Source organism: Rattus norvegicus, chromosome 7 (assembly GCF_021556685.1).
Source record: "Rattus norvegicus strain SHRSP/BbbUtx chromosome 7, alternate assembly SHRSP_T2T, whole genome shotgun sequence".
Classification (NCBI taxonomy): Eukaryota; Metazoa; Chordata; class Mammalia; order Rodentia; family Muridae; genus Rattus; species Rattus norvegicus.
This window is the reverse complement of record NC_141540.1, coordinates 52,230,329-52,518,686: the sequence shown is the minus strand read 5'-3', so window position 1 is coordinate 52,518,686 and position 288,358 is coordinate 52,230,329. Positions and strand designations below refer to the sequence as shown.

At 39.4% G+C, this 288,358-nt stretch overlaps 2 protein-coding genes and 1 pseudogene across 3 annotated transcripts in view; 2 read left to right on the top strand and 1 right to left on the bottom strand.

Annotated features, from left to right (window-relative positions):
* Myf5 (myogenic factor 5) overlaps window positions 1-1,780 on the top strand; it is a 3,205-nt gene extending 1,425 nt beyond the window's left edge. Inside the window, 2 exon segments of the mRNA NM_001106783.1 lie at window positions 7-82; window positions 532-1,780. Coding sequence (NP_001100253.1) covers window positions 7-82; window positions 532-722 — 267 coding nt within the window. The 3' untranslated portion in view covers window positions 723-1,780.
* A 67,736-nt stretch (window positions 1,781-69,516) lies between these two features.
* Window positions 69,517-225,068, bottom strand: Lin7a (lin-7 cell polarity scaffold A). 2 transcript variants are annotated; one of them, XM_087559328.1, is made up of 7 exons: window positions 224,969-225,035; window positions 164,339-164,457; window positions 120,241-120,312; window positions 120,089-120,165; window positions 117,602-117,811; window positions 81,570-81,782; window positions 69,519-74,631 (listed from the first exon to the last, which is right to left on the bottom strand). In XM_087559328.1, the coding sequence occupies exons 5-6, from the start codon at window positions 117,716-117,718 to the stop codon at window positions 81,570-81,572; spliced, it is 330 nt and encodes a 109-aa protein (XP_087415454.1). In that variant the 5' UTR covers window positions 117,719-117,811; window positions 120,089-120,165; window positions 120,241-120,312; window positions 164,339-164,457; window positions 224,969-225,035; the 3' UTR covers window positions 69,519-74,631.
* LOC120094046 (U5 spliceosomal RNA) lies at window positions 154,349-154,457 on the top strand (annotated as a pseudogene).
* Window positions 225,069-288,358: the final 63,290 nt, after the last annotated feature.

Genomic DNA, 288,358 nt, shown 5'->3' with positions numbered 1-288,358 from the left:
TTATAGCCTGAATGTAACAGCCCTGTCTGGTCCCGAAAGAACAGTAGCTTTGACAGCATCTACTGCCCTGATGTATCAAACGGTAAGCACTGATAACTTCAGACACATTTAAAGATCTGTTCAGTCTCATAATTCAGTCCATCATGGCAGTCTGTCCTTCCAAGTAGACTTTGGAAAAGGAACAAAAATGATAGCTGTAATGGGGGAGGCTTTGGCTCATTTTCTGCTCCAGATTACCCTGACAGACAGACAAATAGAGAGACTGTACACACATGCACACACACACACACACACACACACACACACACACACACACAAACACACGCTTTTGCTTGAAATATTACCAGGGGTCTTCCACACCTCTACCCTCGGGAATTGCTAGATATTTACTGCAAATTTTTACATCAGTCTCTCTGTGATCATCTGACCTATGCGGTCAAAGGTGCTGACCTACAGTTTAAAGGGCACCACAAGCAAGCCTGTCTGTGTGGGGACAGTTTTCTTAAAGCACTTTTCTCCTTGTGCTGTTAGCATGTGCTTCAGATAAGAGCTCCTTGTCCAGCTTGGATTGCTTGTCCAGCATAGTGGATCGGATCACGTCTGCAGAGCCATCCGAGTTGGCTCTTCAGGACACAGCTTCTCTCTCTCCAGCTGCCAGCACCAATTCACAGCCTGCAACCCCCGGGTCCTCCAGTTCCAGACTTATCTATCACGTATTATGAACTATCTCCTGGTGATCAGTCCTGCTAGGAGGGTCTACTACATGGGAGAAAGGAAGCCCCGGGTCGGAAGGGAAGACAAGCAGCACACAATATGTACTTTTCCGTTGTAAATACTGTCCTGCCACTTTATAAGAAAATGTATTTAACTCAAAGTCCCATCTGCAATAATGACTTCTCCTCTGCCTGTTCTTTTTGCTTTGAATTTTAGCTTTTGTTTGCTTTAGATACATGGTTCCAAAAATATTTTTCCAATGGAGGCAATTAATTGACAGTTACTCATAGTAATTTTTAACTTAAACATATATTTTGTAAATATTGCTCATCAAAATAACTTTGGTATTTAGAGCTCTATTTTTTTCTTCAAAAAGCATTTTAATAGCTTGGAATCCATTACAGGGAATTAAATATATATTTAACTTTTGCTGTTCTCTTTAATCTTTTGTTAATAGTATATCAAATGAAAATATAACAATTCTGCCTAATGATATATATTTTCATCTTTTTCTTATAAGAAAGACTTCTTTCAATGTAAGCAATAAATAATACATTGTGGATAATTTCAAAATATAAAAAATTTGTAAATTTCACTATAAATAAAATTGTTTACTGAAATAACTAATTTGTTTCTTGGCTTTTAAAAATAACGTCCCCAATGAGATTAGCAAATCATGAGCATGAAACATTTAAGTATGGGTTAATTATGATTATACAGTTGGCCTTATAGATAAGTATGAAAATAATTTACAAATTTCTTTTAGACTTTTTGATGTCACCGTAAAAATACCCTTTTTTATTTTAAACTTATTTCAAGAATGCCCAGTAAGTGAAGCCCCCTTTTCCTTGTTTTTATTCCATACAGTGTCGAGTTGTATATGAAAAAATATAGTAAAAATTTACAGGACAATATCACTTGTTTAAGCAAAAAAATCTTAAAACATATTATGTCATTTTACTATATATAGTACATTGTCAATCATGAGCCAGGTTTTATTAACTTTCATATATGCCTGAACTTGATAAATATAGTATTATTCACAATAAAATGCTTAAAGGAGGTGGATATTTTTCCTATTATTAGAAAGTCAGCATAAGAAATCTTCAAAACCATCCCTCAGTTTTAAGTCTTTTAGACGGTCCATTATCAACATTATGAACTGTGTACATATACATCAGTGAGATGGGCAGGTACTTTTTATTATTCCTTTGAAGCTCGTCTGAAGAAATTGAGATAAAAAGTGAGTGATCAAACAAAATTAAATTGAGATAACCACTGACACACTTTTTGCTAAATACTCCACCTGAGAGGGACAAAAAGAGCCACCATGAGGGACAGAGAAGATGTCAATAGAGGCCAGCTATAGAGCATGCTCACATCCTCTTAGTTTTATTTTATCTTTTGAGACAGGTTTTGCTGTGTAGTCCTCACTGGTCTCAATCTCACAGGCGAGCTGTGTGATCACTCTGCCTGTGCCTCTCAATGACTGGGATTACAGTGGGCACCCCAACTCAGTCTCTAACTTGACTTTATGGAAAATTGCCCAAGGCTTTAAACTACATTTCTAATCAGTCAATGTAGGCACTACTGCAGTGCTCCTGTTCTCCAGAAGGCTTCACTGTATCTGATTGTGTGTGTGTGTGTGTGTGTGTGTGTGTGTGTGTGTGTGCGCCTCATGCCATGGGACACATGAGGCTTGTCCCCAGGCATGAGGCTCAAAGGAATATAAGCCATTATAGAAAGGTGGGAGAAGGCCTGAGCTGAGAGCTGATTGTGCCACTGTCACCAGATTAGCACGGTGATATCATAGTAAGAATGGCTGCTTTTACACAGAAGAATTGTTCTTTTCTCTGATGTGGGATGATAAGAACTCTACTCAAAGAGGCTCCAAGATGTAAGATAAAGACTTCCATGTGGTTTAACATAAATTTGACTTATTAACTTGTACTGTGCAAAATTCTTTGCTTGCTCTTTCTACAGAGGATGTGGAGGTCGGTTGTTCTTAGTCAACTAAGGAAGGACAAACTCACTCAAATTCTGGTTTTCAGGTCAGGTTTTAAATGTAACCACATCTGTTCCATGAAATTAGTGGCCTTCCTATGGGAGAGCACACCAACTAGTTACCTAATATCGATGGTCAACCTGGCAAGCATATACACACAAGTAACATTATATGGACTAAGAAGATTGAATTTAGTAATATATATTCCTATATATAAAAATTATATATTTCTCTATATAAGAATGTGTCCATATAATTTTTTCAAAGAGGCCATGAATTTGAGAAAGAGGGAGGAGGGAAATATATGGAAAAGCTTGGGAAGGAAAGAAAGGATAAAAGTAATATAATGTTATAATAAAATATTAAACATTAAAACTAATATTAATTAAGTATATAGCAATAATTTTAATATTAAATATTAAAATGCTAGGAAGATACAGTTTTATAATTCCCCACAAAGCTAAAATAAGACAGTGTAGGAAGCGAAATGTAGCTTTTCCTTAAATGTAATAACACTGACTCTGTCTATGAAATCTATTTTTACAAGTGCGCAAATGCACTTGATACATTCAACAAGCATTTCTTTAATTAGTATACATATTATTTCATAAACTTTTCAGAGTATTTAGAGCTTTCCCAGTGATCTAGATTTAACTCAAATGGTTATTAGGGGCAAAACTCTATCAGATTGTTCAGTGAATCACGTTTCTAACACCACATGGAAGGCTGGGTGTCAGTTTAGCCAATTGCCCACTACAACACATTATCTGCAGTCCATCCATTTCTTCTTGCAAAAAGAAGTGTCTTTTCCCATTTGGAAACTGGTCCCCTGATGACTGAGACCAAGATAAGACTTTTTCACTCCAAGGAAGCTGCAGGGCAGGTGAGGCAGCATAACTGAGAAACAAGAAGTAAAGCTCTTTTTCATCTACAACTCTCAGGCAGTGAACACCTCGTTGGGCTCCCTCTGAGTTCCTATTAGACCACTTCGCCTCAGCTGAAGGACTAACCTACAGGCAAAATTCTAGAAGTAACAGAGACAGCATTGTTCCTTAAAATAAAACCTGCTAGGGAGCCCAGAGAGTTCCCCTTTTCTCATGCCCATGACGCAAGGTCACTGAGATACATATGAAAATCAAGTCTAGAAGACTGTAGAGATTGGCAGCCACCATATGGAAGCTAATTGCTATACTCAAGATCTATACTGTCTTCAGTTTCCATCCACTTGAGAGATGAAATTCGTGCCTTTTTAATAGCCATACATTCCTGTTTAGAATGGCTTCCTTACTATTATTTAATACAAGACTGGTATTTCCTGGAAATCTCCCTTTAGGGTTATAACAGTTGCTAGATTAAAGAGGAAATTTAATTCTCTGTCCTGTGTGGAGGTGGTGTTTCTGGGAATAATATTAATGTACAGCTATTTGTCACCCCAGAAAAGCCCTGCTTGAATAACAAAGGACTTCTAAAAATACTAGCCCCGAATGAACCCGCATTGCCCACAAAGTACAGAATATCAAATGTATTTACTTAAAGAATTATGATTATCTGTATTTTAGTTGGTTAGTGGTTTACTTTGTAGTAAGATTATAAAAATTGACCACTATAGTTATGACACTCATAAAGTCTAATAAAAATTATTGTCTGCAAAGCAGAAGACAAGACAAATCCTAACTATATACCAGTTATATAGTTATATATAGATTAAAAAGGAAATAATAAAAACGCAATGACTAACAAATAATGAATTTTTATTACACAAATAAGAAATTCAAACCGTAAAGAGCAGTAATTCCTGAGAACACATACCTAACAGAATTAGTTCACATCCTGTTTCATGAAACTCAGGCAGACATTTGTAAGGCTTCTTATAACTTGAAGATAAAATAAAAAAAATCAATATTTCTGCTGTATTTTCTGAACCAGTTACTTGTCTTACTGTTGCAGCATCATCAACAACAAAAAAGTTGAACAAGAAGGAACGTGAGAAAGGAATTATTTATTTTGGTTTATACTCTATCGTGGGTGGATCAGCATGGCAGCAAGAGAAGGCGGCAGCTGCTCACATTGCATCCGCAGAAGCTAAGAATGAGCAGGAAATGGGACTGGATTACAAAGCACAAGGCCCGCCTCCAGTAGCACACTTCCTCCTGGAAGCCACACCCCTTACAGAGTCCGCGATCTTTCTAAATGATGTCACCAACCTTCTTAAATTCTACCGTTCCGGGGTTGGGGATTTAGCTCATTGGTAGAGCGCTTGCCTAGGAAGGGCAAGGCCCTGGGTTCGGTCCCCAGCTCCGAAAAAAAAAAAAAAAGAACCAAAAAAAAAAAAAAATCTAGCGTTCCAACATATGAAATTGTGGGGGCTATTGTACATCCAAACCATAATTCTCCTAGTAAAGCAAGTTATAAAAGCCAGGCAAGAGTTAGAAAGAAGGAAGTTAACCCACTTCTTTTGGTGATGGGAAGAGTTACGAGTTTGTATCCATGCTTATCACAGTGACTAGAACGCTTCCCTTCTTACTTTGTACTCAGTTCATTTCCTGACGCGTTTCTATCATGACCCATGGCACTTGACAGTCTTGAAATATGTCCTGGTCAGTATTATCCTGCTCTGGCAGATAACCTCTATCTAAATATCTCTAAGTCGGCATACTTCAAATTCAGCTCATCATCAAACGTAACTCAGTGCACTGCACGGCTTCGGGAGCCAGGTTACATGCAGTATTCATGACGTGCACCAAGACACCACTCTTTGTTTCCAAACTTGTATCCCAATACCGACCCATAAAGTAGATGACACCATAGGTTACTTCTGCCATTTCTCTCTCCTGTCCTTTTACACTCTTGTTTAATTCATTCTATAATGCTATTAGTTTACTTCCTTAAATACTCTACAAATCTACCCCTATACTATGACTCTTTCGCTCCAAAGTTGTTCTGGAACCTTGTTAGCCTTCCATGGTTATCTACTTCTGGTTGTAGTGTGCACATTTTGTGATAAAGACTTGATATTTCCTCTTCTCCGGTCGTGAAGTTCATGGGATTGACACTATCATGAAAAAGTGAGCAAGTCATTCAGCTCTGCCCATGTGTTTATCCTTCTGTGGTAACAGTGATCATTTTATGGGTGAACATGGGACCCAAGTTGCTTGACTAGTGCCAGTCTTGGGATATCTCTTCCTCTTTATCTCCCTCAATCCCTCCCTCTCTCCCTTCTTTCCTCTCTCCCTCCTTCCCCTCCTCCCTCTCTTTGTTTTCTGCTGACAGTATTGTGGGTAGCTCCTAGGGCATCATGCATGCTAGGCAAGTGCTCCTCCCCTGAGCTACAGCTTTAACCCTTGTTGGAATTACGAGGAAAGGAAGTCTCTTTCTGCCGGAGTACTAATATATGAGATTTTTATTTTCTTCAAAGCAGGCATCTGTCTTCTCACACCTATGGGAGCAGCTCCTGCCCCATGGAGTACATACACTCCTGAAAGTGCTCATTGGGCAAAACAGACCTGAAAATGTCTCAATGTCTGGTCTTTCCCATATCTTATGCTTTTTGGAGCAGACAATTTTTTTTTTAAATCAGTAAGTGTGGATGTTACTAACTGAAACAGACAAGGTTTTATACAATTCCATTGTCTGAATATTCTTAGCAATTGTCTCAGAATAATTATCCAACTGTATCATTTCATTTTCTTTCCAGTTTAATGCACACAGGATAGCAACAAAGCAAACTTCGTAACAAATGTCACCAATTCTACCTCTGTCTACCTCTCGTGAGTTACTGCTTTCCAGTCCCTCTTGCTTTCACTCCTGTAACTGCATGGGCTTTTCTCAGACACAATGGTTCTTTACACTTTCTCTTCTGTCTGTAAACCCTTCTACTTTATGTATAAAATCCACACTCTTTTAGAGATCTCAGCTCGGGAATCAGTTTTGGACTACTCCTCTCTGACTTTGGCCAGACCTCTTTAAGCAACTTCCTTGTCGTCTCGTCGTCTCCTTCTCCTCCTCCTCCTCCTCCTCCTCCTCCTCCTCCTCCTCCTCCTCCTCCTCCTCCTCCTCCTCCTCCTCCTCCTCCTCCTCGAGATCCCCATATGAATGCCAAATTTAGGTTAGGTACTCTATGGCCCAGAAGTCCTGAACTCAAATAATTTTCCTGTCTATCTAGTATAGCTAGATTGCAGATGTGTACCACATCATATAGCTTAGATATCAAGCACAGAGCAGGCTCCAGTCTCCTTGTTCTTGAAATACACACCCAGGTCTTTAGTTCACCAGTGCTTGGTCTTTAAATCCTGCATATGACCCAGCTCTAGAAGACCCTTAGGGAAACGGGTCATGTTTGGTATCTTCCAAATACTGATCTATGGGATTTTCTTCATTAGACCATTCACCATTGGAAGAGAACTATGTAGTTGCAGATGAAAATAGGATCACAACAGGATAGAAATGAGGACAATTGGAGTTGTTTTTAATTCCTCAGTGTGTTTGGAACAATTAATTTAATTATCTGGAGCGTAAGATAAAAGAAACAAAAATAATAGCACCATCCTTAGCAAACAAATATCATTTTCTTTCTTCCTTCCTTCCTTCCTTCCTTCCTTCCTTCCTTCCTTCCTGTCTCTCTGTGTCAGAATCTCTCTCTCTCTCTCTCTCTCTCTCTCTCTCTCTCTCTCTCTCTCTCTCTCTCTCCCACTATGTATCACTAGCTGTCCTGTAACTCACTATATAGACCAGGCTGGCCTTGAAATCACATAGATTCAAGATCTGCCTGCCTCTGTCTCTGCTTCCTCTACTGGGATTAAAGAACCACCATGCCTGGATCAGCAGGCGTCACGTGTGAAATCATCCTGGGGGTTTTCCTGGTTGTTTACATTGTGGAGTACCATTTTTGGGGGCTCAAAAGGTTTTTTTTCTTCAAATTGGACATCCTACAATCAGTGAGAGTTTGTAGTGAAAGAAATGAAGTACAATAGCAATGGGTATGCATTTTCATTGAACACACACTCTTCACTACAAAGCGTGATTTATGTTTGGTTGATAAGCAGAAAATGATAATTATCTCAATTCCATGGAGCTATGACTATTAACCTTTTTTTAAAAATTCACTTGTCTTATGCTTCAAGACTCCATGGAACTATCATGAGGTCTGATACATATTACATATAGCTGAGAATTAAAACTGCTTAAAGACCTGGGTATTACCCATTGGTGTTCCCTTTGTAATTACAATTACCCAGTTGGGTATTACTTTTTGCTGAGGAAGCACTTAGAATGTATGTAACATGATTAGTTTGCAATTGGAGACATTTTAAATTCTTCTATTATTGTGTTATTCAGCATTGAGGGCTCAGTGGAAGTCTGAGGCAAGACCAAGTCCTGGAATCAAGTGACTGAGACTTTGCAAATGGTATTTCCGTTTTCTGATGCCCCAGGAATGGGAGGGGGATTTCATAATACCCCATGCATGAGGTAACATTGTCTTTTAAGCTGCACTGAGTGTCTAGCACTGGGTGTTCCTCATTGAAAGTTGACGGTTTGGCCACCGAAGTAGCTTCTGCATGATTCTAGACATCTGAAAATAGAGGGTGACATCCAGCTGTCACAATTTCAGGACATGTCTCCATCAAACCTTTAGAGACGTCAAACTGAGTGACTATCCTTTTGCTCTCCATCCAGATGAGTGCATGGAGTTCCACTTAAGCCAGTATCGAACATACAATCCTTTGCCTGCTCCTTGTGAATGCTTAACCAAGTTGCCATTGCTAACAATCACTAGGAAAAGAATGGGGAATCAAAGTAAGAGATCCACTAAATAATGAAGAAAGTGAAAAATTAATATTATCAAAGTGTTATTCTAAAGATTATTTATTATAATTTGTTGTCTTCTAATTCAAAGAATTTCTGTTGGTAGGATTTGTACCTCAAGCTTATAGGCTTACAGTTCTTAGAGTATTATTTTTCTTTTCACATCAAAGCTCACTCTGGAAATATTTCACAGATAATTAAATGTTAACACTTTCCTTCGGTTAACATGTTGTGTACTCAGTTAAAATGTGATATGAAAACATCATATCACATCGCGCTCGCCTGTCTGCCCCTCATTGAATGTGTCATCTTCCAAAGTAACCAAAATAACAGTATGCTATGAAATTTCTCGATTCAACAAAACCATGTTATTAAAATTAAACACTACTAGTGATGTAAATATATTTTCCTTTGAGGGAAAAATCTATAAATAAAACTTGAAAACATGAGAAATTATGATCAAAGATAATTTATGGCTTTCTTATACTCCAGTGGAAGACTGCATTTCATCACTAATTGGACTTAGTGGATTATTAAAAGAAAGGGGGACAGAGACACAGAGAGACAGAGACAGAAAGACAGAGAGAAACACAGAGAGAGGGGACATATAAAGAGCAAATTTGGCAGAAATTATAGGGAAGTAACGGGGTGATTTTATTACATGCATACAAGAATTCTAGACAATAAAGCAAATGAATATTAAAATGGTAATTTCTTTAAATTAATTCAGTGTGAATGTAGATCAAAGTTCCATCCTGTTTGAAATGGTATAACCTCTTTCAGAAAGACAGGATACACTGTATCAATAGTCTAATATAAATTTAGAATCTACTCATCATGAAAAAAAGATCTGCTACAAGACGTCGTTTTACAATCACGGAGTTAGAAATAGTTACATAAAAATAGCCTATGAACAGGTGAGGGATGGGAAGAATTTTTCTCTAAAGCCAGATAAAGAATTTCAAAGTATTTTGTGCTGGCTGTGTGTGAGCGAGAGATGTCTTGAATTGACATGTTGCCAACTCAAAGCATCTAAGAATCCTTTTAGAACTACATCTAAATCAGAGTCACTTCACCCACCTCTGGGGCAGAATGTGACAGCTGGGTAAAGGAAGCATTACAACACGGCACAACTGTGCCAGCCAGGATGACTGGCTTAACTAATCAGAAATAGAGCCTCAAAGTAAAATTGCTCAAACTAAAGTCGTGGTCATGACAAAACCTAAAGAGCCTCCACTCCTAGCATCCTTGATAAGTGCATGTCTCGTGCTAATACTCAAGACCTGCATTCTGACCTTGAGGTGCTCATAATACCACACTTGGACAGCGTGGGAGGCGCTGGGTAGAACAGCTCACGGGAATCAACTCTGAAGTCACAGTGACCAGGTCAAGTTACTAGGTCCCTGTAAATTAATCAACCTACTCCCCCCCCCACACACATGCAGTCTTCCTTGATCCTAACAGCCGGGCTTCAATACTCACATCCTCACTGGAGGATTAGCAATCATGTATTTTGGGCTCCAAAACCAATTCCTAGGTATTTATAACCTAGGTGGAGACGAAAATGTTATATGTGCAACTAGCAAGAAGAATAGCATGGGAGGAGAGAATACATCACACATATAAATATCCAGAAGAATTACTTAGACGGAGGAGACTTGCATAGCAAGACAAATTTATACTAAGGCCTGCGAGAGAAGATTTAGAGAAAGAGTACCAACCCAATGGATTATTCTTCACCTAGAAACCTGATAAATCAAAGGCTCAAGAGATAATACGGTTTTTAGATGGTTGAACAAAAAGAGAAGCACTGTAGGCAGAAATTGGGTGGATGGAGAGGAACATAGAATACCAATGTTTCCCCTTCCTTGTTTCTGTCAGCAATAAATCTATGACCAAAATTCAAAAATGAATGGTTTAAAAGAATCTGGAGAACTCTAGAATTTCTGGTCAAATGTGAGGGCTCATAGAAGTCATAACCTGTCCTGTTATTAAACTTACTCAATACATTATCTAAAAATTATTTCTTTTATTCAATTAGTTTGAAGGACTTGATTAATTTTACTTCAACGTAAAAGACTGTTACATGTAAACTGTCTCCCCAACTCTGAATTAATAACTGAAGATGCTAGAATTTCAAGCACTGCTACAATAAAACTTTCTAAAGTATCAATAAATGCATAATCACATACGATAAAAAGTATTGTAAAACTATTTTCTAATCACATTTTGAGAAAAAATTCTGAAAAAATGTACCAGTGTTGGGATTTGATGGACTGAATCTGTATTGCTATTATTACAGTGTTATTTACTGTATCCTGACACTATGGACACTGAAGCGTAAGTGAGATCGTCCTTTCTAATTCTTACTGGAACATACTGGTGAAGTCATTCATTTCGAAAGAAAAGTTTTGCAACAGTAGAAAAGCGCTGTGCCAAAGCTCATGACATGATATCCAAGTACATGGGACTCTAACCGCGTCCCTCTCCTGGAAGTTGAGAGCTTAAATCGTGGCTACCATCTGCCTGTGTCAGATTTACTCTTGTACTGGAAACACTGACCAGAGACTGAGTATCTCTACTTGATTATGACTTTGCTCGATGGGTCTGTTCACTTGCGGGTAAGATGTGTGAAAGATTTCCATTATAGTGCACACACACACACACACACACACACACACACACACACACACACAATTTTATATGTATGAGGCTTTTGCCTGAAGGTAAGGCAGGTAAGCATTACGTGTGTGCAATAATCTTAGCAACCAGAGGAGAGCGTCTGATTCGTGAGGCTGTAGCTGGAAAGGTGGGTAAGAACAGCCTGGCGTGAGTGTTAGGAACCCAATTCTGGTCTCCTCTGGGAGAGCAGTACATGACCTAGACTACTGAGGCATCTCTTCAGTAGATCTCCTGTAATATCTTCCAATGAACTACTCTATCAGCTCCCACTAAATAATCAGTAAAAGGTAATGATACTCCCTCGACCATACGCAGTCTTACTTAGTCTATTTGGATGAGGAAACTATGGGTATCCTTACCCCGTGATATTTCATTTTTTTTTTCACATGTATTCTAAGTGAACAATGAAATAATATAAACAAAGCAACTGTAGTGACATATTACGGTAATGCCAGCAGTTGGGAGGCTGAGACAGGAGGACTGTGAGCTCAAGGACAGCCTGGACCACATAGAAAGACATTGTCTTCAAACAGCAGCAGCAGCAACAGAACACTAGTGGGAAGCAACTCGTAGAGCACATCCAATAGCCGCACTGTCCTTGTGAAATTCTCTTTCAGGTAGCTAATTCCCCAAAGTGGATCTAATGCTTGCCGTAGGTGGATATATGAAATGCCCTTACATTGACCTTGAGGATGAAGGCTGTGATGTGAGAGAAAGGAGATGAATACAAAGTGGACACTGGATTATTTACCACGCTTACTAAAAACCCATTAAGCTCCAGGGAAAACCTAAGAAAGGCCTGTGAAAGCTAATTGTAGTGAATCTATTTTGATGTTGCTCCTCATTCAGACTACCCTTTCCCCTAACATATTGATTATATTCAGGCAATCTGGGAGAGACACTAATTTAAATACACAGAAATATTAATTTCAATTAAAGAACTTATCCGCAGTCTGTTTCATAACTAAAAATAGGCACCGGTACTTTTGACAAAAATGTTCTTTTTCTGTTCCGCCATCAATTTTACAATTATATTTCTTTCATATCTTCAAAAATATGATCAATACTTATACCTGGGGTTGGTTTTTTTTTGACAGTATATTTCAGTAACTTTAGAGTGGAAACCAACTTACAGTCATTTAATAGGTTCTTACAGTCATTTAATGAATATTCTAAAAGTGGAAAAGAAGAGGTTATCATTATTTATATAACAACAAGTGGCCAGCAACATTTTAAGACCACCGGTAGAATACAAAAGCGTATTTCAAGTAAATTTTTCTAAGAGTTTCAGAAAGATTTTTTTTCTAATAAAATGGATGGCCTGGCTATAAGCTATGATGAAGAGAAAGTCAATTATTAAAACTACTTTGGTGCATTGTAGCTTAAGTAGAATGTATGGAAATATCAAAAATAATATGAAGTGTGACCATGGGAGGAAGAGGCCAAGAGCATTTTCTGTTATTTCTCTCTCTCTAAATCTCTATGTAGGATTTTGCTCTTGTTTTCACTAAGGTGACATAACTTCCATATTTCAAGGATCTTCCCAGTGAATTATTGAGTCACAGACTATGGTGAGTCATGTCTGCAGTGCTTGGCTTCTGAAGGGCTTAAGCTGATGGTTTATAGCTGATAAAGTAGGCGTCAACCTTTCATGGTAGTGATGTATTCACTGCGCAAAGAACCATCTCCATTGTAAATTAATTCTTAAAACATTGGACCGTAAATGTCATCGGTATCATAATCCATTCCACTCCGTGCTCAGAAGCAGAGATTGTCAGTTGGTTGCAGGTGCTGGTTCCTAAAAAGAAGGTTTCCTAAACAAAGCACATTAAACCATGACTCCATTCTAAGGGCAATTCCTTTCAAAGGAATCTTCGCTTCATGCTGCTTGGCAAAAGATTAATGGATGCTATTTCTGATACACAATTGGCTTCAGGGGTTTTCCTGTGCCCTTTTAGAAGGAAGTACTCCTGAATGTTCTTTAACAAATACATTCTTCAACATTCCTTTACAGAAGCCTGCACTAGGTTTAGTCAGAGTTCATCTGCTTATGCGTCCCTCTGGAATATATGGGTTTAAAATACAACCTCTTATCATGCCTTTATTGAGTCGTCAGTGGGCATAGGACTTTCCAGAAATCGTGTGGAGGGACAATAAAACCAGGCAAAGCAGACTGCCCTTGAGGAACTCAAGTCTTTGTAGAAAAAGGAATAACCTACTGGCTAAATCAAGGAGAACTAGTAAGCAAATCCCAGCCTATGAAGTCTCACTCTTTCCTTCTCCCACCTTTCTGATGCTGCCTGTATCTGAATAAGTGTATATGCTGTGTGATATTTTCTAAGGAGAAAACAGTAATGTTCTTAAGGCAGTGGGAATTACCCGAAGGTATGACTGGTTCACAGAAATGAGGTTGACTGGCACATCATTTTAGAGTAATGGATTCCACAGTTGCCATGTCTGCTATGTCTCTCTGGAGCAGAAGACCCTCAAAGCAGCTTTCTTCGGGTGTTTGGATTTGGGTGTTTGGTTTATTGTTGGTGGTTTTTTCTTTCTTTCTTCCATTTAGCAGATGATAGAGATGAACTAGCATAGTGTTCAGGAAGTCAAAAGCTCAGGATGTGACCTGAGTGAGAAGGCCCTGGCTACCACTGAAGAACACTTTCCTTTCTTTAACTTACTCTTGGTTTCTGCATCCAAGATAGTGCGAGAAGTGCTCCACCCCTTTGAGAAGTCAGTAGTGAAATGTTAAAGAGATGTTCACCCCAGAGCAGGCATCTGATCTGAATCAACTCTAAACTGTCCCTTTAAACTGGTGGTTCACAAAACAGATGGAGTGACCTCAACCATAAAATTATTTTGTTGCTACTTTATACCTGTGATTTGGTTACTGTTGTGGATCATAATGCTATATCTGATCTGCAGGATATCTGATATGCAATCCTCGTGAGGGTTGTGAGTACAGGCTCAGAACCACTGCTCTAAAATGTTGGTTGAAGATGTGTTTGCCTTCAGTCCTCAAATATGTTTGTATACTTATATGTGGGACTTTACAAGTAGTGCTTTATCTTAAGGATAATTATTTCTTGAACCTATTTTCAGATAGGCACTGTAATGGACCCTTGTGGGCATTATTGTACAGATGTTGAAATGAAGGCAGATGACACTGTAATTTTAGAGTTTGCTGTTCAGGGACTTGTTCCAATAAATGTAATGCATGACATAGGTCATGTCCTATAGCATGACTTCTCAAAATAGATAAATTAAGGAATTTTGGACAATTCGAAAGAAATGGTAACAGATCATGTTGCTTGACCATATTGCAATTTATTTAGATTTTAAATAAATACTATACATGTATAAAAACCACATATTACAGGATTCCACAACCATATTTTTAAATAATTGAAAGGTAAAGGAAAGGTTAAAATAAATTTGGAGAAATACTAAACACTAAATTTGATGCTAAACTTGTGGGACACATTCAACTTCAAAATACCATATTAGAAATAAATTTAATGAGCTATTCATACAAATTAAGACATTATAAAAAGAATAGAAAAGCTTCAAACCCTCAAAACTCAACTTATAACAACGCCAAATGATGAAACCAAGTACAGAACAAATAGATATTTACTCACTACAGTGCAATGAAAACTGTCACAAGCATTTGAAATGAGGATGGATTCCAGAGGACACTGTAAGTTTAGAGTTTGCTGTTCAGGAACTTGCTCCAGTAACTGTAGTGCATGACATGGGTCATGTCCTAGAGCATGACTTCTCAAAACAGATGAAAAATACAGACAACTTGTGTTCCACTAAATCTGTAATTACAAATCTCCCAAGGAAGAAAATATCGTGCTCACTTAGTATCGAATGACAAATTATCAAACTTACAGTGTTGCATATTCTTTCATTTAATGGCACAAAGTTTGTCCCTCCTGATCAGTGTTATATGGTTGAGAGATAATAGTTGTATCATAAAGGAAAAAAATACAGATCATTCTCATTCATGAGTATAAAGATGAGCCCTAAATAAGGATTGGCAAACTAAATGTTAGGCAGGCTTATTTCAAAAAAGCCATGTTGCCACATTTTGGAAATGTGAATGCTTTGTGATTAAAGAGGAAAACCTCAAGTCACCATTTTACATCATTGACATTCACTTATAATTAAAAAAATAGAAAAGCAGGGTTAAAAGCACTGATATTATCCTGATAGTCGGGTGCATAAAACATTAAGGACAAACATCTAATTTAATAGTCAAACAGGACAAGCCTTCCTCTCTATCTACAAATAGAATCTACAATAGAATCTCATTTGCTGTCCCTGCTTTCGTTAGTAGCCGGACTTGATATTCTGTCTGTAGACGGGAGGTAGGGAAAACAAGTTATATATAACCCAGAAAACAGGTAAAGAAAATGCATAAAGGCATTGCAGCTGTGTGAATCTGGTTGTAGACAAGAGAAAACTCACTCAGCGCAAAAGAGTAGCCCACACACCAAGCACAGATAGGAGAGAAAGATCAAGATTCGTGCTTCACACAAGTGGGAAAGATCCCACCCTTTATCTCTTAGATTAAGAATTCGCCACTCCTCCAGGTATCCTCCAGGGAGAGCCCAAGACAGAGATTTGTGTAGAAGCTGTTTATTAAAGACCTGTTCCCATAGAAACCTGGTTCCAGGGTCAACAGATCCGGAGAAAAAAGACGAGCAATCATGTAATTGCAGACCGAGCTCCTGTGCCTGTGTCAGTCTGGTCCCGCAGACAGCTCCAAAGTGTGAATTGCAGATCGAGAATCTGTCCCTACTAAGGCAAAGGACCTGACTTCTGTGTTCGAGCCTCAAGTTAGTGACTGAGTAAGAGCCTGCGTGAGAGCTTTGACCTTCCAGGAACTTCTTGCTCTGCGCTTCCAGGACACCCGTGTCTGGCTAAGGTCAGCTTGCTCTGAGTAGAGAGAACGCATACAGACCCGGGAAATGGCAGCGCAGCTCACACGAATGGGTTTTGTGTTGTTGGCAGCAGAGTAGCAGTGTCTGCTATTCTTTAAAATGCTTTTCTCAGAGCCAGCAAGGTGGCTGATGACCTGAGTTTGGTTCTCCAAACCCTTGTAAAGATGGGTGGAAGGAATGGGTGACAAAGCTGTCACCCGCTGACCTTTCACCTCCCCTCATGCACCATGGCACCCACATCCTCAAACATCTCATTTTTCTATCTGTCTGTTTGTCTGTATCTCACTGTGTCTCTATCTCTGCCTCTCAAACACACACACACACACACACACACACACACACACACACACACACACCCCTAATAATAATAATAAAATTTAAAACTCTTTTCTGAGTTTTAATTTTTTTGAGAATTTAACACATAAGCACTCTCCTCTTAAAAACCTTTGACCCCTCTTCCATGAGGTTTCCTAGGCCACCCCGGACACAACGGATAGGGTTTGTGTTGTAGATGTATCAGCAGATGATGGGTACTCCGTGGTCAGTTGTTGTCTAAATTTTGACCCAGTTGTACATTTTCATTTCTGTCTACCGTAAAAGTGAAGCTCCATGAAAAAAAAAAAGAGCTATAAATACGAAAATAACCAAGTGCTTGCACACACATATGCCTGTGTGTGTGTATGTGTGTGTGTGTGTGTGTGTGTGTGTGTGTGTGTGTGAGTGTGTGTAGAGGGGGATGTTGTTGCCAAGCCTGATCCTTTAAGTGGCTGTTAGAGATCTGGATTCACATTCTTACGCTCACAGGGCAAGCACTTGACTGACTTTGCCATCTTTCCAGCTCCTCCTGGAAATCTAAAAATGTAAAGACCTGCCAATAAAATAATTGTTTTAAATATGAGACCCACTGCAGGAGTTAAAGTGTTTACGATTTTATTATTCTAGTTTGCTTCAATGTCTTTGAACTGACATAGGAATAAAATAATATTGACGTGCTAGTAGCGTTAGAGGAATATGGTTTAATTATACTGTACTTTATACGCTTTAAGTGAAGGACCTATTTGGCTTACTGTGGAGGTCACCAAAAGTTTGTCAGATGGATTTATTTCTCAAGTCAATACCAACGCCATGCTTAGATCACCCCAGTTTACTGAAGAAAAGACTTCCGGAAATAATGTCTAGGTATCAATATTTCTTGTCTATGTCCACATCACGTGAGAGGTCTAAGACCAGGTAAAAAACTGAAATATCAATAAGAGCTACACTTAATTTTAAAAGGTGTGAGGAATACCTCACACTGGGATAAATAGAAGTTTGACTGAAAACCTGGGGGCTCCTTTTTTATTAGAATGGCCAGCTATAATATTAGTAATGAAAGCTGGTCTTCACTATCATACTTTTCAGGAAAGCAACAGAAAAGTTAAGTTTTGGATACACTAGCACAGTTTCTGGAGACAAAATTTGTAGATGTTAGGTCTTTTCTAGGGATGACTAAATTACATTGTTAACTGGATGGTTTAGAATCACATAAGAGACCTACCTCTGGGATTTCTTATGAAGGAATTCCCAAAGAGGTTTCATACAAGAGAAAGGACTGGCTGGCTTTTTGTGTCAACTTGACACACGCTGAAGTTATCACAGAGAAAGGAGCCTCAGTTGAAGAAAAGCCTCCATGAGACACAGCTGTAAGGCATTTTCTCAATTAGTGATCAAGTGGAGGGGGGGGAGAACCCAGCCCATTGTGGATGAAGCCATCCCTGGGTTGGTGGTCCTGGGTTCCATAAGAAAGCAAGCTGAGCAAGCCAGGGGAAGCAAGCCAGTAACATCCCTCCATGGCCTCTGCATCAGCTTTTGCCTCCAAGTTGCTGCCCTGTGTGAGTTCCAGTCCTGACTTCCTTTGGTGTTAAACAGAAATGTGGATGTGTAAGCTGAATTAACCCTTTCCTCCCCAAATTGCTTCTTGGTCATGATGTTTTGTGCAGGACTAGAAACCCTGATTCAGATAGGCCTGCTTACAATATGAACAGCACCAGTTCCTGGGCCAAGGTTCTGGATGGAAGAAGGGGATTTATTTTTTTTTTTTAGAAAGGAGAAATGTAAGCACTCAGCTCTGTGCATTCAATGTGAGCATCTGCCTCATGTTCCTGCCATGCCCTCTCCATCATGATAGACGATATCTCCTCAGACTACCAGCCAAACAAACTCTATTCCTCAAGGTGCCCTTTTCAAGTATTTTGGTCATAGTAATAATAAAAATAATTAGTGAGTCTATTAAATTTCAGATGATCACCAGGTTTCTCAGAATATTCACCTGAAACGTGGGATGTGAGCCAAGTTAATATGTATAAAGGGAGTGAACCTTGAATGTAAGTACACAGGTAGCTAAATATAGTAATGCATAATTAAATCGCTTAAAATATGCTTTGAGACATAAGACACGAGGATGACACAAGAATATTTTTACTGTCATGATCTTTTGTTAAATGGAAAAAAATAACCCAATTAAACAAAGGAAAAAATTATTGAAGGAATAGAGACTATTTTCTCCATAATAATCTAAGCTTGGTTTGTAGCAGAGGATGTTATGTTTCTGCCCAGTTAAGTTGTATTAAAATGTAGCATCAGACACTTTATTTCTATCTTATATCTTTTTTTATCATTTTATTAAACAAACTGAGCTACTCATGTTCTGGGTATCTGCTGGTAATATCCTCCCCTCTTTTTTTTTTTTTTTACATATGCATTGGTGTTTTGGTTAAATGTATGTCTATGTAAGGATGTTTGTTCCCTTGGAACTGCAATTACGAACAGCTGTGAGCTGCCATGTGAGTGCTGGATATTGAACCAGGGTCCTCTGGAAGAACAGCCAGTGCTCTAAACCTCTGAGCCATCTCTCCAGCCCCCTGCCTTATATCTTAATTAAAAGAAGTTCAGGTTTTTGTCTATGTGAGTCTGTTTAGGCTTCCTTTCTGCTTTTAAAAACCATTACAATGTGGATTCCATCCTTTACCTGGGTAATCTCTCCCATTGGTTAGCACATAGATTATTTACCGTGAATACTACAAGGCAAATGGATATTTGGATGCTTTTTTGAATACATCCAGATGGCAAAACTAAGCAATAATATGGAAAAAACTAGGATCCACTATACTAAACTCCACTTGGCTAGCCCTACGCAAGCAGCCCATTGCTAACAAGTCTGCCTCTGTCCTCTGAGCTTTAAATCACCTCTATAGGCAGGAGTTAACAGATATACAATAAAAAAGAGTCAACATAAATAGAACATAATTTTTTTTTTAGTGGGAAGAGAGTATGGTCTGTAGAGAAAAAGGTGCTCATAAAAACCAATAAAATATCATTGGAGAGTTTCATTTAAAGAAATATGAGGCTTACCAGTAACAAGACTTAGCAAAGATCAGGTTGAAAGCTGTCTTGTGATGCAGGGGAATGATTCCATCACAAATTCAAAACAAATTCTAAGAAAAAAGAAGAGCATTTGGTAAACAAGAAGATTCCACGATGAAAAGATATGATAATAATGTAATAAGGTGATAATAAAATAAGGACTGGATAATGAAGTTCAAACTACAGCCTACAGAGTAGAAAACAGGAATCAGAGTCAGTTTCCAAGTTCTCCCTGGCTAGGCAAGCAGCAGAAGTGCTCAAAAAGACAGAAAAGAAGAGTGAAAAAATAAAATAATTGCTTTAAATATTTATTTTTACTTTTTTATTCTACATGCATACATTCATGCATGTGTATATGCATGTAGTATGTGCTTGTGAGTGGCGTCTGTCTGTATATGTGTGTGTAGGCATGTACATGTGTGTGTGTGTGTTTGCGTGTGTATAGACATGTACATATGTATACCCTGAAACTTGACTTATAGGAGGTAGTGAGCCACCTGACATTGGTTTTGTAAGCCAAAGTGGGGTCTATTCTGGAAGAAAAGTAAATATTAACGCTTGGACTAGCACTGTTGATCCAACATTCTACTTTTCTTTCTTTGATTGATTGTGTTCTTTTTTTTCTTTTAATTGTAAATTGATTGTAGCTTTCATTCTCAAAACTCTTCCCAGATCCTTTCCACTTAATCCTTCACCCACCCAAATCTACACCCCTTTCTTCTCGTTCTTATTAAAATATAAACTGGAATCTAAATTAACAATAACGGTAACAACAATAATAAGTGAATGAATGAATGAATGAATGAATGAATGAATAAAAATGAAAATAGGACAAAACACACAGGGAAATTGAAAACCATAACATATAAGCAAAAGGTCTTTAAGGATTTTTTTAAAGTTCAGATAAAGCATTATAACACACACACACAGACACACACACACACACACACACACACACCCTCCTAAAATACCACTGGGTTCGTTTGTATTGGACATCTATTGCTGGACATGGGGCCTGATCTTAAGTGTGTTTTGTGTACCCAGTGAGGCTTTGCTAGAGAAATTTATTTATTTATTTATTTATTTATTTATTTATTTATTTATTTATTGTGAGTGGTTCTCAATTGGAGATTGCTTTGGAGTTAGGGATGCGGGCTCAAGTCCACTTCTCATTTTAACTCTGGAACCCCATGTGGCTTAGACTTGTGCAGGCCCTGCACATAGAGCCACAGCCTCTGTAAGTTCATATGTGTGCCAGTTCTGTTGTGTTATTTGTTAAAATAACAGTATAAATCTTATAAACAAAGAAGATAGAAGCTTTCAAACTAATTCAGCCTATCGGATGTCTAAGGTGATAAGAAAACACCACCTCAAACAAACAAATGAACTTGTATTTCCAGAGGATTTCGGCAAAGAAATAGTCTTTAAGTCCCCAATATCAGTAGTAATCAGTTCTCAGTCATCGTAAGAACAGAGGGAGGGATGAGGCACTGTTCATTGATTCTATGTGAAATTGACTTTGTGTCTGTACTATTTTCAATTAATTCTAAGGATAGAATGAAGCCAATTGTTTAGTGTTTTGCATGATTTTAAAAATATTACCTTTCATTACTAGAGGATGTGTTTATTGCTCAGAAATGTTCGCAAGAAACAAGATGTAAGAATTGTGAGAGAAGATATCAGTCACAGGAAAGGGCTAAAAGGGTAGATCTCAAGGGCATGGGTGCCCACCTACCAAGGATTGGCCCAGACAGAAATTGCTGCCAAGACAGCTTCAGGAGGTTAAAGCTGAAGAGTGTCTCTGTTTCTAAATGGAATCACAGGGATGCATGAAACATGTGAGAGTTCAATCTCAACCAAGAAAATAAAGCTATCATTAATTCAACAGAAAAAAAGCAAAGCTTATTCAGAAATGATCCAATTGGTCTCATGATGAACAGGGATACAATTTTTAGAGCCATATAACGAAAGCGATCAGTGGCCCTACAGATGGGCCATTGATCCCATCCCTAACTCCAAAGCAATCTTTTGGATTGTTGTAGTCAATCCTTGCTCCTCATGAAGTATCAGAATTTACTGAGGTTTGCATTGGTCAAGAAATTGTGCTGTGAGTTTCTGTATCTGGGACTGGAAGGTCTAACACTTGTCATGTTTTCCTACTTGCAACCCCGAGGCTCTCATGCTGGAACTATATTTAATCAGAGTTTGTTGAGAATGAAAGACTATAAAGAGAAAACAGTGTAGCATCAGCAGCCCAGCTGAGCAAGGGCCCTAGCAAGAGAATAGCTGAAAACAATCTTCACAGGGCACACATGAGCCAACAGAAAATCCCGTCCAACCTGCAAAATGCAATGAGTTAAACTGCTCCAATACTAAAATCTTGAGGCACATGCATGAATAAATAATGTTTGCCTCTTTTAGTAGTATACATCCCTTTCTTCCTCAGACTAGTTTAGTCAAACTTACACAAGTCTAACTAGCTGCTGATTTTCCTAGTAGGCAAAAAATATGACCATCATCATGTTGGGGGTTGATGTGGTGCTGCTATGTATTCAAAGGCTAAATTCTGCAACCTCAAGATCTGGCTGCCCCAAGATGAGTGAATTCCCACATATACCACCCTTTGTTGTGAAAAACTTGTTTGCCAAAATAAAACTGGCAACAGAACACACATGCTATGTACTCACTGGTAAGTGGATATTAGCCCAAAAGCTTGGAATACCTAAGAAAACATTCACAGATCATATGAAGCTCACTCAAGAAGAAGGAAGACCAAAATGGGATGCATCAGTCCTTCTTAGAAGTGAGAACAAAATACTCAGGTGAGGAAATGCAGGGACTGAGGAAAAGATCATCCAGAGACTGCCCTACCTGGGGATCCATCCCGTATGCAACTACCAAACCCAGTCACTATTGCTAAGTACTTGCTGACAAGAGACAGATATGGGTGTCCCCTGAGAGGCTTAGCCAGAGCCCTACTGATACAGATGAGGATGATCACAGCTAACCATTGGACTGAACAAGGGGACCCCAATGGAGGAGTTAGAGAAAAGATTGAAGGAGCTGAAGGGGTTTGTAATACCATAGGAAAAACAACAATATCAACTAACCGGACCCCACCAGAGCTCCCAGGGACTAAACCACCAACCAATAAGTACACATGGAAGGATCCATGACTCCAGTCACATATGTAGCAGAGAATGGCATTGTCCTCAATAGGAGGAAAAGCCCTTGGTTCTGTGAAGACTCATTTCCCCATTGTAAGGGAATGCCAGGGCATTGAGGTGGGAGTGGGTGGGTGGGAGTGGGAACATCCTCATAGAAGCAGGGGGAAGAGGGAGGGGGTCTGGAGAGGCGGTAAAGGAGATAACATTTGAAATGTAAATATATTAAATAGCCAAGAAAAATAAAATTTAAAAAAATATGGAAAATCTAAAGGAAAGAAAGAAAGAAAGGAAGAAATAAATAAAGAAAGAAAGAAAGAAAGAAAGAAAGAAAGAAAGAAAGAAAGAAAGAAAGAAAGGGAGAAGATTCTTTACCTATGGATTGAGATCTCCTCTGGGATCTACTAATTTCTTTGAGGAACATATGGTGAATTTAATCTTATTAAGTGTCAGTCCAGTAGTTTAATAAATACTGTTTCCCTTACCCCCTCCCCAAAATGGCAACAGCCAATTTCTGGGTTGAATAGAAGGAGGCAGGGTTTGAGTTACCTGGTGGGGGATCTCAGGTAGGGAGCAGGGGGAGAAAAAGAGAGGAGAATGGAGGAGAAAGACAGAGAATAGATGTTTCCATTAGATGTGGTGGACCAGGCGCACATCGTGCCCAAGTGAAATGCTCCCCCCGCCCCCGAACAGACTGCTGGAGCAAAAGTAACCCGGCGAGGGCGAGATTCGAACAGCACGTTCTTGGATAATGCATCTGGGACGTAGACAGTCTAGTGTTAGAAATATAGACTTAGAGGTAATCGCCCAGTAATTGTGCTAGAGATGATTTAAAAAAATATATCCACAGGATTCTGCCTTGATTACTGGGGGAGGGGGGGCTGGCCAGAACATATTAATAACTAATGGAGTTTATAAAGCTCCCTGTACAATTTCCTTTCCTATTTGTTTGGTTTCACACTCTCTTCTGGTATACACTCAGCGTTGACTGTGAATTTAGTGGTTAGTGTAAAAGATGTACTCTCTGGCTTCATCCCTATCACCCCATTCTATCTGTAACTGCCTTCTCCTATGTGACATCTGTCCTATGCCTCTTAGTCTCAGAGATATAATTCTTTCTCACTAACATAATCTTCCTTTTCTAGCTGTCTCATTACACTATTACTATTTCCTCACGATGTTTAATGTTCGCAATACAGAGCCCCCGCTGAACTGGCTTCGTTATTCCTTATTCAGCACATTCAAGCTCCCTTGTTCCAATCTCCCTCCAAACACCTCCAAAAATTCACACCGTGCCTCTGCAGCAATTGGGAGTGTCCCTATTTTCTCTAAGGTGCTAGCATAAGGGCTCCTGCCACTGGGTTCGGTTTACTGCTTTTGCAGGCTTCTGGAAGTTAGCTTGCTAAGGAAACTTTCGCTTCGTCTGTATTTCTTCAGCTAAAGACTCACCTCAGCCGACTGATTTATGCTGCAATTGGGAGGTCCCTCTAATGAAAGACCAATGCATACCCCATTGCCTGAGCTATCATCATCCTGAAGACTTCCATTGCTCAGGATGATCCTGTTTGCGATATTCTTATTTCCCCTTGGTGTTTCCCTGCCCCTTTGGGAAAGCCTAAGTTCAGTGTTAACATTTTAGTTGATTTTGAAATTGTTCCCTTTCCTACTGATAGAGGCAGAACTCTGGAGGTTTTGCTAGATGGGAGTGCTTATTATTTTTGTCTTTACTGGCTCAAAGTTTATTCCTCTGGGTTTTGTTTTGTGTCATGCATGTAAGTAGGGGGTTAGGAATACCGCTAAAAGGTTACAATACAGGCTGGAGAGATGGCTCAGTGGTTTAGAGCACCGAGTGCTCTTCCAAAGGTCCTGAGTTCAAATCCCAGCAACCACATGGTGGCTTACAACCATCTGTAATGGGATCTGATGCCCTCTTTTTTGTGCGTCTGAAGACAGCTACAGTGTACTCATATATAATAAATAAATAAAATAAAAGGTTACAACACTCACAGAGCTTCTCATACCTTTATTTGTCTAAGTCAGGTAATCACATGCGAGAGAGTCTTCTATCGGGAGCACACATAGATCAGATAAGCCTGCTCAATCATTCTTCCCAGATGCCTGTGTATGTCAATAACCCTAAATTTCCCTGTACCTATTCATGCCAACTCTCCCTGGAGCACGAATCCTTTGAAGTGTATGTCATGTGCGTGCATATGTGTGTTTCCCTGGTATCACTCACACTCACCGTGAGATTCTTCAGGTTTATTTCTACATAGTTTCTATTCAGTGGCCTGGTTCATCTGTCTCAGATCATTTTTCATTTGCAAAGTTATTGCTAGCTGTTCTGTGCTTCAAGAGGTTTGCCAAGGATGCTCACTTAGACCTTGCACAAATTCGACTCAAACTACAACTGAGAGGTTCAAGGGCAGTCATTTCTCCCCTTTGTGGAAGAAGTCATTTTATCTCCTTCAAGATCTTTTCCTCTATTAGAAATCATTAAACTCTAGACATCTTGTGCGAACTGATGCAATCCCTCTATTTTATATGTCAGTTTAAAGGAAAGGAGACGGGAAGCGTTGGGTCTGCTTTGTTCCACACCCAGACAGTGTGTTCTGACAAGTCTAAATAATTTTTCACTTCACATCTAAGGTTTCTTCTATGATTTGAAAGTTAAATAACTTTCACCTTCATCAAATTTAAATTATTTATTTTCTTCTTGTTTTTGTTTTTGTTTTTTGTTTTTTTGCTCCTGTCTGGTATATTTCCTGTGGTGGTTTGAATATGCTTGGCCCATAGGGAGTGGTACTTTCAGGAGGTGTGGCCTTGTTGGAGGAAGTGTGTCAGTGTGTCACTGTGGGGGTGGGCTTTGAAGCTCTGCCCAGTGCGGTAGGGTCAGTCTGCTTCCTGGCTGCCTTCCAACCAAGATACCAGAACTTCTATCTCCTTCTCCAGCACCATGCCTGCCCGGAAGCCGCCATGCTTTCTGCCGTGATGATTATGGACTGAACCTCTGAACCTGTAAGCCAGCCCCAATAAAATGTTGACCCTTATAAGAGTTGCCTTGGTCGTAGTGTCCCTTCACAGCATGGAAACCATAGCTAAGACATTGCCCAAACCTGGTGTGATAAAGTGTTTCTTGATTATTTTAGGAATACTGAGTCTAAGACAAATACTTTCCAAGCACAGAACACTTTTTTCTTATCATTAAAATGTTTGCGAAATTTTGTTAAAAAAAATTTGGTTTTTTTAAATTTTTTGTTCTTTTACCTCTAGATAAAAAACAGTCTATCTTCTTTATATTATATGTGCACACACACATATACTCCTACATATGCACATTCACCCATGCATACACACATATACACACATCAATACATATGTACTTATAGACATATATACACAGAGTCACACAAACATACATGCACACAAAGAAACACACAAAGCCCCACATGCGTACATTCATACATACACACATATACATAGACAACACATGTACATACATATACAGATACACATGCACATATATACACAGACAAACCTACACTCACATACTCATACACACATACACAGAAACGCATATGCTTATACATACACACATAAATACATTCATTTACTCTGCACACATACACACATACCATGTAATCATACACACACATACACACAACAGCAGGCACACACTCATTCAAACACACATACACCATGCACACTCACACATAGATACACATGTACATATGTATACACTTACACAGACATGCAAATGGAACTTTTATTTGCCAGATGTAATTGTCATCTCGGAGGCTTACTGCTGAACCCATTCTAGTTCTTTAGGAACTCTGACTAGCTGGTTCAACTCAACTGTTCAGGCTCAAAACCTCCTCTTCAAGCTGACTTGATTCAAACTGGCTTCATCTGGCTTCTGACTGAATTACTCTGCCTGGCTTCAAACTAATTCTGGCAACCTGTTCTAACCTGGCTCCATCTCATTCTATACCTCCTTCTGTCTTCACCTACACACGGTTGCCAAGACTGTCTTGGTCGGAACTACCTCTGAACTCCACAAACTGCAGCGACTCACAGAAGAACTCAGCTCCACTGCCCTGCAATCCCTGCCCTGAACCCAGCTCACTGACCCTCCCTGCACTGCTCTTAAATACTCTCTTTCCTGTGTTGTTCTCGGAAGTAGGCAGCATCCAATCTCTGACTCATTCTGTCAAATCTTTTTGGGTTCATCAATGTGTCACTTTCAAACATGGCTGCTTCTATCTACAAATTAACTTTACCTTAAAGGTGTGTACTAAGGCCATGTCTGCATCCCAACCAGATTACATAGACCTAGAAGGTCTTTGGGTGTGATCACTTGCCAGAGTAGCTATTTTGCTGAATTAAAATTCCTCTACACACATGCATATGCACACATACATACACACACATACATGCAGATGCACACAGAGTTAAAAACATATACACAGACCATGCGTACACACATGCATACATAAATACACATACACACAATACATACCTAATTCACACATATCTACAAACACACACACATATGCACATACATACACATACACATACAGTGATAATCTCTTACATATTGTGTAGATGCTCCACCTGTCAATAAAATCTGATGTTGTATTAGCTGAGGTAGGAAACAAGAGGTGGGAGTTCTGGAAGGAAGAGAGGATTCTGAGAAAGAGTCAGTCTTGGGGGAAAATTTGCCCCAGAACTCTGATGTAGGCAGTTGCATGAAGCTGAGGAGAAATAACTATCCATGCGGGACTTAAAGAATAAAATATATAGGATATAATGTTATAAGTTATTTGGGGAACAGGCCTAAATATTGTCATAGACATTTATCCACATATGGATATTCCACAGTATTTCAGAGAACAAAGAGGCCAGGTATATAAATATGTTACAAATGGCACCAACTATATATATCCATATATAATATATACTACATATATATCATATGCACATATAAACACACAAACATAGATAACCCATGCATATATACACACACATACACACAGTATGTTCATAGATATACACACACATACACATTCTTACACACTCATAATACACATAGCATGTACACACATAGCATGTACACGCATGCATGTACACACACACACACTGAAATTAACAAAATAAACCTTCTGAGTAACAGTACAGAATAAGCTTATGGAACGCAAACCAGAACTTGCACAATAATCAAGACCGTAACCATTTTGCAACCATACCATGGTGGTAGGAGAGAAACACACACAGTGATTCAAACAAGGCATTTGGATTTTACCAGGAATGAAGTTCCTCAAGATAGCAGAAAGAAGGATGGAATTTCAGGCAGAGGATCTAGTACTTTCTGCTTGGGAGTGGAGCTAATATTTTAAAGTTAAACTTCTCACAGAGATCAACTCTGTGTAGTTCAAAGACTCAGTCTGAGAAGCCTGGCTGATAAATACAAGAAGCCAATGGTTTCCTGCCTAGCAATATTCTACAAGAAGAATACATTGTTTCATCTTCTTTGTGGTGACAAGATGAAACACAGTTCACTATCAAACTACTGGTATTTGAACTCTAGAGTCCAAGAAGCTTATATCTACCCAGTCCCTTATGGGTCGTTTTTCTGAGATAGAATTAACTGCCTGAGAATGGAGCCGTCCTAAAAATGGTGGCATGTCAAGTTGCGCTCATCAAAATTTCAACTTCTAAATCCATCTATCTAAATGCTGCCATATAAAAACCAAATAAACAAATTATACCCCCATAAGCACGTTGCACAGCATAGTTTTGAATGTAATCGAGTTTTTGCAAAAATGAGCACTTATGGAAAACTGTTCCCAGATATGTGCAAACAGAGCATAATGTATTTTCTGGAGGAAACAAATTTCCAAGGGAATTCAGTAGTCACTGAGCCTTGAATGTTCCATTTCTGTCACTGTATGAAACTACACTGGGAATTTTATTATAGGGCAGTCAGACATTTCTACTAGATTTCAATGAAGGTGGTTATGTCTCCCAGCTAGAGGCATGTGACAATTTATAGAGAAATTTGAGGTTGTCATAACAGAAGGGGTGTTACTAGCATCTAGTGGGCAAATCATAGGAATGTTGCCACATGTTCATCGAAGAATGACAAGGATTAATATGGCAGCAGTGCTACTGAGGTGAACATGGCCCACTGAATCAACTAAGCAGGGTTTATATGGGCTCACATATATCACCACAAGCATGGGATCTGCATGTGCCGGTACCATGTCCTCTGCATATCTGTTATGGCTGTTAGCTTGGTGTTTTTGTGTGATTCCTAAGAATAAGAGGATATCTCTTACTCTTTTGCTCACTCTTGGGAGTCTTTTCCTCCTACTGGGTTGCCTAGTCCAGCCTAGATATGAGGGCTTTTGCCTTGAATCTGGGGGAACTGGCAGTAGTGGAAGGAAGGGGGAGTGTGGTTGGGATGTATTATATGACAGAAGTAGCTATTTTCAACTAAAAAATTAAATCACAGCTCATACAAAAAAAAGGCATGGGTGAACAATAGTGTTTCTCCCTAACCCTAGATTTATCATCTCATTAAAGTAGCATACTAATGATGTGCTGTAGTGTTATTAGAGTGTAAGTAGAAAAGGGAAAGATGCTACAGGGAAGAATGGCAAATGCCTCTTCAGAAGTTTGTGCATCAGAACTCATGAAACTCAAGACGGATGACCAAAATGCAGATGCTTCACTCCTTCTTCAAAAGGGGAACAAGAATACCCTTGGCAGGGAGTAGGGAGGCAAAGATTAAAACAGAGGCAGAAGGAACACCCATTCAGAGCCTGCCCCACATGTGGCCCATACATATACAGCCACCAAACTAGACAAGATGGATGAAGCAAAGAAGTGCAGGCTGACAGGAACTGGATGTAGATCTCTCCTGAGAGACACAGCCAGAATACAGCAAACACAGAGTCGTATGCCAGCAGCAAACCACTGAACTGAGAACAGGACCCCCATTGAAGGATTCAGATAAAGGACTGAAAGAGCTTGAAGGGGTTCAAGACCTTATATGAACAACAATGCCAAGCAACCAGAGCTTCCAGGGACTAAGCCACTACCTAAAGACTATACCTGGACTGACCTGGGCTCCAACCTCATAGGTAGCAATGAATAGCCTAGTAAGAGCTCCAGTGGAAGGGGAAGCCCTTGATTCTGCCAAGACTGAATCCCCAATGAACATGATTGTTGCCGGGAGGGTAGTAATCGGGGGAGGATGGGGAGGGGAACATGCATATAGAAGGGGAGGGGGAGGATTTAGGGGGATGTTGTCCTGGAGTCTGGGAGAGAGAGTAACAATTGAAATGTAAATAAGAAACACCCAATTTAATAAAGATGGAGGAAAAGAAATGTTTGTGCATGTATGAGTTCTGTAGACTCATTGAGAGCAACTGTCCATGATCATCATTTCAGATAACTTTAACCCACATGTTTGCTTTTGTACTCATAAGTTAACGGTTCTTGAGTAATTAGTGTTTCTTTCATGATACATTTGAAAAAGAAAATCTCTTACTTAAGACTTCTGCCTAAGTCAAGGGAAAGAAAATGTGTGTTATGAAACTATGCAGAGCTTTCCAAACACAGCAGGAAATGTATGTTCCTATTGTGAATACTACAAACTGTACTATCAAATTCTGAGAACCCTGTTGGGACTGGAAAGGTACATATTACCATAATTATTATTTATCTATCATGTGGTCTCAGAAATTATCTGCTCTGCCAAATATAGAAGAATACATGACTCTTCGAATTCTTCACCATGAGTTTCTTGACACTTGTTTTCTCCCCTTTTCTTCTAGCATAAAGGGGAAGACAGGGTTGCTTGCCTCTTACCATGTTATTAATTGTAAGTCACATCTGAAATGAGAGCCCAGTGAGAAGGCTCTAGATAACAGTACATCAAAGAAAGAACAGTCTAAAAATATTTGGTTTGAAATCTCATTCACAATATGCCAAGTATTATGTTACTTGACATCCTTTCTTGACTGCCTTTTGAAAATTATAATTAGAATGACTTCCCACTTGTGTGCAGTGGAGAAGAGGGTGAGGATCTCATGACCCAGCTGGCGAACTTGTAGAAACTGAAAACAGTCCAATTCAGAGAACTCTAGAGTCATAAAGTTGTAAAAAGAAAAGAAAATTAGGATCATCTAGACTGCTTCATTTTTAGAAATATAGCAGGTGATGCCTTAGAAATGGAGTAAGACTTACACAGCACAATATGCTGTTTCCTACCTAGGCCAATCTCTTTCCTGCTCAGAGACCTTCTTATATCTTACAATATTCTTTCATCATGTCTTCCCAGCCTCCATTATAATCTCTAGAAATTCAAAACCAAACAGTCAAACTGTTCTGCCAGTAATAGCTAGATATAGGGAAAGGCTTTCAAAATTCTATTTTGAAGAACAATCTGATATACACAATGAAAGAAAAAATATCAGAGAAATAAAGTCAGTCCTGTACAGAAACTGGATGGTAACAGAAATGAGACAAGAGACTGTATGGTTGAAATGAATGAATGAGAATTGTAGCCCTCAAGAAAATTTAGAGCACATGGACTGTTAGCCCTGGGTATAACCATCAAGTGATTCAGGTCCAGTTGCTCCAAGATAAACTTAGATTCTCTGGGCTTGTGTAAAATAAAACCTCCTTAAAACCTCTAATTCTGTACATGTATTATGAGCAAAAGGTTAGTGAAATAAAAGGAGGAATAGACGGGATAATGGTAGATGGCTTTGGGACTCAGCATCTTGAACATTTGTATGTGCTCTTGTCCCAGCATCCCCTTTCCTTAGCATACTCATTTAATCTGTTTAAGTATGAAGTAATGAGGTCTCAGAATCCCCTCTCTCGAGTATGTCTACCTTGTTTTTTACTTAATTTATTTCAGTATGGATTGATGAGGTGGGTTTTTTTTGCATATCATTTCATTATCTTATTAAGTGGCCCAGTCTTTACAGGCTTTGCAAGTACACCTGGGCATTCGCACGGCATTTACAGACTGAGATGTGACCATTTCTGCAGCTTGGCCTCTATCCCTCCAACGGGCAGTGAATCTCTTGTGTGACAGTCTTGTTCTGAAACTACACAACAGATGGGAGTTGGCTAGACATCATAAGGAGCAGAGAGAGATCAGCCATGAATTACGATTGCCAAGAAATCCTCCAACGGTAGTCTATGTTAAATAGCATGGAATATACTGGACCCCAGAAGGCAGAAATAATGAAGTTCATTGTTTTCTTCAAAGAGTAGTGAAAGCTTTTTGCTATTTTTGATAGATTATAAGCACCTGCTTTCTTTCTCTTCTGATAGAGATAGATGGTGGCCTTTTTTCCATCGGAGTGGACGAGGGACTGATGAATACTCGGGCCCTCTTACCAACTTCAATGTACCACTCTAGTCAGAAGTGTATGTGCTCATGGTACTGTAGAGAAAACCTAACTTCTATCTTTTAAGACACTTACAATATAACAGTCCAACAAAAAATAAAATGCTATTTTAGCTTTGTGTTGATAGAACAAAAGGAAAAAGCTCCACTCCTCTGGAAGTCACAGTGATTTTTTTATTGTGGATAGTTGACATATTTATCAATGAGAACTTACAAGCATTTATTAAATATTCAGTATTTGCAGGTCCTTACTATTGTCTATCAGCTGGGATTTGCTAGATAGATAAAGAGGTTTTACATTTATACATGCTGTTATAGTCTTGCAGCCTGAAACTGCATTTTTTTTCTTTCTTCCTGGATCGTGATTTTTATTCTACCCCTATGTGGATTCTATCTTATGGGATTCCTTTCTTTAGAGAACAAGGCTGGATTAAGAGCTTTGCCTATTTAGTCTCATTAAAGTCCTTCTATCTCTGGCAGAGCCTTGGATGTCTTTTCTCCTCACTAGGCTAAGATGAGCAGAACTTCATTTGTTCTTAGCATTTCACACATTTTTTGCATAAACATTTGAATGGCTGAATGAATAAATGGGTGGATGAACCACAGAATAGATTGTGGATGGATGGTTGGGTGCATAGGTGAGTGGAAAATAATAAGATATAATCTAGGAGAAAGAACATGGAGAGTGAGACTCCCTTTACCTGCAGGTGTTAAGAACATCTTTTCAGAATAGATATAAACATTGATTCAAACTGTAGACATCCTTTAGATTATGTATAGTAAAGATTTCTTGCATGTCCTAACAGGGCCACATACTTTTTAGGATTTGAATGTCTGCTTAATATCTACTCCTATGCAGTCATGCCTTAGCAGAGAAAGAGCTTTAAACCACAGCTAACATGGCATTATTCTGTCTAGTCAGTATCATGTTAAATGCGAACAAAGAAATTCATTGCAGAAACAATTCATCGCACAGGCTACGTTTAATAGGATAATAGTCAATATGAATGAATACCCTTTCAAACTAGAGTCTGGCTACTAACTCATCCACCTTCAAACTCTTCTAGCATACTCAAGGGGGAAAAAGCTTCCAGGACAAGTAGCTTTAAAGTCCTCCCTTGTGGAGTTAGACACCTGTCTCTTTCTGTAAACAAAAGTCAACTAAAAAATGAATAAAAACTCAAGTGGTCTAAAAGGTCTGAGACTACTAAAAGAAACCACTGAGTGGCCATTATATCTTCCATGACAGTTGTAACAGATGAGGGAGGGAGGGAAAAGCCAGCATGTGCTGAGGGATGGGACAATAGGAGAGCGTGAGAGCTAAGGGACTAGGAGGGTCTAACAGACAGGTCCAAAGATCTGCTTTCCAGCTGAAGTCTTTATAAGATGGTTACTACCCTTTGAGAAGGACTACTAAGTAAAACCTGGGGGGATTTTTATAGCCTTCAGTGGTTGAAACCTATAAATTAAAGATACAGAATTTTGTGGGCACATATACTTAAGGACAGTTCGTTTAATTTTGTCTTCAGTAAATGTTTTGCTTCAATTTTGTTGATTTTTATAATTAATGGACTGGAGTTTTATTTAAAACTCAATGGAGAATACACTGAATCTGTCATTTCTACACTAAGTCATATACTTATTATTTTAAAATGCCAGAAGGCTCTGTGAGAATGAGACACACCTGTAAAGGAGGTCCATAGAAAAGCTACAATAGTTGACAATGTTTTCTTCAGATGGATTAAGCCATTCCAGGAAATAGGTATAGTACATGCAGACGTTTTCCCTTTAATAAATACTCACCCACCTTAAAAGAGAGGGGGAAATGTTTCCCATAAAAACACAGTTGATAAAATCTTTCAAAATATTGGGATAGATTGATTTTTGTTTTAAATAGATCTCTAGAATTCTTTCTTTAAAAATTAAGCTTATTGAAAATAGATTTTTTTGCATCCAACATATTTTAATTATAGCTTCCCTTCCTCCAACTCCTTCCAGTTCCTCCCTACCTTCCCCTTTATCCAGATCTATCTTTTTCTGCCTCTCCTTAGAAAACAAACAGACATCCAAGGATGATAATAATATAATATAATATAATATAATATAATATAATATAATATAACCGTAATAAAGGATAAAACAAAACAAAGTAATTTGAATAGGACAAAACAAAGGAAAATGGCCAAAGGAAAAACTCAAGAAAAACATACAGATGCAGCAACACACACATTTCCACTCATAGGACTATCATAAATACAAAAACCAGGAAGTCATAACTGTATACAAAGGAACCTGTAAGATAAACAAAAGAAAAGAAATGAAATGAAATGAAAAAAGACCCTGGCATAGCTTATAAGAAAAAGAGCCTCCAAAAATACCCTTGAACTTTTTGGGGTTATTTGTTTTTTGTTGTGTTTGTTTGTTTGTTTGTTTTTTCTGTTGGCCATCTATGGCTGGACACGGGACCTACCTTGTAGAGCAGTTTGTTTCACAGTGAGACTGCCTTGTTGAAAACTAATTTTGCATTTGTCAGTGGTTATCAATTGGAGATAGCTTCTGGGTTAGGAATGGAGGCAGCTGTCTACTTCTTCTTTAGGCTCTAAGACCCCACCGGGTACAGAGCCAGGCAGGCCCTGTGCGTGCTGCCTCAGTCTCTGTGAGTTCATATGTGTGTCAGTTCTGATGTTCTTTCCTTCATCCCCTCTACTCTTATGCTCTTTCTGTCTCTTTCTCTGTAGGGTTCCTTGAACCCTGAGTGGAGACATCCTGTGTAGGGCTGAGTGTTCCATGGTGTCTTACTTTCTGCATGATGTCTGGCTCTGTGTCTTTCTGTTTGTTCCATCTGCTGAAAAAGGAAGCTTCTCTGATGATCGCTGACCAAGTCAGAAAGTCATTAGGAGTCATTGTATTGCTACATTTCTTTGTAGAACAGTAGTGCCTGGCTTTTCAATACATCTCTGGGCTATCTAATCACATATGTGGTCACCCAGACAGTGTCCAGTGTAGGGTCCACCTCATGGGCTAGGCCTTAAATCAAGTCAAAGAGTGGTTGGTTACCCCCACAAGCTTTGTACTTATAGCCACACAAGCGTATCTTGCAGGTGGCAGACCACTGTGGGTCACATGGCTGATAGCTGGGTTGATGTATATGTTTCTGCTTTGGTACCATGCAGAATACCTTCTGGTACCAAGAACATTAGCTGATGGGGATGAAGGCTCTGGGTAGGTGCCAGCTCAACCTCTTCCTTTCCAATGAGTTCAGTAGATGCTGTCTTCAGCATTGGAGCCCTGTAGTCTGTGGAGAGTAACCTATAGGCAGTAGCAACTCATGGAACCCCCTCTGACCAATGACTCAATTGGATTTAACCCATTCCTGGTACTTGAAGCTAAGTTTGGTGATGAGAGACATTCACACAGTCTCCCACATCATTCGGAGATTTTAACTAGACTTACGTTCTTGTATGTACGTACCATATTTCTTTAATCCATTCATCCATGGATGGGTGTCTAGATGGTTTACAGTTCCTAGATATCATGACTATAGCATCAATAAACAGGTCTGTATAAGCGGCTCTGTAGGAGGAGGAAATGCCCTTTGGGTATATGTTGAAGAAAGGTTAAACTGGACTGTGAGGTAGAACAATTCCCATCTTCCTGAGGAACTGCCTCACTGATTTCTATAGCAACTATACAAGTTTACACTTCTACTAGCAATGGATGTGTGTTCCCCTTACTCTATATCCTTGCCAATCTAAACCATTATTTGTTTTACTGATCATGGTCATTCTGATGTAAGTAAAGTGAAATCTCAATGTAGTTTTTGATATGCACTTCCCTGACAACTAACAATGTTGAACATTTAAGGTTCTCATTCATTTGTGTATCATCTTTAGATAATTCTGTTTAGATCTGTACCCCACTTTAATTGGGTTATTTGGTTTTTTGATGACCAGGTTTTTTGTTTGTTTGTTTGTTTGGTTGGTTGGTTGGTTCTTTAGTCCTGTATATGATGTGTAGTTGGAAAAATGTTTTCCCATTCTGTAGGCTATAGTGTTGTTTACATGATTGTGTCCTTTCCCACACAGAATCTTTATGGCTTCATGAGGCCCCATTTATTGTTGATCTAAATGCCTGTGCTAAAAGTATTTTGTTCAGAAATTATTTTTCCTATGCCCATGACTTCAAGGCTGTTCCCAATTTTCTCTTCTATCAGATGAAACGTATCTAGTCTTATGTTAAGGTCTTTGACACGTTGAGGTTGTGTTTTGTAAAGTATAATGATAAGTGTGGATCTATTTGCATTCATCTCCATGAAGCCATCCAGTTTGAAAAGCACCATTGAGACAAGATGCTGTCCTTTTACAGCATGTATTTCTGGATGACCATAGGTGTGCAGAATTATTTCTGGGTCTTCAACTCAGTTTCATCAATTGATGTGTCTGTCTTTGTTCCAATACAATGCTTATTTTGTTACTATAGTTACTATAGATCTGTAGTACAATTTGAGGTCAGGATGGTACTAACCTCTAGTAGGCTTGTTTCATTAGTTATCCTGGGTATTTTTGTTATTTCCGTATGAAACTGAAATTGTACTTTGAAGATCTATGAAAAGTCATATTGGAATTTTGATAAGGAGGGCATTGAATCTGTAGATTGCTTTTGGTTGAATGATCATTTTTACTATGTTAATTTTACTAATCTCTGTACATGGGAGAACATTCATGGGAGACTTTTTTCAGTGTCTTTAGGTTTTTATCATACAAGTCTTTCCCTTGCTTGGTTAGAGTGACCCCAAGATGTTTTATAGTATTTGAGGTTATTGTGAGGTATTTTATAGTATTGAGGTTATTCCCTGATTTCTTTCCCAGTTCATTTCTCATTTGTATATAGTAACATTACTAATTTTTGTGAGTTATTCCCTTCCCAGCTATTTTGCTAGGAGTGTTCATCAGCTGTAGGCGTTTCCCAGTGAACATTTTAGTGTCACTTACGTATACCTTCATACCATCTGTATATAAAGACATTATGAGTTCTCTTACCATTGTATCCCCTTGATCACCTTCAGTTGTTTTATTGCTCTAGATAAGACCTCAAATGCTATATTGCAGATAGGTACAGAAAGGGGGACAACCTTATTTTGTTCCTGATTTTAGTACAAATGCTTTGATCTTTTTCTCCTTAAGTTGATGTTGAGTATAGGCTTGCTGTAGCTGTGTTTACTATATTGAGGCATGTGCGTGGTATCCCTAATCTCTCCAGGACGTTTATTGTAAGGGGATGTTAGACTTTGTCAAGGAAAATCTTTATTTCTAAATGAAAGAGGCATCAGGTCACCCATGCCTACTACTTATTTTTCCTGTCATTTAGTAATGATTGACGAGGCTTTCTTTCAAGGCACTTGTCTGCTCCCTGGTGGTCAGAGACAATATTGCACCCTGAAGCTCTAAGTTCAAGGCTACACTAAAATGATTTTTAAATTCACATTCAGAGTGCAGTCTTTCAAATTTTGTTAGAAAGTATGTCTTCCCCTAAATTAAGTCATTGTTCTATTTATTTTGTTGATCCGCTAAAGGCCACTTATATAGAACAATTTCAATTCATGTAATTTCTAGAACGATCTAAACAATTGACCTAAGTGTTAAGAAATAATGAAGTAGGGGTTGGGGATTTAGCTCAGTGGTAGAGCGCTTGCCTAGCAAGCACAAGGCCCTGGGTTCGGTCCCCAGCTCCAAAAAAAAAGAAAAAGAAAAAGAAAAAAGAAAAAAAAGAAATAATGAAGTAGAAAAGGAAGATTAATATTTATTTCTGGAGCTGTAAGGATAGTTTGCCAACGCTTGTACTTGCAAAAACAAGGTTTTCTGTGTGTTTTGCTTGTTTTTTCTTTCATGCGCACACTCGACAAGCACACTTAACACAAGGAAGCAATGGGCCTCCTTCTGCAATGATTGGTAACTTTTCCTAATTTTCCATATAAAATTTGTTACATTGATTTATCTACTATGCATACGTGAGCAAGTATGTACATGCACATGTAAACTTAGGTCAAGGATTGAATTTAGCTATGAGAAGGTAACTTGCCAGACTCTGCTCTCTCCTTCTACTACATAGGTCCTGGGACCTGAACTCAAGTGGTCAAGCTTGACAGTGAGAACGTTTGTGTCCCCAGCCATATTTTTCTGGCCCATTATTCTCTCTTTTAATCTCTAAGTGAATGGGTACTGCTCAGAGTCTAAGCATTACCTGGAAAGCTATTGCTTCAGGTTCTCCTGTCTACTCTCTGTCTGCTCTACTCTTATTTCCTGAACACAGTCATCTTTTTAGAAACCCACTATTTCCAAGCCAATTGCAGGTTACTAAAACCACTACCCCAGGAGCAGTGAGATGAGATGCCGATGAGACAATGTCTATAGCCACCTTCCATCTGCGTCCTCCGGGTTGCCTACAGGGGCCATATTGGACTTTCACATCATCTTACATTTCTACACAGTTTGCAAATTGCAAGGCATTTTAATGCGCTAGTTGAAGTCACTAGACACCCTCACAGTGCCACACCATGGAACTCCAAGTATTATGGAGTCCACAATACTTTGTTTTATTAGAAATGTGCAGAGGGATCAGATTTTAAATGTCCTCAATACCCTCTCTCCCTTCTCCCCAAGGAAACTCAGTTTTCTCAAGTAAAGCCTAATGACTGTGGTTTTGCATTGCAATAACCACATAAACTTTTACATTCCCTATCCTGCAGAGAGGTCTATGTCCCAGTAAAAGAAACCTGCTTAGGCCTTTAAAGCTTGCTTCAGCTTAGGTATTTAGCCATCTTGGAACAGACAGAACGAAATCTACACTATAGTGAGCATTTCAATTGCGTTTCACTTCTAGCACTCTGCTTGGTTTTGTTATTCTGTTTCATTTTAAACATATATACATGCATCTACATAATATAAATTTAAATAAGGGTATGTACATTTGTGCATACACACACACACATATATATCATATATTACTATTGATGTCTAATACAAGACAAAGCCACTATTATCGGACTTTCCCATGACAGATTTGTAGTTCACTGAGACATGAAATATGTGTTATGTTTTCTTGGTTCAGCCATTCCCTGTGGCGATATCCATGGCAATAATATGGGAAGGCTGTGATGTATTTTCACCCAATAGGAAAATACCGTGCAGCTTTGGTTAAACCTACATTGAACAGATCTTTCTCAAGCAAACACTAATGGTCCCTCCCAAAGAATATGTCAATATCGCAGAGACATTGTGGCAGGTCCAACTTCATGCCTGCTACCCAGAGAGGGTCTTGTCGGTTTTATACCCAATACATCTTTCTGCCTACAGAACAGTCTAGATCAGTAGTTTCTCTGTGTCATCAGGTCTCTCCTCTAGCTGCTGGCCCACTTGAACCCTTAGCAGCCTGGACACCTTGGAATCCATATGATCTGAGCTTGAAACTTACCTAAGCAATATAAGACAAGTGACTATACCAAGGAGGTAAGGATACATCCTAAGACGGCTGACCAGAGATTCTGTCTTAGACACAGGAAATCCTACATGAACTTCTATGTGCCGAATGAGCCTCACTTGGGATGTGCAGTAGTATGCATGTATTCTAGCAATAGACCACTCTATTGGTTAATTTGTTCTTTGCAGAGGCAATGAGATGGATTAGCACCTTGGCTTCATCAATGAAGGAGACACGCAACACCAATGACCTAAGGTTTGGTACTTTCATTGCAGAAAAAGAAAATTCAAATTTGTAGAAGGACAGACTTACCTGTCTCCCAATTTCCATAGGAATTGGATTTTGTATGTAATCTTTTGTTCCCATTTTCTAATAAACTCAGTTCCTTAGGTTAAGAAATGTGAGAATGGTTATAAGAAGAAATGTTTTTAGATTCTTATGCTTATGGACTGTAAACAGCAATCAGGCACTAAATAATTTGTCCTGAATTGATTAGACTTTACCTGTAGGTTCAATCTTTGATTTTCAGTCTTTTGGCTAACAAGCAAGATTAAATGATTTGTCCTAAATAATGTAATTGCTTTAAGAACTGAGATTTCATTAATAATTCACCAAGAATCATATACTGAGTTGCTAAAAATCAATCGAAGACACTGAATTAGTCAAGACTTCCAACCACAGGTAAACCAGTGTGAATTGGCAGATTGACTCAGTTCTCTGTAAGCATCCTAGAGGACAGGAAGGGGAAGGAACACAGAGTCTCTCCAAACACATCAAAGAAATTTGGAAATAAAGAGTATATTTCAAACTTGGAAAGAGAAATTTTCATATTTTAAAGATGAGAGATTCAAGTCACACACTTAGTATTCATTAAGTGTGTCTGGCAGGGCATGGTGTCATAGACCTTTAATCCCAGCACTTGGGAGGCAGAGGCAGTCTGATCTCTGTGAGGTCAAGACCAGCTTGGTTTACAAAGCAAGGCCAGGATAGCCAGGGCTATTACACAGAAAAACTATTGGCTTACAGGCGATTCACTAGTCTCTTCCCAGGGACCTAGCAACAGCTTACATCATCTTCTGTGCTGTCTCTAGGTGAACGTAGCTGGACACTGTATAGGTCTGTACCCCTTCTCTGCCCCCCTGGCTCTGCCTCACCCCTTCTCCAGGCCCTCCCTCCCTCCCTCTATCCCAAATAAACCTTCTTTATACTGGGTCTGTAGCATGGTTTTATTTCTTAGGGGTACTGCTTGGCATGGGCCTGCCAGGTACACTTTACCCACTGTCATTGTATTTCATAACAGAAACCCTGCTTCAAACCAAGCAAAACAAAAGCAAAAGCAACAAAAGATGCCTCCACCTGAGGAACCTACCTTACTCCATTTTGAAGGCAGGAGCCATTATGCTGCACTGTCAAAAATAAGTTTCCTGGGGTTGGGGATTTAGTTCAGTGGTAGAGCACTTGCCTAGCAAGCACAAGGCCCTGGGTTCGGTTCCCAACTCCGGAAAAAAGAAAAGAAGTTTCCTATTACTGTAGAGCTGAGTTTTTGTTTTAAGTCTCTTTCTGGGAGCCTGCCTTGCCCCAACCAAAGACCTTGACTTATTTTTTTAAAGCACCAGACCTTCTCTAATCTCTGTAAGCCTCCCTAACCACCTAGTAACCACTGGTGATGGCTTGTTTTTTGCTGTTGGATTTTCTTTTTTTGTTTGTTTGTTTAGATTTTTCTGTACTTTATTACTGTCCCACTGTCTTCCTTCTGTAAACCTGCTTTGAAACTACTAATGATACTTCTCTTTTAAAGGGCCCTAAGAAGTGAACTTAGGCTGCTCTCCACTTGATTTAGAAAGCAGTCATTGGCCAGCTCTTGAGTGGACCACAATAAATATCAAGCTTGCTTCAAAAATTGTGGTAGTGGTGGTCTTATTCTTGCCTAGAGGGACTAACACATATAGATCAATTATAGTTTCTATTTGTTTTTGTTTTGTTTTTAACAACAACAACAACCCCAGTTCTCAGTCTTGTACAGATGAATTATTCTCTTTGGTTAAATAAGTTATGAAATAACCTAAAATTCCAAACAGCCTTTTAAACTAATAATGAGCAAAGTCCTCATCACCTTCTAACTGACTGGATTTAGACAAAATCCATCTGCCAGAACAGTACTTGGTCCTGGAGAGTTATTCAGATTTTTCTAAACCTTCAATTAAATACTGAACTCTTTTTAGAGCTCTGTCTGCAAAGCTCACAATAAACCCATCAATTTTATTATCTGTTATGCCCCACCCATAACAGCTGTAATGAACTGTGTAACCCAGTCTTTATGGCCATAGATCATTGGCTCTGGAGCTGAGGTGGGCCTTTTAGAACTTTCCTGGAAACAGAGCAGTAAGTACCATGAGCCTGCCACTGTGTGGGTAGGTATTCTTAATGTATCACACACACACACACACACACACACACACACACACACACACACACACACACACACACACACACAGAGAGAGAGAGAGAGAGAGAGAGAGAGAGAGAGAGAGAGAGCGAGCAGGCACGCTGGGCAGGATGGGGTGAATACAGAGGATACAGATGTGATGATCTTGTCTGTTTTTCAGAAGTTTAGGGGTCTGGGAAACACCCTTTTACAAATTCCCCTTTATATATTCTGTATCTGCTTTCACTAGGAGAGAGTCCTTACATTCACAAATTAACCTAAGGAGGTTGTAACTTCATCCTTTTCTAAGTTAGATATCACATAACTGATCTAGGGTGAGGGGAAGGGACGAACCCAGGCACCACAGAAATAGGTTTTCTCTCTCCCCCACTTCCCTTTTCCACATTTACACTTCACTGGCAGAGAAAATAGCCTTGGAGGGAAGGAGAGACCATCCACACAGTTCCAACAATCCTTTGGTTTGGCAGGAAAAAGGTGGTAACATAAAGTGAGTGCCCCAGACTGGGCTGGCCTCCAGCTCACCTGATTTCATTCTGGATATACAATAAGGCCTGACTTTTTCTGCAGAGATCAGCGTTTAGGAGGCAGCCCTCAGGCACTGTTAGGGCGTAGAAAAGGCAAGAAGTAGCTGAATGTAAGTGGCCAATCTCCTAAATAATCTTTCACTGACCCCTCCTTGTGTTTTTGCCCCAGGCTAGCCTTCACCTTTTTTCAACTGGTTAGCTCAGGAGAGCCTTCTTTCTTACAAGGAAGGGAATAATATTGCAATATTATTTCCCAAATTCTCTTCTCTAGGTAGCTTTTCTAAGGAAGGAGATGTTCAAACCTAGCAAGCTGGCCCATTTTACCATTTTGGCAGGATTCTGAATTCCATTAGATTTTTAAATAACTATTATACAGGAAAGAAATGCTGACAGATCTGCTAATAGAGAAAGGGGCTATACCTTCTGGGGAAAAATACTGTACTTTTATTTTTCTGCTTTTCTATTGCGTGCCTGCCAAAGTATAAATAAGCAAACCTGTTACTGAACTTGATTAAATGTTAGAGCAAGTCCATGGCTATGGTTCGAGTTTACTCTAATATAAATATTTGTAACAGGGTAAGATAATGAGAATATATTTCAGTTGGTCTATGGAATGGGTTTATTTGAGGCTCCCTGCACCTTAGAGTTTGACAATGCTTCTGTGTTCTCATTTCCTGACATTGTTTTTAACAATGATTTCTGCAATTCCTCCTTGCATATCCATTAAGTGGTACCACGGGAAAAGTCTACAGGTTCCTGGCTATTAATGTTTACAGAAATTAAAACCGTTTTATTTTAAGCTGCTAGTTCTTTATTTATTAATTCTAATGTCCTTTTCATCCAAAAGCAAGTTTACTTTGTAGTTGTAGTGGTTAATTTTTTTTGTAACTTGACATAAACCTAGACATATGTAGGAAGAGGGTATCTCAATTGAAGAACTGCCTTGGTCAGATGGGTCTAGGGGCAAGTCTGGGGAGCAGGGCGTTTCCTTGATTACTGATTCATGTAGAAGAGTCAGGCACACTGTGGAGCATCCTGGGGAGATGGTTGTAGGAGATTGAAGATAGATAAATGAATGAGAGGCCAGAAGCAAGCCAGTAAACATAGACTAAACCTATGTGCTGATGAAGGACCCTAGTTCTAACTGAAGTATAAGAGCTATTAAGAGACTTGGTCTGGTAGAAAGTAGGTAGGTTATGGGGTTCCTGTGACCCTAGGGGCTTTCGCCAGCCTTACACCCACCACCTCAGGTCAAGATTAGGCCAAGTACTGTAAGACTGGAGAAGCTCCCCCAAACCCTACGTCCAGGATGTCCCACTCACAGAGACACAAAGACAGAGATTGATGAAATAAGCAAGAGGTTTAATGATCCAGTGCACTGGGGTGGCCCTGTAATCAAGACAGAGGCGACCCCAAAGAACAAAGGCCCACACTCATTATACTTTTTCAGGGTATAGGCTATAGGTTACAGCATGAGTTGGTTATTTCTCATTGGTGGGGCTATTTACCTTTTGAATTCTTTGGTGGCTGTCTATTGTCCTTTGAATTAATTGGAGGCCCTTGGTGGGGAGACATCTCTGTTACACAGGAGGGGGTGGGGTGGAGGGTCCCACCCTTAATGTGGTTGGGACACTTACTGAATAGGGCGTTTACTCAGCAAATTCTTGTGAAACTCCCTGGCCTCAAGCTTAGCTTATCCCAGTCACCTGGTGTTTTCTGAGATAGTTTTGTCTGCTTGGTTCCCACATTTCAGAGTACCAGTTTCCTGTCTCAGGTCAAGGCTAGGTCAAGTTCCATTCTCTACCCACAGTTCTCCTTAGGAGCTGGGACATTCGTGAAAAACCACGGAATGTACTGATAGTCACCTGACCCTCTGATCCCAGATAGAGTTTGAATGCATGTTATATGTTGCTAGCCAGTAGATTCAAAAGTCAATATGCTTAGCCAATAAGTTTAAATTGTAACCTTGCTGATGTAACCTGTACCCCTAAAAAGTATAAAAACTGCTTATGAGTGAGGTAACCTAATCACAAAAGAATACACATGATAGTCACTCACTGGTAAGTGGATATTAGCCCCAAAGCTCAGAATACCCAAGATACAATTTACAGGTCACATGAAGTTCAAGAAGAAAGACCAAAGTGTGAATGCTTCAGATCTTCTTAGAAGGGGAAACAAAATACTCACAGGAAGAAATAAGGAGACAGCATCTACTGTCACCTGAGTTTTTTTATCTTAGCCATTCTGACAGGTGTGAGGTAGAATGTCAGAGTTATTTTGATTTGCATTTCTTTGATGACTAAGGATATTGAACATTTCTTTAGGTGTTTCTCCACCATTAGCTATTCTTCTGTTGAGATTTCTTTGTTCAGCTCTGTAGCCATTTATTTAAAAATTGGATATATTTTATTTACATTTCAAATGTTATTCCCCTTCCTGGTTTCCTAGTCATAAGTCCCCTATCCTATCCCCCTACACTTCTTCTGTAAGGGTATCCTCCCTACCCAACCACCCCCCCATTCCAAACCCCCACCCAACATTCCCCTGCACTGCGGGGTACAGCTTGGCAAGACCAAGGCTGGAGACATAGGTCTGTCCATGTATATAGTCTTTGGGTAGTGGTTTAGTCCCTGGGAGCTCTGATTGGTTGATAATATTGTTCTTATGGGGTTGCAAGCCCCTCAGCTCCTTCAATCCTTTCTCTAATTGCTCCAACGGGGGACCATTCTCAGTTCAATGGTTTTCTGCTTGACATGCTCTGTCTGGTTGAGCCTCTCAGGAGACAGCTATATTGGGCTCCTGTTAGCATGCACTTCTTGGCTTCATCAATCTTATCTAGTTTGGGTGGCTGTATATATGGGCTGTATCCTCAGGTGGGGCAGGTTCTGAATGGCCATTTTTTCAGTCTCCAAACTTTGTCTCCATATACCCTCCTATAAATATTTTTGTTCCCCCTTTTTAGAAGGACTGAGGCATCTGCACTTTGGTCATCCTTCTTCTTGAGCTTCATGTGGTCTGTGGATTGTATCTTGGGTAATTTGAGCTTTTGTGCTAATATCCACTTAACAGTGAGTGGATATCATTGTGTTTTTCTGTGATTTGGTTACCTCACTCAGGATGATATTTTCTAGTTCCATCCATTTGCCTATGAATTTCATGAAGTCATTGTTTTTGGTAGTAGTACTCCATTGCATAGATGTACCACATTTTTTGTATCCATTCCTCTGTTGAAGGGCATCTGGGTTCTTTCCAGCTTCTGGCTATCATAAATAAGGTTGCAATGAACATAGTGGAGCATGTGTCTTTGTTTTATGTTGGAGCATCTTTTGAGGATATGCCCAGGAGAGGTATAGCTGAGTCCTTAGGTAATGCAATGTCCAATTTTCTGAGAACCTCCAGACTGATTTCCAGAGTGGTTGTACCAGTTTGGAATCCCACAAACAATGGAAAAGTGTTTCTCTTTCTCCACATTTTTGCCATAATCTGTTGTCACCTGAGTTTTTGATCTTAGTCATTCTGACTGGTATGAGGTGGAATCTTAGGGTTGTTTTGATGTGCATTTCCCTGATGACTAAGGTTGTTGAACGTTTCTTTAGGTACTTCTCGGCCATTTGATATTCTTCAGCTGAGAATTCTTTGTTCAGTTCTGTAGCTCATTTTTTAATAGGGTGATTTGGCTCTCTGGAGTCTAACTTCTTGAGTTCTTTGTATATTTTGGATAGTAGCCCTCTCTTGGATGTAAGATTGGTAAAGATCTTTTCCCAATCTGTTGGTGGCCATTTTGTCTTAATGACAGTGTCCTTTGCCTTACAGAAACTTTAAGGCCCCATCTGGTCCTGGGCAATTTTTGGTTGGAAGACTTTTAATGACTGCTTCTATTTCTTTTGGGGTTATGGGACTGTTTAGATTGTTTATCTGATCCTGATTTAACTTTGTTGCCTGGTATCTGTCTAGAAAATTGTCCATTTCTTCTAGAAATAATAGTCTTACATGTTATTATTCTGTAAGATGTAATGTTTGCTTTGAGCTTCAGCAAAGTTTCTTTTATGAATGTAGGTGTTCTTGCATTTGGAGCAAAAATATTCAGAATTGAGCATTTGTCTTGGTAGATTTTTTCTTTGATGAATATGAAGTGTTCTTCCTTATCTTTTTTGATAACTTTTGATTGAAAGTTAATTTTATTCAATATTGGAATGGCTACTCCAGCTTGTTTCTTGGGACTATTTGCTTGAAATTTTTTTCCAGCCTTTTATTCTGAGGTAGTGTCTGTCTTTGTCACTGTGGTGCATTTCCCATAAGCAGCAAAATGCTGGATCCTGTTTTCTTATCCAGTCAGTAAGTCTATGTCTTTTTATTGGGGAATTGAGTCCATTGATGTTAAGAGATATTAAGGAAAAGTGATTGTTGCTTCCTGTTATTTTTGTTGTTAGAGTTGAAATTATGTTTGTGTGACTATGTTCTTTTGGGCTTGTTGAAAGAAGATTACTTTTTTTGTTTTTTTCTAGTGTGTCGTTTACCTCCTTGTGTTGGAGTTTTCCATCTATTATCCTGTGTAGGGCTGGATTTGTATGAAGATATTGTGTAAATTTGGTTTTGTCATGGAATGTTTTGGTTTCTCTGTCTATGTTGATTGAGAGTTTTGCTGGATATAGTAGCCTTGGCTGATATTTGTGTTCTCTTAGCATCTGTATGACATCTGCCCAGGATCTTCTGGCTTTCATAGTCTCTGGTGAGAAGTCTGGTGTAATTCTGACAGGTCTGCCTTTATATGTTATTTGACCTTTTTCCCTTATGCTTTTAATATTCTTTCTTTGTTTTGTGCAATTGGTGTTTTGACTATTATGTGATCGGAGGAGTTTCTTTCTGGTCCAATCTATTTGGATGTAGGCTTCTTGTATATTTATGGGCATCTCTTTATTTAGGTTAGGGAAGTTTTCTTCTATGATTTTATTGAAGATATTTACTGGCCCTTTAAGTTAGGAGTCTTCACTCTCTTCTACATCTATTATCCTTAGATTTGGTCTTCTCATTGTGTCCTAGATTTTCTGGATAGTTTGGGTTAGTAGCTTTTTGCATTTTGCATTTTCTTTGACCGTTGTGTCAATGTTTTCTGTGGTATCTTCTGTACCTGATATCCTCTCTTCTAGCTCTTATATTCTGTTGGTGATGCTTGCATCTATGACTCCGAATCTCTTTCCTAGGTTTTATATCTCCAGGGTTGTCTACCTTTGTGCTTCTTTATTGTTTCTATTTCCATTTTTAGATTCTGGATGGTTTTGTTCAATTCCTTCACCTGTTTGCTTGTGTTTTTCTGTAAATATTTAAGGGATTTTTGTATTTCATCTTTAAAGGCTTCAACCTGTTTACCTATGTTTTCTTCTATTTCTTTAAGGGAGTTATTTATGTCCTTCTTAAAGTCCTTTATCATCATTATGTGATGTGATTTTAAATAAAATCTTACTATTCTAGTGTGATGGGTTATCCAGGATGTGCTGTAGAGGGAGAATTGGGTTCTAATGATATCAAGTAGCCTTGGTTTGTGTTGCTTATGTTCTTGTGCTTGCCATCTGGTTATCTGTAATGCTACCTGCCCTAGCTATCTCTGACTGGAGCCTGTCACTCCTATGATCCTTGTTGTGTCAGAACTCCTCAGAGTCCATCTGTCTCTGTGATCCTGTGATTCTGGAATCCTGTGATCCTGAGATCCTGGGTGTGTCAGAGCTCCTTGGAGTCTAGCTACCTCTAGGATCCTGAAATCCTGGTGTGATCAAGCTCCTGAGATTCTACTGTGTCAGAGCTCCTGGAAGTCAAACTTTCTCAGTGTGTTGCAAGAGTGGGTGGGGAGCCAGAGCCCTGGGTTTGCTTTGGGTACAGGTACAAGCTGGAAGGAACCTGTGCCTCTGGCTGGTGGGGTTTGGGTTTCCCTGGTTTCAGAGGGGATGTCAGTCACACTGGATGCTGGGAAAGATGATGTGGCTACACTTGTGATGTTGGAGCAGTTGTGGCCTCCTCACCTCTGATCCTATGTGTGTTAGAACACTTGGGAGTCAGGCTTCCTCTGGGTATTGTGGGACTGGGTTTGGATCCAGGGTCCAAGGTATATTATTATTATTACTATTTAAAAATTAGATAGATTATGACAAAAACAAACAAATAGAAAATAAGAAGTACAGACAAAGAGACACACATTCACACATACAGAAAACTCACAAAAACTAAATCAGAACCCATAGTATATAAAAGATCTATAAGGTAAAAAAATAATAATCATAATAATTAATAATAATAGATGATACTTTTTTAAATGCCCTAAAAAGCATTATGAGACAAACCACCTCCAAAAAAACCATTGAAATTTTACTATGTTGCCTATCTACCGTTGGGCATAGGACTTACCCATCTGTGTGGTTTTTATACCCAGAAAGACACCTCTGGAGAAAATTAATTTTCCCTTCGTGATCAGTTATCAATTGGAAATAGTTTTTGTGTTAGAGATGGAAGCTTGTGTCTACTCTCATCATGGAGACCCCAGTGCCTTGCTTAGTCATCATCAAAGAATCTTCCTCTTGCAAAAGATGGGAACAAGTACAGAGACCCACAGCTGGACAGTGTGTTGAGAGTGAGACACCTTGGAATATCTGAGCCTAAAAGGGAAGTCTCCACCAAATCTCTCCTCTGAGGCTTAGGGAACTCTGTGAAAGAGAAGGCAGAAAGACTGTAAAAGCCAGAGGGGATAGAGGACCCTAAGCAAACAAGGCCTTCTAAACACAGAAAGTCTGACTGATGTACTTTCAAATCACAGAGCCTGTCCCACAGGACCTGCACAGGTCTAACCCAGTGGAGGTGCTTTTCTTATAGTAGAATTGGTTTTTGTTAGAGATTATGATATAATTACATCATTTTCACCTTCCCTTCCATCTGTCCAAGTCTCCCTCCCAAATACCTCTATTTGCCCTTATTCAAACTCACAGCCTCTTTTCCCACTAATTGTTGTTATGTGGATTTGATGGTTTGAATATGCTAGGCCCAGGGAATGGCACTATTGGGAGGTGTGGACTTGTTTCAGTGGGTGTGTCACTGTGGGCATGGTCTTAAGACCCATATCCTAGCTGCCTGGAAGCCAGTACTCTGCCATCAGCCTTCAGATGAAGATCAGAACTTTCATCTCTGCCTGGTCACTGCCATGCTCCCACCTTGACAATAATGGACTGAACCTCTGAGCCAGTATGCCAGCCCCAATTAAATATTGTCCTTTATAAGACTTGCGTTGGTCATGGTGTCTGTTCACAGCAATAAACCCTAATTAAGACAGTGGATATAAATAATATATTATAATAAAATATATAATCAGTTCACTCAATATAAAGTTACTTGTATTTGTTAGGTCTTAAAGAAACCTGGGACAAGTCTCACTACATATCTGTAGCTCCTCCTAGCAGCTTCACCTCAGCTCCTACTCTAAACCTCTCCCTCTCAGGGGCTGGGCTTCTGTTTCTCTTCTCCCACCTTCTCTTTCCTGTATAAACTCAGCTATTTTTGCTATTTTGGTCTCTTGCTCTCCTGGCTCCTGGTTGGGTCTGCTCTTGGATCTTTCTAGGTCTAATTGCCCCCACTCCCTCCCACCTCATGGCCTGCTTCTGTCTGCTGGCCGTGTTCTGGACCGACTGCACTGTCCCTCACATCTATAATAAACTGTCTCCTCAGCCGTACCCTGGAGCAGTCATATTTTTTTTATTCTCTAATATGTTTTAGTGATCTCAACATTCATAATTTTAGAGAAATAGACCACTAGGACAGTCTAGATGGAATTTATTAGTAAAAGAGACACAATCAAGTTCAAGACCAGACACTCCTATTTTGAGTTCTTATTCTAGATGTTAGGGCCCTATGCAAAGTCACTGCTTGGGTTTGCAATTATGTACATTAAAAGTGACAGTTACTAGAATGATTCAACATTTTCTCCCTCCTAAACTAAACGAAATCTAGAAAGGCAATTACGATAAAACGCTGGAGGGAATTCTTTTTTCATTAGCTCAGAATTACAGCTAAGAAATCAAATTGAAATCAAATGTACCACATATTTTCATAATCTAAACAGAAAATTAGATTCTCAGTAAGGGGTCTCCATTGTCCCCCCATACTTCACCATCTGCCATCAAGCATGACAGGAGAGAGATCCAGCCCAAGCCAGGAATGAGGGGAACTCCAAGATAAAGTCTCATAGCTAATATGGAGGCTTACACTTGACACCTGAGCAACTGGGAGGCTGGAGCAAAAAGATTGGTGTAAGTTTAAAGCCACCTGAGATACACAGGGCATTTGAAACCTGTCTGCATTGTAAGACCCCCTCTAAAAGAAAAAAAGCCCCCCCCCAAAGAAAAAGAACTCTAAATTCTTATAACGATGGGTAAATGATTATAAAGAACACGCACACGCATGCGCACATGCACTGGTTGAGCTAAAGTTTATTATACGTATGAGGGAGAGTACAGCTAGAGGCATCTGGAAGGGTCCAGACTGAATACGACTAACGGTCTGAAACTGTCCATGAGAGAAGGTAGAATGGGAACAAGGGGGAAGAAGCAGAGAGGGAGGGCAAGTGGACCAGGAGAGGTCCAGGGACAGAGCCAGCTAGGAGTAAAGAGAGCAAGAGGACAAGAAAACTCAAGTCCAAAATGGCTGAGTTATATAGGGACGGGAAGCTGGGGGAAGGGAAGCGGAAGCTCAGCTCTTGGGAGGGACAGACTTAAGGCCTGGGGAAGGGTGAGAAGTGCTCGAAGGAGCCGCAGGTCCTGAGTTAGACTTACCCCAGGTTTCTTTGGAATGGGCATTGAAGCTTTTTTGTTGATGATAAAGGAGCAATGTAATCTCTTTTATATTTACGTCCTGCTGAAATTTGGCTGGGTTTGTGGGGGGCCCAGGAACGCTGGAATGAGGGTAGAAGTGTAGTCTGGGAGACATCTGTTTCTTTAGTTGCTAGCTGTCCAGAGTCTGCTGCAGGACTACCTGGGATTAGGGAAATGCAGGCAGATTTGCAGCCTGGGGCTGGGAAGTGGAGGCTGCTTTGGAGCCATCTGGGATACAGAAGCCCAAGCTGGTTGAAGTTCCATTAAAAGTATGTCAGGCTGGCACAGTTCAGAGCAGTTTACTATAGTAGTTAGACTTACAGTAGTTGATCTGCTGGGAGAGATATAGAGTAGGGACAGAAGGCAGGGTTAAGGACTTTAAGGGAAAATGCTTGTTTACCTTGGGTGCATATTTGAAAATTCCAAGCCCATGTTTCTGGTAGTGGGACAAGAGATTCTAAATAACAGGACACAGAGACACAGAGACACAGAGACACACAGAGAAAAAGGGAGAGAGAACATAGAGACTCACACGCATGTGCACGCGCGCGCACACACACAAACACACACAGAGGGAGAGAGAGAGACAGAGACAGAGAGAGAGACAGAGAGAGACAGAGAGAGAGAGACAGAGAGAGAGAGGGAGAGAGAGACAGAGAGAGAGAGAGGGAGAGAGAGACAGAGAGAGAGGGAGAGAGAGAGGGGGGAGGGAGGGAGGGAGGGAGGGAGGGAGGGAGGGAGAGAGAGAGAGAGAGAGAGAGAGAGAGAGAGAGAGAGAGAGAGAGAGCACCTTAACAATTGGCAGTAGGCAGGAAAGATTAACCTATTGATTGGCAGAAGTACTTAACTGGAGTAGGCTTGATCTGTAAAGGTGCATCTGCGTTATTGACTCCCTGAAGCTTACCAGAATTTTTTTCTTAAGTTCAGAAAGAAAAAAGATAAACGTTTTAGACATATTAGCACTACCACTGTGTTTGTAATCTGTCTGAAATCCACAATGTAGAAAAAGTAGCGGACTTGTGCCTTTTGAGTTATAGCTTGTACCCAAGAAATTATTTGGGGTTAACAGCATTAATACCATTTCCTCTGCCTGGAGGGCTGGTTATATAGATTAGACAGAGATGGATGGTTTCAGCACAGAGAGAAGCTCTTCTGGTCTATACTTAGAGCACAACCAAAGGATAGTTAAAGTTTTGAGATAGTTAATAACAGTAGCAGTGTTTTGCCAGGGCTAGGCGAATACCTTATCAGAACTCCATTGATAGATTTTTTAAATTCTGAACGCTTGAAACCTAACAATAACGTAAAGAGGGAAGGAACGGCCAAATAATTCCCCACTTAGGTCTTTACAGCTTGCAGTTACTTCCCTAGACTTTCCCAACTTACATAAGCCTCAAACTTTTTCTTTCTATCCAGTCAGTTATCCTGAGACACAGTGGTTGATGACTGTGTCTCATCATTGCAAAGCAAGTTCCTTTAAAGGAAGGAATAGGTGTCTCTATCTTTCTATCTATCTCTCTGTCTATATCCAATCTATGAACCCGTACCTACAGTTGTGAGTTTATCTCTTTAGGAGTCTGTCAGCAAGGTAAGCTGGCAGTGCCTGCCTTTCTCAGCAGGAGACTAGCAGCTCCTGAGAAGACACATCTGATGGTTGCATATGAAATGAGCTAAGAGGGCAGTTGAAGTGATGGTGAAGGCTGTTTGGCTTGCTGCTGTCAACATTAAGTGACAGTTCGATGTCAGTATCACCAGTGATCTGCAAAGGTTCAATTATGGAGACGTATAATCCAAATGGCTATGCATTAGTCAGAATGACAGAAAGGCTCACCCATTACCTCGATGGTTACCCTAGGCTTCTGTGGACTCAGCTTCCTTGGAGGCAGTGGTCATGGGTCTTTGGCTGTCACATAGTACAGTGTGACACACACAGCATTCCATCTTTAGCCGCCAGACCTGGAAGGTCTGAGAGATATTTGTGTGGAGAAGGAACCTAGTGAAGCTGACCAGCTGTATCAAGGCAGAGCAGGGCAGATAACCCAACAGTGCCCCCCAGTGTGGGCAAAGTCCTGGCAGCAGGTGAGGAATGGAACAGTTCCTCCCAGTGGTTAGTGTCACCATAATCCAGGTGGAGTCATCTGTGTCCCATCTTCTTTGGAAATCTTAGGATGGCCTCTAGGAGTTGGCATGTCTCTGTATTGGAGGAAGCTTTTCCGTTGAACATCTCGAATGCCATATTCATCAGACCTCCGAAGAGCTTGACTACTGTTATCTATTATGAATACACAATTTTAAACCGAATTGACTTGCATTTAGTTACTAGTTTAGGCTTAACTTTTGATAACTGATACAGCAGGCTAAATAAAGCTCATGCCTATAAATGAATGAATTGCATTGGGTAGTTTTAAGCACATTAAAGAACTTGATCATTTATGAGGTGACAACACTAATTTGCACGTCTTATTTATTAAAACAAGTTATTAATAACTTGTTAATTTCAACAAGTTAGTAACTTTTACGTGACTAGGATTTTACAGTTTTATCACTGATAAATTTAAAGCTTTAAAAAATTGAGTTGAAAAGGTAATTGAAGATCTTTTTGCACCAAAATAAAACATTAGATGCAGTCCATACAGAAAGTGGGAACTTTATTACATAATAATTACAGTTCATAGAGAGATTGGGAACCTTACTTTTGATCCTTTTTAGTCGGCACCATTGCAGAACATTATTTTCAAATCAGTTACTGTTAATCTGTGAAGACATTAGGAATTTATAAACCCTATTTATCAACTATATTATTTATTAAGCATATGTTGCTATTTATCTAAACTTTTCTAGACCTTGGTGTTGGATATAGCAAAGACATAAGTGGTTAGGCATACATCTCTTAATCAGTATTTGTTAACCTGAGGTATACCTATAAGGTGTACCTTATAACCTTAAGAAATTATTATCATATAGAAGTCCATCCTGGAGACCCAACCGCCTGGTCAGGTGGGCACTCCTGAGGCTGCAGAGCGGAAGAGACCTCCAACTCTGCTCACCCCTGCCCACATCCCTGGCCCAAGAGGAAACTGTATAAGGCCTCTGGGCTCCCGTGGGGGAGGGCCCAGGAGCGGCAGGACCCCTGCCTGAGACACCGCCAGAGCCTGAAAGAAACAGACCGGATAAACAGTTCTCTGCACCCAAATCCCGTGGGAGGGAGAGCTAACTAAACCTTCAGAGAGGCAGACAAGCCTGGGAAACCAGAAGAGACTGCTCCCTGCACACACATCTCGGACACCAGAGGAAAAAGCCAAAGACCATCTGGAACCCTGGTGCACTGAAGCTCCCGGAAGGGGCGGCACAGGTCTTCCTGGTTGCTGCCGCTGCAGAGAGCCCGTGGGCAGCACCCCACGAGCGAACCGGAGCATCGGGACCACAGGTAAGACCAAATTTTCTGCTGCAAGAAAGCTGCCTGGTGAGCTTGGGACACAGGGAAGCAGAATTTCTCTAGGACCAGGCACGTTCTGTGTTTACCGGAAGTCCCACACCCGCGGATCCTGGCCCGCAGCAGCTCTCTGCTCCCAGACCCGGTGAGAGAGAGACCCAACCGCCTGGTCAGGTGGGCACTCCTGAGGCTGCAGAGCGGAAGAGACCTCCAACTCTGCTCACCCCTGCCCACATCCCTGGCCCAAGAGGAAACTGTATAAGGCCTCTGGGCTCCCGTGGGGGAGGGCCCAGGAGCGGCAGGACCCCTGCCTGAGACACCGCCAGAGCCTGAAAGAAACAGACCGGATAAACAGTTCTCTGCACCCAAATCCCGTGGGAGGGAGAGCTAACTAAACCTTCAGAGAGGCAGACAAGCCTGGGAAACCAGAAGAGACTGCTCCCTGCACACACATCTCGGACACCAGAGGAAAAAGCCAAAGACCATCTGGAACCCTGGTGCACTGAAGCTCCCGGAAGGGGCGGCACAGGTCTTCCTGGTTGCTGCCGCTGCAGAGAGCCCGTGGGCAGCAACCCACGAGTGAACTTGAGCCTCAGGACCACAGGTAAGACCAAATTTTCTGCTGCAAGAAAGCTGCCTGGTGAACTCAAGACACAGGCCCACAGGAACAGCTGAAGACCTGTAGAGAGGAAAAACTACACGCCTGAAAGCAGAACACTCTGTCCCCATAACTGACTGAAAGAGAGGAAAACAGGTCTACAGCACTCCTGACACACAGGCTTATAGGACAGTCTAGCCACTGTCAGAAATAGCAGAACAAAGTAACACTAGAGATAATCTGATGGCGAGAGGCAAGCGCAGGAACCCAAGCAACAGAAACCAAGACTACATGGCACCATCGGAGCCCAATTCTCCCATCAAAACAAACATGGAATATCCAAACACACCAGAAAAGCAAGATCTATTTTCAAAATCATATTTGATCATGATGCTGGAGGACTTCAAGAAAGACATGAAGAACTCCCTTAGAGAACAAGTAGAAGCCTACAGAGAGGAATCGCAAAAATGCCTGAAAGAATCGCAAAAATCCCTGAAAGAATTCCAGGAAAACATAAATAAACAAGTAGAAGCCCATAGAGAGGAGACACAAAAATCCCTGAAAGAATTCCAGGAAAACACAATCAAACAGTTGAAGGAATTAAAAATGGAAATAGAAGCAATCAAGAAAGAACACATGGAAACAACCCTGGATATAGAAAACCAAAAGAAGAGACAAGAGGCTGTAGATACAAGCTTCACCAACAGAATACAAGAGATGGAAGAGAGAATCTCAGGAGCAGAAGATTCCATAGAAATCATTGACTCAACTGTCAAAGATAATGTAAAGCGGAAAAAGCTACTGGTCCAAAACATACAGGAAATCCAGGACTCAATGAGAAGATAAAACCTAAGGATAATAGGTATAGAAGAGAGTGAAGACTCCCAGCTCAAAGGACTAGTAAATATCTTCAACAAAATCATAGAAGAAAACTTCCCTAACCTAAAAAAAGAGATACCCATAGACATACAAGAAGCCTACAGAACTCCAAATAGATTGGACCAGAAAAGAAACACCTCCCGTCACATAATTGTCAAAACACCAAACGCACAAAATAAAGAAAGAATATTAAAAGCAGTAAGGGAAAAAGGTCAAGTAACATATAAAGGGAGACCTATCAGAATCACACCAGACTTCTCGCCAGAAACTATGAAGGCCAGAAGATCCTGGACTGATGTCATACAGACCCTAAGAGAACACAAATGCCAGCCCAGGTTACTGTATCCAGCAAAACTCTCAATTAACATTGATGGAGAAACCAAGATATTCCATGACAAAACCAAATTTACACAATATCTTTCTACAAATCCAGCACTACAAAGGATAATAAATGGTAAAGCCCAACATAAGGAGGCAAGCTATACCCTAGAAGAAGCAAGAAACTAATCGTCTTGGCAACAAAACAAAGAGAATGAAAGCACACAAACATAACCTCACATCCAAATATGAATATAAAGGGAAACAATAATCACTATTCCTTAATATCTCTCAATATCAATGGCCTCAACTCCCCAATAAAAAGACATAGATTAACAAACTGGATACGCAACGAGGACCCTGCATTCTGCTGCCTACAGGAAACACACCTCAGACACAAAGACAGACACTACCTCAGAGTGAAAAGCTGGAAAACAACTTTCCAAGCAAATGGTCAGAAGAAGCAAGCTGGAGTAGCCATTCTAATATCAAATAAAATCAATTTCCAACTAAAAGTCATCAAAAAAGATAAGGAAGGACACTTCATATTCATCAAAGGAAAAATCCACCAAGATGGACTCTCAATCCTAAATATCTATGCCCCAAATACAAGGGCACCTACATACGTAAAAGAAACCTTACTAAAGCTCAAAACACACATTGCACCTCACACAATAATAGTGGGAGATTTCAACACACCACTCTCATCAATGGACAGATCATGGAAACAGAAATTAAACAGTGATGTCGACAGACTAAGAGAAGTCATGAGCCAAAGGGACTTAACGGATATTTATAGAACATTCTATCCTAAAGCAAAAGGATATACCTTCTTCTCAGCTCCTCATGGTACTTTCTCCAAAATTGACCATATAATTGGTCAAAAAACGGGCCTCAACAGGTACAGAAAGATAGAAATAATCCCATGCGTGCTATCGGACCACCACGGCCTAAAACTGGTCTTCAATAACAATAAGGGAAGAATGCCCACATATACGTGGAAATTGAACAATGCTCTACTCAATGATAACCTGGTCAAGGAAGAAATAAAGAAAGAAATTAAAAACTTTTCAGAATTTAATGAAAATGAAGATACAACATACCCAAACTTATGGGACACAATGAAAGCTGTGCTAAGAGGAAAACTCATAGCGCTGAGTGCCTGCAGAAAGAAACAGGAAAGAGCATATGTCAGCAGCTTGACAGCACACCTAAAAGCTCTAGAACAAAAAGAAGCATATACACCCAGGAGGAGTAGAAGGCAGGAAATAATCAAACTCAGAGCTGAAATCAACCAGGTAGAAACAAAAAGGACCATAGAAAGAATCAACAGAACCAAAAGTTGGTTCTTTGAGAAAGTCAACAAGATAGATAAACCCTTAGCCAGACTAACGAGAGGACACAGAGAGTGCGTCCAAATTAACAAAATCAGAAATGAAAAGGGAGACATAACTACAGATTCAGAGGAAATTCAAAAAATCATCAGATCTTACTATAAAAACCTATATTCAACAAAATTTGAAAATCTTCAGGAAATGGACAATTTCCTAGACAGATACCAGGTATCGAAGTTAAATCAGGAACAGATAAACCAGTTAAACAACCCCATAACTCCTAAGGAAATAGAAGCAGTCATTAAAGGTCTCCCAACCAAAAAGAGCCCAGGTCCAGACGGGTTTAGTGCAGATTTCTATCAAACCTTCATAGAAGACCTCATACCAATATTATCCAAACTATTCCACAAAATTGAAACAGATGGAGCCCTACCGAATTCCTTCTATGAAGCCACAATTACTCTTATACCTAAACCACACAAAGACCCAACAAAGAAAGAGAACTTCAGACCAATTTCCCTTATGAATATCGACGCAAAAATACTCAATAAAATTCTGGCAAACCGAATCCAAGAGCACATCAAAACAATCATCCACCATGATCAAGTAGGCTTCATCCCAGGCATGCAGGGATGGTTTAATATAAGGAAAACCATCAACGTGATCCATTATATAAACAAACTGAAAGAACAGAACCACATGATCATTTCATTAGATGCTGAGAAAGCATTTGACAAAATTCAACACCCCTTCATGATAAAAGTCCTGGAAAGAATAGGAATTCAAGGCCCATACCCAAACATAGTAAAGCCATATACAGCAAACCAGTTGCTAACATTAAACTAAATGGAGAGAAACTTGAAGCAATCCCACTAAAATCGGGGACTAGACAAGGCTGCCCACTCTCTCCCTACTTATTCAATATAGTTCTTGAAGTTCTAGCCAGAGCAATCAGACAACAAAAGGAGATCAAGGGGATACAGATCGGAAAAGAAGAAGTCAAAATATCACTATTTGCAGATGACATGATAGTATATTTAAGTGATCCCAAAAGTTCCACCAGAGAACTACTAAAGCTGATAAACAACTTCAGCAAAGTGGCTGGGTATAAAATTAACTCAAATAAATCAGTTGCCTTCCTCTATACAAAAGAGAAACAAGCCGAGAAAGAAATTAGGGAAACGACACCCTTCATAATAGACCCAAATAATATAAAGTACCTCGGTGTGACTTTAACCAAGCAAGTAAAAGATCTGTACAATAAGAACTTCAAGACACTGAGGAAAGAAATTGAAAAAGACCTCAGAAGATGGAAAGATCTCCCATGCTCATGGATTGGCAGGATTAATATAGTAAAAATGGCCATTTTACCAAAAGCAATCTACAGATTCAATGCAATCCCCATCAAAATACCAATCCAATTCTTCAAAGAGTTAGACAGAACAATTTGCAAATTCATCTGGAATAACAAAAAACCCAGGATAGCTAAAGCTATCCTCAACAATAAAAGGACTTCAGGGGGAATCACTATCCCTGAACTCAAGCAGTATTACAGAGCAATAGTGTTAAAAACTGCATGGTATTGGTACAGAGACAGACAGATAGACCAATGGAATAGAATTGAAGACCCAGAAATGAACCCACACACCTATGGTCACTTGATTTTTGACAAAGGAGCCAAAACCATCCAATGGAAAAAAGATAGCATTTTCAGCAAATGGTGCTGGTTCAACTGGAGGGCAACATGTAGAAGAATGCAGATCGATCCATGCTTATCACCCTGTACAAAGCTTAAGTCCAAGTGGATCAAGGACCTCCACATCAAACCAGACACACTCAAACTAATAGAAGAAAAACTAGGGAAGCATCTGGAACACATGGGCACTGGAAAAAATTTCCTAAACAAAACACCAATGGCTTATGCTCTAAGATCAAGAATCGACAAATGGGATCTCATAAAACTGCAAAGCTTCTGTAAGGCAAAGGACACTGTGGTTAGGACAAAACGGCAACCAACACATTGGGAAAAGATCTTTACCAATCCTACAACAGATAGAGGCCTTATATCCAAAATATACAAAGAACTCAAGAAGTTAGACCGCAGGGAAACAAATAACCCTATTAAAAAATGGGGTTCAGAGCTAAACAAAGAATTCACAGCTGAGGAATGCCGAATGGCTGAGAAACACCTAAAGAAATGTTCAACATCTTTAGTCCTAAGGGAAATGCAAATCAAAACAACCCTGAGATTTCACCTCACACCAGTGAGAATGGCTAAGATCAAAAACTCAGGTGACAGCAGATGCTGGCGAGGATGTGGAGAAAGAGGAACACTCCTCCATTGTTGGTGGGATTGCAGACTGGTAAAACCATTCTGGAAATCAGTCTGGAGGTTCCTCAGAAAATTGGACATTGAACTGCCTGAGGATCCAGCTATACCTCTCTTGGGCATATACCCAAAAGATGCCTCAACATATAAAAGAGACACGTGCTCCACTATGTTCATCGCAGCCTTATTTATAATAGCCAGAAGCTGGAAAGAACCCAGATGCCCTTCAACAGAGGAATGGATACAGAAAATGTGGTACATCTACACAATGGAATAATACTCAGCTATCAAAAACAACGAGTTTATGAAATTCGTAGGCAAATGGTTGGAACTGGAAAATATCATCCTGAGTGAGCTAACCCAATCACAGAAAGACATACATGGTATGCACTCATTGATAAGTGGCTATTAGCCCAAATGCTTGAATTACCCTAGATCCCTAGAACAAACGAAACTCAAGACAGATGATCAAAATGTGAATGCTTCACTCCTTCTTTAAATGAGGAAAAAGAATATCCTTGGCAGGGAAGGGAGAGGCAAAGATTAAAACAGAACTGAAGGAACACCCATTCAGAGCCTGCCCCACATGTGGCCCATACATATACAGCCACCCAATTAGACAAGATGGATGAAGCAAAGAAGTGCAGACCAACAGGAGCCGGATGTAGATCGCTCCTGAGAGACACAGCCAGAATACAGCAAATACAGAGGCGAATGCCAGCAGCAAACCACTGAACTGAGAATAGGTCCCCTGTTGAAGTAATCAGAGAAAGAACTGGAAGAGCTTGAAGGGGCTCGAGACCCCAAAAGTACAACAATGCCAAGCAACCAGAGCTTCCAGGGACTAAGCCACTACCTAAAGACTAAACATGGACTGACCCTGGACTCTGACCCCATAGGTAGCAATGAATATCCTAGTAAGAGCACCAGTGGAAGGGGAAGCCCTGGGTCCTGCTAAGACTGAACCCCCAGTGAACTAGTCTATGGGGGGAGGGCGGCAATGGGGGGAGGGTTGGGAGGGGAACACCCATAAGGAAGGGGAGGGGGGAGGGGGATGTTTGCCCGGAAACCGGGAAAGGGAATAACACTCGAAATGTATATAAGAAATACTCAAGTTAATAAAAAAAAATGAACCTATCAATACTTAAAAAAAATATATATATATATATGTATTTTAACGAGTAGAATTCTTGCTAGGTATTTAACTTGGTAAATGTTATCTAGCCTCTATATGTAAATACAATTAATAAATCTTAAGTATAATACTTTGAAAAATAAAACTTTGCACTAAAAGAAAAAAAAAAAAAAAGAAGTCCATCCTGATCTAAAATATTTTGGAGACCTGATGTTGCCTCCTTATCTAAACAAGGAAGATAAAATGATAACTAGAGATCTCAGCAGGACTAAAGCATAGAGCAGGACTAAGTTATGCCCTGGTAGTATAGCTGTAGCCATTTTGCTCTGTGTCTGTTGGCTATTTCATATTGTTGCTGTAATATGCCTGCCAGTCATTGAAGCAGAAAAATAACTTACTCAGAGCAGGGTCATGCTGACCACATATCCAGTTACGTTCTGTATCTTATAAGATTTGTTAATCTTAAGGAATTACACAGCCATAAGCTTCAATTAGGGCCCATTAAATTAAAGGTCAATCTGAACTGTTGTGTCTAAAATAGCTTGAGCTTGGACAGCTGTTCCTCTGCTACATATGCAGCTGGAGCCATGGGTCTGTCCATGTGTACTCTTTGGGTAGTGGTTTAGTCCCTGGGAGTTCTGGTTGGTTGGCATTGTTGTTCTGATGGGGTTGCAAGTTCCTTCAGCTCTTTCAGTCTTTTCTCTAACTTCTCCAACAGGGGTCCCATTCTCAGTTCAGTGGTTTGCTGCTAGCATTCGCCTCTGTATTCGACATGCCCTGGCTGTGTTTCTCAGGAGACAGCTATATCTGGTTCCTGTCAGCATGCACTTCTTAGCTTCATCCATCTTATCTAGTTTTGGTGGCTGTATATATATGAGCCACATGTGAGTCAGGCTCTGAAAGGCCGTTCCTTCAGTCTCTGCTCCAAAATTTGCCTCCATATCCCTTCCTATGAATATTTTTGTTCCCCCTTTTAAGAAGGACTAAAGCATCTGCACTTTGGTCATCCTTCATTTTGAGCTTCATGTGGTCTGTGGGTTATATCTTGGGTAATTCGAGCTTTTGGGCTAATATTCACTTATCAGTGAGTATATACCCTATGTGTTTTTCTGTGATTGGGTTACCTCACTCAGGATGATATTTTATAGTTCCATCCATTTGCCTATGACTTTCATGAAGTCATTGTTTTTGATAGCTGAGTAGTACTCCATTGCATAGATGTATCACATTTTCGGTATCCATTCCTCTGTCGAAGGGCTTCTGGGTTCTTTCCAGCTTCTGGCTATTATAAATAAAGCTGCTATGAACATAGTGGAGCATGTGTCTTTGTTGTACATTGGAGCATCTTTTGGGTATATGCCCAGGAGAGGTATAGCTGTGTCCTCAGGTAGTGTAATGTCCAATTTTCTGAGGAACCTCCAGATTGATTTCCAGAGTGGTTGCACCAGTTTGCAACCCCACTAATAATGGAGGAGTTTTCCTCTTTCTGCAAATCCTGGACAACATCTGCTGTCACCTAAATTTTTGATATTAGCTCTGTACCCCATTTTTAAAAGGGTTATTTGGCTCCCTGGAGTCTAACTTCTTGAGTTCCTTGTATATTTTGGATATTAACCGTCTATTAGATGTGGGATTGGTAAAGATCTTTTCCTAATCTGTTGGTTATCATTTTGTCCTAATGATAGTGTCCTTTGCTTTACAGAAGCTTTGTAGTTTTATGAGGTCCCATTTGTCGATTCTTGATCTTAGCACATAAGCCATTGGTGTTTTGTTCAGGAAATTTTTCCCAGTGCCCATGTGTTCGAGATGCTTTGCCACTTTCTCTTCTATTAGTTTGAGAGTATCTGGTTTGATGTAGAGACCCTTGATCCACTTGGATTTGAGCTTTGTACAGGGCAATAAGAATGGATCAATTTTCATTCTTCTACGTGCAGACCTCCAGTTGAACCAGCACCATTTGTTGAAAATGCTATCTTTTTTTTTCCACTGGATGGCTGTCAAAGATCAAGTGACCATAGGTGTGTGGGTCCATTTACAAATTTTTAAGCCCCACCAATGAACTACCAAATCCTGAGATAGTGGTTACATAACAGCAATAGCAGATTTCTTGAGGCTTTGTGCAGTGGCAGAAGTTGTTACAATTTGGGCTAATTTGAAAATCTAGTGTGCCAATTTTTGGCCATTTATTGATCTGTCTTGAGGCCAAATCATTTTCAGTAGGACAGCTGGGCTTTGATGAAATCTCTGAGTCCAGAAAGGAAATGAGAAAGGGCCATACAAGGCCCCAGGAGGGTGTGAGGAAGAGACAGAGCAAGCAGCTCAGAGGGAGAGGAGGAGGAAAAGGTGGCAGGCCCCAAGAGGCTAAGAAGTTGGGAACTGTAGCACCAGGGAGGAGGAGGATAGGAAACTCCAAGAAGGAGCTTAGAACAAAGGGAGAAAAGGAGGGTTCAGTCTCAAGGTGAAAGAATTTTAATCAAGCTGTTTGAGACTCTTGCCCAAGAGAAATGTCTCAAATCACAGAGGAGAGGCTTTCCATGTGTTAGGGGCTCAGTAGGGCAAGAGGAGTGTCCCAACAGTGTTATGGCTTCTGTAGTAATAACAGACAAAGCAGGAAGCTCTGGGATGACCCTTATCCAGCAGAGGGTAAGAGGGGAGAGGCTTTGGGCTGAAGGGCAGGTTCTAGTAGAGGCAAGGGCATGTCTTAATAAGTAGAGAGTCGCCCAAGTGCTCGTTCCCCTCCCCTCATGGCATAGTAAGCTTGAGATGTCCATACGGTGAGTCTTCAGAAGGGCGTGGAGTCTCTAGATGCAAGAAAGAGGACACTTCCTGAGTAGGAGAGGAAATGCTGATCATTGGAGTAGGTGAAGTGAAGAAGGAACTGAAGATGCAGACTCTAGAATTTTGAGCCAAAATTGGTGATGGCTGAAGCCAGCCGACCCTAATGATCTATAGATACCTTAGGAGCATCAAATCAGTAGCTTGGTTCAGAGAGGATGAGTCCCTTGGAAGGGAGCTCATATATGCTCTTCCCATGGTTTCAGTGCCAGATGACTGACTGACTGAATGAATGAGTGAATGAATGAATGAAGGAGGACATGACTGCTCCAAGGTGTGGGTGAGGAGAAAGTGTATTGTAGATACGAGGGCGAGTATACAAGGACCAGCCTGACTGAACATGGCCAGTAGACTGAACCAGGCCATGAGAGGTGAGAGAGAAGGGGAAAGTGAGAGAGGAAGGGGGCGGGAAAGTGGTCCAAGACAGACCCAGGAGCAGAGGTAGCCAGGAGCAAAGAGAAAGCAAGAGACCACAAAGCCAAAACAACTGAGGATATATAGGGATCTAGGAAAGGAAGCCCAGTGCTACAAGTGAGACTTGTCCTTGGTTCCTTTGGTACTTGACAATTAAGAGATGTGAAAGCTTTGGAAGGTACCTCATGCTTAGTAAACAGTCTTGAAGTACTTATTAGTTTTACATTGTAGTGACATGCCAATAAGCTTGTCACTTTTTGATACACATTTCAGTTCTCTACCTTCCCTCTCTTCCTCAAGGTGGCGCACTCCGACATCTGCATTATATAAGAGCTTCTTGGTGATCTGCCATAGCTACCTTATTGGTCAGTTAACTGCCTAGCTCTTTAGAAGCTATAGAAACACAAACATCAGCTGCTTAAATACAGAATAAATCCCTAGCTGATACCAACTGAAATAGGTTATCGTTTGGTTGTTAGTGCTAATCCAGCCCTCTTTTATGAGCGGAGGGTCCCATTTAGTTTGCAGTGTTTCTAGAGGAGAGTGACCTACAATGGGAAAGAAAACAACTGGAGAAAAGAAAACAGAAAGAGGAGAGACAAGTCTACACAGGGAAGAGCGAAGGATAAGAAACAAGAGTTTTACCATTAGGGCTTGGATTTGGTGTGCATTGGAATTGATTTGCTTTCTCCTTTTAAAACTTGTGTTCAGTTGTTGGTTTGGGTTACTTGGCAACAGAAAAGAGAATCCTTTCAAGCCATGTTGTGGATTGAGGAAAGTTAAGCTGAACCTTGGGCACACTATTATCTCTCCTGCAGGGGTTGACCACACACTGTTTTCTCTGCCACGAGACACTTCTGTGAAATGAAGGGAACCATTAATATTGATCTGAAATATAAGTTTTAAGTGAAACTCCCTCTCTAGGTTTCTCAGAGAAATTACATGATCTTAGATCTGCAACGGTGAGGACTAGACTACCGATCACTGTGCTACAAGGCACACCCATGGGTAGCTCTCCATGTGTCTCCTTCCCTGTGGTGGCCAGTCTGCCTCTCAATTGTACCAGCTCTTTTACTATATTTTTTAAATACTCCAGTGAGGTTATTTAATAAAGACTCACAGGAAACTTCTAGGTAACAATGAACCTCTTTGAAACTAAACTCGTGTGAGGCATTTCTCCTTTCTGCAATCTAACTTAATGAAAAAAATATATAGGTTACATCCCATATATGAGTATTTCCTTCAGGGTCTTGTATGATTTCATCCTTTAATAAAAGGACCAAAGGATACTTCATGTAGGATTAATGCAGAGTAATCTGTGTATGTGTCAACTGTGTTGTCATTATGAATTATGAGTCAGGCAGAAACCAGTGTACATAAAGGAAAGTTGGCTTCCCTTACAGTTTAGGAAGTATCAGTTCATGACCATTGGCCCTGCTGCTTTGGACCTGTGGTTTGACAGCACTGTGGTATGTAGGGGGTACCAAACCCATTAACCATGTGGGCTGAAGTGTAGAAGAGAAAGGGGGCAGGAGACCCATTACCCACGTTCTTTCTCTTTCTCTCTCTCTTTTTTTCATTTCAAGAAATCTTCTACACAGTATAGATTATGGCCATCTAATATGTATATATAAAATGCCTGATTAAGAGAGAATGAGAATCTCCATTTCTCCAAACATTAGGTTTGATTTCATTTTCAATTACACGTATGTGTGGGTCTGTGCACATGAGTACAGGTATCCATTTATGCAGGCCAGGGGAGGAGGTTAGGTTCCTTGGATCTTGCATTACAATGAATTGTAAGCCATCCAGTGGATGTTGGGAAGTGATCTTCTGCAGGAGCTGTGTGCATTTTAAAAGTTAATTTACTTACATTAAACGCCCCTCCTTCTAGTCCCCTCTCACAGAGACATTCTCTTCATCCTCCCTCCCCTTCTCCTCTCAGAGGGTGGGGTACCCCCACACTCTGGCACATCAAGTTTCGGTCAGGGTCCACTACCCACTTCCATGGGAACTCTGACAGCTTCCACAAAGCGTTGACATCTTTCAGTAGACCATTATGCTTTTCTGCTTGGTCCCCTACAGGACACATATCTAAATTATATTAGAATATAAAGGTTAATCTCAGACAAAACTTAGTGTTGACAAGGTGACAGAAAGGTTAAGGATTAGAGATTGTTGTCTTTATGCTGGTGAAGACAGGCACAAGATAAGGCAAGGCCTGTGATTGGAAAGTGAAAAAGTAAGTTAGGGACAGAGTTATGGTAAGGCCGGAGAGAGGAGAAGAACCAAGGTAGAGGCAGAGAAGGACAACCCAGATCTGTGTGGCCTTAAATGGTCACAGGTAGTTATGAATATTTCATAAGGGATGGATTTTTATAGGACAATTTGTCTTATCTAGGAGGGTGCTTTATATCATTATCAATTTGTTGTGAGTTCATGTGGAAGTGTTGTGGATTGAGAATTTAAGATTTAAATCTTATTGCTAAATTACAATTTATTGAGTTTTGATTTTAATGGGTAACGGGGAGTTATGACTATAACCACAGGGGGTGGATGCTGGGAATATGAGTAGAATCCTACGAGAGCCATGAGATAGGCAGACTCTGTATGGAACTGGTGTGGCTTTGCTGATTGAGATGAAAATACCCCACAGATGCCACATGGCCCACGGAAGCCAGCTAAAGCATGGGGTGGTAAAATTCCTTTTTAAATATTTACTGCAACAAAGTATAACTAAACCTTTTGCTCTTTATAGTAACTTCTATTCACCTCAATAACCAAGAAGTTATGGCCATGGTTAGTCTCACAATTGGAGCAGGTTGGGATATGCATCCTGTAGTCGAGTTGATGACCTGAAGCCCACTTCTGTTCCTTAGAGTTTCTCCCATGGAATAATGTGTGTGTGGAAAATGGGACATGGAGATGGGGTCATAGAAGATATTTACAAAAGCCTCCACACTCGGAGAATAAAACCCAGGTCAGAAAGGCTAAGTGAATAAGAGAGAAGGATCAGTCAGCAGAAGGATCCCAAGTTCAAATCCCCAGCATTCATGTCAAACAAAGCTAAGAAAGCAAAGTAAAGCAAAAGGAAAGCTAGGCGTGTTGGCATTCGCCTAGACCTTAGCACTGTGAAGACAGGAAGACTATTGAATTTGTTACCCAGCAGTGCATCTCTACAAGAAACACTGTTTCAAAGGAACAAGACAAGAATGATAATGCAAAGTACCTGATGTTGTTCTCTGGATCAAACACACACACACACACACACACACACACACACACACACACACACACACACCTGCATACACCTACAAACCTACAAACACTGGTACACACCTACACATATACCTAACACACACACACACACACACACACACACGCATGCACACACACACGCATGCACACACATATGTACACACACATGCACATGTACACACTAACACACACATTTCAAATGAAGATAAAGATCACTGCTTTTATCTTTATGTTCTTCAATTAAACTATTAGATATTTAAGTCTTTTTTAAATTGCATGGAGCTGAATTTTCAATTCTGATGATGTCTGGGCTTGAATAAAAAGAAACCCCTAAATGTTCCTAGAACAATAGGGAAGCTTTCTAGACCTAATGCACGCACACACACACACACACACACACACACACACACACAGACATAGACACACACAAACACACAGATACACATATACACACACAGACACACAGAGACAGACACACACACATATACACACATACACACAGAGAGACAGACACGTACACATATACACACAAACACAAATACACACATATATACACACACAGACACACACAGATAAACACATGCATACACACAAACACACAGAGAGACAGACACACACAGACACACAGACACACACAGACACAAACTCACAGAGAGACACACAGATATAAACACATACATACACACACAAACACACAGAGACAGAAACACACACAGACAAACTCATAGAGAGATGCACACACAGATACACACAGACACACACACAAACTCACAGAGAAACACACACACAGATACACACAGACACACACATACATGCACACACACAAAAACACAGACTCACACATACCAAGAAACAGACACAGACAGATACACAGACAGACAGACACACAAAACAAGCTCCTTATTTCAAGCAACTAATTTAGAATTGATTCGTAGTCTGATATAGTGGTAGGGTATTTAGCCTTGTGTTGAAGAAGATGTCATGCCATTTCTCAGTTATGGGACTCTGGAGTCTACATCCTAAACCATGTGGCAAATTTTATTCTAATTGTGTTTCATGATCTATGACTTCCACATATCGATAAGAGCACTATGTAATGACCTTCTTTTCTGATACCATATCAATGTTCATATTTGGAGAATCTTAATAGTCTGACAGTTTTTTATATAAATGGTTATTTTATGTAAACAATTATTCTTGTCAGGTTTTTGAAGAATTCTGAAAGTTGGAATAACTTTTCTATTGTAAAACTCAGAGAGCTGTGGCAGATAACATCTAAGACGAGAGTTCAAAAACCAAATTGGTGTCCGCTGTAGAATGTCTTCAACGCCTCCAAAATCCAGCCTCAGAATTTCTTATGTGGAATGCAAAAGAGGAAAGAAAAAAGTGTGCTCACTCTTCCTTTACAGAATCTCATCCCTCTACAAAAAGATTTAACTATGTGCTATGAATAGAAAAACATTCGAGAGTCCACTTGTGAACACACACATATCAGCAACTGATGCCCCCCTCCCATGATGATTAAAAAAAACAGTACTTCCAGTCTGGTATCTAATACGTTTACTTCCCAGCAGCATAATACCACTTTGGTCATGTTGAACCACTGCACAATTTTGCAGCTCTTTCATAAAAACAACGCAAACAATTGGAAAGACACAATGTACATGCAATGGTGAGAAATGGAACAGTTGGCCAATCCTTCCCTATAAATATGAAATGCCCTTGGTTCATCTCCACACTGTGTATTTATAAGCCCTTGGATCAGGGGTTTGTTCTTTCATTTTTTTTTTGTTTGTAGCACCAAATAGACACAGTGGCTGACAATGAATAATTCTGAAGTCATCGAAACATTTTCACAAGTAGAAATTTTCTGGATCTGAACTTGTATGCATGTCCCTGGCTTGATGTATTGTAGCTCATGAGGCCATCATGTAAGACTCAGGTATAGTCCTGATCACATAGTTTCTGATGTGATTTGTTGGCTATAATGAAATATAATTTACTAATATTTTTTTTACTCACTACAAACTCAAGATATTTCTATATACAATGATTCATTCGCTTTAATACAGGAGTGACTCCCCAAAGCCTATGGATAATCCTTAGGCACATGGACCACTGTGTTGGACTTCTTGGGTTCAAACCCCCAACTCCACCAGCTAACCGGATGACCTTGGAAAAGTCATGGATCTGTGCTTCAGTTCTTCTGTGTATAAATGGAGCCCTGTTAATAGAGCTTGGGTGGGAAAAGCTCTGAAGCTGAAACCTGGTAGATACTGATGAAATTTTAAAATAGCCTACTTCCCTGGGCTGTAACTCTGCTTTATGGCTAAACTACGGGGTAAATTTGAGGGGTTATGTTCAGAAAGGCAAGCTCACATAAGTCTACGTGGGAAGTATTGAATGGTTCCCATGCTGCAGTGAGGGCTTCTTGTTGCTGCTGTTGCTCGAGCATGTGTGATGAGAACCCAGTCAACGATAAACTAGTTAGCCAGAGTAAGAGTTCCTCATAGTATACTTTAGGATTGGATTACATTTGACTTGTTTCGCATCGCATTTCTAGAATCTAGCATGTGCCAGGAACACAGACATATTTGTTAAATAAATAAATACACGGAAAAGTTTGGGAGGGAGGTGACAAGTGAGTAATTTTTAGCTCAGGTATATTCTAGGAGTCAATGATGAAAGAGGGGGCATTTGGAAGCAGAAGTTTAGAAATGGCGCTTTCAATGACCATGGATCCTTTGAAAAATACACGTGTCATAGGGTAATATATGTTTGATGATATAACTGTTTAAAAAAGCCTAAAGCATAGTGTTCTGTAAACTTTAGAAATAAAGTTCTATTTTGAAGCCTGCATGCCAAATTATCCATGTGCTTTTGTAAAGAACTAGAGAGTTTTACTCATTATATATAAAGTTCAGAATATATATATATATATATATATATATATGTATATTTCCCAAGCATTGCTTCTGACTTAAAGGTCCTTGAATCTTTGAGATATTTAATTTAATTTGATTCCAGGATGTATCTTAGAGGAAATTCTGGCTCTGGCTATGACATGCAAAATTATAAAATTATAATGCCAATATATGTTAGTCAGAAGTCAAAATTAATTCATTTACCATCCTCTTCAGTAATTCATTCATTCAACAAATATTCACTGAGTGCCTGGAGAGTGCCAGCACGTCTGCAGGACCAGAGTCACATTACTTGGTCTTATAGTGTTTGGGTTTAAAGAAGGATAGGATGCCCTGGAAGGTCTTACTCATAGGGGTCCCAGAAACCTCGGAGAATACTCTGTGTCTGTGTCGACATCTTGTTTGAAGCTTAAGTATAGAATAGGAGTGCTTACAAGCAAAGCCCAGCTAAAAGGTAAGAAATCCAGGGACTCATTCCCACACCCACAAATAGTAATAGATGTTGAAAGCAGTGTACCACATTTAGAGTCCTGAATGTACAGCTAGGTAAAAGGAAATAAGATCCTTGATGCCATGTTTGAGAACCACATTTGTAAATAGGTATAATTTGTCTCTAGCCAAGTTTTTTAGTGACAAACTCCCATTCTTAACAAACCCCTGAATGCTAGACTTTTTTTTTACTTAGATCTTAGCATTGTCTTGAAAGATAGCGGTGGCTCTCTCATTGCTAGAGAATTCCCTATTGATTACAAGATTGAGGAACACAAGAGTCTGTTATTCTTCCAAAGTCAATTGTAATTTAAGCTCATTATCTCCCTGCAGATGTTCTGTTGCAAATGACTGCAGAATCAAAATGTAAATGCTCCAGTGAAAAGGTTCAGGATTTCTTTTACCTTTTGTGCTTGCCTTAGTATCATAGCAGGGAAAAGGTGCAGAGAGAGTTACTTGCACTTGACCAAGGGAGGGAGCTGAGATTCACTCCATCAGGTTCCTGTCACAACCATTTCTTCCTAACTTTTAACACCCCATTTATTATATTTATATTGAACTGCATGGAAGTCCAGTCTACGTACGATGCCTTTTCTTTTAATGGATGACATCAGCCATGTGAGAGGCTTTGTTTGTGATTCTTGGGAATAGAGAAGTTCAGTACAAATCATGGTGGATTTGTTCTTCCTTTTCAATTTTGCTTCAGTGAAACTTCAGAGATGCACCAGCGGCTTCTGTAAGTCTTTGGGGGTGTCACTTTTGATTAAAATTCCAGGGAAATGCTTACATTTTAATGAGATAAACTTCGCTAAAGAGAACCAGCCATTTGTATGTAAGACCGTGAAGACGTATAACCTATCCCTTGGCTTCTGTACATATGATGGATTGCTTCATTTCGACAAACAACCTGGCATACATTTATCAGCGCTACACGTTGTACAGATGAAGCATAAAATTCAAAGACTTCTAGAAAACACCAGCTTAAAAAGTACCTGCTTATTTCATAGTGGCTTCTGACAATACTTGTACTGATGTGAAACCATATATTAAGTTTGGTATTAACTAAACACGTAACAGCTAAGGGAAAACATAATCGTCTTAAGCTCCAAATTTATACAATGTACTGAAACTCGTTGAAATGACCATTTTCTCATTATAAGGGTGAGATGATTTCCTTTTATGAGAGTTTTGTGGCATCTCCTGAATAGCTTTAATATTTCTTTCTTAAATGATAACTAAAATATATGTTTATTACATTTTTTATAAAAATGAGAACTATCTTTCAAACTGAATAATACTTATAATCTGCACTTATTTCTTTTTGTCATGCTTGTCCCTTTTATTGGCCTATTTTATATAACATTCTGGCTCCTCACTGACCCCTCCCCCCAACCTTTCTCTAGTAAAAAAAAAAAGGATATATTTTTGAGGATGGGAATCTGTTACCATAACAGGATAGGGTTGAAATAAATTGGTGTAGCTCTTGGTTTTCTGGCTGTTTGTCATCCGGTGGGCAATGCACTATCTAAAGCAGTAAGACATTGCTCTTGACAGTAGTACCACCCGATGGTGCGAGACAAAACATGCTGGGTATGTCTAATTGGTTTTGTTTAGTTTCAGGAAGATGGCTTGTAAGCTGAACTTCACAAATTTCTATGCTAGAGGACTATCTGAAATACCAAATTCTTTGTAGCTTGGGGAACCATTTTCTGCTTTTGCAAAAAAGAATGGACATATTAAACTAGTGGACTCTGTTTTGATGACCCATCTGCTTGCTTTAACTAGGCAGTTATTCTTTTGGGTGTGTGTGTCTGTGTGTGTCTGTGTACATTTTTGTGCTTAAGGTGTTTAAGTGTCTATTCATTACATTATGGAAAACCAGATTATGTGTCTAGATTTACTCAAAATTTAAAAAAAAATTGTGTGTACAGGAGGTGCTAACAGATCTTTATGAAAGCTGAACAAATCTGATTGCTTATTTACAAGTGGGAATATGCAAATTGAAATCGATTTTCCCTTGGAGAAAGCAGTATCTGTCATTTACAATATTGGTATCACTGGGTTCCACATATGTCAATATAAAAGGGCCAGTACCTTTGATCTTAGACTGCCAAAAAAATAAAATTTGTATTTAGGGTTACCGATCTAAACTTTGTGTGAGATATCCCTTTTGATGTATATCTATGTGCACATGTTATAGTTCAGTATTATAAATCTCCAAGATTTAAAATATCAAATAGATTTCTATGAAAGTACATCAATGTGTGCAGGATGGGTTTAGACTTCTCCAAAGTTCATCAGTGGAAATGAATAAATAAAATTTAACAAGAAAATATTGAGGGCAGCTTACATATATCAAATGAGAAGGAATCCATAAAGTCTAGAGAATCTCTTACCAGAGTAGTGACCCTTGGCAAACAAAGAACCAAGTTATAACCAGTGTACTCTGGTCTTATATATATATTTTGGAACAAATATACATTGTAGTCTGTCTAAACTAATAATAGATACAGGCAATACTTAACTTTCTAAAAAAGGACAGCATTAAGTTCCAACCTGCACTTCTAATAAATTAAAAGTTCAGCTAAAATATTCTAAAATAAAAAACTTCAGTTGATGTGTTTGGATATTGGTAGGAATGAAAACTAAAAAGCCAACTGTTTCCAAGTTCAGAACAGATTATATAGAATAAGAACTTGGCATTTTCAAGAGGAGAATGGAGGTTGAGTTTGTAACTGAATCAAATTCCAATTCAGACAGCTCAGCAACATAGACTGTGGAAAGGGTTAGGGCAGAGGTCGATATGAGGTTCCTTTCAAGTGGCCACAACCTTGAACTGATGCAGTTTGAACTATAGCCTAATGAAGGGTTTGCTAATCTCTGGAAGAGCCTTGACCAAAGATTCACTTAATCCTAGCCCAGGTGATTTGTTCAAAAGTCACAGACTTTATTCTTACACTCTTTCAGTCTGCAGACTGGAATACTTCTCTCCCTCAACACACTGCATTTCCACTGCCATGAATGGAAGGTCTGAGTAGGTAAAAAAGCAATGAACGGGGGCTGGTGCCCAGAGGAGGAAGATGTCGAATTGTCTTGGTAAAGGATGGATACACCATGTGTTCACAGTTTTGTGACAGGTGTTTACTGGTGTTTTCTTTTCCTTTTTCTATGTGCTGGGATTCCGGAGCACGGGTTCCAAATTTGTGACTGTTGGATGATTGACCTGCTAGCTTTTCTTCAAGGGCCTGCAATGGGATGAGGTAGAGTGGGTGGGGTGGGATAGGAAGAGAGTGAAGAGAAATCAGTGATTAGTATTCGTTTTTAAACTGTAAATCAATACAACTATCAAGAGCATGCACTTTATGAGCGTCTTAGTTACTGTTCCTTTGCTGTGAAGAGACCAAAGCACCTTATAAAAGAAAGTATTTAATTGGGGGATGTTGACCAACTTTGAGCAGAGTGGGCAGGCGAGTATGAAGCTGGAGCAGCAGCTGAGAGTTTACATCTTATCCACAAGCGGGGCGGGGCAGAGACAGAGACACAGAGAGAGAAACACACACACAGGCACAGAGAGAGAGAGAGAGAGACAGACAGACAGACAGACAGACAGACAGACAGACAGACAGACAGACAGACAGACAGACTCTGACTGTTTCTGGTCCTGGTGATAGGCTTTTGAAGTTTCAGCCTGCCTTGTCTTCTACCTTCTGCCTTGTCCGCCAACAAGGCCACACCTCCTAATCCTTCCAAAAATAGTCCTACCAACTAGGAACCAAACACTCAAATATATGAGCCTAATAGGGTGTGCTGGCTAGTTTTACAGCAAGGATTCCAAAAGATCAGGTTGTAGACTAGGCTGTAAGGCTGATGGGGGAGGGCCCAGCCTTTTGTGGGTGTTACTACCACTGGGCTGGTAGCCCTGGGTGCTATAAGAAAGCAGGGTGAGCAAGCCATGAAAAGCAAGCCACCAAACAGCAGTCCTCCACAGCCTCTGAATGAGCTCCTGCCTTCGGGTTCTTTCCTGGTCAGAGTTCCTGCCTTGGCTTCCCTCAATGGATTGTGATTCAGGATATGTAAGTCAAATAATCCCCTTTCTCCCCAAGTTGCTTTGGGTCATGAAATTTCATCACAACAATAGTAACCCTTAAGAAAGAAAGGGAGCCATTCTCATTCAAACCCACAGTGAGAATGGCTGGGGTTATTTGGAGTGTCATCATTCAGGCGCAGCTTCGGAACATGGAAAAAAAGTGTTATGAAGAAAATAATTGATGAAGAAGGCAGGAAAAACCACAGCATTTCCACAAAATGCAATAAAGAATTTCAGTTTGGAAAGATTTCAAATATTTAACATTTCTCCCTATCAGGGTCTATATGATGCTAATTCACTCCAGGAAGGTGAAAAATACAAGTGACATTCATAGTGTATCTATAATTAATATGAGGGAATATAGTGATTCCTTTACTGAGATAGGAACCTGCGAAGCCTGTCACTCACTGGGTGGGAGCGCCAATATCCCTTCTGTGAGGAAGAAATCAAGGACCTCCCCCAAGGGAGCCTGATACCACAAACAACAGGCAGAGTCCTTTGTTGATCTGATCTGGGGGTGCTGCTCCCCCAAATGCCTCCCTTAGAGCACCCACTAGTACAGAGACATTCTCCCAATCTTTGTATTTATTTTAAAGATTTACTTGTTTTATTTATACGAGTATTTATTTACATGAGACACTATAGGTGTCTTTAGACAACGCCAGAAGAGGACATCAGATCTCATTACAGATGGTTGTGAGCCACCATGTAGTTGCTGGGAATTGAACTCAGGAGTTCTGGAAGAGCAGTCAGTGCTCTTAACTTCTGAGTCATCTCTCCAGCCCCCAATCTTTGTTCTTTAAAGGTGCTATTTTTATTCCAATTAATGCCTCCAAAATATGCAAATCAGGTTTTAGAAAAATTGTTCTGCCTACTTTGCACCCACCCTCTAGCTGAAAGTCTTCTAGTGTTGTGCCAGCAACTCCGGGGCTTCAGAGTAAACAGCAGACTTCTCAAGTTGCCTACCTGCACTGTGGAGAGCAGGATTGCATTTAACACCACCAGCAGCAGCATTGTCATGACCGAAATGTATTATTAAATGGTCACAGATGGACATGTTTTAGAGAGTTTGCATTGTTTCCTCTCTTTCTTAATCGCCTCATAAGTAACTTTTACTGAATTTTAGATTGGTGGCTTCCTACAGCGACAGAGGTAGAGCCTGATTTTTTAAGTAGCCAAATTATCACATAGCCACACATCATAAATGAATAAGGATCCAAAAACTGTTTTCATCTTCAGAGTCTTAGAGTTTCTCATATACCCTGAAGGTGAATGGGACTAAGCAATATACCAGTATCCAAAAGGGTAGCAGGCAAACAAAGTAAGGGTCAGTATAACTCCTGGGAAGAGCCATCTCATTATTTACCTATATCACACGATATATGACTCAGCAGATTCGTGATTCATTGAAAGTGAATTTACTTTTTGAGAGAGAAAGAGAGAGAGAGAGAGAGAGAGAGAGAGAGAGAGAGAGAGAGAGAGAGTGTTTTAGAGGTCAACTTTGTGGGCTTCATTTTCTTCTTCTATCTCCTTGTGGGTTCTAGGAATCAAGATCATCCCTCCTTGCTCAAACATGGCTAAAATAGTGTTAAACACAGTTAAACCGTTTTAAACAGTGGTTAAAAGCTTTAGACTGAAAACCAGCAGGAGTTTGTGATTAGTACCTCTATCCACCGCTGACATCTTGCTTTTTCATGCGCAAACTTGACTTTTATTTTAGCATGGATTTTGCAGAACAGATTTCATTGTCAGCTCTCAGAGGGGCCATTGTGGTCCCCAGAATGATTCTCCCCATCCCTGTTTTGATATTGGTACCTTATATCTCGTAGGATCAGTGGATACGCTGGGTGGATAACTTGGGTTATGAGGGTTTCATAGTCAGTGTAAGGCAAGTAAACCAGGCACAGAGAGACACATGGCAGGTTTTCTCTCTGTGTTGAACCTGGGTTATGCATATATGACATATATAGCCTGAGCTAGAAAAAGAGGCCAATGGAGTTGCTTGAAACAAACAAAGCTTCTTCACCATGAAGGAAACAATAAAGTAATGAAGCAATTAGAAACTGGGAGAAAATGTTCGCAATCATAGATCTGATGACGGCCTAAGATCAAAAATGTATTAAAGAAATCAAGCTATTCAATAGCAAAACATAAACAGTTAATCAAAAAGCAGCCAAAGCACTTAGACAATTATTTCCCAAACAAGATAAGTAACCAAAAGAGAAATGACAAATAGATAGATCAATCAATCAATCAATCAATCAATAAGTTCTTCATCCTGAACTACTGGGAAAGGGAAGCAGTAAACCAAAATGAGATCTCTTGACTCCCGAAACGGCTATTTAAAAGGTTAAAAAAGGTCAGTAAATGCTAAACAGTGTAGAGAAAAAGGAGACCAGTGTTGGTGGGAGCATTAATTCTGTCTGCAGGGCAGGGGGAAGGGTCAGTGAGGCATTGGACAAATGCTGGCTACCATATTCATGTTCATTTGTTGTGGTTTGTGGTGGCTTCATAGCTGATGAGTTCTTTATCCTATTCTTGCCCAACGCTGGAGGGTATGGACAGGCGTTGGTCTCAGGTATGTTTTGGAATATTAATGTCTGAAAAAGTGTTAGTATTCCTCTTCATTTTTTATTCCTTGAAAATCAGAATGAAAATCCAAATGTGTGCATGAAGTCATGTTTTAAAAGTAAACAATTCCCTATAAGCTGAGTAAACATGGCTCTTTCTCCAAGCCAGATGGCCAGCCTTTTAATCATATTTTCTGTTTGGATTTCTTTAAAGTAATTGCAGAGTATTCCTATTTTTGCATTGTTTTTTGAAACGGAACCTAGTATTCTCACTAGAACAGAAGTGAGGATGAGAGACAAATTTTAGCTCAGCAGAATTTAAAATTCAGGAAGGTATAACAAGACAATTCCCTCCTGTATAGCACACATTCAATCTGGTTTTCTTTTTTTATCCACTTCCCATTCGTAGTGACTTCATTATATCTACATTCTGAGCACATATTACTTCTGATTTTAAAAATATTCATTTGATACATAGTAAGACTGTCTTCTGACAAGTATTTTGATCATATGGTCTTTGAATGTTGACCAAAATAATTCAAGATCTGTTTCTAGTTGACTAGATTTAGTAAGTCTGAAAAAATTTTAAAACAATTAGAATAAATTATTAAGTGTTGTAGATCTTTTCTGACACTCCAAAGATCAAGTTAATTAAAAATCAAGCAAGAGGTACTCTAGATCTTTTTGAGTGACTTCACCAGAAAATTCATGGATGACATGGCTTGGGTATATCTTGATTGTTTTGAAATGGTCGCTACCATTTAATCTCAAGGGGATAGACACTGTGTACTACAATAGCTCTCTTGATGGGCATAGATACAAAGTTCATGTTCAAGCAAACAGAACTCTACTGCATCCTATGTAAACAGCAAAAGACAATTTTTTCCTGGTTAAATATGTAAGTCTTTCTAATGAGCCATAGGAAATCCTGAGGTGATTTAATGAAGACTGAATAGAAATACAAATGACTACTTATGACCAAATGGGCATATCCAAAGATAATGGAAGGAACAGAACACGGCAGTTTTCAGTAAGATCTCAGAGGTCAACCTTTTGCTTTCAAAACACCCCTGATCAATTTTACTCAGGGCTAATGTCATAAATTATTCAGGAGAATAGGGATGAGCCTGTATTACCAGAGATAGAAGAAACAATAGTATTAGCAGAAAGCAAATTAATGATTGGTTAGAAAATCAGGGATTTCTTCTATTATCCAAAGGACTTTTTGAAAGGACTCTGATGGTACAGAATCGGTAACTGAGGAGAAGGCTTTAGACTAAATGCCTTGCCTATATCTATTCATGGTGTCTATCCCAACCACATCATTCTGTTCTAAGCCACCCAAGCCACCCCATCTCTCTCTCTCATCCCATTGCAACCCTGTAACTCTCTATTGTCATAGAAGCCAAATTATCCTTTTAAATTAATTTATCCTCTCATATATTATGTCCTGACCACAGTTTCCCCTCCTTTCCTCTGTGCCCCCCTCCCCATCCCCACCTCCTCATCACACTCATCTCTTTCTTCCCAATTTATTCTTTCTCCATCTTCCTTCAGAAAATGCCGGGCCTTCCAGGGATATCCACCAAACATGGCAAATTAAGTTGCAATAAGATTAGGCATCCCCAACCCCAAGCACCACTTGTATTGAAGCTGGACATGGGACTCAGTAGGGACACAAAGGTCCCAAGGGCAGGAAGCCAAATTATCTTAATGGCACATCAAATCATGCCATCCTTTTGTTTACAAACCTTGTCTCCCTTTGCAAAACCATTTAATATCTCTCAGGGTGTTGCTAGGCTTTCTGTGTCTAGGCCCTACATGGTTTTTTGACCTCATAGTCCACTAACTTGTTATTACTTATTGCTCCTGGCTGTCTAAGTTCTCTTGGGGAATTCTCCTCGGCATTAAGCTTCATCTCAAATATTCCATTCTTTGAGGGGGCTTTACTGACAACTGTGTCTCAGGTAGTCTCCACCTTGGTAGTCTCCACTCAAACAGCCTTCTTTTACCTTTTTAAAGTATTGCTCTCAAAATGGTGTTGACTTATTTTCTTGCTTACATATTAATTATACTCTGCTAGCAGAGTGTAGCCTCATGAAGACAAAGTGTTTGCACATGTTACCTCAGGAGCTCACTGAGAGATATCTGTTGTTTGATCAATATACTTTGGGGGATGAAATATAATTTAAAAAATGTATGTATGTATTTTCTCATTCTATCTATCTATCATCTATCTATCTATCTATCATATGTGTGTGGTGTGTGAGTGTGTGTGCATGCACGTGTGTCTAATGGTCATGTGACTATGTGTGTGATGAACCCTCAGAAGCCAGAAGAGGGCATTATAAATCCTGAAGTTAGAATTATAGGTGGTTGTGCGCTCTCTGATATGAGTGTTTGGAACCAAACCCAGGTCTACTGGAAATGCATTAAATGCTCTTACCTACTGAGTCATCTGTCCAGTCCCAAAATATACTTAAAAACAAAAGAAACACAAACAGACAAAAACCCCACTCTCTACGTAGCGTTTCTTTTTTACAACTGTCATTAAAAAAAAAAGAGACATGTCTCACATTGCAATCAATATTTCTATTAACCAAACAGTAAGCTAATACAGGAAAATCAAAAACTACCCACACCTGTTGCCACTTTCCCAAGAACATGTGAATGTCCTTCCCAAGATACACTTAGAGACATCATGGCACCTTCTGATAGAATTCATCTTTTCCAATGAATAGTTTGGGAAACATATAAAACTGACTTCAGAGCATGTGGTGCTGGCAGGAGGAGAACCCTGATTCCAAGCCACTTTTTAATGTGGCTGATTAAAGCTTCAGACTGCTCACCCCAAAAATGTGTCTTTAATGGTAAGTTCCTTGAAAGGTTCTTCAGAGACGGAAGGGTATGTGATGAGGGTGTCACTGAAACACAGTAGACACTTCAAAGGGGGGAGGAGTTTTGATATTAACACAGTTTTCCTGAAAATATCCACAAAACTTGATCTATCATTGTTTGTTGTAAAAAGGGATTTGGGAGGAGTTAGGAGAGTCAGATATAATTCAAATCCTTCAGTCTCTCACACTATGTTAACTGTCACATTGTCATTACACTTGTAGTGTGGAACATATTTCCTAATACCCTGTATGTTTCTAGTCTAAAGTACATATAGCCAGGAATAGCACCACAGAGTTGTACAGTTTGTATACTCTATAAAAGTGATGAGTGGGGACTAGAATCAACTCGCCATCCCTATATTGATCTGGGTTGGCAAAAAGAATGCATTCTCATAGTTTATAAAGAGGCATCCTGGAGTTACTACTAACTGCATGTAGCATTATATTTTCCAAAATATATGCAGAGGCTATAGCTGAATGACACGTGGAAATAGAACAGCCTGTTTACATCTTTCATTTGATTAATTTTCCTTGAGGGTTTATTATGCCTGGCAATTTTATTTTGGCTGATTAAGGCGATACCTTTAGGACGTCAGGAACTTGCACACAGGGAGGAGAATGAGTCTCACCTATGACATGTGGTTTTGTTGTGGCTGCTGCTGCTGCTGCTGCTGCTGAATAAGCAACTGTTGCTGTTGCCGACGCCGAGCTGTCCTCAGCTTTTCAAAACGAGCCTCCATCTCCTCCAGGACTTTTGGGGTGTATCTGACGACCAGCTTCACACTGTCCTTAGCAGCCTTGAGAAGTTCTACAGCTTTCTCGTGATGTTCCCCTTCCACGCTCTGAGATGACAAGGAGAGAGCACACGTGTTTCCTCTAAGGAAACAAACTTGCTAAACTTGCTAACCTAGTAAAAACCCAAACCCTGAGGCAGCTCTTATTAGACAGATCTTGTCTGTAAACCTTAATACATTTTAAGACTGAGATCGGAGGGTGGCTGAGAGTTCAAAGTCAGCCTGGGCTGTACTGTAAGCTTCAGGTCAGCCTGACATACAAAGTGAAAACTGTCAAAATGGAGGGCTAGGTGTTGTATGCTACTTTGTAGGGCGCTTGCCTAACATGCATGCTGCTGTAGATTCTATCTTTAGTATCACATACAACCATAGTTGGTGGCAGGTGCTAATCTGAAGGCAGAGACATCAGATGCTTAAGTTATATATATGGCTATATAGTGAGTTTAATATCAACCTAGGATACAGGTTGATCTTAAACCCAATCTTAACATAACCTCATCATCATCGTTGTCGTCGTTGTCGTCATACCATCATCATCATCATCATCATCATCATCATCATCATCATCATCATCATCAGAAACCCTGCCCAACAACTAAACTCTATAAACTGCAAAGAATCCAAACTGTGCAACTTCTAGAAGACATGACAAGTAAGACAATATCACCACCACTATTATTTATGTTCATAACTGAACTATAAATTGGTTAGACTGGGTTAGGATATAGGGTGGATTAGATGGCTTGAGTCAGGAGGGTTAAAGATGGGAAAGTCCTAAGGGTAAATTAAATATTAAAAATGGAATTTCTAAATTTCACTTAGAAGGGTAAATATATGTGTTGCGAAAAAAAAAGTGAAAACTAGAAAGTTAAAAGTTGCGTTAAAGGAGCCCCCAAACCCTCGGATCCAGGCCCACAGCAGCTCTCTGCTCCCAGACCCCGTGGGAGAGAGACCTCACCGCCTGGTCAGGTGGGCACTCCTGAGGCTGCAGAGCAGAAGAGACCACCAACACTGCCCACCCCTGCCCACATCCATGGCCCAAGAGGAAACTGTATACAGCCTCTGGGTTCCTGCAGAGGAGGGCCCAGGAGCAGGAAGACTGCTGCACCTGAGACACTGCCATAATCTGAAGGAACAGACCGGATAAACAGTTCTCTGCACCCAAATCCCGTGCGAGGGAGAGCTAAACCTTCAGAGAGGCAGACACGCCTGGGAAACCAGAAGAGACTGCACTCTGCACACATCTCTGACACCAGAGGAAAACACCAAACGCCATCTGGAACCCTGGTGCACTGAAGCTCCCGGAAAGGGCGGCGCAGATCTTCCTGGTTGCTGCCGCCGCAGAGAGCTCGTGGGCAGCACCCCGAGAGCGAACTTGAGCCTCGGGACCACAGGTAAGACCAACTTTTCTGCTGCAAGTGACCTGCCTGGTGAACTCAAGACACAGGCCCACAGGAACAGCTGAAGACCTGTAGAGAGGAAAAACTACACTCCCGAAAGCAGAACACTCTGTCCCCATAACTGGCTGAAAGAAAACAGGAAAACAGGTCTACAGCACTCCTGACACACAGGCTTATAGGACAGTCTAGCCACTGTCAGAAATAGCAGAACAAAGTAACACTAGAGATAATCTGATGGCGAGAGGCAAGCACAGGAACCCAAGCAACAGAAACCAAGACTACATGGCACCATCGGAGCCCAATTCTCCCATCAAAACAAACATGGAATATCCAAACACACCAGAAAAGCAAGATCAAAATCATATTTGATCATAATGCTGGAGGACTTCAAGAAAGACGTGAAGAACTCCCTTAGAGAAATACAGGAAAACATTAATAAACAAGTAGAAGCCTACAGAGAGGAACCACAAAAATGCCTGAAAGAATTCCAGGAAAACATAAATAAACAAGTAGAGCCCATAGAGAGGAGACACAAAAATCCCTGAAAGAATTCCAGGAAAACACAATCAAACAGGTGAAGGAATTAAAAATGGAAATAGAAGCAATCAAGAAAGAACACATGGAAACAACCCTGGATATAGAAAACCAAAAGAAGAGACAAGGAGCTGTAGATACAAGCTTCACCAACAGAATACAAGAGATGGAAGAGAGAATCTCAGGAGCAGAAGATTCCATAGAAATCATTGACTCAACTGTCAAAGATAATGTAAAGCGGAAAAAGCTACTGGTCCAAAACATACAGGAAATCCAGGACTCAATGAGAAGATCAAACCTAAGGATAATAGGTATAGAAGAGAGTGAAGACTCCCAGCTCAAAGGACCAGTAAATATCTTCAACAAAATCATAGAAGAAAACTTCCCTAACCTAAAAAAAGAGATACCCATAGACATACAAGAAGCCTACAGAACTCCAAATAGATTGGACCAGAAAAGAAACACCTCCCGTCACATAATTGTCAAAACACCAAACACACAAAATAAAGAAAGAATATTAAAAGCAGTAAGGGAAAAAGGTCAAGTAACGTATAAAGGCAGACCTATCAGAATCACACCAGACTTCTCGCCAGAAATTATGAAGGCCAGAAGATCCTGGACTGATGTCATACAGACCCTAAGAGAACACAAATGCCAGCCCAGGTTACTGTATCCTGCAAAACTCTCAATTAACATAGATGGAGAAACCAAGATATCCCATGACAAAACCAAATTTACACAATATCTTTCTACAAATCCAGCACTACAAAGGATAATAAATGGTAAAGCCCAACATAAGGAGGCAAGCTATACCCTAGAAGAAGCAAGAAACTAATCGTCTTGGCAACAAAACAAAGCGAAGAAAAGCACACAAACATAACCTCACATCCAAATATGAGTATAACAGGAGCAATAATCACTATTCCTTAATATCTCTCAACATCAATGGCCTCAACTCCCCAATAAAAAGACACAGATTAACAAACTGGATACGCAATGAGGACCCTGCATTCTGCTGCCTACAGGAAAAACACCTCAGAGAAAAAGACAGACACTACCTCAGAGTGAAAGGCTGGAAAACAAGTTTCAAAGCAAATGGTCGGAAGAAGCAAGCTGGAGTAGCCATTCTAATATCAAATAAAATCAATTTTCAACTAAAAGTCATCAAAAAAGATAAGGAAGGACACTTCATATTCATCAAAGGAAAAATCCACCAAAATGAACTCTCAATCCTAAATATCTATGCCCCAAATAGAGGGTACCTACATACATAAAAGAAACCTTACTAAATCTCAAAACACACATTGCACCTCACACAATAATAGTAGGAGATTTCAACACCCCACTCTCAGCAATGGACGGATCATGGAAACAGAAATTAAACAGAGACGTAGACAGACTAAGAGAAGTCATGAGCCAAATGGACTTAACGGATATTTATAGAACATTCTATCCTAAAGCAAAAGGATATACCTTCTTCTCAGCTCCTCATGGTACTTTCTCTAAAACTGACCATATAATTGGTCAAAAAACGGGCCTCAACATGTACAGAAAGATAGAAATAATCGCATGTGTGCTATCAGACCACCATGGCCTAAAACTGGTCTTCAATAACAATAAGGGAAGAATGCCCACATATACGTGGAAATTGAACAATGCTCTACTCAATGATAACCTGGTTAAGGAAGAAATAAAGAAAGAAATTAAAGATTTTTTAGAATTTAATGAAAATGAAGGTACGACATACCCAAACTTATGGGACACAATGAAAGCTGTGCTAAGAGGAAAACTCATAGCGCTGAGTGCCTGCAGAAAGAAACAGGAAAGAGCATATGTCAGCAGCTTGACAGCACACCTAAAAGCTCTAGAACAAAAAGAAGCAAATACACCCAGGAGGAGTAGAAGGCAGGAAATAATCAAACTCAGAGCAGAAATCAACCAAGCAGAAACAAAAAGGACCATAGAAAGAATCAACAGAACCAAAAGTTGGTTCTTTGAGAAAATCAACAAGATAGATAAACCCTTAGCCAGACTAACGAGAGGACACAGAGAGTGTGTCCAAATTAACAAAATCAGAAATGAAAAGGGGGACATAACTAGAGATTCAGAGGAAATTCAAAAAATCATCAGATCTTACTATAAAAGCCTATATTCAACAAAACTTAAAAATCTGCAGGAAATGGACAATTTCCTAGACAGATACCAGGTACCGAAGTTAAATCAGGAACAGATAAACCAGTTAAACAACCCCATAACTCCTAAGGAAATAGAAGCAGTCATTAAAGGTCTCCCAACCAAAAAGAGCCCAGGTCCAGATGGGTTTAGTGCAGAATTCTATCAGACCTTCATAGAAGACCTCATACCAATATTATCCAAACTATTCCACAAAATTGAATCAGATGGAGCACTACAGAATTCCTTCCATGAAGCCACAATTACTCTTATACCTAAATCACACAAAGACCCAACAAAGAAAGAGAACTTCAGACCAATTTCCCTTATGAATATCGACACAAAAAAACTCAATAAAATTCTGGCAAACCGAATCCAAGAGCACATCAAAACAATCATCCACCATGATCAAGTAGGCTTCATCCCAGGCATGAAGGGATGCTTTAATATATGGAAAACCATCAACGTGGTCCATTATATAAACAAACTGAAAGAACAAAACCACATGATCATTTCATTAGATGCTGAGAACGCATTTGACAAAATTCAACACCCCTTCATGATAAAAGTCCTGGAAAGAATAGGAATTCAAGGCCCATACCTAAACATAGTAAAAGCCATATACAGCAAACCAGTTGCTAACATTAAACTAAATGAAGAGAAACTTGAAGCAATCCCACTAAAATCAGGGACTAGACAAGGCTGCCCACTCTCTCCCTACTTATTCAATATAGTTCTTGAAGTTCTAGCCAGAGCAATCAGACAACAAAAGGAGGTCAAGGGGATACAGATCGGAAAAGAAGAAGTCAAAATATCACTATTTGCAGATGATATGATAGTATATTTAAGTGATCCCAAAAGTTCCACCAGAGAACTACTAAAGCTGATAAACAACTTCAGCAAAGTGGCTGGGTATAAAATTAACTCAAATAAATCAGTAGCCTTCCTCTACACAAAGGAGAAACAAGCCGAGAGAGAAATTAGGGAAACGACACCCTTCATAATAGACCCAAATAATATAAAGTACCTCGGTGTGACTTTAACCAAGCAAGTAAAAGATCTGTACAATAAGAACTTCAAGACACTGAAGAAAGAAATAGAAGAAGACCTCAGAAGATGGAAAGATCTCCCATGCTCATGGATTGGCAGGATTAATATAGTAAAAATGGCCATTTTACCAAAAGCGATCTACAGATTCCATGCAATCCCCATCAAAATACCAATCCAATTCTTCAAAGAGTTAGACAGAACAATTTGCAAATTCATCTGGAATAACAAAAAACCCAGGATAGCTAAAACTATCCTCAACAATAAAAGGACTTCAGGGGGAATCACTATCCCTGAACTCAAGCAGTATTACAGAGCAATAGTGATAAAAACTGCATGGTATTGGTACAGAGACAGACAGATAGACAAATGGAATAGAATTGAAGACCCAGAAATGAACCCACACACCTATGGTCACTTGATTTTTGACAAAGGAGCCAAAACCATCCAATGGAAAAAAGATAGCATTTTCAGCAAATGGTGCTGGTTCAACTGGAGGTCAACATGTAGAAGAATGCAGATCGATCCATGCTTATCACCCTGTACAAAGCTTAAGTCCAAGTGGATCAAGGACCTCCACATCAAACCAGACACACTCAAACTAATAGAAGAAAAACTAGGGAAGCATCTGGAACACATGGGCACTGGAAAAAAATTCCTGAACAAAACACCAATGGCTTATGCTCTAAGATCAAGAATCGACAAATGGGATCTCATAAAACTGCAAAGCTTCTGTAAGGCAAAGGACACTTTGGTTAGGACAAAATGGCAACCAACAGATTGGGAAAAGATCTTTACCAATCTTACAACAGATAGAGGCCTTATATCCAAAATATACAAAGAACTCAAGAAGTTAGACCGCAGGGAGACAAATAACCCTATTAAAAAATGGGGCTCAGAGCTAAACAAAGAATTCACAGCTGAGGAATGCCGAATGGCAGAGAAACACCTAAAGAAATGTTCAACATCTTTAGTCATAAAGGAAATGCAAATCAAAACAACCCTGAGATTTTACCTCACACCAGTGAGAATGGCTAAGTTCAAAAACTCAGGTGACAGCAAATGCTGGTGAGGATGCGGAGAAAGAGGAACACTCCTCCATTGTTGGTGGGATTGCAGACTGGTACAACCGTTCTGGAAATCAGTCTGGAGGTTCCTCAGAAAATTGGTCATTGAACTGCCTGAGGATCCAGCTATACCTTTCTTGGGCATATACCCAAAAGATGCCCCAACATATAAAAAAGACACGTGCTCCACTATGTTCATCGCAGCCTTATTTATAATAGCCAGAAGCTGGAAAGAACCCAGATGCCCTTCAACAGAGGAATGGATACAGAAAATGTGGTACATCTACACAATGGAGTATTACTCAGCTATCAAAAACAATGACTTTATGAAATTCGTAGGCAAATGGTTGGAACTGGAAAATATCATCCTGAGTGAGCTAACCCAATCACAGAAAAACACACATGGTATGCAGTCATTGATAAGTGGCTATTAGCCCAAATGCTTGAATTACCCTAGATGCCTAGAAGAAATGAACCTCAAGACGGATGATCAAAATGTGAATGCTTCACTCCTTCTTTAAAAGGGGAACAAGAATACCCTTGGCAGGGAATAGAGAGGCAAAGATTAAAACAGAGACTGAAGGAACACCCATTAAGAGCCTGCCCTACATGTGGCCCATACATATACAGCCATCCAATTAGACAAGATGGATGAAGCAAAGAAGTGCAGGCCGACAGGAGCCGGATGTAGATGGCTCCTGAGAGACACAGCCAGAATACACCAAATACAGAGGCGAATGCCAGCAGCAAACCACTGAACTGAGAATAGGACCCCTGTTGAAGGAATCAGAGAAAGAACTGAAAGAGCTTGAAGGGGCTCGAGACCCCATATGTACAACAATGCCAAGCAACCAGAGCTTCCAGGGACTAAGCCAGTATCTAAAGACTATACGTGGACTGACCTTGGACTCTGACCTCATAGGTAGCAATGAATATCCTAGTAAGAGCACCAGTGGAAGGGGAAGCCCTGGGTCCTGCTAAGACTGAACCCCCAGTGAACTAGACTGTTGGGGGGAGGGCGGCAATGGGGGGGAGGGTGGGGAGAGGAACACCCATAAGGAAGGGGAGGGTGGAGGGAATGTTTGCCTGGAAACCGTGAAAGGGAATAACACTCGAAATGTATATAAGAAATACTCAAGTTAATAAAAAAAAAAAAGAAAGAAAAAAGAATTATAACAATCATGAAAACAAACTTCTTCTATAAAATGTTTATGTATATTTATAATCCATAATAGTGATATTTTACATATTCGTTTTTATAGATACATTACACAGAAACTGAAATTCAATGAAAAAAAAAGTTGCGTTAAAGGGAAGCTTTCTCTACCAGAGAATAACCCCTATTAGGCGTCAACAGTGATTCAGATCCTGAAATTTAGACACAAGGAACAGGTTATAGGGTAAATGATGTTGGAATGAAGCAGGACAATGTCTGCAGTGTATCAGTGGATTTATCAAGTCTTTCACTGGATGCTCTTTCCAAAGTCCATAGGCAGAGTGAGCCAGCGAGCCATGTGCTTAAGTAATAAAGCACAAATGTCCCCTAAGCCATGCACGGGAAGAGAAGCCATCTATCTTCTGTATGATCAAAGAAGTATAGATCAACATGCATTTACATATGTTGTATGGACAAGGATGTGGAGAATGAACTTTGATCAGTTTAATGAGCTCTAGCACCATTTTTCGGAAGGGTACTCTCATTACTAACTGAAAAAAATAGCCTATTATAATGAGTGCTCTTACTAAGCATAACACTAGATATATACCTGTGAATATGATATGCAGGATATATACCTCCAAGTGTGCAAATAGAACACACATAAATTGATTAGAGTTTGACCTTTTGAGATTCAGATTAGTCTCTTGAACATCACAACATGTACAAGTGATTGGGAAAACTACGATTATTTCAAGTGAACCAAGAGCTGCTCAAGGCAAGCCCTGTAGGGATTCTCTAGGCTGGAGGAAGGGCGCTGTTAATGGGAAGAACATTGCAGTCAGTTGTCATAGGACCTTGTACAGGACACTGCCCTCTTCGCTGACACCGAAGGCATAGATAGCATGGCCCCGTTGTATAAGATTTAAGTGTAATGGCTTTTTGCCTAGTTATTTGGCTGAGTGCTGAGGACTGGGGGAAATGACAGAAGATGTAGATAGGACTTAGGTGAGGCTTACATATTATCAGAACATCTAGAGTGGTGAAGACGAGCTGTCTCCCCCATGGGTTAAGATTTCTTTTCATATTACAAGTGTGATAAGAACTCGAGATGCATCAATGTGAACTATATAGACCTCAAGAGGACATCAATTAAGCTTGAGATTCATAATTACTAATACACAGCTTCAGACATTTTAGAGGGTGTGCTCAACTCAATCCCTTGCCTTCAGTAGGTAGGGGGGGAAATGTTTTAATTTATCAATTTGGTCAGTTGTCACTGCTGCCTGCCTGTAATGACATAGTTTACTTGAGGACCAAACAGATAATACAGGTTTACAAAATGGCCACAGTGAGCCAGAAAGACAATTTATGTAGCTATGTCCCTAAGTCCGGATTAAACAGAAAAAGAGGATTAAATGGAAATAGTTTACGCAGCCTTTTGGTAGAGGGAATTTTCATCTCTGGCTAAAGCCCAAGGAAATAAACGTGTTCCCTGATTAATACATTCTTTTGGTTATCCACCCAATCACTGATAGTCACTAATCGGAATGCTATTATGCATTTATCTTAGTGTGTGTAGCTAATGAAATTTTCAAGTGAATAAAAGACAAGAGAAAATATTGATCACAGAAACCTCTTTTTAGTTTGTTGATAATTACTTTGCAATTTGTCCCAAGATGATTTATTACCACGTGGACTGTTGCTCTGAAATGAAAGCATGGTTTGTTTATCCAAATACTTCTCTATTTTTCCACATTAAAACTTCCATGGGCTTTTGTGGTTTGGTTTTATTGAGGTCTTACGTTGCACGGGCTGATCTAGAACATCGTATGGAGTGGAAGGCTAGAGGTTAACTGTTGCTTTTGGTCCTCCTGCCTCTACTTCCACATGGCAGAGTCAAAGGTATATGCCATCCCACCAGATTTTCCAGTTTAGTTGGTTCATGGACTTCTGAGACCAGCTGGTCAGCCTCAAGAACTTGCTTTTGTATTTTGTAGTCTTTGCTTTTATTTAATGAGGTGAAAGACCTTACGACAGCGTTGGAGTGGCTTATTATTCAACTGTAAGCACAGTGGTGTTGATTCAGAGGGTAGCCAGAGGGCCCAGGAACAAATGTAGCGGTTACCAGGCAACATGGCAGGGGAGAAGGCAGAGAGAAACCTGACTTCTGTGCCTCATATTCAGGCCCTAGGAACCCTTAATATCTTCTCCAATCCCTGGCTTCTATTTCTAAGGAACAATTTACAAAGAACAAACTCTGTGCTCCTCAAATCTAGAAACCGGTTCTAGACTGTGGGAGTGATCCTCTCTCGGGGTCTTGCCAACATCAGTAGGTCCTTTCCCCAGTATTTCCCACCAGAGCACAAAGCCACTGTATATGAGCTGAGGTCTGCGTTCTCTTCTTTAATTCTACCACATGAAAAACTCTTACATAGCCCACATGTTACACAATTAAATGTAACGGAAACAAAGGCAGATTTTAGAGAGGGAAAATAATAGAAGCATGTTTGTGGTCCGTTTCAAATACTCTTGGTTTTGTGTTCACCAAATATCTTCAGGTTTGTCTTAAGGAAACCTCAGGACACCGTGCCTTTCTGATGCTCATATCTGTGTTTGGTGTGCTGTGGCAGATATATGCTCAACTTATCACATGTTTATCTCTGGACTGATTTTAGTTCCTTAGTCAACTTTTAAATAGGACCAGATAGATTGACACCTCTCCCACCCCCTTTTCTTCTTTTCCTTTTTTTTTCTTTTTTTTTAGAGTTAGAACAAACAAAGGGATCATTCCTGCATTATCTATTTCTTACTGGGAATATCCCTCATTTCCTACTATTTAAAATATGTTTTAATAATCCCAGCATAAGGGAGGCAGAAGCAGGTGGATTACTGTTCATTCCAGGACAGCCTGGTCTAGAGAGCAAGTTCTGTACAGAGAAACCCTGTCACACACACACACACACACACACACACACACACACACACACACACACACACACACCACAAAGCAACATAAACATTTTTTAAGCTGAGACACATTATAAAGCTTGTCGTTTCTCTTTTATTTTTTAAAAAACAAAATTGTCTGTATAGAGCTGTTCTAATTTAGGAACTTTTCCTTACAAGAGATACCTGAAACTTGACTAACATAGAACATTTGTGACAAGGGCTTTCTATACAGTATTGGATGGAAGGGACCTAGTCAGGGTTCCAATGTTGAACTGAATATCTCTGCTCTTTGAAAACCAGAGTTTCTTATGTTTGGTTTTCATCCCATTCCTTTAAGAGTTTTACTGTAACTGTTGCAATTTGAAAGAAATTTAATAAAAAACTTAGTTTAACATAAGCCCTTCAAATGTACATCTGATCAGAGTGTTCATAAATGGGGATGAAGATGAAGCAGGAAGGAATCTTAGGATTGTACTGCTGTGAACAGATGCCATGACCAAGGCAGGTCTTGTAAAGGACAACGTTTAATTTAGAGATTCAGTCCATTATCATCATCATCCAGGTAAGGTTGGGGCATGAGGAGCTGAGACTTCTTCTCTGCATCTGAAGGCTGTTAGTAGAAAACTGATGAGGCAACTAGGAGGGTTTTAAGCTCACACCCACCATGACACATCTACTCTAAAAAGGGCACACCTACACAATGGAATATTACTCAGCTATCAAAAACAATGCCTTTATGAAATTCATAGGCAAATGGATGGAACTGGAAAATATCATCCTGAGTGAGCTAACCCAATCACAGAAAACCACACATGGTATGCACTCATTGATAAGTGGCTATTAGCCCAAATGCTTGAATTACCCTAGATCCCTAGAACAAACGAAACTCAAGACGGATGATCAAAATGTGAATGCTTCACTCCTTCTTTAAAAGGGGAACAAGAATACCCTTGGCAGGGAAGGGAGAGGCAAAGATTAAAACAGAGACAGAAGGAACACCCATTCAGAGCCTGCCCCACATGTGGCCCATACATATACAGCCATCCAATTAGACTAGATGGATGAAGCAAAGAAGTGCAGACCGACAGGAGCCGGATGTAGATCGCTCCTGAGAGACACAGCCAGAATACAGCAAATACATAAGCGAATGCCATCGTTAAACCACTAAACTGAGATCGGACCCCGTTGGAGGAATCTTAGAAAGGACTGAAAGAGCTTGAAGGGGCTCGAGACCCCATATGTACAACAATGCCAAGCAACCAGAGCTTCCAGGGACTAAGCCACTACCCAAAGACTATACATGGACTGACCCTGGACTCCAACCTCATAGGTAGCAATGAATAGCCTAGTAAGAGCACCAGTGGAAGAGGAAGCCCTTGGTCCTGCCAAGACTGAACCCCCAGTGAACTGGATGGTTGGGGGAGGGTGGTAATGGGGGGAGGATGGGGATGGGAACACCCATATAGAAGGGGAGGGGGCCCGGAAATTGGGAAAGGGAACAACAATCGAAATGTAAATAAGAAATACCCAAGTTAATAAAGATGAAAAAAAAAGGCACACCTTCTCTAACAAGGCAACATCTACTCTAACAAGGCCACACCTACTCTAACAAGGCCACACCTACTCTAACAGGGCCACACCTAATAGTGCCATTCCCTGAGTCGAGCACATATCAACCATCACAGCAGGTGAGTATACTAGGCACTCGGGAATGGTTTGAACAGTTTAGTCCTAAAGCGAAAAAACATAAAAACGCAACTTCAAGGACCCTAGTTAGGCTTTAAAGACTGAACGTTCACGGGAGTGAATTAGTGTACTGAAAAGAGTGTACTGAAAACATTTATGTCTGTTTGACTTAAAATATTTAATACTTATTAAAAATCAATGTTAAAAATCAAACAATTCATAACTACTTTTGAAATTCATAATTACAGCTCTTTTTTTTGGTTCTTTTTTTTTTTTTTTTTCTTGGAGCTGGGGACCGAACCCAGGGCCTTGCGCTTCCTGGGCAAGCGCTCTACCACTGAGCTAAATCCCCAACCCCATAATTACAGCTCTTATGTTACACCTCAAGAGTTGGGTTTCCTGTAAGATAAATGCATAAATGTATGCTTCTACTCAGGAACCTGGAAAAGAAACGGGCGAGCTCAACAAATAATCTACAATACGTTTGTTTTGTCGGTAATCTTGTGCAGTAGTAAGTACTAGGACACTTTTATGTTTGTTGTTTTATGGGAAACATAGTAAAGTAGTGGCTGCTAAATGAACCAACCTTTAAACTCGGCACATTTGTAAATTTCAATACCTTAGCTATATCACACAGAGAGATATCAAAATGTTATTTCTAGTACCATCTATTTCCAGGGTGATTGAGAATTCTCCAAAAAGGAATTTGAATTGTACTGTCTACCTGAATTTGCTCACTATATGTGCCTCCCTTTATGACATAGTTACATTTTTACCTTGCCAGGGCAACAGCTAGGGGAGCCACCTGGCCTGGGAAGGAATATTATACACTGTACATATGGATCATTCCTGTGAAATTCCAATGATCAAAGCTTTTTGCCAGGCGTTTCATCTGTGAAATCAATTATAATTTCATCACTTTCTCCTTCCCTTTTCTCCCTCCAAGCAAGATTTGCTTATGGAGATCATATGGGCACCAACTTGACTGGGTTTGCTGTTGAGTACCATCTTGAAAACTATTGGGTAACAAAGAGGTGGCCTGCTTCATGGGTTGTCCTTGGCATGCCCAGTTTCTAAGTGACATCTGTCATTGGTGTTGGGCGGTAGATGCTCTCATCAAGGAGTAGAAGATACGAAAGAGCTTATGATATTTTAGTATAATTAAGTAGCTCAGAATGTTGTCTCCGAAAAGACCCGTAGAAACATTCTCGTTTATCGCCTATTTTTCTTTCTCAAAAATAAAGAAATAGACACTGAATCAGCTGGGAACAAGCTCACTGCAGAAAGCTATTTGTTTCCGGACTCCTTACTGGTGAGTGCTTTTAAAACAATCCCTTCCGACTTTCCTAAATAATCCAAAAATGAGACACATGGCTGGTCTGTTTTTCTCTGGGGTGAAAGGACAGGGACTAATGGTAGCAAAAAGATCTGTCAACTCCCAGCTAACTGTGTGTACTGGCCAATGCTGGAGCAGTGGGGAATGCCTGAAGGGATCCTTGTTTTGAGTTATAATTCTCAGCTTTGGAAAGGCCCCATGTAGTCACACAGAAACCAAGTCTTTTTCCGCACAGAGATGATTGTGATTGTTTTATATATTTTCTGCTTATCACTTTACAGGAATATATTAAAATTGATAAAGTGCTGACGCTAAGTAGCACCCACCCAGCTGTCTTTTGGAGTGTAAACTGCACACTTGTGGTGTCAGGAAAAGTCCTTGAGTGTGGCAGAGTAGCATGCTGTCTATTTGCACACACTGAAAGTAAAGGAAACATAGGATGAGGTATTTGTGAGCACCATCATAGTTCAGACCCTTGGACAATTTCAACACAATAATGGAAGACTAAGTTATTTTTTTAAGAGTATGAAATTGTATTGTTCCAATGAGAATGGATCTCTTTAGTCTTGTGATGGCTTTATGCATTTGTGTTGCTCTAATCTTGTTACATTTGAATGTCTACATTTATGTATATGAATATATTATGTATATGAATATATATGCATGTGTATGTATATTCTAGTATACATACTTAGTGCAAGTCTTGTTTTCTTTCCTTTTTATGTGCATTTGATACACATCTCATAATAAGTTTATCGGACAGTTCTTGGAATCGCTTCAAAAATTCATATAGTAAGAAAAGCACACTGACACAAGCTGACATCTACTTCTTCTGAGAAACTGAGTGCTTCCCTGTGAGTTGAGTCTAAAACAAAACGATAAAAAGCAAATACAGATTGAGATGGCATGGTACATTCTTGGCTCTCAAAATTCTCATGTAGCGTGGGGTTTTCGGTTGGTGACTATTCACAATGTGGGAAAAGCATGGTACATACTGTCTAATCCCAATGACCTAAGTGTATGTACACTTGCAGGATCTAGAACCACACACCGAGCTGAGCTGCTTGTGACTGGATGACTCTGTTCTTGCCCTCTTGTGTTTGGTTTCCTACAATGCACATATTAAAAAATAAATGAAAGTTTCTTTTTTAAAAAAAAGCAAATATGGGAATGGGGTTTTCTTTTGTATAGAGGGGAATATTTTAGACCAGTGGTTTCTAAGTCATGGCTGAAGAAACTTTGGGAATAGAGATGGCTTGGTGATGTTATGTCAAGAGCCACAGCACCTTTGTGTATAAAACTCTGACCCAGCTAGCCAGTTTTTGATGTACAGCCTGTGTTCAGATACCACGTTCTAAATTGTGGCAAACCCAGGGAAGCCACTGCCCTCTGAAGGGTCTTTTGATGATGTTATTTCAGTGTGGCCAGATGTGGGAAATCTAATCATCTTTAGCTTGGTGTGGAGCTCTGCTGAGCTGGGATTTAATTAGGGCAGGAATATTTTTTGAACATTTAAAGATATGCTCAGGAAAGAACTCTATGATTCTTTGATCCTTCTCTTTTCTCAAATATGCTAATTTCCCCTTTCTAACTGTATTTTCTTCTGCTTGAGAAATGTGGCAAGTATATGAAAAGTGTCACATTTATCCCTTGGAAACAATATGCTAATGCTCGCTCAGAGTACTTTTGTTCCTGCCTACATACTAATATCCATCTCTGAGTACTATAATTTGTCAGCTCACAATCATTCTCTGCTATTCGATTCTACAAGGGGAGATGAGTCTTGTTTAGCAATCTCTGGGCCAGCTTCTATTATGCGTCCAAAACGTATGCAGTAAATAAGTCTATTTACCCATACACTGTCTCTCTTTAATCTACCATATGTTTATTTAGCAATCTACTATCCATGAATCTATTTACAGACCTATCAATTGTCTATCTATTATCTATTATCTGTCTGTCTGTCTGTCTATCTATCTATCTATCTATCTATCTATCTATCTATCTATCTATCTATCTACGTCTATATTCTACTAAAGAACCAGCACGTCTTTGGTCTGAGTTTGAGCTTTTTCCATTATCAAGTCTGTGAACCTAGAGGAACTGCTTCATATCTCTGGGCTTCAATTTCCTTATTTGAAAACTGAGTACAGAACACCTGCTATGTAAAATCATCACAAATATTTGGAAGAATGTCTGGCATTTACAAGGGTTCAACTAATATTAACTCTGTGTTTCCTTGTTACTTTGTTGGTCTTCCTGTATGCATTCAAGTGCTTAAGAATAACAGACAAAATTGTAATTGTACAATTAAATAGAAGTTTGCTTTATATACTGAGGGAAGCAAAGGATTACTACATAAATTAATAGGCTGTGGGACTTGCTAGAAATGTGCTTGAAAGTACAGGAATCCATGACTTTACCCAACCTCACACAATTTAGCTGTATCATTTCTATATGTTCAGTGATATGCTAATTACAAGTAATAATTAATTATTCAAAAACAACAACCACAGCAACAACTAAAAAAACTTGTCTCTCTTTGTTCTCCCGAGTTTCATTTTTAGCTAAGGGCAAGACTACTGTGTAGGGCATTTACTGGACAGGAGCATTTATATTCTGAGGAATCTTGAGAGGAAGATCATCAAGTAATTGAACATTAGAAAAGAGCATGGCGGTCAATGGAGAAAAGTGTACATGATTATACATATTTTTATCCCATGAGAGTAGTTACAAAAAGAGGAAGTTTTGCACCATGAAAGAGGGAATTCAATATCCTAGCACTAAGCCACAGGGGCAAAAGTATCTAAATTGAACAAGTGCTTCAGAAAAAATTTCCTGCCAGAAATAAGAGATTCATAAATCTAGCATTTAGTTGATCGCAGCCTGTCTTTCAGATCTGGGGACTACAATTGGAAATGGATTCAGCTGCTTCATCTCAACAGTGATGCTTTGTAGCAGCTCGACCTCAGTAGTGATGCTGCGTAGGAACTCTATGCTGTCTCAGGAGTAATGCTTCCTAGTAACAGTGGTGATTCTTCCTAATAACCCTACTTCCTCCCTATAGTACTGCGTCATAGCAACTCCACTGCCTCTCCATTGTGATGCATTGATCTAACTTAACCCTTGGCGTGCTATCCTTCACAGAGTAGGGAAATTTTTCAATAGTAGTTGGGTTGAAGATTGAACCCCACCCCCCACTCCCTCACACATTCATTTATCTGTACACACACACACACACACACACACACACACACACAGAGAGAGAGAGAGAGAGAGAGAGAGAGAGAGAGAGAGAGAGAGAGAGAGATATCCTGATACTGCTGATACTGAGTGGTAGGGGTTAGTAGTCAGCATCACGCCATGTTCTAACGCTCCTTCATTTTGGATGGACCGTGACAATTCTTGAATCTACAGTAATTTGGTTCTAGAACTAGATCTCTCCTTTGTCTATAGTTTTAGTTTTGGCCTCTATGTTCCATCAACCCTCAGGAAAGGTTGGCCCTGAGAGATGCATATTCAGTCCCCTGAGGTTCTTCTCCTAGCCAGCTGATCCCTGATTTTTCCCAGTAATGGCTAACCTCATTCCAGAATAGGAAAGTTTTTGATCAACACCCCCACCCCACCACTTTTTCTAGATTTACCAGGTTCCTTGAATTAGAGAACCCCTCTGTACTCCAAGTGTCTTCTGCCTCATGATTAATCTTGCGATTTCAGGGACAAACTTGCAATGGGGCTGCACAGTGAATTTGCGCTTCTGAGATAGACTTTATGCTCACCTATGCTGTCTAGGTTCGCACCTCTCAAGCACCATCTCCTTACCCACCCAGCTTTCTCTGCCTCTGTCTTTCCTAAAAGGATGAAGACAAATAAAACAAAAGCAACCAACAATCCCGCTCCCTACTGAATCCTCCAAAGAGCCTATGGTGTCCTGATTCTCCACTTTCAATTCTAAGTCTGAAGGAGCACTGGGGAGTGTTCATTGTCCCCAGACTGGGTCAGTATGGCTGAGATGCCTATTACACACATTGCTGCCATTGAGGTTCTCCCTTCAACCCTCAGTCTCTACATGCTTCAGGGCCCTCCTGGCCTGCGTATCCTCACCCAGAACTCTACCCTGCACTTTCCAGCCCAGGGGCCTGAGCTGTTCTTCTCTATATAATCTGACTATTTTTGGACCTTTACTGGTTTGGCTACTACACCTGATCCCTTCTCTCCCCTCTCCTTTCCCCTTCCCCTGTTCTTATCTCTTCATATAGCTCAGGGTCATGACCACTATGGAGTCTCCTAGATGTGTCTGCCTCTCGCTAGGTTCTCTCACTTATCTATAAGAAAACCCTTCTCTTCCATGATGTCTAAGAGGGAATAATTGCAGCAATGGGGGACCTGTCTCCACATTCACCCCAAAACTGTTTTCCCATACTTAACACTACTATAGCTCTACATAAAAAGGCCAAATACATTTAGAGACAAAATTTAGTGTCATTACTTAATGAGATTACAAACACCAGGCAGAGCCTTGTGAAGGGACAGAAAGACTAGAAATTGCCACCCGGGTAGGCTGCGAGTTGTGAATATATGGCCGATTAACCGTGGCCTTTAGAACCTGACCTTTTCTCTATCTTGATTTCCAGGTTCCTGCTGCCCTGCTTTTAGCCTGAAGGATCCAAGGAAAGCTTTAATTCTAGGGAAACTGAAATAATTGATCACTCATTAAGACTTGGGAAGATGTTCCAGAGTTGGAACAATGCACATGCACCTAGCATTAATTCAATAATTTGAAAAACATAATTACCAACCCTCGAGGAGCTGGACTTTTCAGAGAAGAAGGCAAGCAATTGTTTAGGTCAGAATCACTATGGACACAAAAGGGCTGTATGAAAAATAGAGAAGAATAGAACTAAGGGGAAGATTGGAAAGCTTTGAGCACACCTAAGCCCTTTTTGCTCTTTCTGGAATTCTGCCAAGACAACAAAGGCAGATATAGTATTGAGAGGCATTGCCTCCTTTTTCTGCACCTTGGTTCAGGCATGTGAGGGCTTTGGAAAGCTTAAGCAGTTCTGCATACTATATACTGTCTGACAACCTCAAGGACAAGTTAACGTCCTAGGTTTTAGACTTTACCAATTATTTTAATGGGTAGCGGTTTGCCATTATAATGGGTGCAGGTCTAACACTGTAATGCTTTGTAGGAGATTCTACAAGTTAGAAAAGAAGATTAAGCCATTAGGACATTTTGGGGAAATCCTGATCTCCCAATAGAACACAGGTCATATTGTCTCCTCTTTCAGATAACAGCACCCATCTAGTATTCATTCAAGTAGGATGGTTTTTTTCTCTTAGAACCCTATGTTAGCAATCTCACTGAGCTCATAGTTTTTTAAAGAAACAATAGATGACTGCACTATTCCAACCATCCTCTTCAAACCATCTGTTTTAATATCTAACTGATTTGGTATCCAAGATGGCCAACAGCACGGAACATAAAGGGGAAGTGTGTCTCGGCACCTGCTCTCTGAGCCTGGGGTTGTCAAACGTATTTCTGGTCAAGTGTGTATAATGGATGGGCATTGTTGCTGCTGTGTTGCATGAATAATAGAATGTTATAACATCTAATCTAATTGCAGGGCTTCGACGTTGCAGCTGCTTTCTAGTAGAAGTAAAAATCTAGAGGATATATCAAGAGTACTGTCCAATATCTCTTAGATGCACAGCTGCAGACGATCCTTCGCATTTGTTATCATTGATTTATATGAAGAATTTTCAGTTGTTTTAAATGTTCTAACTTGCTCAAACTTTCTAACTTTTTGGCTCGCTTCAAAATGCCTTCTACTTAACTGATCACCTGGTCGTCCAGGACTATAGACTATGGAGGCATGCTTATCTCCTTCCTCAACCCATCTCCAATTATCTAACAGTATGTACCAGTAGGCACCAGTCTTTTGGCTCCCCATCCTGATTTAATTATTTCTTTCATCTTTTGAGATTATAGTTTATTATTTCCCCTTCCCTTTCCTTCTTTCCATATATCTCTCCTTCCACTGTTTCAAATTCATGGTCATGGTCTGTTTCCTCATTACTTGTTGTTAATCTCTCTCTCTCTCTCTCTCTCTCTCTCTCTCTCTCTCTCTTAAATTTCTAGATATATGACTGAATCTGCTTAGTCTATATAATGTTATTTGTATGTATGTTTTCAGGGTTGACCAGGATACATATATATCACACCTCCTGCACCTAAGGTTCCAGGATCATTTTGGAAGAGGGAGCAGAAAGGTTGTAAGAGCCAGGGAATACAGAGATTTGCCCCTAGGGATGTCAGAAACACACCCATAAAGTTGTAGCACCACTTGAGCTGCCTAAACTTTAACTGAACAAGGACAATAGCAACAGACAGACATGCTAATGGGTGAGAATGGGGAGAGACCTAGGAGGTCACAACCCTACACAAAGAACTACAACTAACCAAGGAATGCTAAGAGAGGAAGAACCTAGTCTGCTCTTTATTTCTTATGTCCTCCAGATTTAGAACTGAGTCACCTTGTTTTTGCATGTTTCTGGTTAAAAATCTATTGGTAAGTAGTAACGACATGGCTTTGGTAGACACTGTCTCCAATCCCAGGGGTTTAGCCACACTACTAAGCTCCCTCCTTACCAAGTATAGCATACAGTGCTGACCTAACATTTGCCTGCCTTATGTAGAGTGTGCTAGTTTTGAAGCTTAAGCCTAATGAATATAGCACTAAATATGGCGCCCCTATCCTAAGACTAGCGCTCATTTCTGGAAATGAGCATTAACATGTCTTAAGCATACAGCACCTTCCATAAGGGGTCAGGTCCAATTCTACTTCCTAATACTAATCTTCCTTACAGACATAGCACTACACTTATTTCTAAGAGTCTATAATGTTTCAGTTTTACTCATTAAGCCCATTCTATTCTTTTTTCCCACCCATTGTTCAAATCCCATTTCCAGTAGCTCTTGTTCTCCACAATGTAATTTTCTTCAAAGCACTGTTTTTAATGGAAACAACCAAGCAAACCAAAAGTGATTGAGTAATAAAGTAAACATCCAACAATAGAGGAAGGATGTATCCATCATGGAACCCATGTATCATGTATAATATACGTGAGATTAAGAAAAAAGGTCTACATGTTGTCAAGCTCTCTAAGATACTTCTGATCAAGAAATCCAATAAAAGAATAGTACATATGTGTATGAAACTATTCATTAAAAACCTTATTAATACTGTCATTCAACATTTGTTAGAATTTTATGATCAGGCACTTTCAAAGAGTCTTAGCAACTGGACTTTATAAATAAAGAAACTGGGATTGTGTAAGGGTTCCACAGTTTTCTAGGGTCACACCTTTAAAGATCACATGTCTTCATCACAGAGCCTGACCTTTCTGTCACTTCTTACCGTCTGGTTTTTAAAAAGGGAAGCTAAAAAATAAAAATAAAAGTGTGTGTGTTTGTGTGTGTATGTGTTAATGAATATTACCTGGTAGGACATTCTATAACATCCTATTATAAACCAAAGAAGCTAGAAGAAATGATAATGTTGCTTAAGCAGTGCTTTGAGGCATTGTTTTGATCTAATTTGAGCACAAAGAAAAAGAAGTTGCAGCTGTAATTGCTGAGGCAATTTAGGTGAAAGGAAAAGATTTTTAGCTGAATTCCATCAGTGATCATGAGTATAGAAGTGTGGTCTGTGGGATGTTTCAATGGCCTGACCCTCTGAGGCATGGGCCCATTGATTAGCCAGGCCTGTTTCCTCTTTGTGTTTCTCCCGAATATGGAATATGGAATATGAGTGCTTTCTTTCCCCTACTTCCTCTCTATGGTTTACTTATTTTTTTGTTGCCTCTGTGTCAGTTACAAGCCTGGAAAATAATTCATAGTTGTGTCTTTTGGCTATCAATCTACATTTTTAGGGAATAATGTTTGACTGGGAAATGGTGAGGAAGGATTGCAAAATACTTCATGTTTAATTTTTGCTTTTCACTTAATGGCTCCTGAGATGAAATACTGTAGAGCCTTTTCAATCTTGACAGATGAGAGACTGCAGAGGGAGTTACAAATCAATCGACCTAGGAATTTTTTTGAAAGCAAAATGAGTTAGTTTTGTGTTTCTTTTTTGGTATAACTAATATTGAGTCTTTCTTCTCCCCCACCCCTAGAAAGCATTCCGTTGTAACAAAGAAACACTATTATTTCTTTTCTCCATGACAGAGTCATACTGAGATATATTTCCTCTCTTCACATCAAATTATTTCTGAACCACGTTGCCTTGCCTCCAATTCTGTCCCCTTCAAGGCCACTGTGTAAACCCTGTAATCTCAGGAATGACTCAAAAATTCAAATTTGATTATATGTTATTTTTGCTTTAAATCACTCTGTGTTCTAGTATTGCTAAAACCAAAATCTTCAGCCTAGGGCAACTCACCTTTTGTGGTATGCCTGTAGGTGTATTTTGTACACTGGGCTGCTAATCCTTGAATCTCTACACCAATGGTTCTCAACCTTCCTTCCTAATGCTGCAACCCTTTAATACAGTTCCTCATGTTGTGGTGACCCCAACTATATGGATAATGTTTATATGCACTGTGTGACAATGTATCTCTGTCCTTCCTTGTCTGCCTAAGGCATCTCTGACTTATTGAAATAAAAATCCTATAGCCTATGACCAAAGTCATAATAGAAGGTGGGACACATCAGCAGAGATAGGAACTCTGGGAAAGAGTCAGTACTTATGCATTTTGTTGACAGCCATCCCTACCTAACATTTCCCAAACTAAGGACATGGTGGAATAACTGACCAAGATAATCTGTTAGATGGATGAATGTGTTTGCTTCTGGGGAGAGTAACAAGTCACAGATAATGATAAATATTTTGCTGAAGATGTGACATTCCTATAAATAACTGAAAAAGCACAAGAAAGAAATTGTATGACTCCATCTGAATTATTCTAGTCATAGAATAATTGAACACACATAATAAAATTTTCACATAACCAAATTCTTGTTTTATTATGTTAAAGAGGAGAATTAAATAGTTGTATAAATGGCTCAGTGGATAAGAGTGCTTGCTGTACAAGCAGGAATACCTTAGCTCAGATCTCAAGCACCCATGGTAAAAGCTGGCTCACTTGTACACACCAGGAACCACAGTGCTAGGGGCAGGGACATAAACAGTCACATTATGGAGCTTGTTGGCCAGAAAGCAATCCACCAAAACATTGAACTCCAGGTTCAGTGAGCGACCCTTTCAGAGACTAGGGAAGGAAGATAGAGGAAGCTATGCACTTGCTCTCTGGCCTCCATATGTGCAATCATATGTATAGATACACAGACATAACACACCCATGCAACACATACATATTAAAAAGTAGAAGCCAATCAGAATGAAATTAATTTGACTTCTTTGTGGAATGCACCCAATATGTGCAAGCATATATCCAAAACACCCGAAAGAAAATATATTTTCAGTATTGGTGCCATAAGATGATATATGGTTGACAGCCAACATGGTATAGAATGCATCATCCCACAGATCACTGTCACCTAATGAAATCGAAGCCATGTAAAAACAGGCCGTGTAATAGCATGTCTCATGTAACTAGCTACAACTCGCTTGCCACAGCATGGACAGCACTTTTGGAAGGCATCATCACATTGCTTGAGAGCAACTAGCAGAGCAATTATCATTCAACTTGGACTTTGAACACCTAAAAAGAACCTGTTTTTTACAGGGATAATAGTTAACAGAACCTGAATGAACTAAGTACCTCTCCTTTTCTCTCAAATCTGTTTCCATTCTGGATGAGCAAGAATAAAGCCAGAAACACTTACAATTTGCCCCACAAATACTTCTCACTGAACCAGAACTCGGCCAGTAAGAATGGAAAGACCAAGCAGGCTGAAGGTTGAGGATTGAGGTCTAGGTCAGTTTGCATGGAGTAGTATAGTCTGGAACTGGGATCTTCGCACTCTGGCCCTACAGTTTCTCCCACAAGAAACCTGGGTTATAAGGACCTACCTGTCTTCTTTTCAGAGTACTACACCTCAATGGCTCTGGTGTTCCTTTTGAAACTAGAATTTTAATAGAGCTACTCAAAGCACATGTGTTTGCCTAACCTAATGATGTTGTGTTAGGAAGTGAGATTTGAAGACTATTTAAGATGTGAGAGGATTTAGAACAAATATGAGACACCCTCCCCTTCCTCCAAAAACAAAATCTATAAAGAACCTTGACAGAAAACTAAGGGGAATTCAGGATCAGCAGGTGCCTGCCCTGCAGCCTAAATGCTGATCTCCTTTTAGACCCGTCATACACCTGGAGAGCCAAGAGGTTCCCCGTGGAGTTTAGTTATAGACTTTTATTGGATTTTCTAGACTTGAGCAGAAGAGCAAAGTGGAACATGTTTGTTGTATTTCTCTTTGTGATGTGTTGCACAATACTTCTACAAATCATCCAAAGCTGAAGGTAAAGCCAGTTATGAATAGTGCAGCCAGTTCTACGAGACAAAACAAAACGAGACAAGACCAAAAGCCCAAACCAAACCAAAACAAAGAAACTAGATGCTTCTAGCACTCTCGGTAAAACAAGCTCTTTTGGGGCATGAGACTGTGTTTTCTTTGAACTGTTCCTTTCCCCAGTGTCACGCATATGGGGGCAGAGCTGATAATTCTTTTTGGAAGTCTTATTAAGAACTTTAAAGTGGGGCTGGAGGGATGGCTCAGTGGTTAAGAGCACTGACTGCTCTTCTAGAGGTCCTGGGTTCAATTCCCAGCAACCACATGGTGGCTCACAGCCATCTTTAATGTGGTCTGATGCCCTCTTCTGGTGTGTCTGAGGCCAGTAACAGTGTACTCACATAAAATAAAAAAAATCTTTAATACACACACACACACGTACATTTAAAGTGATTTTTCACAATATTGTTTCCCTCTAGAAAAGCTGATGGCCAGTCTAATCACCATGAGCTGTGAGTTACTGCCTTTACCAATTCTACTCTCATATACCATATGATATATAATCTGTGCAATTAGATCTTAATAAGCCAGTTTGCCCATTGGTTTGTATCAGTTTGCTGATTTAATTGAAGATCAACCAGGCATACGTTTTGCCTCTCGTTTGTGTGTGCAAATAGTGTAGGAAGTCAGTGGTGTGTGTGTGTGTGTGTGTGTGTGTGTGTGTGTGTGTGTGTGTGTGTGATACGTGTGAGGTTATGCAGTGGATGTTGGGTGCCTCCTTTCATCATTTTCCACCATACTTTTGAGACAGGGTGTCTCACAACACATAGAACTTATCAACTGGCTAGACTGGCTGGCTAATGGGACACAGGATCCTATTTCCATCTTCCCAGTGTTAGACATGTAAATTCCCAGGGTTGCACCAAGCTTTTATATGGGGGTTTGAACCCAGATCCTGGTTGTGCAGCATTATTTTACATACTGAGCTAACTCTTCCGCCTCTGAAGCCACTTTCTAATGGGCACGTCTAGAGCAACGGGCTGTTATGTCACCAGGGTGAGCATCCTTCAATATGAAGAATAGCATTTCCAATAAATAATTATCCATTTCAAAATATTAAGTATTTAAAGGGTAAGAAATTCTTATTATAACACATGCAATTTAGAAGGCTTTCATAGTCAAAATTGTAAAAACATAATAACATAATAATAATAATATATAATAATAGTAGTAGTAAGGATTTTTACATTGAATTGATGTTAGTTTAGTGGAATTCAATCAATGTTTCATTTTGCTCTTACAAAAGCTAATGTTAAATTACCACTCTATCCCCATACGATTTCACATAGATACATAGATTAGCTTCCAGATACTACACATGACTGGGTAGCCAGTTCCTTGTCTTTTCCCTTTCTCCAGCACCTTTTCTTGCAACAAAACCAGCAGCAGCAGCAGCAGCAGCAGCAGCAGCAGCAGCAGCAGCAGCAGCAGCAGCAGCAGCAAGGCAAGATACAGGTCTGGGGAAACGCTTTGTTTGCCAGTTCCTGTCGTTCATTTACCATATCTGATCAACTGCAGGTCTTATTCTTGGTATCATGATCTCCAAAATGATTTTCAAATCTTTTCATCCTAGTCATTATTCTCTTACTACAGATTTTCATCTGTATTCTCCAACAATTTAAGATTTCAATCTCTTTAAAATCTTAAGAGTTTCCTAGTTGCCCTTACTAACTCCATGTTTTCTTCCAGAAAATTCTTGCCAGAATAATCTAAGTGTAAATAAAATCATTTTGGGTCAAATTTTCCACTTTAATTGATAAATGCAAGCTTCCACACAGGATTTACAGGGCTTGATTGTAAATCCTTCCAATCCTACTTGAGCTAGAGATGTCTTGCTATGGTTAGGCTATGTGCTCCTTCTGAGGTAAGACACTCCATTAACCTTAACACTCTGCTAGTCCATGAGTGCTTAAATCTTAAAGCTTATGAATGATTAAAGAAGTGGGAGTTGATGAATGGATGATGACAGACTTGTCCATGCAGAATTTGAAGACCAATATTATATTCCTATGAGGTGAACCGTATGTTTCTTGTCCAGAACAGAAAGATCATTATTGTATTTACAATGCTTTCATCTACAAATTAAGACTTTGTCATGGTAGGAAACACAGACAGACTTATCTTGGAGTTGGATGAGAAGGCTCCTGAATAATTTAATAACAGCAGGGATGTTATATTTGGGGAGGCATTAAGGTAGATATTTTCAATGCCTCGTCCTAATTGTCATCAGCAGAGAAACAGGTCACTGTTATTACATTGGTTCCACAGCTTTAAGGGCACTGGAGAATCTAGTGACTTTCTGATAACCCTACCAATAACTAGTATCCAACTGCTTTTGATGAGGTATTTTTACTGTCTCCTGTCAGACAGAATGAATAATGAAGGATTTAAACTGGACTGAGAAGTTAACTTCTTATAAGGATAAAATTCTAAGACAGGAGCAGTCATTGGGTATATCAAAGGTATTCATCATAATGACTGACTAATATACTGTCTCCCACTTAACCTGCAGATTACTTTTGCTGGATAGGTATTGCTACTTTTGCTTTATGGGCGATAAATCGGTCACAAGATACATCATTTTACTGTGGCTGGAATATTCTTTTTTTTTTTTTCCCCGGAGCTGGGGACCGAACCCAGGGCCTTGCGCTTCCTAGGCAAGCGCTCTACCACTGAGCTAAATCCCCAACCCCAAGTGGCTGGAATATTCTTAAATTTCCAAGAAATTTTAAGACCCTGAAAATTTATCAGTCCCTTCAAAAACATTGAAGATACTAGTTAAGCATAAAAAAAAACTTGTAATTTCCATTATTTGTAACAATAAGAAATTAGGCTTGCACTGCAGTTATCAGATACCAGCTTCTAGTCAAGTAATTTAATGATGTGTAAGAAGAATTTTTATAAAGGAGAAAATTGAGTAGAGATAAAAACTAAGGGAATTCATTTTGTGGTGAATAGCTGCAGGAACTACCAGAAACTGTTAGCACGCCATGGAGCTTCAGAGTTGGTGTACTGAGTTGAGATTCTTATTATGCCTAAAACAAAATGAAAGCTTTTGTGTACAGCTGGTAAAGTTCTGGTGGTTGGATCTCGATCAGTGTTTCTGCCTTATTTTATCTCACAGACTGTGTCTACGTCATCCTGATCTTCTTTTAGTTACATGGAAAAAAAAAGACATCTTGGGAGCATGGGCTTTCTTACTTTGGTAATGTCATTCGATCTCTGCCCATACTCCAGTAATGAGTTATGTGTTCGTTAAAGCCTTTATTGTAGCCTTCATGTTATTCTTTAAGCAGGTCATTCCTAACACTGCTGAACGCAGCTCTCATTGCTGCATCTCACGTGCTTTGGTTGTGTTGTATGGTTTTCCTTTCCTCTATGTCAGTCAGTGTTTAATTATGATGCCGTGCTACACCCTCAAGGGCCAACATTTGTCCTTCACATGCTGTCCCTCTTCCTTTACCCTGTACCTTGGATGGACAATGGGCCCCACATACCTAAAAGCATTGGACTACATGGTGAAATAATGGCTTCATCTTTTCATATACATATTTCATATCACATCGGGACCATAGGGTCGAAGAAGAGGAGACTTATGGGTATTGATGGATGGTGCCCATTGCAGGAAGTAAGTCACAGAGGACTCGAACTTGGAAGGGATGAAAGAACTTGCCCAGGATAGACTGGAAACCAAGACTGTGTACATGCTACCCTAGAACGGAAAAACCAACATTGCCATGGATGGTAGAAAACTGGTCTCAATCCTTAGCTGGGGAAAGCATTTCTGAGTTTATGATGTTTACATGCAGCAGAGAAGAATGGATAAGAATAGAAACCATACCATCTTAGAAAACTATAAATGTTAAAGATCTTGAGAAAAGTAATCTTGAGATTGTCCCATAGTATCTCAGTGGATCCCAACTGCAGTTACTAAGTGTCCTATTACTGTGGAAGTGGAGGGAGATTTGGTATGGGAAAGAAGGCACTGTTACCACAAAGAAGAGCAGAATGGGGAAGCTACAAACTGAAGACAACAGGCAGCCCACAGAGACCCGAAAAGCCAAGAATCAGATTATTTCCTTGAGAATCAGGTGGAGCACAGATCTGTTGGCTGGTTGGTTTGGGGCCAGCACAACTTATTTGGGACTTCTGGCTCTCAGAACTGTGACAGCAGAATCAATTCCTGTCGCTTAAACCACCAAGTATGTGGCCACTTGTTACAGATGCTCTAGGAAGTAAACTTATAATTACATTATAATACACACATAAAGGAAAATAATCAGATTATTCCAACCAAGGCGGGGCTGGACAGTCTTTGGGGGAGCTTTCCTTAGGTTGTGAAGGTACTGGGTAGCTCACCAGGGTTACTTACATCAACATTTGCATGTATATATTTGCTGCCGTCACTGCGACCTTCTTACAGTCTGTTAGACAAAGTTCCCCGAGGGCTACAAGATGTGTGGCCTGTTCACTGATTGTACCCAGGGCTTGCTTAGTTTGGCAGCTGGTACGTAATAATTGAGCTGCAAATAACTGAATGGATGAAAAGCGCTGCTTAAAATAATAATAGTGAGGACAATAATTAATAATTAGTGAGGACAACCCCAAACACTAAATGGTAAAAATAACTCTGGGCAGGACAACACCAGACACTGAATCGAATAGTCAAATCCATGTCTAGCCTTTTGCTCTATTGTGATAGTGCCGTATGTATTTCCTTCTGTTTTTCCTAAACTAGAGATCTCTATCTGCAAACGAATTAAGAAACACAGAAAAGATCTCTGTCATGAGGCGGCTTGGACTGATGGGGGCAGTGTGAGGCCTGCTCAAGGTCGCAAGTGCAGACGTGCCCGTGTCATTCAGAAGGTGACTGCGATAGAGCAGAATTGGACAGTTCTTGGCTCCTTCGCAAATGGGAGCCATCTCGTGATGTCATCCTGGGACCAGAAATGTTCCGTACGTAACTGAAATTCCAGTTTGCTCTCCTGTTTAATTCTAGCCCAAGCAATCTCCCACGCTTGGCTGTCAAGAGTGGTTAGAAACCTGCAAATGGCTCATATGCAGAGAGAGGATGTGAGAACAGCTTTATCCTGGACCTGAAATCTGTAAATGAAGTTGGGGATGCTCGCACTGAGCCTGGAGGGCAAGTGAGGGTCGAGGTTTCCCATGCCAGTGGCCAACCCTTCTAAGACCCAAATGAGTTTGCAGTGGTTGCTCCCCTGGCTCAGGAAGGAAGGCCGTTCAAGCTTCACTGAGGAACCCAGGGGAAGAAAGTGCAGTGATGTGTTTAGAAAGTAGGAAACAATTTTAGACACAATCGGGCTGAATGTTTATTTCCCACTCCTCAGTACTCTGAGACATTTAAATTAAAGGGCACTTCTTTTTCAAAATATTACGACCTTTCTTGTGGTTCTAAACTTTTGAAAGGTCAGGAGTAGCTATGAGAACACTTCACCTTCTCCTCACCGAAAGTATAAGCTCATAAAGGTTAAGAAGTCTCCATCTTTTCTGTCGCACGCATGGGTTATTTATGGCTATAATATTTATTTGCTTTTAAATGATTAAGGTGGCCAGAGTCAGGAGCTTCAGCTCTGCCATGCAGCACTTGTTAGGAGGTGGGATAAGGTACTGGATTTCCCTGTCTCCTCATTTGTAAAATGGAAATGATATTAATAGCACTTGCCACAAAATATCATTATGAGGAAAATAATGCACTCATTATGTAACGTCCTTACAGTGGTGCCTGGCATCCAACGAATATTTATGGAACACCATTAAACTATGCGGCAGGCCTGCTCTTGGACTGGGCAGGAGGCAATGGAAAAAAAATTATTGCTGTGAAAGGATTTTATCGTATGACTTAAACTTGCACAAATATATATTTCATAGGAATTAAAATCCCCTTTGGTTATTTGAGTTCAAGTGTCTGTGCTGGGAAGTTATAATGTCACATGGGTTCAAATCTATTGTTCTAATTCCAATTCTTGGTTTGTTTGTTTGTTTGTTTGTTTCTAATTTTTCTGTGCTGGGTGCCAAACTCGGGGCCTTGAACATTCTGGACAAGCATTTTAGCACTGAGCTGCAACCCCAACCACAGCTCTAATTCTTCATTAATGCTCACTGTACACCTGACGGTGTGCGCTCTGCATAGCTAATTTGAGCTGTGAATATCACCCTTAACTTGGCATCGGCATTTATAAAATGGGAAAGAGGCCAGGTACCAAGAAAACTATTTATTCTCTTTCTTTCCCACATCTTTATTCATTCATCTGTTATGCTCAAAAAGTAATTAGAGATGTGCATACACTGTACCAACAACTTGATTCAGATTTAACTACTGAGTGAGGCAAATGTAATTACAGTTGTCCTGCCGGGGGGCTCTGAAGCCATGATTGGATTTCAGAAACTAGTCACATCTCTGCTCTCAACAGGGCATGCGGCTGATGCTCTCACGCTTCTGTGCGGGCTTCCTTTCTGTTCTTTGCTACCTCGCTCCAACCCTGGTCCTGTCCAACAGCACTGGCAGGCTATTATTTTGGGGTGTGGCTGTTTGGGAGTTGCTCCTTTTAAAAAAACACTATGAAAGAATTTTATCTTTATAAAAAAGGATGAGGAAATATACAGGGAGCTCTCCTGTGCCTTTTACCCAGCTTTTCAATATGCTAAATCTTTTTTTAAAGTTTCTTTCTTTCTCTCTTTCTTTCTTTCTTTCTCTTTCTTTCTTTCTCTCTCTCTCTCTCTCTCTCTCTCTCTCTCTCTTTCTTTCTTTCTTTCTTTTTACACTTCAGACTTATTCCCCTCCCAGTACACCCTACTACTGTTCACACATCCCACACCTCCTCCCACCCCCACTCAACCCCCAATCTCCACGAGGATGTCCCCACCCCATCCACACCACCAGACCTCTAAACTTTCAGGGGCCTCCAGTCTCTCGAGGGTTAGGTGCATCTTCTCTGACTGAACCCAGACCTGGCAGTTCTCTGTCATATATGTGTGGGGGGTCTCATCTCAGCTGGTGTAGGCTGCCTGGTTGGTGATCCAGTGTCTGAGAGATCTCAGGGGTCCAGGTTAATTGACACTGCTGGTCCTCCTACAGGGTTGCCCTCCTCCTCAGTTTCCTCCAGTTTTTCCCTAATTCAACCAGAGGGGTCGACAGCTTCTGTTCATTGGTTGGGTGCACATATCTGCACCTGACTCTTTCAGCTGCTTGTTGGGTCTTTGGAGGGCAGTCATGACAGGTCCCATTTTGTGAGTGCCCCACAGCCTCATCTTATAAGACTATAAAATAGCATAAACCACAGGAAATGGATGTTGATGTAGCCACCGAGCTCATTCAGATTCAAGTGGGATTGATTTTTCAAACCATCACATTTCACACTTGATAATCAAATAACATCACAGTAAAGATTGAAGCTCACTTCGTGTGTTTATTGTGCGTCTCAAAGCTTACCTGAGTGCAATCACTGATGTCTGTGTGTGTGTGTGTGTGTGTGTGTGTGTGTGTGTGTACAGCAAAAGTGTCCTCATCATTTTGTGAGACTGTTTTGAGCAACCAATGGGAAAATAATATGTACATATGCTTAAAAACTAAAGGTACTAAATACAATAAAGTACAATGCCACCAACATTTAGTTGTCTCATTTAAGGACAATGCCTCAAGACTAGGACCCATAGACAATAGGTTGTACTAACTTTCAGCCGCAGAATACAGGGTGGTCGGACAGCTGGTGTATACTATGGGACTCAGCCAAAATGTCATCCTAAGTGGTAGGATCAGGATCACGGAGGTGGCAGGGACCTTGGAGCCTAATACAGAGTTATGCAAAAGTACCTGTATTTTGAAATACTGAATGGCAGGTGGTCTTCTAATCTCTGATTAAAGCTCAGACAATGGATATATACCCCTTATGGGTTGTTCTCCTTCTATTCAGACAGTTTTACATGCATTCAAGGTCTTTACTATGAAACTGCACTCTGCCTTCCCTGAAACCTTCATGCATTGGCCTTGGTTCTGTTATTTGGGACCTGGCACAATTGGAGGCCTCCTGGAGATATCATTATTCTCCTAAACATTTTCTTCTCTTCATCAAATGACTTAAGTCTTTTAATAGAGAGCATCTCAGGGAAACATGCTCAGATATGGCTACGTTCACTCGATCAGACTACGGCAATGTCCGGACCGACCAACACATACCACACTCAACAGCTGGGGCATGAACTGGGTGTCTGTCAAAGGTATTTGAACCAACTTTCCTGCAAAGATATTAACACGTTTTTGATTTTTTCTGCTTTAATTTTTATTTTGGTTCACTTTATATTGCTTTTAAAAATCAATTAATGGTCCCTAGAGATATTATCAAAGCTTTGATATTTAGCCATGTCCCCCTGATTGTGTATAGACAGAGTCTCTGGCATCTAAGCATGACCTCATGAGGAACTTTATTAAGTGACAACTATTATTATTATTATTATTATTATTATTATTATTATTATTATTTATTGTGACAACTATTGGGGTTTTTTTTAATATCTTGACTTTGTCACTAAGTATATTTACGGTCCCTGTTGGATTCACACTGGCTGCAATCCTTAGAAATCATCCTTCAGAGCGCGCTTGCGCATAAAAGGGTGAAAAGGAGACCATTAGATAGCTATAGATTCATACTGTAACACTTCGACCTCCTATTAATGTTAAATTTTAATTCAGCTATTAGATTTTTTGCCAAGGCTTGACATAAGAAGCAGCCACACACCAAAGGACTCTGTACTTTCAATGAGGCTCTATTAGGTGATTTGATGTCTCATTTGAACGAATCCCATGGGAAATTTCTTTTCTAGCCAGAAACGATAAAAAGAATAAAATAAAATCTTTCCATCAGAGTTAAGCTGTTATGAGTTTCCTTCTGTTTTGACTTAGAAGAACAACATGAAGAAAAAAATCAATTCCTCAATTGCTGTATCTTTTCTTTATTTCTATTTTATTGATTCCCCCTCCTCTCTCCTTCTATTATCTTGTTTCAAGTTACCAGTTATGTGTTAATAAAATGATAAACTTTGGCAGACATGACATTTCCTTTCTGAATGTAACCAAGATATAGATTGCTATTAGAGACATCATTATTTAAGATTTTTGGGTTCATAAGATAATTTAACCTTTATCTAAGTTAGTAAGGCATGGTTCTCAGACTGCTTGGTAAAGTAAGGTTAGCCACAACCCTTCGAATCACTTCTTTCTAAGATTCTCAGTTTAAAACAGTATATTCTGGACATCTTTCATAGAAGTCTTTGCAAATGGCCCCTTGTTTCAAATCTGACATAGCAATCACTTGATCATTTGCTAACCTTTTCTTTGGTTTTGGTCTTTCAATTACAGAGCCTCCTACCCCATTTTTTATAAAATATTTTATTTGCAGTAAGTACCATAGCTTGTGTGAGATTATTTCTATTGCAAGGACCTCTGTACCCAGGATTAGAAGCGCTGGCTTCTCAAATTGTATTAACTATGATTTCTGTGATGAGGGGCAGGGCAGTGAGCCCTGCAGTTTCTCATTATGAAAATGCTTTGAGATGAACATGAGATAAAATGGAGGCAACTTTCTTTTTTATTTATTTTTTTAAATTTTTTTAGATTAATCTTTTCCTCCTCCCATTTTCTCTTCCCCCAACTCCCCTCTACCTCTCTTTCAAATGCACACCCCCTCTTCCTTTCCTCTAATTGTTATTCCAGAATTATGTGTATGCATATATGATTTACTCTTAAACTCTTTAAAATGGGTAGTTGTTACTCTTGAGTTTAATAAACTAGGCTAAGGTGAGGGCAGTGATCAAGCACTATGTCTTAAGTAACACTGTAGCTAGGGGTGGGCATTTGTTAAACTGTAATGAACAAATGATGTTTTTCTCTTTAACCAACTATGTTGGATGTTGACTTGGTTGAAATTAGTGCTTTGTAAATTAACATGATATGGTTTTTAAGTGGAAACTACTAGTAAATGGTAGCTTTTAGGTAAATGTGAACTCTAGAGTCTTTGGAAACAGAAAGAGGACATAAAAATCCTTTACAAGGGGTTGGTAAAAATGTGGCCATAGGACAAATGGATGCTTTGTAAGTTTGACCCAGAGATATTCTCGCCCGGCTCAAGTGGAGATGCTAAGCTTCTTGGAACAGCAGATGGGCAGAGAAGTGGAAGCTACCAGCTTCACAGAAGAAAGTGATTGCTACTTCCTTACTAAGGAACGTTTGCTAATTTGCATATAGCTATGTGTATGTACAGCGGAATTTTCTTTAAGATTTAATAAAAGCAATATTTCTGGCAATTTTAAAATCTCGCTCACTTCAATCTTCTTTAGCGATCACAATTATGGATCAAAGGTGCATCTGACCAAGTGAGGGGTGGATCTTGGTAGAGAGGTTGCCTGAGTACTTTTCACCAATGCCCTTATAGTTAGTAACTTTTCTGCCAGCCTGCCTTCCTTTTAGAAAGTGAAGCTGGGGGCTGGGCACACTTACAGTCTGTAATGATATAGACACGGAGCAGTAAATCCAGGACCGTTTGATTTCATTGTTGCAATGCTCCCTGCTGCTTCCCAGGTTCATCACAAGGTCACTGCAGGAATGGATGCCTGCCTGGGAAAGGCTTGGAGCTCTGCTGCTTGCAAATGTGTGGGTTAAGCAGAGGCTGTTTGCTCCCTTGATAGAGAGTTGCAAGCCAATTTACCTATTAGATTCATGATGTCATACATGGTTATGTTTGCTTTGTGCAACTGTAACGACTGTGCACACATCTGAGTGATTTTATTTTTGCTACTTTTCTTCCGATTTTTTTCAACCTATAATTCTTTAGACTTGCAAAGTGTATTTGGAGAAATCATAAATTAATAACCCAAGGCATAGCTTACTGTGAATCATAATGTTTGACCCTGCTTGGGATCCTCTACAGAAAGCCTGGCTCTACAATTTTCATTTGATACAAGCCTTGAAAAGGGATAGTTATTGAAAGGTCAATAAAATGCTTATCTCAAAGCATTATCTCCTGGAAAAAGTAGAGATAATGGTGATTTGGGGATTGGAATGATGATATAAAATATTCATGGACTGCCAGTTTTGATGATCATTAGAGAACAGCACAGTGCAGTGAATAGCTTTTCTGAATTTAAAACCACTGCTTTTTAAATATGAGCAAATGCAAATAAGATTAAAGATATAAAAAGAAAATTTACACCACGGTTATCAGTCAGATGTTTTTTCAGATACATGTTAGATATTGTGTCTTGAACACAAATCAATGTTGCTACAAAGAACTCAAATCTAGCTTACATGTTAAATCTTGTTCTTATAATAATTGTTTTTAGATCAAGGGGTAAGCATATTTTGATAAATTCCTGTTTATATTTCTGAAACTTGTGACCTCAGATTGGTTATGTTGGATACATATAAAAGCTAATGGAAACACTTAATTTGCTTCCTAATAAGCTATTTCTTGGGGAGGCATCTGTCTTGGTAATGCTGCACTTGCCTAGCATACACACAGCTCTGGGTTCGGTGCTTAGCACCAAAACAAATGAGCAAACGAACTAACTAATTAAGTAGCTAACTAACTGAAACGGAACAAAACCTCAAACTCAACTGTTTGTAAGAATTTGAGACGAAAATGGCATTGAAATCATATTCTTCCAAACATCCACTTAATAGCAGTATTGCGAGAAGGAAAGCCTATGTGATAATTTCTTGGCATGATTTTCTGATGTCCTAACTGTTGATATTTATTATACTTGTGCAAGATGAAATGAGATATAAAGATATGAAATTACTGCCTATATAGGTTTATACCCATCCAAGTCCTGGAAGCCAGTTGGAGATGGATATAAAATTGCTGTCCATATTGTAATCTCAACATTGGCTTCAGTAATGGGGTGGGGGTGAGGGAGTGGGGAATGTACTTAGGGAGAAGAAAAATCTCTGGGTATTTCATCAACATACCACTCCGTTCACTGATAGCAACTGGTCTCCTCTTTTGAGGCCTCCGTGTCTTTCAGCCACCCCTCCAGGGATGATGCGGGAGATGTAAATTGGAGAATTCTGTTCCTTTCCTCCCATCACGTTAAAACCCAGGCCTTCATCAGTCTTTGGCAGTTCGACTACCCGAGGGTGGGAGTGGCCTTCGCTGGCTGCAAAAGCCGCAACTGTTGCCTGAAAGAGAAGATGTTCTTTTGGTAATAGAACATGGGAAGTAAGGCTGAGCATGTGATCTTCAGGGAACACTGTCCTAGACATCTCTCTAGCATTCTCCTGTCGAAGGAAGAGCACAGGATAGCTTCTTCTAGATGTGGTATATGACTGTCTTCTTCGGTAAACCCTCACCTAGTTATTTTTACCTTTGCAAGGCTTATCTCCAACGAAAAATGAAACCAAAACCAAAATCAATGTAAATTCTTTCAGAGGTCCATCAGCTACATGTAAATCCTGATCAACAACTCCAAATATTTGTACACATACAACCTAGTGTAATTATTGAATGCATGTTGATCATTGAAGCAGGGGCGCACTTTTCCATGCTGTTGCTATGGTATATAGTTGTTACTTCAGTACATATCCATCAATTCTTATTCAACAGACCGGTAAGCAAGTTTGTATGCATACGTTCATGAAAACATCTTGCTATTACTGAACCACTGGTTTAGTAAATATAAAGATTTTTATTTTTTAAATGCAGGATGCCTAAATGAAAATAAAATAAAAAGGAAGTGCTAGATTAAAAGATAGGATTGCTGTCTCATACCCGTAGTCTATGTTACTATGCATGATGTCTTATTAGGTCATTGATTATATCTCTCTTAATGCTACACTAACATGCCAGCTAGTACAACGATATGAGAAAAATGACTGGTTTGGGGAATTATACCTAGACATACAAAATTTTATTTAATATGGTAGTGGCTTTATTTTAAGATTAACGTAGTAGTCTCTTTGAATTCAAGAAGTCAACTTACCATCAGTTCCCACCCAAAAGGAATACAATAGTAGTTTCAATCAAGCAAAGACTCTCTGCCTGCTTCTTGTATTCCACTCCCATTAGCTTGCCTCAACCACAGTTGATTAGATATCTAGTATGAAGTGATTTACTCTCAACACTGTGAAAATATTGATTTCCAACTACTGTACGTTCTTTATCCACACACCGCATTATCACATCAGTTTAGCATTATGCTACTGCCTGCGTTTAATGAGAGAGAGGGAATGGCATGGAAATAATGGCTTGGTTTTAGCTACATGCATTTGCTCATGCAAGCCCTGTTGTCATGCAGGGGTTTTAATGGCTGACATGGATGCAATGCAGACAGCCCAGAAACAACCAGAAAAAAAAATATTGTGCTATTGCAACATTATGCTGCTATCCTGCTGTTCTACATGAATAAGAAATGAGAATGGTAAAAACACTACATAATTCACTTTCCCCTTAATTAAACCATGTAGGGATCATTTTTCTCTGTGTGTTCCACTTCAGAACAAGCAAAGCATGAGGTAATGGTAATCATACTCTTTATTTGCTGGGGTTAGAAAGAAACTAAGAAAAAGAGGAAGAGGAAGAGGAGGAGAAGGAGAGGAAGGGGAAGGGAAGGAGGAGGAAGAGGAAGGGGAAAGGGAAGGAGGAGGAAGGAAAAGAAGAGGAGGAAGAGGAGAAGGAAGAGGAAGATGAGAAAGGGAAAGGAGGAGGAGGAAGAGAAAGAAAAGAAGAAGAGGAGGAAGAGGAAGAAGAGGAAGAGGAAAAGGAAGAACCTTACACGTCAACAGTGTTTAGTTACAGAGTGAAAACTGAAAATATCAGGAGAAATCAAACAAGAGGTGATAAAGGAGTTGAATGAAAATTTCAGGTTATTCTCAGGGGTTCTCACTTTTTGGCATGATTACAAAGTTACATGCCCTTTATGAGCAAAGTTGTGGTCTGTTTAAACATTTCTGTATTTGTAAAAACAAGAGCTGCACGTGTGACTTCGGATAACCACTACTGTTTCCTAGTGATCCATCTTCTAGAAAATGTCACAATCCTTTTTCTGTATCCTCTCCAATGGGACCTCTGTAGTCTCTGGGTTTGATCCTTTACAGAACAAAAGTGGGGACTGCCACAAAGGTGCCAGGCCTTCCGTTAGGTCATTGCCACTCTCAGCAAGTGGCCCATTGCCCAGCTGAGGACAAAGAAGGGTGTTGGCTCAGGGGAGTCAGGTGAAGCCTTTCCATGTCCGACTTACATCAGGGCTTTCGGCCTGAGCAAATGAGTTTTCATGCTCTACATAGGCTATGGGATCTTTTGCATCCGCAGGATGTACCAGAAACCATGTAGAACTCAATACAGTGGAGCAGCAGATTTGCTTGTGCCAAATGGACATTTTGTGATTTTAATGAAATCATTCTCCTTCCTTAAGCTACAGAAGCAGCAGAAAAGGTCAGTTTTTCCATTAGGATTTTTACCTGGTGAGTAGTACTGGTTCTAGACTCTGGGCTGCCACTGAGGTCTAAATTCTCTTACAGTGTACACACGAGAATACCTGAAACACACACGCGCACAATCAATTACTACATCACTGGGGTCAAGTGTTCATTTAAAGTTTCTCAAACCTTACCTTTGCTGTGGCCCTCGCACGGAATTCAGGGCAGCCATTAACAGTAATCGTTTCATGCATGTATTGATACACCTAAAATAGTCATGTGGAAAAAAAAAGAACATGTAAGAATATCGTAAGAACATCAATTCTTTCATTACAGATAGGAGGACAGATTTTCATTTTAGAATGGATACTTTCTATCACAACAGGTTGAATCAGTCGTCTTGGTGGTTTGGACCAAATGTACCTCCTACTTTGTGTGTGTATATATGGGGACAGGGGAGGCAATTGTGGTTATTTAGAATTTTCTAATCTGTACATATTGATTAACTACAACAGCCCTTTTATTTCTGATTCTACAGGAGTCTATCAATAATTTTAATATTTTTGTATATATGTGTATGTATGTAGTTCTATCTATAAAATTATGCTCTTAAGTTGCATGAACAGTATGGCTTGAATGTGGCAAAACTTTACATGTAATTTTTGAAATCGATATTCCACCAAGCTAAGATAACAGTATTTTTAATTTGGCTTGAATTTCAAGGAGGGGTATTCCTATTAATGATACACATTTATAATTTTGAATCTTCAGAGCCAAACATTTTCATAAGTAAACAAGATACTCAAATAAATAGCCTTTTATGCACGTAGGTAAAAATGGTATTCTAGAGAAACAAGTAACGTGAGAGGTTTATAAATTAATGTAGCAGTTTCCATGATGCACTGATAAAGTTAGGATGAAACAGAAAGGAGGCTGTGAACTTGGAGGCCCTTTAAGTAGCATTTTCTGTCTAACGGACTTAAGCTGGTTCCTTGCGGAACCATGAGGCTGATTCACAATAATTTCCATCTTTCTGTCAGCCTGAAAAATGGGTAAGAAATGTTTACTAAATAGGTTTTCTTTCTTTCTTCCCTTCCTCCCTGCCTTCCTTCTTTCTTTCTTTTTTGAAATAAAAGTTTCAAGGGTCTGGTCTCTTAACGGCACTCTTTAAACAGCAAATAATACAACTCATTAGTGTTTTAGACACACGATAGAAGACATTGTTAAAACACAGTCAGCAAAGCTGTTTCCTCCTAAACGTCTGAGAAGATCTTGAAATCTTTATATTGATGATTAAAAACAAAACCAAAAAAATGCTTCATCTTCCAAAAGCTGAAATGTGGGGAGTGAGTTTTAGTGGTTTACTTTGAGGAAGATACTTGACCAAAAGAGAAAAAGAAGTTCAAAATGTTAGACTCTATGTTTATTTTGAAATTAATGAAGTTATAAAAAATCTATCAATATTACATAGAGATTAAGAAGTCCATTTGTTTTATTTTGGAGAGAGGGATAATTATTATTTTCTGACAGAATCAAGTAGAAAAACTGCCACTAAATGTCTAAAAAAGAGTATTTCTTTCTTTTAATTACTCTTATTTTAATTACATGAGCCAAAGCTTCTTAAAAAAGACACAAAAATTCATTAATTCACCATTCCTCAACCGTTTTACTAAGATTTGGGACTAGTGTCTCCCAATATGTTTAGCCGGCTCACCTTTTCTCAAGTACATTGGGTTGGGCCTCTACCTCTCCTGACTCAGATTACCCAGCTGATGTTCCCAGAGGTAAACTGTTGCAATGGTCTAGCTCAGAGAGGAAGATATGTAAGTTAGAACCTATCTTGTAGCTTTGAACCTTGACTAAATCATTCTGATGTTCAGTTTCCATGGGAAATCTATATATAGTAGGACAATTCAGAAGTGTGTTACTCCATATTCTGCAGGTTCCTAAAATGGCTGCCAAGCCACAATCCCTGGAAGTACATTGTTTTGCTTCCTTGATAGCTCTTGCACAAATATATTCTACTTATTTATTTTCATAGCTGACTAAGAGGAGGAATCCCTCCTCCCCTGCCTTGCTTCTCTTGTTAATAAACTCTCTCATCAGACACATTTTCCACTCCTAACTCATTATCTCCTACTCAATGTTCCTCGCTCATGCACATAGTCTCACAGTTAAAAATTCCTTCACCTCAGCTGTCTGGCCAAGTACCGACCTGACCATGTGTCTAGTGTGATTTTGGCTATCCTCTGCCCTCAAGTGACAAACCAGTCCAGAAATCACTCACTGTGAAGAACCAAGTCTCTTCTTCATTTTTTTTCTTTTTTCTTCTTTTAGGAGCTGGGGACCGAACCCAGGGCCTTGCGCTTGCTAGGCAAGTGCTCTACCACTGAGCTAAATCCCCAACCCCTCTCTTCTTTATTTTTAACCTCTCCTGTGTTCCTGGCTCTTGCAAGTTCCATAATGAACCCTTCCACTGGTCCAGGTCTTTGAGGTCTTTGAACATCCCTATAATGCTGACAGAAATATTTCTCTGCCTGGTGGGCATTTGTTTACCAAAGTTTATGAGGATGTTCAAAGGTCTAATTCAAGATTTATCTCCCTGAATAAATGTTTCCCACATCTCTCCTAGACTTCCTGGCTTTCTGAACTTGCTGGGGGTCATGTTGATTAGTGATTTCTTTGTTTGCATTCACAGATGTTTATAAAGACCATCACTTAGCAAATAATTAAAAGAGTGTCATCAACTGATTAGGGCAAAAGGTCATTTTTTGTTAGGGAGAAAATGTAAATACTTAATAACTATTGCAAATTAAAAATAATTATCCTCAATATTCAGATTTGAATTTTCAATTAAAAACCAGGATTCTAAAAGGGCAGAACTGTCTAGATGATTGCACAGGCTCTGGAGATGGCTTGAAAACAATCCCAGGCTGGCTGTTCAGCTTTCCAATTGTATGATGTTGGTCAGTTAAGTGCTTGATTTCCCTGGGGCTCAATGTTCTCAATTGGAAAATGTGCCTTAAAGCGGTAAGTCTTTTATGACGACTGGATAAGAACATAACAGTTTGCCATATGTAGTTAGATAACTGAAAGTTTGCTAATAGCACTACTGTCATGACATTGCTCATCTTATTTGATCCTGGGGTCTTTGGGGAAAAATCTCCCAGGATAAACAATATATGAACAGCTAGGGCTCTCAACTGGGGACCAATTTGTTCTCTGGAGATACTTGGCAATGTCTGCTGCCTTTCAGCAAGTGGTAGCTGCACCAATTCTGTATCCCCAATCCTCCCCGACCCCCAAATCCATGACTCTGAGCAAAAGTGAGGGAGACAGCATGATAAACTTTTTATAATGCGAGCATACTGAGCGAAACCAATCCAATATTGTTGTCTGTCTTTTTATTTCTACAAAGCACAGTAGATTTGGAATGCTTGGTCTTCAAAAGTGAAATGAGGAACAGAGTTTAGTGATCCAGTCAGGTCAAATCTTTGAGATATTCAGTCTGCATGGGGTGGATAACCTAATAAACCTCCTGTGCCTCTCATTTCCTAAGGGAAAGCGATTCATCCCTGCGTGCCTTTCTTGTCAAGGACAACTAAAAATACCCTTCCCTATTTTGAAGAAAATTATCAGGGAAAAACACTCATTTTGCTGGACACCAGAAAGGGTTCTTAAAGGCAAAAGAGAAGATAGTTGTGTGTGCTTTGACAAAGGAAAGTGGTGTTTATTATCCTCTGAATCCCCTGTCACAGATTTGCGATAACTTTGAGCTGTGACATTTGTAGGCAAATTCCATTGAGCAGCATGCACTTCTAGCCATATTAGATCATTGTTAGAAGGTCTAGTGCCTTTTTGCCTTCTATTTCAATATTAGTGATTTCCTAACTTTGAAATACTCCAAGAGATCCCATGACATTTTGAGCATTTAGACCTTTTGCTAAGTTGCTAAAAATTTAGAGAGGTAAGTCGACTAGATAAAAACAAAACAATGGTGGTATGTTGGTTCAAATAGTTCATTGAAATGTGTTTATCTAATACTCTTTTCTGAGTTATTCTGTGTGCCAGCTGTGCTAAATCATTTTTATTGGATATTTTACTTATGTTTCAAGTGCAATCCCCTTTCACAGTTTCTTTTCCGGAAAACCCCTATCCCATCTTCCCTATGAGGGTGTTCTCCCACCTACCCACCCACTCCTGCCTCCCCACCCTGGCATTCCCCTACACTGGGGCATTGAGTCTTCCCATAGCCAAAGGCCTCTCCTCCCACTGATGTCCAGCAAGGCCGTCCTTGCTACATATGTGGCTGGAGTCATAGGTCACTCCATGTGTACCCTTTGGTTAGTGATTAATCCCTGGGAGCTCTGGGGGTTCTTGTTGGTTGATATTGTTGTTCTAAATCATTAAAGGAAACAATCCCTTTCCAAAACTGAAAGAACATGATTTCATAACAGAATTGCTATTTAATCTTTTCTTTTTATTTATTTATTCACTTTACATCCAGATCGCTGCCCCTTTCCATAGTCCCTCCCTTTGTCCCCCTCCCCTTCTCCTCTGAGAGGGTGAGCCCCAGCCCTGATATCCTCTCACCCAGGCATACCAAGTTTCTGTGGGACTAGGTGCTTCCTCATTTGGAGGCCAAACAAGGCTTCCCAGCTAGAAGAATGTATTCCACAGATATGCAACACCTTCAGGGATAGGTCCCACTCCAGTTATTTGGGATCTACATCTGCTAACTGTGTGTGTGTGTGTGTGTGTGTGTGTGTGTGTTGGGGGGCAGGCCTACATCCAGTTCATGTATGCTCTTTGGCTGGTAGTTCAGTCTCTGAGAGCCCCAAGGGTTCAGGTTAGTTGACTATGTTGATCTTCCTGTAGTGTTCCTTTCCCCTTTGGGGCTGCAACCCTTCCCCCTATTCTTCAACAAGAGTCCCCAAACTCCATTCACTATTTGGCTGTGGTATCTGCATCCCTCTTAGTAAGTTGCTGGGTAGAGCCTCTCAGAAGACAGCCATGATAGACTCCTGTCTAGAAACATAACAGAGTATCATTAATAGTATCGGGGATTGGCTCACTATGAGCATAGTGGAGCACATGTCCTGGTGGTGTGGTTGAGCATCCTTTGGATCTTTGCTCAGGAGCAGTAGAGCTGGGTCTTCAGGTAGAACTATTTCTAATTTTTTGAGGAACCGCCAGATTGATTTCCTGAGTGGTTGTACAAGTTGGAAATGCCACCAGCAATGAAGAAGTGTTCCCTCTGCTCCACATCCTCATGAGCATGTGCTGTTGCTTGAGTTTTTGATCTTACCCACTCTGCCCAGTGTGAGGTGGAATCTCAGGGCTGTTTTGACTTGCTTTTCCCTGATGACTAAGGATGTTGACCATTTAAGTGCTTCTCAGCCATGTGAAATAACTCTGTTGAGAAGTCTCTGTTTAGCTTTGAAACCCAGTTTTAATTGGGTTATTTGGTTCGTGAGAGTCTAACTTCTTGAGTTCTTTATATATTTTGGATATTAACCCTCTGTCAGATGTCTAGTTAATGAAGAACTTTTCCAAATCTGTAGGCTGCTGTTTTGTCCTACTGACAGTGTCCTCTGCATTACAGAAGCGTTTCAGTTTCATGAGGTCCCACAAATCAATTGTTCTAAAATTGATCTTAAAACCTGTTCTGTGCAGGAAATTTTCTCCTCCACTAATGTGTTCAAGTTAATTCCCATTTTCTCTTTTACCAGATTCATTGTATCCGGTTTAATGTTGAGGTCCTTAATCCAATTCAACTTGAGTTTTGTGCAGGGTGATAAATATGGATCTATTTGCATTCTTCAACATGCTGACACCCAGTTAGACCATTTCTTGAAGATGCTTTCTTTTTTCCACTGTATGGTTTTGGCTTTGTCAAAAATCAAGCGTCCATAGATTTGTGGGTTTATTTCTCGGTCTGCAATCCTATTCCATTGATCAACCTGTCTCTGTAGCAATGCACGGTAATTTTTTTTCCTTTTATCACTATTGCTGTGCAGTCCAACTTGAGGTCATGGATGTTCATTCCTCCTGAAATCCTTTTATTGTTCAGGATATTTTTGGTTATCCTCTTCTTTTGTTTGTTTGGGTTTTTTTTGTTTTTATTTTTGTTTTTGTTTTTGTTTTCCATATGAAATTGAAAATTGTTCTTTCAAGGTCTGTAAAAAATGTGTTGGAATTTTGATGCAAATTGTGTTGAATCTTTAGATTGCTTTTGGTAAGATGGCCATTTTCACTATGTTAATCCTCGTAATCTATGAGCGTGGGGAATCTTTCCACCCTTTGATATCTCCTACAATTTCTTTCTTCTGGAACTTGAAGTTCTTGTCAGAAATGTCTTTCACTTGCTTGGTTAGAGTTATACCAAGATATTTTATATTATTTGTAGCAATTGTGAAGTGTGTTGTTTTCATTTTAGTATTTTGGCATTTTTATAAAGGAAGGTTACTGATTTCTTTCTGTTGATTTTGTATTCAGCCACTTGGTTCAAATTGTTTATCAGTTGTAGGAGTTCTCTGGTAGAATTTTGGGGGTTATTTATCTATACTATCCTGTGAATAGTGATCCCTTGCTTTCTTCCTCTCCAATTTGCATCAGCTTGGTCCTCCTTTTGTTATCTTCTTGCTGTAGCTACAACCTCGAGTTCTATATTGAATAGAGAGGGAGAGACTAGGCAGCCTTGTCTTGTCCTTGACTTTAGTGGGATTGCTTCAATTCTCTCTCCCTGTAATTCAATGCTGGCTATTGGTTTGATGTATATTGCTTTTACTATGTTTAGGTATATGCCTTGAATCTTGATCTCTCCAAGACTTTTAGCATGAAGAGGTGTGGGATTTTGTCAAAGGCTTTTTCAGCATCTAATGAGATGATCATGTAATTGCTTTCTTTTAGTTTGTTTATATAGTGAATTATATTAATGGATTCCATACATTGAACCATCCCTGAATCGCTGGGATTAAGTCTACTTGGTTGTGGTAAATAATGTTTTTGATGTGTTCTTGGATTTGGTTTGTGAGAGTTTTATTCAGTAATTTTGTGTGGATGTTCATAAGTAAAATTTGTATGAAGTTCTCTTTCTTTGTTGAATCTTTGTGTGATTTAAGCATGAGGGTAACTGAGGATTTATAGTCTGAACTAGGTAGTGTTCCTTATGTTTCTATTTTGTCTGATAGTTTGAGGAGTATTGGTATTAGTTTTTGTTTGAAAGTTTGAGACAACTAAACTAAAACTGGCCCTGGGCTTTTTTTTTTTGTATTGGGAGGCTTTTAATGACTGCTACTATTTCATTAGGAGTTATAGGACAGTTTAGATAGTTTACATGATCTGATTTAACTTTGGTAAGTGGTATCTGTGTAGAAAATCATCCGTTTTGTTTAGGTTTTCCAGTTTTGTGGAGTATAGGCATTTGAGCTATAGTTCCTCAGTTACTGTTGTTATGTCTCCCTTTTGTTATTTGTATGCTGTCGCTTTGCCTTTTAGTTAGTTTGGCTAAGGGTTTGTCTATCTTGTTGATTTTCTTGAAGAGCCCGTTCTTGGTGTTGTTGATTTTTTTTTTGTATTATTTAGTTTGTAACTGATTGATTCAGCCCTGATATTGATTATTTCCTACCACATACTATCATCTTGGGAGTGTTTGCTTCTTTTCGTTGTAGAGCTTTCAAGTGCTCTGTAAAGTTGGTAGTGTAAGATCTCTTCAAGTTCTTTATGAAGGCACTCAGTGCTACGAGTTTTCCCCTTAACGCTGCTTTCATTTTGTACCATACGTTTGGGTATGCTGTATACTAATTTTCATTGACTTCTATAAAGTCTTTAATTTCTTTATTTCCTCACTAACCAAGAGAACATTGCATAGATAGCTATTCAGTTTCCAGGAGCATGTGGACTTTCTCTTGTTTCTGTTGTTAAAGTCCATCCTTTACTAGTGATAATCTGATAAAATGCAAGGGGTTATTTCAATCTTCTTATCTCTGGCTTGCTTGATGAACTACTATATGGTTGACTTTGGACAAGGTTCCATAAGGTGGTGAGAAGAAGGTATATTGTTTTGTTTATGGATGAAAGGTTCTGTTAAATCTATTTGGTTTACAACATCTGTTTCATTGTTTCTGTTTTGTTTCTGTTTTGATGTCCTGTCCATTGGTAAGAGTGGGGTCTTGAAGTTCCCCACTTTATTCTGTGTGGTTCAGTACATGATTTGAGGTTTAGTAAAGTTTCTTTTATGAATGTGAGTGCCCTTTCACTTGGGGCAAAAATGTTCTGTATTGAGATGCCATGTTGGTGAATTTTTCCTTTGATGAGTATGTAATGTCTTTTTACATCTTTTTTGATAACTTTTGTTTGAAAATCTATTTTATTAGATTTTAGAATGGCAACATGTTTCTTGGATTTGTTTGTTTGGAAAAACTTTCCAGCCCTTTACTCTTAGGTAGCATTTATCTTTGTTTCTGAGGTGTGCTTCATGTATGTAGCAGAGATGGATCCTGTTTATGTATCCAGTCTGTTAGCCTGTGTCATTTTATTGGTAAATGAGTCCATTGATGTTGAAAGATATTAATGATCAATGGTTGTTAGTTCCTGTTGTTTTGTTGCTGGAGGTAGTAGTGTGTGTGTGTCTGTGTCTGTGTCTGTGTCTGTGTCTGTGTGTGTATGTGTGTGTGTTTCTCTTTTTTTGATATTGCTGTGAGATGATTAATTTCTTGTGTTTTCTTGGGTGCAGTTAAACTGTTTGTGTTGGAATCTTCCTTACAGTGTCCTCTGTAAGACTGGATTTGTGGAAAGATATTGTTTAAACTTGGTTTTATCACAGAATAACTTGGGTTTCTCCATCAATGGTGAATAAGAGTTTGGTTGGGTATAGTAGTCTGGGCTGGCATCTGTGGTCTCTTAGGGTTTGTAAGACATTTGAGTGGGATCTTCTGGATTTCACAGTCTCTGTTCAGAAGGCAGCTGTAATTGTATTAGGTCTGTTTTTACACATTACTTGTCCTTTTCCCCTTCCAGCTTCTAATATTAGTGCTTTGATTATTATGTGGCAGGAGGATTTTCTTTTTCTGGTCTTTTTCTAGTTACTATTATTCTTAGGTTTGGTCTTTTCATAGTGTTCCAAATTCCTGGATGTTTTGAGTTAGGTACTTTTTACATTTGGCATTTTTTTTTGACTGAAATAACAATTTCTTCAATGCATGGTATCTTCTATGCCTGAGAAGATTCTCTTTCCATCCTTTGTATACACTTGGGGATGCTTTGTCTGTAGTTCTTGTTCTCTTTCCTAGGTTTTCCGTTTGTAGGGATGCCTCCATTTGCATTTTCTTTATTGCTTCTATTTCCGTTTTTAGCTCTTGTACTGTTTAATTCATTCCCTTCACCTGTTTGATTGTATTTTCCTGTAATTCTTTTTTTTTTTTTTTTTTTGGTTCTTTTTTTCGGAGCTGGGGACCGAACCCAGGGCCTTGCGCTTCCTAGGTAAGCGCTCTACCACTGAGCTAAATCCCCAGCCCCTTTCCTGTAATTCTTTAAGGGATTTATTTGTTTCTTCTTCAAGTGCTTCTACCTGTTGGTTGTGTTTTCCTGTATTTCTTTAAGAGAATTATTTATACCCTCTTTAATGGCCTCTATCACTTCATGAGATAAGATTTAATGTCGCTGTCTTGCTCCTTAGGTGTGTTAGGATATCCAGGGCTTGCTGTAGTAGCAGAGCTGGGCTCTGCATTGGCTTCTGGTGATTATATTCATGCATTTGCCTTTTGCCATCTGGTTGTCTCTGGTCTTGGGTTGTCTCTGGCCTGGATGTCTTGGGTTGGAACAGCTATTTAGGGAGGCAGGTGGGGCTGTGTGTCCCAGATTAGACCAGGCCTCAGGGAAGGTAGGCAGAACTGTGGGGTGGGGATTGATATGCTGATCCAAGACTGCAGGTGAAGTGATGGATCAGAAGGAAGATTGAGCTCTGATAGGGTGGGGCAGAGCCCATGGCTACTTGGTTTGCTGGGGTCCCAGCAGATGGGAGATTGGGGTAGTGGGGTGTCACTTTTGTGTCCTGAGATAGAACGGATAGTACAGTCCTCCTCAGAGGGTGGTGGAACTGTCAGTTATTTTAAGATTTTGGTAAATAATTTTCTTTTTCTTTAAACTGAAACATGAGTCGACTTTTCTGTATAGAATTTTATCAATGGGAGACTAGCTAGTACACATGAAATGGAATCTTCACTTTGGCTTCAGTTTATCAACTCAGGTTTCAATAGCATGGTCATTTAGAGCAAAACTAAACAGCTAAAGTTCGAGAGAAGACTTTTTTGCTTTGAGCTTTCATTGGTACAGAAGCTAAGCACCACCATAGAAGCTTTCAATGTACACTTTTCATTCTTGAAAATCCTCAACAGCATATAGAGGTAGGGAAGGAGCGTCAAGCTTTGGGACTAAATTTGTCATCCTAAATCTCTTTTCTAGGAGACTTTAGCAGTTTGCTACTTGCGAACCTCATTTTCCACTATGTGTCAAGCAGGTGGGCAAAGAAAAATAAAGCACATGATTTTGTTGGCATAACGCATTATTCTTATTATGCTCTATTTATAGTAGTTAAAACAGCTTTTGTTTCTATTATTGCCATTCCCTGCATAACTAAGATCTTTAGAATTGATGTCTTTAACATGTAGATGTTTAGATGGCTGCAAGTGTAATTTTATTCTTTGCCTTCAATGCCAGACTTTGATTTTTTCTCTTTTCTATTATAATACAACAGTTTCAATGTCTTTTTAATTTTCATGTTATTTAGATATTTCTATGCTATCCTGATATAATTAATCAGCATTTCATCTCCCCATCGCAGTTTTGTCTGGGAACTTGACTCAGTTGTGTTCACAGACAACGTAATTAGAATTAAGTGAGATGTGTCTAGGAGAGCACTTTTCCTTCTTCGTGTTCTTTACCAGTGTCTGTATATCCAGCTGTGGTTGCAGCCTTCAACTTCCAGAGAAAGGGCATAGACATGTATACATATCAGATATGATTAATGAGGGCCCCAAGTCTGTGGGATATACAGCTGTTCATTACTCCGCTTGTTGCAATAATGAAAAATGGTACTTTAAGGGGACTGGAGAAATAGCTTAGTGGTGGAGGGCATGGGCTACCCAGCATCTACATGTCAGCTCACAGCTACACAAGATCCTAGTTCCAGGGGAGCTGACATCCTCTCCTGGCCTCCATAACACCAGGCACATAGTTGGTGCATAGATACACATGTAGGCAAAACACCCATATATAAAATCAAAATTAAAACATAGTATTTGTAGTATTTTTAAGTCAAGCCAGCAAAGTGAGATTTTTTTTTCTGACACTTTTTGCCAAAAGAGTTCCCAGTTGCTATATTCTCCAAGTAAATTTTTTTTATAGAATCATCCTATCTTTGGTTGCTTTTCTTATATTTCTTCCAATACTGGAAGTTATGATTTTTTAATTAAAATTAGAATTTGCTAATATAAGAAATGGAGGACAAACTAAAACATAGTGTTAAAGAAGGAGAGAAGAACTCATTAAAAATTCTGTGAAAGGAAATAAAAAGACAAATTGACTGGGAGAAATTGCTTGCAAGAAACTCACTTATCAGACAAAAACCTTCCTATCCAGAATGTGTACAGATCTCCTGAGGTGGTTAACACAGAAAAGAAATATTAAAAATCACTAAAATACTTGGGCAGGTATGTCCATACATATGCATGTGTGGAAAATATGAAACAACAGTCATGAAGGAAATCAAATTATGATAATAATTAGATTAATCTGCAAATTTACTAGAATGTGAAATTAAAAAAAAACACAAACAATATAAAATGTAGGCAAGAACATAGAACATTGGAAACTTGAGCGTTGCCAGTGGGAATGGCACAGCCACTTGAGGAAACAAGATAACAGCTTTCAACAAAGCTAAACCCACATGTACTCGAGAAATCCATTTATCTACTCCTACCTATTTGCTCAAGACAAATAAAAGTTGTGTTCATGTAGAAATGAGATATGGGTGCCAAATAGCATCTTTGTTTGTAATTGACTTAGACTGGAAACCATCGGCATAGCTTTCAGCCACTTTGTGAAGCCTGAAAATGATGGTAGACTCGGGGAAGTCCTGGGCAGGCGTGGGAAGCAATGTGCACTGGGGATAATAGGAACAAATGGGGAGAAGTGAAGGGGGCATGAGCAGTGACGTGTTCCAAAGTCCAGCACACACAACAGTGAGCATTAGCACTTGGTAGATGCACTGCTTTTTAATTAGGATTGTCAGGCATTGATAATGGCAATAAAATTCATTGTCTGCAGCGATAAAATTCCAGAGCATACTTTTAAGTATTTCTATAAGCTCATTAATGCTGTTAGACACATGTCACCTCTTGAGACAGACACAGCACCAGTAGTATTGTAAACATTGTATCATTTACAATTAAAGACAAAATCAGATACACTGTATTTAAAGACTGAAGAAAAGCACGACACATTGAGACAGAAACCTTCAGATCCAACTTACACATTTTAGCTTTAGCACACTCTTTAATTGCTGCCCCACCTGCTATGGAAGGACTCACGTGAGTGTTCTGCAGTCAGCAAGTGTATTAGTCAATGATTTAACTGGTGTTGGCGATATTATCCCTAAGAGGTAACAGGCCCAAGAATCAGAGAAAAGCTTCCCGCTTCGGGGGCTGGTGTAAGGAGTCCTTTTATTTTATATTCTACACCAGGTCAAGTCGATTCAGAGAGCAGCTTGACTCAGGTGTCTAGGTCCCAGTGACATTCTCTAATCTGCATTTTCCCAGAAAGAGGTGTATTAGAGAAGATCTGACAAAATGGTACCCTAGCTTTCATTTCCCGTGGCGCTCTCCCCTTGCCTTACTGGGCTGGCAGTGTCAGGAAGAAGACTGGAACACAGAGGAGGATGCAATCTCTCCTTGACTCTGGCCACACTCGCCACTGAAAAACACTGAAACCTCAAGCAAGGTTCTCACTGAGCGCATGCGTATTTCTAAACTCAGCTTAGCTACTAAGGCACTGCAAAGAGATCCATCCCACTTACAGTTCACTTTCCAGGACATTGACTAGAGCTGAATGGAAATAATCCGTAATTTGTGACCCATTTAAGTTTTGAAGTGAATTTACGTGAAAATGATGTTACCAGACTGAAGGAAAATGTAGTATTACTTTGCGGGTGATTTCCAATGCCAGGGTTTAGATGTAGATTAGAAAATGTGGGGCAAAATGATACTTTGAAATATATGATCATTTGCCTCCTCAAGTTAACAAAGGAATGAAGACTCTTTTCTGAATTATCGTTTACAGATAAAGCTTATTGAGAACACATTAAGAAACTTCTCTTGTAAAGAACTGGAAGAGCTTGAAGGGGCTCAAGACCCCATATGAACAACAACGCCAAGCAACCAGAGCTTCCAGGGACTAAGCCACTACCCAAAGACTATACATGGACTGACCCTGGGCTCCAACCTCATAGGTAGCAATGAATATCCTAGTAAGAGCACCAGTGGAAGGGGAAGCCCTGGGTCCTGCTAAGACTGAACCCCAGTGAACTAGACTGTTGGGGGGAGGGCGGCAATGGGGGGAGGGTTGGGAGGGGAACACCCATAAGGAAGGGGAGGGGGGAGGGGGATGTTTGCCCGGAAACCGGGAAAGGGAATAACACCCGAAATGTATATAAGAAATACTCAAGTTAATAAAAAAAAAAAAAAACAATGAGAAAAAAAAAAGAAACTTCTCTTGTGTTCTACCACCTAAATCATATGGAACACATATGAGGCTTCCTTGGGATGGTATTTGTAAAAGAAAAAAAAAAAAGAAAGAAAAGGATTAAATGTTCCATCTATCCAGACAGCAAATGGTTTCCCCCTGGCTTTTAGTATGAAAATTCAGGAGTATGCATGAGAGCTCCTGCAGGTATGTTACATAACACATCCCTTAAAATCTCTACCAATTTGGAAATTGCTGGGAGTTATTTATAGCACTTGTTTTAAGTGAATTAAAATGACTAGGCAATACACTTAATTTTCCCAAAGGAACACAAAATACTTTGTTCAGTTTTATGGCTTCACAACTAATTATTCTGTTATATAAAAGCAAAATAATTAGTTGTGCAACTATAAAACTGAAGAACGACTCTAATTTTAAGAAACTGTAACACTAACCTTTATTCCAGTGCTTTTTTTTTTTATAATTGGTTTATAATTCCAATGGATACTTAAAACATATGACTTTCATAAGGTAGCATGCATTAATTTGTATGGGTAAGTTAATAACATTGGGAAGGAGCACAAATAACAGGGAATTTCTTCAGGGTACATATGGCAGGTGGCCAAGCCACCAGGGAGAAATATCTTTCCTTGTAGTTCAAACAGAATATTCCCTTGAGGCAGATATTCCTGTCCTGTCCCTGTCACACAGCCAGACTCTCCTGTGACAGGAAATGCCTGAGCAAAATTTTGGGAACATGTCATTTCTAATTAGTGTAACGGTATGCAAAGCCAGCGGATCATCTCCACTTGCTTATACTGAGACTCGAAAATGCTTTAGCTTAAGAACCTTGTTTGTTTTCATTGAAAAGACCTGAAGGTTCTGAGATCTTGGCTCAACAGTTTTACATTTTGCCAGGAAACGTTTGTAAGATTTGTAAAATCAGTTCTATTTTACATACAACTTTGTCATGAGAACCAATCAAGTATTTTGGAACCGTTAGGTGTGTAATGTCATTGTTTTGGGTGTCATAGCAGCTCACCAAATGAGGACAGAGGAAATCCAACTCAGTTGCTATGAACCAACCCAATGATTCAGTTTATTAGATTAAAATTACAGCCAATAAGGCTGTAATAAAAATTCTGGATACCCAATTAAATTGGAATGTTGGATAAATGATAAAAATTCTAGTTTATGTTATGTCATACACACGCACACACACACACATCATAGCTAATACTCTATGACAAATACATTAAATTTGAAAAAGGAGAATATAGTCTATCAGGATGGTTATAGTCATGCTTTTAAGGAGACAATGGTAGAGTTTGGTTATGTCTGACTCTAGAGAAGGGAAGATGAAAAGAGACCCAGTGGGGTGAGAATGGAGGATGTGGGAGAATGAGATTATCTTGGACAACTGCCATCTCATTTCTGATGTTTAAGAGATGTTTTAGCAGACAGTTAAATATGTAGGTGTGGTAGCCAGAGGAAAAAGTGTTGGTTGTTGCCAGCCTTATATTTAAATGTCTTACAACCCTCTGTGTCTATGTGATCCTATCAGAGAAATGTACTGCAAGAAATTGGGTCAAATGCAACATCTTTTTTTTTTTTAATTTCTAATCCTAGCCTTCATCCTGTGTTGGTACTAACAAAACAAGCAAATTATTGTTTTCTAATTAGAATAGCTTTTGTATACTCATTTCCACCTCACTTACATCCCAGGAGAAGGTACAAAGATACAAGTGACTTTGAAAGTAAAAGTGGTTTATTCACACTACCGAAACAGTAAAATATAAAACTATATGAGTAAGAAATTAAAATAGTCTGCAATTTCCCCTGAAATAACAACTGCCAATGTCTTTTTAATTTACTCCATATCTATTTCATTTAGCAATTACAAATATCACCTGTTATTTTCTTTTATAGACTCTTTGTTTTATCTTTTAGCATGATCATAGAAAATATGACATCTGGATACATATTAATGCTCTTTCTCTTTAAGGCTACATGTCACTCTAATACAGATGTGCCACCATCCATTAAATCAATCCTTTAATGAAGAACATTTTGTGTCCCCATCTTTATCACAACACAAATAAGCTTGGGTTTTACAAATCTCAAACTATGTATGAGAAGTCCTTTGGGTGGATTTCGATGTCAAAGTTATATGCATTCCCAACACTGATAGACACTGATATATTGCCTCTTCTGTAAAGTTTTGCAAACTGTAACCAGAAGTATAAAAGAAAATCTAGTCTAGTCCATCTACAGATGGCCCTCAAAGCAGCCTACTCCTGACAGAATGATCCAGATGTCCATCAGTGGGTGAACCAATGTTATGTTTAACTCTAAAGTGAATTACTGCTCAGCATAATAAAAGGATGAATCCGTTATTCATGCAACAGTATTTGTGGTCTTTATTCTGAGTGAAAGAAATTGGAAAAGAAAGAACAACATTATATAATTTATTTATGCTTAATTTGTAAGAAAAAGAAATCATTTATCAGAATTTAGTGCTAGATTCACTGACTGTCCTTACTTTATATGAGGAAAATTAGGCAATGTCACACACAGTTCACCATTAAAATTTTATTACTTTTCAGATTGTAAGAGGTTTAGAATAATATCCAATGTAGAAATAAAGCTCTTTCAGAAAACTTATCATTCAAAGCATGAATGCGAGCAATGTTCTTCAAATTGTAAAAACAAAATCTGTCCAATTCATACTCCAGGTTCATACTAATCTCTGGGCTCTTTCTTTAGCAAAATAATTGCTGGAACAACGTCTTAAACAACACAATCACCATTCCACAGTTGAATTGTCTGGTGGCTGTTTTGTCCTGATGGGATTTTGCTTTCCAGTCCTGAAAGAGTTTTTACAAATCCTCGGGGTACATTTAAGTTTGTGAATGGTCCATTCCCAGAAATGTTGGCATGGACTGATTCCTTCAGAAACCAGAACAGCTGAATAAGCTATAAATATCTTTGAATTTGGATGAACTAATTGGCTTATTCTTCACAAATAACATGCATATTTTATCCTTTGAAAGAGGTAGATTAGGATGTGCTGTTTGGAGGTCCAGAGACGCATCCTGAAATCTGGGAGTGATTGTTGCGGAGTGGGTATTGTGGAGGAAGCTAACACCCTTCCTTAACTGGAATGGACACAAAGCTGATACCTATCCTGGGTCTTGACGTCCATCCGAGGTTGCAATCCAGACAAAAGATTGTAAACTCTCCTCTGCCATCTTCCTCGGTAGCTATTTGAGGATGACAGTTCAGATAGAAAAGGCCGCTGTAACTACTGATTTGCTCTTGAATTTCCTAGTCTTTATCAGCTAACCTTGGAAGAAACCGAGTCTCATTTCTCGTGTTTGAAAACAAATTCCAGGACTCAAAGTCCAAGGATAATTTCTGTGTCTGATTCTCCACATTATTTCTGACTTCTAAGGTTTGTGTTCCTTGCACTGTGTTCTGTATGGCCAGAGAATGATTTGCAATAGCTGTGGTCCACTTCACAGAAGAAAGGAAGATCTAATTGCACTCTTGCATAATCCCATTAGGTATACTGCTTCTTATTCTTGCTCTTGATAATGGGGGGATCTTGGACCATTCTGTCATCCTGTTCAGCTTGATGCTCTTCTTGAAGTGCTCTTGCTGGCATTTATGATACCAAACAAGGAAGAGAAACTGTGCTAGGCATTTATATCTATCAAGGGAGTGTCAGAAACTGTCCTCATAGCTGATGATGATGAGTTCAGGAAACCTAAGCAGATGGGATAGATAGCTTTTGCCTGGACTCCTTCCAGAACCACCAGCCAGCCACTGGGCTGTAAAGGAAGGTCTGGTCTAAGGTAAGTTTCCTTCCAGAAGAGTTAGTTTGAGAAGAGAAGTTCCAGAAGAGAAGTAGACATATCCTTGGATCTCACTCCACTGCTGTGCTATTGTCTTTTTTTAATTAGACAGCTGAATTTCTTGTGGCCCTTGAGCCTCAGTTTCAAAGGATGGTCCCCAGAGGAGCTCCACTTACAACCCGGAATGATTTGTCCATTAGTTAGGCAGCAAGTGACTTCTGAGAAACAAGGATAGCAATCCTAGAAAGCAGTTCTCTTGGTCAGAAAGCATACACAACCCAAATGTGCCCGGAGTAGATAGTTGTGTGATATGTCTATGACATATGCATGAAAGAGTTGTCTATGAATTTGTCTAGATGATGTATATAGTCTTATTTTTATTTCGTATTTTAAATATTTTGGAAAATGTTTCCCAGAAATTTCATGCTGTCCACATTATTTTCAAGGTGGTGCCATATTTCATGTTATAAAGGTACCATCCCATACATATGAAAAGATAATCGAAAGATGAAGAGCCAGTGTTTAATTTGCTAATTGGCATGGTCTGAAGGTCTGTGCTCCTTTAGGAAATTCATATGTTGGAATCACTTTAGGTTCGCTAAAGACTGAATGGGTGATAACAGTAACTCTCAAAATAGTTCTCAACTTAAGGAAATGAAGGGTTTGGTTCTTTTTTTTCCCCTTCCTTCCTTCCTTCCTTCCTTCCTTCCTTCCTTCCTTCCTTCCTTCCTGCCTGCCTGCCTGCCTGCCTGCCTGCCTGCCTGCCTGCCTGCCTTCCTGCCTTCCTGCCTTCCTGCCTTCCTGCCTTCCTGCCTTCCTGCCTTCCTGCCTTCCTTCCTCCCTTCCTCCCTTCCTTCCTTCCTTCCTTCCTTCCTTCCTTCCTTCCTTCCTTCCTCCCTTCCTTCCTTCCTTCTTTCCTTCCTTCCTTTGTTCTTTCCTTCCTTTCTCCCTCCTTCCTCCTTCCTTCTTTCCTTTATACATTTTTTTTCTCTTTTCTTTGTGTGTACGTGCATGCTAGTTTGTGTGTTTTTCTGTTTGGACAAGTACACTTGTTCTAACAAATTTTTAAATGAAGGCAAAATCTATAAGTTCAAGGTTTGTTTTACAGCAAGGTGTGTGTGTGTGTGTGTGTGTGTGTGTGTGTGTGTGTGTGTACATGCCTGTGCATACAAAGGCCAGAGGACAGCATTTGGTGCTACTCCTTAGAAACCACTCATCTTGATTTTTTTTTTTTTTTTGAGACAGGGAGTCTCCTTGGCCTGCAATCCACCAGTCTCCATCTGTCTCTACTTCCCCAATTCTGGGATTACAGTTGTGATCCAACACACATAGTTTTATTCTGCAGCGTACAGGGATCAGATTCAAATTTTGGAGGCAAACACTTTACTGACTGAGCCATTTGGTTCTTTTCCAATGAAATCAATCATCCAACCGTTGAGGTTATAACTGTGCTAACTGTGACCAAGTCAACTTCTGTGAATGCTAACGTGGGTGAAGCACAATTTATTAATCTGTAAACCTCATAGTTTGGGCTGCACGTTTATGAACTGTGTTTATATGATGTGAATGCATCTCCTAGGCCTGATCTCACTTCTTAAATTGATCGTTTGAACATAGGGACTAACTACCATTGATTTCTGTTATAAACAATGGCAGTCCAGGAAACCTCTGCAAACAGGAATTAGCCAATATTGAAGTACTACTTCCAGAGAAAGTACAGCGATCGGTTCCTGTGAGTTTCCCATCATATTTCCATGTCTCAGTTAATGTTTAAGCTTTTTAAGAAACATAGTATTGAATCATTATCAGTGAGTTCAAGGCCAGTAACACAGCATGCCTGGGCCAAATGTATTTGAAATAAGCCTTTTCTCTGCATGGCACACAGAAGACTTCCAGTGCTCCAGTACACTGATAGACCTCCAGCTTGGATCACTTTAAACAGCAAAATCACCCTCAGAGCGCAAGGATGTGACAAGGAGGGTAAGAATCATGCTTCTTACGAACATGAGAGATGAAAGTAGGTTGAGCATTTCCTTCTTCACCCTCGGCTGGGAACTGCAGTCTGAGCAGCGGGTTATTCAGATTTTTATAAAGAAAAAATGCGACAGAATGAAGAACTCTGGACTCTTTGTTCACGCTACCCTGATTCATCACTACCGCAACACCAGACTACACTCTTTACAGAAAAGCTTTCTGTCAGAAAAATTCTAACTGTCCTCCCGTGTTCTATTGCACACATTCTAAGCACTTGCATGTTATCTCTAATTAATCCTGTAAGATGAATGCTAGTCTTATAAGACGATCACCAGGTCCTAAGCTGTTACTAAAGAGGAGCTCTTGCTCAAAGTATACAGCTTTGACAAAAAATAAAGGAAGGAAATTGGCTGATTTTAAAATGGACAAGAATTTGCAGCCAGTATCACTAAGGCTCTCCCAGCTCATTTATTTATCGGCAAAATATACGCTCCCTAAAAATGATTCTGTTTTCCATTTTGTTGCAGATTAAAGTAGAAAATTGAAGTAGATGAAGAAAATGAGTGCAATCCAACATTTTTGTTTTTAAAATGAAGGCAAAATCTGTAAGTTCAAGGTTTATTTTATAGCAAGGTGGCCACTGCTCTCTCTCAATGAAGGCTTGTAATCGGCTTCCAAAAAGTACACAGGGACCTCCCCAAAATGCTATTGACATAGACTTTATTTGGCTTGACCTACACAGACTGCCCATGCTCCTTCTGTTCTGTTGAGTTGTGCAATCATACACCCTAATGATAATGGTTCAGTCACCTAAGAGGTGTAGGGTACTCATGATAAAACCTCTATCGATTAAACATAAACAAACAAAGCAAACAACAATTACACTTCCTTTGATATGATCTTTGCTAGTTCCATCATTTACCTGCAACATTCAGGATTTCATTTTTCTTTCCAGCTGAGTAGAATTCCATAGTGTATATATACACCACATTTTCATTATTATACCATTATTCATTCACCAGATAAGGGTTGTTTCTCTTTCCTTACTATCCTGAATAGAACAGCAATGAAGATGGCTGAGAACTTCCTATTCAGTATGATGTCAAGTCCTTAGGGCATATGCTAAGCAGTGGTATAGCCTGATCCTATGGTAGATTTATTTTTAGCTTTTTGAAAATCTCTATATCAATAACTATCAACCTTCCTAAATGCTTGAGTTTCTTTAATACAGTTCATGTTATGGTGACCGCAAGCATAAAATTATTTTCCTTTTTTCTTCATAACTATAGTTTTGCAATGGTTATGAATTGTAAGGTAAATATTTGACATACAAGATAGCTGGTTTGCAACTCCCAAAGGGGTTGTGACCCACAAATCAAGAACTGCTACTTTATGCTGATTTCCAGAGTGGCTATATAAGTTTGTAAAACCACTAACAGTAAAGGAAGGTTTCATTTCCTGTCAGTCCATCATTTCTTGTATCTGACATATATGCACACATACATGTATATGCACACATATACATACATAGATACTCATATACACATAAATGCCAAATATATAGCTTGCAAAAAATTCTTTCTCATTCTGTGGGCTTCCTCTTCAAACAGTTCATTGTTTCTTTAGCTGTGCAGAAAATTTAGTTTTATGAAGTTCCCATTTGTCAACTGTTGGCCTTATTTCTTGGACAAATGGTGTCCTACTCAGAAAGTCCTTTCCTACACTTATATCATGTATATCATTGTCTATATTTTCTTCTAGCAGTTTCATGCATGTTATCTCTCATTTGAGGCTTCTAATTCCAGTTCTTCAGATGTGATTTGATTATGTATTGAGGAGTAATGGCAGAAACCAGAAAAATAAAATGCATCCACTGCTGGGGTGGAGGATAGGGAAGCAACAGAGAGACGAATAGTAGGGCAGAAGTGATCTGATGGGAAATATGGTGTGGGGGCAGTTCTAACTAAGGAGTGTGAGGGAGATAGACATAAAAGAAGAAGAAGAGGGGGAGGAAGAGGAGGAAGAGAAGAGGAAGAAGGAAGAGCTAGAGGAGGAGGAAGAGAGAAGGAGAAGGAGAAGAGGAGGAGGAGAAGGAAGAGGAAGAAGAGGAAGAAGAGGAAGAAAAAGAAAGGAGAGAGGGTAAAATAGCAGAAAGGATGTCTAAAAAGGACGTAAGTAATTGTACCCTTAAGCATTTACCTAAAAAGCCCTATAATATACCCAAATATACATATATACTTAAAATGAAAATTTCCAATCTTGACTCACATTTGTCCCTCCACAAGTCAAAGGTCATTGAACACAATCTCACCATCAGGCATGAGAAGCCCCCTTTTGAGGCTCCCCAAGCATACAGGTTATTGCCGTTACCCTTGAAATGGTAGGTTAAGTCCTTACTGCTGAAGACTCCATGTACTTCACATAGAGTGCCCAGAGGTCTCTGATCTGGAATTGATTTGGAACTTCCTCCCTGACAACTGGTTCATGGTACCAGAAGTCTCCATGCAAGCCTCCAAAGAAGGGAAGCAACCCAAAGTGCCATCCGGCTTTGATGACTGTGGGGTGCAGTAGTGGCACACACACCTCAGCAGTAACCAACAGCTCTCTAATTGGACTTTAGATGAGCTCAGGAGCTCAACTAAAGAAGGAAATCATGCATTGTACTGGAAACCTGGCCAACTACCCAGGGCTGGTAAAGTCATGGATCTTGGAGGCAAGCCTACAACTGTTAGTTTACTGAATCAGCATAATCCCTGGCTACATTATAATTATTCATAATTATATTCAGATAATTTTAGGCTTCACCCTCTTTTGTGTAACATCTGTATAGTAGTACACACCATAGCCAGTCAAAATACAGTTATGAAGTCCAGTTCCAATGGATATATCTATAATAGAACTGTACCTAAGTTGTTAGTGTTATTTTAAAAGCCTGTTGGAGATTTTTTGATTTTTTCTTAACTCAGCTAGCTCCAAACTAATTGAAACTGAGTTATTTTATTTATGTATTTATGTATTTATGTATTTATTTATTTATTTAACAATCTTTAAGAGTATAACAACTGAGTAATGCTATTCTATTTTAATCCTCTAAAATAATCTGGCTATCTCCCTTTCAAAATCCCTGTGGTGTTTGGATTTTAGTACTGATCTGGTTCTCTGGGCTCCAGGTGTTTTCTCATGGTGTCCACTGGACTCTCTCGCAGAGACTTGATATACTAGGGTGGGGGGGAGAATACCCAGGGGAGGGAGGGGAAAGGATTATGGGAGGGGGTGCCAGGGAGGGGGCAGTGGGTGGTATGTAAAGTGAATAAGTAATAAAAAGAAAAGAAAAGGAAAAAAGAAACCTTCAATAAAACCTATGCTTGTTTAAAAGGAATTTTTGTATCAAAATTAAAGGAGGGGGAGAGTAAAAGGAAAACAGTAGACCACTTTATTGATGCAACAGAACTCAGCAAAAATGACGTGGGCACAGCAATTGTTGTTTACATTTGCTGTGATAGGGTGAAGGCATTGGAAATTTTTGTTTGGAAAGAAAAAATTTTTTTATTTGCCAGGAAGTAGGCATGCATTTTCATTAAGGACATTGTTGGAAAATCCCCATGAAGCAAAACATCTGCATCATGATCACAACTGTCAGAAAGATTCTCTGGCATGCTAAGCACTGAGCGTGCTTGTGTCAGTCCGCAGAGATGCTAACTCATTAAAAAAAAAAAAAAAAGCCCAGGCCTGAAAACGAACCAAATTTCATTTAACATTTTGAAGTGATATGCCAGCTTTAATTATAGTATGAAAGAAGGAAGGCACGAAAAGGCAACATTTCTATATGAAAAAAAAAAAAAACCTTTCATAGGATACTTTGTGGGAGATGAAAAGTAGGTCAGTTTATCAATGTGAATGATGATTTGAAGCTGAATGCATTATTAACCTGCCTTTGGGGATGACAAGGATCTGCCTCTGTATTTTCATATCTCTTGGATTAAATCATATCTGAAAACTAGAGTTAGTTTGGAAAAGGTGGAGGGCAGATAAGCTCAGGAAGTTTTCATGGGGTTGAAGTGTTCCGTTAGTCACCTTTTCCCATGAGTGTTACCAATTTCAGATGGACACACGGTGTCTTTCAGGCACTGGTGATTCCTGTCACATTGCCCATTTATTTTTATCTGAGATAATTGTTAACATAACTCGGTGTTAAGAGAAAACAATCCTTGGATTATACAGCTATTGCAAACTCTACATGTTCTCCTTGCCCATCTGAATATACATTTTAAAACTTGGTATTCAGATGTATAGGATCATTTAATCTGTTTTATTATTCATGAGGCAAATCACCTAGTATAAAATGAAAGAAATTCTGTGTTGATATAGCTGAAAGATGTGAAATCTAAGGTCTGTATTTTCAAACTGAGTAGTCTGTCTTGCTGTGTGATAAAACCGAAAATGCATGCTCATTTATAACCTGTAGGTTTTATAACCTGTATTTAGATTTGTAGACAAAGAAAGGGAAGGCCTGGGTCCCATGATTGAACAATGGAGAAAAGTAATGACATCAATAACACAAGAAAAAACATTTTAAAAAGCCATAAAATTAGAGATTTTTTCTGTGGTAGCTGTCAAATTTGCGTAGGGTGGCTAATTGGATTATGTGAACACAACCATGAACATACCATACCGTGAGTTGTATAACTGCCCCCTACAAATTCTTGTAGAAAAAAATCCGGGAAGCTTAAGACAGTTACAAGTTCAGAAATCTTAGAAAGCTATGAGAGTGATAAGCCTCTCTCTGCTATTTTGTAAGCAGTGAATTTGGGGGGAAATGGAATGTATCTGTCAGAGCTGCCTACAAGTTGGGCAGGGAGCTTTAGTCCTGCAGCTATCATGAGCTATTATCCATCCTCAAATAGACCTATCATGGATGCAAATTCCTTTAAGTAATGCAAGTTCCTCCTCAGCCATGATCCCCTAAGTAATCCCAACAAGTTCACTCAACGAGATTAGTACCATCATCCCCTTGATCAGTTCCCTGTCTGGAATGAACAGGTATTTGTTCAGGTCTCCTCACTGAAAGTCATGCAATAGGGTCACGAGAGTACCACAAATCTCTACTCCTTGTGCATGCTAACACAGAAACTCTTGTCTTGGCTCTGCTGTCTTATGAATGTGAGGATGAACAGGCAGCTGGATATAGAATAAAGAAGAGTTAAGAATTAAAAGCATGTGATATTTACTGGGGAGAATGATGAGAAATCTCTTTCCTCAAGATCAGAGGAAGCACATCCTTCCAGGGAGTTCAAAGGGTTTCTTCTTCAAGTTGGCTGGGTCCCAGAATTGCTGGCAGGAGTCATACTGGCGTGTGGGAATAGTTTTGCCCATATTGTTCCAGTTGGCATGTAAGCCACTATGGGCCATGGTAGAGATGATTTCTTAGATGGAAATTTGTGGACTAGGCAAGGAGAAAAATGTTTGAGAGACTCAACATAAAGTGTATCAGTGATTAAAGAATGTGTGTGTGTGTGTGTGTGTGTGTGTGTGTGTGAGTGTATGTAGGTATGTGTGAGCATGTATACTTATATGTATGTAAGAGTTTGTATGAGTATGTGTTTATATGTGTGAGTGTGCATATATGAGTGTGTATTTATATGTGTATGTATGTGTTTTTGTGTATGTGTGTATGTGTGTGAATGTGTGTGTGTGTGTGTGTGTGTGTGTGTGTGTGTGTGTGTACACACGATCTGTCTTGGGGGAGTTTGTTACAAATGAGAAGTCTAACTCCTCTTCCCTTTTGAAACTGGAAACAATAGCAACAAGTATTTGTCTCCATTCAAGGAACATATTCTTCAAAGACCAACATTAATAAAGAGGAAGTCTCTCACTTTTAATTATTTTACATAAATTAGAGGTTATTTGATACACACAAGGTTTTATAAAAGGAAACAATCAGAGAGACTAGTCTGTCAAGGTAACAAGTCCTTGATTACATTTGAATATTATTCAGTGTGGCTGCTGAGTAGCTAAGAACCTCTTTTGAGAAACTCTAAGTGCCTTTTTCCTTCTTCAATATGGCCTTCCTTAACACAGCTTCTTTATTTTATCCTTTTTAGCTACTCATACAAATAAGTCTTTTTTTCATGTGTTTTGATTTAGTTTAAATTTCCATGTTTGGGTTCAGAAGAACTCAGACAGAAACGAACATTTTAATGTGGAATGGTTCAAGGCAGATATTTTCCCTAATGTCGCTGCATAATCAAATCACCTGGAGACCCTTAAAACATCTCCATCTGGCTCCCACCACCAAACACTGGCAAACTGAATTGAGGAAAGAGCTAGGTCAAAGGTATCTGAGTGCTTTCCAGATGATTCTTTTTGTGAGCACGCAAGAACCCGTAGATCAAACACTAGGGAATGCCAACAATAACAAGAAAGTTCAGGATAAAGTGAATCTGTGCTATCATTTAAGGATTTTCATCTTTTTAGCAAGGTCCCAGGTGTTTACTCCAAAAAGTGGCTCGAGAAGGCTGGCTTTGCTCAGAGACGTGTTTTCACCATTGTCCTAAAATTGCCAGTCTCAAAAATCCCACATCAAGACGGCAGACGCTCACCCTTGAACTTCCGTACACAGTACATTGTTTGAGTCAGGACTGCACCGTCTCCTTGCAGCCCAGTGCTTAACAAGGAGAATGAGACGGAGATTGGAGCCTTAGATTCCTTTGGTAAGAGTGACCCTCCTCGATGGCTGGGACATACTGATTAAGAGGTGAGTGCAGGCACCTGACTGCAATCACATTCCAATCAGCCTTGGAGAAGAAGAGTCAGGGCTGGAATCCCTGAGAAGTTGGTACGTGTTCCACATTCAGTTACACAGGCCGATATGTACTTGGACAGACTACCCCTCCTCATGCAAGAATTCTGCTGATTTCTCTACTCCTCCTTTTTTTATATAGACTTGTGCTCTGTATTAAGGAAAAATCATGGCGATACCTCGGCTCGAAGCAATACCAATTGAAAACTACTACTATTTATCAAAAACCAGTTTCCTGGGTGTCGAGGCTTTAAACTTCATTCCTTTTCTCCCTTCCTTATGTTGTGTCACAGAACTCAGTGTCACAAAATATCCACTCCTTTTCCTTCACACTTGGTTATATTTGCTAGTTGTCTCCTTCATACCTACAAACATATAAGAAAAAATTCCACAACATGTGTTTCACACTGCCAGTTTAACAGGATAGCACTTCAAATTTCACTGAGGAGTATTTTAGGTTTACTATACATATAATCTCTCTCTCCCTTAAGTGTGTACTTATAGCTAAACAAATCGAAGACTAGGAACAGCTGTTTTCATCTTCTTGCGTTATAAGAATAGATAACAGCTTGACTTGACTTTGGCATCATTCCTTTTCTTTGATTATGCTTCAGTCACCACCCACCAGAATGTAACAGTAATTATCAGAGGCCACCTACCTAGTACCAAGGTAATCATTTACAAAGGTCTTTCAACATGTCAGTATTTGCATATGCAAGGATGAGAAGAGATTTCTTTCCTGCTGATAAAAGATGAAAGAAACTACCGGGGGTTTCCACATTCCTGGTGAATGTGTGATACTTGCCTTCTGATATAGTCTAAGTAGCCGTTCTCCTGAATTAATTAATACACTAATCTGGGAGTCACTTGTTTTGCCTATCTAACAGTCTCTGACCTGAGAGATCAGAGATGCCACCTGCCCAGCTGTGTGTGTCGGGATCATTGCCCAGCATTAATTAACAAATTGGAAATACATAATCTTTGCATATATGGTCATTAGAGGGCAGGGTTTTCCTTGGTGCAGCTTTCACAGAAAAGCTCCTGTGAGATACGCTTAGACTCAGTTCCATCTATGGGGAACATCTAGCACAGAGACTAGTATTCAGCGCCAGAAGCCAGACATTATTACATCTCCAACTGCCTTGCACTTGACATGTAAAGGAAGATAGGGTATGGATATGATACCCAATCTACACAATATTAGAGTTAGCAGCAAAAGGCTAGAGTATGAAGCAGAAGACAAAGTTAAGGGGTAACCAGGTCTTTGCTTAACTTCTTTGTTTTTAGAGGCCAGGGCAAAGGGGGAATCAATAGAGAAAAGAGGGAAACATTGTCCCCGGGAATTAGTGTAAACCCTTTGGTGACTCTATTTTGTAAATTACCTGCGGCATTCAACTGAAAATAATATTTATTGAGAGTCAGTGTCTGAAATAGTATCTTGAAAAGATTATTCCTCTAATTTCAAAGCAAAATAAGATTGGTTATTATGCAGCTGCTTTCAAATGCAATAAAATAGTTTTGTATATTTAAATTAGACATTGCAATCAGGAACTTCAGTTTTCTCCTTTTGTAGTTGTCAATTGGAACATTGATACCAAGTACATTGACGTAGAATTCAATAAATGATTTTCTAATTAGTATAGAAAGGAAACCAATAGTTCTATACGTCTAGACATTTCATTGAATAATTAAAATATCCTGATATGTAGATGCTTGAATTACTCACATTCTGCTTATAGACTCATGTTTAATCAAGTACGCCTTGTAAAATTACTTTTAAAACTGCTAATATTGGGTGATCAGCTGCTTTTAGCATTTTATAATATAAAGTAAATTTTTCACCATTGGATCCAGAGTACAGGGAAGAATGAGTTCTAATTTGTTTATAAAAATGGTAATGTTTTCTAAAACATAAGCGTCATAATTGATAGTGAAAATATGTTTTCACTGTTTGATCACTGTGGTTATTTAACTAATGAGCCTAAAGGAAGGATAAATGCTCTGAAATTGCCTTTAAAGCTATAATTAAAGAGAGGCCAGCATTTGCTCTATGGAAATTTAAGTTAGGTACAATTCACTTGCATAGTTACAGGATCAAATTGTAATCACTTCAATTGCCACTGAATTTTGCAAGCACTTGGTGAACTATATAGCCATAACTTGAATAAATTACTTGTTTTTTATTATTATGCCATTGTGATTAAGTTAATATATTAAGGAGATTCTTTATTATCAAAGTTTATCTTTATTTACCTAAAATTTAAATAGCAAGTATGAATCGGTGATTGTATTACTTGAAATCCTAATATCATGAAGAGCTTGAAAAATGACTCTCTTGGCTGTCGTAATGTACCCAAATTAATTAAGGTAAATGAACACTGTAAATAGATCTCTTCCTCTTAACTACTGTCTTAATAATTGCCTTTGCTTGACAAGGTATTTTGTATAAAATGTCAGCATAATAATGTGAATCACACATAATTATAATTTTTCAACCACAATAATTAATAAATTATGGTCTTCTCCTCGGACTACCCGAAAATATTTTAAATATTTATTATCAACAAGTTCAGCTGTCCATAATTTTCTACATCTTTCGGATTTCCTCTAGTCTTGCTTTTTCTTGGCAAATTTTCACTTGACCTGGTAAATAATTTACAAATCTTTATTATAATTGTAGGTAAGAAAGATTTTCTAGCTTGTTTAAGTAAGTTTGCTCTTTAATCTCCAGCTTCCTGGTTCTCTCAGTGAGCTACAGTTGTTGGTTAGATACTATCTTGGACCAGGAGTAAGTCCTTTTTCATAAATAAGGGAACTGAATAATACTATTAGAGAAACTTCGATAGAAAAATAAATATTTTCTCAAATAAGGAATCAATGATCAATGGAAAATTTGATCACTTCGCCTCTTCCTTGATTGACATTCCTCAGAAGTTAGCTTGAGAATTCTCTAAAAGATGCATGTGGTACTGTTGTCCCTTTGTCATCATAATCTGCTGACCTATCAGGTTAGAGAGACCTGGTGATATTGTGTAAAGAAAACGGGTGAGTTGGGCATTGTTTTACACCATTTTAATGACAGTGTCAAGAAGGGAGGCAGAGATAGCAAAAGTTCTGTGAGTTTGAGGCCAGTCTGGTTTACATAATGAAGATATGATATAAGGTTTCCAATGAGTATAGATTTTTTTATTTTAATAAGTGAATATGTAAAACTAAGGATTTTATTCATGAAAGGCACACAAAAAATAAATTAACAACAAAAACACCTGCCATCATCTTAGTGTGTGTATGTGTGTGTGTGTGTGTGTGTGTGTGTGTGAGATGTGTGTGAATATCTTATATGTAAATGGAGACAGACCATCTTTAACCTTGTTTAAGATCGAATCTCTTGTTTTGTCTTTTAATAGTTCAGGCTAGCAGGGCAGTGAGTGTCCAGGAATTCTGTGTCCAGTATGGTCTTTTGGTAAGAGCACTGGCTTGTTGTGGGCTCTAGGAATTCCAACTCAGATCCTCATGCTTACACGCCAAGCATTATGCTGACTGTGATGTCTCTATGGTCCTCATTATCTTCAATATTGATTACTCTTATACCTTTTACCTTATTTCTGCACACGTCTCCATGAGAGTTTGTGGTCCTCTAACATGAGACACATGTGTATCCTTCCTCATAGTGAACACATGGAAATAAGTTAAATGACCATCAAAAAGGGAGTAAATTAATGACATATATTATAACTCACTATAGAATTTCATGTGGCAGTGGAAACAAGTGAATCACAACACAAAAAAAAGTGCCTAAATCTTAGTAATAACTGTTAAGAAAAATGATTTCATTACCATAGCTTTTTCATTACATTTTCAATAAATAAACTTGAATGAAGTATATTTAATATATTAATATGTTTAATATATATGTCTTTAAATCTTTAAATCTGGAATATGTATGTCCTTTTGAATGAAAAGGACAGGAAGGTAGGGTAGAGGAAAGAAAAACATAGGGGGAAGTAGGTGTCTTGCATATATTGGGATTATATCTGATAGCAGTTTTATTTCTTTTGATATTATATGAATCACTGTTTGAAATAACAGACAGTTGGATGAAGAAATACCAATCTGTAAGCTAACAATTTCAACGAGGGGTTCTATAAATAGACTTGCCTTTATCTACGCTGGCAATACTAAAGCAAGAAAAGGTTAAGTGACTTCTTCAGCAGGGGGGAAGACAGTTGTCATGTATGGTGCCCAGAATAGAAGTTCTGATTTCCACTCCCGTGATCACAATCAAAGACAGCATGCTCACTTTGTTTGACTGATATAAAACACAGCTTCTCCAAGGAGTCTATTATTTTGAACTACTGTGTAAGTATATGTAATTATAAGCTTCTTGAAATATGTACCGTTTATTTTATCATTTGTAATGGCAAATAAAAGCTAGGCTGAGTATTTACCCAACAGTGACGTTAACAGCCTCCTGTGGCATTGCACACTACTGTGAGGGTCTGTTTAGATTACTTTAAAATCAATGACCCATTAGAGCAATTACAGCGTAAGAAGGTTCCCTGCCACACAGACCCTCTTCTTGCTACCAGGAAGTGACATGTTGACAACACTTTTTTCATTAAAAAAAATGTGTCTACACAGATAAAGCTGCAGAAACAGAAACTACAATTGCATCTTAAAAGATCTTTTTCTAATGAATGAAGTAATCATTCTACTGCACCAGTTTCCCAGATGAAATGATGAACCATAACCTCAAAAGCAACTGCAGCGAGTACATCTATTCTTTGTTGTTATTATAATTATTATTTTAATATACACAACATTTATGCACAAGTGGAAAGGGAAGCACACATAGCTAGTAATTGTAAGAAAGAATGTTGAGCAATTTAATGATCAAATAAATACAAAGTCTGACAGCAATGAGCTAACACTTCACGGTGGATGTTCAGACATCTTCACTTTCATTTGGTGCGCGTTATTTAAATGTCTCACATACATTTAAATATCCCATTGCACCTCCTCCTATTCCACCCTCACACGCATAATCTTCACATATTTCTATCATCCATATCATCCTTATATGATGCCATGTTTCCATGCAAATGATACACAGCCCACATGAAGAAAATAACTACAGAGGGGCAGAATTGGTAAGACGTTAGAGAACAGTAGAACCACATTTCAGGTTGGTCTCCTAGTGTCTTACTGGGGAATAGTCTTTATTTAAGGATGAATAATGGAAAAAGTATGTAATGGCTGTTTCTGAGATTCTGGGGAAATTGTGGGGCTATCCTTAATAAAATCCACTGTTGTATGTTGTGATGGTTTGAATGTGTCCTTGCCTGAAATCAAGTGACGTCATTGCGATCATGTCAGGGAGTAGGGCCTTCATATGCATAAACCATAAAAGCTGTCCATTCATTTGTGAGAGGAAGTTCTTCTAAAGGAAGCTTCATTCATCAGTTGAGCTAGATTCCTACCTTGTCCTTCTACCTTCTGCCGTACGGGTGTCAATCAATCAAGACAACACAATTGGTGTAGATGTTACCATCTTGATCTCAGACTTTCTAGTATCTGGTCTTTATAAACTACGTGCAGTCTCGGGTTTTTTTCTCTTTTTCTTCCTTCCTTCCTTGCTTTCTTTTTTTGTAGCAACAAAAAAGTGGACTAAAGTATATCTAACTGCCCCTTCATCCTCACCCCTGCATTTATCCTTTGTTTATGTCATATAAAAGGATTCACTTTTTCAATTAAAAATAAATGACGACTTTCTAGAGATCAATGACACCAACTTGCTTAATTGAAATGAATTCTTTTTGTTTATCATAAATTGCAATGAGTAGTACCCTTCATTGGCTTAGGCAGATGTTAAAATTTAGAGGTTTCCTTTAAGTTATTCGGAGTGTTCAATTACCTTTGTGTCCATTTCAATAGCAGAGAGCACTCCAAGTTGCAGCTTATATGACTTTTAATAGAAGAGGATCAAATACCCATCACAGGTAAAATGGCTCGCCTTGGGACACTTGAGTTTTCTCTAAGACGCTTCAGTAGAAGTCAAGCTTTCCACAGTCCTCTGTCCTCAAGGGAAATAAATTATCTTGAAAAGTTGTCATCAACAGCCTTTGTTAGCAATGAAAGGCATTTTAAACCCTTGTTTCAAATTTGAATGTTCTAAACAGAAGTGACCTTTGTAAGAGTTCTGCTCTCTTCCCCAGTGTTTGTACAGCTTCTTTAGGAAACCTGGAATCATGAATCTTACTTTTAACTTCCTTCACCTCTCTCTTATAGCAGGGAAGGCTCTTGTCTTTTCACCTCTAACTTTTTGCTCTAAAACATGAGGCATTCAGAGTCTCCCACCAACAGGAGAACTATAATTACAAGAATATGAAACTGCTAGACCTCAACTTTAAGCCTCACATTTACAACAGAGTCTTATCACTGAAATACAATTCTCTTGTCAAATTGTTCTATGATTCTTCCTCCCTGTATGTATACACACACACACACACACACACACACACACACACACACACACACACACACTGAAACTTCTGACCCTAGTGCAGTTACATATATCAGTTTCCTCTGGAAAAAAGCCATGAACCTTCAGGTGGCTAAAACAATGTACTTAGCTCACATTCTAAATAAAACCTTTTGAGAATACATGAGATGGCTAAGAAATTACTAGGACACTTTCAAGGGCCGAGGAGGAAAGGCATCTGTTTAGGGAGAAGCAAGGCTTTTGACACTAATGCATTCTGATGGCAAAAGCAGTAAGAGCCTCTGGCTTCACCACACTGAGAGAACTAGATTTGGGATGGAGAAATTGCGCATGTACTCCACACATACAGGATCTGCCAAGACTTTTCTTCCATTAGGATGTTTGCCTCATTAAAAAAAAAAAAAACAGTTCACTGTTGGAAGAACTTGGCCTTTAAAGGTAATCAGGAAGCATCACTCATATGTACTATGGGTCATTAGCCTTCACATGCTACATAAAATCCAGAAACAATGACAGTTTTCGCCCAGTTGCACACAAAATGGGAACGACACAGCTGTTATTTTCACCACAATTGGCTTCAAAATATTAGCAAAATGTCAGAGTTCAGGAGGAGGTTATATCAAGTGAACAGAGGCTTTATTTGAGCTTTCTTCTTTTTTGATCTACCCACAAGTTCAAGCATTTCTAGACCACTTACATTGATGAAGCTCTCTAGTTACTTACAGCTCTTTTCTTTTTCTTTTCTTTTCTTTTTTTTTTCTTTTTTCTTTTTTTTCGGAGCTGGGGACCGAACCCAGGGTCTTGCGCTTGCTAGGCAAGTGCTCTACCACTGAGCTAAATCCCCAACCCCTCTTTTTTTTTTTTTTCATGGAAAAGTGTCAAGACTTCCATGCTGGGGCAAATATAAGTTTAGTGATGTGCATCCTTTTAATGTTTGTGGGTTTTCTATAATGAAAATGTCAATGGAAAAATCAAGCAGTTTCGAGAGATTCAGAAATTAGCTTTCCTGATTGTGTATGCTCATTGGTAGGAAACTTAGCCCAGAACGATCTGGATTTTTGTGTCCACTCTATTTGACAATGCAAATAAAATCAAAGGAAATCGTGGCAGCCATCAACTTCCTTTTGTTTGACATTTTCCAGTTTAGTTTAATGTGAAGAGAAAGGAATATGCATAACCTTAAATCAGATACATTTTCCTTATTACTGCTGAAGGTGGTGGTATCCTTGATATGTTCATACAAGGATGATAATTCTGCATGAAGCACCCATGTAACTCTATTCATACATAAAGAAAAAACATTAAAAAACTTATTAAAACAGTAAAAGCAAAGCAAAGCAAAAACCAACCCCCACACATAAATACCTGTGGCTTTGGCAGGATAAGGGAAGGAATTTAACATAACAAAACTTAAATAAAAAGTGTCATATATACTCTGGTTTCTCTTCAGATTGTATAAATCTTTCGCCTTTTACTCAAGATTTCCATGGAGAGGAGTAACTCTGAGTCTTAAACCAAAGGCCTTGTCTTGACAAGGCTCCACATATTGTTATGGCAATAAAATACTTCAAAAAAGTGTCTATACATACATACACTTCTATGTGTTAACTCTTCCTTGACCATGTTTATGCATAGTCTTCAGCATAGGATTTCCTGTTACAGAAGCCTACGTATGGCATAACAATGCATTAGCAATCTCTTCCTCTAATGAGGAGTTAATGTCTAGAGTCTTGAAGGGACTTAAGAGTAAATTTGGGGGGATATTTTAATGTAAAAAAATGGATGAAAGAGTTTCGTATGAATTTCTTCAAGCACACAAATGTCCACTATCACTAGGGAGATAGAAATAAAACCACAATTAGATACCACCTCATTCAAGTTGGCTGGTTTTTATCAAGCAGAGAAAAGATAACCAGAATTATTCAAGATGGGGAGAGAAGGGGACACTGAACACTGTTGCTACAAATGCTCATTTCTAAAACTACTTTGAAAAATGTCACGAGAAGTTCTTCAGAAAATTAAAAATAGAACCAATGTATGATTCAGCATTCCCAGTCTGGGAATATACCCAAAGGAAATTAAACTGGAATCTGAAAGAGAGATCTGTGTTTCTATGTTTATTGAAGAACTAGTCATAAGAACTAAGAGTTAAAACAAAGCCTGCAAGAAAGATCAGTGGGTAAAGATGCTTGCCACCAAGCCGTATTATCTGAATCAATTCCCGGAACCTACGTGTTAAAAGGAGGGAACCAACTCCTGCTATTTGTCTTCTGCCTTCCACACTATTACTCCTTGCAAATAAATAAATAAATACATGTAGCTGTTTTTAAAGTATTAAAACAAACCTAAGTCTCTAACCAAGGATAAATACATAGAGAAAATGTCTCCAAACATTAGAGGTATAGTATCCAAACATTAAAAAGAGATGAAGTCCTAGTATTTGAGACAGAAATGGATGAACTTTTAGGGCATTGTGAGAAATAAGCCATAAACAGAAGATCAAATGCAATGGTTAATTAAAGTGATCACTTTGATTGAATCTGAAGTTAACTAGCAGACCTACCTCAGGGAATGTGTGAGCGAGGTTCCTTCCATCCATGGTTAACTTAGAAAAGGATGCCTATCCTGAAGGTGGGAGGGACTGTACTGTTAAATTAGGTGTGAGATTGAATAAAAATTTAAACACACACACACACACACACACACACACACACACACACACACACACGCGCGCGCGCGCGCCAAAACAAGACAACTAGAGTGGCTCTAGAGTTCATTCTAGAGTTCATGTGTGTCCTGGGAGAGAATGCAAAGTGATCAGCTCCCTCCTCAGTGTTTGGTCTACACGCCTTGTTAAACTATGAGCCCAAAGTTCTTTCTTCTCTTAAGTTGCTTCTTTCAGGTATTTTGTTAGAGAAAGTAGAAAGCCAAGTGGTACAACAAGCACTGGATAATCTCCCTCAGATGTGAACTGTAGAAGCAGCTCATTAGAGGGAAAGAAGAAAAACAACATCTGGAAGACGAAAGGGGAGTGGAGGCGAGGGTTATCACAGTCATCAGCAGAAATAAGTTCTGGTTTCTGCTGTACAGAAGGGAGATCACAGTTAACTGTAAGGTATTTTACATTTCAAAATAGCTAGAAAGGAGCTTTGGGATTGTCGCAACACCACGACATGATGAATGCAGTCGGTGATGCTTACTACACTGATTTGGCTGATAGACAAATAATATATGTATCAGACATCAAATCATACCCTGCAAATACAAATGAAAATGTTCCTGAGAACTATGTGCTCTTTTCTTTCTTATTGCTATCAGGACACACATTTCTAGCACAACCATCAAGGGGTATTCTTTATCTCTGTTCTTAATTTTATTATGTGGTGTTGTGGCGCGACTTCTCGTCATTCCCTTCATCCAATCAAATTGACTAACAAGCTTTATGTTACACATGATTTCTTGCCTATGACATCATCACTATGCTTGCCTGGTCATCCTCTGGCAGGGTATCCAGGTCTCTTACTATGTCGGGTGAGATATTCACAAAGCAATACTGTGTGTCAACATCTCTCTTAATATGTGAGGCCTCTTATTAAGAGCTTCATCACCCACCCTCCCATGATTTAAAAAAATTGCAAGGATATCTTTTTTGTCCCAACTAATGTTTCTATTAAAACATATCAAATACTTTAACAATTATCACAAGACTCAGGAAATCTTTCCTACAAACTTTTGCCACTTACTGAGCATTTACTCTTAGCTCGGCATTCTATTTGTCAAATCTTTAGTATTTTATTTCATTTTATTTAGACTTGTTATTGCCTCATCTTATTTTTCAAATAGAAGATACAATCAAGATTGCAGAATTTAAGAAATACAGAGATGATATAATTAAGTAACTAGCAAGGGAGTGGACCTAGGTTTGCCCGAATACATTGTCTACAATCTACATGCATTTTTCTATTTACTACCTCAATCTGCAATACTGCTTACTTGCTTGTGTCCTTTCCTTCTCTCCTCACACATGCGGCCCTCACTCTTACTCTTCCTAACTCTCTTCCCTCTCTCTTCTTTCCAGTTGCTTTCTCCTCTGTTATCGCTGTTTAATCCCTTGTTATCACGGATCCAACTACATGTTTCTCTAGAAAATTCAGCTTCCATACTCAATCTTCTAAAGAATCATAGCTTTCTCATGAAGCTATTATCTACATTTTGGTGTACATGGCAGACTGAGCAGTATAGGATACCATCAGTTTAGGCATTCTATGACTTTTGTTAAATGTGCTCACCCCAACACATGTTGGGAAACACTATGCCCTGGAGAAAAACATGTCATACGAAACATTAGTTTGATGACTTCATAGTATTTCTTTTATACCTTTAAGTCTGTGGTATGGAAACTTCATATGGAGAAATAGTATAAGATTTAGATGGGGAATAGATTGGCAATAGAGGGCTAATGAATTCTATCTCCTGGAACAAAAGAAAGGAACAGAGAAACAATATGACTTGCACTCCTCAAAGAGTTATAAGGTATATATTTGCCATCGAGACTTACATTGACTACTAATTTTTACACACATTTATTCATTATTTATTTTACTTTACTTTTATTTTAATTTAGTTTATTGTGTTTGATACTGGGATCCAACTAAGGCCTTGTGAATGTTAGAAAAAAATACAATTAAGCAACCATCCCAGGCCCCCTTTTAAATTAAAAGGGGGGCAGGGAGTATGTATATCATATCAATTAAAGATATTGATTTCAGCCTTATACCAAAATAAATTTTGATTGTAGGATTTGGTTTGTCAGGATAATCTTGATTATGCTAGGAGTAATAATCTTAATGTGTTGAGGACCAGGAACAATAAGCATTAATTTCTTGCTTTGGGAATGTGTTCATTAAGGTTAACTAGAACATCTATTTCTTACTCTGAAACTCTAGTAGACTGACAGATAACACCACACTATAAACTACCTAGGAAAGGAAGTACAAGTCATGCACTAACTCAATGGCTTTCAGAGGAATTCAGAGCATAGCAAGGCTTCTATTCACAGGGCACTGGACGAAGCAGTTGGTATAACCACATCTACCTTTAATGAGGATGGAGAAATCCAACTCCAGAGTGTGATAAGTAGTGGATGAGGATTAGTATATTTTGGTATACTGAGCATAATCAAGGGTATTCTGACTAACCAAATCCTACAATCACAATTTATTTTCCTAAACCTTACAGAGTATGACAGCATAATATGCATGTGGAGGTGGTGTATTTTCTTAAATTTCACTACATTAGAAAATGGTAACATGTAATCTATGGTGATTGGCTAAGGAAAATACTTTGTGTGGCTATATAATTTTGTTCTATACTTTTGGTTCAAACATGCATATTGCAATAATAAATGCTGGAGGTCATCCTCTCCAGGAGCCACTCTTGAGAGTTTGTCCCACTTAAATCTGGAGCGCATGATTCGGAAGAGTCAGAAGCTCAATTGCCTTATAATCTGGAAGATGGGGACAGTAACCAAATTCCTAAGTACAGTTTTGGTTACTTTGGCTATGAAAATAATTTATATTTATCTGCTGAAATTGAATGTTCCCTCTCTCTCTCTGTCTCTCTCTCTGTCTCTCTCTGTCTCTCTCTCTGTCTATCTCTCTCTCTCTGTGTGTGTGTGTCTGTGTATCTGTCTCTGTCTCTCTCTGTGTCTGTCTCTCTCTCGTAATGGTTTAGTTTTTATTTTTATTTTTTATTTGAGAATTTAACACAGTGTATTTTATCATCTTCTTTCCTGTCCCTCAGTACCTCCATAATTACTTTCACCCAACTTCATGTGCTTTCTCTTAAGATAAAATCAAAAACAAAAGAAAATCCCCTAATAGTCATGGAATTTGATTTGTGTCAGCCATCTACTGAGGAGCATGAGGCCCAACCCAAGGGTGATTGATACACCCAGTGTTATACCACTGAAGAAAACTGATCCCTTTCAACTCCCAGAAGCCAGCAGTTACTATTTGTGAATAGCTTCTTGACTAGGAGTAGCACTTTGTGCCTGCCTCCCCTTCTCCATACTGGGATTCTGTCTGGTTTGGTTGTACCAGTCTTCTGCATGCCCTCACGGTTTCTGTGAGTTACTATGTGCATCAACCCAGTTGTGTCTCAAAAATGCTGCTTCCTTAAAATTGTCTACTCTCCTTGCCTCTTACAAAATTTTCTGCCTTTTTTGCTGCATGTATCCCTGAACCTTGAGGGGAAGGGTATGATATACACATTTCATTTAGGGCTGACCACTCTACAGTCTCTCAGTCTTAAAGCATTGTGGGTCTCTGTTAATTTCCATCTACTGCAAGAAGAAGCTTATCTGCTCAGGGTTGTGGAATGCACTGAGCTATGAGAACAGCAATATGTCATTAGGAGATGCTTTTTGTCCCCTTCCCTATTTATTTATTTATTTATTTGTTTGTTTGTTTGTTTGTTTGTTTGTTTGTTTTACATCATTATTTTACAGCCTCCCTCCTCTCCTCCTAGTCCCACCTTTAAACCCCTCCCCCATTCTCGCTCTTCTCCTCTGAGAAGGAAAGGCCTCCACATGGGTACCCATTCACCTTGCCCCCCTTGCAGATCAAGTCACAGCAGGACCAGGCATGTCCTCTCCCATTGAGACCAGGCAAGAGGAAGCCCAGCTTGAGGAAGGGCTACAGATGTAGGCAACAGAGTCAGAGTCAACCCCTGCTTTATTTGTTAGGGACCCTATATAGACCAGGTGACACATCTGCTACATATAAAGGAAGGTTCGACATCCTTAGTCATCAGGGAGATGCAAATCAAAACAACATTGAGGGTTCCATCTTAACCCATCAGAATGCCTAATGTTAAACCCCAGAGTGACAGCATATGCTGGCGAGGACGTGGAGCAAGGGGATCACTCCACCACTGCTGGTAGGAGTGCAAACTTGTACAATCATTTTGGAAGTCAAATTGGTGATTTCTTAGAAAATTGTGAATAGCTCTATGTCAATGACTATACCACTCCTGGGCATATACCCAGAAGATACTCTACCGTTCCACAAGATGCTTGCTCCACTATGTTCGTTAAGGGTTGTTTTTATTGCTGTGTTCCTTTGGCAGAATGAGAGTGGCGTGCTTTCCTTTAGGTCCTGTGGCCTGTCTTGTTTCAGATCGTGACCTCATTAACAGTATAAGGTATGAGTTCCAGCTCTTGGTGTGCATTAAGTCCAATAGAAAAGTGGTCCACTGCTCTCCTAACATCCATACCTCCATTGTTCCAGCCTGCAGATCATTCACATAAATCATTATTGCAGCTTGCAGGGTTGCAGCTGTGTGAGACTCATTACTTGTCTTCTCCAGTAGCACGCATAGCACCTCCCAGAACTATGAATGGATGGTCTCTTAAATATGGTCATTTATACACTTCTTTCTTTATGTGGAACATGGAATATGAACTATTAGGGGGAAAAATCCTGTCTTGGTGACCATCCTGCTATTAAATTGCTCCTATGAAATCAAACATCGCCATTTTGAAATCATTAAATTTGGACCTCAACTTTAAAATTTAGGAATATAGCTATGTATTCAGTGTAGAGCTAAAATGTGTTGAAATTACTTTTTTTAAAAAAATCACAAAAAACCCCACCAGTGCCGTACAATCCTCATTATAGAATTATAGTATCATATACTACACCATTTCTTGGTCATGTACTCTGAGGTTATTCACAGAATGGGTACAGTTTAATCATTGATCAAGTTCTTTCAAGATCTGTCAACAATCAAGCACAACTAAAAAAAAAAATCTGTCAACCCATGTCTGTGTGCCAAGTTTAATGCTGTGTGTCGCTTGGCATATTAATGTGTTATACCTATCTACTAATGGAGCAATGCCTTTGTCAGGTGTGTAACTGATGGCCCTTCTCTCAATACTGATCTCAATGTGCATTTTTTTCAGACTTTAGCATTACACATTACAGAAAAATAGTTGAGAAAACTTTTAATATTTTCTGAGCATTGATTTTTAGCATAAAACCTAAAATCTCATTGAACTCGTCTCTTAAAAGCATTGTACACATGCCAAGAGTTGATTCAGAAGGCTCACTCTACTTGTATAGCAAAGTATGAAATTATCACATATTACACGGATAATCATTGTTGCATTTATATAAGGCATTCTTTACAAAAGCTAACCTTGCTTTCTGATTTTGAGCGTGTTATTGGGAGTTGTGTGATCTGTATCTTGTTTTGCTGTGATACAAACAAGAATACTACTACAGATAATGATGATGATGATGATGACAACAACTACGACGATGACGATGATGACAATAGTTGCATTTGTATTAGACAGTCTTTACAAAGGCTAACCCTACCTTCTTGTTTTGAACATATGTTACTGGCAGAGGTATGACATGTATCTGGTTTTGCTCTGTTAATTGTAACCAATAATACAGATTAAATTTTAGGTAGCAGATATTTCTTTTTAAAAAAACCAGGTAATTTAACAGAAAAATTCTAAAGATTATTTAAGTGAAAATAAAAATTTTCAGAGATTCCATGCCTGCCATACAGAGACAGGGAATGAAAATTTTCTTGGCTCTTATTTAACATTTAGGAATTTGTTGCCAGACTTCCTCGAGTCGCTTTCTTTATTAGCTTTTAACTCACCTATCTGGCAACATACACTCATATTCAAATGATGTATCATCATTTGAAGGCATTTCCATTAATAATACCATTTAAAGTGGATGTGTCACAATGTTGCCATAGCTTCTCATAGCAAATGTAAAGCAATACGGACGTAATAATGAAGATAACTGAAGACTCTAGACGTACAGCCAATTCTACACCACTAGAACAAAGGCCAGACAAGGTGATCTAAGTATTGACTCTAAGAACATGACTACCTACATTGGTGTGAACATAAAATCACTGGGACCAGCTCACGTTTGTACAGCCTTAGGTAGTTATTTTGTTTACACCCTCTTTTCTTTTATTACTTTTCTTTTTTTTAAATCTTTATTAACTTGAGTATTTCTTATTTACATTTCGATTGTTATTCCCCTTCCCGGTTTCCAGGCCAACATACCCCTAACCCCTCCCCCTCCCCTTCTCTATGGGTGTTCCCCTCCCCATCCTCCCCCCCATTACCGCCCTCCCCCCAACAATCAACACCCTCTTTTCTTTAAGTGAACATTTTTTTATATTCTTAGTTGTTAGCATGTGTTGATTATATTAAATAATGTGCTTTATTGTAACATTTTCTGCACATCTATCCATTTTTCAAGCCACAAACTAAGAACCAGCTAATAACTCTCTCTCTCTTAGATGTTAGATATTCAATTCCCCCATCACTCTCAGTTCATTTTCATCTCAGAAATATACAAAGCATTTGATAGTTTTCTGCTGTCGTATGGCTGCCACCATTCCATCTCTTGGTTGATGCCCTCAGTACTTTGTTTCTGGTCTCCGTTTTTTACTTTTGTACCAGTATTTGTGTTTTGTCATTAGCCAAAGAGACTTTTCCCAGAACAAGTCAAATCAGGTCAAAGTACTCCCAGAATGCCTCACAGGGAATAAAGTCCAGTGTTTTTATGTGGCCCATGAAAGCTTCATGTAACCTGCTCTCAGGCTGCTTCTGGGAAATGCACTTTGCTCATTTCATGAAGTTACGCTGCCTTTTGGAATAGACTGTTCATGCATTGAGACCATTCTTGGCTTTGAGGTTTTGCATGTGTGATTTGCCATGCCTGAGATACTATCCTCCTTGGGATGTATGTGACTTTTTTCAGTATTTCAATTAGTTTTTTTCCTGATCTTAAATTGGTAAAATTGAACTCCAACACCTCTAATCCTGATTTTCTCTTGGTCTCTTGTTTTCTATTGTAGTGTTCTTTGACACCATTGCATTTCAAGAAGAGTGCAAGTTTTGTGAGTACAGAAGCTTTGAATTGATCATGAGCCATAGAGTCAGTGAGCAGAGGTATTTTATGGGCCTTGTCCTTCGGTCACAGAAACCAGAATGTTATGACACAGAAAAGATGGTAGAATCTTTGAAAAAGGAAAAGTATTTGGCTACAAAGCCTCAAGAGATGACAAATTCAAAGACTGAGAAGAGGAGTCTGGAGAACTCAGGTGCTTCTTCTACAGTGTTCACAGAAGCTTATCTGAGAGGAATCTAGCAGTTTCTGGGCACCTTGTACATTTGGTACTAAGGTGAAGACTTGCCGTAGAAATAGCAGGTCTTGACAAATTTCCTTCCAGCCTTTGATTAACTGACAGGTTGAAAATTCATTAATGTAATCATAGTTGTTTATTTAGACTATACTTAGTACCAAAAAAGAGCAAATAGTGATCAATTTCATGGGAGAAAAACTGAACACAAACATAGGATAAGGCTAAACCCCACCAAATTGGAATGCTACATGCACTGCAGAGGTTGAGTTTAAACAGAGTGCATGCATCTCTGTCACAGTGCGGTAGGCCTTTTGGACCTTTTCATGGTCCTAAAGGAGCAGCATTTATTCAGTTATAAAGGACCATAGAAGCCTGGTGCCTCTGTCCTTCAGAGGCATGTGTTCTGTGCTAAAACAAACTCTTTCTATTGAGTGGGTTCATGTGGCCTTTAGGAGGAGACCAGCAAAGATCCATCAGTTGTGACTCCTAAAGCAACAGTTACACTAGATTTATAGGCTATGGTTTCCAATTAATGGATTCTTACTGAGTGACGGATGTGGGATGACAGATTAATAAATAAATAAGGTAGCTTATGTATCTCAAGGACATTTTCTTGTGACCAATTAAATTAGTCAGTTGAATGAGTTAATTCCACCAAGATCCAATTTATGAAATTTAAATTGTCATATGAACATGCATGTTTTACCTCACTGAGCAAAAACAATGATTAGCCAAGAAGCATTATGCAGATTTGCCACAAAGGCATGTCAGTCTATTTAGTATTATTTCCATAATCGCACTAGGCATTAATATTTGAGTATGCATAACTTCAATTGGTAGGAAATTACTCTTTAAGACTTAACTATGAAAAATTTACTCAAGTGTACCCCTAAGGAATCACCTCATTAATTATGATTATTTCTATTTGAATTTTCCCATGGCTTCATGTGACTGCCCAGTGGATTAGAATTCACACCACACTCACTTGCTGAAGCAGGTCCTTTGCTGGGATCATGAAATCAATGTTCGGTTTTCTATAAATGTATAATTTCTGCCTGGGTCTAATTTAAGAGTTTAGCAGACTAAATTATCTTTTATCATCTGTCCAAGGAGCTAAAAGCAGAAAGCAATGATGTACTTCCAAGCTTAACAACCTCAACTGTTTATATGGCAAAGCATGGTTTTACTCAGAAGACATATGGCCGAAGGCAGTTGTTAAATTCTCAGTGTCCTACCTCTCGGATTGCTGTACAAAACTCACTCTGAAGCACCTTTTTGAGAGACTGCAGCTTGTGCACTGGTACTTCTCCGGATTCTTGTAGCTTTTCTAGTAGTTCGATTGCTCTTGCAACATCTGAGTAGGGAAAAACAAGAACGTGAAGACACAGTAGAAACCTCCCTTTCACCAACAAAATGCCATCATTTCAAGTGAGCAGTGACATCATTCCACTTGACCCTCATGTGGGAGTCATTGTAAAATCAGAATTTATAACTCGGAGCTTATTGGTTTCATCTTCTGGTCAAAGGCTGTTTTACTTATCAAAAGTAAGTTTTTACTTCTATCTTTGATGGGGTTTCTTAGCCTTAAATGTACTAAGTATTCCAGACTCAAGATCTTTCTACCTCAGCCTCTTAAAACACTGAAGGATTGTGGGTTTTTTCTCTCGCCTTTCTTTCTTTCTTCCTTCCTTCCTTCCTTCCTTCCTTCCTTCCTTCCTTCCTTTCTTTCTTTCTTTCTTTCTCTCTTTCTCTCTTTTTGACTTTGCCTTTTCTTTGTTATATGGCATCTATCTCTCATGGATACAATGTTACAATGATTAGTACTATGGTTTGATTGTTATGCAGCTCCCTTTTTTGTTATAAACTCTTTGAGGAAGAAACTTTACTAATTTGCTTGCCTATGCTCCTATAGTCTGATATGATATCAAGAATAAGTATTTTATGGAGAAAATGTTTGGACTGACTCTCTCATCTCACCACCAGTGTTCCAGGCCCTCCTCCTCCTCCTCTTCTGCCCAATGGAAATCAGTTATTCTCTAACTTCTTTGTGTACTCTACAATGTTACATTTTCAAAACAGAGATCTGGTCTTTTTCCCATCTACCAGCCTTTAGAATAATATTGAGAGAGTTTTCAAATATTGAAGTCAAAGGTTAATGTAACAGGAATTATGCTATCTTTTGTAGCCAACAAAGAAAGCTGAAATCCTTGGATTAATTCACATTGCCAAAAGAAAATAATGTAATGAAAGCCTATTTAAAAATATTTATAGTGATTCCTTCCCACACAGTTACTGTAGTTAGCTCCCCACCAAAAAAAACACTTAGGCATTAAACAGTGGGATATTAAACTTTCAATTCCTAGGCAACAAGCTATAGGAAATATTACATATCACTGCAGTACGAGAAATCCATTCATCCATCCATTTATCCATCCATCCATCCATCTATCCATCCATCCATCCATCCATGCATCTATCAATTTAAGGTTCTGTTATATGTAAGACAAAGCTTATCAAGAAAACCATATATTTCCCTGAAATCATGGAATTCACAATCTAATGAGAAAAAAATATAATAGTACAGTTGCCTATGGGAAAAAAAATTGTTACACTTCTGAATTTAGGGAGCTTAACATGGGCATATGTATCTAACTGAAGCAAATTACCAGGATGAGACTTTAGAATCTCCCCCCAACCCCACCGGGGTAGTTATTTTTTATTGCCAATTGTAGCCCAAAGTAAAACAAATCATGAAATCAATGCTACCCTGTCAGTTTCTGAAGTCTGAATTCTAGTACATAAACTGGAAGACGGCACAGTCAATTCGACAACACCAGGCACATCTACAATTACTGATGTACCAGCTGAGATGTTATGCCTTTCCAGCACATAAAATACTCTACCCAGATACCCCGTGGGGACAGGAACTCAGTATGTCTAAAACTGAGCTCATTATTTTTTTTCCCTTGAAAACGTCTCTTCCTGCATTCTGCATTTCCATTAATAGGACCCTAAGCAGCCTGCCTTCCAAGCTTGGCTGTGGCATCATCTTTCAGGCCCACTGCCAAGTGCCCCTAGTCAACAAGCTCTATAGATTTCTTCCAACAGTGCCTTCTGAATGGAATTCTCCACTTCATTATTTCAGGGATGCCTTCCTTGTCTCTCACCTGTGCTCCTGGAACCCAACCCGCTTAATCTCTTTTTTAAATGAGTCTTTTCCTCTTTCACACCACCCACAGCATTGCTTCTATAGTAACTATCCAGAATGAGAAATCTAGTTCTTACACCCGTGTACATAAAACTTCACTGACATCCCACTACCTAGTAGGTAGAAGTTCAGGTCATTTGAGGATTTATTAAAGGCTTTAGTAATCAAATTCACTTCCTGCATTACCAAACACCTCCTCCTTCCCGTCATGCTGTAGTTTGGGAAACCTGTTTTTTGTTTGTTTTGATGTTGTTAGTTGTTTCTTCTTTCCCCTTTCTAAAGCAGCCAGAGTGCCACACCATTATAGCACATTTCCTGTCCATTGGCATGCAATCCATGCATTCTTTTAGTAATACTACCTTGGTTTGTGAATGGAGACATGGCGACAGAGGAGAGAATCCCTTTTCTTGCTTTTATGGGACCCACTGTCTTGGTTCACAGAGATACCACAAAGATGCGTATGCTTTAAACAGTGCACTACAGGAGGTCTAGGCAAGCCGAGCAAAGACATATTTCACCCTGTGGGATCCCAGAGACGACAGACACTAAGCAAGCTCCTAGGTAGGCTGTGAGATCAGGAAAAAGGTGAATGTTTCAGGAAGACACAATCAGAGAAGATGGAAGGCTTGATTAAGGAAGTATGGGTCATTTAACGTCCCCTGAGAGGTTCTGCTAGAGCCTGACCAATGCAAATGCAGATGCTCACAGCCAACCATCAGACTGAGCACACATGGGACCCCAATGAAGGAATTAGGGAAAGGACTGAAGGAGCTGAAGGGATTTGCAACCCCATTGGAAGAACAATGGTATCAACTAAGCAGACCCCCAGAGCTCCCAAGGACTAAGCCACCAACTAAAGAGTACACATGGAGGGACCCATGGTTCCAGCCGCATATGTAGCAGACAGTTGCCTTATCTGGCATCAGGGGGAAGGGAGGTCCTTGGTTCCAAGGAGGCTAGATGTCCCAGCATAGGAGAATGCTATGGTCACAGTGAGGTGGGAGTGGGTGGGTGGGTGAGGTACCACCCTCATAGAAGCAGGGGGAGAGAGCATGGGATAGGGGGTTTGCAGAGGGGAAACTGGGAAGGAGAATAACATTTGAAATATAAATAAAATAATCAAAATTTTTAAAAGACTGAGAGGAGTTCAGTAGGGTTAAAGTTGAAACAAGAGAATAGATAAGAGGGTGAGGCAGAGAGAAGGCATATCATTGTGGATGCTTTAGTCCCTGTACCAAATAATCTTTCTTCGGGGATGTCTTCCCTGACATCTGTGTTCCCATGGCTCTTTGCTCCCTCATCAGTTACATATCTATTACTCTCACGTAGTCTCAGTGTGCACACCTGTCTTCTTTCTTTATCCATGGCAGTTTATGCATTTCTTACACATGTGTTCCCATGGCTCTTTGCTCCCTCATCAGTTACATATCTATTACTCTCACGTAGTCTCAGTGTGCATACCTGTCTTCTTTCTTTATCCATGGCAGTTTATGCATTTCTTACACATGTGTTCCCATGCTTCGTGGGATATGTGTGTGTTCATATGTGCGTCTGTGTATGTGCTGGCACTCGGGAGTACAAGATGGCTGGCCACACTGATCAGCAGTCAAGAAGCAGAGAGGTGACTGCAGGTGTTTAGGTTGTTTTCTTCTTTTGATTCAATCCAGGACTCCACCACCAACGGTTCGAATCACATGCAGAAGGCATTTTCTTTCTTCCTTTGCAACCGTCTAGAAATAGTACCCTCAAACACACTCAAGCATATTTCTATGATGATTCTAGATTGTCAGGTTGGTAGTGAAGATTAACCATCACAGCTGAATATTATAATCACCCAGGGAGCTTTAAAGACACAGATGCACAGTCAGGGACATGCAAGGGATTCCAATGTGACTGGCAAGCACATGAGGCTTGAAGGCATCCACGGTTGATACCAATGTTCTAGAGGGCGTGAAAGTTTTGAAGTTCCCGTGGGATGATATTATGTATCTAGGGCCTTTAAAAATCAGTTGCAGATTCATAGCTCCAAATACAATTGTTTTTGAGGAACTAAAGAGGGATAACTGATATACAGGTCCCCATCTCTCATTCCCATTTGAGAGATGTTGATTAAGAAGGCGGGAAAATAAGGCCTGAATATCTCATTTAAAGATTTGCTCAAAGTGAATAGGTAAACAGTGGTACTGATTTGTAAATAATAAATGTGAAAACTATTATGTCTTGAGATAGTATATAAAAAGTATGCTAAATTGGATTCTTCAAGGCATCTAAGATTTACTGATAAAAATGATGGCCGAGTACCACTTCATTTTAATACTTTCTTTCTTTAAAAAAATGACATTTGAACCCTGACTGATGAACCCCAAATCTCTGAGTAGTAGCCACTCTTTGGGGGTTTTATGTTTCCAGGCAATTTCTACGGCCATGCAGGGATGAGAAAAATACTGTCCAAGAGAAACAATCCAAAAGCCAGATAGTGTAAGTCTGACTTACTGAGAGTGAAAGTGATTCAAATATACTGCAACATCACATCACTCACACTCCTTATATGGGGTACCTGGGTAAAGATAGATTATTTCCAAGGAAATTTATTTTTTAGTAATTTTCGACAGAATCACATAACATTTGCTCTCACTCCATTAGCTAAGGGAGGAATGTCTCAGGGGAACAATGTTAAGAGAGTGGGAGCTCTGAGAGGACTAACATGCCTTCCTGGGCTGCTTAGGCAGTGGGGGTTGTCGACTGCCTGCCTTCTCTGTCTATCTGAGTAGGTCAAGAGGGTTTAGGAAGAAATGGCACTTGGGCCGTGAGCCTTCCTGCTGATATTGGTCCATTTGAGTCCAGCAACATCAAGCCAGGGAAACCCAGAAGGTGATGAAAGATAAGTGGGTCCTGAAAGCTAACAGGAGGAAAACCATGGGTCCTCCAACACAAGCCTGGTCAGTGCTGGAAACAAAAGAGAGGGTCTGAGAACTGGACGTGCGACCCGGCCATGTACACAGAATTCTACTTTTGTACAAGACACAAAAAAACCAAAACCAAAAATACAGAATCCCCAAAACCAGGATCCTGGAAGGTAGACAAACTTTTGAGTCAGCTCAATCGTTAAAACTACTGCAATGAAGTGTTGGCTTATTTATGAGAGTGTTCTTGTGGTTCTTGTTAAGACCGTCCCTGCATTTATTAAAGAAAGCTAAATTGGTCGCTAACACAAAGGCTTGACTCGACATGTGTCTTCGATTAGGATGGACACCAGATGAGGATGGAAGGCCGCAAAGCAGCCACAAGGAAAGAAGATCCCAAACTGGTTTTTCTTTCTGAAAAGTTCACCATAGTTACTGACTATTTACACTGCCACCCCACCATTAAAAGAGGCCACTTGGGAACTAGACCTGTATACCCATCCACCTTTATAACTTCAGTTCTGTTTATCTCCCTTTCTTAAAACCAGTGGCAACATTTCATGGGTCATCTAAGACTTGGGAATCTTAGTCCGTTTTCAGATGCTCTAGGAGAATGCTCCAGAGTGGCTAGTTTATAAGGAACAGTTTACTTCTCACAGTGGGTCTTGAGGCTAAGAAGGTACAGATTGAAGGGTTGCAACCTGGTGGGGGATTTCTTACTGAGTCACAATACAATAGCAGTTCTAACGTGGGAAGTAGACAAAACAGAGCTCGCTTCTACAACAGAACTACTCTTAAGAGAACCAAACCACATCTACAATAATGGAATACACTGATAATTAACCCATCCACAAAGGTAGAGCTCAGGTGACTCATCCCTCTCAAAATGTCCTGGTTGATATTGTTACAATGGCAATTAAATCTCAACCTTGATTTGACAGAGCTATTCAAACCCTAGTGTGCTTGTGTGCCTCCCACCCACTTAGATTCTTCTGATATACACAATGCATTCCTTCCATCTCCAGGGTTTCAAAAGCCTAAATTTATTCCGGCAACCACCCTGACGTTTAAAGTTCAAACTTTCATCTAAATCAGATACAAGTGACATGCAATTCACGACTCAAGCTGAAACAATTTCCCTTATCCGGAGACTATGAAATCAAAATTCAATCTACTCTCCAAACAGAGATAAGTCTGACATGAAACAGACTACTACCACTCCAAAAAAAAATAAATAGAAATAGGCAAAAGAGATAAACTGGAAACAAATTTTATAATTAGGACAAAGTACAAATAAGGCTACACTGTGATACGGAAAAACAGGGTAAGTCTTAAAACTGGAGAATTAATTCAATTTTGTATTTTGTAAGATAAACATACACACATACACATACAAGTAATAATCTGGTGTCTGCAGTTTAAGCTCTCCTGTCCTCTCTCCCAGTGTCTTGGCCCTTTTCTCTGCATATTAATCTTTTCATCAAATAGTTACATGCTCATTCCATTCTTATTCCTTTCCAAATGAAATTCTTTCTTTTGCCCATATAAATTCCAAATTGTTAAAATCTCTATCTCATTTCCAATTTTCTTTTAATTTCATCTCCCATCTTTAAGTAACTTATCTGCTGTCTCACAATGTATATGGTTAAACATCACCATGCAGCTGCTCGAGTGCTTAGATATTTTTTTCAGGGCTTAATATTTTAGTCCATCACACTGATGTTCTATATCCCATAAAACCTTAAGACACAGGCATAATTCCACCAACTTCTTCACTACTATAAGAAGAGGGCCCTTTCCTTGAGTCTCCAGTATCTTTTATATTGTACATTGATTAGAAACTTCATGTTCTTCACTGTTTATCTGTCAACATTCTTACTATGGCCGCAGTAATTCTGAGACACTATAATCTGCCCCTGTTTTTTTTTTTTTCAACTTCTTACCTCTCATTAGGGTCATCCTTAGTACACTGTTCACAGGGACAGAGTTGCTAACCTCTCTGTTGCTAACCTCTTCCGAACTCTCCGAGCCTCTCTGCTTTCTGGTTGTTCCTGAGCCATTCTGGTTCTTGCTATACAACTCCTCATCTGGGTACCAGTCTGTGTTGATCTATACTCTGTGTCTATAACACAAACTCACAGACTGGGTCACTTATAAAGAAAATACATCTATTTCTCTGAGATCAAAAGGATGGTAAGTCCATGGGCATAGTGAAGACAACAAGGAATATTTTGTGCACAATGACACCGGAGAGGGGCAAGAAAGCACACACCAGTCAGAACTCATGCTTAAAGAATACCTAGTCTACTCTCTCATTAATGGCTTGAATCCATGCTGAGTATAGGTCCCGGCTTACCTAATCACCTGTCAAGGCTTTTACTGGTTAACATTTAGCTGATTACAACTCTCTCAGTACCAATATGGTGAGGAGACACAAAAAGTACAATTTGAGGCCATTGTATGTTAATATCATCATAACTTCTAACATACATGCTTGTACATGGGGTAGATATCTCTGTGTTACAAACTTAATCACAAATGGGGAATTTATTGGACTCTGGGTCTGAGTGATGTTGACCCCGGTGTCTTTTATTCCCGTTTGCACCAGGACTTTACTTTCAGTAGCTTTTCTTCTTTGACACTCAGTGCTTCACCACAGCTCTGCGCTCTGCAGGCTTTCTTGAGCTCTTAATTTTTCCTCTTTCAATAAAGATTAACCCTTATGCATTTACCAGTGTACCTCTCTCGGGCGAGAGTTATTGATCAACAGGATCACACGGGAGCTTTCAAGTGACAGAATAGAATGGTTATTAGTCTAGGCAGCCCACTGGAATTACCTGGGTGTGATGAAGAAAAAAAATCAAAGATGCCAGGATCTTACTCACATCTGTTTCTGATTTCACTGAGCTTGTGTTTGACCTGGGCATCAAAGTTTCTCAGCAATCATAATGTAAAGTCATATTGAGACTCATAGGCATGGAATCTCAACGTATCCTTGCCATTTTAATTACAATTATATTCATTATATAAAAGAGGAAACTCAGATCCAGAGAAAAAAGCTTGATCTCCAGGGAAAGAGCTGATAATGAGAGAATTTGAAATTTGAATGAAGCAATAGGATTGTAGAATCTGGGCAACATTTGGAGTCTGGTTTAATAAAGCATATGTAGCCAGATGTTTGTATCTTGAGGTTCTACTCCACAGCTGTTAACTAAGCATAGGTCCAAAATAGAGTTAGGATCAATGAATGAATCTGTTCCAAATCTGTTCAGATCTTTTTTGTCATCATTCCATAATATAGTAGAATATAACAATGATTTACATGATATGTTTTATTTATGTAATAATTTAGGTATACTGAATGATTTTTAGATGATTGAAAGTACACGTGAAGATCCTCTTATGCTTCTTTCCTATAAAAGATTTGAGCATTTACAGACTTGTTAGCTATCATGGGTGGACATATTTTTCTGAATCAGTATGAGCTAGTGGCTATCATTCATTGAGAATTAACTGTGCTTAAAAAAAACCCTCACACGCATACAGAGAGATTACTATTATGTTTATCATGCAGGCATTGCAAAACAAAATAAGGCTTAGATATGTGAACTATCTGTCCCAAAGCTACACAACCAATGAATGGGAAAGGCAGGCTTAAAAACAAAAACCAGCAGTATTTAGTTCTGTTGCCTATGTGCCACCACAACCACCTATGTACTTATTTATTCCTCTCATCTGATACTTAAAATAGATTGAAGAAAAATCAGACAAATTCCACACAAATTATCATTTAAATATGACTATACACAGTATCATGAGCTGGAGCAAACATTCATAAGATTGTCTCAGGACATATTTGTTCATAATGATAATGCCGCATTGTAAAGAAATGGTCAAGTATCTATCTAGAAATTATTGAAAATAGTAATAGGAAAAAATTGATAATACTTCATTAAAATAAAGGAATGCTGTAAACAAAATAACAGTATTTTATTTTAAAAAAGTGAGTTTAAGGAATGGTGGAAATCGAGTGGAACAAGCTTCCAGTGATCTGGAGTAATCATGGAGTCATCTTTTCAGTCTTTAAGGATGACTTTTGACTAACGTGATTGACATGTAGAATTTGGTCCATAAATCATCTGAAGTTGGAATTTGCTTATTTAAAGGTATTTTGTACTAGGGCAGCAAAAATGTGTTAACTACAGTGACAGATAATATGATCCAAATAGGTAACATCTATTTCAAAGTCTCTTATCCTTGCTACCATCCCCTGCAGAATGCAGAAAATGAACAGATTTTTCCCTCCAGAATCTATCTTAATTTTGAGCAAGTTATTATAAGTGTAAGGTCCAAAAAGGCCTTCAAGATGGACAAACTGCACATGTAGGCTTTCAAAAGTTGGATCTGTGCTCCTTTCTTTTTTTTCCCATTTCTCTCGACAGCTAAATGTGTTAATGTGCCGAGAGTTGGAACAACCATGTGGTCATTCTAAAGGTGACTTTCAGGATCCTAAGGATTCAGAAACAGGAAAGGTAAGGGCTCTAGCTGTTGATGTCGGTGACCATGTCTTGTGCCTCTGACTGTCTGACCTCATGATTCTTGATAATTAGACAGGTAAACACTTTACTATTTGTTTCCCTATGGTTCAGCATCAAATGTGAGATGCATAGTGAAGAGGAACGTGAGCTTGATGGCACAGTTCTAACTTGCAGGGTTGAGATTATACAGAAAATAGTCTCGTGTTACATAGTGGTCCCTTTGATTACAGTAGACTTGGAATGTTTCTTTAGGAAAACCTTGTTCAGGGTGAGAAGGAGCCAGGGATGACAAAAGAGCAGAATCCCCAAAAGGAAAGCATAAGTAAAGGGTCTGTGGTGGCAGGATCGGGAATACAGGCTAGAAGGCTATTCTCCTACTTTCTTTTGGTGGCTGTGATAGAATACTGACCTAAGCCAACATATGGGAGCAAAGTGTTTATTACAGTGACACTTCATTGTAGGTTCCACTACACACTGGCTGGTTTTGTGTGTCAACTTGACACAAGCTGGAGTTATCACAGAGAAAGGACCCTCCCTTGAGGAAATGGTTCCATGAGATCCAGCTATAAGGCATTTTCTCAATTAGTGATCAAGTGTGGGAGGGCTCTTTGTGGGTGGTGCCGTCCCTGGGCTGGTAATCCTGGGTTCTCTAAGAAAGCAAGCTGAGCAAATCAAGGGAAGCAAGCCAGTAAGTAACATCCCTCCATGGCCTCTGCATCAGTTCCTGCTTACAGGTTCCTGCCTTGTGTGAGTTTCTGTCCCCATTTCCTTTGGTGATGACCAGCAATGTGGAAAGGTAAGTTGAATAAACCCTTTCCTCCCCAACTTGTTTGTTGGTCATGATGTTTTGTGCAGGATTATAAACCTTGAGTAAGACAGAAGCCAAGGCAGGAACTGAAGAAGAGACCATTGAGGAATCCTACTTACTGGCTAGCTCCCAATGGTTTGTTCAGCCTGCTGTCTTATTCTACCCCGGACACCCAATCAGAGATGTCACCCCCGCCACACACAGTGAATTGGGCCCTTCCACATTTATCATGAATGAAGACATGCGCACAGGACAATCTTATGGAGGCAACTCTGTAACTGAGAGTCCTTCTTCCCAGATGTATCTTGTGTCAGGCTGATGAAAGCTGACCACCACAACCAGGCAAATCCAGCTTCAGTAGAAATCAGCAGTTGAGCCAAACTGCCAAAGAGCAGTAGCAACAGTTGTGTGATGGTTGATGATTAACAAGCAACTCTCCAGAACAAACACACAAATCCCAAACAGCCTTGACTTCTAGCACTCTTTGATTTCTGTTGTGTAAATTCTCCTATTGTAGCCTACGTGACACTCCTGATATGGTATAGCTGTCTTGCAAAATTCATAAATATTTAATAAGAGTTTCTCACAAGCCAGGGAGCGATAGATCTGGCACCCTACTGGATGAGGGTCAGTGTCTGAGAAATAAACAAGCAGTCGGGTTTAGTTCAAAGATTTCATAAGTAGAGTGTTGTTTTTTGTTGTTGTTGTTGTTGTTGTTGTATAATTACCAGATAAAGTTATTAGAGATCACTTGGCCAAACAATAAGGCAACCTGGTTCACACTCCATAAACGTTCCTACGGGTGCTATCTACAGTATTAGTTTTAATTGAACAAGGGTGTATGCAGGATGTTAGTTAGGAAGACTGGTGGTCCAGAAGCCCTGTCAGAGCCTGAAGAAGCTTAGCTGAGCAGGTGGCAGTAAGGACAGCAAGGCATGGATGTAAAACGCGGGAAGGCATAAAAAGAATCAGTGTCCTGCTGTTTTTCACTCCTGTCTGACAAAGTCTCCACAGAATGCCTGTCAGGCAGAAATGGGTGTATTGGTGCTAGTAATATACATTATCAATGTGCTACCTGAGTTATTCTGGATTTTTTAATATCTGGATATATCTTAATTATTCTGGGGAGGCAAAAGGCATCCACAGATTTCATAAGTATCAAGAAGGGAAAGACAGAAGAAGCACAAAACCTAATTTTTTTTAAGTAAACGATACCGAGATCCAAGTTTTTGTTCTCCTCTTTGTAGTCAGAGAAGATGCTTCAAGGCAAAGCAATAAGGGATTACCTCCAATACCTCATCATTGCATCAATCAGATAATGGGTACTATTAAAGACATAAAATTCAAGAAGCCCCAAAGTCATAACCTAGTATTATTTACTTTATATGGTTATTGTGAGGTCAAAATGAGAATTAAGTATATTTAAGTTTTAATGTAAGTATCTGGAATATCACCTACTTTTGAAAAATGATTCTTATTTTCTCATTATCTTTGATTACTATGGGTCTTCACTTTCTGTTTTGTTACTGGCAACAGATGCAGAAATGTACAATCAGAGAATAAAGTTCATGGAAGTCCTTCCATTGAAGTGACTAGATATCTTCTTTTAAAAGACACATTTCTCCTTGACTCTTTAAGAAAAAAAAATGTAGCAGCAGCTCTCTGCTCCCAGACCCGGTGAGAGAGAGACCCAACCGCCTGGTCAGGTGGGCACTCCTGAGGCTGCAGAGCGGAAGAGACCACCAACACTGCTCACCCCTGCCCACATCCCTGGCCCAAGAGGAAACTGTATAAGGCCTCTGGGCTCCCGTGGGAGAGGGCCCAGGAGCGGCAGGACCCCTGCCAGAGACACCGCCGGACCCTGAAGGAAACAGACCGGATAAACAGTTCTCTGCACCCAAATCCCGTGGGAGGGAGAGCTAAACTTTCAGAGAGGCAGACAAGCCTGGGAAACCAGAAGAGACTGCTCCCTGCACACACATCTCGGACGCCAGAGGAAAAAGCCAAAGACCATCTGGAACCCTGGTGCACTGAAGCTCCCGGAAGGGGCGGCACAGGTCTTCCTGGTTGCTGCCGCTGCAGAGAGCCCCTGGGCAGCACCCCACGAGCGAACCTGAGCCTCGGGACCACAGGTAAGACCAAATTTTCTGCTGCAAGAAAGCTGCCTGGTGAACTCAAGACACAGGCCCACAGGAACAGCTGAAGACCTGTAGAGAGGAAAAACTACACGCCCGAAAGCAGAACACTCTGTCCCCCGAACTGACTGAAAAAGAGGAAAACAGGTCTACAGCACTCCTGACACACAGGCTTATAGGACAGTCTAGCCACTGTCAGAAATAGCAGAACAAAGTAACACTAGAGATAATCTGATGGCGAGAAGCAAGCGCAGGAACCCAAGCAACAGAAACCAAGACTACATGCCATCATCGGAGCCCAATTCTCCCACCAAAACAAACATGGAATATCCAAACACACCAGAAAAGCAAGATCTAGTTTCAAAATCATATTTGATCATGATGCTGGAGGACTTCAAGAAAGACATGAACACACTTAGGGAAACACAGGAAAACATTAATAAACAAGTAGAAGCCTACAGAGAGGAATCGCAAAAATCCCTGAAAGAATTCCAGGAAAACACAATCAAACAGTTGAAGGAATTAAAAATGGAAATAGAAGCAATCAAGAAAGAACACATGGAAACAACCCTGGATATAGAAAACCAAAAGAAGAGACAAGGAGCTGTAGATACAAGCTTCACCAACAGAATACAAGAGATGGAAGAGAGAATCTCAGGAGCAGAAGATTCCATAGAAATCATTGACTCAACTGTCAAAGATAATGTAAAGCGGAAAAAGCTACTGGTCCAAAACATACAGGAAATCCAGGACTCAATGAGAAGATCAAACCTAAGGATAATAGGTATAGAAGAGAGTGAAGACTCCCAGCTCAAAGGACCAGTAAATATCTTCAACAAAATCATAGAAGAAAACTTCCCTAACCTAAAAAAAGAGATACCCATAGACATACAAGAAGCCTACAGAACTCCAAATAGATTGGACCAGAAAAGAAACACCTCCCGTCACATAATTGTCAAAACACCAAACGCACAAAATAAAGAAAGAATATTAAAAGCAGTAAGGGAAAAAGGTCAAGTAACATATAAAGGGAGACCTATCAGAATCACACCAGACTTCTCGCCAGAAACTGTGAAGGCCAGAAGATCCTGGACTGATGTCATACAGACCCTAAGAGAACACAAATGCCAGCCCAGGTTACTGTATCCTGCAAAACTCTCAATTAACATTGATGGAGAGACCAAGATATTCCATGACAAAACCAAATTTACACAATATGTTTCTACAAATCCAGCACTACAAAGGATAATAAATGGTAAAGCCCAACATAAGGAGGCAAGCTATACCCTAGAAGAAGCAAGAAACTAATCGTCTTGGCAACAAAACAAAGAGAATGAAAGCACACAAACATAACCTCACATCCAAATATGAATATAACGGGAAGCAATAATCACTATTCCTTAATATCTCTCAATATCAATGGCCTCAACTCCCCAATAAAAAGACATAGATTAACAAACTGGATACGCAACGAGGACCCTGCATTCTGCTGCCTACAGGAAACACACCTCAGAGACAAAGACAGACACTACCTCAGAGTGAAAGGCTGGAAAACAACTTTCCAAGCAAATGGTCAGAAGAAGCAAGCTGGAGTAGCCATTCTAATATCAAATAAAATCAATTTTCAATTAAAAGTCATCAAAAAAGATAAGGAAGGTCACTTCATATTCATCAAAGGAAAAATCAACCAAGATGAACTCTCAATCCTAAATATCTATGCCCCAAATACAAGGGCACCTACATACGTAAAAGAAACCTTACTAAAGCTCAAAACACACATTGCACCTCACACAATAATAGTGGGAGATTTCAACACCCCACTCTAATCAATGGACAGATCATGGAAACAGAAATTAAACAGTGATGTCGACAGACTAAGAGAAGTCATGAGCCAAATGGACTTAACGGATATTTATAGAACATTCTATCCTAAAGCAAAAGGATATACCTTCTTCTCAGCTCCTCATGGTACTTTCTCCAAAATTGACCATATAATTGGTCAAAAAACGGGCCTCAACAGGTACAGAAAGATAGAAATAATCCCATGCGTGCTATCGGACCACCACGGCCTAAAACTGGTCTTCAATAACAATAAGGGAAGAATGCCCACATATACGTGGAAATTGAACAATGCTCTACTCAATGATAACCTGGTCAAGGAAGAAATAAAGAAAGAAATTAAAAACTTTTTAGAATTTAATGAAAATGAAGATACAACATACTCAAACTTATGGGACACAATGAAAGCTGTGCTAAGAGGAAAACTCATAGCGCTGAGTGCCTGCAGAAAGAAATAGGAAAGAGCATATGTCAGCAGCTTGACAGCACACCTAAAAGCTCTAGAACAAAAAGAAGCAAATACACCCAGGAGGAGTAGAAGGCAGGAAATAATCAAACTCAGAGCTGAAATCAACCAAGTAGAAACAAAAAGGACCATAGAAAGAATCAACAGAACCAAAAGTTGGTTCTTTGAGAAAATCAACAAGATAGATAAACACTTAGCCAGACTAACGAGAGGACACAGAGAGTGCGTCCAAATTAACAAAATCAGAAATGAAAAGGGAGACATAACTACAGATTCGGAGGAAATTCAAAAAATCATCAGATCTTACTATAAAAACCTATATTAAACAAAATTTGAAAATCTTCAGGAAATGGACAATTTCCTAGACAGATACCAGGTATCAAAGTTAAATCAGGAACAGATAAACCAGTTAAACAATCCCATAACTCCTAACGAAATAGAAGCAGTCATTAAAGGTCTCCCAATCAAAAAGAGCCCAGGCCCAGACGGGTTTAGTGCAGAATTCTATCAAACCTTCATAGAAGACCTCATACCAATATTATCCAAACTATTCCACAAAATTGAAACAGATGGAGCCCTACCGAATTCCTTCTACGAAGCCACAATTTCTCTTATACCTAAACCACACAAAGACACAAAAAAGAAAGAGAACTTCAGACCAATTTCCCTTATGAATGTCGACGCAAAAATACTCAATAAAATTCTGGCAAACCGAATTCAAGAGCACATCAAAACAATCATCCACCATGATCAAGTAGGCTTCATCCCAGGCATGCAGGGATGGTTTAATATACGGAAAACCATCAACGTGATCCATTATATAAACAAAGTGAAAGAACAGAACCACATGATCATTTCATTAGATGCTGAGAAAGCATTTGACAAAATTCAACACCCCTTCATGATAAAAGTCCTGGAAAGAATAGGAATTCAAGGCCCATACCTAAACATAGTAAAAGCCATATACAGCAAACCAGTTGCTAACATTAAACTAAATGGAGAGAAACTTGAAGCAATCCCACTAAAATCAGGGACTAGACAAGGCTGCCCACTCTCTCCCTACTTATTCAATATAGTTCTTGAAGGTCTAGCCAGAGCAATCAGACAACAAAAGGAGATCAAAGGGATACAGATCGGAAAAGAAGAGGTCAAAATATCACTATTTGCAGATGACATGATAGTATATTTAAGTGATCCCAAAAGTTCCACCAGAGAACTACTAAAGCTGATAAACAACTTCAGCAAAGTGGCTGGGTATAAAATTAACTCAAATAAATCAGTTGCCTTCCTCTATACAAAAGAGAAACAAGCCGAGAAAGAAATTAGGGAAACGACACCCTTCATAATAGACCCAAATAATATAAAGTACCTCGGTGTGACTTTAACCAAGCAAGTAAAAGATCTGTACAATAAGAACTTCAAGACACTGAGGAAAGAAATTGAAGAAGACCTCAGAAGATGGAAAGATCTCCCATGCTCATGGATTGGCAGGATTAATATAGTAAAAATGGCCATTTTACCAAAAGCGATCTACAGATTCCATGCAATCCCCATCAAAATACCAATCCAATTCTTCAAAGAGTTAGACAGAACAATTTGCAAATTCATCTGGAATAACAAAAAACCCAGGATAGCTAAAGCTATCCTCAACAATAAAAGGACTTCAGGGGGAATCACTATCCCTGAACTCAAGCAGTATTACAGAGCAATAGTGATAAAAACTGCATGGTATTGGTCCAGAGACAGACAGATAGACCAATGGAATAGAATTGAAGACCCAGAAATGAACCCACACACCTATGGTCACTTGATTTTTGACAAAGGAGCCAAAACCATCCAATGGAAAAAAGATAGCATTTTCAGCAAATGGTGCTGGTTCAACTGGAGGGCAACATGTAGAAGAATGCAGATCGATCCATGCTTATCACCCTGTACAAAGCTTAAGTCCAAGTGGATCAAGGACCTCCACATCAAACCAGACACACTCAAACTAATAGAAGAAAAACTAGGGAAGCATCTGGAACACATGGGCACTGGAAAAAATTTCCTGAACAAAACACCAATGGCTTATGCTCTAAGATCAAGAATCGACAAATGGGATCTCATAAAACTGCAAAGCTTCTGTAAGGCAAAGGACACTGTGGTTAGGACAAAACGGCAACCAACAGATTGGGAAAAGATCTTTACCAATCCTACAACAGATAGAGGCCTTATATCCAAAATATACAAAGAACTCAAGAAGTTAGACCGCAGGGAAACAAATAACCCTATTAAAAAATGGGGTTCAGAGCTAAACAAAGAATTCACAGCTGAGGAATGCCGAATGGCTGAGAAACACCTAAAGAAATGTTCAACATCTTTAGTCATAAGGGAAATGCAAATCAAAACAACCCTGAGATTTCACCTCACACCAGTGCGATTGGCTAAGATCAAAAACTCAGGTGACAGCAGATGCTGGCGAGGATGTGGAGAAAGAGGAACACTCCTCCATTGTTGGTGGGGTTGCAGACTGGTAAAACCATTCTGGAAATCAGTCTGGAGGTTCCTCAGAAAATTGGACATTGAACTGCCTGAGGATCCAGCTATACCTCTCTTGGGCATATACCCAAAAGATGCCTGAACATATAAAAGAGACACGTGCTCCACTATGTTCATCGCAGCCTTATTTATAATAGCCAGAAAATGGAAAGAACCCAGATGCCCTTCAACAGAGGAATGGATACAGAAAATGTGGTACATCTACACAATGGAATATTACTCAGCTATCAAAAACAACGACTTTATGAAATTCGTAGGCAAATGGTTGGAACTGGAAAATATCATCCTGAGTGAGCTAACCCAATCACAGAAAGACATACATGGTATGCACTCATTGATAAGTGGCTATTAGCCCAAATGCTTGAATTACCCTAGATCCCTAGAACAAACGAAACTCAAGACAGATGATCAAAATGTGAATGCTTCACTCCTTCTTTAAAAGGGGAACAAGAATACCCTTGGCAGGGAAGGGAGAGGCAAATATTAAAACAGAGACTGAAGGAACACCCATTCAGAGCCTGCCCCACATGTGGCCCATACATATAAGGCCACCCAATTAGACAAGATGGATGAAGCAAAGAAGTGGAGACCAACAGGAGCCGGATGTAGATCGCTCCTGAGAGACACAGCCAGAATACAGCAAATACAGAGGCGAATGCCAGCTGCAAACCACTGAACTGAGAATAGGTCCCCTATTGAAGGAATCAGAGAAAGAACTGGAAGAGCTTGAAGGGGCTCGAGACCCCATATGTACAACAATGCCAAGCAACCAGAGCTTCCAGGGACTAAGCCACTACCTAAAGACTATACATGGACTGACCCTGGACTCTGACCCCATAGGTAGCAATGAATATCCTAGTAAGAGCACCAGTGGAAGGGGAAGCCCTGGGTCCTGCTAAGACTGAACCCCCAGTGAACTAGACTATGGGGGGAGGGCGGCAATGGGGGGAGGGTTGGGAGGGGAACACCCATAAGGAAGGGGAGGGGGGAGGAGGATGTTTGCCCGGAAACCGTGAAAGGGAATAACACTCGAAATGTATATAAGAAATACTCAAGTTAATAAAAAAAAAATAAAAAATAAAAGACACATTTCTACGCTTGACCAACCGGAAGTTTGTCTGCAACCACCATACTATATCTAGCCCTAAGCTAGTATCTATTGTAGTATTTCCTGTTAAGAATATGTCCCAACGAATGCATATATGAAACCCCAGCTGATAGCGTTTTTAATATATGAGAAAGCTCTGTCTAAAGTGATGTGGCAGAGCATGTGTACCAACATGACAAAATCGGTGGCCCACAGTGCTTTGTACCTCTACTGTGATATAAAAGGAAATCCTGCCAACTTGCAAGTTACTAATGAGAAATGACAATTAGTGTGTCCTCCTCATTTGACACTGTCACTGCTTTGGTTTGCCAACAACTTGCTATGTTTCTTAAATGCAGACTAATTGGTTCACCTCTGGAAGAACTGGCTCAAATTAAACAAAAATATCTCCTCATTGCGCTCTTGAAACTATTCCATTTGGTAGTTACTGTCGAAAACCGGGTGACCTCTTCTACATGGGATTGGAATCAACACTGAGTTGCATCACACACAGAGAAGTTTGACAACAATGAACATTTAAATCATGAATTTATAGGATGACAATCTTGGCTAGAGCTGCTCAAAACTGTTTGCCAAGCCCACTACATCCAAGAGAACAATTTATGCTACAAAATGAAAAGCCACAGTTGCTAAGAGATTCTCTTCAATGGAAAGTATCTATTTCATTTGAAAGTGATGACTTTCCCAATAAACAAATCTTTAGGTACACAAAGCTTAAGATAAAGCGCTCTTCGGTAAACAATTGCTGTTATGTAGTCGGAATGAGTAATGTGTTCCCATTTTCTCCGGCTCGATATATTCAGCATTTGTCCTTTCTTTTTTTCTTTACATACAAAAAAAAATTACCCAGTTTTCTTTTTCAATGAAATGAAGTTGTAGCTTGGTCTGCTTAGCATCCCCTGGGGTCCCAAGATGCTGAAAGTCTTCCCCTTTCTTCAGCACACCTTTTCCTTTTTCCTTTTATTTCATAGCTTTCCTTTTCTTCTCTATTTCCCCCCTCATTTATCTAGTTATCTTGCACCCGTGGCTTCGTGTGATTACAGCCCTTCACTGTGCAGTCTTATCCTTAATCAGAGTGAAATCAGTTCATCTTAGACTTCTGCTTCCTGATCTTGATAGCATCCACACGAATACATACCTAGCTTGGTTGTATTTTCAGGGCTTTGAGGACTGATTTGGCCAAAAGGTAATTTGTCTTAATATGTCAACAAGAAGTTGTACAAATCACTGTTCTCCTTTAATGCTGAGCATTAGAATACCTGTTTTTTTCTTTCCTTTTTCCTTTTCTGTTTTCATGTGTGTGGGGGCATGGTATGCATGCCCATGTATATTTGTAGGTGTGTGTGGGGTGTATATGCATATGAGCATACATGCGTGTAGACTCTCAAGGTTGGTGTTGGCTATCATCCTTCATAGCTTTTGCATTTTATTGAAAGGTCACTAATCAAACTTAGAGCTACCAAATTTGGCTAGATTCTTCTAGTCAGGTTGTTCTGGGGAACCAGTCTTCTGACTTTATCTTACAAAGCCAGAATCATAGGAAAGCTGCTATAGTCACTTGGCACTTATTGGATTCTGAGAATTCAAATTTGGGTCCTCATGCTTGTGCAGAAAGCACTTAACTGTTGAGTCATTTCCCTATCCCTGAAAACACTAGAACATCTCATTTTTTTAACTTAACTTTTGTATATGCATTTGAATGTAATATTGTATCACGGCAGTTGAAGATATTTAACAACATTAAATAGAAAATATATTAAATATAATTTCTTTATATCATATATAAACTTTTACTCACTTATGCATAAGGACATCATGTCAAGTTATATTTGGCAAGATTTAGATTACAGAATATAAATTCTAAATAAGATTGAAGGAACTGGAATCCACTTACCACTAATGATCCAATTTAATCTACAAATTAGAGCTTCAATGAGTTGACTAGAAGTTAGATCACAGTTCATTTTATCACTCATGGAAATAGTTAAAGAATTCAGTTTTCTAAGCTCTGTTGAATAGTGAATGGGAACTGCTCCACTAAGTAAAGTAGATATTTTGTTTGAAAATTTTTATTATAATCTCAAAAACATAATAACAAGCTACGTCTGACAGAGGACTAATCTCCAAAATTTACAAACTCAAGAAGTCAGACACCAACAACCCAAAGTATGGGTTACAGAAGTAAACAAACTTCTCAACAGAGAGATCTCAAATGGCTAAGAAGCACTTAAAGAAATGTGCCAAGCTCATAGTCATCAGGGAGATGCAAACCAAAACAACTCTGAGATTCCACCTTACACCCGTCAGAGTGGCTAAGATCAAAAACTCAAGAGATGGCATAAGCTGGTGAGGAGGTGGAACAAGGGGAACACTTCTTCATTACTCGTGGGAGTGTAAACTCATACAAACTCTGGAAAGCAATTTGGCGTTTTCTCAGAAAACTGGGAATAGTTCTACCTCAAGACCCAGCTACACCACCCCATGTGCATATACCCAAAAGATGCTCTACCATCTCACAAAGACAATTGCCCGACTCTGTTCATAGCAGCTTTATTTGTAATAGCCAGAAACTGGTAACAATCCAGATGTCCCTCAACTGAAGAATGGATAAAGAAAATGTGGTTCATCTACACGATGGGTTACTATTAAGCTATTAAAAACTAAGACATCCTGAATTGTGCAAGCAAATGGATGGAGCTAGAAAATATCATCCTGAGTGAGGTGACTCAGTCCCAAGAGGACATGCACTATATGTACTCACTGATAAGTGTATATCAGTCATAAAATATAGGATATCCATGATACAATCCACAGACCCAAAGCACCCAAACAAGAAGGAAAGTCCAAGTGTGGAGTCTTGAAGCTCACTTAGAAGGAGAAATAAAATAAGTCATAAGAGGCAGATGGAGGTAGGGAGGGAACGAAGAGGAAGGGGGAATTAGATAGGATGATGGAGGCTTTCAGGATCAAGTGGTGGGAAGAAGAGAAATGGATAGATGGCCATGGAAATTTGCAACTGAAGGGAGTGAGGAGGTGGGAGGCCATCTCCAGGACAAGACAGAAATCTGGAATAAGGGAGGTACCCAAGAATCAATATGGTAGCCTTAAATGTGACTCATTACATTGGATACGTAGAACCTGGAGAGGCCACCTCCTGTAGCTAGACAGGAAACACAGTGGAGTAACAGAGATATCAACTACCCATTAAACTTTCAGACACAAAAAGTATCCTGTCTGTAAGAAAGGTAGGCACAGGGATGGAACAGAGACTGAGGGAATGGCCAACTAAAAACCAACTCAACTTGAGACCCATCGCATGGGCAAGCACCAATCCCTAACACTATTAATGATACTCTGTTATGCTTATAGACTGGACTATGTCCACTGAGAGGCTCCACCCAGTAGCTTACTCAGACAGATGTAGACACCCACATCCAAACAGTAGATGGAGCTTGGGAACTCTTATGGAAGAGTAGGAGGAGTGATTGTGGGCCCTGAAGGAGATAAAAGTATCACAGAAGACCAACAGAGTCAACTAACCTGCACTCCTTGGGCTCTCAGAGTCTGACCCACCAACGAAAGAACATACACAGTCTCGACCTAGCTGTCCCCCTGACCCCTCTCTCACTCATATGTAGCAGATATGAAGTTTTACCTTCATGTGGGTCCTGAACAACTGGAATGCGGGCTATCCCAAAAGCTGTTGCCTGTATCTGGGATATGTTCTAGCTAGGCTGCCTTGTCTGACCTCAGTGAGACAGGAAGCACCTAGTCTTCCATCGAGTGCCGGTGGGGGGGGGCACCTACTAAGAAAAGAAGGGGAGGGAGCATGGGGGAAGGGTTGTGAAAGGGAGTGACTAAGGAGGGCAGTGAATGGGATGTTAACTAAGTAAAATAAAATAAATTAAAACAATAAATGAATAGAGTGTGAATTTATCCGCTAACTAACTGAACTGTGTTGTTCGTGGGTCAGTGAGTGGGATGTAAAGTGAATAAGTAAAATAAATAAAATTAAATTAAAAAATAAAAAGATGAACACTGTGTGAATCTATCCCCTAATTAAATCACCTGTACTGTACATGAGAAAATAGCAAACTGACACGTGTACATTGATAATATGAGATCTCAGCAATGCATGGCCAGCTTCCTTGGTTTCCTGTTCATTGTCTTTCTTATCGTCAGTTCCGACATCATGACCGCAGCTGATTTAATGCAGCTCTGTGCAAGAACAGAACACTCTCCATGGGGCTTAAGTGAGATCTCTGCATCTTACCTTTAACCTTAGGCGTAAGAGATTTCTGAATCTTTTACCTTCTCTTCTGTGACTTATGTATCCAAGGATCTCTTGGTAACACTTAGCTTATTAGCTAGCATCTTAAGATGCTAGGCACTAGGGTGAATCAGGTGTGTTATTTCCAAAGTTTAATAAATACTCCACTAAATCACCTGGGCGTGTGCATGGGGTGTGTGTGTGTGTGTGTGTGTGTGTGTGTGTGAGAGAGAGAGAGAGAGAGAGAGAGAGAGAGAGAGAGAGAGAGAGAGAGAGTGAGAGAGAGAGCACACACATACACATGCATGGCATAATGCATGTATGCATTATGTGTGTGATTATCAGTAAAGTCCAATTCCCCTTTTGTCAAGCTGCAGAAATTGGAAGAGAAATACAATCATGAAGTTGCTGGAGAGATGAGCAATCAAATTGGCTGTTTTCTGAAAGGTTGTTATAAAAAGTAAAAAAAAAAAGGCAATTCTTCTTGTCCTCAAGTACATCCGATACTAGAAAACGGATGAATATTTTTATCCAAACTGACAGTTTGATATATTATTCTGCTATCAAGCTACTTAATAATATTCTTCCTCTTTTACCTTATCACTACTCTATCATAATGTTTTCCAACTTCTTAGCTGCTTTGGGAACTGTGTAGTAAGGTTAGTGTGGTGCACTCTACATCTTTTTTTTTTAATTAGACATTCTTTTATTTACATTTCAAATGTTATCCCCTTTCCCGGTTTCCCGTCTATAAGTCCCCTATCCCACCCCCCTTCTTCTATGAGGGTGTTCGCCCCCATCCACCCACTTCTTCCTGCCTCCCTGCCCCAACATTCCTCTACATTGTGGGGGTCCAGCCTTGGCAAGCCTTGGCTTTTCCTCCCTTTGATGCCCATTAAGGCTATCCTCTGTTACACATGCAGCTGTAGCCATGGCTCTGTCTGTGTGTACTCTTTGGATGGTGGATAGTCCTTTGGAGCTCTGGTTTGTTGGTATTGTTCTTCTGGGGTTGCAAACCCCTTCAGCTCCTTCAATTCTTTCTCTACATCTTTAAAAGATGATTCCAGGGCAAAGGAAAGCTGGGTGGTTGCCGTAGTTGTCACAAAGGGTGTAGGCATTTTGTTGAGTACTTGGGCATTATCAGGCAGCATAAGAAAGATTTTAAAAATATCACAAAATAATGAGATTTTTTTTCATTATTCTAGATGCCCTGGAGCTTCTTCCTCAGACTTTCTGTTGGTGTATCTCTTGTAAATCAAACATTAGGAATAGAGAAGGAAGAAAAGCAATTGCTTTGGAATCTCCACATTTGGATAACAAATAGCTAATGAAGTGCTATTTAACTATAAGCTTAGTTATATGAAATATTAGATAAATTGTAAACAGTATAAAATTCACTGGAGTATTTTAAATACTTTATTTTCTAATTATACCAGAGACTAACATCTGGGAGCTTTATAGAGTAAACATGAAGCCCAATTTTATGCTTGAGATATTTCTCTAGATGTAAAAGCATCTTTCAGTTTCTTTTGTCTATGTTGCCATCACTATCAGCCATCACCCCACCCCTTTTTAACAAAGTGAAAGCTTCTGGCATAGTTAAAAATAATTTAATTGAATAATTTTGGCTTCATCTTAAAGAACCTTTCATACGTAGGCAGGTACTATTTCTCTGAGTTATACTCTAGTCCCTTTCTTCTTACTGACATTTTAAAGGTCTGTTTTTATTGTGTATGTATGAGTGTTTTGACCACACACACATATATAAATATATATCAATATATATCAGTATATGTATGCGTGTGTATGTGTGTGTGTGTGTGTGTGTGTGTGTGTGTGTGTGTGTGTGTGTGTGTAGGCCAGAGGTCATAAGATCTTGAATTGGAGGAATAGACGATTGTGACCTAAGTGGTTGCCGTCCACTGAACCCAGGTTCTCTATAAAGCAGCAACTGGTCTTTGTCACTGAGCCATCTCCCCAGCCCCTTTAATCTTATTCCTCATGTATGTGTGTGTATGTGTGTAGGTATTACATGTGCATGGTGTATGTCTATGTGCACTCACACACTCATGTGTATGCATGGAGAGGGTAGAAGAAATGAGGTATCCTCCTCTGTTGCTTTGTGCCTTGCTACTTTGGGATAATGTTGCTCATTGAACTGAGAGCTCATCCCTTTAGGTAGGGTAGATGCCAGAGACCTTCTAAAACCTGCTTGTCTCTTCCTCAGATGCTCTCTTATGGGCACATGTGGTCAGGCCTAGCGTTTTTGTGTGTGGATGCTGGAGATTCAAACACAAGCCATTTCCCCAACCCATATTCAGTTTTTATATACAAAATATTGGCCCGCATTTTTCATAATCAACAGAAGATTTGACACCTCTGCTTATGATGGGCCTGCTCCCAAAGCCTGTCAGTGCCTCACAATGTCACAATGCCTCACATCACACTCTAATTTTGTGGTGAGAACACTTAAATGAAATCTCAATAATTTTGTACGATCGGTCTCTTGAGTTTATTACGCGTCTTTCTGATATTCTGCATCCTCTGGCCACTATGTGTGCAGTACATACCCATCCGCACCGCCCCTGGAAATAATCATTCTATCCTCTGTTTCTGTATGCTCACTTCCTTCTAGTTTTGACAAGTCAGTGAAATAATATATACTGTCTTTCTGTGCCTGTTTCACTTTGTATAATATAATGCTTATCCGTGTTAGAGGGATGAGAGGAGTTCCTTTTTTCTTAAAGGCTTCAGCAGTGTTACACTGTACAGAGAACCTACTTCCTTTATTCATTTATGTTATAGGCAGTTAGGTTGAGTCCACATTTTAGTAATGGTGAGTAGTGCTAGAGTGAGCACAAGAGTGCAGGTCTGTCTTCAACACACCAGTGTTATTTCCAGTGGATATATGCACAGTGATGGGATTGCTGGGTTATATTTTAGCTCTTTTTAACCTTCTGGGAACTTTGCATATTATTTCATAGATATATTGATTGGCATTTCCCCTTAACAGCCTACAAGTGTTTCCTTAATCTCTATATCCTCCCAATCCCCACTATCATTCATAATTCTCACAACAGCCATTCTAGATGGTACATCATGTGGGTTCAGTTGTACTAGTCTAGATGATACATCATCTGGGTTCAGTATTCACTTACCTGAGAAACGTGATATTAACTTAACTGGAGAAATGTGATATTTTGTTTATATCCTCTTTGTCCATTTAATTTTTGTCTCTTAAGGGGCATCCATTTGAGTCTTTTAACTATGTCTCCTCTCCCAGTAGTTCTGGGTGTGAGAACAGGGTCTATTCTAAGTGCAATGGTTCACCCACCACTGAAACACTGAGCCATCTTTCTAGTCCCACAAAATCCTATTTTTAGAGTACAGAATCTAATAAGCAATGCATCCTATGAGATATCTACACATCTATATGGTTGTATTAATTCATAGATCAAATGTAAATGAAAGATGTTACTTTTATTAAAAAAAAACATCAATTTTTCAACGAATGAGCTAGTATCAGAAAATTGGTTTCCTTCTTACCCTCCCAGCCTTACATTTTACATTTGCTAATGTCAAAGGATAGAATGTAATTTACCTGAGGTTCTGAACACAGAGATATAGAGGGAAACATCAAGATTGATTACGAATGAAAAACAATTACTCAAGGGAGAAGGCTTCAGGCATTGAGACTAGAAATAATGCTCGATCATGAGAGATGAGTCATTTTTAAACTACACTCATGAGAGTAATAATGTAAAGTTTACCTCCTTCAAGCTCCATATAAATGAGGCCTTTAAAATTTGAATAGGAATATCTAGGTGCCATTTTAATTTGCTTTCTTTGGGAACAGTAATGATTGAACATCTCATATTCTTAGTCCACGTGCAATTTTTTTTTTCAGCAGAGTGCCTACTCAAATCGTGGGTGAGCTTCAAGACTGGATTAGTTTATTATTGACTTTAAAAGTTATTTATATGTTCCTAATAGAAGTTTCTTATCAGATGTGTTTTGAAAATATTTTTCCCAGTCCTTTCCTTCCACTCTCCGGTGTGTGTGTGTGTGTGTGTGTGTGTGTGTGTGTGTGTGTGTGTGTGTGTGTGTGTGTGTGTGTGTGTGTTCATGCATGTGCATGTGCTTGATTTTGGACATGTGCATGCCATCGCATGAGTGTAGGAGACAGAGAACAATCCGAGAATGTTGGATTCCCTTTGTTTGCAACAGCATCTCATGGTGATTGCCTCTGGTACACCAGGATAGCTATTCTATAAACGTGCAGGGCTTCTCCTTACTTGACCAAGACTATGGAAACAACAGACTGCACTAACATGCTCACCCTCACATAGATTCTGGGACATGTAAACTTGGGTTCTAACACATGCATGCCTCTTCAGTTACTATTGCTGTGAAAAACCCCAATGACCAAAAGCAAATTGGGATGGAATGGGTTCATTTGGCTTATGATTCCATGTTGCTGTTCATCTGTAGATGAAGTCAAGACTGGAACTCAAGCAGGGAAAGACTGCTGGTCATGGAGAAGTGCTGCTTACTGGCTTGTTTCTTTCGGCTTGCTCAACCTGCTTTGTTATAGAATCCTGGGCCATCAGCCTAATCACAATAGGCTGGTCCCTCTTCTGTCAGTTATTGATTAAGAAAATAATCTACAGGTGTGCCTTCTGCCCAAGCTTACAGAAACAGTTTTCTCATTGAGGTTCCCTCTTCTTTGATGACTAGAGTTTATGGCAAATTGACATAAAATTAGCCAGGATTCATGACAAACCTTTTACCCACTGACTCATCTCCTGGCTCTAGGAATTTTTTTAGTGGGTTTATGTTTTTTCAATTTATTGAGACTGTATCATGACTATATCATTCCCCTTCTTCTTTTTCCTCTATTCCAAATTTTCCATATATCCCTTCTTGCTCTTTTTCATGGGTTCCTTTTTCATTAATTTTTGGTGTGTGTATGTGTTTGTCTGTGTGTGTCTGTGTATGTGGGTGTTTGTGTATATATGTGTGTGTGTTTGTATGTGTCTGTGTGTATGTGTGCCTCTGTGTGTGTGTCTGTTGGTCTTTCTCGCTCTGTGTGTATGTGTATGTGTGTCTCTGTGTGTGTGTGTCTATTGGTCTTTCTCTCTGTGTGTATGTGTATGTGTGTGTATATGTGTGTGTGTATGTCTCTCTCTGTCTCTCTCTCTGTCTCTCTCTCTCTCTCTCTCTCTCTCTCTCTCTCTCTCTCTCTCTCTGTGTGTGTGTGTGTGTGTGTGTGTGTGTGTGTGTGATGTAGGAAGATATTCCTAAATACATAAATTGGCCTACTCTCCATAATGCTGGTTGTATTTTTTTTTTCAGGACTGACCATTTGTTATTAAATAACCAGTTGGTGTGCTCTTCTCTGGGAAAGACTATTTCTCCATTCTTCAGTATTTAGTTCTTTGTGTTGAAAGGAATACTTAGGAGTGTTCCCTAGTCCTCATTAGCATGTCTGTTGGTGTGCCCTTGTTCAGTTCATGTTTAGACAGTCATGTTGGTGTGACATCGTGGATACAGCTTCCTAGGAGAGACAAGCTTAAAGCAAACTCCCGGATCTTATTGCTCTAATAACTTCTCTGCTCTTCTATCAGGTTTCCCAAGCTCTTTGGGCAGTTGTGTTGTGATGAATCAGTTGGTACTTGGCTCCACAATTTGTTTGACTGTGGTTTTTCTGTAATGGGCTTGGTCTGTTGCAAGGAGATTTTTCCTTGAGGAGGGTTGAGGTTTTTGTCATTTTATTGGTAAATTTTACAGGATTTTTCTATGAAGAGATACACTGTCCCAGTATAAAGTTTACTTCCATTCATAACTGCAGATCAATATTTTACAGCTTTTTAATATTTTAAATTCATTTTCTCATATTATATCCTGAGTGCCATTTCTCCCCTCCTAGTTCTTCCTCTAACTCTCCTCTGCCCCACCTATCCAATCCTTCTTTCTTTCTCTTCAGAAAAGGGCAGGGCTCCCAAGGATAATCACCAAACACGGCATACCAAGTGGCAGAAAGACTAGGTATATCCCTAGGCTCATCCTATTACCTGGATGAGGTAATGCAGTGGAGGAAATGGGTCTCAAAAGCAGGTAAAAGTCAGAAACAGTCTCATTGCCACTGTTAGGAGTCTCACAAAAACAAAACAAAACAAAACCAAAACAAAAAACCAAAACAAACAAACAAAAAAAAGCTATACAACTACATGCAGAGACCCTACGTCCTACCCAAGCCATCTCTGGTAGTCAGTTCAGTCTCTTTGAGCCCCTATGAGCCCAGGTTAATTGATTCTGTGGTTTGCCTTATGAAGTACTTGATCCCTCTGGTTCCTTTAATCCTTCCTGTCTTCCACAGGATGCCCTGGGTTCTGCCTAGTGTATGCTGTGTGTCTATGAATCTGTTTCTATCAGTTGCTGGAAGTTTCTCTGATGAAAATTGGGCTGGACACTGATATATGACTATAGCAGTATTTCATTGTTTGTATCTTGTGGCATTGATGAGGACTTTTTGGGAAATGCTGAATCAATGTAATGAGAGCACATATGGTTTACTTGCGCACAAGAGGGAGAAATTCAGCCCTTTCCTATTAAGTTAAATATCTGGTATAGTTTTATATAAATGTCTCTTATTAATTTGAAGATTTATTCTTAATTTTCTAAGTGTCTATATCATGAATAGTTGAGGAATTTAGGCGAATGCTTTCTATTAACTTTTAAAAAATATTTTATTTATTTATTTATTTATTTATTTATTTATTTATTTATTTATTTATTTATTTATTTATGTGTATGCATGTTTTGTCTATATGAGTGCCTGTATATATCACACACATGCACGACCTTCAGGGAGGCCAGAAGATGGTGTTATATCCTCTGAAACTTGAATTACAGATGGCTGAATTGCCATGTTACAGATTCTTGTTTCAGTGTCTGGGATCCACACATGAACTCCTGGGCTCCTCCTAAGGACTGTCATCACTTCTTAAGCTCTGCCCTCTTTAGCACTCTAAGCTCAGGTTGATCCAATTCATTGCCACTGCTTTTCTTGGTGATCGTCCCATGGTACTGGCATCTCCAATACTCTGGGGTCTTCCACTGCAACTAGACTTCACAAATAGCCTCTCATGGGCTCTCTTCATGGTGCCAAGTCTCAACTCCTTTGAATGACCCCTTCCTGAGCTGTCGACTACAACTGAGGCTGAACCTTCAACGGACTTCCATGACTTCTCACAGTGTTGAGCCGCAGCTGCTCTTGATGATCCTTTCATGTCTTCAAAACCAGTACCACCTGGGTGACCCTTACACATTACCAAGTCCAGCTGCAGCACGAGGTACAACCTTGACTATTTCTGGAACACAGCTTCTTTGTGCTCTCAGATAACATTTCCCAGAAGATTTCACCTCAATGATCTTGGTCTCTTCTTAATCACCACTAATTTCTTAGCTCCAGATAACCAGCATCAATTATTCCAAAAGTCTTCTTCTCCTCTTGGCTATAAAGTCAGAGCCACTTGGCCAAAGCTGCTGAGTTCTGCTGTTGCTGGGGTTGGAACATGGTCCCCTTTTTTCTATTACATTATCACCAGTTTTCTGTTTTCCAACTCCTTCACTGCCGCATCTGGCTGTCATGGACTGACTTGGAATTCAGAGATCTGCATGCCTGTCTCCTAAGCACTGGGATTAAAGGTATGGTCCACCAATCCTGGATTTAAGTTTTTTTTTTTTTCACCTAGAACTGGCTTTGTTCTAGGCTAGCCTTGAACACAGAAATCTGCTTGGCTTTGTCTCCTGGGATTAAAGGCTTGTACTATCTTGCCTAAACCTAGCTGGGTGGAATCTTGCCCCAAGGTCACTGTTCCCTTAATTCAATCTAATATCTTAGAACTCAGGGTTCAGCTCCCTTTCACTTCCTGGTGCCCCTTTAATACTTGAACCATATATTTTATATTTTTCCCTTTCTAAGTTTGCTATGCTTGTTCAAAACACTTTTCATGAGTCTTAAACAGAGAAGAAAGTCTCTGCTGGGCTTTTTTGAGACATCCTTTGTCAATGCAATTAATATAAATCTCTTTACCTTAGCCTGAGGTAGACTCTCCAGACAGGGGCAAAAAGCAGCAACATTCTTCACCAAAACATCACAAAAACAGTCTCTTGGCCACATTTAAAATTCTTCCCCTTTGAAGGCCAGGACCCCTAGGACCAGTCTTCCGCAGTTCAAACCACCCTCAGCAGCAAAGTCTTCCATATTCCTTCTTAGGATGGCTCATCAAGCCCCACTTAGAGCAGTCTCTGACTTTCCAAATTCAAAGTCCCCAAATCCATTCTTTCAAACAACAGCATGGCCAGGCCTATCACAGCAATACCCCAGTCCCTAGTACCAACTTCTATCTTAGTTAGGGTTTTACTGTTGTGAACAGGCACCGTGGCCAAGGTAAGTCTTATAAAGACAACATATAGGTTCAGACCTTCAGTCCAGAATCATCAAGGCAGGAACATGGCAACATACAGGCAGGCATGGTGCAGGAGGAGCTGAGAGTTCTACATATGAAGGCTGCTAGCAGAATACTGGCCCCCAGGCAGCTAAGATGAGAGTCTTATAGCCCATACCCACAGTGATACACCTACTCAAAGAGGGCCACACCTTTCTTTAAAGTCTGTGTTTATTTTTATTTTTAATTGGATATTTTATTTATTTATATTTCAAATGCCATCCCCTTTCCTGGTTTCCCCTCAGCTAACCCTCTATCCCAGCCATACACCCCCATTGCTGCTATGATGGTGCTCCACCACCCAGCCATCCACTCCCTCCTGCCTCCCCACCTTGGCATCCCCCTACACTGGGGCATAGAGCCTTCACAGGACCAAGGGCTTCTCTTCCCATTTATACCTGACAAGGCCATCCTCTGCTACATATGGGGCTGTAGTCATGGGTCACTCCATGTGTACTCTTTGGTTGGTGGTTTAGTCCCTGGGAGCTTGGGGGGGTGGAGTAGGGGAGGTCCTTCAGTCCTTTCTCTAACTTCTCCATTGGGGTCGCCATGCTCAAGTCAATGGTTGGCTGCGAGCATCTGCCTCTATATTTGTCAGGCTCTGTCAGAGCCTCTCAGGAGACAGTTATACCAGGCTCTTGTCAGCAAGCACTTTTTGGCATCAGCAATAGTGTCTGGGTTTATTGTCTGTATATGGGATGGATCCCCAAGTGGGGCAGTTTCTGAATGGTCGTTCCTTAGGTCTCTGCTCTACACTTTGTCTCGGTATTTCCTTCAGACAGGAGCAATCCTGGGTTAAAAATTTGGAGAGGAGTGGGTGAGCGCCACACCTTCTAATCATGCCACTCTCTGGGTTGAGCATATACAAACTATCACAAGCAGTAACATATTTGTGTATATAAAGGTTAATATTTTAAAATAAAGGTCAATCAGTTTTTGAAAGTAAAACAATCTATCCTTCAAATTACCTCATTTCTGTGTCTATCAAACCAGCTTTTATTTACTATAAATAACCAGTTATTCTCAAAGTTTGTTCAAATGTCCCTTAATATATTTTTATGCCTCCTTGTTCATTCCTCTGGGTTATTTGAATTTTCCCATCTCTTAAATTTTTGCTGTGGAGTATAACAGTGAATATAGCTATTTTAAGTGAATGTTTGTTTCTAGAAACATTGACATTAGTAAATACCCCTCAAAGGCCATGTGTTAAGTGCTCTGTCCCTTCATAATGTTACAAGGAAGTAGACTCTTTAAGGCATGGATCTTAGTAACAGGTGACAGATCACTGAGGGAAGTATGCCTTCAAGGCAGATGTCGGAACTGAATCTCTTCCTCTGCTCCTTTTCTCTCAGTGGATGGACCTCCTCTGCTGCTGCTCCTCCGTTCTGATGTTCCCCTGACATAACCTCAAAATATTGGGGAATACAGGCCACGACTGAACCCTTCTAGACATTGAGTATAGATTTATCGCCTTAATTATTCTGTACAAGAACAGAGAGCTGACTAACTTAAGAACTGAACAGGTAAAAGTATAAGGTAATCAATCTAAACCCATGTTCAGAATCTCCTGTGAGGATAGATCTTTCTACCTTTTCATACCTGCCTCTCTCATTATCCTGAATCATTTAACATGATATCTCATTGTTACTACTCTGCCTGAGTTTTGTCTATTGCCTCAAAAGCTGTTCTCTTGGATGTGCTCTCTGCCTATTGTACAAAGACCATAACCTGCCATCTGCTAAAGTTTATAGAAGTTCTTTATAGACAATGTTTTTATGTTATGTATATTGTAACTACAGGATTATGAACATCTTAAGTTCAAATGACACCCAGAGCAAACCATGGAAGAGTTCTCCAACCATTAACTTCACTTGAGATTCAACATTTAAGTTACACTTTTGGAGAATTTTATACATATTGAATTTTTATTACTTCAACCCTCTCTATCCCTCCTCAACTCCTCCCATCCCCAATTTATGACCTCCTGTTTTCTCCTCCTCTCGATACTCTTTATTAGTGTGCATATGAGAGAGAGAGAGAGAGAGAGAGAGAGAGAGAGAGAGAGAGAGAGAGAGTACATGCACATGTCTGTGTGTATCAAATACAACCTGCTGGCCGAGCCTCTTTAGTCTTGCTTCTATGTACCTGGGCTGACCCCTTGGGAGTGGAGCATCTATCAAGGGGTTCATTCTACCTCTTAGCTGCTGTTAGTTACCTGTAGCTCATCATTTAAGAGTGGAGCCTTGTGAGATTTTCCCTACCAGCATTGGCATTCCCTACCAACTGGTGGCGTTATTGTGTTGCTCTTGCTTAGACAACCATCCAAGTGACATATCAAGCATGCAGCTTCGTGCAGTGTACACACGATGCTATGGTGCCACAGATATCTTGGTCCTCTGGCTTTTAATCTTTCATCTTCCTCATCCATAATCTCCCCTGAGCCTTATATTTAGGATTTATGGCCCATGAACCACAGCAGCAACCAACACGACAATATATCCCCAAACAAGTGATAGTGGCAGTTGTATCTTGGAGCAACCAGAATCCATCTAATTGACCTCAGGCTTGACTCATGCCTGATACAGCTCTAACCATCTATGTCGGCTGGTAAGGTCATGGACGACACTTTCCTACTTCCCTAAACCAGTATAATTCTCAACGGCATTATTATTTTTATTCCCACAGGTAAGTGTAACTTTCAACTTTCATCAATGGTACTTCTTTTTGCTGAAGATGGAGACCATTACAGAAATTCACAAACTGTTCAAACTGTTAACCATAGCATGTCCAAACTCAGTCGATATGTATTTTTTAATATACAATAAAGTTTAATTTTTAAAGCTTGAACACACTGTTCCTCTAGGTTTTTGTTGTTGTTTTGTTTTTGGTTTTTTTTTGTTTCTTTGTTTTGACTTTCAGATTTGCCTCTTGAAGAATAACCTTCCTCAGGAGCTAGACATGGAAACCAGAAATACAATGTATGTCTTCATGGACTGACCCTGACGGGAACATGTTCTTATAAATTTTACCATTGTCTGGGGAGTTTGTCAACTCCCAATTCCTCTTTATCTTTCTCATTCTTTCTTTCTTACTCCTTCTCATGTGCTTGCATTATTGAGTTTTCTAATTTTTGTGTTTTCATTTTGCTCACATTAGAATCCTTTTTCTATGCAAACTATTCATCTTATGAACATTCTTTCCCCCCATTATTATTTCCATTGCTTTTGGAATGAGGCCAACCTTTTTCTTTTTTTTTTTTTTTTATTAACTTGAGTATTTCTTATATACATTTTGAGTGTTATTCCCTTTCCCGGTTTCCGGGCAAACATCCCCCTCCCCCCTCCCCTTCCTTATGGGTGTTCCCCTCCCCCTCCTCCCCCCATTGCCGCCCTCCCCCCAACAGTCTAGTTCACTGGGGGTTCAGTCTTAGCAGGACCCATGGCTTCCCCTTCCACTGGTGCTCTTACTAGGATATTCATTGCTACCTATGGGGTCAGAGTCCAGGGTCAGTCCATGTATAGTCTTTAGGTAGTGGCTTAGTCCCTGGAAGCTCTGGTTGCTTGGCATTGTTGTACATATGGGGTCTCGAGCCCCTTCAAGCTCTTCCAGTTCTTTCTCTGATTCCTTCAACGGGGGTCCTATTCTCAGTTCAGTGGTTTGCTGCTGGCATTCGCCTCTGTGTTTGCTGTATTCTGGCTGTGTCTCTCAGGAGCAATCTACATCTGGCTCCTGTCAGCCTGCACTTCTTTGCTTCATCCATCTTGTCTAATTGGGTGGCTGTATATGTATTGGACAGGATGTGGAGAAAGAGGAACACTCCTCCATTGTTGGTGGGGTTGCAGACTGGTACAACCATTCTGGAAATCAGTCTGGAGGTTCCTCAGAAAATTGGACATTGAACTGCCTGAGGATCCAGCTATACCTTTCTTGGGCGTATACCCGAAAGATGCCCCAACATATAAAAAAGATGCGTGCTCCACTATGTTCATCGCAGCCTTATTTATAATAGCCAGAAGCTGGAAAGAACCCAGATGCCCTTCAACAGAGGAATGAATACAGAAAATGTGGTACATCTACACAATGGAATATTACTCAGCTATCAAAAACAATGACTTTATGAAATTCGTAGGCAAATGGAACTGGAAAATATCATCCTGAGTGAGGTAACCCAATCACAGAAAAACACACATGGTATGCACTCATTGATAAGTGGCTATTAGCCCAAATGCTTGAATTACGCTAGATGCCTAGAACAAATGAAACCTTTTTTAATGTACAAAGTAAGTCTTTTCTAGACCTTGTCTGCCACTCCAACTTCCTCTGGCACCAAAAGCTTCTTTACCATCTTGCAACTTGCTCTTTGCCTTTACTATCTGCTCAGGATTTTTTTAAAATTGTCTTAAAGTTTCTTTCCTATGTTTTTTTTAACCACAGAATAATTGCTTATCCTTCAGAGTGTAAGAAAAATATCACTTTTCCATGTCTTTCACTGGGCTAATTCCCCATATTATCTCAATCATTCAGTTTTACTTTTATAAATCCAGCCAGTTAATACAGTTAATATTAGCTATCTACCAGTGAATGCTTAATGCAGTCAATGCACCGAGTGCATAACTCTCTTCTAATACAACTTATCTTTGCTTTCATATACTATCATTGCAGTAATTTAACATTTGCAGTCATTACTATTTGATGAATAAGTATCTTCTAGATATTAAACTCCAGGAGAACAATAACTGAGAGTATACTTTAATTTTCTTTATGACTTAGCTTCAAGACATTATAAAAAATTATTAAAAAAAAAAGAAAAGACCTGTTCAGAGAATGGAAGCAATATTTTGAGTGTTTTTCTCATCTGGTACTAATCACCGTGTGCGTTCGATATTTTTTTTCTGTGACTCTGTAATAATAATTCAATCTTGGTATACATGAAAGTGTATCTGAAGAATGTATAAATACAATTTTAAGAGAGTGTCAGGAGATTCATGATTGGAAGTGAGGAAGACAGTAATATTGAAGAGTTAATTTTACATTTTATGAAAAAAAGAGGCGCTTCCTATTCTCCTGTAATGTTTTTTGAGCTGATGAAGAAAAGCTCAACTTATGAACCACTAGATGCTGTTAAAATTACATTTGCATCTTTTCAAATTTAAGGGCCATTTGGTTCTAATTCATCCCAAAGAAAGAGCCAAGTGCAATGGACTTCAGTGGCTCAGTCAGTGAAGTTTTGAACTTATAATAAATAGCTTGCATTTATTCCATCTGGGAGAAGATTAAAATTGGCTTAGCTTCATTTTATCTTTTGAAAAAGATAACTAAGATCCCAGTACTTAATTCATTTCAAAAATACAGGACAAACTACTCCTATATAAACAAATTTCATTTTTGGAAGGCATTTGTTTTTGAGTGGCATTAACATAAGCAATTCCTGTCGTAATTTACTATTTTTATCTTATCTTTAGTGGAACACAAACTGAATATCCACTCTTGGGTACACATCACACTCATGAGAGCATTGATCACCCTGCTACGTTTATTAAGGGTAACTCTACCACATAAGGAAGAGCAGCATGCGTTTCCCTTAGGAATCTCTTCTTTCCTACATGCGTCATGTGTCAGTACTTATTAATTCACATAATGCAAAAGAAAGAGGAAGTCATTTTGCTGGTTTATTAAACCCTGATGGGAGGGGTGGCTTCCTGCCTTTATCTGACATTTCAATAGTGGAATGCCAACTCAAATGCCAGAAGAGCTTGAGAGCACAGACTAAGAAATGCACACTGCCTACCACATTGTTTATATAAAAGGCGGTTTGTTCTTATAGATGGAGGTGGGGGAGGGGAGAAATATCCAATGCAATGTTTGGATAACTGCATTAAGAGAGACTGTTTGAACCTGTTAGATTTGAAGCCCACATAGCTATTCTTATCATTATAAATAGAACCTTTAAAAAAAGTCTGTTCTAAGTAAATAAATACCACGCTTAAAAGTGCAAAAATCTGAGGTTACTCAAGCCAGTCCTTAAAGGGGGCAAAAGGAAACAATTGATGTAGATTCAGTCACCAAGTCTGCTTTGATTCAATCAGCTAATAAACTGTAAAATGGAAACAGCCATTTAAGGACCTCTAAAATATTAATCTCATCCCAAGCAAAAACAAGAGAACACATAAGTGTTTCGGAGGGAAAAAAAAAAGAAGATTATCTTGGAGAAAAAGAAGCACCAGGATTTATTGTTTTTATTTGCAATTATAATGAGAAATGCAAGGATTCACCTGGCAGGGAGTGCATTGAAGAAAACACAGGTGCCTAATTCACAAGCTACAAAACACAGTATAAAGGTGACCATCTGGGGAAAGCTGGCTGACTTAATTTTCCTATGAGCTTACCGTCTGGCTCCATATTTCTCTTCCAAACTCCATTCTCTGACCTTGAAAATACGTCTGCATGTTTTGCTACATGTGTTTTGTGAACGTAGATGCAGGTAGGCATAATTATGCAGTGGATTTAAAGACAGCAAAGGACATTGTGCGATGCTTTTTATTTAATCTCAGTATCCCCGCCCACTCAGTATTTAATTTCTGACGATTGCACACCAGGCTTTTGGCCACTCTATAAACCCTTCACTTGCGCACACCTGCAGTTGCTGACAAGTACTGCTTTGAGAAACGCATGCTGCTTTGAGTTGGGGCCCAGTGAACCCTGAGAATATAGAGGAGAGGAGAGATGAGGAGTTAGAATTGTAATTCAGGTGTTTACACAGAGGATTGCCATGTAATTAGCACAGGATGGAAGAGAAAGCTAAAACAGGGCGAAGTCCTGCTTGGTCCTATACACCGACTATGCACGTACCCATGTATGCCACAAGTTTAGGGAGAGGTATTCCATGGCATAGTGATTTCCTAAACAGAAAAACATTCTCTACTTGGCATTTTATACATATATAATATATATATACACATATATACATATATATACATATATATATACATATATATTTATATATTGATCTGAATACTGAAAATGAAACCAGGAGACCCAAAGTACTTACATTTAAGTATTTAAAGAATGAAGAGCTATTAATTCCCAAGATGCCTAAGGTAAGCTTTATATTGGTATTTTTCTCCATCACCACATACTATATGCTATGTATGCTTCTAACCTTTTATTTCAGCCTTGAATGATTTCGCTCTGCAAAAAGCCCGACAATTGATGCCCAGCGTTAAGAAGCTCACTAAGTATCAAGCTAATCCCCTCAACTTCATGGACCAACTTGGTTTCTTTTGACATGTTCCTGTCCCGATTTTCACCATTAACAAGTCAGTCTCACATCCCATTAACAGCTCATCTTTCTGACTGACTCTTGTAAGTTCTCAAAGTCCAGCCAGGTCATCCAGATACCAGAGGAATATGGACTAAATCACTGATAATTCAAAAAAAAATCTAGCTCATTATACAAAGTGTTGCACTGTCTGCATATTTAATGCAATCTGGAAATCTAAAAAGTTTATCACTAGGTAAAGACATGTCTATTGACTTAGGAAAAACAATTGTTTTCTAATTAATTTTATTACAGATATTTTGTTCAATGATCTTACTTCAACAAAATCTCCCAGAGTTATTTCGTAAAATATCGATTCTCTACATACAATTTACTCTACAAGTAATGGTCAAATTAGCTAGTAAATATGTATCTCTGATTATTTCGCTCCCTGCTCAATACGTGGCAGCACCTAATCTCCCTGAAAGAAAGTTAATCACAGACATCTACCATCTACCCATGCTTCACCATGTCTGTCCTTATTTCAGTCATGTCTATTTCTCCCCAGTTGTGATGCTTAGCATTATATTACAATGTCCCAGGCTCCTACTGTACAAATGTGCTTCATCAGGTAAACATACATCATCACTCAGTAGTGGAGACATGTTTTACACAGAGCTATGAACTTTGGGCAAGCCATTTTAATGGACAGGTCCAGATGCTATGAAGATTTGAATCAAATACTACTCTGCTGGAGAGAAACATAGTCCTTTTCCTCATCTGTGATTTTTTAAAATTTTATAGCTGATGCCAAGCTACTTTTCTTGAAATATTGCATGTTTTCCTAAAATAATGGCAGCATGTAGAACTTATGTAACTGGATCAGATGGAAAATTGCTAACTAATTATGGTCAGTTAATGAATATATATGAATATATATTATATATTCATATTTATATACATATATGAAAATATAAAGGAAACTATCTCAGAGCTGGTCATTCTATGTCATAATAATTTTAACTGAAGTGGTATTTGTTTCTCCATGTTTATGTAATTGAGTCTCCACTTTGGGGCATGTGTCATGCTAGTTACAAAATAGTCAAGAAGGCAGACATAGCTGTTACCACACAATATAGTTCTTATCAGTACTATTCATAGGAATATCAAGCTGGTTGGGCATTATTTTTCATCTAGCTGCTGTCTTTGTTTTCTGATCTTTGTAAAGGTCATATTCTAATAATTTATTTATTCTTTTCATATGTGTGAATGTGTGTGTGTGTGTGTGTCTTGTTAGCTCACACCAGTGAAGTCCCTCTAGATTGTTTCAACTGCATAATGAAATGTCAGACCCCTCAATGACCTCTACACTGCTAGAACAATGGTCAATTCATGGTTGAACGTCGTTCCCCACCCATTAGCACTGTTCACACATGATTTTCCCAACCTCTTTAAAACACACATGTGTTTCATTTCTTTCAGTTTTCCCACCGGGCAGTCTTCTCAACTTAAACATCTTCGAACTGCTCAGAAATAAACTCTCAGATTTTATATCTTCTCCTTCTGCAGATGGTTTTAAATGTCATCTACATGTTGATAACTCCCACATTTACGTCTTCACTCTGGACAGTCTCCCTGGGTTCCAGGATGCCGTGTAGATCTGCTAAGATAAACTCTTCATTGGATATTTTATAGATGTCTCAGCATTTCCAAAACATACGCTGCTCAATGCTACAGTCACTCCCCACCTACGTTATTTCCAGTATGTAAGTTTTGGTCTTGTTCTTTTAGATTCCCAGGCCAGACACCCAGGGACTATTTCGTTTTGTACATTCTACATCTTCTCTTCCTTTAAAGCATGCTAGCTTGGACTTCTGAATCAAATCTGAATCTAACCAATGGCAGTGGTTTTTTCTACTACTGCCTTGGTCCCATTGCCACCATCTTTAACACTGCACAGTTCTCACAACTTTCGTCTCTGCCTATGCTTGACTTTATGTCCCACACATAAGAGTGAGCTTATACAAACATCAGTTGCATTGTATAATTCTTCCACAAAAACCTTTTCATGGTTCAGTATCTGAGAGAAGAATGTAAAATATTTCAAATACTAAGCCTTGGCCTTGATGGAAACTCCTTAACACTCTCTCATTTACTTCATCTCTTATCACTCTCTCAGGCCAGTCATAAAGAGAAGTTCAGTATGGTATGACCATATGTTACTCATTGCTGTCAATCTCTCACTACACCCCACTAAGAGGCAGGGTCAGAAGTCAAGACTGCCTTTAATATGTTTACTACTACAACACTATATCCCAGAACAAGCAATTCAGCATGGTGGAATTTCATTATTTCTTAAATGGTGATTGAATGGATTTGCAGAGTGTATTAGAGGGTACATACAGGGGCAGTGGAACCATGGGACAAAAGGCTCTGATTCTTTGATTAGTCTGAGAACTAAATGCTAAGGAGAAAGGTGGGAACTTTCTACAAATAAAAGGGAGGGGGGATGGAAAGGGACCCTTCCGTTAAACAAGAACTACAATACCCTGATCTTGTTTATTAATTCAATAAATATTTAGTATGTTCCACAGTGTGCCAGATGGTTGTCTAGTCATTTGTGATAAAAGTAATAGAGAACAAAGACTCCATATGAATAAACTGAAGGCATTAATGAAAGTCAACTTAACAAGATCTAGAGTCAACTAGAAAACAAGCTGTGGGAATACCTGTAAAGGTTAGTCTAAATTAGGTGAGCCCTGGGCATTGCTGAGGGTTTATCTTGAATATGTTACATGACATGGGAAGCGCCATTCTAATTGTAGGTAGTATCTAGGATCATTCGCTGGGCTGGGGCCCTGGACTGAGTGAAAAGGATAAAATGTTCTTTACCTGCTTTTTGCAGACACATCGTCACGAGGTGTCTCACACTCGTACTAATTAAAATAAATTCACCACAAAGATGGAGCCAAAATAAATTTTTTATTTTCTGGAGCTGCTTTTGATAGCTGTACTGTCACAAAATGAGGAGAGGAAATAATGCAATCAATTAATAAATATTTTAAGAAACAAATCAAATCTGTTATAGGCAGTAAGGATGATGGGGAAGAGATAGCTTTAAATGTGAGAGATGGAGAGAAGACATTTCAGGATAGACAGAATGAATATCAGAATGAGGCATTTCCTGAAGAAAAAGTGTTCCAAACAGGACAACAGCAAATTCATAAAGAGAAGAATATGTTTATAAGTGAAAAGAACTAAAAATGCTGGTGTTAACAATGGATGACACAGGATGCCCTGGAAAGAGTTACCAATCTGGCTGTAGGAAAAGGCCACAGGATGGCAACATTAAGAATGGTAGATTCTTGGGTATTCTGAGCTTTGGGGATAATATCCACTTCTCAGTGAGTGTACACCATGTGTGTTCTTTTGTGACTGGGTTACCTCACTCAGGATGATATTTTCTAGTTCCACCCATTTGCCTAAGAATGTCATGTGAGTGGAGGGGGGGAGTGGGAGCATCTTCAAAGAAGCAAGGGGAGGAAACAGAGGGGATGGGAGAGGGGGAAATGTTAATACATAAAATATCCAGTAAATAAACAACAATGGTAGATTCTGGGAGGACACGGAAGGTTCTGATGTCATGAACAGATCTCAGTCTCAAAAAAATGGAAGCTGCCCACAACTCACTCTGTTTCGAAACTCAAGTCTCAGTAGCTTCTGTTTAACGTCAAGTCATTTCAAAAATTAGGCTAAAGTACAGCCTTACTTAAGAGTGCTTGGCTCTGATAGAGAAGGCTTTGCTAGCTAGGGGAGGGAGCTGAGTAGCAGGGTCATGCATAGACTGTTTGAAGTTTCTCAAAGTTCAACAGAAAATTTAATTTCATATCTAAAATGTCCCTTAGCATTCTTTTGGTCTGTGTGTATGGAGTATATGCGTGTTGGCATAATGAGAGCACATGTCGACACACATGTGTACTCGTGCCCTTTTTCAATCTTGTCTGTTATTAATAACTTCAAATTTATGTACTTGCTTTACACCTTCTATTTTTGATAGTATGTAATTTTAGCCAAACGTATATTTATGTCTCTGACTTTGCATTTTTCAGCAGTCTTCGATTGAACTTCTGTTGCTTCTGTCTGTGCCACAGGCTTGTCCGTATGTTGTTTCCCCATGCACTGATTCCCGTTAACATTCTCTTTCCACCTCCTGTGTATAGCTATTTTAGCTGTGAGGATATTTTTGATGAAGGCCAGTTGCAGGAGATACGTGTCAGAAACCAGGGTAGCCTGGTGGACCTTAAGAGTAACCTCTCTTTTCTCGCCTAGCTAAGGAGTGATAAAATATGAGAAATGACATAGTCTGCATATCCAAATAGTGGCTCAGATGTAGAAACAAACACCAGAGATCAAAAATGCTATCTGTCTGTCTTCTTGACTAGGAGCACATGTTTTAAGGCTATAACTTGTGGATAAATCATGGCTTATAGAGGATGGATTAAATTTCCAAAATGGGAGTACTATAGACTACAACAACACCCCCCTTCCCCCCTTTTGCAGACATGGGAACCGGGTGTGAGACCATGGCACAATATGGGAGAATGAGACCCCTGGGCCATACAAATTAGTCAAGAAAAACTCAGCATCTTCAAAATAAAACCTGAAAGAGATCCATGGGTGAGCCAACTGATAGCGTAGCATCTCACTTGTGAAAGTGCAAGGCCTCAAAGACTCTTTACCATGAACTTCCCCCAGAGAGAGAAAGGTGCACCCATGGAAGGCTATCTACTGTTGAGTGATGAGCATGCTGGCAACCAGGAGGAGAGAGAGATACTGTTGGTCCCCCGGGGGTAAGATGGGAGGAAGGAAGCAGAACACTGCCCTATTTCCTGGATGCCAATGCTGAGAGGTCTCCTACCAGGAGGGAGGGCCAGAAAACTACCCAACACGAGACCCTCTGAACTTCGAAGGTGAATTGTATCTGAGCAGCCGCAGAAGCAGAGTTATGGAAGTTCCGAGGATAAGACTCAGCATACAGAGCCTTGCCTAGACTAAGGCTAGTAAGGGTAAAGCAACAAGAACAGCAGTCTGCTCCTGCTCATAGGTAGAGGGCTGGAAGACAGGACCTTCTGCGACAGGTGCATGTGGAATTACTAAGGTTTTGGATAAAGCTCCACAAATGTCTAAATTGAAAGTGAATATAAAGTATGTTTTCTCTGTTCTCTTATAGCCTTAAAAGACAGGGCTAGTGTGAACAGGATGCCTACCACACAGGGAACAGTTTCAGTTTACAGAGTCTCATCATCTCTGTATCAACTCGTCAACAGGGCAGCTTTGGGGTGAAATCAGCCATAGACAAATGTGAATGGTGAAGCACAGCAGGGGGTTCCAATAAGGCTTTATGCATAGACAATGAAATGGAAACTTAATCCATGTTCCTTTGTCATGAAATAGTCTCTTGAGTCTTGTGATCATTAAAAATGTAGACAGCATTTATAAGTCACAGATATCTGTGATCCAGAGCTGTCGTTTGTGGGAAGGAGTGATTGAAAGTACAATATATACAAATAATATCGTCTTATGAAAAATTTAGATAAATTTACACTATAAACTCTAGGACCCCAGAGATAGCAATACAAAGGGTAAAAAGTAAACCCCAAGGAGACTGTATTAGATCAATAAAATGCCAATTTGTATAAGAAAACCCATCTGGCAGAACTACTTTACATCTGAAGAATTTGACCACTTACAAAATAAAAAAATAAAAGAATTCATCTCAAAACACATTGATGTAAAACCTTTCTTTCCTCTTCTCCTATCTTGACAGAACTCGGAGGCTTGAATACAGGGCCCAGCACCCACCAGGCAAATGCTCCATTAACTGAACTGTATCCCCAGTACCCAGAAAAATCTCTAAGAAGACTTTTTCAGCGTATTCTTTTTTAAAGCTCTGAAAATTTCAGAAAGTGGCTCCAGAGAAGAAACTTTCCCAATCCATCGGAGTGTGCATGGTGGGTATTTCTAAACCCAGAAAGCGAGGTTTATATTTTGATGTGTACACATGTAAAATTGTCTAGTCATACCTAAATTGGCTACATAGGAAAGACTATTATTGAGGTGATTGTCACAGAAACAGGAGAACATTATCTTAGCTCCAGTCATCCCAGGATTTGAACTGCTTCTATGCCTCCAAACGTCATACATTGTAACGAGTCGTGAGTGTAACGGTATTAGGAGATGTAAGACTTGGGATGCAAAGTCATGAGAACCAGAGCCCTCATATATAGAGAACGAGTGTTATAAAAATAGAGGCTCTGGAGAGCTTTAGCGCTCCACTGAGTAAGGACATAAAAAGAAAACACCATCTGTAGGAGCTGAATACTCTATTGGGACCTTGAACTTCCGAAAGCCTCCAGATTTCCCATGAGAAATGAGTGCTGGTTGTATATAAAGTTTATAAACTAAACTAGTTTATGGCATTGTGTGGTAGCCACTAGAATGAATCAAAGCAGACTATCATAAATCCACCAGCACGGCCAGTCCTTTAAAGAGCAGAGAAATGTTCTCCGTAGAGCCTTGGTTCTTTCTTTGACAGGTTTGACCCAGGGATGGCTCTCTCTCAATTTACACAGCAGTGATCTGTGTCTTTTTTCACTTGGTTGAGTCCATATGGATGGATGGGGGTGGGGGGAGCATAAGGAGAGGGAGAGATAAAGAGAAGGTGAAAAAGAAAAAGAGAAAAGGAAGGAAGGAAGAAGATGGGTGGAGGAGTTTTTCATCTTGTTACAGTTTTCTAGTAGTGGGAGCCCCACACTCTTGACATAATGTAAACCAAACAATCTTTTTCAAGCCCCACCCACCATAAGTGCTTTCACCTGGGAGAGTAGAACATTAGCATGTGTGTTTTAAGGAACAAAAACCATACAGTGCATAAGAGTCTGTCATCGTCTCACACAAGCACGCACACATGCGTGCACGCATTCATGCACACCTGCCCCAGTCAGTGGTGGCAATCTTTAATATGCCTATGTGGCAAGAGCGGGGTGTCTGGCAATAGAAGAAATTGATGTCTGAGTGGACACAGACTGCAACATTTATCCATAGCATGTCTGTTAAGGTCAACTCACTAAAATATATTGAAGCTGGAGAAAATGACAGCATCCCTCTGAACTTCTGAGTTGATGCACCATTCCTTCAGTGTTGTATATTCAGCCTTGTCGCTCCACTATTCACTTAGTTGGATTCCATTTGTCAGAAAATGATATGCCGTAGTGCAGAAGAAAACCATGCCAATGTACAAGTGGTTATAAAATGGTTAATAAAAACATTTAACTTAAAGAAAACCTGGGCAGGACGGCTCATACAACAGGTGATCTTGGTACTGGGGAACCAACTGTTACTAGTTTGAAACCAGCCTAGAGTATGCAGTGAGGGTCAGGGGAAGTTGGGACTACAGAAAAATGTTCTACTCTCCCAGGAAAAGCACTTGTGGTGGGTGGGGCTTCTTGGGTTTATGTCAGGAGGGCAGGGCCCCCATTACTAGATAACTGTCTTTAACAAGATGAAAGACTCCTCCTAGCTCTCTGTCCCTTTTCTTAGATGCCCCAAGAAAGAGCAAGTAACCAAAAGAAATGAAACAAAAGAGATGGCGTTTCAGCTTCCTTTAAACTTTACTTAGAACACCTCTTCCATATCGTATGCTTGTACTAACATAGTACTTGGGCCAATGAAGTTTGTACTGGACCTCACTCAGAGCTCGTATTTAGGTATGGATGGGTAAGCTGAGTGCATTAATGTACCTGAGGACATCCAGAACTCCTCTGGAAGATGGGAAAATAGATGCTCTAACTTTCTTCTTAAGCATACAATTCAGGCCCTCAATCCTCTTTGCTTTACCTGTTGGGAGGCAAAGTCTGCAGACAAAAGGGAACCTCAGGACCTATTACCCTTTTGAGAACCTGTCAAAACTTCAAAGCATGAAGTTTTGTCTGTGCAATAAAGATGACTGAGAGGTCGTGTAAAAGGCCACAGTCACTATCTCTTGTTTCATTGCCACAGCCTGGAAAACAGACACATGACATTGCTGCTATATCCCGATAATTCTCTTGGAAGATCCTTTCTCACCCCAAGAACAAACACTGTAAACACTGAGCGCAGCCATGTATCAACCATCGCCGGCCATTTTCAAGTCGGTGCATTACAATTTTAAAATACACAATTTAAATCAATCTCCTCTATAGGTGTAATAAATATATTTTCATAAGCACAGATAGAAATCTCTGTTCTCTTTTTCTCTTGGTTGCTCTATGCTTGCCTGTGATTCTCTGACCTGTCTTCCCTTTGAAGCTTTTGCAAGCGCTGCTGCTTCTATTTTCCCTTACAAGTTCATGTTCCTCAGTGCACGTTACGGACCTCTGAACTTGCTCTTGACAATGTAGCACAGCCGTTAAACCCAGGGGTTAAGAATCAATCCACCAGTGCTAAAATTCTTTTTGGGCTGCAATTTCCAACTCTTCAAGATAACAATTGCACTGAAATATTTCAGTAACTATGTAAAGAGCTAAGAACAATACCTGGCATGCAATCGGTGATTCTGTGTACCAGCTATGGCTATTATGACTCAAAGCCTGTCCTTAAATGTTATCTGCCAAGTGCCTCTTCTCCCTGGACTGCTAGACTGAACTCCTTTGCCTTGGAAACTGGCAGATTGGAGGCCTCCTTCTGCTTTGTCCTGAATGACTAAGTGAAGGAAAAAAGAACCAAAGAAATGTAAGACCATGTGAAGTAGGTGTCATTGCTTTAGATAAAAGGACATAAAAGATGCAGAACTTAAGCACTGTTCCAAGCCCCAGTGCACAGCATGCAACAGCTGTAGGCCAAATGCATACCTATCTAAGTCTGAAGACTCTGCTTTTCTTTTATTGCACTGGGAAGGTAAGCATGACCCTAAAAGGCAGAGGTGGGGACTAGCCCTCGATAATGAGCACTTCCTGTCGGGAGGAGGTTTGAGCTCATCTATGTGTACACCTGTTGTGTATGTCTTCTCAGCTGACCTTTCCTGCAACTTAATGAGATGGAAATTCATTTTTGTCAGTTTTACAGAGGGGAAAAAAAGGGGGGATCTCAACAAAAACAGACCAAGGATACAGAGTGCTCCAGTGTTCTTTCTACTGCTGTGATAAACACCAGGACTCAAAAGCAACTTGGGGAGGTAAGGATTTATTTCATGTTATAGCTGTTGAGGTTTGGTGTGTTGCTATGTATTGTAATGCTAAGTGTGGACCGTTTGTGGGCAAGGTCTGTTTGTTCCAGAGACCAGTGAGTCTGCAGGTAGCCCCAAGAGAAACTATGTGACCCTGCCCCCAGGTTATATCTGATTGGTGAATAAAAATGCCTACACTTTATAGTTGAGCAGAATTGAGGTAGGCCGACCTGGGTGAGTTCTTGGGACAGAGAATACCAAGAAGAGGAAGAGGAGAAGAGGAAGAGAGGAAAAAGACATCATGGGTTAGGAATTAAGAAAGCATGGCCCTGAAGGCAGAGATCTACCATCTATGCTATTAAAACCCATTTCCTATCAGTAATCTAGGTTTCATCTGGGCTACTCTAATTGGCCAGCCCTTAGGGCAATGCTTTCTTGACTCCTAACTCATGGCATCTTTATCCTCTGTCCCCATTCTTTCCCTCCTCATGGTCTCCCGGGAGTACCAGGCCCTGTTTTCCTCAATTCTGGCCAGCTATAGGATGTAGGCATTTTTATTCACCAATCAGAAATAACTTGGGACCAAGGTCTCATAGTGTCTGTCACTTAGGTCTACCTGTCAACTTGGACTCTCTCGGGTTCTCTGGGGTAACCAGGCCTTGGGGGCTCTCACTTGGCATTACACTTCATAGCAAGTGACCAAACCTCAACATACAGCTTACAGTTCATTCATTAAAGGAAGGAACCTGGAGGCAGGAACTGAGGCAGAGACCATGGAGGAACACTGCTGCTGACTTGCTCTTCATGGATTGCTCACTTTTATTTCTAATGATACAATTCTGATCATGTACCTAGGATCACTGTCTGTAAGTGGTCTGAACCTTCCCACACCAATTGTCCATTAAGAAAATGCCCCAAGACAGGTCCACAGCCCAATCTAGAAGACAATTCCTCAACTAAGATATCCTGTTGTCAGGCAACTCTGGCTTGTGCCACGTTAACAAAACCTAAACAACATTCAGAGATGGAAAACATAGTGAGGTGAAGGAATGTGGCTACTACTGGAAAGGGAGACACTGAACTGGGATCCAGTCATCTGAATCTATCCCTCCCTCATTGACCTACCACTTTTGCTTCTGAGTAGCATACTATGCTTTCAAGCGAAACAGTTCTAAAATAAGGGAAGCGAGAATCACTCTTTTGCTTTACTTCTCAACTACCTAGTACATTTCTTTGTTATTTTTTTTATATCCGTGTATGGTTAACTTCTATAAAGAAAAACACCACTGAGCACACACTCAAGGCAATTATTGAATAATTAAGTCTGTCATGAAAAGTAAAGTAGGTTTGTTTATCATCTTTTCCCTGTGCACAAACACAATGCTCAATAATCTTAGAAGAGACCAATTCTAAGTTTGAAGGACACAAAGATGAGAATATTTCTCTTTAATAAGAATCTACTGCATCTCCTCATTTTCTTGTTTGTACAACCTCGAAACTATGCAGGCCAAAGCAATAATTCATTCAGCAAATATTAGGGAACTTATATTTGAATTACTATGATACCACAAAGCATATGATGGGAATATTAGAAACTTATGTGTATAGTACTCGTATGGTGAAATGGAAGGCAGAGAAAAGACTCCTCAGAAACATGTGGGCCAAGTAGCCTAGAATGTGGATGAGTGAAAACAGCAGCCAGAACAGAAGGAGACTGTCTCCAGCTAGGCAGGAGGAAGAAGGCAGAGATTGACACCCAAGCTTGTCTTCTGTTCTCCATACCTGCACCATGGCAATGTGTACTCAACTACATGTTGAGTACTACACATTCAACTACATGTTGAGTACTACTACACATTCGCCATACACACAAAAATGTATGTTCAGAGTGATAGCTATGTACAACAATAATTTCAACCACCTTTTATAAGTGGCTTTATAGACTTATCAAAATCACTGATGACCTGTCAAGAAATGAACAACTTAGGGAACATGTATGTACACACCAAGTTGCATATTCAGAAAACACTTTGAATTCCTAAGCATTTCCAACAACGTCCTGCAACTTTCGAATCCCTAACCTAAGTGTGGTTTCAGCCTCTTCATGTAACATGATAAAGGAAGCATTCTCTATCCTAACTCTGTGCATTGGAACCATATTACATGCGGGGGCTCAGGGAAGAAATGATGACGGCTGTTGAGTTGTTACTAAGTGTCAGACCTGGTCTGAGTATTTTATACATATTAGGATATGAAAATCAACAAATCTACATCGCTGGTCTTATATTAGCTTTACAATTTGCACTTTACGGATTAGAAAACTGAAACTCAAAACAGTTAAGACACTTCTGTTGGTGTTGTAGAAAGCAGAAAAACCCTCCATTAAACTTAGGCAGGACATCTCTGACCAGCATGGTTTTAAGCATCGTGTTGCTTCCTAAGCCAGTAGTACTCTTGAAAGGATGGAGAAAACAAGTCATGGGAGGAAAATAGTATTGCACTGCCCATTTACAGTCTCCAGGGCATTGGCTATCTGTCACTCCTTGCATCCTTAAAGCAGGTATTGCTACCGACCGTTCTACATCCTTTCTGATCTAGTCTCCTTTTTACTGTGCCTGACTTCTCCTTTTCCTTGGGTTTTCTCATCGAAATGATAATCTTTGCACTCCCTTATTCCTCTTTGAATAGTGCTTGCTTCTGCTCAGATGTCACGTCCTTATATAGCCTTCCAGAACTCACGTGTAAGTGGCTTTCGCTCCCGTTTCCCTATGTCCTGTTCTCTGTATGCATTGGTCTAGGAAGTCCCACTGTTTTCTCACCTATTTAAATCTTTTGTCTTTCTACCCTAACTGCAGAGCGTGCACATCATTGGCAGAGACCTTGCCTGTCTTTCTATCTTCTCTAATCCCTATTCTCAAATACGTCACACAGTGGGCAGTCAAAATGTATCATCTTTTATTCCTGCCTTTTTTATTGTGTGTTGTAATTGTATTTTATCTTTCCTTGACTTTGTAAAACTTGTTGTTTGAATGCGAGATTACTATTTTAAGTACTATTTGCATATGTGAGCACTGATTTGTGGCATTAATGATTATCTCTGGAAAATTCAATTATGCCTTCTAATAGCTTTCCATTGACAATCAAACACTCTGAAAACAGGCCAACAGCTCAGTGTTCACATATATATATATATATATATATATATATATACATACATATATATATATGTATGTATATATATGTATATATATATTTGCTTACATTTATTTATCTTATAACATTGGTTCCCCCCTCATATTGTTCTAGAGCTCAAATATACTGTTTCATCCTGAGCATTTAAATACAGCATTCAACATTGTATCTGATAGCTAATCTGTATCCTGTTGAAGAAAAACTCGTCTAAGGTCACTAAAAGCTGTGTGTGTGTGTGTTGAAATCACATATTAAGCTTAGATTTTTATCACACGTGTAAAGCATTGGAGTAAAATAGTTTCTAACATTGAAGCACCCTACTTTCTGGGAAGTCTGTGGTTCAAAGCTGGGTGATAACTTCCTCCCACGTGAGGATCAAGATATTTCCCTCGTGTTTCCTCTAGTTAACACAATGATGGGGTGGGGGTGGCTTTGAATCAGGCCTTGAGAATTCTAGATACTATACTGTCTACACGGCAAAGTGTTAGGTCTGTTGTTGAGCTGGGATAGTTTTCATTGTGCTTTAAAACATCGCTTATCTCAGGAATCACCAAGTTTGAAAATTTTTAGTATTTGCAAAACAGTTCCCCGTAGATGACGGAGTATTAGTGTTTTATTACAGTGTTGGTATGTGTTTTACCTTTAATTTTTAAGAAATTGATTTTTGATATTTTGATGATTTAATCACAGCTTGTTTTGGCTTTATTAAATAAAAGGATCAATGTTTTCTAAATCAACCACCCTTAAATAAGATTGTCCCAGTCATATACCAGTGCCATCAATATGAATCTAATCACATGCTAACTTGATTCCAGGTAATGAACGAGAGCTACATGTTCTTCTCCATTGAATTTTATCTGTTTCATTGTAACCTGCCGTTTTAGCTAGGTACAATCTTAGAATCCTGATATTGTTGGCACGACTATTTCTTATTTTCCCAAGCTGTATGTCACCAATAAATTTTATTAAACTATAATTCATGGCACTCAGACCGAATCTGAGTAACGATGCTGGGGACTTGAGAAGCCTTCATTCACAGAACGGCATTCAACTAGTAGAAGCCCACTTCACATTGCTCCCTGTTTTCATCGAGACCTCTTCCACAGCTAATAGCATCCTGAGTGTGGAACAAAGCTGTGCTGTGCTTATGAAATTCAACCTACCCATTCTCCCGACCCATGTACCTGCTACAGAACTCCCACTTTCTTTTCTAATGATCAATGTTTTATTATTTTCATGAGATCATTTATGTTCTGCTAGGAGACAGCATCAAATAGTTCAGTCTGTCATTCCTTAAAACATATACATTTTCTCAAAACCAGGCTCCCTGTTCAATCTAATCTGTTGTCTAATTCTCCTCGAGCGTCACTTTCAGTAGTCCCACGGCCACACCGTCCAGTATTCCATTGCCATTCGACAGACTCAGCTATCGAGTGATGCTCACTTCTTCCCCCTTTTAACCTGGAAGTTTAAAATCTAATGAACATTCTGTGACTTCCATTAATCTACCCTTTTTTGGTAATGGCAATTCTTTGCTAGAAGACCTTATGGAGGATTAATGTTACTATGACAACACTGAGCAAGTAAACAAAAAGAGCAAAACCAGGTGGACCTGAAATAGCGCCAGTGTTTCTAGACGTGCTGATTAGTTTAAACCAGGAGCTCTGTGCTTTCTGTGCAACACAGACAGATGTCTGAGCACAACTTCAAAAGAAAATTCAGTCCCAAGTTGCTTTTAAGTGGTTTTGGGTATATTTGCTTCCACTAGGCAAGTCTTCAAGTACAGAGAGCACATTACTTAGCAAAACTCAATCTCAAAAACTTCTTGCTACCATTGATTTGGGGTAACGAATTGGCGGGATCATTATGACTTTTGAAGAGAGTACTTTCAGAATGCATCTACCCTGACCTGTTTATCATGTTCTATCGTCCATTAATTGGTAATTATGAAAAATGAAAACGCGAAGTAGCTTATTTATGTGTACTGGGCCAGGGCATGAGATTCTGCAGCCCCTCAGGACACTATGAAGCTGGAGAGATGCTCAGTGGTTAAGACTGCTCTTCCAGAGAACCCGAGTTCAATTCCTAGCACCCTGGTCACAACTCTCTAACTCAAGTTCCAGAGGATCTGGCACTCTTGCAAGGTACAACACTAAAGGATGTCCCACTCCACACACACACACACACACACACACACACACACACACACACACACACATTCAGGTGCACACTCACACACACAAATTAATCTTTAAAAAAATAAAAATTATTAACACTTCATGGTCTGATTATAGGACTAAATATTTGGTTAAGCCACCAATTAAAACAGTAGGATCCATGCAGGAAGAGAACTGTGACTCTGAACAGCAGTGACTCTCATTATTTCTGGTCATGTGGTGGGATTCAGGTAGACACAGATAGAGAGAGAGAGACAGACACACACATTAACAAAGTGACAAGTTAAGGTAGCCATTGCTTGTGAATTATTTCTGTTTGTATTACCCAATAAATATTTTTTAGGCCCAACTACATAGCTAGGATCTTACAGTAAACCTTAAAAATGTACCATCCAAACAAAAACATCAATATCATGAATGGTGGGACCTCGTCAAAGTAGACATTCAACAAAAATAGTTTGCAAAATGTTTGTTGGTGACTCCAGAAAATAATTCCTTAAAGTGAGCAAACACGTAATATTTATGAGCTAAAGTGTATCAGGCTGCAGCTGTTGGTGAAGCCTTAGGATAAGATATAACATTTCCACCCCCTGGTCTTTTTGTCTTTCTGTTGAGATAATCAAGCATGTACCTTTGAAACAGTGGTTAAAATTATAGTCCTGATTTCTTTGCCATGAAGATCCTTCCGAATAGAAACAAAAACTGAAAACTGAGGTTCGGGAGAAGGAGTGGACCTCTCTGGACTGTGAGCAAAAACAGTTTTCAGATAAATACAGATTTCATATACACTAGTGAATGCAGTTTGATTAGAAAAGCTATAGGCTGCCCAGAGCTTGAATTGGAAGATATATAAAGTAACATGCTGTGTGTGCCTTGGAAAAGGAGAAGGAAAGAGAACGTGTTCATGTATCACAACTGCTATGAAGATTGTAGGATCCTCACTGACATCCAATTTTGTCCTCCCGACCCCTCCCCACCATAATATTGAGATCCATAATATAAAAGAGTTCTTGGTTCCCCAGTGGAAACTTTAAAGGACAAAAGTTTGATCCGTTAAAATGAGGAAACACACTTAAGACTAGTTTAATCAATAATTTAAATTATGACTGAGAGAAGCCAAGAAATAACGATTTCCATTTGTGTCTTTGCAACGTATCCAAATTGAAGTCGAGTCACAGAGAAGGTAGACAATGGCGGCTACAAGACTTTACCCTGTGTATGTACTAAGATAGACGGTCAGCTGTTGATCGTGTCACCAAACACCAAAGAATTTTAAATTGTGTAATTTCAATCAGATCCTAGAAATGTATTTAAAATATTCGTTTTATTTTTTAATTATGCCCATATGTATGTTTTGTGTGTGTGTGTGTGGGGGGGGATCTGTTCACACGAGCAAGTGCTGGCTAAAGCCAGAGGCGTTGGGTCATTCAGAGCTGTTCAGCAGGTATAATGAGGGAACAAAAGTGGGTACAGGGGACCAAATTTGGTTCCTGGCTTCAGTACGTACTCTAACTGCAGAGTTATCTCTCTGACTCCATAGAAAAAAGTTATTCATTCTTTTCCACAATAGGTTTTTGTATTCTAACATCATAGGTCATAGTTTTTTGTTTTGTTTTGTTTTTTAAAGCAATTTGGTTTCAATTTAATGGGGGGAAGTTAATAAGCAAGGGTGAAAATCTAAAGAAATCTAAAGGTTTTTTTTTTTCATATTTTCCTGTCTGACCTTGAAACTGTACTTGAAGGGGAGTTGGATCGACGGTACCCTCAGGAAGTCCCCAGAAGGACTCAGTGTTTAATACAGCAAAGCATTTCTGTTTCCTCTAAGGATGACGGGATTAAGTATGAGAAGCTGCACTCTGTTACCCCGAGCTTAGCTGAAGGTCACCCCTAGTTTTGGAGATTAGAATCTGGGCAAACCAGTCTCTGGAAATTGGAAGAGGGTGTGAGAACATTTTAAAGCTTTGGGAAGATAAATTTCACTCTCCTCTCATCCGAATCTTCCTTTGGCTCAAGGGTAAATTCTAGCTACAGCTGTCCATCCTGATAACTATCCATCCCACAGTCAGACCACCTGGGTTCAAGATGGAGACAAATGTGCAGCTCTATGAAAATTACAGTGCATAGTGTGCCTTTGAAAAGGATCATAGATGATATATTAGCCTGGCAATAAACCTGCTCTAAGGCAGATCTGTAGATTTTCTTGGTCCGTACAACCAGATTTTTAATCTAAGCTATATCCTTAAGGTATAATCAGTTCTTTGGTTGTCTTAAACTTTTTGACTGTTTGCCTATCAGTGTATTAAGCAGATGATAACCAAGTAGTAAGCATGGAGCTGCAGTTATACACACTTGCTGCCCTATGATTGCTTTTCCTCAGGATTGTATTAATAGATGAAGACCAACTGTCGATTTTCCTTTCTCAGTGAGCCTTCCTTGAGCTCCATTAACCAAGCAGCTCTCGCCTGCCTAGTCTCTTCTCTGATCATTTGCTTCCGAGCCTTGCACAGTCTCCTATAGTCTAACATCATTGTTATGAGTCACATTATCTGGCCCCTGGCCACCATCTTCAGATATCTCTCTTCCAAGGCTCCTCTTTCGCTTGCTTTTCAACAGTGGCTACTGTGATGTGCCGGGAGACTGGCAATTCTTCATCCTGAGCCTTTTTACCCCCCAAATACCAATAATTTGTTTCCTCCCTTTATTTGGTGCTCCTCTCAAATGTCACAACCACAAGGGGCCTTTCATTGGCTAATATATCTACAACAGTCATTCTTTGAGTTTCGTTCCAGCGGCCTCATTCTCGTGCACTGTATCTCTCCCATAAGCAGGTGAACACCACTAGATTTTACCCATGCTGCTCTATTTGCTCACTGGCTCTATCACAGTGCTTAGAGCAGTGTTTGGAATGAGTTTGACACTTAATAGTTTTTCGTCAATCAGTCGGTTACCATTTGTCTTCCCTAGTAGATGCTTCAGATTCATAGAAATAGGAAGCCTTTCTTCTTGTGTTTCTGTAGCTCAGTGGTTCTCAACTTTCCTAATGCTGTGGCCCTTCAGTACAATTCCTCATGCTTTGGTGACCTCCTCCAATCATACAACTATTTTTATTGTTACTTCATAACCACCACTGTCATTTTGCTGCTGTTATGACTCATAATGCAAGTAATCTGATATGCAACCCCTGTGAAAGGGTTGTTTGGGTCACAACCCACAGGTTGAAAATTGGTGGCATAGCATTTAGTAGGCAACAGGTTGGTTATAAATGTATATTGAATGAATGGATGGATGACTTGCTTGTATGCCGAAACAAACAAATAAACAACAATGACGACAACAAACTTTTCCTAGTGGCTCTTTCTTGTGACAGAAATTAGAATTGTCATTTGTCCAGCTTCTCAATATGCACTGGTCCCAAAATAAAGTGTGACGTATATTGGGGTCTCAGTAAGTAAATGAAAATCAAGAAACAGTAAACGGGAGTCTACTCTGTCCATAGCTACCCTGAGGTCTGCAATGCTGGCAGGTCCAACGTCACAATGGCAGTTAGAAAACGGTTTGGGGCTATGCACAGAGAAGTGAAAGCCCCAGGTCACCCTCTTTATTCCTTTGGGCCATCCTGAATCTTAAAGTCTTGTTTCCCGGACAGAAAACTGAGATGGGTATAGCTTCTTCTAAAAGTCTTATTTTCAGTGATCAATCTCATTTGAATTGGAGGTAAATAAGTCTTAATTTCAACCCTGTAGCTTTGACTTATTTCCTTAAAAGACTTGAGCTAACCCAATCACAGAAAGACACACATGGTATGCACTCATTGATAAGTGGCTATTAGCCCAAATGCTTGAATTACCCTAGATGCCTAGAACAAATGAAACTCAAGACGGATGATCAAAATGTGAATGCTTCACTCCTTCTTTAAAAGGGGAACAAGAATACCCTTGGCAGGGAATAGAGAGGCAAAGATTAAAACAGAGACTGAAGGAACACCTTCAGAGCCTGCCCCACATGTGGCCCATACATATACAGCCACCCAATTAGACAAGATGGATGAAGCAGAGAAGTGCAGGCCGACAGGAGCCGGATGTAGATCGCTCCTGAGAGACACAGCCAGAATACAGCAAATACAGAGGCAAATGCTAGCAGCAAATAGGACCCCCGTTGAAGGAATCAGAGAAAGAACTGGAAGAGCTTGAAGGGGCTCGAGACCCCTTATGAACAACAATGCCAAGCAACCAGAGCTTCCAGGGACTAAGCCACTACCTAAAGACTATACATGGACTGACCCTGGACTCTGACCTCATAGGTAGCAATGAATATCCTAGTAAGAGCACCAGTGGAAGGGGAAGCCCTGGGTCCTGCTAAGACTGAACCCCCAGTGAACTAGACTATGGGGGGAGGGCGGCAATGGGGGGAGGGTTGGGAGGGGAACACCCATAAGGAAGGGGAGGGGGGAGGGAAATGTTTGCCCGGAAACCGGGAAAGGAAATAACACTCGAAATGTATATAAGAAATACTCAAGTTAATAAAAAAATTCTTTTAATTAAAAAAAAAAGACTTGGGCATTAGGAATTTGGATCTGATCACTGTGAGCTGTGCAGTTTTAGCAGTCTGACACTCAGGTATTCCAAGGTAGGTCTCATCGTTTGCCTGCCTACTAGAGATCTTGGGTCACTCCAAGCTTCTGGAGTTCCATTTGATTTACTCTATGGCATACATATGGAATTTTTTCCTACTCCTATTATTACTGTGCTGGTCATATTGACCCCACTCCAGGTGTCATACTGTCCCAATGGACTCTACTTCCTTGATTCCAAAGGACACCCACCGAGAATCAAATCTCCCACGTAGAGGTAGCTTAGCTCTGAAAATACCTATGAATGTTCCTCTGTAAATGAAACTACTAGAAAAGAACCATGCATCTTAACCATAGCTCTTCTGATTTGGTAAGATGCACTGGTAGTGCCTGACATAGTCCCGTTTCCTTCTTCCCTCTTGCCCAGTAGATACAATCCTACTTATTGCCTGGTGGCACATGCCTTTAATGCCAGCATTTAGGAGGCAAAAGCAAGCAGATCTCTGAGTTCGAGGCCAGCCTGGTCTACAAGGCAAGTTCCAGGACTGCCAGGACTACATAGAGAAACCCAGTCTTGAGAAACAAAAGGCCCAGCATTGGGAAGCAGCTGAGGCTGGTAGACATCCACCAAGTGAATGTGGGAATGGGTCGTTACCACTGCCTCATGTGCCCTTTTCTATCATCCTCGATGGCTCTGCAATGCCAGAACTCCATGGATTGCACTCCACTCTCATATGCAATCTGTCTAATTAACAGTTCTTGACTTACTCCAGGCTTTATTTCACTATCACTAATCTACATTAACTTTCTATTCCATCACAAGTCAGGGACGATGAGGAATTCAAAGATGGATTAAGAAATAACTTCAAGGAGCTTTACCATTTTGGGGAGACAAACTAAAGAAGGGTTATAAGGGCCTTGATGGAGCCCAAAGCCTTTGTATATATAATGTGGGCTGCCACCACCCCAGCCAATGTATCAAATGGCACTCTGGGAACTTGGAGTGACCCAAAATCTCCAGTAGGTGGCCAAATGGTGAGACCTAAGTTGGGATAACTGAATTACAGACTAACACTGCACAGCGTCACAATTAGCTTACCCAAATCCCCAATGCCCAACACACCAGGACAAAGTTTAGAATCCTGTATTTCATCAACCTAATAAAATTACTTAGTTAATCATATTAAGTTACTATCACAGTGAAGTAAAGGGAAGATAACTTTACCGTCTTCTTACAACCCAAGCAGTTAAAGCCAGTGATTCAATAATTCAGATGTTCACATAAGTAACCAAGCTTTGCTTCCTGAGTTACTTACTCTACAGATCTAATCACAGAAGGACAGGTACCATCTGACTATAAACATGAACACACTTTAAATCTTGGTCTTCTCTGGACAACTACTGGGGCGCCCAAGGGCTAAGATAAACTTCCCCAAAGTGGACTAGTTATACTACTAATAGTAGTGCTGGGATGTAAATTTTCTTGGGTTTGTGGTCTTCTTGGAGTGTTTGCTTCTAACATAGAACTTGGGAAGTTTAATATAGTTAAACTTGGGATGTTTAATGACTGTAATTCAGTAATGGGACAATAGAAGAGCTCATCACATTAAAACAGAAATACTTGGGAAACCCATCGTTTTTAATAGCCTGCCATCTGCTTGGCTCTTACCAGCAATGGATTTATCCTGCTTAGTGCAGATGATATTGGGACTAAAATCATAGATTACACGGCGGACTTCTGAGCTCTTTGCTGTTATTAATTTGCAAGCTTGTAAACGAACATTTCCCAACATAAAAATCAATTATTGTTCAACTCTTACCCTAAGTAAGGTTGCTATGGGCACCGCATAATATCCGTTCTGGCACCAACAGATTGAGTTAAAGTCACCAGAGATCTCTCCAAATTAAGAACCTGAAACACAGTTTACCAGCTTTGCCACTGTGCTCGCAGTAGGATGCTCTTTTTGCCTTGCTGGGCCCTCTAGTTTAATCCTCCAGAAAGAGAAATTTTAGAGGGACAAGGACTAAATCATTTTCTTCTGAGCACAGCATTTTCAAATGGCTGCACCGGGTCCTAAGCCCCGCCGCTGCGGACCCAGAGCTAGAGGTGCCCTCTCTCTGCAGAGCTGGGACTCTGGCGCCCTAGTAACTGGACCCGGTGAGGCAGAAAGGAAACTCCCATTTACAGCCAGGTACTACTCCGGTGCGCTAGGCAGGGCCGGATCCTAGAGGAGAAACCGGTAACCAGGTTTGTGAAGGTTTGAGCAAACGCTGTTTCCCATTCAACCAAAGAGTAGGACGCACAGGTCACAGGCTAGAAGTTAAACAGTTACCCAGCCTGCGCTTTGTCTCCGCGCCTTCTGCAGCCCAGGCACTGAGGTGCACTTGGCTGGTGAAGAACAAGGTTTGCTGGAGCAGGAAACAGGAGTTGCTATCGCCCTGAAACTGCAGGGTGAGGGAGTACCGCGACCCGAGCCGCAGCTCCGGACCGCATGCCGGAGCCAAGCCGGCTGGGCTCTTGGATGCGATGTCCCCGAGCCGGCGAAGGTTGCCCCCGCTCTGCTCTGCCCTTTCGCCCGAGGGCAGGGCCCTGGCTCGGCAGCCCGGAGGCTTTGCACCCAGCTACCCATCCAAGCGCCCTGCCGCCTTGGGGCGATCTCCCTGTCACCGCAGCTGCACAGACCCCTCGTTTCCAGCGCAGGGACAAACTTCCTCCCTCCGGGTCCCCGCGCCGGCAGTTGGCAGTTGGCTTCCCCACTGGTCCCTTAGCAGCGTTAGCTGGAAGGGCTTTCTGTGCCCATCTCCAACCTCCAGTCACTAGCGCTCAGCGGTCCCTGCTCATCCTCTCCAACAAAGCCGGGGCTCGGAGGCGACCCGGAGAGGGACTGAGACTGGCAGCTGAAGCATCGAGCTCTGGCAAGCACCCACGCCCCGGCGAGCGCAGCAAGAAGGGGCGGCAGGGACCAGGCGAGGAGAGAGGGGAAGAAAGTGTCCTGTTCTGGGCGCGAAACCCTCCTGGGTTGATCCTCCTCCCCCAGCTGCCCCTGCCCGAGCGCATCCTGCCTTCCCTGTGGGACTGGGCAGAATGGAAGGCGAAACCGTGCGGACTGTGTGGCCTGACGGACCAGCCGCTCCCTTACCTCTGTCCAGAGTAAGCGGCTGGACCACTGTCAATGTCGCCATGTCTGCCGTGGGAGCTGAAGTGACGCTCGGCTTCAGCATCAGCAACCGCTTGTAGTGAGAAAAAGAGGAGGAGATTGGGGGCGGGGGTGGAGAGGGAAGACGGAAAGGAGGGGGAGGAGGGGGAGGCAGGAAGGTGGTGATGGAGGAGAAGAAAGCTTGGGTGGGTTGGTAGCCAGATGGAGATTCAACTGTTCCGCCGCGGCGAATCTTCAGTGCCGCGCCAAGCAGGGCAGGTATCCGCGAGCGCCTGCATGGCCAGGAGCTGAGAAAGGAACGCTCAGCCCTAGAACTTTGCTCGCCCACCTATCGGGAGCCCTGGCTGGGTGTAGCAGGTTTGCTGTCTTTCAACTTTCCACCCAAGCTTAGTGGTCAGAATGCACTCGAACACAGAGGAAGAGGACACGGAAGCGGGAGAGACAGTAGAGAGAGGTGGGGACAGAATTCTTTTCAGATTAAGAACATTTTCAACCTCCCTTTCCACATCCCTTTCCAGGGGAAACGCCACTAGTTATGGGAGATGTGGCTATATATCACTGTAGTTGCTGTTAATTTCTGTTGAAGCTTTTTGTTTAGAAGGTCCCCTCCCAACAGTACAAGGGTACCGGAGGGCCAGGGTTCTGTAAGTCAGTGTTTATTTAGAAGCTGGGTTTATTGCCTAGGAAAATAACTTGCCTTTACAAGCAAACTTCCTTAAAAGGTTTTAAAATAAAAAATGAAAACAACAGTTTCTGTCAGTGAATGATATTTAACTGGGACCCTCTCGTGCTAATCTAGAAGAAACGTGCATTCAGAGCTGTTATGTATTGATTAATTAGCAGGGATGGGAGGAGTTGAGTCACGGATGTTTGGTACCATTTACTACATCTTAACCTGGGGATTCTTTTTTTTTCTGCACCCTCTGAATTACAGGTAGATAACGTTAAAGGCCTGGTTTCAGAACCAGTCGATCATGTTTCAGTTCCCGAAGACTTAGATACTGTGAGCCCTTTATCCCAACTTCCATGAAATTTTCCCCAAGCCTCATTTCCTTATCAAATCATGAAGAAGCATGGAGAAGCCTCCTCTAGGCATAACAGAGATGAGGGAGCACAGGGCTGGGATAAGGATGCTGCCCTTCCCTGTGACTATGACCAATGCTATGTTCTGTTAATGATACCCAGAGGGGAAGGGAAGGAAGCAGATATTCAGCAGTAATTGAAAAGTCAAAGATGATTGGCCATCTAGCTATCCAACAGATCCTTAGAGACACACTGAACGTAGTATTTCTTATACTTATCTTTAACAGTTTTAGGTTTAAGAACTTTGATCATGAAAGTCAACTTTCCGTCACTCATATTATCTGACAAACTCTCAGTCCCTTGTAGATCCCCAGTTTTTACATCTGTCAATCACTTCACAGCTTCATTCAGTTGGAACGTGATCATGTAATAGGAGGAAACTGATCCTAATTTGCAAGGTCTGGGCTATTTCTAAGCTTTTGATGGAAAAGAATATACTCCAAGATCATAAACATACAAGTAACATATGGACTGGGTGGCATACATTTATATATTTAGAAATATATATAATATATTTTATATATGAATGCATATATATATATATATATATTTGCAAAACACTGAGAGAAATAGAGACCATAATGAGATAAAGGGAGCATCGATACATGGAGAGTAGAGGTAGGAAACAGGGAAATTATGTAATTATACTTTAAAAATTAAGGAGAATAAAATGAAAGCATCTCTTTCATGCTGCAGAGATGGCACAAAGTCTAAGATCACATATTGCTCTTATAGAGGACTCAAGTCCAGTCCCCAGTGTGTCCATTGATGGTTCACAGCTCTGTCCTAACTCCAGCTCCAAGGGTCTCTGACCTCTGGCCTCCTCAGCCACTGGCACTCTATGAGCAAAACCACACAGACACATCATTAATGGTAAGATACATCTTTAAAAAAATGAATGATTTTTTAGTGTAGTAGACTATAAATTTATTAGCATAAGCTACCAATAATGTATTTATTATTGTATTATTGGCTATTTATTACCTACTTATTAGTTTAAGGACTAAGCTAGGGTCTAGTCAGGCAAAGGTTGACAAGATTTAACATCTTTCTTTCTACTTAGTTTTTGTTATGTGACAAATGGTGAATTCTGTGCAGGAAGTTCCCTAAGTGCCAAAGCATTGTGGGAGAAGGAATCTGTGACTCTTAAGTGATCATGAAAATACACATGCCCTAACGGGTGTAAGGGGAAGAAGAAATCCAACTGTCTGTTTTGATGGTAGAATGCATTTCGAGGTTTTGCACAAAATACCAAAGCTGATCCAGTAACTGAGGATGAAGAAAATACCAGTCCCTTGGCCATTAATGTAATTCCTTAAACAAAATTTTTGCTAAGGAATATGTGCATCTGGAACCTGATTCATCTGTCTAGAAGCCTTAATTGTGTCCATTTCCACGTAAACTTCAGGTTGTGCAATTCATGAGGGACGAACTTTTGGTTTATCTGTTTCCCAATGGCTCTCCGGCAGCAACATTGGGTAACATGTCTCTTACATTTTGAGGGCCTTGATTGAAAATTTACTCTGCCATGCTTCTTTTATGTTGTCTCCTTCCTTTTTCTTTCAAGAACTAGAAAAGGAAGTACCATTCTGGAGGTGCCCATCACTTATTCCTAGAATTGATAAATTCAGTACCGTTAGCATCTGTTTAAACACTTGTAGAAAATTATTAATGAGTCAGCATGCATAACCACTGGTTTTCATTAAAAACATTTGTAAACTAGCATTTATCTTTGTCTTTCTGAGACATGGGAGACATAGGGAAGAATTTCTTCTTGTGCTTGGATCTATGTGCCCATGTGCGGGTCTCATGCAGGATTGTGTGGTTACTGAAGTTCCGAACTTCAGTCGGTGTGCTTGACTTATTCACGAACTGTTTCTTTTCTATTTCTATTAGAGTTGTTGAAATATATGCAATTACATTTTAGTCTGAGCTGTTTGGTTACTGTACTGGCTGGTTTTGTGTGTCAACTTGACACAAGCTGGAGTCAACACAGGAAAAGAAGTCTCAGTTGTGGAAATGCTTTCATGAGACCCAGCTGTAAGACATTTTCTCAATTAGTGATCAAGGGGGAAGGACCCAGCCCTTTGTGGGTGGTGCAGTCCCTGGGTTGGTGGTCTTGGGTTCTATAAGAGAGCAAGCTGAGCAAGCTAGGGGAAGCAAGCCAGTAAGTAACATCCCTCCATGGCCTCTGCAGCAGCTCCTGCTTCCTGCCCTGCTTGAGGTCCAGTCCTGACTTCCTTTGGTGATGAACAGCAGTGTGGAAGTGTAAGCTGAATAAACCCTTTCCTCCCCAACTTGCTTCTTGGTCATGATGTTTATGCAGGAATAGGAACCCTGACTAAGACAGTTACCCAGTCACTATATTATTTCCTTAAAAGGTATATTAGTGGTTTAATTTACTGGTAACCACATTTTCAATAAAATTAGTTTAATTAATAAATGCCTTATTAATCACCTTGTATGTTCAAGGATCGGGAGTATATTTCATATTCTCCCAGTCTCTCCAGCCCAGGAAAATAGACATTTTTATTCCATTTTGGAGATAAGTAAACAAAGGCTCAGAGATACTGAACCACTTGCTTGGTAACATTAACACCCATCCCTAGGAGTGTCCATGCTTTCAGGAAAGAAAAGCTAGCGCTTCGCCTTATTGAATACTTAGTGTTTCAGACATTTATTTCACAGGCGTTATTCTCATACAGAGTCTCCCTGCATCCCCCACCACTAACCACTCTCACTTTCCTGGAGACAGAGTCAGAGGCAAGAACTTATGGAGGCAAACATTCTGTTTCCAATGTAAACCAATACAGCTAATAATAAAACAACTGTCTGCTTTGAAATATAAAATCTGTTCTTGCTAGAAATTTCATTCAAAGCTAGTTAAATCTTCTTCCCTTAATTGAATCTTTTTAAATTACATGGCAGAATCAAGAAAAGGTTTGCAAAAGGCATTAGCATACCAAGAAAATATGTTTAGCCAAGTTTTAAATGGAGTATAACAAGCACGGTTTCCTATGAGGAAAACAGCACCTTCTAACTCAAACTCCAGAAGCCTGACTGAAGAAGGAAAGGCCATCCAGAGCCTGCCCCACCTGTGGATCCAGCCCAAATACAGCCACTAAACCCAGACACTATTGCTGATGCCAAGACGTGTATGCTGACAGGAGCCTGATATAGGTGTCTCCTGAGAGGTTCTGCCAAAGCATGACAAATACAGAGGCGAATGCTTACAGCCAACCATTGAACTGAGGGCAGGGTCCCCATTGGAGGAGTTAGAGAAAGGATTGAAGGAGATGAAGAGGTTTGCAACCCCATAAGAACAACAATACCAACCAACCAGAGCTCCCAGGGACTAAACCAACATCCAAAGAGTACACATGGACAGACCCATGGCTCCAGCGGCATATGTAGCAGAGGATGGATGGCCTTGTAGGGCATTAAGCGTAGGAGAAACCCTTGGTCCTGCTAAGACTGGATCCCTCAATGTAGGAGAATGTCAGGGTAGGGAGTCGGGAAGGGGTGGGTGGATGGGTGGGAGAGCACCCTCATAAAAGAAGGGGTAGGGGATATGGGAAAGGGGATGACATTTGAAATGTAAATAAAAAGTATCCAATAAAAAAAGGATACATTGACAATGATTAAAAAAAGAAATTATTTTTGATTAAAGGTATCACAATAGCTTTGCTAACTCACGTGGCATTGTCAGAATGGCATTAAATTAAGAGGAGGAATCAACCTATACTTCAGTACGTAAATGTTTTAAACTCATCATTGGAAGACTATTTTTTTTTCTTACCTTGTTATGGTAACAAGTTGTTTGTTGCCTCAGAAGATTCTCTGTATTCTTACTGTATGCCAAACACTGCACTAGGCGCTCAAGATAATGAAGTATAAGAAGCAATACAGTAGGAAGTAAGTACTGTGTGGAGAGTGAAGAAGCTGGCAATTAAATTAGTTCTAGAATAATTTTAGGTTCACTAAGGACAGAGGTAAAAGATACAGTGTCTTAGAGAAAAAGCGAGTCAAGCCAGGGGAGCAGACAAATATATATTTGACTAAAATCAAGAGTTTGTCGTTAGACTATCAGAAAATAACAAGCCATGGAGAGTCAAGTAGTGAAAAAGCGACATAATTAACAGAATTCAAAATGACATCCTGTTCAAAAAATGAACCTTTTACTTCATGCCAATTACAAAACAAACTGCAAATAATAAAGAATGTTAAGGGGGAAATTGGGAGCATCCACGGTAAAACCTGCAAACAGCGGAATGAGGAGTTACTAATTCGGAGTTGGATATCAGAAAATTAAAGATGAAGTGAAAATATTAAAAGTCAATTCTCATTATTTTTAATTTACCTCAAACTAATAAAAGAGTTTTAAAGGAAGGGAATCTGAAATCCGAATAATTTTTCTTCAGTTGCGGGATCTCATCTGTATTTTCTCACATCACTTTCCTGTAAATTGTAAATATAATATTTTTACTGTGCTTTTTGTGTGGGAATGACATGATTCATAGCTATAAAGCCTTCCTGATTTGTGGGTGCCTTGTTTATGTCTATTTGGCTCACATAACGTGAAATGATTTGAAATTATTTTTGATTGTCGTCTTTAGTTGCGATTGGCGTAAAGTGAAAGGTTTATTTTGAGCAGGATGTCACTTTGAATTCACGGTTGAAGTCAGAGGTGATCTTTATATAAAGGAATTAAACTCAAAACTTTTAACTGCCTTTTGTTATTATGCACCCAAACCTCGGCTTTTCCTGAATTGACATTTATGTCTCTTCAGACAGCCCAGAGATAAAAGAGGCACAATAAAGCCCACATACAAGAAAATAACTGAATAAAGTTCATCTTTCCTCATTATTTCTCCATATTTCTCATTTCTCGGGTTCTCGAAGCATTTAACACTTTTTTTTTTATCACCATGAGCTTACATGTTTTAGTTAGCTCTGAGTAAAAGATTCCATTTGTTTGTTGTGCCAGACACTGAAGTTTGCTAACAGGGATACATGGGTGAGAGCTATGAACTCACTCCCTCTACCACTGACTTTCTAAGCCACAGCCCCAGGCAGCCCTCGATCATAGATTTTCCATTTAACCAATGTACCTTAACCACCTGCTGTGTCCCAAGCACTAATCTATAGCTTTGGCTTAGTTTGTAAGAAGAGAGAAGAGAGAAAACTAAAATATAAATAGAAACCACCAATAAGGTAGATACATTTAGATAGAGGTTTTCACAAACACCAGTTTCTGTAAGACCTCGTTTTGCATATTTTATCTGAGAAATATTTCCAGGTATGCCTCACTGATAATCTTACTCAAGACATGTTGACAGAAAACACTATATGGGAAAATTCCTCTTTTTTTTTTTAATCTGGAAAGACAATTATTATGCACTTATGATGTTGTTGGTGTTGGGGTTTGAATGAGAATGGCTCCCACGGGGTTGTATATTTGCATGCATAGCCCCCAGTTAGTGAACTGTTTGGAAAGATTAGATGGTGTGTCCTTGTTGGAGTAGGCTTGTCTTAGTTGGAAGAGATCTGTCCTTGTTGGAGCAAGTGTGTCACTGGGGGTGGTGGGCTTCGAGGTTTCAAAAGCCAAGCCAGGACTTGTGCTGCTCTTTCCGCCAGCCTGATCGCAATTGCATATGTAAAGCTCTCTGCTACTGCTCTGGCACCACACCTGCCAGTCACCAGGATGTCCCAGGAAGATAAGGAACTATTCCTCTGAAACTGTAAACAAATGAGTCTTTAAGTGCTACCTTTTGTTAAGAGTTGCCTTGGTCATGGTGTCTCCTCACAGCAATAGAAGAGTAACTAGGGCAGTCCACAGAAGGATCACATTGCACTGGATAGAACTGATTTATAAAACAAAAAAACACTTTTTAAACATGACCTTTGTTGTATTCCTTACTGTCCAGGACAATGGACTTGGGGTAAAGTTAGAAATAAAAACTCTCCATGCTATTTGTTGAGGGGTTTAATGAAATAATCAGAATGGGTTCAGAAGCATGGAATTGGTAAGTGATGTATTCCCAAGAAGAAATGATACTATAGATTTATGTTTTAATCTGTACCATGAACTGTTGTGGAAGTTCCCTTTCTTTCAGGGGAAACTAGGGATATTTTCTTTCTCGGATGTAGACAATAAGGTAACGTTTCACCTCTCTAGCCATGAAGAGACACACTTTCAGACTTTGATTAGGGACATCTGAGTAAGCTGGCAAGCTCTTCTAAAGGACTTCATGGAAAAGTAAGGTAGGCAGGGATGACACCAGTGAATTTTGTTATGCTGAGAATTTACCAATGGTGAATGCACTCATTCACCACCTTGATCATTGACGAGGACCCTGAACACCCAAGCTCTTGCTTTGGATGTAATCTTCATGCAATTGTCATTGCGTTTATTTGTGGGGTGCTTATGTGTAGGGGCGGGACATTCAAAAGGGCCAGGATGCAGGCCTGGAGCCCAGAGTAGTTCTCTCCTTTTACTGTATAGGTGCTGGGGATCGAACTCAGACCATCAGGTTTGCTCACAAACACATTACCTGACAAACTATCTCCTGGGCCCAGATTTTAGTGTAAAAGAGGATTCAAATAGCTTTCTCTTGAAAATGTGTAGCTTTAATATCTTTAAATCTAGTTTACCTTATTCCAGCCATCAATTTAATTTCCCTCTAAACTTGGGACTGTAGGATTAATTAAGGATATTAGGAAGAAATAGACATAAAGGCCATTTTTTAAATTCTTCTCACATTCTTTCACAGTACAGTAATTGGGGCCGGTACCAGAATTTACACTAGGCACGCTGACAAACATAGATGTCAGTAATTAGCAAGTTTAAGGGCTAAACTTGCCATCGACATGGTCAGCACATTCGGAATTCCATCGTTGTTTTTCATCTTCTGATTCTATAATTTAGATGGGTAAAAATATGGTACAATTCAAATGGCCCCAAACATGAATTTCTTAAATTTGTCAGTGAGGGCAAACTCGCTGCCTATCTCTGCCTCTCAAATGCTGGCATTAAGGCATGGAGTACACGACCCTCTTCCCTCCTCCTCCCCCCAGCTTCTCATGTTTCCGACTCTTCAGGTAGTGGTTGAAAGCTTGCCATTCGGGTAGACCCTTCTGGATCTTGACTCTCAGCCTCTCAGACCTTTCTGTGCCTGTAAGGATCTCTGGCAGATCTGCTTCCTGTACCACAGTGTCTCCATCAAGTTTCCTCCTCTGAAGAGTTTTAAGAATTTTTATTTCTTGTGCAAATCATTCATTCACGTATTAGGTCCACTTAAGGCTTTATGATAGCTTCTTGGAGACTCTACTGTGAATGAAAGGAAGCAGGCGGATGGAAGTTTTAGCTCTGCATTAGTGTCCCATGGTGCCCATTTTCTAGAATGTAGCACGGATCAACTATCCCTCATCAAGTATAATAAATATTTGATCTAGGTTTTCAGTAAGCTTTTATTTACCCTCTCAATTTCTTTTTCTTTTCCTTTCCTTTTCTCTTTTCTTTCCTTTTCTTTTATTTTCTTCTCTTCCTTTCCTTTCCTTTCTTTTCTTTCTTTTTCTTTCCTTTTCTTTCTCTTCCAAGCTGTCCTGAATCTCCCTCTGTAGACAAGGAACTCAGGGATCTGCCTGCCCCTACCGCTTGAGTGCTGGGATTAAAGGCATGTGGAAACACCTCCCTATATAGTCAACGTTATTTTGGTTAAGGGTTTTGCTTTGAATATTAAGAATGAGTCAGTGCATATGGTAAGCAATCCAAGGATTAGTCCAAAATCCCACTTACCAAGAACAAACAACTAAAAGTCTTTTCAGTATAAATGCACACTGTCTTTGAATGTGTGTGGAACACAGACATAGGACAACAGGCTCAACCACACAGTGAAAAGCTCAAATAAGACTCCAATGCATATATTGGGTTTAATTGCAACAATATTGCTATGCTTATGAGAACAGAATATTATATGCTTAGGCTATATAACTCTTCTTGACTACTTTCAAAATATTTCATCAAAATGTGGAATATGCTTTCAGATTATTACTAGAATTTTACTTTCAAATAGTATCTCCCCCCCCACACACACACATGACATTTTTTTTAATTGCGCCAGGGAGGTAGCTTGGTGGTTAAAATTGCTTGCTCCCAAACGTAAGGCTCTGCGTTTTGGATCCCCACAGCCCATGAGAGTAGTGGAGTGTGGGCAAACACCTATAACCCAGCACTAAGGAGGGAGGGCATGTAAGACAGTGTCTTTGGGCCCCTGGGGTTTGGTAGCTATCAGTCCAATCGAAAAACAGCTAGCCTAAGGCTCTGGGAGAGACCTCGCTTCAGTGGAATTGAGGCATGAAATGGTAGAATAAGGTACCATCAACCTCTGGACTCCGGAAGTCACAGGTGCTTGCCTCCTTCCTCCCCCACACTAAGAGCATCCTTCTGCTTGTACCTTTATGAATATGAGTTCTACTTATCTGTGGTCTTCTACATTTTAATTCCTCCATGTGACTGTGCCTCTGCCTGCCTAACCATATACCTGTTATTGTATGCCAGTTGATTCCTCATGTCCAGATAAATATCACAGTGACCTTGATTTTCAAAACCTAAAATGATGAAGTGATACATGGTTGCCACAGAATGATCACCATTTTTTATTTAAATGTACTCCGTACACTTTCCCACAATATATTAAGTCAAAGTGATTGTTAGTTTTCAACTGAGGAGCCAATAGTGTGAATGATTAAGAAAGATTAAATCTAAAAGCTTAAAACCAACCAGAGAGGGCGGTACCCATGTCTCCAGCAGATGTGTAGCAGAGGATGGTCTTATCTGGCATCACTGAAAGGGAAGCGTGTTGATCCTGTGGAGGCTCGATGACCCAGGATAGGATGATGCTAGGCCGCTGAGGCAGGAGTGGGTGGGCAGGTGGGGGAGCACCCTCATAGAGGCAATGGGGAGAGAGAAGGGGATAGGGGGCTTGTGGAGGGGAAACTGGGAAAGGGGAATGACATTTGAAATGTAAATAAAATAACCAATAAAAAATTTCACTTAAAAATTTCAGCCTTACAGAAAAAAATACGTACATTTATCATATGCACATACTTTAAAGCATATGAATATTGTGTGTGTAGTGCATAGTATGTGTAGTGTGTAGTGTGTGTGTATTATAACTAACGAACATATGCATTGTCACACATAGTATTTTCACACTTGAACATTTTATATCTAAGATCATAGCTGTTTGAAAAATGTTATTTCTTATCAACTTTAATTTTCATGTTGTACAATAATGAAAAGATAGACACTTGTGTGTATTATGTGTTTTTTGAATGATGTGTTGACATTTGTACATACATAGGTGCACATCTACGCAGGTCCAAGAAGACCATAGTAGGGCATCAGATGTCCTACTGTATTGCTTTCTACTTTATTCCGTCAAGATAAAATGTCTCCTATTAGCTCTGGAGCTAGAATGATACCACACTCAGCAGTCATGTCTTTTCCCACAAAGCCCTACTGTGGACACGCAGATGACCTTATCTAAATTTTTATGTGGACACTGACGTCTGAACCCAGGTCCTCATGATTGTGCAGCACGAGGCCATCTCTCCAGCATCTATCTAGATACTGGTTTTGTTGATTATTTTATATACAGGAAAAGAAATAAGATAGGAGCACACAAAGCACATGGAGAAACCTCAGAGAGATATGGAACAGCCTTAATACTCAAGCAAAAAGAAACCTATCATTAAATAGCTAGGATATAAAATTTAAAACAAAAGGGAATATGATTTTGTTAATTGTAATTCAAAGACCATTTTAGAAGTTAGTGCACACACTGCTCTCTACTGGCCTTGTCGTTATTGCAACTATAAGCAGTGTCACATCTGTAGTGCGTGAGGTGATAAATTCTGTTTATATCACAGGGCTCACAGAATTTTAAGATCTATTGATTTATACAACATGCCTATCTCTATACGTATAGATGTGCATAATAAATTTGTATTTTATAGTACAGTCAGTTGAAGAGTCTGTATGTATGCAGTTAACAGACAGACTTACAACTAATTATGTACTAAAGAGAAAATACAAAATGATGGACAAAGACCCTAAGATTAAGGCACAAGGTGTTTCAGTCCAGCTCATAAATGGTGACAGTGGCTAAAGTATTCGCTTGCTCTTTCTGGAAACAAGTGAAGGCCTCCAAGGAGCAGGATGGGTGGCTACGCATATTCGACAATTTACCGTGTGCTCACCACAATGGACCCCTGTTTCTGTTCCCTTTCTGCATCATTTCCCTTCAACGACTTCATTGGTGGGATTTGAATGCATAGGAAAACATTTTAACACTAGTAGTTACAAAAATCGGGGGGTGGGGGTGGGAAAATTTTACTCATTGTATAATTCCATGCTTTATCAAGCAATGAAGACAGAACTTCATTCAACAATACTGCAGTCAGTCAGTGTCCCAGTGAGATACATTGTATTTGTGGAATTACTACTCAGTAAAAGAGTTGCAAATGCTGTTCAGGAAACTTATATTGTGTAATTTACACAAGAGGAATTTGCTGAATTAGTGTGTAAATTGATTTGAAGATTCAGACCTTTCAGAAATACACATTAGGATTTATGATTTTATCCCAAGAGAAACAGGAGACAATAATGAAGCTATCTAGGGGAGTAAATAGAATAAGCATATTTTAAAGGAATCATTTGAACGCAGTGTGTAGAGTGATTGGGGAACAGGGGATAGGTATAAATTTGAAGAGAACCATTTAAAAAGCTACCCAAGAATTCAGGTGGGAGAATTTTGGTGCCTTGAACCAAGAAAATGCCATTGAAATTTGGTAAAGTGAATGCATACCAGACATTTTTGGTGGTCATTGTTGACACATCTTGGTAAGAGCTTGGAAATGAGAAAGAAGCAAAGAAGACAAGATATGAAGAAAAAAAAACTTCTTGTAAATGTCAATTTTATTACCTCAGATGAAGGGTTGAGATGAGAACTATACCCAAGCTATGCAAATACACTGCTGGCACTGAGCCCAGAGCATTTCCTTCTCTGTTCTAGCCCTAGGTCTAGGCTTCGAAGCTTGTAGCCTCCCTCCATACAATTCTTCCAAGCTGACTGATTCAATTCAGTTTTTCTCAGCTTCTGACTGAATTGCTCTGCCTGGCCTCATACTAACTTTGGCAACATATTCTAATCTTCTGGCTCCTTCTCACTCTCTGGCTTATTCTGTCTTCACCTGGGTCTAGTTTGCTCTTTCTGCCACCTCTCTCTGTAAAACTGTCCCAGTAAAACTGTCAAACAGGCACACCCTCCTTTCCTCCCCCACCTCTCTGTTCTTCTCTGCTCTGCAGTAGTTTTCTATGCTGTTCTCATGAGAGTTGGGCATATCCTATCTCTGATTCATTCTGTCAAATCTTTCTATGATTTTTCACTTTGTTTGACTGTCAATTAGATGTCACTTGCAAACATGGCTGCTTCATTCTACAAATTAACCTTACTTTCATTGTTAGGTACTAAAGGTACTAAGGGCGTATCTGTATTCCACCCAGATTATACTGCAATCCAGGACATATCTGCATTTCAGCCAGATCATATAGATCTAGAAGGTCTTTGGATATGATCCCTTGCCAGAGCAGCCATGTTGCTGGATTAAAATTCCTCTACATCTTCCCCTGGTTTTTGCATGTATGTATGGATCAGCGATCTAGGTAACATAAAATTAGGACTCCCTTATGGCAAAAAGAAAATGGTTTTGTCTTTGAATGCATGGAGTTTGATGTAGCTTTGAGGTATGGAAATAGATATGATGTTTCTGATATATTTATTTATAGCTTAGAGAGTTCTGAACTAAAGCTATAAATGTAAAAAATAATAGAATTATTTGGGTCAAGAAAGCACATAAAGGAAAAGTGCTGAATTTTAATTTAAAATATTATTAAAATACCATGATGTTTAGTAATATTTTAAGCCATATAATATAAGAAATATCAAAATTTGACCAACAATGGAAAATGAAACCCACAGAAACCACTTTAGCTCCCAAACTTTTTCTGACTAATTTAGAATAGGGATGAGACCATGTGTTATTTAGAATAGGGATGAGACCAGGGCAGTGTTATTCTATTATACTATTACTACAATAGATTTTAAATTATGTATTATAGATAGACAATGCTTGGTTTTCTACCATATAGTCACTACTTGGCATATAACTGATATTTAATAAATATTTTGAGACATGAAGGAATATATGTTTCAAACCAATCCCAATTAGCATAATGTTAATGTGCACTATGTATAGAGTATCCTTATATTATTCAAGTGAGAATTTCTGTATCCCCATATCTGGTTGCAATCCTTATTCTGAAAATCTTCTGTCTCAATGTTGTGTAAATATTGCTCCCCAATTATTCTCTGATTGGTTAGTAAGTAAGCTGATCAGCCAATGGCTGAACAGTGGAGAAAATAGGGCTGGATTTCCTTCCAGCACTAGAGGAGGAGGGAAAGAGGGGAAGTAGGATTAGCCACAGGAGAAAGTCTAGACGACATCATGAAAAAATGTCCCGGCCAATAGTCCTGTCCTGCATGACTGTCAACGAGGGTGCGGAGGGTACCTGGAAGAGAATGGGGGACAAGAGATGTGAAGGAGGACGCCAAGACAAAGTCTAATCAAGGAGACAATTTTATTTTTTCCCAAGTCTGAATTTATACCATAACAGGAGTAGCAGAGAGAGGGGGGAAGTGGGAAACATTTACACAGGCCAAGGACACAGCTCTCTTGTGGTCAGCTGATGTCAACAGGATGTTGGTTTTTCAGAAAGGTTATGGGTTTGTCAAATCATTAGTCAGCAGGATGTTGGTTTCTCAGAAAGGCTACAGGTCATATCGTTGGGCATTCTGACCTCAGATGTATTTCTCAGCAAGGTCACAACTTTGTCATATCATTATTCATCCTGACCACCAGATTTGTATTAGTCTTCTGCAGCTGGCTGGGGATTTTCCACAAACCCAGTCAGACTTAACTCTAACTATACTATTAACATCAATAATGGCATCGCTCCCAACAAAAAATTACCTGGAGCAGAGAAAGCCAGATCAGTACTAAAAGGCAAACATCATGGAGATTTGGGCTGGGAGGTTTTATGCTCCCATTTCAGAGGCCCGGAAGACCACCAGAGACCACCAGGAGTCCAATTTGTATGCAAAACCAAAGAATTTTCATTCAAGCTTAAGCTTGGATCTCTCCAACCTCTCCAATGCAGTGGATGGGTGCAGAAGGCCCCACGCCAGTAAAGCCTTGCCTGCTTATTACAGTTTCGTCAGGGTAAGGGGCTTTCCAGCTTGGCAGTTACATGATTGGTTGACTTTTGAAATTTTCAGCTCAGCATATTTCAATTGGCTAGTAATGATTTCAGCTTGGTATGAACAATAGTGGCTTGCTTAAGCAATCTATTTTAAAACATCTAGAACTTAGGTACTTTCCGCCTAAAAGCTGACTGGCTGTTATTAGGGGTGTTTGTTTGCTAAAGGAGTTATGGCTATTGCTAGAGGTGTCTTGGTTCCTGGAACAAGTTGTGTGTGTGTGTGTGTGTGTTTGTGTTTGAGTAACTAAGCTCATATTAAGGGAAAGTTTAACATAAGATAGAGTCTGAATGAAAAATGGAGTTTGTAATGTTAGGCTGGCCCCTTCAGGAAGCTTAGCTTAGAGGTTTAAAATAGAGCAAGACTGCTCCGTTGTTGAGCATATAATATCCCAGTCTCAATTATTTGAGAGCTAGCTAGGTTAAGAGAAAAAAATGCAACGCTCATCACTAACAAGCAAACTATGTCCATTTTAAATATATCTTCACCATGGAATTGAGAATTCGTTCCTAAAAGGCCTCAAAATGATATTAAATTCTTGATATAGTCTGTAAGCACTTATCATAAAGCTCTTTTAACAATATAATTAATAGAGATTCTGAATTATTCCCATAACTTGATGCTATTGTAATCATTTATACGGGATAAGAATAGCTCCATTCCCAGAGTACATCGATAAGACTTTGCATGTAAGTACTACTTGGTTCATTGGTTAGAGGATACCCAATACCATTTCCTTCAATGTTCATCATGGTAGATATGAAAATACCCTCAGCTGTTTCTCCCACCTTTAAGGGATAGTCTTAAACACCTTCAGGTGCCTAAGTCTCTTACATAAACTAGCACAGCAATTTAATAAAATTGACAAATGCCATTCCATAACCTTTCATCCCCAGGTTATACCAACCACAGTATAAATAACTGCTATGTCATGTGTTTGGGAATATAATATGTTCAATACAAGTTCGATTCTTAAAACATATTTTCTGTCTGTTGTTCGTTAGTTACATAGATATAGAGCCCAGAGCCATCCCCAATAAACATTTGATATCTCTAGATCAAATTAGTAGCACATAGGTGCATGGAGAGGGTTGGGTCTGATTCTAAGCACTCAGGATCTCTTAGCACCCTTCAACTTTCCTAAAGCATCCCCATATACAACCAGAAATAATTCTATGCTTCTTTGAAATCATTCTGAATTTTGTAGTTACTCATATCTCTAAATAGTACTAAAACATGGCACCAGTGAATTCTCAAGTGGCTTAAGTCTAACAGATCTGTAAATTGAAAAATAAAAATGAAATTGAAGGACAGCTTGTTGTTGTTGTTGTTGGTGGTGGTGGTGGTGGTGGTGGTGTATGCATGCGTGTGTGTGTGTGTGTGTGTGTGTGTGTGTGCGTGTGTGTGTGTGCGTGTGTGTGTGTGAGTGCATGTTTTGCTGAGGACTGAACCTAGAGCTTCACATATACTAAATAATTAGTCTACCTCTGAGCTACATCCCTACCCTGAAATAGAACATTTCTGGTAGAGATAGAACAGGACAGAGACAAAATGCCAATATTTCATGAGGAATAGAGAGAGGTATTGAGGGAAACAGTGAAAAGACTGCTTCATTTCAGAGGAGTGAAATTTTTTCGCTTTCACTGTAGACTGAAGATGGACTTCAAAATAATGATATGGTCATTCCGTTAAGATGTTTGCAGGAAAATGAGCTGGAGTAAAAGAGTGTGACTATGAAGATTCAGTTCTGTAGCAATTACCATTAACACCAATTTTATAATTGCAGGGGAAGCCAGGGGAAAACAGAACCGGCACCTCACTAAACCTGCAGAAATTATATCATCAAGTGGGAATCCTTTAACTGCCACACCTCAGTCTTTTCACACATTCACCAAGAATATCCCCCCTCATAATGTTTTAGTATATAGTGCTTGACATTTTGATTCAGACTATTGGACATATAAATCATAGACATATATGTGTACAGCATATTATATATATATTGTGTATATATGTATATATATATATATATATCTTTATGATCCAGGTTTCATTTTTATGTAGACGGTATATAAATGTTAGCACTCTTGAGACAGTCCATCTACATCGGCATCAGCGGGACTCTCACACTGGCTGTTGTGATAAAATATTTAGAGTAAAGAAGACATGGCAAATGAACAAGTGAACAGTCTTCTGTAAGTGCAGCTCAGAGCTAGCGACGTGAGGAACTCACGCTGAGTCGAAGCGGGTGTGGGTGGAGGTGAGTGCCAGGTTAATTGTTGCATTCCGTCTCATTCAGAAGAAAACAACAAGAGATAAAATTGCAGCGTTTATATTCCTGCCTTTCAATTTTATTCATCTCTTTATTGCTTTTATTTTGCTGCTCCTATTATTTGTGTCTCGTGTTTGATATTATTTCCCTCCCTTTTCTCCCCCCAGATTTCTTTTGAAAAGATTTAGTTTGTAAAAAAAGAAAATCCTTTCCAGATGACTTAAAAATAAAGAAGATAACATCTATTAATTTTCCATATAGAGTTGGAAAGATAGGTCCATGGGAAATATTGTCATGTTGTCTGCTTGAAAAATAGATCTTCTGAAGGGAGACGTGTACTGAGAGATGTCTCCATTGCTGCTCTGGTTATAGGACAGCACAGTACCAAGCCTGAGGGCAATGTTAATTATTACCTGACAGGTCATTTTTCTTTCTTGGTAGTTTTCCAGCCCTTTGGGACCCACTCCCCTGTTTGATTATGGACGTTTCTTCCCTGGAATGAAAGAACTCTGACTTCAGGTACGCGTCTTCCCATTCTTCAGGAACGTTCACCTTTATGGTGTGATTTAGAGATGAATCCTGACACCGTCATGTGTCAAAGATACTATACCCTAACGTGACACCAATGCCAGGCTGCAGAAAGTCTTCATGTGTTCAAGGCTTCAAATTACTGTAAAAATTTCTTCATTCAGAGAGCTCACAGCTATGTAAATTAAAGCATTCTGCCCCTTACTTATTGCCTATGCACTTTCTTTTACGCCTCCTTTCTCAAAATGTTTCATAACCGTGTTTGATTTTACTTGCATGTTTGTAATCAGCATTAATGTCGACTTTCCAAACTCTTGATATTTGAGAAGCTCATTGTTTTTATCTGACACTCCCTCAAGGAACACATGCCAAAGGCATGGCGCTGTTGTTCTGATTGACTTTTGAGATATGATGGAGTTACTAGTGCTTTAAACTCACCAATGGGTTAATCGATTGACTATGAATTATGGATTAGTGATTGATTGATACCTTCCGTGCCTTTATTCAGGGAAGGTAGGAACTAGAAGGTGGTGCATACTTTGAGGGAGGAGTTTATGTGAGGCATGGCTTTGATGGGTGTGCCTTTATGCCCAGCTTCATTTCTGTCTTTGTGACTGTTTCCCAACTGTCATTAAGTGATGATACCTTTCCTCCATCAAGTCTTGCTACCATGGTGTTTTTGCTTCATTACTGCCCTAAAAGTGGAAATCTCTGGACATTGTTCTTCCTGCAGGCTCGTTCACTTAGACATCTTGGTATAGCAGCAGAAAGCTCACTGGACATTGTATTCTGGCATTTGGAAATAGTTCACATTCATGACAAGGGAATTGTGGGCAGCAAAAATGCAGTATTAAGTCTTTTAAGAAGACTTTATTTTGCTGTAAATTGCTGTACTCCTTAAACACAAAAGAGCATTTGTGGGCACTTTCTTACCAAACGTAGGAACCTACATTACTTTTCTTGTTACGTTGACAAAATACTAGTGTTCAGCTTGGTTTAACCTTTTTATTCAGTTTAGGACCCCAATTCATGGGATGTACTATTTTGTGTAATTCTATCTCAGATGATCTACTCTAGAAAAGCTGTCATAGACATACCCAGAGGTTTGTCCCCTCTCTATATCCTCTCAAGTAGAAAACCAATGTTAAATATCATAGGCTGTGAGTTCAACTTCAGGCATTACAGTTTTTAACCTTTGATTAAATACACCATAATTGTACACGTATGTGGCCTAGTGTGCGATGGCATAGATGTGTACATATGTTCTGTAATAACTAAATCAAACACATGGCTTTTACATAATCTGAAACACAAGTAATACATTTATCTCTGCTTCAACCTTTCAAAAAGTGCACTGAAAAGTAACTTTCTATTGAAAATTAAAATTTAGGCGTTATTTTATGGCAATAAATTTCAAAATAAATCGACAAGGTTCTCAGATCACAAATATTCAGACTGAAGTTACTTTTCTTCGTAATTATGCTTTTGGGAAAAATAGTCAATCCTATTTTGGAGAAAAATTGTCATTGAACAAAAGCCAGAGTGTTCTCTAGTGCTGAAAAGCTTATAATATTATATTAGTTCATTAAGCTCATGGGTAATTTTAAAGACTCTCTTTTGTCTGTATAGAGAGTGTGGTTATTTGGTCATTTTTCTGCATACGAAATGATTAAAGCCAATTAAAATATGTTAAGACGTCTTTCTGAACCTCAGCAACATCATAATAAGAGGCAGACATCTTCTCAGATATACACTATCACAGTGAGAATGCAAATGCTTTTGTTCTTCTGCAGTAGACACTCTGGTTAAACTACTTCGTCTCCTCGGCATGAACTTCTTGCTTCCTGAACAATTAATAATGCCACAGCATCACTCGTGACTCGGATATTTTCACGTGAATAAAGTACAAACTGGGCAACTAGCCACTGTCTGATTCTACTTGTGCCATTGGTATATTGGGAAGTTGAGACCCAAGAATTTTTTACTTGAAAGATAAAGTGTGAAAATATTAAAACAGGATAAAGACAGCCATAAGTGGTTCCCAAGGTTGATAACAGATAAAAATGTGTTAGAGCCAAACACATCATTTCTGTTATCCACTCATAAATCGAAAATAACACGACATATATTCAAATTACATTTTAATAATTCTCAACACACACTAGAATTTGTCCACTGAAGTTTTAAAGTCTGAATTATAAGATATAATTTAATGTATCTTACATTTATCTGTAGATTTAAGCAAGAATTGTTTTAAATTATTTGTGTGTGTGTGTGTGTGTGTGTGTGTGTGTGTGTGATATGTGTGTGTACATGTGAAGATCACAGGTCATCCTTACATGTCATTCCTCAGGTACGATTGATTGATGGACTGATTGATTTTGTATGAGTGGTATGTCTGCATCTGTGTCTTTGTACTACATACATGTCTGGTGCCTGCAGAGGAGAGAAGAGGGCAGTTTCCTGGACCTGCAGTTATAGATGGTTATGAGCTATCACGTGGGTGCTGGGAATGGAACCTTGGTCCTCTAAAAGAGAAGTCAGTGTCCTTAATCACTGAGCGATCTTTCCAACCTCCAACTTTCTATTTAATTGCACATGTTTGTCTGGGTAGTATGTTTGAATATGTGTCTGTGTGTTCATATGTGAGTGAGTACGAGAGAGTGCACATGTGTGTACATCAAGGACTGAAGACGATGTCTAGTGTCTTCCTTGATAATTACCCTCCTTAAATATTTAGGTAGCATCTCTCATGGACCCAGAGCTCTCCAACTGACTAGTCTCACTAGCCAGTTTGTGTCAGGTGTATTTTCTTTCTCTGCTCCACCTGGGTCGGGGTAGAGGCAGGCTGCCGAGCACAAACAGCTTTTATGTGGATCCAAATTTAAGCATTTCGTGGTTTACCAGCCGAGTACCACCTCTACCCTCTGACACTCTCTTCCAACACACACACACACACACACACACACACACACACACACACACACACACACACACACACGCACACACACACACACACACCACACACACACACACACACACACACACACACACACACACACACACACACACACATTTTAAATACCAAGTCTCTTATGAACTTGTAAATTTCCTGAGATCTGTCTCTGGTTCCTTAGTGCTGAGATTACACTACACGTAACTAGCAGCTGGCTACAAAAGAATTAATTCTGGCATAGGAGGATGACTTGGTGGGAAAAAGTGCTTACCATGGAAGAATGAAGACCAAGGTTTGAATTGCTAGAACTCACATAAAGTGGATCCTAAATGTGTATAATCCCGGTGCTGTAAGGGTGAGATGGGTGGCTGGGAGAGACAAGAAGACACCAGCAATCTCCTGAGCTTATCAGCAAGCAACTGAAGGAACCCTTCGTCAAATAGGAAAGAAGGTAAGGACTGACCCTCAAGTTTGTTTTCTGACCTTACATGTGGGCGACGTGCACACCTCACATGCACACAGCCACGTCATACACAGAACGTTTTATAAAGAAAATTCTGTTGTTTAGCATTCAACCTGATTTAAGTTAACCCAATACGGAGTGGTATGAAAGGCTCAGCGAAAGGGAGTACGTGCTCATTAATAGAGCCGTGCACAGGTGGCGTTTTGCTTGGTTCACAAACTTAGCCCATGGTTATGAACGAGTAATGAATAGATAGGGTGGAAGAAAGGGAACAGGAAAGAGAAAACAAATGAATAGATCAGTGGAGCAGATAGGCCTTATGCAGATTAATTTCACTAAAATGTCTGGCCACTGATGAGTTGGTAATTTTTCTGTGATTAACATATACTAGTGCATGCTAAGGAGCACTGGTATTACAACCTGCATGCAATTTTGCATATTAGAGTAAGATTGTTTCATAGGAGGTTTAATTTCTCAAGTTAGTAAGGCAAAATTGCAGTCGCAATCCCTAATACTGCCAATCAAACTTGAGTTGAACATGTATGCCTTTATGTAAGGATCTGTGAATGCATTAAAATTTGAGAAACACTACAATAAGTTTAAGTAAAAGCGAAAACCCGGGCTAATAATTTAGCCATCAGTCAGTGGAAGTGAAGCTTTAATGGAGTCCTCAGTTTGAAACCAGCATGCTTATTGTGAGCCCCTGGCCCATAGCTTAGTGGCTGTGGAATATTAGTCAAATCGCTTGATATCTCTTGCTTCATTTCCACATCTGTGAAACTGCAATGAAACTGCACCTGTAGAGTAAGTTGGCCTTGGAATCAAATGAGATAATCTGTGTAAAAGATTCTGAACAGTACTCACCACACAGTAAACATGTTCGCTGCTCCTCCCAACTTTATGATGACAGTGGACAAGTGAGAGTAGGACACCTACTGCAAATCTTTTTAGCTTCTACATTCAACCTCGTCATTTATTATGGATTTAAAATTTCCAAAAGAATGATTCTTCTACCTGTTTTGCTCTGGAGCTTCCAAGGCCTATGTGAGTATGTATGAATGTGTGTGCATCCATGTGTGTTTGTGTATGTATGCGTACATACATATATGTGTGTGATATATGCTTCTCTAATATATCTGTATCAATTGTTCTTTCTATATATTTATGTATATATATATCAGTGTATATGTGTATAGATACATGCATCTATATGTAGATGCATATATATCTTTATATATTTATATAGCTATGTAGAAAGACATAGACAGATAGGCAGGCAGACTGACAGACAGATATACTCTTCCTGTCTCACTCATTGCTGACACTTCTATCCCTTTGTAGTGAGCTTGTCTGAGGTAGAGCCACCAGACATTAGTAGATTCTCAGTCTTTTGTAAGGGTGAGGCTTCTCTTTTCCTGATGAAAGAGTAAGGGCACACGGATTATATTCCTGGCATAATCAGTCTGAGTAGGTCATTTATCCAATGCCTTTCAGCACCACAACCCCAGAGACCTTGTAGTAGCCTTAACATACTAGGTGAACACGAGACTCACAATGTTGACCATCTAGAAGGGAAATTTTAAAATTATATTAAGGAGAGCTTGTTGTCCTATATGCCATTGGTATGACTCTGAAGCTTACCTACTCTGTAGACTTTTAAGAAAAGAGCACATCCTAATTAAATATAAACTATTTTTGTGCACTCAAGTATGTATAGTGCTCTCATTTGCATGACAAGCACAGCGATTTGAAAAGTAACCACTGTTTCCTTTCCCACTTCTGTCTCTGCTGGAGGAGCTCAGTAAGAGCTTGGTGTGTTCCCTTTCTTTTGCACATCCTGCCAGTTTGTTTTGTGGTCACTCTAGGGTCAGACTTTCCCCCATACTTTACACAGGACAACGAGGCAAACCTCGTTTCTCAGACGCTGATCCTCGCGACATATTTAATTACAGATTGTTATTTTCCTCATAATTTTACTTATGCCAATGAGTAAGGCAAGACCCCATACTGGCTAAAGAGTGTTAAAAATCCTTAATAAATATTCAGATGCTTTAAATATAATAGCAGCGGTCCTTTATCCTGGATTACATTGTTGTCTTATAAAATCAGATTCATTCTTGACAGAAACGAAGAGGACTCCAGTGACTGAGGACTTACTGTGTGTTCCAGCTACACAAGGAATGCTTCAGAGGATTGTTCTATTTAACCATTCTTGCATATCTGCAAGATGATAACGTTCCATATTTAAAGATAAGAAAGGCAGCATGTGGGGGAGCAGAGAACAGAAGCACTTTCTCTGCCGCGTTACATCCCGGAGTTCATCTCGTTTACCTTATCCTTCAGCATCGCATCTTTTAGAAAATTACATTTGAAAAGCTACTGGTGCACTATATTAGTCTGGGCGCTCTAAGGGAAAAGAGACTAACAAAGTCAGTATGTACTGAGAAAAGGGGGGAACTTTAGATTCAAATCCAGGAAGCAGGCTGGATAGTCTTAAGGGTGAGCATTTTCCCGGTGGAGAGGCTAAGAACTTGCTCAGCTGATGAAGCTTTCTTAGCACTACTGACCTGTAGATTCCTGGAGAGATGTGGGACTTTAAACTGTCTTAGGTTTGAGGAAGCAGAGTTCTTATGTCAGGGATGATGCCAGCAGCAGAAGTAGATGCTAAGCTGGGTTAATCTTTTTGTCAACTTGATACAAACTAGAGCATCTGGAATGAGGGAACCTTTAACTGAGGACTCCTTTAAGTGAGACTGACCTTTGAACATATTTAGGGGGATATTTTATTCATTGTTAATTCATGGGGTGGGATTTAGACCACTGTGGGCAGCGCCCCTCCCGAGTAGGTGTTGTTGGCTTGTACGTGGACTATACATTCTGTATTCCTCCATGCTTCTCTTTCAGTTTCTGCCTCCAGTTTCCTGTTTCCACTCCTGCTCTGGCTTCCCTTGTTGCTGGACTCTAACTTGGAAGTCACTTTTGCTGACTTATCACAGCAACTGAAAAACAAAACAAAACAAAAACAACTAACAAACAAAAAAAAAGCCAGTGGGTCACCATAGAGAAGTTAATATCACGAGCAAAGATCACTCCCTTTTCTTTGGTCCTCTTTGTAGATGATCTATTGATCGAAAAAGCTGCCCACTATGGGGGACTCTTCCTCATCTCAGTTAATCACTTTTGGAAATGTGCTCACCAACCCATCCAGAGGTGCATCCCTCAATCGAATTCAGGTCCAGTGAAATAACAACTACGGATAATGCAGCTTTGAACACAATGTTCAAAAGCCATTTAACTCCATTACAGAATCTTTTTGGCTAGTTTGCTCAAGCTTGTCAGCTGCTTAAAAGCCAGTCTTGCCAAGAGTTTGTGAATTGATACAAACACTACTTTGATTAAAATTCTAATGTCAACAAAGCAATATAGCTAAAACAGCGAGACCATAATTAGATTTGTGACACCATAGTTAGATTCATTTGATGTTCCACTATATTTCTTGTGAAAATATTTTCTTTAACTGTTTTCACATGTATAAGTAATTACTCTAAGAACCAAGTGGAGGTTTGAGAATTCCACACACATGAAGACAGTGATGTTTCTTTTTCATTAAATCCTGCCTCTATTTAGGTTCCCGTGAAAAATCTCCAAGAGTTCTCAGAGGATAGACCCAGGGGCTCACATATCACTTCCACTTTATATTTGGCAATTTCTATTATAGATAATGGCTCCCTTTAGCTTTTGCTCTGTCTTGAAGCTTTGTTCTGGTTTCCAAATGTCTTTGAAAAGTTTGGGAAGTTCAGAAATAGCGAAGCACCACACGCTTTCATCTCGGCTGGCTCCTTTTATCTTAGTAATATCTCTTGTCTGGTTTCAAAGAAACTTTTTTGGCGCGTTTTTGTTCTCTAAAATGATAGCTATAAGCCAATGCAAACCCATGGGCATGAGCATAGTATCTCAAAGAAGTTGGTTTGTAGCCATTTCCTGTTATGGACTCTGTGTCTTCTTCTTTGCTATTTCATTAACCTTTGAAAACTTGTACTTTATAACTTTATTCTAAACATTTCTACTTAATAACATTTGGAAATCAACAGGCAGTTTTCTAATTTCTACCTGGAATTATCATCTGTTCTGTAAGCACATTACATTGAAGTTATGATTTCTTTCTTATTTTCATGATGCTTATTGATAATTATTATGAACTCAAATTCACTTATTTGAAGTGCACAATGTCCATTTTTAAGAGCACCAATAAAGTTGTAGGATCTTTACTGTTTCTAACTTTAGACGTTTCATTTCATTATTCCCAATGTAGAGCTCATTCCAATCAGCATTCCCTTCTTATGTCAATTGACCCTGATCCCTAAGCAACCTCTCTACCTAGATGCACTATTCTGAATAATTAACGTGAATGCAGGTTTAATATATTTGTGTACATTTTAAATATATATTTATATTATATATTATATATTTTAAAGCCTGTTTTCACTTATTGTCATAGTGTTTTAAAGATTTTACCATTTCATAATATTTATAATGACTTCTTTGTGTGTGTGTGTGTGAGAGAGAGAGAGAGAGAGAGCGGGAGAGAGAGAGAGACAGAGAGAGAAAGAGAGAGGGAGAGAGAGAGAGAGACAGAGAGAGAGAGAGGCAAAAAATACTCCATTGTATGGATATGTCATTATTTCAATCTACTATGGTCATTTGGATTGTTTTTGATGTCTTTGTCATCACAAGAATGCTTTGATGACTATTCATGTATGAATTCTTCTGTGGATATGTTATTACTTCCCTTGACCATAAAACATAGTGACATCACTATGTGATAACACAATTTGAGGAGTTACTGTTTCATAGTTCATCAACAACATATGAAAAATCCTAGTTTTTCACATCCTGGCCATCACTGGCGAATGCTGTCATCTGCTTATTATATGCACTGGGTTGTGGTAGGCGGTACCACCTTGCCCTTCCCACTCTCACTTTTTAGTAACAAGTGATGTTGTGCATCTTTCCGTGTGTGTATAGATCACCTGTGTGTCTTCTTTGAATATACATCCACTCACTTTACCTTCTATAAATTTGGGTCTCATCTTCTGCTGTTTGGAAGAGTTTCTTTACATATCCAAATGCAATTTTCTTATAGAATTTTCTAACACCTTTATTTCTACTCAGGCGAATTCTCTTTTTATTTTCTTCCTGACTGCTTTTGAAACACATATATATTTTTTTATTTTGATGCAGTTCAATTTACTCTTCTTTTTCTGAAGGGACTCTTGTCAGCCTGAGCATGGTAAAAATGGTCCTGGCAGGTTTTGCCTTTCTCCCCTGTTCCCTCTGCCTTGCTAAAAGCCTTTAGATTACATTCCTAGAGCTAGCTGCCAAGGTCTATTCCCTTATTTGGCCATTCCCTCCTCCTGAGACAGACTACCAAGGTTCAGCTATCAAAGTATTGAAGTCCAGCAATCCAAAGACCCCATTGGCTCTCCTAATTAACATGTCTAACTAAAATTAAACACCTCATCCGAACGTGGGGTTTCTCCTTTTACTGTTATAAACCACCGTTTTCCTTCAGGCTACATCTGTCTCCTCTATCCAGAGGCAGTCCTTTGTCCCTCCAGGACAAATATCCCTGACCCCCCCTCTCTGTTCCTTTTCCCTTCTCTCTTCTCCTGTATCTCACGTCTTTCTCTTTTATTTCCTGTCCTATATCCCTCTGAGGCAGACAGTATCTCCTTTGTGCTGAGAACTTGTCTTGGGATGTTCTGAGCCCATACGAATTCCTTTCTTTTCCTGTTCGTGCATTTGATATTATGTCTAAGAGACTATCGAATAACTAAGGGTCACAAAGATTTACTCCTGAACATTCCTTCAAGAGATTTATAAGTTCCATTGTCACAGAGAGGACTATGGCTTAAGAACACTTGTATATGATACTGAGGCGTTTGGAGGAGTTTTTTCCGCATCATTTTTTTCTGTATGAGCTCTATGCCGGATATTTTGAAGCACTGAAGAGCTATTTCAAAGGGACTTTAATTTCTCCCTTGCAACATACAGGATTCCAATACCTGCACTTATTAATTAATATACCTTTGTAGCTGTCACCGTGTTAGACGGAAAAGATTGGACACAGTTTTCAAGCACTGTTTGTTCAGAAAAAAAATTCCCTCCATTGTTGAAAATAAATTGAACATGGGTCCAAAGACTTCTTTATCCTGCTGGAATTTCTACTCCACTCACCTGTATCTCTGTTTTATAGAAAGCATCCCAGCATTTGATTACCCCAGTTTTGTAGTAAATTTTGAAGTCAGATAGTGCAACATATACAACTTCATTCTTTTCCAAGATTGTTTTCATGTTTCTGTCCCCTCTGTAGTTCAGTGGAATGTTAGGGTCCTTTGTTAAATCCTTCAGATGAGGTGGCTGTGATCATGAGAGAACTTTAAAGGAATGTGTGGGGCAACTTAGGAGGCCATTGTTACTGAACAGTGAAGAGATTTGTGACTCATTGCTGTACATCCTTGCGAGTCTTCCCACTCATGACTCATAAGTAAGATCGCCTGGCTTTACCAGCTATGTCCAAACTGCAGCCTATGGCAGGCCACAGGTTTCCAAGGATAGTTACCAAGCATAACCTAGCACAGATGTAGATGACGAAATCATGTTGTATGATGTTGATTGTAATTGTCAACTTGACATGGTCTAGAATCATCTGTGATGTGAGTCTTGATGAGGGATTGTCAAACAAGGATCCAATTGGGCTATGGGAATGTCTGTGAGGGATTATCGTTAAGATGTTAATTGATGTGGAAAGCCTCAGCCTAAGTGTGAGCAGCACCTTTCCCTGGAACTGCGTTCAGCATCCTATAAGACTAGAGAAAGTAAGCTGACTGACAGGCTCACACTCTCATTCTCTCTGTGCTTTTCCGTATGGAAGTGACTGTCTGCTGAGAGTTCCTTCTTGACTCACCTTTAGTGACAGACTGTTACCTAAAGGTGTAAGATTATTAAACTCTGTCTTAAAGTTTTATCTCCTCAGAGTTTTTTGTCACAGTAATAGCAAAAAATTGAGACGTCGTAATGATGGTTACACATGGTAGATCTTTACTAGTGCAAATGAATCTTATGGTTAATATTCTCTCTCTCTCTCTCTCTCTCTCTCTCTCTCTCTCTCCCCCCACACACACACACACACACACACACCCCATGGCTTGTTACATGTCCATTCATATTTTTAATTTTATTTTTATTTTTAGCTTATATTACTTCTATTTTAGTAATTTGTCAATTGCATGTATGTTGCTTAATTTAATATCTAAATACTGAAAGTCTGTATTTATTTTTATTTTTGAGAGGGAAGTGGTAGGATAATCCCTGCTAATTCTGATTTCAGTCATTTGACTCTTCTTCAGGATTCTAGTTAATCTGGCTAAAGTCATATTTTGTTGATAGTTTCAAAGAACCCTTTCACTCATTGCTTTGGAGTACCGCTTTTCTATTTAGTCCCGAGTTTCTACTCTTAATTTCTTTTATGTATGCTATTTTTCCCCCAGTTATTTTGGTTTTAACTTCTATATTCTTTCTGAAAGTAAAAAGTTAGGCTCTTCCCTTGAGACCTTTGTTCTTTGCAAACATAGATTTTACAAATGCAATTGTAGCACTAACCAACATGTCTGAATCTCATATGTTTCTTTGTGTTGTGTTTTTTTAGCTCTCTGGTATCACAACACAATTTCCTTTGTGTCAGTGTTTGCTGAGGAGGGTCCTATTTAACATTTTTTCTATTTGTACATCTCCTAATTTGTTTGTATTTTCTCTTGCTTTTCAGTTATGTTTAAGTAGATATGCAAAAACTGTATGATTTCAATCCATACATATACAGGGAATTATTTGAAATCTAACATATAATCTATACTGATGGAAGCTTGCTTTTTACTTGAAATGTATATCGTGCTATTACTTGGAGAAGTGGTCTGTATGTGTCCATTAAGTCCAATATTTTGTCATCATTTTCTTTTCCTATTGGATATTTTATGTATTTACATTTCCCTTTCTAGGGAAATTATCCCCTTTCTAGGTCCCTCCCCTCCCATCTCCTTTCTCCCTCCCCTTGCTTCTATGAGGGTGCTCCCACTCCCACCCATCCACTCCTACCTCATCGCCCTGGCATTCCCTTACACTGGGGAAATGATCCTTCATAGGATGAAGGACTTCTTCTCCTATTGATGCCAGACAATGCCATCCTCTGCTACATATGTGGCTGGAGCCATGGATCCCTACATGTGTACTCACTGGTTGGTGTTTTAGTCCCTGGGAGCTCTTGGGGGAGTTGGTTGGTTGATATTGTTGTTCTTCCTACGGTGTTGCAAGCTGTTTCCTTAAATACTCTCTCCAACTCCTCCATTGGGGTCCCCATGATCAGTCTGATGGTTGATGCAAGCATTCTCATCTGTATAAATAGGGCTCTGGCAGAGCCTCTCAGGAGACAGCCATATTAGGGTCCTGTCAAGCAAGCACTTCTTGACATTTTTGAGTCCTCTCTTGGTATGAGGTTTAAACGTCTATCTTCTTTCTAAAAGTGTTTCTTTTAGTGTTTAATCTTGTTCCTTGCCTTACCCCTGCCTGACCACTATATCCATTGTTGTCAGTTGGATATTGAAAGCGCTGTATTACCCAATTCTAGAATTTCGTTGTTTTAAATAATTTCTGCTTCTTGTTGATATTCCATCAGTAGAGTATCCTAATATTTTTGTTTAGTTATTCAAACACAGTTTCTTTTGGCTCTTGGGATAATATTATAGTAATTTATTTAGGCACACTTGCCTAGGGACTGTGTTAATGTGTTCTCTGTCACTGTAACAATGTACCTGAGAAAAATCAATTTTAAAAGGAAATACCCATTTTCTGTGAATGTTTGTTAAATCCATTTGTTGTATGATGTTAATTGATATATAATGTAAATTTATTCTGACATCTATTTTATTTCCAGATGGCCTCTTATTAGAGAAAATGAGGTATCGAAATCACCTACTCATAATGAATAGACATTAAGTGATGTCTTTAAACCTAGTAGTAGATTTTTTTTTAAATGAAATTGCCCACCCTAGTGTTTGGCACATATATGTTTAGGATACTAATGTAGTTTTTGGTTGTATGTTTCCTATTTCCTTGATTAGAATAAACTGCCTCTCTTTATCTCTTCTGATTAGTTTTTGTTTGAAATCTTTTTAATCACATATCAGGCTAGCAATGCCTGCTTGCTTTCTGGTCTCATTAATTTTTTGTCTGTCCTACATTGTACAGACTGAACAGTATATATATATATATATAGACTGAGAGAGAGAGAGAGAGAGAGAGAGAGAGAGAGAGAGAGAGAGAGAGAGGAGAGGGGAATTACATAAGAGGGCTTGGAGGGAGGAAAGGTAAGATAGAAATGTTGCAAGTGTCTTATGATCTTTAAAAATAAGTAAAAGGAAGAAGAAAATGCTTATTTTGCTTTCCAGTTTCGGAGGTCTCCACTCATACTTGGCACAGCTGCTCGTGATGAGAACAGCTGGTAAAGGAGACTGTTCACCTTACCCGTTGCAGATGGAGGGAAAGGAAGAGACCAGCCTCTCACACAGCCTTTGAGGTCATGCCAAGTGACTTAGCTCCTCACAGCGAGTCCTCACTGCTAAAGTATCTAACTGCCTCTCAAGAGTTGCATTTCCTGTGTTCCAACCCTTCAGCATATGAGCTTTTATAGACATTTAAATCTAAATCGTCACCCTTCATCATTGGCACCAGAGGGTCATGTCTGTCTCCTAATCCGAAACTTCACCCAGTCAGCTTCAAGATCTATTGTGATGATATTTCTAGCCTTGTGCCAGAAATTCTAGTCAACCTTTCCTCTGAGACACAAGGCAAGCTTATCTGTGAGATCGCATGAAAACGAAGACAGAGGACCATTCCATGATATAATTTTGCAAAGTAAGCACCCCCATTTTAAAAAAAAGGAGTAAAACAGCATGAAGAAATTTGATCAAAGCAAGAAACAAAAGTGTAAGTATTAAGTTTTCAAGTCCCTGTCTGACATCAGGATTAAGTATACAGTCGTCACAGTATCATGGGCATTCCGAAGCCGTGTCTGTGCAGCATGATAAAGCTTCTCTTACATTCAAAGAAGCTTGAACTTTTGATGGAGCTCAAACTAAAGTAAATGACAAGCTGATGTCAGTTAAGATTTCAATACTATCCTGTACTCAGCCTGTTGGCTTAGCCTGCCTTAAAGAGAACAATGTAACAACTAATAATATTTGTCTAGGAATTTCCTGTGTACCCAACATTTACAACCTATACTGATACACAGATATAACTTTGTGTCCCTGATTTAAATATAATGTGTGTGCCAATCATTACTGAAAACAGCAAATGTCAAATATATTTAATGCAATCTTATATATAAATAGCCATCATAAATAGTAAGTAAACAGATGGATGTTGCTTGATAAACACTGATATTTGTAGTACTGTTTCTTATATGTTTCAGTTGGAGTCAGTGGCTTAATCCTTGTAAAAATTCTACAAAATATCCCCTCTTTCTTTCCCATTTGCTGTCTTATGTGCTGTTTAATAAAAGAGAGAACTTTGTGAAAGACAAGTATGTTCAGACAGCTAGTAAGAGGCATATACACAGAGGAACAGGGACAGACTTGCATGACAGTCTTCAGGCAGGCACAGATTTAGACTCATACAAAAGGCAGACATGGAGAGTGGAAAATAGGTAGTGCAAAGTAGAGAGTTTAAATCTGGGTTCCATCTTTGTTAAACAACATGAATGGGAAGTACTTTGATTTCTTTCCTTAATATGAACCTAGTGCATTCTTGGTGACGGAGTTCAGTATTAATATGTTTAAAGTGCCACTCAGTATATAGAATATTATAGATATAGATATAGTATATAGAATATATAGATATTCCTGTCTTTATGCCCTGACTGCTATACTCTCATTGCTAGCTATGGTAAGAATTCTTTTTTTTTTTTCTGGGGCTGGGGACCGAACCCAGGACCTTGCGCTTCCTAGGTAAGCGCTCTATCACTGAGCCAAATCCCCAACCCCAGTAAGAATTCAATGTTACCAGCCTGTCTAGTTTCCTGCAGTCTCCACTCTAATGCCAACTTCACTCTTCCAGCTTCGCACACTGCCCACTCAATGCACGTCTCAAGGACTCTGACCCAGCCCAAGCTGCTGCTTTTTCCTTGTCTGTGTTTGGAGTATTAGCAGAAGCATGTGTGACACTGTAATTCTCCCATGCTTCATGCTTGCAAAAGCAGTATCACATGAGCAATGCTGTTAATGGAGTCAGCATATGTTGAGTTGTAGCTGGGTTTTGGCTTTCCAATTCAGCTAGACTCAGCCCTCCAACCTCAGTATGGCAGTTTCAAAGGAAAGTGCTTTTTCAAAAGGAAAAAGCAGAAAAAGGAGATATATTCACTGTAGCCATAATAAGAGGATGCTCCCTCTAATATTTTTGGTGTTATAAAATAAGGTTTAGGTTTCAATAGCTTTTAATAGCTAAGCAGTCCAGTTGAAGGTGCACTCCCAATCTTCCTTGACCCACCATTGTTTCCTGCTCAGTTTGTCCTACAAAGTCATCTGACAAGTCATCAGAACTGTGTAATGGCTTCTCCTGGAAGAGAAGTTTCTCCTCTGCCTGGCACCAGGCTTCAGCCTTTTCCTTCTTCTATGGTAAGATTCTTGAGGAATTTTCAACTTCTTATCCATTGTTTCAAAACTCTGAAAATTAGGTGTGTGGGTGCAAGTGTCTCTTTAGAATCTCTTCATTCCTCACAGGAGAGGCACAGTGTCCAGGTCTCAGCATTCTCAGAGTTACTCATGGCTGAATATAGAGAAACAAATCCTGAGGAACCACCTCCCTGAATGGTGCCATTGTAGGAGGGCATCCAGAAGTCTTTGTCTCAGAATGCAACTAAAAGGTCTACATTTTTATAGCACTAAACCTATAAGTGGGGCCTTTCTGATTAAAAAGCTGTTCTCAAGGTGAAAAATGCTTGGGTTTTTCTAAAATGAGAGCCCACTGAGCATATTAGCCAAGTGTTCTGCCCTTGACCTATCTACCCAGCCTTCTTTTTCCTTTCTATTTTGAAGCAAGACCCCATTATGCTGTTCCAGCTTTCTTGCTGTGTAGCCAAAGAAAGTAATCATCTTGCATCAGCCACTTAATGGCTCAAGTTACAGAACTGGCTTCTTTCTAGTGACACTGATCTTTAGAAACCACATCTTCCTTGGCTCCAACTTTAAAAGAAATCCTCTTCTGACCGAAGAAAAGGATTCTCAAATTTTTCCACTGAGGGTTTTTTTTTTACTCTTGACTCACCCTAACTCTACTGAAAGGAGCCAGCCATTCCCATGGCACCTCTTGAGTACTGTGCAGCCCTGACCTACCTTCCATCATGTTAACTAGCTGTCACCTTAAACTTAACTCTCTAAAGACTGAAGGCATGAACAGACTTAGCTCATTCTACTCCAGACTGTGGCACAGATGGCCTCTGTTCAAGGCGTCCAGTGCACGGACTCATTTCAGTCTGGAAGTTCATAAGCAGAGTTTTTATTGTCCACAGTCTTCACCAGTCTATGGTTTGAACATAGACCATAATGACCCATTAAACTGTCATATTCTTTATCATAAACCTCTAAGCTTTTTCTAGAATTCCTATCCAGGCTTTCCCAACTCCTCCTGCAAAGGAGTTGGAAAAACTTTGGATCACATGGCATGGTGTCATCATTATTATCAGTATTAATTTTATGCATTAATTACCTCTCTGTCGTGGTGACAAAATACTCCAACTAAATAAATTTAAAGAATGTGGGAGGAGGGCAGAAGAATAGATTAGTGAGGAAAGTACTAGCCAAATAGTCCTTGTGACCTGAGTTTAATTTGTGGAATCCACATAAAAATTTAGATATGGTTGTTGTCCCACTTCTGTCACCCCTGGATAGGAAGCAGACATAGAACCATTGCCTGAACGCTTTCAAGCTTTCCACTAGCGTGACAACAACAGACGCCTTACCTCAACAAGGTAGGAGGGCAAGAAACAACTTCTCAAAGTGGTTGTCTTATTTCCACATTCATGTTGTTGCACATACATATGCATGCATGCCTACCCACACATAGGTATAACCCAACACTAAGAAAATAATTATACATGTAAAAAGATGTATATTAGCTTACATTGTAAGTAGTCTAATTCAAGGCATAATCCTAGTGCTTTATAGTCAATGGCATGGCAGAAGAATCATCCCAGGGGAAGGATGTGGTAGAGTAGGCTGTTCACATCCTAGTAACCTGCAACAAAACATGAGAGAGGAAATAGCTCAGGTCCAACCACACATCTCGGGGACATACTATCCAGAATGACTTTGCTTCCTTTACTCTTGCATGCTCCCAGATCACCATTAGTCAGTCCTGAATAGAAGTGCACTTGAGGGACATTTATGGACCAGTACTTGATATGGAAGTTTCTATTGACTGTACTTTATGTGGACATTATTTTTTGTTCTTGTTCTTTTCTTTAGGTTCCATTTTTTCTGATAAAACTAGACATGTAAAACAATATAATATAGCAACACTTTAGATTTGAAAGAATACTTCGTAACTTGGCTCTTATTTTTGCTATTCATTGACTTTTTAAAAAAATCATTGCTACAATTGCTCTTATCCTATTTATTGCCTTTCTTACCTCAGTTTTGTAAGTTTGTCTTCTTTGTTCTGTTCAGCTGTATAATTTATTCTCAGTTAGCTTAGAAATTAACTAATAATTAAATGGGTATTTCCTTACCAGCCTTAAACCCATAAGCCATTTTTTTATTTTGCTATATTTACATGGAACATATACTTTCATGGTTCAAGTGCATTCAAAACTTTCGAAGTCTTTATTCTTTGTTTGAGAAGAGCAGGTGTATAGATCAAAGGTGAGAGACTGGGGTCTTCTAAAGTCATTCCCGGGCACCTGTATAACTCTTCACTAAGATGTAATGTAACTTTCAGTCATACATTGTATCTTTCTAATTCCCCAGAGGCCAACTCACGCCCATTTTCCCTTGTAATACTTTTAATAAGTTTCCCCTTAGTTATTAATGCCTTTATTGTTTCAGCCACCTGCAATAGAGTAGCATTTCCACTGACTGTTTTCTCCCAATAACCTAAGGTAAGAGTCATAGAGGAAGAATACTGTGTTTATATCAAATAAGGGCAAGCCCTGAGACTAACCTTTAATTGGGAGCTGGGTGGAAGATAAAATTGAAATTTTTTCCTGGATGGGGCATTTAGAATCCTGCAAATGCACTTGCTATCTTTATTGTCTGCTGTTAAACTAGCTGCTCCAGAGACATGATTGTGAATTTGTGTAGTGTCAGAGCAGTTATGGAATTAGGAAGACAATGATGGAGGGGGTGGAGTGTGAGGCACAATGCCACATTGCTCATCGTCTTGGCTGGCTTTCAGCCATCTTTTTCCCCATGCAGTTTTAAGATTGGGTTGATTTTCCAAGTTTTAAAGTAGCTAATTTAGTTATTTGCTTGTATTCTCATTATTTCTTCAGTGCATGATTTCAGAGTTTTGGCTTTTTGGGTTTTTGTTGTTGTTTTGTCTTTTTTTTTCCTGACATCCCGAAGTGCTTTCACTCTTGTTTCAGTGCTATTTTAACCGTCTAAAACAGATGCATTCTATTTTATATTGTCGGAATCTTCATCATATTGATTTTTCCAGTCCACTTCAAAGGACAGTGGCAATAGTTCTGCTTCAGTAGCCAGAATTCCTGAGGCAACTTTTACATTGTTTGTCCTCATTTCTCTTCCCTTTTGCTCAATCAATCACCACATACAAATTATTCTCTATATGATCCTTACATTTACTCATTTTTCTGTATCTTCAGAGTAAACAGCCTCTCTGAAGCTCTCATTATTTGACTCCCCAATCCATTATTAACCTTGTAAGCTACTCACACCTACACCAGCCTATTCTACCATTTAGACACACTGTAGACCTTGGAACTTTCATAAAACACACAATGGTCCTTTGTGTTTTAAGTTTTGAATGCCTTCCTATTTCCTTAAAAGAAAGATAAGCATCCACATGCTTCTTCTAGATTATTATTTAAGCAATTTCATCTTTATTTGGATGATTATTTAATTAACACCAATACAGTATACCAGACTATTAGTTGTGTGAGGATGAAGACTGATTTTCATGACAGTTCTGGCCTCAAAGTATTTGAACAAAGCCTGGTGCAAATGCAGAGGTCACTGACTATTTGCAAAATAGGACATTGTTAATTGAGCTGTGCCCAGGCTATCCTGAGACAAGCATAATAAATCAATGGAAAGCATCTGTTTGCTTAGTTTTCGGTTTGGCATTATTCTCCCTATTGACTGGAGTATCAGAGTGGTTCTTTTCATTGTTCACTTCAAACAATGGCGTCAAGCAGAGGCACACATGCTCACATGCTGAAGTTGTGTGCCCCATTTGAATTAATCAATATAATCTCAATTTTGAGAACTATTTTGTCAATTACAGGGCAGTTACATATCATATTGATTTTCTGTTTAATTGCTAATGTATGACACCAGAACGCCTAATTAATTTTTTTCTATTCAACATATATCTCAGGTCCAGTATTATAAAATACATAGGTGAATCATGAGCTTTTTAAATTATGAACTCTGTGAAGACTAGCAGAATTCTTGAAATACATTTTTACTACATTTTTACATCGAAGTTAGGGTGACTTTGGATGAAGTTTTATTATGCTGGAGAAGGTTGGAAAGTATTGATCTTTGGTTAACTATATTCATAACAATGTGCTACTTGGATTGCTTACTTATGTTTCTATAGATTGAAAATGGGATTTCCTGAGGATTGAACTATCATCCATCTCTTTGTATCTGACAGTAAAGGGCCAGGATGCCAACGATACCCTGTCCTGATGTAACTTAACCCACCCCTCAAACATATCAGTTTCCGTTTCTGAAAGATTACCAGCATATTTAATCAGCTTAGAATTGGTTCTTTATGTGTGTTCTGATGGACAGAAGCTCTGTACGTCTTTACTTACTTAACTTTTGAAAGGTTTCAAACTTCAGCAGGACTTAAGTTGAACTTCGTGTCAATTTTAGATCTATTCTTGGCATAGAAATGTCCATGTTTTATAAGCCACACATTTTCTACCAGGCAGTAACTATTCCTCAGGAAATATACTGTGCTTTAAAATGTTTTTTCTTCCCTTTAAATGCAGGAATTTTCTCTTTTTTATGTTGATTCCCCCCCCCCCCCAAATACAAATGAACTATGGAATCTCTGTATTGCTTAATGTAATGTCCCAGAGGTTGTACTAATACTTTTCATGTTTTCCAGTTATTTCTAAAACACAGTCCTTGAATTAGCTGTGTCCCCAGAAGACTATGCCCCTCACCCACAGCCTCTCCTCTTTTTTATACTTTTACTCTGCAGAGCTTCTGAAGGACCCTAGCTCAGCCAGAACATGAGTACGACTCCCTACTCTTTTTGTCCCTTCTTGAAATAGACTGCCTCATTTTTCTTGCACTTTTAGGATAGGAGCCCATGAGTGATAAATGGGAAGACGGCAAAAGTTTTCTACTGAAATTTTTTCTAATTTTTCAGCCACCTCATCTTGCTTAATTAAAGTAACATCATTTATTACTTCAAAATATGAAAGACACAGTTGTCTGGGGAGAATACATTTCAGGCGTCCTCTGCTGAACTTTAAAATAGACCTAAAATTAAAATTTTTAATGTAATGTAATTTAATGATTTTACTAATTTAATTATTAATTTACTTAATTTAAAATCTAAAAGTTTTAGATTTACTCACAGATTTAGACTATAAAATTTAGATTATAAAAAAATAATAGTTTAGTCTAGCTCACAGCACTTTTCCTTATCAGAATTTTCTATTAATATAGTGCATTTGTTACAATTAACAAGATAAAATAGTGTCATTCCATTATCTAAAATTCACTTATCAAGCTTTCTCTATTATTTTTAGATAGTGACACCTCGATGATTTCCATACAAGAAATCATGCTGAGTTAGTGATCTCTTAGCTTGTCTTTGACGGCAATGAAACCTGACACAACAATCATGGAGTATCAGTTTCTACTTCCAGAAGATGACCAGGATGCCTTATTTTGGTTTAGAATTGTAATTGAATCCCCATCTGGCACTTTGGCTTTAAGTAAATATAGCTATAGAATATAAATAAGCTGAGATCTATACCTTCTCTAGAATAAGAGAAGAGCACTGAAAGTCACATTAATCTCCAGCATTAATTATTTGACTTAAAATGATATGTATTAGAAGTAAATATATAATTTAAATATATATAGATATATGTATATATATGTATATATATATATATATATATATATACGTGTGTGTGTGTGTGTGTGTGTGTGTGTGTGTGTGTGTGTATGACATCAGAGAACCCAGGTCCCAAAAATATCCAGTTTTCACACTCACCATAATAAACCGCTCCATCCATGTACTCCATAATGCCAGATTTGAGATACCTTTACTAGCTTTGAATGAGCTTGACACGTTCAAGGAGTTTTGTGATTCCAGGAAAACTTGTACTGTGAGTTTTCCATTAAAAAACGAATACCAAGAGGAGGGGAAAAATCAAAGAAATATGTGTTTTCCTGTGCTTCCTCATTTCAGGGATTTTGTTCATTGTTCTATGGCTCATGAGCATTAGTGAGTCAGAAATGTCAGGGAAGAGAATAGGGTTGTGACTCACTCACTTGGTGACAACCAAGAAGAATAAGCAAGAGCATGGGGGGAAATTACCCGGAGAGAAAATACCTTTTGGATGAATGTCCCCACTGACCTGTATCCTTCCTTGAGGCCCCGCCTCCTAATAGCATCACCTGCCAGAAGACCAGCCTGTAGATGAGTCACTGGGAGACGTGGCAGATTCAAGCTACAACAGTAATGTTGGTATCATACAAAATTTTTCAATTAGCATTTATCTAATAGTTTTTTTTTTTTTGTTCTTTTTTTCGGAGCTGGGGACCGAACCCAGGGCCTTGCGCTTCCTAGGCAAGCGCTCTACCACTGAGCTAAATCCCCAACCCCTATCTAATAGTTTTGTGTTGAATAAAATTGGATTGTGGTGTAAAAGTTTTTTTTTTTCATTTTTGTTGGAGCCTTACTACTATTTGAACCTGGGCCCTCTTGCATCCTAGGCAAATATTTTGCCATTGAGCTATATCTCCACTGGAGGGATAAAGATACCATCCCACCCACAAAACTTTCGACCCAAAAATCTGCCCTGTCTAAAAGAAATACAGGGACAAAGGTGGAGCAGAGAGTGAGGGAATGGCCAACTAATAACCAGCCCAATTTGAAACCCATCCCATGGGCAAACCATCTGACATTATTGATACTCTGCTGTGTTTACAGACAGGAGCATAGCATAACTGTACTCTGAGTGGCTTTACCCAGCAGTTGACTGAAGCAGATGCAGATACCAACAGTCAAATATTGAACAGTGGTTGGGGCTTCTTCCGGAAGAGTTGGAGCCCTGAAGGAGATGGGAAGCTCACAGGAGGATCAGCAGAGTTAACTAAACTGGACTTTTGGGAGCTCTCAGAATCCGAGCCACAAACCAAAGAACAAACATGGGCTTGAATGAGGACCAGGGCATATGTGTAGCAGATGTGCATATGTGTAGCAGATTCCAACAGCTGGAACAGAGGCTCTACCTAAAGCTGTAGCCTGATTGTGGTATCCATTCCCCAGCGGGGTTGCCTCGTTTGGCCTCAGTGAGAAAGGATGCGTCTACCCTGGCAGAGACTTAATGTGCCATGGTGGGAGAATGGGAGGTTACCCAGAGGTAGGGCACATTCTTAGAGGAGAATAGGAGTGGGTAGGGGTAGGGTCTTTGTGTGTGTGTGTGTGTGTGTGTGTGTGTGTGTGTGTGTGTGTGTGTGTGTGTAGGGGGACCAGGAACAAGTGACAATATTTGATGTAAGTAATAAAATTAAAAAAAAACCCTGGATTATGTATTTTGTGAAGAAAGACCACAAAGTGAAGTAGCTATCTCAATTACTCTTTGAAGGGTAGGCACTGTCAGCCAAGGTTTTGCCTTATGTCAAATTTGTACTCTATTGTCATTCTAATGTTAGTATTAAGCACCTGACTGTGGTAGTGTCTCTTGGATTCTTGAACTGCAAAGTTTCTGCTTTTTCCACCCTGCTTTACTAAATCTAAGTAGATAATCATGCACAGTTCAGACATAAGTAGACCATGATGATTCCCCTTCCAGAAGTTAGATAAACTATATAAATGATATCAGATTTCTGCACTGAACTATGTCTGGTATCTCCATTATTTCTTTATTCAGTCATTTCTTTATATTCAATAACTTGCCCAACTTGAACTCCATCCCATAGGCAAACACCAATCTCCTACATTAGCAATGATACTCTATTAAGCTTGTTGACAGGAGCCTAACATAACTGTCCTCTGAGAGGCTCTACCCAGAAGCTGAAACTGATGTAGATAACTACACCCAAATATTGGACACAGGTTGGGAAATCTTATGGAAGAGTTGAGGGAAGGGACCTGAAGGGGATGGAAACCTCACAGCAGGAGCTTGGTCCAGCTTTGACCACTTTGAAAATCATAATTGACCTGTGTTGTCTTCTTGATATGCCTATATTTATATTTGCTATATATTTTTCTCTTGTTTTGTGGCATACTCTTTGCTTTTTGACAGGAGTCTACAGGTAGGTTGGAAAATGATGATTAATATTCTGTACATATTAATTAATGCTGGAAATTAATATGGTAGTAGTTATTGCTTAATCAACTACTTCCTCAAATACAATTTCAAAGCTTGAGTCTGAGCTGGGCAGATTCTTAACTAGCTCATTTAACTTGACCACCTAGCCCATCCAGTCATGTGGCTAGCTATACCTCTGAGTCATGTTTAACAATTCCCATGTCTTCTGGTATAAGGGGCTTTCCTCTTTTTCCCACAATTCCTCTCTCTTCCCCAGGAAGTTCCACCTTCCATTTCCTGCCCAGCTAACTGGACATCAGATGTTTATTGAAGGCAATCTGAAAATGCCTTTGGTAAGGAAGAACAGAGAAAAAGCTTCACACAGTGTATCCCAACAGGGGATTTTGTATCGTTTTTTATCCTGCTCCTGAAATCAGGCATTTTTCCAGGAATCTCTAGCTCCTTTCTTGTTTATGCTACTAGCAAAATTTAGTATTAGGTACTCTATTGTGTGTTTCAAACAAATAAACAAAAAATACATGTACAGTTTCTAGCATAATTTATATCAGAGGTCAGCCAATATTTCCCGTAAAGAGCCATATGATAATTAGCATAGAATATGTATCCATATAGTTTCTGTCTCCATGACTAAATGTTAGAAGCAGGAGAAACAGCCAGAGTTCAGTGTGCAAGCAAATGGACGTGAGTACTTTCCAATAACATTTTCATTATGAAATCAATAGCAGGGTACGTTTGATTCACATTCCACTATTTGCTTTCTTGATATTTTTCTGAGGCTTCTTTCTGTGTGCATGAGGGGGTCTATTAGAACAAAGATAAAGATGAGAATTAGAATGGGTGGGGGGCGTGAGGGGGGAAGAAGAGGACAGTGAAGGAGGGAAAGGAGATGAGGGGAATTAAGAGTTATAGGCTGAATTCAAATGCTCTGATTTTAGAACTAGCACTGTTATTTTGCTCTCTTCATGTCAATGACTCTTCAAACTACATTCCAAGAACTAAATGTACATTTTTCAGTAATAGACTATCTCAAGTATATACTAATCTCATATTCCAAGAGGTGAAACTGTGACAATGACTGTGATTCTACATGCTGTACTCGACTATCAAATCTTCCTTATTTGTATCAATGCATTGTGCAGTTATATGCTCCAGTTCACTAACAAAATGATAAACCTAGCCAAAAGTATATTTTCTAAAAATGTTTCTAAAGAAAATTGCTCAATACAGACATCTTCTGGCTAACAAGTTCAATGTCCAGCTATTCCTAGGTCTATTTGCCTAACAAGGAGCCTGTTGTCTGGAAGCACAAGCCAGCATTGAAGATGACAAGTTCAGCAGATGTGCTCTGCACAGCCTAACATGGAAAGACAAGGAAGACTGACTGATGTGAGAGGAGAATGGGAATCCAAGGAAATTTAGCAAATAGATTGGTCACTATAATCACAAATGTTAACTAAATTCTTCACTATTACAAACATACTCCCTCTACTCAATTCTGATTTTTTTCTGGAACATTCTCTGGACTACTCTTTTGTTGTAAGTCCCTGCAATGACAAATTCTTGCATGAATGTATAGTTTTGGATATTTAATGCATTGACCCATGTGCCTTTTCCCCAGGCAGACCAGCTGCTAGGAACAAATTACCTTTGCTTTGCTGTGAGACAGTGTTATCTGTGGAGTATATATTTCCTCCTTTCAAACAGTTATAAGTCATGCCTGATCAATAAAGAGCTGAAAAGATAACGTGTTAAAGGTAAATCACGCAATATTTCTAGACAAGCTTGCCTTGCAGCACAGAAGAACTCTTCTTCTATCGATTATACATTTTTCTAATTGTCCAAAAATCTGTACTCCAAAATGCCAGTGATCATAGACTTATTTTAAATAAACTAAATCTCTTCTCCCATTAGACCATTGATGAGAGTTGAAAATGAACCTACAGGAGAGTCAAATGACGCATGAGTTCATATATCTACTCATATTCCCACTGTACACATTTCTAGGTTAAGGACAGTTTCTGTGGAAGAGGATAGGAGAAATAGATGGCAAAAGCCACATGGGAAGGTTATGCTGAGAGATGTTTCCACCCCTAGAAAGTACTTCTACAGGACGTAACAATGCTGCTGCAACTGATATCAACAACAGTGGAGGCTGCTGTGTACAAGCTGAACAACAGAAACTAGGTATAGCAACTGTAGGGTGTTTTGCTGTAAGGAATTAGTTACAAAATAGAATGGAATCAACTATTGGTCCAGTGCAGGTATCATCAAGGCTTAATCCTGTTTTGCCACTACTTTCCTTGAAGACTCTATCCATGCAATAGTAGCATCACAGAACCACGTGGGAACCAGTACATCTATCCTGACACTACATTTGCCAAATGACTGGGCATTGGTGGGTAATGGTACCGTTTTCCCTTCTTCTTTCCAATCTCAGAGTAAATCATAAATGCTCTGCATGATGCAGTCTGCAACCCATCATGCCTGTAGCTTAAAGGTGATCATAAAAAGAAAGATGCAGAACTTATCACTAGAGAAAAACTGACAAAATGGGTTCAGGTATTTGAAGTATTTGTCTTTTAAGTATTTGAAGACACGTGGCAGATATAAACTGATAGCCTGCCAGGAAGAGAGAGGAGATTCATTCAGTTTTCACCACAAGCCTTGTGGCAGAAATGCTTTTGTCCATATTTCAATCATTGGGAAATCGAAGCTTAAATGGTTTTGTTATTTGACTAAATTCCCAGAGCAACTAAGATGTAGAGCTAGGACTTGAACACAGGACAACATGAGCATAGCGCTCATCTTTCAAAGAATACTCTACAATTCAGCATGGACTTATATTCTGTGCTATAATTGCTTGACTGAAGAAAAAATATCCAATTTTATTCAGTGTCTTTACTCATTATTTTTTGATATACATCTGCCTGGCAAACTCACAGGATTTATGACCTTCATTTGCCTCTTACTGGCCAAGCTGAATCCAGATGGTTTTTCTGCTTTGGGTACTCAACAACGAAGATAAATAATTCCATATTTGTTTCATTCCTCTAGGCACCTTTCCTTGTTTCCATTATAGGGCGCTTCATTCCAAAATAATCATAATTCCACTCTTCTTATGCTCACAACAAATACAAATACCTCATCCCCAAATAGAGCATATCCTTGCTTTAATTTCATAAAACACCAGTAAAGACGAGGTTATAAATACCTGACCATAATTTAGTCAGACTTAGGAAAAACACAAGTCCATTCTTGAGAGCTCAGTAAGACTTAGTTTCTGGCCTTCCTCTAAATAGCTGAGGCCAGGTGATGGTTACCTACATGGGATGATTCTGAGTCTGTTTTTATTACCATCCTTGCTGGCAATCCATGTTCTAGTCAGGAAGAACAGTTTTTCATTCAAAACTGAGATGGGATTTCCCAGATCTTATTTTATTTCTTCTACAATGAAAAAGTATCCAAACATTGGTGGCGTAAGAAGATGGTGACCATGCAGCCACCCTCCTCTAAGGTTATCAAATTCTCTAAGAAGCCTCTGTTTGGTTTGGTTTATATTAACACTGATAACATTGGAGACTGTATAATTAACTTTAACCTTTAGAAAACTGTTAGACTGCGAAGGATTTTTGTTCAATTGAGATGCTAATGATTCTGTCTGAGGGAGAGGGGAAAAAAAGTAACCCCAAAGGTCACTCTTTATGGTCTTGGTACTAGAGAACACTGAAGGGTTTGGTGTTTAATTTAGCAATGCTCTCAGCACTTTCATCTTCCTTTGAGTATACATGTTTTTGTCCTCCTTATAATGCGTTGAATCAGTTTGACCTTTGGTGTAATCTCTTATTAAAGTGTTAACATGCTCAGGGCAGTTCTTCGTTTGGATGAGTTACAGTCCTTCCTTTTAGGAAAGTGTATTTTGTCTATCTAGCCTCTGCAAATGATCAGTGAAAAACTTTTATGTCCTTTCCCTTCTAAACATAACTCCACATCAAGGTTATATCTAATGTCTATGCAGGCTGGAGTCCTACCAATGGAGTCTACATATGGTGTAACTTCATACATGTTACAAACTGAGATTTCAGCTAAATAAAATTCACGACATACCCCTTCTTAACTGTTAATATAGTTACCTTGAAAAACCTGTTTTAAGCACTATGTGTTTACTGCAGGCTCAAAACATATTCAAGATTGATAAATATTGAACTTTCAAAGTCCCAATGCAGCAATAAAACCATTTTTATCTAATTTTTAAAAGGTGCAATTCTATACTTGAACACAACCCATAAAATTCTCACATCTGTCAAAGAACTGGTCAAAGGAGAGTTGTGTCCTCATGCCAGAGTCTCAGTGGTTTAGGATTTCTTCAGGAAAACATATGGAAAATGTTTTTTGAGACAACAGTTTGGTTCAATTTTTAACCAAGAAACCAGAGACTACACAAATCCTTAATAAGACAGTGAATAGTCTGAGTATCACTTTCCTCAGCATCTTTTGAATTTAGGGTATGGCTTCGACCTTCATCCTTGAGAAACTTCTGTCATTTTCCTTAACCCTTTCTGCATATTTAATTTCTGTAGCACACTATTGACACATCTATAATTTGCCTGAGAATGGCTAGAAGAATATTTTGATATTTCAAAAACCATTTTCAGGCCTGGGAAGATATCTCTATGAAGAAAGCCCTCGCTATGGCCACCTGAGTCTGGCTCCCTAGCGCTCACATTAAAATCTGGATAATCACATAAAATCAGCCCTCAGGTAGTTCTCCAGCGCTGAGTGTGAGTTAGGATGACGAACAGAGATCTGCCAGCTGGTGTAACTGAACGGCTAAGCCGTCTTAGGCTCAGTGAAATAACGTGTCTCAAAATATAAGAACATGGAGAACATTATAGCAAGGCACTGATCGTCAACTGCTGGCCACCACACTTCAGGATGTACACCCGTGTACACGTATACACAGACATGTATATAGTATACAGATAGATAGATAGACTGGCAGACAGACACACACACACACACACACACACACACACACACACACACACACACAAGCAAACTCTTCTCACTGTTGGCATAGTGAAGCCATATGTTTTTGTTTTTATTATTTTTTGTAACAGTTCAAAAAGAACCTATACATAGCATGACAAATGTTACTTTTTGTAGTAGTTCTAGATACATATATACATATATCTATATGTATATATGTATATATACACGTATGTATGTATTATTTGTATGCTAGTCACATAAGCCCCCATTCCGTCCCCTCCCCTGCCGATACAGGTATTCCCCCTATACATCCCCCTTATTGCCCTCCTGCATATTCCCCCTGCACTGGGGGTCCAACCTTGGCAGGACCAAGGGCTTCCCCTTCCATTGGTACCCCAACAAGGCTATTCTCTGCAACATATGTAGTTGGAGCCCTGGATCAGTCCATGTATAGTCTTTCGGTAGTGGTTTAGTCCCTGGAAGCTCTGGTTGGTTGGCATTGTTGTTTTTATGGGGTTGCAAGCCCCTTCAACTCTTTCAATACTTCCTCTAATTCCTACCAAGGGGGTCCTATTCTCAATTCCGTGGTTTACTGTTAGCATTCACCTCTGTATTGGACATGCTCTGGATGTATCTCTCAGGAGAGATCTATATCCAGTCCCTTTCCGCATGCATTTTTTAGCTTCATCAATCTTATCTAGTTTTGGTGGCTGCATATATATGGGCCACATGTGTGTCATGCTCTGAATGGCCATTCCTTGAGTTGCTGCTCTAAACTTTGCTTCCATCTCACCTCCTATGAATATTTTCCCCCTTTTAAGAAGGAGTGGGAGCATCTGCATTTTGGTCATCCTTCTTCTTGAGCTTCCTGTGGTCTGTGGATTGCATCTTGGGTAATTTGAGCTTTTTGGCTAATATCCACTTATCAATGAATGCATACCAAGTGTGTTTTTCTGTGATTAAGTAACCTCAGTCAGGATGATATTTTCTAGTTCATTCCATTTGCCTATGAATTTCATAAAGTCATTGTTTTTGATAGCTGAGTAGTACTCCATTGTGTAGATGTACCACATTTTTTGAATCCATTCCTCTGTTGAAGGGCATCTGGGTTCTTTTCAGCTTCTGGCTATTACAAATGAGGCTGCTATGAACATAGTGGAGCATGTGTCTTTGTTGTACATTGGAGCATCTTTTTCGTATATGCCCAAGAAAGGGATAGCTGAGTCCTCAGGTAGTGGAATGTCCAATTTTCTGAGGAGCCTCCAGACTGATTTCCAGAATGGATGTACCAGTTTGCAATCCCACCAGCAATGGAGGAGTGTTCCTCTTTCTCCACATCCTTGTCAGCGTATGCTGTCACCTGAGTTTTTGATCTTAGTCATTCTGACTGGTGTGAGGTGGAATCTCAGGGTTGTTTTGATTTGCATTTCCCTGATGACTAAGGATGTTGAACATTTCTTTAGGTGCTTTTTGGCCATTCGATAATCCTCAGCTGAGAATGTTTTGTTTAGCCCTGAACCCCATTTTTAATAGGGTGATTTGGCTCTCTGGAGTCTAACTTCTTGAGTTCTTTGTATATTTTGGATATTAGCCCTCTATCAGATGTAGGATTGGTAAAGATCTTTTCCCAATCTTTTGGTTGCCATTTTGTCCTAGTGACAGTGTCTTTTACTTTACAAAAGCTTTGCAGTTTTATGAGGTCCCATTTGTCAATTGTTGATCTTAGAGCATAAGCCATTGGTGTTTCGTTTAGGAAATTTCCCCAGCGTCCATGTGTTTGAGACTCTTCCCCACTTTTTCTCCTATTAGTTTGAGTGTATCTGGTTTGATGTGAATGTCCTTGATCTACTTGGACTTAAGCTTTGTACAGGGTGATAAGAATGGATTGATCTGCATTCTTCTACATGCTGACCTCCAATTGAACCAGCACCATTTGTTGAAAATGTTATCTTTCTACTATTGGATGGTTTTAGCTCCTTTGTGAAAGATCAAGTGGCTATAGGTGTGTGAGTTAATTTCTGGGTCTTCAATTCTGTTCCACTGATCTACCTGCCTGTCTCTGTACCAATACCATACCTTTTTTTATCACTATTGCTCTGTAATACTGCTTGAGGTCAGGGATAATGATTCCCCCAGTTCTTTTATTGTTGAGTATAGTTTTCAGTATCCTGGGTATTTTGCTATTCCAAATGAATTTGCAAATTGCTCTTTCTATCTCTATAAGAATTGAGTAGGAATTTTGATGGGGATTGCATTGAATGTGTAGATCGCTTTTGGTAAAATGTCCATCTTTACTATATTAATCCTGCCAATCCATGAGCATAAAAGATCTTTCCATCTTCTGAGATCTTCCTCAATTTCTTTCTTCAGAGATTTGAAGTTCTTTTCATACAGACCTTTTCCATGCTTGGTTAAAGTCACACCAAGGTATTTTATGTCATTTGGGACTATTGTGAAGGTTCTTTATTTTATCTTTGAATTAAACCACACATCTGCTCTTTGCTGGCCAGCATGGTTCCTCTGTGAGCATTTGCTGTCATCCTGTGTGAAGCATAGAAAGGACCATCTAGTAGAAATGTGTGACATATACTGCACTTGGAAAGCTTTTATTTTTTTCACAATTTAAAGCAGCAACATAAAAGTTAGAGTAAATCTTAATGTACTTTATCTTATCCAACATACCTAGGATGTCTTATGAAGAAATAATCAGGAGAAAACATTGATCTATGCTATATTTTCATAACAAGTATACATACTTCTGTTTACTTTGCGTGTCTTGCACCTTTGGTGATGAGTATCATGTTGTATAGTATCTAATCTATACTGAGGAGTAAATTTAATACTTTATGTTTCCAACTTCCACTTGCACAACACTTTAAAAGTGTCTTTGAAATAATCAAAAAGCAGTGCTCTTGTTATTAGCAAACCGATGTATCATCCAAACTTTATTGCATGCCTGAGGGAAGGGATCTGGCAGGTTTGTTTATCATGGATCTCACCTTTAACGACAGTCTGTATCTTTTATTTTTTAATTTTTTTCTGTTTTTTCTTTTCTCCTATAGTACATCCTGGCCTCAGTTTTCTCTTGCTTGACTCCCTGCAATCTCTCCTCACTTCTTTTTCCCTTTCCCCCAGATACCTCTCCTCCAAGAACATCAACCAAACACAACATAATAATGCCACAATAGGACCAGGGACATACTCTGACATCAAGGCTGGATAAGGCAAGCCTCTACCTTTTAAAGCAAGGCATCACTCAACCTTCTGCAGAAGCTTAATGAAAATCCCCTTCAAATGAAGGACAAGGCTGAAAGGAAACCTTCTTGGGCTTTGATCAGTGTTTACAAAATGCAGACGGCACACAAGTGGATTCCTAAGTACAGCTCAGAGGATGCTCCTGGAAACAGTATCTGTAACTGAGGCCAAGTCTTTTATTCCACGAGTAACTGATCAAACACTCACTCCACCTTGGAAAAGTGCTGCACGTGCTGCTGGGAAGGGGAGATGGATATGAACCGAAAGGAGGTATGCAGAATGAAGTTCTTAATTAAAAGGCACACAGGATTCCCCTCAAGAGAGAAGAGCGGGCAACATCCTTGCTTTATTTGGGTGTAACCAAATACCTATAAAATCCTCTCATTGTCCAGTCAAACAGGCTCTGACCTGGGATCTTCATTACACCATTTTATCTTGGTGCTTTTCCAAGCTCCACCCTCTAATTCTATCTGACTTCAGAATATGAGCACATTTTTTTTTCAAAACTGATCATTTGAAAGGGTTAAGGTAAGATTTTCTTTTTTGTCTTAGGCAATTCATTTGTAGAAGCAAATTTTAAACCACATCTGTTCCATTCCAGCTATTATTCTAGTCGCTGGCGATAAAAGCACATAATCTATGCTCTTGGTGTTTTACCAGGATATGTCGTTTTCTGGATTATTTACTTGCCTCGGTGAAAATATTACTGTAGATAAGGTGCATGAGGAGCACAGAAGGGACTATTAGACAAATGGGCACAGCATCCATTCAGAGCGATTCCTCCAGGGTAACGAGAATTAAATTCAATTGCCTATATTAATCTGCATTCGCTTTCTGACTACTGATGACCTTGGAACCACGAATAGATACAATTCAACTTGGGAGATGATCTCAGCTGGAACTCCCCTTCAATAATGTACTAAAACCACAAGGGAAGAAAAACTGAACTCAGTTTCAGCCATGTGTCTGTAAGCCTCACAACTGTCTATAGCGCTCAACTGCTTATTGTGATGGAGGGACCAGTAGGTCGCCAGTGGCTTCTGAGAACTTGCATCATCACTTCTCTTTGTTTAGGAATGAAGGAGGGAATTGAACAATGCCATAATATTAAAAAAACAGAATGGATTTTAGAAATTAATGCTAAGAGCGTAGTTTGTTAGCTCTGGGCAGCTTTGACTTAAGTAGAATAAGACATTGTGTTTCTGAGCTGAGGTCCAACTTTCATGCACGTGCCAGTGAAGCATGATTCTTGATGATGGAATAAAGTACCTTAAAAAATAATGAAATTGGGAGGGGAAAGAAACCCTCAGTAGTACTCCTGAATAACCTGAATCATAAGGTATAGTAATTCATTGATTTCTTTATTGAAAACATTTATGGCATCCTATTAAAATAAGAGGGAAACAGACATCTCATTAAATGTTCATTATGTAGTTCCTCAAAACCATAATGTCAGCCCAACTTATATCAATATATAAACACACACACACACACACACACACACACACACACACACACACTTCCAAATACTTCAACGTATACTCATGTATATTATCACACTGCCTTCAGAGCAGGCTTAGAAGGCACAAGAGATTTTATGAATTTACTTCCTTAGAAACATAGGATGAGAAAGACAATAGCTTATAGGAACAGAGGCAACTATAAATTGATCCATAATTTTAAAACCCTGCAAAATGAAATCATGCTTAGTTTACAGTTTGTTTTAGAAATAATGGCTTCCCAGATGTTGTAAAGGTAGTATTTATTGCCCTATGCCTTATCTGATAATTGTAAAATGTAGTGGCTTTTTTTTCAGTTACTGTAAAGACTATTTTTCTTTTACACGATACAGTCGCCTAAGAAAATGATACCTGAATGATATGTACCTAAATTCTAATAAAATTTTGATCAATAATTAAATAATGGAGAAATTTCAATCATTTCTGCATATGCATGAGCATGTGAGTAATTCATTCATGGGTAAATGTCAGCAATGCAAGGCAATTCACATTTCCTGGTAAGGCTTTACTATTCTGAACATCCCTCAGTCATCAGTCACTTTCAAATGTGTCATATTGAGAGCTTTCATGAGGATGTAAAACGGCTCATATACAATTCAAATTACTTTTATAACCTTGGTTCAAATCAAAAGGTGGGAGAGGGGAACAGTCCAATATATTTTGGTAACAAAAACAACAAAAATAACCCTAGACAATAAATAAAGAACTTCAAAAATCCTTTGTTAATACAATGACTGATCTCTGAATGCTGGCCTTGGGGAATAGTTTAATTTATGCCCTTGCCTAAGGGGGTCCCTAGGAGGCTTTTAACTCAGGCCCAGACATTTTTACCTTTACTTCCATCCCTTCACGTCAGTAATACTCCAGTTTCTTTATTGACATATTGGTTTGTGTGGGGTTTTTTTGTTGGTGGTGGCGGTGTGGTTTTTTGTTTAAGTCCTTTGTTTATTTGCTCCTTAGACTCTTCAAGAAGAGCACCTATATGTCTAATTCACACATGGTTAAAACATTGACTGTCCAGCTCCATACAGTGCATGGGTTGTGACTAGTTAAATATGTACCACAAGAGGCAGTTACTCTCTTGTTGGAGTCTGCAGACTGCTTCCCTATACTGATTAACTACCCAGATTTGTTATGGAGCCTCCAGGTCTGTGCCCCGACAAAGACTGCAGAGTGACTAAGAACATGAGCTGAGGCTGTGTAGAAGGACTGAGACCAATGCTCCAATAATTATGTCTTTGTGATACTGAACGGTACAGGAATGGGAACTATCCAGCATCTTGTCTGAGGAGTACATCTAAGATTCTAAAGAGCCCTGGCTACCTTCCCTCTCCTCCTTTGGACTGCACACATCAGCCTAGGAGCCTCTGTTTGCTTTAACATGTAGGAGAGATGAAGAGGGAGCATGTTTAGTTTTCTATGCATAGTGGCTCAAGTACAGCCTTCCCTTTTGCATAGACAAGAAGCTCAAACTCACTAAGTTTGAGTGTTGTTGCATTATTTGCTTTGCACGTACCTTCCCCAAATACATGTTCCATTGGTCATTAGCATTACCTTTGATGCTACAAGGCACTTGAGCTTCTATGTGGTTGACACTTTAAATTTGGTTTTCATATGAATAATTCTCTGTGATCAGTCAGCAAAATCACTGTGGTAAGAAATGAGGGTATTTGGTGAATGTCAGATGGATGACATTTTCAAGCTGAAGTGAATTGACTTGTACATCTCCGTGCCTGGAACACAGCTCAGAGCCGAAAGCAGAGAGTCAGATGGCAGTGTGATTCACATCATCCAAAACCCCGTTGTTCTTATCACGGAATTCTCCTAGTTGGGTTTGCAGCAAGAATGCTGGAGAAGGTACAAGGTAGTGGTGGGTAAAACCAATAGAGAAGCCAAACAGATCCTCTGTCAAATTGGCTCACTACATGGTTCACCCCCCAAACTCCTAACACCTTTTTAAAAGCAGTTTTCTCTCCCTTGCTACTGTTGTCTATTTAATTTGCTTCCTTATTCAGGGTAGCACAGGTGTAGTTCGGAGGAGGTTATATTGTAATAGGCACACCTATATCATGCTAAGAACATAAGGATTGTCCTCTCAACTGATCCCCTTCTCCTAAGCCGTGCATAACCCTTCATTTCATATGAGCACCTTTTGACATTTTCAAGTTTGCATTTTCTTTTGATTGCCTGTTTTGTATCTGTTACTCGTATGAGTTTAGATCCCTTAATATCTAGAAAACTGCCTCCACCCCTGCACACATATAATTGTGTGTCGGTGCATGTGTGCATGTGTGTACTTGTACATGTCTGTATTTGTACTTGTGTGTATGTGCACACGCACTCGTGCGTATTGGTGCCAAAGTGTGCATGTGAACGTCAGAGACAAAAATTGATGTAGTGATTTCTCTTTCCATCTTTTAATATTTTTTGAGAATTTCATACATGTATACAGCATGGGACACCCCCAACTCCTCAACCCCCTCTCCAGCTCCCCCCACAATGTAACTACCATCCTTCCCTGTCATCTTTTAAAGAAACCAACCAACAAACATTAAGACCACTTAGTGTTGTTCCTGTGTATATGGGTGTGGGCCTCTCCACTGAGGCATTTGTATCCACTCAAGGGTTATTAACTAGTAAAGTCAGACTCAACAAAGCTTGTGTTTGTTCCTTGGCAATAAAGAACAAAGCTATTGGCTGTACATTCTGAAATTCTCCTATCAGAAGGATACAAATACACAGTCAGCTAGTACTCACATTTAACGAAACCAAGCAGGTCAACCTGATATCTCAGCTTTAAAAGAAAGTACTCCTGAAGAAATCTGACTCTCCTTCCCTCACCAACAGTTAGTTTCCAAGTTCTTCAGCTACAGGTAGTGCTCTGTGAGACCCTCCCCAGTCTACACTGGATATTTGGCTGGTTTAATCTTGTATAGGTATAGTCTCAGTCTTGTGGCCTGTGTGTTCAATGGCCCTCTCATGACTGGGAAACACTGGTTCACGGAAGTCCTCCATTACCGCTAGGTCTTTCAATAATCCCACTTTTTCATTCATGATGGTCCCTTAGCTTTGAAGTGTTGACACAGTTCATTTCATATTTACATGAGTTCTATTGATCAAACTGCCTTTACCTTCTGATTGTCACTGGTCATGCTAATACCATCACAATTCTCATGTCCATAAAACAAATTGTATGCATTAATGAATGAGAAAGGCTAAAATTTTAAAGAATTTTTTCTTGAAGAAACTATTATTCCAAGGCTAATGGCTTTAACTTGGAATTTTAACACCTCTCGGGTAAATAAAAATAATCCTACTCTTTTTGATGCCATTGATTTTTTTCTTAAAAGGAGAAAATTTTTTAAGAAATTCATGCTCCCATATTTCTTAAGACTCATGAAGAAGCCCAGCAAATCTCTAGTACTATGAGTACTAATTAGTACTAATTAGTATTAGTACTAAATCTCTAGTACTATAAGTACTATCTTAGGAGTTTAGCTGATACTAAATCAAATAAGAAAAAAACATGAACCAAGCAAAACTTAACTTTTTGTAAGAAGGCTGAAATATTTTTAGAAGGGTGCTGAACTAGACCAGGCTGCTCTGAGTTATTTGAATCTATTATTTATCAGGAGAACAGTTAATATAGGGACAGAGACTGTTCTAGTTGTATTGTCTGTCTACCATCATAATATAAACTTTCATAGATTTTTACTTCTTATGAGTTTATAACCTTGTAGGGTATGTAACTCAGACATTCTTGCATTTGATTAATAAGTATAGGCAATGATTAATGATATCTGCTGTCTTAGTTTGGGTTTAATTGCTGTGAAGAGACACCATGACCAAGACAATCCTTATAAAGGAGAATACTTTCTTTCTTGGGATGGTTTACAGTTTCAGATGTTTAGTCCATTATCACCACAGCAGGAACCATGGCAGCTTCCAGGCAGACTTGGTGCTGGAGAAAGAACTGAGAGTTCTACATCTGGATCTAAAGACCATCAGGAGAAGACTTTCTCCTTTAGGTACTCTGTAGGAAGGTCTCTTCTGCACTGAGTGAAGCCTAAGCATAGGAGGAGCCCTCCAAAGTCCACCCCCATAGTGATGCGCTTCTTTCTACAAGGCCACAGCTCTTGAGTTACTTTCTATGAGCCAAGCTTATTCAAACCACCACATCAGCCAAGATACTAAGCTCGAACAATGTTGCTGCTGATGTTAAAGTGAAATTCACTTTAGTCAGTGATCTATACAGCAGTCAACCTAGTGAGAAATACATGTCTAGGAAGTTGTTCTTCTCTGTAAGCAAGTTGATATAATGAGATCTTTTCTGGCACTGAGAGAATATTGGTTTTATGTCTTGTGCTAAAAACATATGTATATAATTCAGATAATAGATATTTAATATTATTCAGAAAGTGTGCTACAGTGGACAACACCAAAATCTCAACTGTGTAAACCAATGTCTGCTTCTTCCTTATGTTTGCATTCAAATTCTGAATGATACAAAAACATAAAGATCTAAAAGGAGAATGTGTGCAATTAATTAGTAAAGTCAGATTCAGGTTGAAGCTTGTGTTTGTACCCTGGCAGTGAAGAAGAACGAAGATATTGGCTGTCCATTGTGAAATTCTCCTATCAAAAGGAGGCAAAGACACAGTCAGGTAGGACTCACATTTAATGAAACCAAGCAGGTCAACCTGACATCTCAGTTTTAAAAGAAAGTACTTTTCTTCTTGTTCACATTCACATATCATTTTAGGTTGTAAATCTGTGACTCCTTAATCGGTGACTGCAACTGTGTGAAGAGCACCCACTCTCTGAACTCTTGGACCACGACCTAGAAGTAGATCTCCACAGCCTGTGCATCTGTTTCAAATACTTGAAGTTTTTGTTTGTTGTTTTTGTTTTAAGGTAAAGACATAATAGCAACATTAACACATGGTGGTAGGCAACAGCAATCAAAGAGCTATATGATACAAACAACTCCCCTCTCCCCAAGTTGAAGCTGCATGCTTCTAACTTTTAAGCAACCAAACAGTTGAAAATAGAGTTCTGTGTGATCATGAGAGTTGCTTGAATAATTACTCCACTTCTTCTCAATCAGTAACAATTATTTAAGAACAAGTGCATATGCTCATGGCTGTGGCAAATAGTTTTAATATTGAAGACAAAATTATTCTTCAAATGTGGTTTAGAAACCTCATGAACAAGCTCAAGATAAGGTGAATATTAGCTAATAAGCCCCACAAGGAATGTCTCTAAGGTTTTCTGTGGTCATAAGCAAAAATAATAAATATTATGTAAAAGAGTTTTTAAAGTATAACACCCAGAGGCATATAAATGAAATCCTATAAACATTGAATAATAAAAATATTAAAATGTGGTGTATATATATACATATATATGTATATATTAGAAAGTAACTTTTGTTAGAGCTGGAGACAGGACCATGCTCTTTTATCTCAGTAGCGGAACAGTGTTTTTGATAAATGCTCAAGAAGCCATTGTAATAGAGGTACAGTTCTGTTCAACTCTTCTTGAAGAAATCAAATTATACAATCTTCATTGGGAAAGGTAAGCTTTGAGTAAGAATGGCCAGTGGTATTTTGATGTTTCTAATCATACACTCTAGGTAGAACAAAAATGCATAAAAATAAAATAAATGTTAGGGGAAGGATAGGAATCTAACTTAGTTAGAAGAAGAAAATCACAAAGCACTTTTTGTTTTTGAGTCTAAGTTTGAAGAGTAAGTTTTGGGAAACCATGGGACAATTCTGAGCAAAATGTAGCTTTCTAATACTTGCTTATGAAGTGTACTCATGACAATAAAATATTAATTACCATCATACAGAAGGAAAGTTCTAAGCATATTGTATGAAGGTAGGTTCCAGTATCAACTAATGTGAAAACCATGAATTCAAAGCCTCACAGGGTGGGATTGAAGCACATTTTAACATAATATCTGTGTAACTATGAGAATACTGTATGACATTTCAAAGTGTGATTTTTCTAGTAATAAAATGACAACAATATCAGCTCTTATCCCATGGAAGCACTTGCTGATTTAAAAAATACCAGCCATAAAAGTATTAAACAAGAACCTAGGACATACTCTGTGTTGCAACTCATCAGCTATCATTAGTGTGAAAATGCTTCAGATAGTATTAGACACATAGCATGTGTTTTAGGGTTTCATTGCTGTGAAGGGACACCATAACCAAGGCAAGTCTTATAAAGGAGACCATATAATTGAGACTGCCTTACAATTTTAGAGGTTCAGTCCATTATCATCATGGTGGGAACCATGGCAGGGTCTAGGCAGACATGATGTTTGAAAAGAAGCTGAGAGTTCTATATCTTGATCTGAGGGCAACAGAAGACTGGACTCCACCCTGGGTGGAGCATAAACATGGGATACTTCAAGGTCTGCCTCCACAGTGACACACTTCCTCTAACAAGGCAGTACCTCCTAATAATGACACTCCTCAGGGACCTAGCATTCAAACACACCAGTCTATAGAGGTCATACCTATTCAAACCATCATATTCCTATCCCTGGTACCCATAGGCTTATAGCTCTAATGTCATGCAAAATGCATTTAATCCAACTTCTAAAGTCCCCATGATCTATCACAGTCTCCACAATGTTTAGAAGTCCTAAGTTCAAAGTCTCCTCTTAGATTCATGCAATCTCTTAACTGTAAACCTTATAAAAAGAAAACCATTAATCAGATCACATACTTCCAATATATCCTGGCACAGGACATACATTACAGTTCCAAAACGTAGGAAGGGAGCATAGCAAGGAAATTCTGACTAAAGCAAGACCCCAAACCACGTGGGCAATCTCTAAATTCTGCATCTCTATGTCTGATGTCGAAATGCTCTTTAGATCTCTTTACTCCTTTTGGCACTGTTGTGTGCAACACGCTTCTTTCTCTTGGGCTGATTTCACTCCCTGTTATCAGCTTTCCTTAGCAGGTATCCCATGGTTCTGGGTCTCTAGAAGCAATCTAGGCTTCACCTCCACAGCTTCCATAATGGTCTTTCAAATCTTCACACAGTGATCCCTCTGGGCCTCCATGCAGGGACAACCCTGCCACATACCTGGCCACTAAGATTTTCCTTTGTCAAGGAGGGAGATTCTGTAACCGCCCCTTTTCTATTCTTGACTCTGAAGCCAGAGCCACATGGCTGAAACTGCCAAGTTCTGCTGCTTGCTGGGGCTGGAACACGGCCTCCATTTTTCTATTACATCTCCACCAGATTTCTGATTTTGACGATTTCCTTCATCAAGGTAGCTAAGCGTGGCTGTCCTGGAACTTGCTATGTAGCCAGACCTTGGACTCAGGGATCTGCATGTCTCTCCTCCTGAGATTTGGTATTGAAGGCTTGTACTGTCATACTTAGAGCTGTGTTGCTTTAATTCCTTTTCATAAGATAGAAGCTTAATTGAGTGGGATCTTGCATAGTGGTCTTAATTCCATTTAATATCTTTAATCTGTTTATCATCTTGAACACAGGATTTAGCTCCATTCAACTTCCTGGTGCTCCTTTAATCCTTGAACCATACATTGTGTATTTTTCCTTGCTGAAATCTCTCTTCATAAGAGTACAAGGGCAAAAAATAAAATCCTATTCTTAACCAAAATACTATAAGAACAATGTCTAGTAAACATAATATTCTTTTCCTCTGAAACCTCTTGATTAAGGCTCCTAATGGTTGAAATCATCCTTTGTAGGACTGTCTTCCATGCCCCTACTAGTATGCCCCATTGAGTCCTGCTTAAAGTATTCCACAGCTTTCTTAAATCAAAGTCCACATAACTACATTCCTCTAAATAAAAGCAAGGTCAGGCCTATCACAATAACCCACTTCTGGTACCAATTGTGTCTGAGTTAGGTTTTATTGCTGTCAAGAGACACCATGGTCAAGGCAACTCTCATAAAAGAAAACATTTAATTGGGTTAGTTTACAGTTTCAACAGTTCAGTCCATTATCATCATGGTAGAAAGCATTGGAGGGTCCAGGCAGACATGGTGCTAGAGAAGGAGCTGACAGTTCCACGTCTTCACTTGAAGGCAGCAGAAAACATCAGTACTCTAAACTGGGTAGAACTTGAGCATAGGATATCTTAAAGCTCACCCCGACGGTGCCACACATCCCCCAAAAGGCAACACCTCCTAATAGTGGCATTTCTCATGGGGCAACATTCAAATACATGAGTCAATGGGGGCCAGACCTGTTTAAAAGACCAGTAAAGAAATGGTACCTTTTTTAAAAATACAGATATCAACATCTTTATCAATCTGATTATTTTTTTTAGTTCAGTCACAGCAGCAGAGTATATTGTAAAGAAAGTATTCAAATACCAGACTGAAAACAATACGAATATTAAATAACCTTGCAAATTATTTTTTCTCCCATAAAAATATCAATGAAATTATCATACAGTATCAATAAAAAACCAATCAGGTGAAAGCAAGAGGAAAACTCTGTGGACCATGGATTTGGAGTACAGCTTGACATGTTGCTGGCATTAAGATGGTAACCATCTTAAGCCTTGTAACCATCTCAGGTGAAATGAAAGACAGTGTCATGAGAAAGTAAAAGACACAGTGGCACCTTCCTATAAAAGTTAACTTTCAACATATCACATGTGTAAATAAGATTCTAATCCCATAATATACAAAACTGAAGGTGGCATACTCCAACACACACACTTATCGATTGGGCTTCAGTAACAAGCAATAGAAAGGATGTCAAAAGAAAAATTACTTGCTTTAAGGATGTAAGAAATGGGAAACTCATTTGACAGGCGGGTGGAGTAAGGAAGAGGGGAGTAACTATGCAGGATCACATCCCTGAGTTAGAAAGCAGCCTGGACTAGACAGCAAGACTCTGTTGCAACTAGACAACAACAAGAAACAAACAAACAAACAAAACCCCTCACACCAGAAAATGCCTCCATAATTGGCTCATCCCCCACCAGCTTCCTCAACAATTGCAAAGTGTACAGGGCTCCACTATATATCTGCTTATAGCTGCCTGTAGCTCCAGGGCAGGAATTTTCTGGAGTCTTCCCAGAGGCGATTGCAAAACTTTACATCAGCTTTTACTCATACTATATCCCACTGTTGCCCCACGAGCTAGAGACATTTTTAGTCTCTTCTCCACTTTTCATTTGTCGCATGAGTGACTCTTATTGGTGAATCTGGGGCAGTATCATCTAAACAAGGGGGAAAAGACAGAAAATGAGAGCCAAGAATGCTGCCGAGTTCTAAGTAATGTAATACAACAGAATTTTATGTTTACGATATAAAAATATATATTTGCTAATCTAGGCTACTGCTGTCTTACAACAATCATAAAAATTTTACCCAGGGACTTTTAAGAAAATGAATAGTGTAACATTTTCTATTGATTTGTGTGCTTTAAGCACATTTGCCAGTATTAAATGTATGTGATAAGTTATTTCTATGCCAGTGAAATGAGCCAATTCAAGCCAGATTAAAATATATAGACAAGTTTATTGCCGGGAGGGAGGAAGAGGAGATGTGTGTGTGTGTGTGTGTGTGTGTGTGTGTGTAGAGGGAGAGAGAGAGAGAGAGAGAGAGAGAGAGAGAGAGAGAGAACAAAATGTCTAGGATATAGGGAAGAGCCTCTGGAGGGAAGGGCAGCCCAGCCCCTGGACTAGAAGATTCAGAGTTGGGGGCAGGGTATGCCAGGTAAGGACTAAGGGGTGGTGGGAGAACCTGGAGGTCAGATCTGCTTTGGTATGTAAAATGTGCACCTCAGTCCTTCGTTCCAGGTCCAAAAACAAACACCATGCATGTTTCATAGATGAGCAATAAACAGAAATGTTTCTCTTGACATTAATAGCTAGTACAATGTTTTCAACAAATGTTGGGGAAGAGCTAGACAGTCACATGCATATGAGTAAAACTGAACCAAAACATTATATCATAGCAGAAATAAGTTGTAAAATGGTGAGATACCAATTCAGATCAAAGTCCCACAGCTATCAGAGGGGAAAAAAACTTTTATGGCTTTGGATTAATTCACATCTTCTTAAACTTGCCAACATAAGTCAATTAAAAGGAAAAATGTTGTCTTCAAATGGCAGCATTCATGAAGTAAAATCATTACAACCGGGACAAATTGTTTATAGATCGTATCTAATAAAGGACTTGTAACTTGCATCTAGAACATATAAAACTCTTAGCAATTCAGCATTAATTGCCATTGATCTAAATGGAAAGTAGGCAAGGGATTTAAACAACTGTATCTCCAAAGAAAGTGAGAACATATACATATATATGTGAAAATAGGTTTAACCTTTGTCTACCATGAGGGAAATGAAAAATCAAGTCATAAAAAGATACTGCTTCATACGTCCTAGCATGGCTGAAAGGAACAAGAGGGAATGCCATGTGTTGATGAGAGTGTAGAGAAACAAATCCTCATGCACTGCTGGTGCTGCTACGAAAATGCTTTCACTGCCTTGAGAAGGACAGTAGCATTTTTCCCAAATGTCAAATGTAGAATTACTGTGTGCAACAGCCATTCTTTGTCTCTCTGCATACTCAAGACAGCAGAAAACATTTATTTATAATATATATATATGATTATTACAGTTCTGTTCATTAGTCAACCCCAATATCAACCAGTTAATATAGTGCCAAATCAAATAAGCTTCATCTGTACTGTATTATTTGTTCACCACAAAGAATTCAAGTTTGAAACATGCTTTGACATAAACAAACCTTGAACATTGTCATGTTTGAGTGAAATCATATGCAAGTCTGCATGGTACATGAGTCCACTTTTTATGAAATGTCTAGAATAGGTAAAACACACAGAGAGAAATTATGTAGTGGTGTCTAGTGAAGGGAGATGGATGAACAATAAATGATGTGAGATTTCTTTGGGAGTATGGTGGATTGATAGGAATGGCCTATCTCATAGGCTTGAATGTTTGACCATAGGGAATGGTATCGTTAGGAGGTAGTTGGAATAGATGTGGCCTTGTTTGAGTGTGTCACTGTGGAGGTGGAATTTGAGATCTTATATGTTCAAATTATGTCTTTGTAATACAGAGTTTTCTTCTGCTGCTTGCAGGTCAAGATGTCGAACTCTTGGCTCTCTCTTCAGCTCCATGTCTGCCTGCACACCTCTATTCTTCCTCCCAGGATGATAATGGACTGAATCTCTGAAAGTGTAAGCCAGCCCCAGGTAAATGATTTCCTTTATAAAAGTTGCCATGGTCATGGTTTTTTTGCTTCATAGCAAAAAAAAAAAAAAAAAAAAAAAAAAAAAAAAAAAAAAAAAAAAAAAAAAACCATAACTAAGACAGGAGAAAATTTTTTTCTAAAATCACACATTAATGGATATACTGAAACCTGTGAATTGTAGCCTTTAATTGATTGCATTTAAGCTATATAAACAATATTTCAGTGAAGATTGTCTTTAAAAAGATGGTGTACTGAAAAGTGAAAAGATTCTCATATTAGAATTCTACTGATTCGACTTATATTAGCAAATTAACATTAAATATCTATGTTGAGAAATAAAGAAGATACTACATACTGATAAATAAAAAGAGATTAAAATAATTTATTCATAGGTGTGTAAAATGAGAAAGATTTGGACTGTTTATACACACACAACACACACACACACACACACACACACACACATATATGTATGTATATATGAATGAAATAAATACCAGATTTCCAGAACAGTGATTGTGTATTCTTTGTGCTGTAATCAATGTGGCATCAATACCCTGAGGATGCCTGACACATATTTTTAATGATTCTTCTTTCACCTGCCGCATTGTTGTTCTAAGAACATAAAATGCTAATCCATAGACCTAGTGAAATTAAGGCCCTGGAAGAGGATTCTAAATTTTAAAAATTCACTACATTTACATAAAATATGCACCATAAATGTGTACTATAAAAGAGATACCATAAAAATGAGCTGTAAAATAAACACAGGTAAAATATCATAAAATCAGGTCATAAAATGCAAATTTTAAGATGCAAAAAGAATTAGTAAAAAAGGGTAACTTGTAGAGAATTTAGAGAAAAAACATTTTTCCTCTCTTTATTTTGTTTCCGTTGAAGCAAAGAATGTTCTAAAACAAGTAATAGTTTTCCTGCTATAATCAGTAGTGTAGAGGTGACTAACTGCGTCAGGAAAGAGTGATGAAAATTATTCCACAGAACTATTTTGACGTCCCAGAGCAATGGTTACTCTTAGTGCAAATGAAAAGAATCTGTATATTTGGGTGTTAAATATATAGGTATTTTTCACACTTATATTTCAATTAAATGCATGCATTTCCTATCATCAACATTGTAAAAGTGTTATTTTCTTTTTCTCCAATAATTAATAAAAAATCATTTGGATATTTTCCTCTTTAATTTTTGCTATTTTAAAAGTGAAGGCAATTATGACAGGAAGAATGACTCCATTGATTTGTCATTCATGAGAAACAAATTTTAAAACATATATATATATATATATATATATATATATATATATATATATATATATATATATATATATATGTTTGGCTTTCCCATCTTCTAAGAATACTTCACAGAAGGCTCGATTATTTCTCTATTCTATAAGACTTTGGGTTCACTACTTTGATGATAATTTGATAATTTTTGGATCTGGTAGGGAATATCCTATTCTTCTTGGAATGACATCAGTTATGAAAAGGCAGGGGTGGGGATTCTATAACAAGTTAAATGGAGCTCTCTGAGCTCTTGGTGCTAAACTATGAACATCTTTTCTCTTCTCAGTTCCTTTATCTGTCAGCAGACTTGTCATTGAGCTAGCTAGAGGACAAATCACAGTGTAGAGCCCTGAGTACTGTACCTGTCCAAGGATACCATGGATCCTGAGACAAATGAGAGGTTAAACTCATCTCAGTGAGATTTACTGATCTTCCTAGGGATTCCACTACCTAGGAGCACAGTGGAAACAAACATAAGGGATTCCATCTGAGAAAATGAGCACGCGATCCCATCTTCATACCACTCTCTCAGTGCCTGCTGGTTTCTAAGCGAGGATAAAGCA

What these genes read in the sequence shown, in the direction of transcription:
- Lin7a (XM_087559328.1), bottom strand. Translation starts at nt 117,718, where the DNA reads ATGGGAGGAAAGGAACAGAATTCTCCAATTTACATCTCCCGCATCATC. An exon ending in TGCTATCAGTGAACGGAGTG is followed by an intron (nt 81,783 to 117,601) that starts GTATGTTGATGA and finishes TTGTCATCTCAG; the next exon opens with AGCGTGGAAGGGGAACATCA.